Below are 288,358 nucleotides of genomic sequence, written 5' to 3' on the forward strand. Positions count from 1 at the left end.
ATGCTCCCCACCAGACCAAGCGTCTGCTCTGATCACCTTCTTATTAAGCTGGCTTGCTGTTGTGGATTTCAAATCAGTTCCTGTTTTTTTGTTTATTTTAATTTTATTTGGTCGGCACCTTATTGTAGGGTGGCTCCTGTTACAGTGGAGGGTGAACAGGTGAGAAAGCCTTAGGAATTTACAAGGAAGACAAGCTGTAACATACAATGTACTGTATCAAACTATTTTACATGAATAACAAGTATTCTGATTAAAGAAATAATTCAGCATTGTTAAAGCAAGGTGTTAAGTAATAAATTTATTTTTCATAAAAGAAAAGGTTACTTGGTGTGTCTTTGTTCACGATATTTGTATAGTCCATGAGTAAGGGGCATGGGCGGGGCTGCAATAGGGTCTGTAAAAAAAAAAATATCCATGTCAGCCGGAGTCTAATGTAGACATTAGGTAAGCCAAGGGTCTTATCTATTTGTCATAAATACCTCACAATCCTTGCAAGTTCCCTTGTAATCAATGTATCTGGATGACACTTACATTTACAACCCAAAAAAAAAATTAAAAAAATCTCTACCTCCTTGAAAATAATCCTGATTCAAAACTTCCAGTCTGTAAAATATAAGCTCTAGTCTCCAGTAATATTCAGCTGCCAATATTAGGAAAAACTCACTCACTCACACACTCGCTCTCACACACACACTTGCTCTCCCTCCTGCCTCTTTCCCCTCCCCTTGTTTGTAGAGTTGTCAGATACAGGCTGGTTGCTGAAATTATTTGTCTGTGATCTGTCCACACAGGAGCAGCTTGCTAGCAAGTAAGGATAAAAGCATGCCAGCCAACTAGCCAAGTACATCTGTAGGTAACCTTTCTTCAATAATCTGCTTGGAAGAACAAAGAGAAATTGAGAGCCCAATATGGTGTAGTATTGTTAAGTTGGTTGTGGTTTAAAGCAAAATATTTAGATATACTCACAAACATGGGTTACCCATAGGCAAACCACTTCAAGTGCAGGTGGGGAGTATTAGAACCTGACCCCACTCAGGTTTTTAAGATTTCGCTCTCTGTAGATAGGAAACTTGGTAGCACCCCTCCACCGACAGTGCAAGGCTTTGTGTACAGAGGCGCCAGAGTAGAGTAAAAACTTTTAAAAACCGTCTAAAAGAGGGGGATGTTCAGGTGGACTTGCCTCCCTCGAAAATATAAACTCAATTGAGTCACAATATATCAATACATTTTTTTTTATTTAACTCCACTTAGTGCAACGCGTTTCGCGGGTGTGGTCCTTTCACAGAGGCGCTCACTTCTGCATTTAGACCCATTGAGTTATACTCCTGTTTGCCTGATGAAGCAGGACCACACCTGTGAAACGCGTTGCACTAAGTGGAGTTAAATGAGAAAAAAATTGTATTGGTATATTGTGACTCAATTGAGTTTTTTTATATTTTCGAGGGAGGTAAGTCCACCTGAACATCCCCCTCTTTTAGACGGTTTTTTAAAAGTTTTTACTCTACTCTGGCGCCTCTGTACACCAAGCCTTGCTGATTTCTTCAATAATGGCACCATCATTTGGACATTCTGCTCTGCTCAAAAGCTTCTGAGTTCTGTTTGTGATGTTTGCACTTTGTTCTAATCATTACTGAACTTAGTTATTAACATCTAAAGCTCACCATACAAACATTGATTTTTATCACCCAGATAGACCCCATCAGCCAGCCATGGTGCCCCCTTTGTGCTCCCCAAAAATTTGAAGCTGGAGACACCACTGGCTCCTGGAGGGGTGCAAATACAAGCAGACCTCTGTTACCTGTTTGGGCCACCATGCTTCCTTGTTGTTTTAAAGAGACTCTGTTACAAAAATTTCAGCCTCATTTCTTCTATCCTATAAGTTCCTATACCTGTTCTAATGTGGGCTGTCTTACTGCAGCCTCTCCTAGTTGCACAGTGGCTGTATTCTGTTATATAATCTAATCTTCTTTCCTTTGTCAGCTTTGTTGGCTCTGGCAGGAATGTGCTGCTCTGCTGTGATAGGTAGAAGTTACACACCCTCTCCATGCCCCCTCCAGGCTCTGTATGAGTCACAGACTGAGCTTCTATCAGCCTATCACATGCTGGTTAGCAGCCATGTTTTTTGTTTGTAAAAACTGCCTAAAACTTTCAATTACAAGCCAGGATTGCAGCAGGGAGTGGCAGAAACCGCAAAGAGGGGCCCAGGAGAACATAATGAAGAGAATGGTATGCTTTTTATTGTAAGAATTTTAGAGTACAGATTCTCTTTAAGCAATGGATAAACAGAAACTACTGCATTTGTGTAAGCTTGCTTATGGTTTTCACATGGGGTAATTTCAACCGGGGGAGGGGGTATAGCCACTTCGTACATGGGCCTCCATTCACGAGAGGCTGTTGGGTAATGTATTACCGGTTGGTAAAATGCACGCTTTCAGAATTTTTTATTTTTTTTTTATTTTTCATTTTGTTTAAAATTCACTAAAGATGTTACAAATGTGGTCAATGTTTGGTAAAAGAATTCTAACACCATTGGGTACGGTAGTCTAAATTATTCAGTAAATACAGATTCATGCGGTATTTTTCTGAATAAGCTTGTGCAGTCATATTCTGGCTGTTGGTTGAGACTCTTGAAATAAAAAAAAAAAATTTCCTGCAAATGTGGTGGGTTTTTTTTTTTTTTTTTTTGTTAAAAAAAAGTTGAAAAGGTTGCTACTTGTACTGGACCCCATGTAATATAAAATACATTGTATTGCAATAGGGGTCATTTTCTCTGACAGATATAACTTTCTAACAGGATCCAGCTGGTCTACTCTCTGTTGGGAACTACAGATTGAACATGCCCACCTTCACTTTGGTAATGAACTTTTGAATTTACAAAACCTTTAGCACAGATCTAAAACATTTGGGAAAATGTTAGGTACTTCTATGTGAATTCAACTTGTACACTACTAAATGCAGTATTTTACCAAACGTTCGGTAGGTCAGACTAAACTGCTTTTTGAGTTGAAGCTATTATGTCTGCAGTGCAGCGCATACAATACATTGAAAGTATGCTCCACTGCCACTGTTGGCGCACACGTTATCTGGTACTGCACTGCATGCATTGCGTCATTGCCAGCGGATCTTTCACACCGTACTGCTAACCCGCCGATTTGGACCCTACCATTGCAACATCATTTTGTCGCGTTAGCAATGTGAATTATAATGCCTGACGCAATGCACCAATGCGAAAGTAGCCTAAATGACCACCATCAAAAGCTGTAAAATGCATGTAAGCACGTGCATTTAAAAGATGTAAGTTTGTTCCAGAGTAAAGCAAGTTGTACATTTTCTCGTAATTACCGGCGTTTTGCGCTTTCAAGTGTGAATGGCCCTTAGAGATGGTCAAAGAGATGCAATTTTAACCACTTAAGGACTGCATCCTTAAAACCGCTTAAAGAGAATCTGTATTGTTAAAATCGCACAAAAGTAAACATACCAGTGCGTTAGGGGACATCTCCTCCTACCCTCTGACACAATTTCGCCGCTCCTAGCCGCATTAAAAGTGGTTAAAAACAGTTTTAAAACGTTTGTTTATAAACAAAATGGCCACCAAAACAGGAAGTAGGTTGATGTACAGTATGTCCACACATAGAAAATACATCCATACACAAGCAGGCTGTATACAGCCTTCCTTTTGAATCTCAAGTGATTATTTGTGTGTTTCTTTCCCCCTGCAACTTTCATGCACTGAAGTTTCAGGCTGCTTGTTTCTTCCTGAAAACAGCTTTGCCCTTGTCTGTAATTCCTCACTATGTGAAAGCCCAGCCAGCTCAGAGGACGATTTATCCAGCTTGTAAAAGATGAGAGAAGCTGCTCTAATCCTAAATAACACACAGGCAGTGTGCATACAAGGGGCCTGGAAGGGGGAGTTCATAGCAGAACCACAACACTGAAGAACTTGGCAGCCTTCCAGACACAGTCTGACAGGGGAAAGATACATTGATTTATTACAGAGACAGTGATAGTAGAAAGTGCTGCAGTAAGCCAGAACACATTAGAATAGCTTTTTGAACTTGTAGGAAGATAAAAAAACAGGATGCAATTTTTGTTACGGAGTCTCTTTAAGGACCAGACACTACTTTTTTTTTTTTTTTTTTTTCCCCATTCAGACCACTGCAGCTTTCACGGTTTATTGCTCGGTCATACAACCTACCACCTAAATGAATATTACCTCCTTTTCTTGTCACTAATACATCTTTCTTTTGGTGCTATTTGATTGCTGCTGTGATTTAGTTTGTGTTATATAACATACAGAGGGCCTGCAGCACACAACAGGAAAACAGTGACAGGGGCTCTTGGTTACGCTTTAACGCACTTAAGCTCACCAACTGCGCCAAAGTGTCCCCGATCTGGTGAGTCCTACTCTAACCATGCAATGCTAGTTTTTATCAGCAGTCTAGTGGGAACTAATCCAAAAACCCAAGAGTCAACTAAATGGGAGAAAAGGAAATTAAAAACGCCACACCTTCCACTAGCTACCAAATGAACTCTCTGAACAGGTGCAATCCACTCATTTATATGCTTAACTGTGCTAGAGGTGGGCGTGGTTATGCAGGCTCACAAGGGGAAAAATTATAATTATCAAGGGGTGAGCAGCACAAACCAACTCTTTAATGCAATTTTTTTGCAAAGCATGCACGCAGCAGTGGAGACCCCAATCCCCACAAGAAATGTATATAACCTACAGAGGGGCTGCAGCACACAACAGGAAAACAGTGACAGGGGCTCTTGGTTACGCTTGGTATGCATGGTTAGAGTAGGACTCACCAGATCGGGGACACTTTGGCGCAGTTGGTGAGCTTAAGCGCGTTAAAGCATTGTGGGGTGTTTACTATCCTGGCATTTTGGGGGATGCTAAATTGTAAGCACCCCTGTAAAGCCTAAAGGTGCTCATAGGACTTTGGGCCCCTTAGCGCACCCAGGCTGCAAAATGTCATGTGGTATCGCTGTATTCATTTTTTTTTTTTTTACACACAATTGTCCATTTACGGAGATATTTCTCCCACCCAGCATGGGTATGTGTAAAAATACAACCCCAAAACACATTATACTACTCCTGAGTATGGTGATACCACATGTGTGACACTTTTTTTTGCAGCCTAGGTGCGCTAAGGAGCCCAACGTCCTGTTCACAGGTCATTTTGAGGCATTTGTTTTCTAGACTACTCCTCACGGTTTAGGGCCCCTAAAATGCCAGGGCAGTATAGGAACCCCACAAGTGACCCCATTTTAGAAAGACACCCCAAGGTATTCCGTTAGGAGTTTGGTGAGTTTATAGATTTTATTTTTTTTGTCACAAGTTTGTGAAAAAAAGCCAAATCAATTTCCGCTAACTGAGGAGTAGTCTGGAAACCAAATGCCTCAAAATGACTGTTCAGGGGTATAAGCATCTGCAAATTTTGATTACAGGTGGCCTATGAGGGGCCGAATTTTGTGGAACCAGTCATAAGCAGGGTGGCCTCTTAGATGACAGGTTGTATTGGCACTAAAGTGCAGGAAGCACAGGATGTTCTCAAATCGTGACCTGAACATGGCAGCAGAGAACATGGGCATGTGATGTATTGGGTGTGTAGACCAATAAGACCGCAATACATTATTTTTGACTAGACCTATGTTAAGGAGAAGGCCCCCCAAAAAATGTTACGTTTGGAAACTTGGAGTGGTTTCCACCGAAAAGGCTGGGCATGGTAGCTTCTCGGATTGTCTGTTGCGTATTGTGTGGCATAACGGTTGGTCTCAGCCACAATTAAGTTGTAGAGATCCACGGTGCAGAACAGATGAAAAAAGTCTAGGGCCGATCCTAGATTCTGTCTCCACCTGGACTCCAGACTGGGCGATGAAAGGGGGTGGTATGGCAGAACCAGGGGATTGCCAATTGGGATTTGCCAGCACCTCTAGAAGATTATGGGTAGTACGGGCCCGTTTTGCTGGTGGCTGCTACTCTGGTCTTAATGCACGTGCCACCGAACCAATTTCTACTACCATGCTGGTGCTTGCCACTTCACCAGGGTCTATGGTAGTACTGGTGCTAGGTCCAGGAGATGCTATACTGCTGGTACATGCCTCACTAAGAAAACTCGGATGAGCGACAGTACCTGCTGCCCTTGAGTCTGATCCTGCGTCACCTGCGGTCCAGTGACATGGGGTGTGGTAACCCCAACAACCTCGTCATGGCTATCGGTCAGAGAGCCACTGTTCACCGGTTTGTACTCTGACCCGGATGATTCGTCGGATGAAGCTTCCCAATCGCACTTACCACACTGGGCCAGAATCTTGGCGGCCTCTTCAGCGGAATACCCCTTTTTTTTTTTTTTTGCCATGGTGGACTGCTAAATTTAGCGGGTATTCCTCTGAGACTAACCAGGAAAAAGAGCACCTACCTAGTAAAAGGGAGTACTTGTGAGGTAGAAAGCTGTGGTCACCGAGTTTTGATAAAAAAGAAAAATCAAAACTGTACTTTACAGTGCCACAGCTAGTGTACAGTGTTTTTTGCTGTGACCAGAGAAAAAAATTCAGTCACTGCGGTGGGGTGGGCTGAACGCAAGTGCAGGCGAATGATCAGGCCTGATCAGTCAAACACTGCGTTTTTAGTGTATCCTAGTGACCCTAATATAGATCTGACTGCTAATTACAACAGAGAGAAAATGTGTGCATCAACCAAGTGAACCTGACAATTCTGGCTTTGCAAATTTGGCCTATTGGCTAATCACGAGACATTGCTCATGCAAATATGCATTTGCTTTCGCATGCCTAAATATGCAGGGTCAAAAACCGCAAAACAATCGCCCTGCGGGAATTACCCCATGCTACATAGCACTATCCAGGGGCGCCACGAGGAGGCTTGCCATTGCCCCCATACAACCGGGGGGCCGCGGGGGTCCCAGGCTCTCTCACCGCCTGGAACCCACACAGCGGCACCCCGGAGGTGGAGGCTGGGGGGTGCAGGCGATCCCCCAGCGTGGCCAGCGCCGGGAAGAGCCGCCCGCACACACCTCCCAAGATTAAAAACAGGCCTTATGTGTCGCGCCCAGGTCATGCGCATATAGCAGAACGCAATGGACGTTAAGTGCCTGTTTTTAATCTTGGGAGGTGTGTGCGGGTGGCTCTTCCCGGCGCTGGCCACGCTGGGGGATCGCCTGCACCCCCCAGCCTCCACCTCCGGGGTGCCGCTGTGTGGGTTCCAGGCGGTGAGAGAGCCTGGGACCCCCGCGGCCCCCCGGTTGTATGGGGGCAATGGGAAGCCTCCTCGTGGCGCCCCTGAATAGTGCTATGTAGCATGAACTAATTCCCGCAGGGCGATTGTTTTGCGGTTTTTGGCTTTTGACCCTGCATATTTAGGCATGCGAAAGCAAATGCATATTTGCATGAGCAATGTCTCGTGATTAGCCAATAGGCCAAATTTGCAAAGCCAGATTTGTCAGGTTCACTTGGTTGATGCACACATTTTCTCTGTTGTAATTAGCATAGATCTGACTGCGATCAGTAATGATCACTTACTATATAGTAGCAATGCTGATTAGCGACAGTGATGATGCTAATCAGCACCTAATTAGTGACTGCGGTGTGGTGGGCTGGGTGCTGACGCTAACTACCCAACGAAGGGCCCTAGCTAAATAACTGGCCTAACTGTTAACACTAGTGATACTAAAGTGACAGTTTTCACTGATCACTGTTTTTAGATCACTAGGATGGTGATCGGGGGGATCTGAGGGTGTGGACGGGTGATCAGAAGCCCGCAGGGGGCAGATTGGGCCTGATCTGATGGGTAGGAGTGCTAGGGGGTGATAGGTGATTGATGGGGAGGATAGATGCAATCAATGCACTGGGGAGGTGATCAGGGGGGGGGGGGGGTCTGAGGGGTCTCTGAGGGTGTGGGCGGGTGTTTGGGTGCCTGCAAGGGGCAGATTAGGGTCTCATCTGATGGGTAGCAGTGACAGGGGGTGACTGGGTGATTGATAGGTGATCAGTAGGTGATTACAGGGGAGAATATATGCAATCAATGTACTGGGGAGGTCTGAGGGTGTGGGCGGGTGTTTGGGTACCCGCAAGGGGCAGATTAGGGTATGATCTTATGGGTAGCAGTGACTGGGTGATTGATGGGTGATCATGGTGTGATTAGAAGGGAGAATAGATGCAAACAATGCACTGGCGGGTTGATCAGAGGGGGTCTGAGGGCGATCTGAGGGTGTGGGCGGGTGACTGAGGGTGCCCGCAAGGGGTAAATTGGGGTCTGATCTGATGGGTAGCAGTGACGGGGGGATTGATGGGTGATCAGTGGGTGATTAGAGGGGAGAACAGATGTAAACAAAGCACTTGGGAGGTGATCTAAGGGTGGGTCTGAGGGTGTGGGTGATCATGTGACTGCAAGGGGCGGGTTAGGGTCTGATCTGATGGGTGGCAGTGACGGGGTGATTGATGGGTGATTGACAGGTGATCAGTGGGTGATTGCAGGGGAGAATAGATGTATACAGTACACGGGGGGGGGGTGTCTAGGGAGGATCTGATCATCAGGAGCCCCCCAGGGGGCAGTTTAGGACCTAATCTAAAATATAGCGTTGACAGTTAGTGACGGGGTGATTAATGGGTGATTAGGGGGGTGATTGGGTGCAAACAGTGGTATGAGGGGGTGATTGGGGGGTGTCTGAGGGTTTCTGTGGGCAATCAGAGGGCAGGGGGGGGCAGTGTGTGTGTGTGTGTGTGTGTGTGTGTGTGTGTGTGTGTGTGTGTGTGTATAGATGGTGTTCTCTCTAGATGGTGTTCTCTCTAGAAAAACCATAGGACTTCCCACTGGTGGCACATCGTGTCTGTGGATAGTGTTGGTGTTTGACAGTTCAAATATGCCAAATTCAGACTGCAGCACCATCTCACTTGACTCCGATGCTTCATCCTTCCTAACTAAGGGCTGGTGCACACTACAAGAGCTTTTTAAGTGCTAGTGATTTTAAAAACTGTCTACAAAATCACATTGCTGAAGTGTGCACACACATAGGATAGCATTAGCAGGAGCTTTTACAATCACAAAGCGCTCAGAAAAGCTCTTCGGGTGTGCACCAGCCCTAAGGCCTCTTTTCCATGAACTGTGGGCTCAGCAAGCAGTTGTGAGAGTTTGAGAGGCATTTCACTGCCTGTTAGCTGTCGGGCAGCAAGAGGCCTAAGGCCCCTTTTACACTTAATCAGTTGGTATGCGTTAGTATGCTTTAGTGCGTGTTGGTATGCGGTTTTTCCATAGCAGTGCATTGGGAAAAAGATTTCAGTTAAAACGCATTAAGTGTGAAAGGTGCCATAGGAAAAGATGGGCATTACTTTGAAAATCAGATTTCTTTTAGTTTTAACTGAGAGCAACTGATTAAGTGTAAAAGGACCTTGACTAAACTTGCGCTTGTCCACTTGTTTGGTACTGAGATGGTGCTGTTCTGTAGTCTTCTGGCACCATGAATGCCTACATGTACTGTGACATAGGGAAGCAGAGCATGATCCCCTCCCTTCAGAAACTGGGCTGCAGGGCAGTGTTTCAATATAACAACTCCATACTCCTCCAAAATGATCACTGCCTTTCTGAAGAGACTGAGGGTAAAGGTGCTAGTTTGGCCAAGCGCGTCTCCAGACCTAAACCCTATTGAGCATTTCTGGGGCGCTCTCAAATGGAATGGGGGGGGGGGGCAAGGTCTCTAACATCCACCAGCCTCCTTGTGGAGAAGTGAAAAGATGCCAGTGGTGACTTGTGAAGCTCCAATGAACTCCGTGCCCAAGTGCGAGCTGTTCTCACTTTTGTGATATAATACTGTATACAGCAGAATCTCTTTATAGTAAATGTCAAGGGACCTAGTAGCCAAGTAGTTAGGCTGGGAACAGAGTTTACTATATTTATATTTACTATATCCAGGGCCAGATTTGTACTATTTACCACCCAAGGCCACAGTCATCAGCCGCCCCCCTTCAGTATAGGTAGCGAGATGACCCCTTCCCTCCAGTATAGGTAGCAAAATGACCCCTTCCCTTCAGTATAGGTAGCGAGATGACCCCTCCCCCTTTCCCTCCAGTCCAGTATAGGTAGCCAGGTCACCTCTCCCCCTTCTCCTCCAGTATAGGTAGCCAGATGGCTCTTTTAATCCCTCCTTTTCTCACCCTCCTTTCAGTATTGGTAGCCAGCTCACCTTCACACTGCAGCAGCCATCTGAGTCACTAATTTCTCTGCTCGTCTCCAGTGCAGAAGTTTCCTCTTCCTTTCCAACTCCAATGCTGACCAAGTCCATAGCCACCGGACTCAATACAAACGTGCACAGAGAGCAAGGCGGCTGCTGCACAGGCAGCTGGCAGCAGAGTACCTGCATTGCAGCATTTGCAAACTTGCAAATGCTGCACCAGTTTAGCCTGCTGCTTTGGTGCCCTTGCTCCTGTGGTGCCCTAGGCCATGGCCTAGGTGACCTTGGCCTAAATCTGGCCCTGACTATATCATAGTTTACCAGAAAGCGATTCTACTGTGTATGTGTGTATGTGTATATAATTGTTTTGTCCTGTGTTTGAGATGCTTTGCCAAGCATTTACAATATGTTCTCATTAACCTTAACACAGTCGCAAATGAACTTCAAATGTAATCTAATAGGACAATGCAGTGCAAAGTACATTTTTGCAAAAGTAACTATAAGGGCCCATTCAGTGGCGTAGCAATAGGGGTTGCAGAGGCTGCGACCACATCAGGGCCCTCTCAACTGCGGTATTAGCTCTTCTATAGATACTTTGAATAGTGGTAATCGCTAACAAACTGCTCCCCATCCCCTTCTTGCACCTCTGACACTGTAGTTGCTATTGGCAGGTTTTGGTGCGCCGTATCTATGTATAGAGCGCTTTGGGGGGGGGGGGGGGCAATGTAAAACTTGCATCGGAGCCCACAGCTCCTTAGCTACGCCACTGTCTAGACCAGGCATGGGCAAACTCGGCCCTCCAGCTGTTATGGAACTACAAGTCCCACAATGCATTGCAGGAGTCTGACAGCCACAGTCATGACTCATAAAGGCAAATGCATTGTGGGACTTGTAGTTCCGTAACAGCTGGAGGGCCGAGTTTGCCCATGCCTGGTCTAGGGGCCCCGGTGCGGTCGCAACACTGCATGCCCTATTGCTACGCCACTGAAATAAGTATTCCGTCCAGCACTTTGCTTTCGTATACTGTTACACCACTAGGCCCATTCACACTAGAAGCGCTTTTCTGAGCGTTTTGCGATTGATTAGCATTTTTTTTAAATCAATCCCATTCACTTTCATTAAAATCGCGGTAAAAATTGTGGAAAAATTGCTGAGATTTCGCTATCACGTGCAGTTTTACCATTGCTTCTTATCCTCTCATGCAAAATGGAAGGTTTTTGAATGCAGCATTTACAAAGTGAAATGCTGGTCAGAAGGTAAATGCATATGTCTGCGAGCCCTTGATTAGTCAGTAGTAATAGTAGATGATTGTCCGGTTAAATCAACTTCAGCTGAATGCGGTCTCCTTGCTGCTGGATCATATGCCATTGACTGCAGCTCAGCAGGGCTGGATAATGTTCTCCAGCACACAAGCAGATGAAGTTGTTGATTTGTGGGTTTTGCTGATGCCAAGTGCCTTGAAGTTGTCAGAACTACAAAGCCTTGGTTTTCTATACAAGCTTCAAAGTGTTCTGTTCTCTTTGGCTAATGTTATCTTTGTTTGCCACTGAAAAGTTCTACAAAAGCAGCATACAAGATGCAATCCATGTACAGCTGCCAAGGCTTTCAGGGCCATTTAGCTGTGGAGCTGCTGTGTGCAAGTTTGTTAAAACTTCCCATGTGAGGTTTGCCGACGTCTGTGTTCATTTTAAAGTGAACCTCCGGACTAAAAATCTACTCAGCAGAGCTGAAAAGGCTTGGTGTTTAACAGTTTTACAGCATCAGAACTTTGTTTTTCTTACCAAAGCATCATTTTTAGCTGCATTTTTAGCTAAGCTCCACCCATCAAAGAAAACTGCCCGGGCTTTTTTTCCCTGATGCTGTGCAAAGCATGATGGGATTTCCTATGTTGTTGTTCACGTTGCCTAGCAACTGGGAGGGGTGATCAGCACACAGGACAGTTGGAACTGTGTCTCATGTTCCCTGTCACCTCCTTTCAACCAAAAAGATGGCTGCCCCCATGAAATCACAAACATTTGCCTGTTCTTTTAAAACAGGGTGGGTAACAGATTATATTACCTATCTATTTTAATTAACATAAGTAATGTAACTTAATGACAGCATGTTTGTTTGTTTAGGCTGAAGTTACTCTTTAAAGAGAACCAGAGATGAAGCAACCTCATGTATTTTACCTTATAAATCAGTGGGAACATGACAGTAAACACCTAATCTGCTCTTTGTTACATTGTTCTCTGTTTAATTTGCCTGTTATCACCTCTAAGATAAGAATCCCGACTAAGCAGTCGGTCTGGCTTTGCTACAGAATAATTATAGCTGAGACTGTGTTCTTTGCTGTCTTCAAGTCCAAGCCTGCCCCCTGCTGGCTTTGCTCAGGAATCATTATAGCTGAGTCATTATAGCAAAGCCAGACTCAATGCTCAGTCCAGGATTCTTATCTCAGCTAGATAACAGACACTTTGAGCAGTGAGGATGGAACAGAGAGCACGGTAAATGTTTTCTCTAATATTCCCACTGATTTCTATGGTAAAATACACAAGGGTGCTTCGTCTCTGGTTCACTTTAAGAATAAGAATGGAATATCGATACTCAGCATTAATAGTTCTTCCTTGATTTGGGTGGTTTCTGGGCATAGGCAACAAAAGCAAGCCGCTTGGGCACCACCTGGAGGTGAGGTCATATAATGCTCTTTTAGCTATAGCATACTGGGGCTTCCTGGTTGATGTCAGAGGTGCTCCTCTCCTGGGGCAAGGGGTTGAAGCACTCATGCCACTCACCATGCACCTCTTCCCAGTATATAAAGTAAGTAAAGTGTAAGGCCTTGAACCCACTAGCAGTACATTACTAAGCCGTTTTTAAGCCCTTGTGATTTGAAAAGCTCTTGCTAATGTAATGCTATGGGTGTGATCCCACTTGAGCAATGTGATTTTATGAAGGCAGAGGATGAACACAGCAGACAGGCAAATAGCACATTTGAAGTAGTGAGAGGGTTATGCAGGCTGCCATATTTATTTTCTCTCAAACAATACCAGTTCCCTGGCAGTCCTGCTGGTCTCTGGCTGCAGTTGTGTCTGAACAACACCAGAAACGAGCATGCAGCTAATATTGGCAGATCTGACAATAATGTCAGCGCACCTGATCTGCTGCATGCTTGTTCAGGGTTTATGGCTAAAAGTATTCGAGGCAGAGGATCAGCAGGGTAGCCAGGCAACTGGTATTGTCTAATAGAGAATAAATATGGCAGCATCCGTATCCCTCTCAGTTCAGGTGCTCTTTAATATTGATTCCATCAGTAATCGTACCACACGGTCCTCACACACGGCTATATTGGGCCACATTGGGCTGGAGCAGCCAGAGTTCCTGTATTAGACAACAGAACTTGATTTTGTCCTCCCAAGCAAAAATAATCTGCCAAACTTCTATTTCCTTCTTATTTTGTAAAAGGGAAAATTTAAAGGGAAGGTTCGAGCACAATAATAATAAAAAAAAAAAAACACTTACCTGGGGCTTCCTCCAGCCCTTCGCAGCCGTCCTGTGCCCTGCCGCAGCTCCGCCAGGTCGGCATCTACTTGCGCTCCAGCGCACGGCTCACTGAGTCGCACTGTCGTCATCCATACTGCGCATGCATAGTACAGTCCGGATGACGTCAATGGGACTCTGAGAGCCACTCGCGCAGGCGCAGTGGGCATTTTGCGCCGGAGGGGACCCCAGGCCACCAGCGGGGAGCGGAGCTGCAGCGAGGGCACCGGACGGCTGGCAGGGGTTGGAGGAAGCCCCAGGTAAGTGGATTTATTTTTATGGTGCTCAGATTTGTCCTTTAAAGAGACACTGAAGCGGAAAAAATATATGATCTAATGAATTGGTTGTGTAGTACGGATAATTACTAGAAGATTAGTAGCAAAGAAAATATTCTCATAATTTTATTTTCAGTGTCATCTGATGGGATTAATGTTTACATTCCACCCTTGGCCAGCAGGTGGCGAAAGCTCCCACACAACAGCAGTTTTGTTGTACATTACAGGAAGTTCAAAGTTGAATAATCATCTTTTATTCTTCTAAATTAAAGCATTTTTTGACTTCTGTTTTTTTTTTAGGCAGATTTTGTGGGATATATTATGATTTGCACGGCACAGTTTTTCTGCACAAAAACAATGTGTGTGCTACTTACATTCTGTGTTACTTAAAGGACAACTGAAGGGAGAGGAATATGGAGGCTGCCATATTTATTTCCTTTTAAACAATACCAGTTGCCTGGCCGCCCTGCTGATCTATTTGGCTGCAGTAGTGTCTGAATAACACCAGAAACAAGCAAGCAGCTAATCTTGTCAGATCTGACAATAATGTCAGAAACCCCTGATCTGCTGCATGCTTGTTCAGGGTCTATAGCTAAAAGTATTAGAGGCAGAGGATCAGCAGGACTGCCAGGCAACTGGTATTTTGTAAAAGGAAATAAATATGGCAGCTTCCATATACCTTTCATTTCAGCTGTCTTTTAAAATGTAGAGGTTTGCTGCTTTCCTGTCTGATGCAGCGTGATTAGACTGCTTTGTAGTCTGTGTGTAACCATCCAGACTTCTCTGCTTATTGTATATTACCTGCAGGAGGTGGTCAGGGAGGAGCTGGGAGAGGACACCAGCTAGACTTTCACTGGGAACACAGAGGTGACGCTGCTCATCTCCTCATTCTGCTGGAATAGGGAGTTGCTGGATGCTGCACAGACATAGGGCTTGATTCACAAAGCGGTGCTAACCCAGTTAGACTTTAGGCGTGATAACCATTGCACCACGCTGGTGAAAAGTCAGTTTAGGCGTGATAAGTTTAGGCATGATAAGTTTAGATCGCGCACAAAGTCCCGCACGCAAAGCAGCGCCATTAAACTCTATGCGAAGTGCACCAGACTTTGCTAGCGTAAAACTTTTGATCAGCTGTGCACTGCGGTGCTAACCCAGTTGGTGCTTAAACTTTTATTACACCTAAACTTATCACACCTAAACTTATCACACCTAAACGTATCATGCCTAAACTGAGTTTAGGCGTGATAAAGGGCTTTTCACTAGCTTGCTAACTGTTAGCACCGCTTTGTGAATCAGGCCCATATTATGCAATGCATAAAACATTGTGCACTGCTAATAAGACCTTCTGCCTTGCTCCTTTCTTCTTGGTGGTGAGAAGCTCGCACTGCTCCCTCCTCGCAGGCATGGATGTACTATTGTCAGGGCCGGTTTAAGCAACAATGGGGCCCCAAGGCAAAATAAACCTGGGGGGCCCCCCCAACATATACCCCGGAACAAAAATCGGCATTGAGACCTTTTTTGCAGCTGGTATAGTCAGGGTGTGAAGCCCCAATCGGTCGGAGCTCCACATTCTGGCTATTCCAGCCTGCATGGGGGACAAGGGGTTCAAAAGTTTCAGGAGGGGGACCCCAAAATTTTTTTTTTAATTTCCCACACTCTAAACATAAAAAAAAAAAAAATTGGGAAAATAGGAAAAAATGCCAGGGATCTTCATACAGCCATATTGCGGCTGTATAGCGATCCCTGGCCAAAGCGCTGCGGCTGCGTATAGACCCCCTGGAAGCCCCGTCAGGAAATTTATTGCGCTTTCGTTTGATGCATGTAAAATTACACTACCGTTAGGCTTGCTACTAAAAGTGACATTTACCGCATTTAAAAGTATACTTTTTTTCCTTCGAAACTTTAAAATCGATTTTCTCAAAAACTATAAGGTCTTTTTGAAAAATTGTTTTTTCCTCTTATTCCTAATGATCTCCTTAACATACCCTGCAAATTTAGGGTTTCTAGCATTTAAGGTGGATTTGCTATTAACCATTAAAGTCGGCAGGTTTTTAAATGTGTTTTTTTTTCCTTTGAAACTTTAAAATCGATTTTCTCAAAAACTATAAGGCCGATTTTGAATTTTTTTTTCCTCTTGTAGCCAATGGGGGCCCCTACAAGCTCTGGGGCCCTGGGGCAGCTGCCTCCTTTGCCTTAATGGTAGCGCCGGCCCTGACTATTGTGATGTCACATTCCTGTTATGACAGGGAGAGCACCACTGCAGCTGACCACAGTGCGTGCATTTAAACACCAGGAAGAAAGGAGGAAGGTGGGGCAGAAGAAACCATAGCAACCGGCCGGCATGAGATCAGGTAAAGTATATGATGCTTCCCTGCCACTAGTAGCCGCGGTACTCATCGACTTGTGGCACCAGAAAATGTAATTGTTAAAGGGGAGACAGCCGCTTGGGGGGCCCCTATGGAGTAAGTGCCAGCCCTGTGTGGGAACTGCAATGGACCCTGTCTTCGTTATGTGTGGGTTAGGATAACTCTGTTATAATGCAGAGATGTGAACAAGGCCTTAGAATTTTATGGGCAGTAAGCAGACCTGAAGAATTATTCTGCAATGCTATGAATATAGCGTGAATGCATCCTAACGGATCTGCCGAATAGATCATCAGTGGGGTCTGTGTGGCTGATATTGTGGTGAAACCCCTCCCATAGGGTGATATCAGGACCATGGTCCTGACAGTTTCCTGTTTGAATCTTGTTGCATTGTGGGAAATAACAGGTGTTATCAACTGCCAAGCATCCAGTATCTCCCTCTGTGCATATATATAATTAAAAAAAAAAATTTTTTTGCTTATGACATTGTTAATGGGTGTGGTTATAGATAACGGCAGTTGGTGCTGTTTTTTTTTTCATGTCTGCCAGTAGTAAAGATGATTGTGTGCAGGCTCATTGTGGATCAAACAATATGAACAAATTACATGGCAAATATCAATCACTTCTTGATCTTATATTTTTTAATTTCTCACTTTGCAATTACAAGTTCCCAAAGTACAGTTTATCTGTTCTGAAAGCTACCATTGCATTTAACCATAGTTGCTTTTATTATATATTAACCCTCCTGGCGGTATAAAAAATTCTGCCAGGAGGCAGCGCAGCAGTTTTTTTTTTTTTTTTTTATTCTTTCTTATATCATGTAGCGAGCCCAGGGCTCGCTACATGATAGCCTCTGCTCAGCGGCATCCCCCCGCCCGCTTCGATCGCCTTCGGCGATCTCCGATCTGGAAATCCCGTTCAAAGATGGCGACGGGGCTAGCTGCGTGCAGCAAAAAAAAAAATTAAACAAATCGGCCCAGCAGGGCCGGAGAAAACCTCCTGCGCGGCTTTGAGGTTAAAATCTTCTAGTGAGCTCTTCTGGACTGTGTGCATGCTTGAAGCAGAGAGAGCTCCTTCTCGGCAAGAGATCTTTTCTACTATGAAATGCGATCACAATCTCGTTTCAAACTCAATTTTCATTGAGCTACTCGACTCAGTATAGTAGAGCTCCATCGCATCCAAAACGCGGCAGGATGACGATTGCGCTTATGCCAAAATCGTGACGCAATCGGATTCCACTAATGGAAGTGGCTACTGTAGTTTCCATCAGTTTTACAGTACCCTGCAGTTTGCGATCCGTCAGCAATCTGAATAAGATCGCAAAACGCAGGGTAGTGGAAAAGGGCCTTAACCACTTGTCGATCGCAGTGTTAACCCCCTACCGACCAGGCTCTTTTTTGTTGCGCTGGGCTGTGCAGGCTTTTCAGCCTCCTGCACAGCCCAGCTATGGAGCCCAGCGATCGAACTCACCTCCTTTTTTTGTCCCTAAGGGGACATTCCGCCTGAGGTGTCCGATCATGTGGCCGTTTTTTTTTGGGGGGGGGGGGGGGGGTTTCTAGCCTCTGAGGCTCTCTCTCCCTCCCTCCCCTTCCCTCTTCCCCTCCGTGTTCTGAATTGGAACAGGACAGCGTTCCGTCCTGTTCCGCCTCTCATAGGCATCAGCCTATGAGAGGACGGCGATCCCCGGCCAATCAGAGGCCGGGGATTGACGATCTCGTACAGCGCTGCCGGGGACCGCAGCGCTGTATGTATGTAAACAAAGGGGATTTCTTTCCCCTTTCGTTTACAAACAGCCTGCTAGCTGCGATCAGTTCCGTGAAGTGCCGATCGCGCATCGTTTCCCAGGGAACGATCGCGCATGCGCGTGGCTGTTCCCTGGGAAACTGCAGCCCCAGGACTTGATGCCAATTGGCGTTAGGCGGTCCTGGGGCTGCCGCCACGTCTGTCGGAGTTAGGCGGTCCCCAAGTAGTTAAAGGGCTTACACGTACTACGTAGCGTGGAACGGGGGGGTTGGCCCTAGAGCTGCGCAGCCGCAATCGCGGCTATGCGGACTGCGCAGCCGCGGCCAGTGCAAGCGGCCATCTTAGGAGAGGCGAGAGAGCCCGACCCGGGCCGTGGGGTCGGCAGCCGGCCCGGGGGGCTAATGAGTGGGGGGACCCGGCGGATCGGCGCGGACGGCGTCCTCCGTGCCTTAAAAGATGAGGCAAGTGATTAACTTTTTTTGCGCATTTCGCCTCGTAAGTCCTTTAAAGCAGGAGGATTAGCCATACTCTGACATATATAAGTAGATAAATAGTTGATCTACCTACATAACACTGTCCACGTTTTTATTTCAGTAAATTTTATATGGTAAATGAAGAGAATTCTGTTTCTGGTGGGAACCATGTCTTTTGCCTATAGTTTGAGGCTAAATACTGATGTAATTTGTTCCCTTAACTTTTTTCTTTTCTCCTCCAATCGCTGAGTCACCTCAGCCTTGCTTGTAAACACAAGGGAGCAGAGGATCATGTTTCAGCTAGGCAGGGAAATAAAGGGAAGAGGAGGAATATATTATAGATAAAAAGAACTCCCAGCATGCAAGTGTTTGGCAATGGCTATTAAAGAGCCAGTGCTCCTAAGGTATGTGATAACTCCAAACCATAACAGCAGAAAAAGTTTTGCAAGTTTTGAATGCAGGATTAGCATCTTTATCACTTAATACACTCAGACCAGTTTCTGTTGAAATTTGATTTTTATGGTGACAATCTCGCTTTAAGAATGTAACAGTGGAATGTAAACAAAAGATAATGTTATCTCCTCTTTGGATGTGGATCATAAGCTGAAGGAGCTTTCCACTGCAGAACAAAGTGCTATGTTTAACTGTTTGAATGCTGTTTTTGCTACAAGTTTTTGAGGCAGTAGGTTTAAGGCTGTAAATAATATTTTAGAGCAAAAGAAGAAATGCCGACTTTCAGACCACTTTAAGCTGTGGTAAGCTATTTTTCAGATAGCTTTCACCATGTGGAAGCCAGTGCGGTACTTGAATAAGAGTGCCAGAGGGAGCAATACATTTGAACATAATGCTACTTTTTTGAGCCAGAAAGAGATCCAGAGTCACCTTAATTATTCTTCATTTTTTTTTGTAGTTCCCCAGCTTGCAGAAGCGTGTTGCCTAGCAACTACCTGCAGCCACTTTCAATGTATATCTCATGGCACATAAATCACACAAAGGCTTCAGACACACACTGTAATTCCATCCTACAGAATAAAGATGTAACCTGCGAGGGGCCCACAGGGGACGCCATTAATATCCCCTCTGATTAAGGCAAATAATTGCTGACAATTATGCCGCTAAGGAATTAATTGCAGTCACAGTTATCTCTAATACAGCTTGGCATTTCCAGACAGCGGCACTCAATTCATTAACAAGACAGGAAAAAACATCTCCTGACATTTTCTGGATTTTTACACACAACTGCTGGCTGGTGTCTGCTGGGGAAGATTAAAGGACAACTCCGAGTCTAAAACACTTTCTGTTAGCAAACTGCTGGTGGTAGCTGGGAATCATTGCAGCTCTGCCAGAATCTAGATTCTAGAGCAGGGATGTCAAACCGGTCCTGCGAAGGCCGAGCGAGGTCCTCACACATTTTTGACGCAGCTCAAATTAATTGATAGGTCTGAATCCGGAAAGGTGTGGTCCATCAGGTAGAACGCATTCTTCTCTTTCTCAGTCCAGCCTAAACACTGGCATGGATCTGGCTCTCCAGGCCTGGAGTTCGACACCTGTGTTCTAGAGATTTGTATCATCGCTTGTAGCCAAATTCATCAGGCTCAGCCTCTTCACATCCAGCAGTAGCCTGGAAAAACTGTAGTTTGCTAAATGGACACAAGATGTCCTCATAACTACCATGCATATTAGTCTGGCAAATTTCTGCATGGAAGTTTTCTGAAAAGTTTTCTGGATCACCAAAGTCTAGGACTGGACCAAGGCTATTTCAGGAAGGAGAGCTAGTATAAGAGACTGGTCAGGAATACATGGGAATTTAGAGGTCTCCCTGCTTCCCAGGTCCTGGCTGGATAGTGTACTGGTTACTGGTTACTTGCTCTGCCTCTGACACAGGAGACCAGGGTTCAATTCTCAGCTCTGCCTGGTAGTATTGGCCGATCCACACTTTCCAGGTTTCAGATCGGATCCGTGTCAAACTGCTCTGGTTTTCTGAAAAACGGATCCGTATGACACACACACACCTATTCTAGATGGTAGGTAGAGTGACCAGATTTTTGTAGGCTCAACCTGGGACGGGGTGAATTGGGGGGGGGGGGGTGTCTGCAGCGCGCGCGAAAAATGGGCGTGGTCATGCCATTCTATGGGCGGAGCTAACAGAATGATGCAACAGCGAGGCATAAGAAAGCAGTGTTTACGCCGTGATGTGGTCAAACGTGGATTCACATCATAGGTGTGCAGAAACTGTGTGATGCTATTTAATAGTATGCCATAACCGCAAAGCAGCAAACACAGCCAACTATGACCATTAAATAATAAATGCAGCAACAGTTACCCCAGACACCACAAAATAAACGCAATGGGCAACATTTCAGCACAAAATAATCGCATTGCGGGCAAACATGTCAGCATAAAATAAACGCAATGGGGGCAAACATGTCAGTACAAAATAAACGCACTGCGGGCAAACATGTCAGTACAAAATAAACGCACTGCGGGCAAACATGTCAGTACAAAATAAACACACTGCGGGCAAACATGTCAGTACAAGATAAACGCACTGCGGGCAAACATGTCAGTACAAGATAAACGCACTGCGGGCAAACATGTCAGTACAAGATAAACGCACTGCGGGCAAACATGTCAGTACAAGATAAACGCACTGCGGGCAAACATGTCAGTACAAGATAAACGCACTGCGGGCAAACATGTCAGTACAAGATAAACGCACTGCGGGCAAACATGTCAGTACAAGATAAACGCACTGCGGGCAAACATGTCAGTACAAGATAAACGCACTGCGGGCAAACATGTCAGTACAAGATAAACGCACTGCGGGCAAACATGTCAGTACAAAATACACGCAATGCGGCCAAACACTTCACCTGCAAGAAAAGGCATTTACTCACCTGGCAGAAGACGTCCCCTCACGCAGCCGGCCTCTGGTGCCTCAGGTGCAGCTCCCCCTGGCCTGGACGATTTTCAATCTCCCGCTCAGCCTCTCACAGGCAGAGCAGGGCTACGGCAAGATGGCGTCCAGAGGCGGAGCCCTGTACTGGAGACAAATAGTCTCCAATACAGGGCTCCGCCTCCGGACGCCATCTTCCCGTAGCCCTGCTCTGCCTGTGCCTGCCTGCCGGAGGAGAACATTGCAGGCTGGAGCGGGGCTGCGGGGAATGAACTAGCGCAGCGTCTAGTAGACGCTGCGGCTAGTTCATTGTACGGTGGCCAGAGTCCCGAGGCCGGGACGTCCCGCTGCTAAAAGCGGGACGTTTCCCGGGACCTCATGCAGCCTGGGACAGCGCCCCCCGAAGGCGGGACGCGTCCCGGGTAAAGCGGGACGTATGGTCACCGTAGTTTTGAGGGCCTTCTTGAAGAGGGGGCCTGCCCTAATGACATTTCTCCTTGTTGCTAGGCAGAATTGGCCTGTTGCAGCCTATGGTGAGCCACGCTTCTGCTGGCCTCCAGGCAGTGGAAGGGACCGAGCGGCAGCGGAGGAATAGGTAAGCGGCGATGCATACGTACTGACGAGATCGACGTGCGGACGAGGAACGTGCCCTACCATACGGTGACCAGACGTCCCGATTTACCTGGGACGTGTCCCGCCTTCGGGGGGCGCTGTCCCAGGCTGCATGAGGTCCCGGGAAACGTCCCGCTTTTAGCTCATAGACGCTGCGCCAATTTATTCCCCGCAGCCCCGCTCCAGCAGCCTGCATATTCCTCCGGCAGGCAGAGCAGGGCTACGGGAAGATGGCGTCCAGCGAAGCCCTGTACTGGAGAATATTTGTGTCTCCAGTACAGGGCTTCTTCCCATAGCCCTGCGCTGCCTGTCAGCACGGGAGATTGCAGGAGGAGGAAGATGGTCCAGGGAGCAGCGCGCCCGAGGCCGGCTGGGAGCGAGAGAAGACTTCTGTCAGGTGAGTAAATGCTTTTTTTTCCCAGGTGAAATGTGCCCACATTGCGTTTATTTTGTGCTGACATGTTGCCCAATGTGTTTATTTTGTGCTGACGTTGCTCACATTGCATTTATTTTGTGCTGACATGTTGCCCGCAATGCGTTTTTTGTTCTGACATGTTGCCCATTGCGTTTATTTTGTGCTGACATGTTGCCCATTGCATTTATTTTGTGCTGAAATGTTGCCCGCAATGCGTTTTTTGTTCTGACATGTTGCCCATTGCGTTTATTTTGTGCTGACATGTTGCCCATTGCGTTTATTTTGTGCTGACATGTTGCCCATTGCATTTATTTTGTGATGGCCTGTTGCCCATTGCGCTTATTTTGTGTTGACATGTTGCCCACATTGCGTTTATTTTCTGGTGTCTGGGGTAACTGTTAATGCATTTATTATTTAATGGTCATCATGGCGTAAACACTGCTTTCTTATGCCTCGTTGCTACAACATTACGTTAGCTCCGCCCATACAATGTCATGGCCCGCCCATTTTGCGCACGCTCCCCCCCACCCCCCATGTCCCACTTTTGGCCACCGGGTGTCCCAGCCATGGGACTCTGTGGCCGCATGAGGTAAAGTTTGCCTCATTTACCATTAGCGGAGTCAGAGTAATCGTTTTCTGCTGCATTTCATGTGTCAGAGTTAACGGTAGTTGCATTTAATTTGTCGGAGGTAATGGTTACTGCAATTCATTTCTCAAAGGTAACAGTTGCTGCTGTTATTTGATGGTCACAGAGACTGCATTTGCTACTTTTGGGTTATTGTTGCAGCATTTGGCATTTTGGGAGCTCATAGTTTTTTTAAATGGTATGCTAATACTATAGCATCAGCAGCTTCTGCAGATTTCGCGCACAATCTAATCCCACCATAGTCATAGTCTAATGTCCTACGATATTATTATGTATTTATGTAGCACTGGCATCTTAAGAGAGCACTTTACAGAGAATGTAATCATGTCCTCGCCGGAGTTCACAATCTAATCCTAGGCGGCCATAGTCAGTCTAATGTCTCGCCATATAAATATTATGTATTTATATAGCACCAGGGCCGGGCCGAGGCATAGGCTGGAGAGGCTCCAGCCTCAGGGCGCAGTGTAGGAGGGGGCGCACAATTCATTCAGCTGTCATTTCTAATTGTGTTTGAAGCAGAAAGAAATAAGAAAAGGGGATACATAGCAGTGACTGCAAGCCAGATAACTAGATATTAAGGTGTTGGGGAGGTTGTGGGCCCTCTGGCCCTCTTAGTGTAATAGCAATCAGTGTGCGACAGCTGGGGTGGGAGGGATGGAGGGGCGCACTTTGGTGTCTCAGCCTTGGGTGCTGGAGGACCTTGTCCCAGCTCTGTATAGCACTTGCATCTTCTGCAGCACTTTACAGAGTACATAACATTTCATGGACTGACATCCATGATGCAAATCTCCCATTTCACCACATCATTGTGGGAACACTGCTTTCTAAAGTGTTTGGGGAACATTGCCTAATTACCTTTAGGGTCACTTTGTCTGTCGGTGTTTTGTGAGGAAACTCTGGCCCGCTGCCTCAGATTTCCTTTACAGTTCGCTCCACCCATACCATGTCATGGACATGCCCATTTTTCCAATACGGTCATGGACCTGCCCATTTCCTGTCCCAGGTTGAGCCTAGAAAAATCTGTTCACTGTAGATAAAGTCATGTCCAGGTCAGCGTACAAAGTCCAAATGGGGAGAGTGTGTCTAGAAGAGGGACCCAAAGAAAATTGGGGGGGGGGGGGGGGAGAAGAGAAACAAGAAAATAAATAAAAATATATAGTCCATATAGCCAACTTCTTCAGTAGTGCTGTACACGGTACAAAACAAATAGTGAGGAGCCTAGATACATGGTTGATGGTTTGAGACATCACCAATACTGATGCATATTCACATGATAAATGACAGCAGAATAAGAAACACTAGGAGGAGGCCCCTGCCCTTGCAAGCTTATAATGTAGAGCAGTGCTGTCCAACTTGCAGCCTGTGGGCCAGATATAGCACCCGGGCTGTACTCACTTGCTTGGACTATTTTTTTGTGTCAGGCACTCTCCCCTGGCAGGCCCACATTTTGTTTGCACTTGGCTCCGCCCCTCCCTGAAGCCAGAACTTTGATGATCTGCCCCCTCCAGCCGAAAAGTCTGGTGCTAGACACACACCCTGCCCATGAAGATGGACAGCACTGACCTAGATAGTGGGTTGGAGACATCAGGGAAGGAGACACAGGGGTTAGCAGGTGAGGCGGCACTGATCCTGCAATGCTACCCCTAGCAAATATAGATGCAGCCTGATTGTTCTATGTTATTTTCTTCAGAAGTTGTGTTGAAATAAAGACAATTATAGCTAAAGCCCTCTTTTCATGATTGCCTAACTTCCCTTTTCTCCATGAGTTAATTTCCCCTTTTCTTTTTATATCTGCACTTTTGTTTAATTTTTCCTTTCCCCATTTCTCTAGAAATCCCACTTCCCCAGCATTGCCCTTTATACACAGTCCTCCAGTTTCTGGTATGATGCTTCCTGTGGTAGCCAGGCCTCGGTTTTCTCTTTCTGTGTTTTTCTCTTGGTGAAGTGAGCCTGTATGTATATGCATATCTATGTATGAGCCTGTATGTATATAGGGATCAAACTCCTTACTACGGCTCACAAGCAGTCCGCTCCTTCTCCGGGATCATGCATGGAGAGATCAGTCACTCAATTGCAGGACGAGTCTCCACCAGGATGAAAGCAAAATATAAAGCAAACAGCAGTGACTGTTAGTGACAATGCCAGTGTGCGAAACCGGTTGGATAGGAGACGGGCCGCAACTTTACCTCCACATACGCAAGGGTATCGTGCATTGGGCGTGATTTTATTCGAGGGTTCCCGAATGTTTCCCGTATGTGAGTTTGAGTTTTAAGCTTTTTATTTTATTTTTTTTATCAGAAAGTTTATATAAAAGCAGTCTGCACTTAGTCCTGCTTGCTTTATATTTTGGAGACTCGTAGAAAGCCTCCCTTTTACTTAATGTTTTCAGTCACCCTTATGATTTGGGCAGGGACAGATTTACCATAAGGTACTGTAGGCACGTGCCTACTGGTGCCGGATGATGGTAAGGTGGCTCACTCCCCGCCCCTTCCTTCCCGAGTGCCCCCTCCCTCCTTCGCTATGCAGAGTACTGATGAGAGTGCAATTCACTGAGATCTCCCTTCAGTCAGGGGCACTACTAGCCATAGCCGGCCTTTGACCTGAGTGACTGGAGTGGTCGCTCAGGGCGCCAACTTCCAAGGGCGCATGTGCACAGCACAGTGTCGCCGCTTCTCTCTGTCTCTCCCTGCCTCTGCAGCTCTGCTCAGTCTGTAATTAGAGCAGGGCTACAAGAAAATAGCTGCCGATGTCCACAAATGCAGACTTCTGCCATTTTCTTGTAACCCTGCTACAACTACAGATGGAGCGGAGGTGGGGAGAGAAGAGTGACTGCATGGCTGGAAAGTGAGGAGATGGTGAGTGATCTGCCGCCACCAGCACATGCACTGTCTGAAGGGAACCTACAGCTGACTACCTATAGGGGTTGAACCTACACCCGACTTCCTATACTGGGGGAACTGCTTGGCTACCTATACTGGGGGCATCTACACCTGACTTCCTATTCCTGAAAGGAATAATTCAGGATAATGCACTTTTCATGGTTGTTATTAGTATTTTTCTACTATACATATGTGGTGTGTCATGGAGATCTGAACGTTTGGCGTGATGTGTCACAACTTCAAAAAGGATGGGAACCACTGTCCTAGGAGGTGTGTGTGTGTGTGTGTGTGTGTGTGTGTGTGTGTGTGTGTGTGTGTGTGTGTGTGTGTGTGCGCACACACTCGCAAAGAGGATGAATGGAGGGCACCAAAATCAGGTTTCGTTCAGGGCGCTGTGAAACCTAATGGCCCATACTCACGAGGGACTTTTGTCGCCTCAACACACGGCGCGCGCGTGTTGCGGCGACAGGTCGCTCGTGAGTATGGGCCGCCGCACGCGCGCGCACCCCGAACTGTCGCCCGCCGCTCATGTCGCCATGCGATTGAAAGTTTCAATCGCATGGCGACAGTCGCCGCCGCACCTCCCCCGCAACTGTCGCTAGTCTGCGTGAGTACGCGGACTAGCGACAGCAACCTCCATTGTATCATATGGAGCTTCCGGCGGGGGGAGGAGGAACGTCGGCGACAGCTTCCGCCTCGCCGCTGGTCCCTCTTCCGCGTGTGTACGCGGAGGGACCTGGAGAGAAGCTGTCGCCGGCCTGTCGCCCACACGCTCACGTGTGCTGGCGACAGGCAACTTCTGCAGCCCGTGAGTACGGGCCATAAGGCTTGCCCTGCTACTAGCTACTTAAAGAGACTCTGAAGCGAGATTAAAAATCGCTTTTTACCTTCTATTCAACATGGGCATGTTTGCCCCTGCTAAAATGCCGCTATCCCGCGGCAGAGAGGGGTTTTTACCCCCCAAATCCCCCCTGGAAAATCCACGACTTTCTTGGTCGTGGATTTTGCTGCTGTTGGAGGCAGAGCTATGAACCACAGCTCTGCCTCCATGCGCGTCTATCAGCAGCGGATCTCCGCCTCTCTCCCGCCCCTCTCAGTGAAGGAAGACTGAGAGGGGCAGGGAGAGGCGGCGATCAGCGCTGATAGACGCGCTGAGAGGCAGAGCTACAGCCATTAGTTCTGACTCAACAGGAAGCACTCCCCGGGCACCACGGAGGGGATTTGGGGGGTAAAAACCCCTCGTTCTGCTGTGGGATAGCCACGTTTTAGCAGGGACAAACATGCCCCTGTTGAATATAAGGTAAAAAGTGATTTTTAATCTCGCTTTAGAGTCTCTTTAATACCAAGGGTACCTCTGGCTATCTAATGCTAAGAGACACCTGTAGCTACGGTAAGGGTAGTGAGGGAGAAGTGACAGCTGGGACAGCCAGCACGCTTGCACTGCTGTTCAGCAGTGGGGTTGTAGGTTCATGGAGGGTGAAGTCTAAAGTGCCAGGACATCTGTGCCTACAGGCTGGTGTGATGTAACTCTGGGCCTGGAATTGGGGCAAACTTAACTGCTTTAGACTTATTGAACCTGTGCTGAATTTGCTATTTACAACAGACCGAAGACAGCAAAAATGGATATGGAGAAACAGATCAGTTAGGAGATCACTGATGAGCAGTGGAAAGAGGTGGAGAATCCATTGTGCCATAAGAATGATAAGCTCCTTATGAAATGGTAATTAATACAATATTTTTATTCATGTAGTGCCAAAGAAACTGAAGAATAGACTGTGGGGCTCTGCTTTGCCAGGAAAGTGCTCTGTGTGTTTGTTGTTAACATGAATCTATTAGTTGTTTGATCACAGTGGTGAAGTACTGCAGGGTAAGCACAGCGCAGTCTCCGTAGGGAAATGTGTTGTTACAGCTGATCTTTGGGTCTCTCTGGGATTTTCCATTTCCGCGAGGAGTTAGCTGGAGCGGCTGGGCTGTTTATTCAATGCAGATACAGTATCTAGATTTCCATTAATTCCACTGCAGAATGTCCAAGAGATCAAGCATGTTTGCAAACAGATTTGTGTTTTTTTTTACTTAAACCAATTATTTCTGCAGAATAAGACAAATAATTCATTTGTAAGGCCAGTTTAGAAAACGCTTCACTCATCTGTAACCATCATCCCCGCCCTAAAATTTTTATCCTGTAAACAAATGGATAAAGTTTGGAGATTGAAGTTTGTGGGTGTGGTTGCTGCACTTGCATCACCTCCAGGCTCCACTGGTTAGACTCAGGGTCGGGCTGTAGTGATGGGAATTCCGGCTCTTCTCGGAGAATCGGCTCTTCTGAATCGATTCGGCTCCCATTAAAGAGCCGGCTCTTACGGCTCTCAATTGGCTCTTCATTAAATATCACTGGACACCACTCAGAATCGGAGGAAAAGCCCCGCCCCGTCTCCATGACAACTCCAGACTGCTTCGCTGACTGGGGCAATCCCTCCTGCTACTGCTCTGCTCCGCCCCATACACTCCTACAAGCTGCAAGAGAAGGACTACATCTCCCAGCATGCCTCAGCGCCCTTAATTACACAGCAAATCAGAGCTGTGTGGGGCGGCTGAGGCATCGGCTCTTTCAAAACTGAGAGCCGGCTCTTGTCGTTCACAACCGTTCGTGAACGACCCATCACTACCGGGCTGAGGCCCAGGAGAGGCATGAGCCTCTAGAGGCAGTGTGCAGACAAGTGCACGCCATGTGCCCCTCCAAGTGCCCCACTTGCCTGGTTATTGCAGAGTATGGGTGAGCTGAGTGTGCTAGTAGTTGTTATTCATCTGTCAGCACCACTGGGATATCTCCTTAGCCTGTCCCAGCATCTCCTCTCTATAACTACCTCTAGTAACATCACGTAATGAGAGAAGCCACTAGAAGGGTTCATAGAGAGGAGACACTGGGACAGGGCTGAAGGGGGAAGACACAGAACATGTATATTGCGCTTTTCTCCTGGCAAACTCAAAGTGCCAGAGCTGCAGCCACTGCTGTCGGAGGCAGAGCCCTTAACCAGTACACTATCCAGCCACTACATATGAGGGGGGCTACCTAATACTGGGCCATATCTGGCTATCTATATGGGAAAGAGACTGCCTAATACTGGTGGCATATCTTGCTACCCATACTGAGGAAGAGACATATTGCTATCCATGCTGGGGAAGGGGAGCTACCTATTACTGGTGGCATATCTGGCTATCTATACTAGGGAAGGGGACTACCTAATACTGGGGGCATATCTTGCTACCCATACTGAGGAAGGGACATATTGCTATCCATGATGGGGAAGGGGAGCTACCTATTACTGGGTACACAACTAGCTATCTATACTAGGGAAGGGGACTACCTAATACTGAGGGCATATCTTAATATGTACACTGGGGAGGGGGGCTGCCTTTTACTAGGGGATTATCTGGCTACCTATATTGGGGAGCGTGGCTGTCTAATACAGGGCACATCTGGCCTCCTCTGCTGGGTTGGATGGGATACCTAATACTGGGGGCACATCTACATCTGGCTAACCTATACTGGGGTAGGCACATTTTATTTGTATTTATTTTAATTTTTTCTGGGGGGGAGGGGCACTTTGGAATCTGTGTCAATGGTGCTTGAAAACTTGGGCGCCCAAATTTCCCTTCTTTGCCTTAAATCCCAGCTTTGCTGTGGGAAAAGGGGGGGGGGGTGTTAAGGTTGGAGGGGCATCGGTAGCAGGAGGGTTAAGGGTTAGGCATCAGTACAGGGAGGTCTTAAGGTTAGGCATCAGTAGAGGGAGGGTTCTGTGTGAGCGAAGGGTTAGGTTAAAGCGAACCCGAGGCGGAATACTGGAATCCTAATAGGAGCCAGAGGCATGTCCTGTGCACAATGACATTGCCCTAATTGTGACTTTCATATTTGTAAGCAGCGGGTATGGTGCCTTGAACCCTCTATAAGATCTGGGCTAATGGCCCATACTCACGGGCTACTTTTCTTGCCTGTCGCTAGCACACGGGAGCGTGTGCGCGACAGTTCGGCAACAGCTCGTTGCCAAGTCCCTCCGCATACACACGCGGAAGTGGGACTAGTCGCCGACGTTCCTCCCCCCTGCCGGTAACGCAATGCTCTGGCTATTAGGTTGCTGTCGCTAGTCCGCATACATAGTTTAGACAAAAAGGACATGAGCAAACATAATCATGCAAAAAGTATTTGCAAATAAATACAGAAGTGTGTCAAAAAAGGGGGGGGGGGGCAAGGTCATCGACCTGACTGCAAGGCTACAAAATTGAAAAGACAAAGAAGCACCCACTATGAGTAATAAATTATCTGTCAAAAAACAGGTAACTGGTACAAAAACCAAGAGTAAATACAAATTCTGTCTTTATTAAGCTAATTAACAAGAGTTAAAGGAATGCTATCGATACCCAAGTGTTCTAAAATGACAATGTACAAATAATGTCTAAGTAGCTGTGTAAACATTTTCCTACTTTTCATGTTAAATATCAGAGGCAAAAGCTGTAATTTATTGAGGGTAGGATTTAGCTATATTGGGACAAATCAATTGCAGAATGGGTGTCTGCTTCAATGCACAGCCAGTGTTGCATATCAGACTACAGAAAGCAAATATCAAACATATCAAACTCTGAAAGCAAAAACAATATGAAAAATCTGTGACAATTAAGGTGGCCATACACTGGCCCGATTTGCGCCCGTTTCGACAGCAGATTCAATCACTGGGATCGAATCTGCTGCCAATCGTTCACACTACATGCCGAATTTCGATCCATTCCGTCCGATCCCGTCGATCGTGGCGTGCGGAAAATAACCGTCGATCGCCCGCGGGTAAAGAGCACATCGCTAGCGGCGTTCGAGTGCCCGACGGCCGACGCAATAGAGCCGCATACATTGCCTGCTCCGCCAGCGCGACTCCCGGGTCTCCGCTCTTCTCCGTCTCCGCTCTGGTCTGCTCTGGTCTCCGGCATGCTTCCCTTCTTCCTGTCCCGGCAGGAAGTTTAAACAGTAGAGGGCGCTCTACTGTTTAAACTTCCCCCAGACAGGAAGAAGGGAAGCATGCCGGAGACCAGAGCAGACCAGAGCGGAGACGGAGAAGAAGAGCGGTGACCGGGGGCAGTCGCGCCAGCGGAGCAGGTAATGTATGCGGGCGGGGGAAGCGGCGGCAGCACCACCACAACAGATTGTGAACGGTTTCAGGCTGAAATCAGTTCACAATCTGTTTGCAGTAAAGGTAGCCATACGATCCCTCTCTGATCAGATTCGATCAGATAGGGATCTGTCTGTTGGTCGAATCTGATGGCAAATCGACCAGTGTATGGCTACTTTTAGTTACATTTCCACTGCTCTCTTCAGACACTTCAGTCAGAAACAGAGCTCCCAACAGCTGCAGCTCCTGTGTCCTGTCTCTCTCTGTCACACACAGAGCTACACTTGAGTTAACTGATCAAGTGTGAGGGGAATTTCCCCTCTCCTCATGGCTCAGTTAGCCGTCAGTTTTGGCGTCAGTAAACTTTGAATGTATTTTGTTAACAGTAAACAAAGAAGTTGCTACTAAAATGTATACACCAGTACTTAGCAGCACTTCCCAAACAATTCCTGTGTCAATTGAAAAAAATATGTGAATCGATAGTATTCCTTTAAAAACAATTAAAAACAAGGCAACACCATGCCAAGCCCAAATGAGCCCCATATATAATAATTGATAATAGCAATAAGCCCTGAGCACAATCTGTGGTATAGCATAAAAATTCTATATATAATATATGCCAAATGTAAAAATAATGTGTACAATTCCTAAGATGCAGTGGTAACAATATTGCTGCGTCACAATAATAAATCAATCATTAGAGGCCGTCCTTCCATGGCCTCTGAAGCTTCCTAAGGCTAATACGTGGCATTTTATTGTTCCATATAAAGCTGGTTAATAAGGAGTTTATTTGCGCAAAGAAGTGCTTTTGAATCCAGATGGGAGAGTTTCTAAAAATGTAAGTGTATTTAGGTAGGAGCTTCATTTTTACAAGGTTAATCCTGCCTATTAATGATATCGGAAGGCATTTCCAACCTGCCAATTTATGTTTGGTATGTGAAATTAAGGGGATGAGGTTATCGTGATAAAAGTCCCTTGAGTCGCGTGAGATCCATATACCCAAATATTTAACCTTACTGACTGGTTCCAGTGGAGTTTGGATTGTGTTAGGCTGATTTATGGGTAGTAATTTGGATTTGGACCAGTTGACATATAGACCCGTCAGAGGAGAGTAATCATTAAATATACCTAATGCACCCTTAATAGAGTTATTAGGGTCGTCCAGATAAAGTACCATGTCATCGGTATACAGGGATACCCTCTCTTCCAGCCCCCCGCACAGAAACCAATGATTTGTGAGTTCTGGAGTATTGCTGCAGCTATGGGTTCTATTGCAAAGAGGGCTGGGGAGAGGGGGCATCCCTGTCTTGTGCCCCCCTGGAGGCGTATACTCTCAGATACCGACTGCCCAATTCGGATATTAGAGGTAGGATTATTCTAGATTAGTTTGAGCCAGGAGATAAATTTGGGGCCAAAGCCAAATTTAGCCAGGGTAATCCAAAGATAGCTCTACTCTACCGAATCGAAAGCATTTTGTATATCTAGGAAGGCTAATGCTCTAGGACTAGTCATATCGGAGGACATTTGAATGTGTGAATAAATGCGTCTTAGGTTTATATCTGTTGTCTTTTGTGGCATGAAACCAGTCTGATCTGGGTTAATGACATCAGTTATAATCTTATTTACTCTAATGGATAGTATTTTGGTAAGTATCTTCTAATCATTGTTTAGGAGCAGTGGCGGCTCCAGGAAATTTTTTTAGGGGGTGCTATGCAGGTGCTGGACCAATTTCCGGGGGAGCTGACGACCTGCGGCGTGCGAAGCGCGCTGCGCCTAAAATGGGTGTGGCTACAACCTGCGGCGCGCGAAGCGCGCCGCGGCGAAAAAATGGGCGTGGTCATGACCGGATGAGGGCGGGGCTAACTGTAATTTAAAGTGAACCCAGGGTGAGAGTGATATGGTGGCTGCCATATTTATTTCCTTTTAAACAATACTAGTTGCCTGGCAGCCCTGCTGATCTATTTGGCTGTAGTAGTGAACTGAATTACACCAGAAACAAGCCATGCAGCTAATCTTGTCAGTTCTGACAATATTGTCAGAAACCCCTGACCTGCTGCATGCTTGTTCAGGGTCTATGGTTGAAAGAATAAGAGGCAGAGGACCAGCACGGCAGCCAGGCAACTGGTATTGCTTAAAGGGAGATAAATATGGCAGCCTCAATATTATTCTCACCTCGGGTTCCCTTTAAAAGTGCAACGCAAAGACAGAGGGCCCAAGTTTTGGTGACCCTTTTCCCAGAAAATTCACATAATTGTGCAGGTTTTCTCAAGAAAATACACGTAATGTGAGCAGATTTTAACAAAAAACACGTCCAATGACCCCAATATGCACAATCGTTATCAGATATGGCCCCAATATGCACAATCGTTATCAGATATGGCCCCAATATGCACAATCGTTATCAGATATGGCCCCAATATGCACAATCGTTATCAGATATGGCCCCAATATGCACAATCGTTATCAGATATGGCCCCAATATGCACAATCGTTATCAGATATGGCCCCAATATGCACAATCGTTATCAGATATGGCCCCAATATGCACAATCGTTATCAGATATGGCCCCAATATGCACAATCGTTATCAGATATGGCCCCAATATGCACAATCGTTATCAGATATGGCCCCAATATGCACAATCGTTATCAGATATAGCCCCAATATGCACAATCGTTATCAGATATAGCCCCAATATGCACAATCGGTAGCAGATATGACCCCAATATGCACAATCGGTAGCAGATATGACCCCAATATGCACAATCGGTAGCAGAAATGACCCCAATATGCACAATCGGTAGCAGAAATGACCCCAATATGCACAATCGGTAGCAGAAATTACCCCAATATGCACAATCGGTAGCAGATATCGCCCCAATATGCACAATCCGTAGCAGATATGACCCCAATATGCACAATCCGTAGCAGATATGACCCCAATATGCACAATCCGTAGCAGATATGACCCCAATATGCACAATCCGCATCACCTGAAAAAGAAAAGAAAAACCCATTTACTCACCTACAGCCAGAAGACCTTCTTTCCCGACCTCCTGTCCCGAGTCCCGACCTCATTGTGGCGCGCAGCGCCCGCGCGCCCACGATCCTCTTCCTTCCCGACGTCACCACGAGACTTCCTGCCTGCATGCAGAGAGCAGGGCTACGGGAAAATGGCCGCCCGAAGTCTGCAGAACAGGGCTCCAGGCGGCCATCTTACCGTAGCCCTGCCTGCTGCTCCGTGCTGCCGGTGTGTGAACTGACTTGGCGTCTTTTAGACGCCTGAAGTCAGTTCACTCCAGGGGGTGCTTTGGGGGTGCTTGGACAATTCTAGGGGGTGCTCGAGCACCCCCAAGCACCCCCCTGGCGCCGCCCCTGTTTAGGAGGGAGATCGGGCGATATGAGCCACATTCCAGCGGGTCTTTAGGAATGAGGACTACATGTGCTTGGAAAAAAGTTTCAGGTAGGCCATTTCCAGACAGGCTATAGTTGTAGAGTTTCGTTAGGTGAGGGGCCAGCAATCTAATGTAACGTTTGTAGAATTCAATAGGAATCCCATCAGGTCCTGGTGATTTCTGTGATGGAAATGATATGGTTTCATCTATAACCTCAACTTCTGTAAAGAAAAACAGAATTATACCAGAATTGAACCAGAAGGGAACAGAAGTGAACTAGCACAAAACTCTGGGCTGTTGTTCATTTGCTGATTTTCTACACCCTGCATAGAAGTACCTTCAATACCATATTGAACATACACCAGCTAAACTTACAGCCAGCTAAATGTAAGCACTGCACACCGCTTACCAAACTACTGATGGTTTCACCGTGCCTCACCAACCACACCACTGCTGATCTTCGCTGGCTGCTCCACTGCTGAACTCCCCACCAACTGATCCATCGCCGACCTCCAGACAAGTTACGTCATTACCAACCAGACACCCCATCTACCAATCACAACAGCTGGATTTTTTGCCATCATTGATGTTCTGCCAACTTCACTGCTGATCTCCTGTGGACTGCTCCTTACCAGATTGATTATTGATGCAATTTTGCTGAACCCCTTCAGCCACATCATTGGTGACATTTATATCATCTTGGTCTAACTGCTGTCCCCCTGTCTATGCTTCCACTCTCCACACCCCATCCTACCTTATCCCTTCAGTACAAAATGTACCCCTTCCCTCCTATTCACTCCTTGACCCCTCCACCATTTCCCAGCTATCTCCCTCCCCATCTTGCTATCCCCCATCACCACATGCTCTACCTCCACCTCCTTCTAAACCTTGTCCCCCTTCTGTTTCCCCACACCCTCTCCCCTTCTGTCCTTCGACTCCCTTTTGGCCCTCTTCCCCTGCTACCTCCTCCCCCCTCGACCCTGTACCCTCTGACACCCTCCGCCCCCACTTCCCTGACCTGGCCCGTGTCCTCACCTCCTTGTTCAACCTTTCCCTCTCCACCAGCACCTTCCCCTCAGCTTTTAACCTTCCTGGCGGTAAGCCCGAGCTGAGCTCGGGCTATGCCGCGCAGGAAGATATCTCAGCCCCTGGTGGGGCGATTTGCTCAGTTTAAAATGCTGTACGCGCAGCTAGCACTTTGCTAGCCGTGCGTACAGCTCGATCGCCGCCGCTCTGCGGCAATCGCCCGCACGCAGTGGTGCAAGAGGGCCCCCCCTCCGCCAGAGCCCTGGGCTGCCCGGACCAATGAGTTCCGGGCAGCGCTATGGGCTGGATCGGAGGCGTCTGACGTCAGGACGTGGGCTGACGTCCATGACGTCATTCCGATCGTCGCCATGGCGACAGAAGCCAAACGGGAGCGCGTTATATACGCGTTCCCCTATTTGCTATTGATGCCGGCGACGATCGCACTAGAGGGGCACATGCGCCCTCTAGTGGTGTTTCATGTAGCTACCACTCTGGTAGCTTTACATGAAACAAAAAAACCTAAGTGGCAAAAAAAATTAACCGCCAGGGAGGTTAAAGAGGCCACGAATAAAGCCTGAATACAGGCCTCAGGATGGGCAAAAGTGATTTGAATGCTGGTTACGGCAGCCAGGCCCATGGCTTGTACTGTAATGCAGGGATTTTGTATTGTATGTTGTCAGGCATCTATTATTCTTCTTACTTTGTGTGTCACATGGTCACTCCTGACTAACCTGCCCATCAGCTGAATCCGGAGGAAAGCAGGTTTACTTCATTTCCAAGTGCATGTAGCACATTAAATAAGTCAGTGGTGTAACTAAGGAACTTGGGGCCCCAGTGTGAGCTTTACATGGGGCCCCAAGCGCTCTATTGATATGGAGCCCCAAAACCTACTAAGGACACCTATAGTGCCCGAGAGGTGTAATCAGAGTAAGGAAACTGGTTGGTAAGGATTACTACTATGCAATGCACATATAGAGGTGTTCATAACCAGCATAGCACCAATGTAAAGCTCATAATATGGATGAAGGAGGGCCCCTAGAGGGGGCTTTGGTCCAGGGGGAGGGGCGTAGCAATAGGGGTTGCAGAGGTTGCGACCGCATCGGGGCCCTTGGGCCAGAGGGTCCCCGAAGGGCCCTCCCTCAACTTCAGTATTAGCTTCCTATTGGTCTTGTGCTGATAATAATCACTTCTATAGATACTTTGAATAGTGGTAATCATAACAAACTGTTCCCCATGCCCTTCTTGCACCTCTGACACTGTGGTTGCCATTGGCAGGTTTTAGTGCGCAGGCACGGAGCTAGGGGGGTCGGGGTAGGACAAGTGCCCCGGGGCGCCGGGTCCCCAAGGGCACCCTCCGCCTAGCTGAGCTGGGTTTTTTTTTTCTCTTTTGGGGGTGGGGGGGGGGGGGGGAGCAGCGCAGAGAAGAGGGAGAGCTGTGCGGACGGCGGGGAAGGGGGGCAATCACCCCCCTCCTTCCCTCACCTTAGGTGCTCTCCCTCGCTCTCCCCTCCATTACTGTCCGGGTGGCTCGTGGCTGGCAGCGGTGGGCGGAACTCACCTCCGTCTCGCTCCAGCGCCGGCCAGAAGTTCGGGTCCCGCAGCCGCTGCTCTGGTCTGGACCAGACCAGAGCAGCGGCAGATCCATCCGGCGCTGCGACGAGACGGAGGTAAGTTCCGCCCGCCGCTGCCAGCCACCCGGACAGTAATGGAGGGGAGAGCGAGGGAGGGAGAGCACCTAAGGTGAGGGAAGGAGGGGTGAGATTGCCCCCCTTCCCTACCGCTGCTCACATCTCTCCCTCTTCTCTGCGCTGCACATATACCCCTGGCTACCTACTCTGGGCACATATACCCCTGCCTACATATACTGGGCACATATACCCCTAACTACATATCCTGGGCACATATACCCCTGGCTACCTACTCTGGGCACATATACCCCTGGCTACATATATTGGGCACATATACTCCTGGCTACCTACTCTGGGCACATATACCCCTAACTACATATACTGGTCACATATACCCCTAACTACATATACTGGGCACATATACCCCTAACTACATATACTGGGCACATATACCCCTAACTACATATACTGGGCACATATACCCCTAACTACATATACTGGGTGCATATACCCCTGGCTACATATACTGGGCACATATACCCCTGACTATATATACTGGGCACATATACCCCTGACTATATATACTGGGCACATATACCCCTGGCTACATATAGTGGGCACATATACCCCTGGCTACATATACTGGGCACATATACCCCTGACTATATATACTGGGCACATATTCTACCCCTGGCTACATATACTGGGCACATATACCCCTGACTATATATACTGGGCACATATACCCCTGACTATATATACTGGGCACATATTATACCCCTGGCTACATATTCTGGGCATATATACCCCTGGCTACATATTCTGGGCATATATACCCCTGGCTACATATACTGGGCACATATACCCCTGGCTGCATATACTGGGCATATATACCCCTGGCTACATATACTGGGCACATATACCCCTGACTACATATACTGGGCATATATACCCCTGGCTACATATACTGGGCACATATACCCCTGACTATATATACTGGGCATATATACCCCTGGCTACATATACTGGGCACATATACCCCTGACTATATATACTGGGCACATATTATACCCCTGGCTACATATACTGGGCCGTTATACCCTACCTGTTCTGGGGACATCTATACTGCTGGCCACCTATTCTGGGGGCACCTATAGACCTGGGGCTACCTATTTTTGGGGAACCACTGCTGTCAGATTGAGTGTATTTTGGGGAACTGCTGCCAGATGAGAGGTGTCTACCATATTAAAGAGACTCTGTAACATCAAAAAGATTCCCTGGGGGGTACTCACCTCGGGTGGGGGAAGCCTCCGGATCCTAATGAGGCTTCCCACGCCGTCCTCTGTCCCACGGGGGTCTCGCTGCAGCCCTCCGAACAGCCGGCAACAGACCCGACTGTCAGTTCAATATTTACCTTTGCAGGCTCCAGCGGGGGCGCTGTGGCTGCTCTCGGCTCCGAACTACATGGAAATACCCGATCTCAGTCGGGTCCGCTCTACTGCGCAGGCGCCGGAAACTTGCGCCTGTGCAGTAGAGCAGACCCGACGGCGATCGGGTATTTCCACCTACTTTGGAGCCGACAGCCGTCAGAGCACCTGCACAGGAGCCAGGAAGGTAAATATTGACGTCATCTTTCTCAGAGGGCTGCAGCGAGACCCCTGAGGGACGGAGGACGGCGTGGGAAGTCTCATTAGGATCCGGAGGCTTCCCCCACCCGAGGTGAGTACCCCCCAGGGGATCTTTTGACGTTACAGATCCTCTTTAAGGGGGCATTCTGCCTATTTATGTGAAATGCTGTCTATTTATGTGCCTCATGACTGCTAAATTTGTCTTGTTGGGGGCCTCATGGTTACTGAATTTGTTTTGTTGGGGGCCTCATGATTTGTTGGGGGCCTCAAGATTGCTGAATTTGTCTTGTTAGGGGCCTTATGATTGCTGAATTTGTCTTGTTGGGGGCCTCATGATTGCTAAATTTGTCTTGTTGGGGGCCTCATGATTGCTGAGTTGGTCATGTTGGGGGCCTCATGTTTGCTCATGATTGCGGAATTTGTCTTGATGGGGGGGCTCATGATTGCTGAATTTCTCTTGGAACATGCTGGAAGGTACATACTGAGGGAGGGAGGGTGGGTGAGCGTGAGCCTGCTAACCTCCATGTACATTTGGCCCCACCCACAACCACGCCCACATTTGGCCACGCCCCTTCACCTTAGGGGGCACATTAGTAGTCTTTGTCCCCGGGTGCTGAAAACCCTTGCTACACCTCGGTTGGTGCGCCGTATCAAATGTCATGTATAGAGTGCTTGGGGGGCCCCATTGTAAAACTTGCATCGGGGCCCACAGCTCCTTAGCTACGCCCCTGTCCAGGGGCCCCTGTGTGGTCGCAACACTGCAACCCCTATTGCTACGCCACTGAAATAAGTATTCCGTCCAACACTTTTCTTTCGTATACTGTTCATGCATTGCTGCTTTCAGAAGTTATCTTGTTCAGCTTTTGGTCTAGTTGCGCTTCAATTGCATTAAGATATACAACATGAGGATACTTCAATTTAAGGCCATGATGTTCTTTAACTAATGCTAGATGCTGCTTATTTGTTCGATTTTAGCATTTTTTCCTTCCTAGGTGCTGACAAGGGACAATGTAATACAAGGACAAAAAGAGATAAAAGCCACAGCAAAAGCTTAATGCATCAGGGTCACCACATGCTTACATAGAGGCAGAACCCTGATGTACTATTATATATTCCAGCTACACATTCCTCTATCAATTTATTTATCAAAATTTCAAAAAATGTTTTACTGCGACCTTGAAAACAAAATGTGTATGATTGTCTCCCAGAACCTCACTCTATTACTGCAAAAGAAAGATCTTAATATCATGTGTGGCGCTAAGTGTACACTTTCAATTACTGTCACCTAGAAAGGCCCTTCTGGGAACAATGAAGCATAGTCACAAAAGTACATTAACTGATTACAGACTGCTGCGCTCTGGCCCCTTAAGGATCGGAGTCTTGTTTTCACGTGGTTGTTCTGTGATCAATGTGATTGGCTCACGGTAATCATCTCGTAAGAAACCACTAAAACTTGCTCCTTGCTGATAGGAGGAAACACGGCTGTCACATGACCGCTGAGTTTACTTCCACAGGGATTGGCTCGGCACTGTGGAAAGCCGCGGCATAGAATCTACGCCGCAAAGGAGTTAAAGGATACCTGAGGTGGCATGTGACATGATGAGATAGACATGAGATAGTATGCACAGTGCCTACCACACTAATAACTATGCTGTGTTCCTTTTTTTCTTTCTCTGCCTGAAAGAATTAAACATCAGGTATGTAAGTGGCAGTTCCTGTCTGAGTCAGGACTGGGCATGACTACAGTGTGACACTCACTGATAAGAAATTACAACTATTAAACACTTTCCTAGCAGAAAATGGCTTCTGAGAGCAGGAATGAGATAAAAGGTCAGTAGTTCATAGATTTTAGCTTTGGCATACTATAATGAATGTGTCATTGAGCAAAAACAATAAAACAGTAAAAACTTAAAAAGTATAAAACAAAACTCTGGAATATCTTAAAAAGTCATTTTTAGGAGAAGGAGGATAGAAACACTTGTTTGCTTCATCCGTTTATTTTCACCTCGGGTGTCCTCCTGGCGGTATAAAAAATTCCGCCAGGAGGCAGCGCAGCAGTTTTTTTTGTTTTTTAAATCATGTAGCGAGCCCAGGGCATCCCCCCACCCACTTCGATCGCCTTCGGCGATCTCCGATTAGGAAATCCCGTTCAAAGTGGCGACGGGGCGGGATGACCTCACCGACGTCGTGACATCATTGGGAGTCCCGATCCACCCCTCGGCGCTGCCTGGCACTGATTGGCCAGGCAGCGCACGGGGTCTGGGGGGGGGGCGCGCGCCGCGATGGATAGCGGCGATCGAGCGCGGGGTGGCAGCGATCGGTGTGCTGACGCAGCTAGCAAAGTGCAGCATCCAGCAAAAGAAAAATTAAGTAAATCGGCCCAGTAGGGCCTGAGAAAACCTCCTGCGCGGCTTACCCCGAACTACATTCGGGGTTACCACCAGGAAGGTTAAAGAGCCAGATGTGAGGCGTAGATTTTAACTACCACAGTACCAAGCAATTTTAGCGGTACTTATGCCAGTAACATAGCACATATTGCGTAATTAGCCCAGCCCGTTTCACCTAGGTAATGCAAGCCAGTGTTCCCCCGGGCTCTTTTAGCCGGGTTCTCCACCCGGCTAATTTTGGTGAACACCCGGCTGTCATCGGCCCGCCTCCTCATCCTTCTCCTATACTGTAAGCAGAGTTGTACCAGCCTTGCATTCTCCCCTTGCTCCCCACCCGGCTACTTTTTCACTGCAGATCACTGCAAGCGATGCAAAGTTAGGTAATGTGCCTTGTGTTAGCAATGGATGCATTACCTACGATAACACAGGTTTTTCTGCAATGTAAATGGTGTACAGTACCAGTGAAATTGCAGTGCGCTGCCTGCACATGTCAATTTCAATGTATGTTTGTGAATATGCCCCATTATGTGAAGGATTCTCTTCTGTACTTGGGAGAAGATAGAGAGAAGTATAAGTGAGAAGTTCCCCATTGCGAATACAGGTCGGATATTAGTGATTGAACATGAGATCACTAAGGGTCTCATCCAATTAATTTTTTCCTTTGTTTTCTCCTAGAAGATAATTTTTTCTGCTTAAAATAACTTTTCACTACTTTGAACTTGAAAGTTACCAATAAGTAGGTGGGAAAGTACTATCAAAATTATTCTGAGTATTTTCTTGCTTGCTGGTGGCTTAAAGGAGTTATCAGGCCATTATATGGACAATAAGTGCTTCTTACCCGGGGCTTCGTCCAGCCCCAAGCTCCCAGCATGTCCCTCGCTGCAGCTCCGCGGTGAGCCGTTCGCCTCCGCTGCCTCCCGGGTTTCCGGCGATGACGTCAGGCCGACCTGGAGCTGTCAATCACCGCAACATGGTTCGGAGCGTACTGCGCAGTAGTTCTGCCCCTGTGCAGTACGCTCCGGTCCATGTGGAGGTGATTGACAGCGCCGCTCGCACGGGCGCCGGGGACCGGGAAGCTTCACAGGCGAACGGCTCACCGCGGAGCTGCAGCAAGGAACATGCTGGGAGCTTGACGAAGCCCCGGGTAAGTAGCACGTATTTTCCATATAATGGCCTGATGACTCCTTTAACCACTTGCCGACCGCGCACTCATAACGCGCGTCGGCAAAGTGGCAGCTACAGGACCAGCGACGCAGATCTGGCTGTAGGCTAATTAATCAGGAAACAGCCGCTCGCGCGAGCGGCTGCTTCCTGTCAATTCACGGCGGGGGGCTCCGTGAATAGCCTGCGGGCCGCCGATCGCGGCTCGCAGGCTAAATGTAAACACAAGCGGAAATAATCCGCTTTGTTTACATTTGTACAACGCTGCTAACAGTAGCAGCGTTGTACCAAATCAGCGATCCCCGGCCATTCAGCAGCCGGGGATCGCTGTCACATGACAGGCAGGAGCCTGTTAGAGGCTGCACAGGACAGATCCGTTCCTGTGCAGCCTCTGATCTCCGGGGAAGGGAGGGAGGAGAGGAAGGGGGGGGGGGGAATCTCGCCGCAGGGGGGGCTTTGAGGTGCCCTCCCCGCAACACCCAGGCAGGCAGGAGCGATCAGACCCCCCCAGCACATCATCCCCCTAGTGGGGAAAAAAGGGGGGCGATCTGGTCGCTCTGCCTGCACCCTGATCTGTGCTGGGGGCTGCACAGCCCACCCAGCACAGATCAGCTAAAACAGTGCTGGTCCTTAAGGGGGGGTAAAGGGTGGGTCCTCAAGTGGTTAAAAGGAACCTGAACCAAGTAAAATTATTTAAAATAAACACATGATGTACTGAAAATTAATATTTCATTCTTACCTTGCCGTCAGTTCCTTTCAGAAGCTCCCCCTTTTCTTCTTACGATTCCTTCCAGTTCTGACAAGATTTTGTCAGAACTGAAATATATCAGTTGCTGTCAGTTATATATCAGTTGCTGTCAGTTATAACTGAAAGGGCAGCTGATGTGCAAGGTAATATCCATGTTTCCCTATGGCTCACATGGGCAATATTACAGTTTAACAGTGTGCTGACCAGGAAGCTGTTATGGGGTAATGGCTATATTTACATTGGAGGCCGGAGAATTACATTGATCACAGTTGACAAGCAGGACTCAGGAGAGGAGAAAGAGATTGATGAGTAGACTACACTGGAGGTAAATATGACCTGTGTATGGTTATTTTTATTTTAATTAAATTGGATCGGGCCCCAAATATGTTGATAATGGTGTTGGGGGATTTCTTTAATCAAATTAGGTTTCTGAATGATCTTTCTAGACAATAAAAATCTAGTCTGTGCATAGCTTAACGGGTCTCAAGCCTCATACACAATATGGAGGAAAATAATCTGAGAAAGCTATTTGGGGCCTTCTCAGCTTAGAATCTAGCATGGGTGCAGCTGTCTCTTAAGGCCATTTAAAGATCCAACACTGTGTAAGCTCATGCCTGGAACTGGATTGGGTATTGTGCATCAATGTGAACCATGGCCATGGCCTAGAGCACCACAGCAGCAAGGGCACCAAAGCAGCATGTTAAACTGGTGCAGCATTTGCAAGCTTGCAAATGCTGCAATACAGGAAGATCAGGCGAGTGCTTGACCGCGGTACTCTGCTGCCAGCAGCCTGTGCAGTGGCCCCCTTGCTCTCTGTGCACGTTTGCATTGTGGCCGGCAGCTATGGACTTGGGCAGCATTGGAGACAAAAAGGAAGAGGAAGCTTCTGCACTGGAGACAAGTGGAGAAATCAGTGACACTGATGGCTGCTGCGGTGTGAAGGTGAGCTGGCTATCTATACTGAAGGGGGTGGGAAAAGGAGGGATTAAAGGGGAACTGAAGTAAGAGGTATACGGAGGCTGCCATATTTATTTCCTTTTAATCAATACCAGTTGCCTGGCAGCCCTGCTGGTCTATTTCTCTGCAGTAGTATCTGAATAACACCAGAAACAAGCATGCAGCTAGTCTTGTCAGATCTGACTTTAAAGTCTGAAACACCTGATCTGCTGCATGCTTGTTCAGGGGCTATGGCTAATAGTATTAGAGGCAGAGGATCAGCAGGGCTGCCAGGCAACTGGTATTGCTTAACCCATTCAGGTTCCGTGGTTTTCACGAGAGAAATGTTCACCTCCCATTCATTAGCCTATAACTTTATCACTACTTATCACAATGAACTGATCTATATCTTGTTTTTTCCACCACCAATTAGGCTTTCTTTGGGGGGTACATTTTGCTAAGAGCCACTTTACTGTAAACGCATTTTAACAGGAAAAATAAGAAAAAAATGGAAAAATTCATTATTTCTCAGTTTTCAGCCATTATAGTTTTAAAATAATACATGCCTCCATAATTAAAACTCACGTATTGTATATGCCCATATGTCCCGGTTATTACACCATTAAAATTATGTCCCTATCACAATGTATGGCGACAATATTTTATTTGGAAATAAAGGTGCATTTTTTCCATTTTGCATCCATCACTATTAACAAGTTTAAAATAAAAAATATATAGAAATATTTCATCTTTACATTGATATTTAAAAAGTTTAGACCCTTAGGTAAATATTTACATGTTTTTTTTTTTTTTTAATTGTAATGTTTTTTTTTATTTATAGTAAACATTTTATTTGGGTAGTTTTGGGAGGGTGGGGGGTAAACAATAGCTTTATAATGTAAATGTGTGTTGATTTTAATTCATTTTTATTTTCAGGTGTAGTATTACTTTTTGGCCACAAGATGGCGGCCATGAGTTTGTTTACATGACGTCACTCTAAGCGTAACACACGCTTAGAGTGGCGCATCAGGAAGTGAATGGCCAGAAAAGGCGCAGCTTTCGAGAGAAGCTGTCGCTTTTTCAGCGGGGGAGAGGAATCAGTGATCGGACTTCATAGTCCGATACATTGATTCCCTGACTACCGAATCCGCGGCCGGGAGTGCGCGTGCACGCGCGCGATCGGCCGCGGGGGCGCGCGGTAGCGCACATGGTTTCTGGACGTAGTTTCTACGTCCAGAAACCAAAACACGTTAAAAAGAAATAAACATGGCAGCCTTCATATACCTCTCTCTTCAGTTCCCCTTTAAGGGAGTCATCTGGCTACCTATACTGGAGGAAAAAGGGGGAGGGGTCATCTGGCTACCTATACTGGGGGGTTATCATGCTACCTGTACTATAGGGAAGGGGGGAGGAGTCATCTGGCTACCTATACTGGGTTGAGGGGTCATCTGGCTGCCTATACTGGAGGGAAGAAGGGAGGGGTAATCTCACTAGCTATACCGAAAGGGGGCGGCTGTTGACAGTGGCCTTGGCGGTAAAGAGTACAAATCTAGCCCTGGGTGTGGACCTTAAGAGGACAAAGGGTGGAAACAAGACGTAAGGGTAATTGTTGAGGATAAAACCGCGGCTTCAATGAACAGGTTGTGAGCAAATAATAGTGGACCATTAAAATGGCTACAATGAGATTATGCATTTGCCTGAACAGCAAAGATTTTAGGTTGTGCCTAAAGGTTTGGAAGGTTGGCAAGTGTCTCACAGATTTAGGGAGGGAATTCCAGAGGAGCGGAGAAGCATGTGAGAATTCCTGTATTTAGGAGTGGGAGGAGGTGATTAGGGTGGATGAGAGGAGGAGGCCAGGTAGTGTTTAGGATGGTATCCCAAGTACTGAAATCATACGAAATACTGAAGTCACAAAATAAAGTCTGCTGAGCTAAAAAATATAGCTGCATTCCATCACACCAAACTGATGTTCTACATTTAGAAATAGGTCTGTCTTTGGAGCTAACAACATAACTTGTTCCACAAGAAATTATAACGATGGGTGACAAGAGAAAAAGAATGGCATGTATGATGTTTGGCGTCTTTCAGAAAGGAAATTGAAGGAAACCATCCCACTAAATGTGCCCTCCACATGGGTTCATCAATTCTTAATCACTCTTCTGTGTATGTACAAACAGTTGGCAATTGAGTCTAATTACCGGCAATACTAGCTACTTCAATTACATGTCTAAATTTAACTGCGCCACCTAAATGATGCCCAAGCTAAATGTCAACAAGTGTTGAATGATTGGATCCCTTCCTCTCCAATCAAGATGTCATTGTCTGAAACCTCCCAAAATCATTTCTAAGGCCAGGAGACAGCTCAAAAATAGAGCCGGATGAAGATACATGTTTCTATTTCACAATTGCAATCACATGGTATTTTTTATGCCGCCTTTCTCCTGACAGATTAATCAGATTCTTGTTCCTGATTTGTTGTCATAGTGGATGCTCTCTGTGCGGCTGGGTTCACATGTGACAGAGCGTGAAAGTCTGTGTTTTATGTCATGTTTTACGTTAATGTTGTGGGCTTTTATTTAGCGGTTTTTACAGCGTTTTTGGTGCGTTTACGATGCATTTTTCATGCCTTTTGCGTGCGTTTTAATGCGTTTGCGGCTCGCATATGCGTTCTGTATGCGTTTTAAATGCGGTTTTATATTTTTATTTCTGCAAATCACTTTGAAGACTAGAGGAAGCGAAAATACAGCAAAAAAATAAAATAAATATATATTATTATTTATTAGTATTTTTTATAGCGCCGACATATTCCGCAGCGCTGTACAGAGTATATATTGTCTTGTCACTAACTGTCCCTCAACAAAAAGTATTTGTCTGCAAACACTGGCAAACTATATGAGTGTGCTTGGGCCTAAAAGAAGAACTATGCATGTAGAAGAAAGAAAGCCCATATGTACAGCACCACTCTGGAGATATATTAAATTGTTATAAATTTATTAACAAGAATTAACATCTGATAATTGACACATTGGAAAGTTCAATATATAAAAACACTTAAAAAGACCACATTGTCCTAGAATTCCAGCTGCAATAGTTGATATCCATCATACTGATAAATGATTACTTGCAAATATAAAGAAATAAGCATCAATAAAATGTAAATAAATACCAACTTGGTGGGCTACAATGTAGAGCCCACCAGTGGTAGAACCCGGGTTCAGTATTACCTAAAGTGCATATAACATGTGAGTACAATTATATATATTGAAAGTGCTAAGTGCAAAAACTATACATTAATGTGCAAATATTGAACTGCAAAAACTGTTGATCACTGATAATAGGAGCAGCCCAAGGATAGAGTGCATAGAGCGTGAGAAATAACAGTGAGAAACAAGATACTTAGCCCAGGTAATAGAATGTAGGCAGCTGGAACAAGACTGGGGACCCCTCATACATTCCACCAGGTTCGCGAGCGTCACCTCGCTTTGAGAGGAGGAGAGGACACCTCTCCTCCTCTCAAAGCGAGGTGACGCTCGCGAACCTGGTGGAATGTATGAGGGGTCCCCAGTCTTGTTCCAGCTGCCTACATTCTATTACCTGGGCTAAGTATCTTGTTTCTCACTGTTATTTCTCACGCTCTATGCACTCTATCCTTGGGCTGCTCCTATTATCAGTGATCAACAGTTTTTGCAGTTCAATATTTGCACATTAATGTATAGTTTTTGCACTTAGCACTTTCAATATATATAATTGTACTCACATGTTATATGCACTTTAGGTAATACTGAACCCGGGTTCTACCACTGGTGGGCTCTACATTGTAGCCCACCAAGTTGGTATTTATTTACATTTTATTGATGCTTATTTCTTTATATTTGCAAGTAATCATTTATCAGTATGATGGATATCAACTATTGCAGCTGGAATTCTAGGACAATGTGGTCTTTTTAAGTGTTTTTATATATTGAACTTTCCAATGTGTCAATTATCAGATGTTAATTCTTGTTAATAAATTTATAACAATTTAATATATCTCCAGAGTGGTGCTGTACATATGGGCTTTCTTTCTTCTACATGCATACTAACTGTCCCTCAGTGGGGTTCACAATCTAATCCCTACCACAGTCATATGTCTATGTATGTATCTTGTAGTGTATGTATCGTAGTCTAGGGCCAATTTTTAGGGGGAAGCCAATTAACTTATCTGTATGTTTTTGGGATGTGGGAGGAAAACGGAGTGCCCGGAGGAAACTCACGCAGACACAGGGAGAACATACAAAACTCCTTGCAGATGTTGACCTGGCTGGGATTCGAACCGGGGACCCAGAACTGCAAGGCGAGAGCGCTAACCACTACGCCACCGTGCTGCCCTATATATATTTTTTAGAAAAAAAACACATATAAAAACGCATGAAAAACCCATGCCATTGCATTACCATTGACTTTCATTATGTGCAGTGTTCCTGCATAATATGCAACAAAACCAGCGTTTTTATATGGGTTTTTTTCTTGCGGCCCATAGACTTTCATTAAATGCAAAAAAGCAGCGTTTTCCGCACACCTAGAGTTTCTGCTATGTGTGCACCCAGCCTTACGCTTATTTAACTCACTTACTAACTCACTTTGCTCTCCATTGTCAAGGCTAGGTTCACACATAAATCTGCACATTTCGAGTCCGGTCCTGTCAGTTTTGCATCAGTTTTCTATCAGTTTTACCTGACTGGACCGGAAATGTACACCTTTTATGTGTGAACACACCCACAGAAACACACAAAACTGAAAGGGCAGGACTGGACCGGAAATGTACACCTTTTATGTGTGAACACACCCACAGAAACACATAAAACTGACAGGGCAGGACTGGAAATGTGCAGATTTATGTGTGAACACACCCACAGAAACACACACAAAACTGACAGGGCAGGACTGGAAATGTGCAGATTTATGTGTGAACACAGCCATAATAACACATACAAAACTGATGTCAACTGTCAAAAACTGACAGGACAGGACTAGACACCTTTTTATGTGTGAACTAATCAGTGTATGAACAAGGGCAATATTTCTTGAAAATGAAAATCCTAGCAATGGAATATAACTAACCTCTGGTTAGAAGAGCTGATACTCACCTCCCTGGGATAACTCTTTTTGGTACCCAGTTTTCCTCTTTTTATCCTCCAGTGGCAAGGCTCCCCTGTCCAGGCTCCACTATGCATAGCAGCATCTTGGCATCTGGCGCCATCTACTGTAACAGATACCAAGATGCAGCTGTGTACCTCTTCCTAGCCAGGTGAGGTCTGTCACTGCTGAGGAGGGGAGAGCGGGAGTGGTGGGCAGCATGCTGGAAGGGAAAACAAGGAACAACAAGGACACCATGGAGCAGACTACACTAGACCCAACAAAGGCCTTAAAGGACCACTATCCTGAAAAATGTATACAGATTTAATGTACGTTTGACCCAGAGTAAAATGCACTATAAATGTATTTTTTTCTGTGTCACAGTCACTTACAAATCGATCTGACAGATCTGACAGGTTTTGAACTAGTCCATGTCCTCAGGGGATTCTCAGGATTATCTCTATTTTCAAAAAAAACACCGAATGGCAGCTGATTAGTCCAACTGCCAAAGCAGTGTGCAGGCTGGATAATATCTGTATATAGATCCTGTACAGAGAGAGAATAAGCATTAAGATGCTATTAAGTTTCTCAGGTTTTATGATCATAAGGATAAGTCATCTTAAAGAAAATCTGTAATGAAAAAAAAAACAAACCCCTCTGGGGGATACTTACCTCGGGAAGCTAAAGCCTCTGGCTTCCCCCGTCCTCCTCTGTCCCTCCGTTCGAGTGAAACCGCCCCCCCCCCCCCCCCCCCGAACTGCGGAGAAGGTAAATATTTACCTACCGCGATCCTGTGCATGCGCAATAGCGGCTCTTCCTTCGGGCTAAGCTTCAGTAGTCCCCCAGGATTAAGCTATTAGAATTAAAAGCTGCACAAGGTTTAGCTAGCACTAGGCTAGCTAGTATAGTATACTTCTAATATGCTTGAGACTGCTTGTCCTAGTGGAGTGTTTTGGATCGTGCTGATTTGGACCAGGCGGGCTCCTCCTCACGGAGAGGCATAAGATATATTTTGGCTCTCTGGTGTCCCAAAAAATTCCAATGCTAGCTAGTATAGGTGGCCAGCACCCCCCGATCGCCCCTGATCCAGCCGCTTATACATTACCTAGCCTGATTCCAGGGATCGCCGGCCGCAGCCTCCCTGCACAGCTCCGGTATTCTCTATGGGGAGGATCGTACATGACGTCACTGTCATGGCGTCATGCGCAGTCACGATCCTCTCCATAGGGAAGACCGGAGCTGTGCAGGGAGGCTGCGGCGATTGCTGGAATCAGGCTGGGTAATGTATAAGTGGCTGGATCAGGGGCGATCGGGATTTGCTGGCCACCTATACTAGCGAGCCTAGTGCTAAACCCTTGTGCAGCTATTAACCCTCTGGGCGATACAATTGCATCGCCCAGGAGGGGGCGCAGCACTTTTTTTTTACATTTTTTCTTTTTTAAATCATGTAGCGAGCCCTGGGCTCGCTACATGATAGCCGCTGCGCAGCGGCATCCCCCCACCCTTCGGCGATCAGAGTAAGCAGGAAATCCCGTTCAGAATGGGATTTCCTGCTGGGCTTCCCCGGTCGCCATAGCGACGGGGCGGGATGATGTCACCGACGTCATGGACGTCGTGACGTCAGAGGGAGTCACGACCCACCCCTCAGCGCTGCCTGGCACTGATTGGCCAGGCTGCGCAAGGGGTCTGGGGGGGGGGGGCTGCGCGGCATGGCAGTCGAGCGGCGGATTGGCGGCAATCGGAAGTTATACGCAGCTAGCAAAGTGCTAGCTGCGTGTAACAAAAAAAATATGCAAATCGGCCCACTAGGGCCTGAGAAATCCTCCTGCGCGACATACCCCGAGCTCAGCTCGGGATTATCGCTCAGGAGGTTAAATCTAATAGCTTAATCCTGGGGGACTTCTGAGGCTAGGGAGCGGCATGCCCGACACAGTATCAGGGATACTGCTCAAGAGATTAAAGCACAACTAAAGTGAGAGGGATATGGAGGCTGACATATTTTGTTCCTTTTAAACAACACAAATTACCTGCCTGTCCTGCTGATAACCTGCCTTTTATCCATAGACTTTCACTAGTAACCTTTGGTTATGTACTTTATTATCATGTGCTCTTTCTCTACAGCTAAAGTTTAATTAAAATGTACCCGAAGGGAAATAAAGTGTCCGTAGGGGTACTTGCCCCGGGAGTAGGAAGCCTCTGGTTCCTAAAGAGGCTTTCCCCATCCTCCTCAGCAGAGGGCATCCAGCCCTGGATCCCCTGAAAATGTGCTTGTTGGCGCTTGTAGCTGCTCCTGCACAGGCGCACTAACGGCTTTTCCAAGCCCGATTGGGTCCACTCTACTGCACAGATGCAAACCATCTGTGCCTGTGCAGTAGAGCGTAACCACCAGAGTCTGCGCAGAAAGCCGCTAGTTCGCCTGCGCTGGCAGGCATATGTAAAAATGATTGTGCCTGCTCGTTTGGGGGTGCCAGCGCTGGCAGAGGGAGATGGAGTAAGCCTCATTAGGGTCCAGAGGCTTCCTCCTTCCAAGGTAAGTATTTTTTCTTTTTAAAGGGAACCTTAACTGAGAGTAACATGGATGTTTCCTTTTAAACAATACCAGTTGCCTGGCAGTCCTGCTGATCTCTTTCACATCAGTAGTGGCTGAATCACACACCTGAAACAAGCATGCAGCTAATCCAGTCTGACTTCAGTCAGAGCACCTGATCTGCATGCTTGTTGAGGGGCTGTGGCTAAAAATATTAGAGACACAGGATCAGCAGGGGAGCCAGGCAACTGGTATTATTTTAAGGAAAAATCCATACACTTCTCAGTTTAGGTTCCCTTTAAAAAAGTACAGGTTTACTTTAAAGAGTAGCTTTACCAAAACATAGTAATAGGGGGTAAAAAAATAACTCAAGACATTGCAAAGTGAGAAGTTAAAAATAGAAAATAGATCAAGAAATTATAAATATTCACCATATAATTTTGCCGTGTTGTTTAATCCAATGGGCTTGATTCACAAAGACATATAGCAAGCCTTATCAAAGTTAACACACCTTATCAAAGTTAACGCGCCTTATCAGAGTAGCATAGCAAACTTATGCCTGCTAATTGTCAATGACGAGAGCTCCACTTGTCCTGCCCTGAGCCCCTGCAGGTTCCTAGCGCTCGCTATGCTACTCTGATAAGGCATGTTAATTTTGATAAGGCGTGCTAACTTTGATAAGGCATGTTATTTGTCTTAGTGAATCAAGCCCATTGTGCCAGCAGTAGACTGCAATTACTATTGTGCCAGCAGCAGTTACCATTGTGCCAGCAACAGCAGTTACCCTTCTGCCAGCAGTAGTTAACATTGTGCCAACAACAGCAGTTACCATTATGAGAGCAGCAGCAGTTACGCTTGTGCCAGCAGCAGGCAGTAGGTACCATTATGCCAGCAGCAGCAGTTACGCTTGTGCCAGCAACAGCAGTTACCATTGTGCCAGCAGCAGACAGTAGTTACCATTATGCCAGCAGCAGCAGTTACCATTGTGCCAGCAGCAGCAGTTACCATTGTGCCAGCAACAGCAGTTACCATTGTGCCAGCAGCAGACAGTAGTTACCATTATGCCAGCAGCAACCATTATGCCAGCAGCAGCAGTTACCATTGTGCCAGCAACAGCAGTTACCATTGTGCCAGCAGCAGACAGTAGTTACCATTGTGCCAGCAGCAGACAGTAGTTACCATTATGCCAGCAGCAGCAGTTACCATTGTGCCAGCAACAGCAGTTACCAATGTGCCAGCAGCAGACAGTAGTTACCATTATGCCAGCAGCAGCAGTTACGCTTGTGCCAGCAACAGCAGTTACCATTGTGCCAGCAACAGAAGTTACCATTGTGCCAGCAGCAGACAGTAGTTACCATTATGCCAGCAGCAGCAGTTACGTTTGTGCCAGCAACAGCTGTTACCATTGTGCCAGCAGCAGGCAGTAGTTACCATTATGCCAGCAACAGCAGTTACCATTGTGCCAGCAGCAGACAGTAGTTACCATTATGCCAGCAGCAGCAGTTACGCTTGTGCCAGCAACAGCAGTTACAATTGTGCCAGCAACAGCAGTTACCATTGTGCCAGCAGCAGACAGTAGTTACAATTATGCCAGCAGCAGCAGCAGTTACGTTTGTGCCAGCAACAGCAGTTACCATTGTGCCAGCAACAGCAGTTACCATTGTGCCAGCAGCAGACAGTAGTTACCATTATGCCAGCAGCAGCAGTTACGTTTGTGCCAGCAACAGCTGTTACCATTGTGCCAGCAGCAGGCAGTAGTTACCATTATGCCAGCAACAGCAGTTACCATTGTGCCAGCAGCAGACAGTAGTTACCATTATGCCAGCAGCAGCAGTTATGCTTGTGCCAGCAACAGCAGTTACAATTGTGCCAGCAACAGCAGTTACCATTGTGCCAGCAGCAGACAGTAGTTACCATTATGCCAGCAGCAGCAGTTATGCTTGTGCCAGCAGTAGTTACCATTGTGCCAAAAGAAGTAGTTACCATTTTGCCAGCAGCAGATTGCAGTTACCATTGTGCCAAAAGAAGTAGTTACCATTGTGCCAGCAGCAGATTGCAGTTACCATTGTGCCAGCAGCAATAGTTACCATTGTGCCAGCAGAAGCAGTTACCAATGTGCCAGCAGCAGATTGCAGTTACCATTGTGCCAGCAGCAGATTGCAGTTACCATTGTGCCAGCAGCAGATTGCAGTTACCATTGTGCCAGCAGCAGATTGCAGTTACCATTGTGCCAGCAGCAGATTGCAGTTGCCATTGTGCCAGCAGCAGATTGCAGTTGCCATTGTGCCAGCAGCAGATTGCAGTTGCCATTGTGCCAGCAGCAGATTGCAGTTACCATTGTGCCAGCAGCAGATTGCAGTTACCATTGTGCCAGCAGCAGATTGCAGTTGCCATTGTGCCAGCAGCAGATAGTAGTTACCATTGTGCCAGCAGCAGACAGTAGTTACCATTGTGCCAGCAGCAGATTGCAGTTGCCATTGTGCCAGCAGCAGACAGTAGTTACTATAGTGCCAGCAGCAGAAATTCACTAGCATGTCAGGTAACCTCCCTGTAATAACCTTAAATAAATATTTTCTGTATTTTATTGGTTTTCTAGCATTTAGAAAAATGCTAGTAGAATGATTTTTACAGGAGTTGGGAAGGTCAGCTTGTTGCACATACTAAACGATTTTCACGCGAATCGCACATACAGCTGCTGAACAATACAAGTTGTTAGCTCTACTTTCCAGTAACAATTTAATAATTCCAGTTTTTTGTGCTGTTACCTGATTATTCTGATCTATGCTAGAACCCTATGTCCTCAAGAAGAGACACACGCATTGTCTTATGTTTATAAATTGTTGATTTGGCTAGTAAGTTGCAATTAACTGTTTTTCTACCTTTTAGGAATAGCTAGCTTCAAGGTCTCTCTACCTCATCAATCTAGAGTGTGGTGGCAGCAAAATTACATTGATTTCCGATAAGAAATGAATAACTTTATTTTACAGATTGTACATACAATCAAGATTGTATAATGTATGGGCACACCAACCAATCTTAAATGTTTACTGTGCTCACAGTGGATTCATCTAGTGAATGAGACCTTTATGACAACTGTGGCAAACTATGACAGGATTGGCGGGTGTTTGTCACACCATTGTTCAAGCAGCAGACAGTAGTTACCATTGTGCCAGCAGCAGCAGTTAACATTGTGCCAGCAGCAGTTATTGTGCCAGCGGCAGTTACCATTGTACCAGCAGCAGCTATTTTGCCAGCGACAGTTACCATTGTGCCAGCAGCAGCAGTTATTATGCCAGCAACAATTACTATTGTGCCAGCAGCAGTTATTGTGCCAGTGGCGGTTACCGTTGTGGCAGTTAGTTGTTCCAGCAGCAGCAGTTATAATTGTACCAGCAGCAGTTATTGTGCCAGCAGCAGTTATTGTGACAATGGCAGTTACCATTGTGGCAGTAGCAACCATTGTGCCAGCAGCAGTTACCAGCAGTTATTATTGTAGCAGCAGCAGCTATTGTGCCAGCAGCAGTTACTATAGTGCCAGCAGCAGTTATTGTGCCAGTGGCAGTTACCATTGTGCCAGCAGCAGCAATCATTGTAGCAGCAGCAGTTATAGTGCCAGCATCAGTTATTATTGTAGCAGCAGCAGTTACTATAGTGCCAGCAGCAGTTATCATTGTAGCAGCAGCAGTTACTATAGTGCCAGCAGCAGTTATTGTGCCAGCGGCAGTTACTATTGTGCCAGCAGCAGCAGTTACCATTGTACCAGCAGCAGCAGTTATCATTGTAGCAGCAGCAGTTACTATAGTGCCAGCAGCAGTTATTGTGCCAGCAGCAGTTACTATAGTACCAGCAGCAGTTATTGTGCCAGCAGCAGTTACCATTGTGCCAGCAGCAGCAGTTATCATTGTAGCAGCAGCAGTTATCATTGTAGCAGCAGCAGTTACTATAGTGCCAGCAGCAGTTATTGTGCCAGCAGCAGTTACTATAGTACCAGCAGCAGTTATTGTGCCAGCTGCAGTTACCATTGTGCCAGCAGCAGCAGTTGCTATTGTCACAAAGGAGGAGGTGAATGTAGCAGCCTCCTGTCAAAACAAAAAAGTTATCAGTCCTCTCCTAGCCAACGTATAACTTATATAATAAAGATCTCCTTAACATAGTGAACAGTAATTATGATTATGTAGAAAAGTTTCCTCATGACTATTATTATTGATACGAGCTGTGGGATGATCTGTATGTAGCACTTCCAGCACAGCCGTCTTGCACAGCGCACTGAGCGCAGCAGCATCCCCACCACGCGTAGCAAGGACCAAAACCGCTAATATCCCAGTCAAGCATGATATCGTCGTGACGTCGGTCACTTCTCTCCTCTCTCGCCATTGGCTCAGACGCCTCCCGCCCCTTCCCTCCATTTGGCTTTCATTACCGTCAATCTATCTCAATCAGTGGGGAGGGCTTGTGGTGTTCCGCCTCGCCATCTGATTGGCAGGATGGGAGGGGACGTCATGGAGCCTCGCCCAGGCTGCCCTGTGTGTCTGTGTTGCCTGCGCCCGATGCTGGGGACGGGGATGGAGAAGGGGGCTGTTGGGGGAGAAGGCATTGGCTGCAGCCGGCTGGACCGCTGACCTTCCCGGGCTGAGAGAGAGGGAGAGCCCCGCACCGTGTGTTCCCGAGAACTCCTGTAAGTGCTGCTTCTGCCCGGTCCTGATGGGGGCAGCGGGTCCTCTTCTGATGGGAAGGTCGCCTCTTTATTAATCCCCCGGGGGCTCTGCTGGGGGGAGGGGGGTTACTAATGCTGGTCCTCCTCCTGCCAGTCTGCACAGTCCTGTATTGCCAGCAGCATCCATCCCCTGCAAACCCCAATTGTTGTATTGTTTACCCTTTGCATTGTTTTTATTTTTTATGCTTGTTATGATCAAGTTTATGATTTGATTATTTGTTTTATATGTTGTACTTCCTGTAATGGGGTGACTTATTTTAATTTTTTTTTTTTTAATTTTATATTTTCTTTCATTCATCGACATTGTTACACTATGTAATAAAGGGTATAGATGACAAACTTCCATACAAATGCAAACTATAACAGAGAAGAAAAGGACTTTTCAAATGCAGTTTTCAGTTGAAGAGGTGAGAGATGGAGTACAATAGGTGGAGGCATTATTATTGATATATACCATGCCATCATCTTCTGTAGTGATGTATAAATGGGCTAATGTATGTTAGTGCATGGGCAGTAAAGCTACAGTAGAGGCTCAGTTTTCTGGCACAGATGGGGATCGGCTGATGTTGCATAGGTGTGCTTTTTAGTTGCTTGAGATGCCATGTTAAAAAAATAGGACTAGTTAATACAGTACTATACCCCACTCTATATACATACCGTGAACTTTGTGTTAAATGTTTAACCTTTGGGAGCTGTGGAAACCACACAGCAGGGCAGAGACCAAAAACGGCATAAAAAGTTGGCCTTCACCACTCGGTACTGCCATCAATTTGTGCAGATTGGTTGAGACTGCTGGTTAGTTGAGTTCTGGATGTCTGGGACTTTACTGTATACAGAATTGTACAGCATGCCCTGTACAGAGTACATATAGATGAGACAGCTACCAGTAAGTAGAGACTATCCAAGGATACAATAGGAGAGTGAGAACTGCCCATATGAGTAGTGCTGTTTTGGATTTGGGTTGTGCATCATTTTAACTTGAATTTCCTTTATCGAAGAGAACTATTTCTGAAAACTGTGACAACAAGCTCTACCATTGTCAGTGCTGATTTTGACAACCGTGGTTTTCTGATTAAAAAGTTTTAGACATCCGAGTTGTTTTGGTTTTCTAGAATATCTCTATAATGGAAGTTGAGAAATTCTCATTAAAGGTATTGCAGAACCCAAGTATGAAAAGAAACACTGTATGTGACCGTACATACTTAGTGGAGATTGGACTTTGGGTATTTCGCAAACGAAGGGTTAACGCATTGCAATTTTGAAGTGGTAGATTTACAAAAAATCGATTGAACACAAATGTAAGGGACTCTTGCCCATAGCAAACTGAGTACCGTAATTGTTTAATTTTCTCAATGTTTTCTCATGCAGTTAGCTGTGCTGTGAAATGTATAATTCATTACCAGTCTGTTTCCTTCCTTTGTGAAAGGCTGTGATTTAAAATGCATGAATTGCATAAATGTCTGCTAGAAAATGTTGCTGGGGCTAATCTTATTATTTATTATTGTTTAGGATTTGCACTGGTTGTTTGCGATGTAGCAGCCCATCCAATCAGAAATTGGCTTATGAGAGTGTATGGCAGTAAAAGCTTGTTCCTGATTGGCTACTATAGATTTCTACAGAACAGCTCTCTTTGCACTGTGCCATTAAATCAGCCCTTTTGAATGTCTTGCTCTTTAGAACTCTGTGAATAGCAGCATCTTAATAGAGGAATGTGGGGAGAATGGGAGCCGAGGAGCACATTGTTGCACTCTTTCAGTCTAATGAGGTGTGAACCACAATCTGACCTCATGGCTGTTGTGCAAGAGATTCTGCCGAATCCATCTGGACCATGTTCACGGATTTCCCACTGAGTCCTTAGGAATGTCTGTATCTCCCTCGCCATGCCTGGCACTGGCCATGTTTAGAGCTTGTAGCTCTTGCTAGTTGACCAGCTGTCCTAGAGGTCTGTCTCTGCCTAATGACATGCTGAGCTCTGGCTGCATGTTGTCTGCCTCAGTCAGTCCACGTGATCCATTTGTAAATGAGACAGAGGCCAATGCCAGGCTGAGTTCCTTTGTCAGAGGGCTTACAGCATTGTTCAGCACGGAAATGGTTACGGTGTGGAGAAAGGCTACATGGACCAATGGGGCTTGCATGGGATTCTGGGAAGTCTGGCATAGAAAGGGTCTAGCATGACTTCATGTGTTCGGGGTGATTTGCAGAGCAAGCTGAAATCCTTTTAGCATATGGATGTGGTGGAGCAGGTGCTCTCTATGGTTTAGGCATTGATCCCTCCCACAGAGTATCAGTGCCGCTACAACCTCGGAAGTCCAGGGGAATTGAGGATTGAGAACAGTAAATAAATCTGCCAGTTTGCCACTTGTCACAATAAAAAAAAAAAAAAAAACAAGTAATAGTAATAATCACACTGGCATGGCATAAATATTTTATGTTGAAACCCATTACTTCTAGGCTTCTAAGTGCTTCTCGTATCTCCTGTGCAGAAGTAAAACGGGGCCTGTTTATTCCTCAGATGTTAATGAGAACGTTGGAGGAGTTGGAAAGTGGTGGACTATGTAGTATTGTGAAAAGAAGAAAAAACTCGAGTTTCTCTGCCATGTAGGAGTTTTATGGCTTGTAAATCGGTGAGTTACAGTCCCATTCAGTCCCACTCAAGTCCAACTGCAGTGAAAGTGTAATTTACAACCCTGGATAATGAACTTTTAAAGAGTAACTGTCAGGCATAAAATCCATAATCAATTCTCTATTACAAACTGTTAAGTAAGTAAAAAAAAGATGCTAACAAGGCAATTCAAAAATTTAAAATCAATTTCACTTTTTTTTTTCCAATACCCCCACACTCTTTTCTCGTACGCTTGCCGCAGAAAAGAAGTCGTAATGCATGCTAATTAAGCCTGATTGGCTGAAGCCTCTGTCCCTCAGCTCTGTTCCTCTCTGATTGGCTGAATGTTTTTGGTCACTTGCAACTGCTAAGACGCAGGGAGGGGGGACAGAAGCTGTCTTCTGTCACTGTCCTCGGGCCCCCCTCCTGTTGTGTGCCCCTCTCCGCACTCCTGCCACATCCCCCCCCCTCACCCTGCATCCCCCCCTTGCATCTCGTTTCTCCTCCCCGCACTATTACTCTGCGAAGCGGGGAGGAATAAAAGCAGTGCGCACAGGCTCACCTCCATATGGTTCCATGCGCTGGAGTTCCTGTCTATACACTCTGCCCTACTGCCGGCAGTAGTGCAGAGTGTATAGACAGGAACTCCAGTGCCACGATGAGCAGATGAGTCTGCGCCCACTGCCTTTATTCCTTCCCGCTAAGCTCTATAATAGTGGGGGGAGGAGGATGCCGAAGCCTGTGGGATGCAAGATGGCTCCTGCCATGGACAGAATTCTGTCCATTTCACTTTATAAAATACACTGAAATCAAAACGTGGACAGTGCTGTACATCTGTTATGCAAGTAGAGCAAGTAAGTATCTACTTAATTAAATATGTCTGTTTTTTTCCCCCTGGCATAGTATGGCTAATAGTTGTACTTTAAAGTGAGGAAAATGAAGAAACGCAGGCTAGTTCTGAGTAGGATTAGGACTGTACCTACACCTGTTTACCTCATCATGTCACTTCAGGTACCCTTTAGCCACTTTTTCTACCACTACAGTATATCTACGTCCTCTGTGACTTCACCTAAGCCACAAGGACCTAGATATACATACGTCTTGTAACTGAAGCAGTGCTGAACACGATTGGGTTTGCTGCTCCTGTGGAAAACCTCTGGCACTATCTGCTGCAGCACTAATTTGTGATGCGAATATATGTTCCTTGAGCCAATAAGATTAATTTTTTTTTCTTTTAAAAATACTTTTATTTTCTTAGTTCATAGTGAAAAATACACACTGTAGCGTTATTGCAGAATCAAATATCTTCACCATAAATTGTGACAGGAACATCATTTAAAGGGATCCTAAAGGCTGCCAAAAAACATCAGTTTTACTCACTTGAGGCTTCTGCCAGCCCCCTGCAGCCGTCCCGTGCCCTCGCAGTCACTCGCGGATCCTCCTGTCCCCCGCTGCCAGCTACTTTCATTCTCGATCGACAGGCTTATTGCGCCTGTGCAGGCCTGGTCATGCGTCTTTCTTCGCTTTCCTATCCGCGATATCGTCCTGCGCAGGACGCTACTGCGGATGTGAACGCAAAGAAGACTACACGTGGCCAAGCCTGTCGGGCCTCTCAGCAAAATGAAAGTAGCTGGCGGGGGGGGGTACAGGAGGATCCGTGAGTGACTGCAAGGGCACGGGGCGGCTGCAGGGGGTTGGTAGAAGCCCCAGGTGAGTAAAACAGATATTTTTTTTCTTTTTTTTTGGCAGGCTTAAAGAGTCTCCCTAAAATGAGTTTTTTTTTTTTTTTTTTTTTTTTTTTTTTTATTTTAAAAACCTCATTAACATTATAGTCCGACCTAAAACGCCGCAGAACCGCGGCTGAAAACCCCTTCGATCACCCCAAACTCACGGGGGTACACTGCAGGCAAAATCCCCCGACTTTCTTGGTCGTGGATTTTGCTGCCGCCTCTATGCGTGTCGATCAGCGCGCATCTCCGCCTCTCCCCCGCCCCTCTCAGTGAAGGAAGACTGAGAGGGGCGGGGGAGAGGCGACAATCCGCGCTGATTGACGCGCATAGAGGCGGAGCTGCGCTGCCTCTATGCGGAAGTTGCCTGCCGTGTACCCCCGTGAGTTTGGGGTGATCGAGGGGGTTTTCAGCCGCGGTTCTGCAGCGTTTTAGGTCGGACAATAATGTTAATGAGGTTTTTAAACTAAAAACCTCATTATAGGGAGACTTCAGAGTCTCTTTAAGAGCCTCTTTAAGTTTTTTTTTGTGATAAACAGTAGAAATAGCCATTGGTAAAACTGAGAAATAATGTTTTTTTTTTTTTTTTTTTTTTTTTTTGTTCTTTGTTTTTTTTTTTTTAATTCCCACTTTTTTTTCCTATTACAATGGAAAGAAAACAAAATTGTTCGAAGGGGAAAAATGCCACACAATGAAAGCCTAGTTAGTCTTGAAAAAAATGATGTATATATTTCATTTAGGTGTCATAAGTAGGGATAACGTTCTTGCTGATTAAATGGGGACATAGCTAAAATGTCAAAACTACTCTGGTCCATAAGTGAGAAACAAGGTCTGGATGCCAAGTGGTTAAAGAGGGATTGACAGCCACAAAATCAAATTCCATTTACCCACTGCTCTGTGTTTTATAATGCAGCCTGCAACCTAACCCACCTTTGCAAGCACTCCAGTCTAATCAGAAATGTTTCTGTTGTAATAAATCTTATCTCAGTCATCCTGTCTTTATTTGGTACATTGTCGACTAGAAGGAAGCTTGTTATGTCCCCTCCCTCATTCCTGCTTCTCACTGATTGGCTGAGGGCAGTTCAGTGAGCTGCTGAAATAAGATCTATGCTGTGCTCACCTGTGTTCACAAAGCAAGCTAGATATTATTGGCGACTTGGCGCTGGATCGGGCACTTGCGGTGCAACCTGACGCAGTAAGTGTGCAAGTCCCATTGCCTTGCATTGTTGCTGTGTTACCCTGCGGGAAAACGGGGTAACGCAATGCACACTTGCAAGCATTACTATTGGAATATGGCTGGCTTCTGCAACCACCATTGGAATATGGCTGGCCCCTGCAACCACCATTGGAATATGGCTGGCCCCTGCAACCACCATTGGAATATGGCTGGCCCCTGCAACCACCATTGGAATATGGCTGGCCCCTGCAACCACCATTGGAATATGGCTGGCCCCTGCAACCACCATTGGAATATGGCTGGCCCCTGCAACCACCATTGGAATATGGCTGGCCCCTGCAACCACCATTGGAACGTGGCTGGCCCCTGCAACCACCATTGGGACGTGGCTGGCCCCTGCAACCACCATTGGGACGTGGCTGGCCCCTGCAACCACCATTGGGACGTGGCTGGCCCCTGCAACCACCATTGGGACGTGGCTGGCCCCTGCAACCACCATTGGGACGTGGCTGGCCCCTGCAACCACCATTGGGACGTGGCTGGCCCCTGCGTCCTCTATTGAAGCAAGTCTCCCCTTTCCCTTTTAACATTGGTGTTCGCTGGTTGCCTGTATTCTAAAAACAAAAAAAACACCATACTTACCAGCAGATGTTCTTTCCTCAAGTATGTTGCGGTGATCCTTTTCATAACGTGCACCAGAAGTAACTTTGGGAGGCATGGCAGAAGCAGGGATCTTTCGACCGCTCTTGTCTGAGATCCTCCCACTGCTTGTAGCTATACCGAGGGAGGTGAGTGTGGGACTACGAGGGGGTGCTAATAAATTCCTGGCTTTGCCCAGAAAGAAGAGAGCCAGAGTTACGAAATAAAACATTTATTCAACATATTCCCCCTGAGACTGATGCACTTGGTACAGCATGGTTGCAGCTTTTCTAAACCGTTCAAATAACTGTTCTGTGGTTTGCCCTCAAACCAGCTCTCAACAGCATTTTTGACTTCAGACATGTCCTGAAAACATTGCCTCTTCAAGTGCTTCTTCAAGTCCAGGAACCGATAATATTGATTGATGGACTTGTATTTTGTCTCAACGCAAGTGGGACTATTCAGTCCTTTTTTTAAGTATCAAATATGACAGAACACTGAAGACTCTTTGCGGAACCTGATTGAGAATCATCGGAGTAGACTGTGAATTGCATAGTAAATTTAAATAACATAAGTTTCATGTGATAATATAGAGTAGAAAAGCATTCTTACAAGTTTCAGTGGACTGATGGCTAGAGGCAGTTGTGGGCAACTGATGAGCCCCAATTTCTTGCATTTAGGGCCCTGCCACACCAAACAGCGTTTTGTGGGTCTTTTTCTAAAAAATGCCTCCATTGACTTACAGTAAAATCGTGGCAAACTTGCTGCAATCCTGATTTTTCAAAAAAAATTGCAATTGCGATGGTTTTTTCATGATTTTAATGTAAATCTAAAACGACACGCAAAATGCTATTTGGTGTGTCCCGGCTCTTATTGGTGGACCTCTGTGCATTCATAGGATTCATTATCTGTTTCCTCACTGGAGTGTCTGGAGACTGAATTGTTTTCCTGCAGTGATTACACAGAGGATACTTATTATCGAAGGCTTCCTCTGTACGCTGTTCAGTGTTCCGTAGCCAATAGCAAGGTGCTGATTGGGGTCCCTCAGGATCTATTCTGATATTTTAACAATTGAAAATCAGTCTTCGTGATTCCTACTAGGCTTCTCGCCACATGCAGATCGCTCACCTGTCCCATGGATTTTTGGGTCCACTGCGGGGGAATGGGGATCCGAGCCCAGCAGAAGCATGGGGCATCCTATTAGTTTGCAAAAGGACCAATGAATCCTCATGCAAAAGTGAAAATTCTTATTGGTTCATAGTAGACCTATGAGAATCCTCCCTGTTGCTAGGTAGGATTCTCATTGTTGTGTTTTTTGTTTGTTTATTTTTACAAAACGGAAGGAAGCCCCATAGAAACAGCAGCAATGTGAATGACACAGACACCAATGCATCCTGAACCAATTTGCCTACCTGCTGTTTCAGCATCCATTGCGTTTTCAGCAAAGTGTGATCTGAGCCTGAAACTGCATTTGTTCAGAATGCAACAGTCATGATGAAATTGTGTAATGAGCGTTATGTAAGTAACAAGAGTTGTGCTATTTGAGCACAGTGGGCTACGTAGCTGCCAAAATATATATCCGTTCGCTGCCTGTGCATGGTAATTTTACCGCAGATTGCTGAATACTGTATAACCAGAAAAAGCTGTGTTGTTAGGAAAACTGTTTGAGGGGGAGGAATTTACAAAGCACAGTGTCCCCTGACCCCCCCCCCCCCCCCTTCTCCCACCTGGTTGTTTTTTAATACCTCTTCTGTATCTGGTTGTCAGCACCAAATAAAGAAGGTGCGTCCTCTTTGATGTATGTTTCTTTTAAATGTGTTATCAGGATGTGTTTTTATCTGTGGAAATAATTCATTTTCTTCATGTTGTTTTGTCCACTTAACCAAACAACCTGTGTTGGCCACACAATGAACTGTTTATTATTTCGGCATGTAGACCAGCGGGGTGTCATGCCAGAACAATTGTTAGCTTATTAGTGCTGAAAGACATTGTATGGATTCCGGATGTGGACGGCACATGCGAGTCTCAGCTGGGCGGCAGGCCTGGGAGATGCTCTGTCCTCCCAAAAACCAGTGATTGATTTTTGAATTGTGAGGTTTCCGGCTGCCTCATGAATTATTTTTCACAGTGCTTATAAATTATTCAGCAGCAGCAGCTATTTCATTTTATCGGCCTCGGTGCCACTGGCTCTGTGTACGAAGCCGTGAAGAGAACCTTCCTAGTTTGGGATTTTCACATAGTTTGACAAATGGACACTAAAATTCATCTCACCAGGATTTTTATTTAACTATAATACGTATTACTGATGGGGAAACTGGGGTCAAGTACCAAAATGGGCATTTTGCTATTGAGGCCCTTCTTCTTTTCAGTCCTACATTTAGGCCTCTTTCACACTAAGACGTTGCGTTTTAGGGGACGTTAAGATCGCATAACGTGCCCCTAACGCAACGCATGGTGGTGTTGAAGTTGGACGTCAGATTATGCGGCTCTTGGTGCGCTGTTTTCCTTCTATCTATACTGATAGAACAGCGCTCCAGGATAGCGATGGGAAGTCTGGATCTTTTCAAGGATTCAGATGAATCGAATAATTGAAAACATCTGGATCTTTGAACCAAATCATTTGAATCATTTTACTAGGGAAGCAGACTGGGGGTGAAATGACTAGCAGGACAGGACTTTCCCTGCACTGTACAATCTGTATGTTCCTGTTTCTTCCAGACAGACATTCACTGTAAACCGAATCGTTCATTGTGATGATCCGGATGATTCGACTCACAAAAAAAGATCCGGATCAAATGAATGATTCATTCATGATCCGGACAACCCTATGAGTCCAGGTTACGTCACCACAGTGCAGTGAATATTTATTAGCCATGTGGCTAGTCACTGAGCATGTGCAAGCAGTGTAACGCAGCTGAAGCCCAGTATAACGCACAGCATGCTGCACTTTCCCAGAACGTGCAGTGCTATGCTGTAATGCAACGTGGACACTGTGAACAGCCCATTGATTTTTCATTACTGTACAGTGGGCTGCTTTACAGGCTGCTCTCTGTAACCTCCCACTGTGAAAGCAGCCTTAGCCAAATGCTGTTTCATAAAGAGGAATGGTCAGCCACAAAATCAAGTTCCATTTACCCACTGTTCTGTGTTTTATTATGCAGCCTTACACTGCATTGCAAGCACTCAAGTCTCTTCAAAAATGTTTCTGCTGTAATAAATCTTATCTCAGTCAGCCTGGCTCTATTTTTGCCATTGCCAACTAGAAGGAAGCTTGTCATCGCCCATCCCGCATTCCTGCTCCTCACAGATTGGTTGAGAGCAGTTCAGTGAGCTGTTGAAATCTGATCTTTGCTGTGCTCATGTGTTCACAAGGCAAGCTAGCTAGGACAGTGCAGCGTCTAGGAGAGAAAACAGTAATGGAGGAAATGACATCAGGATTGACTTCAATCACAGGGAACCAAGATGGAAAACGCCAGAAACAGAATTCTCTTTATTTACTGCATAAAATTCACTGAAATCAAAATGTGGACTGTACAATACATATGTTATGTAAGTAAAACAAGTAGTTATCTACTTGTATATTTGTTTGTTTTTCCCCAGGATAGTATGGCTGTCCCTACTGCTATAATACTATGTACTGTTGGCACTTGGGGGCATATTCACTAAATCCTGGTAAAATTGCTATGCTATGTCATAAGTTAAAGGTATTCCGAGCAGTGCATAAAAACAAAATCTGAACTTACCTGGGCCTTTGTGCAGCCCACCGTAGGTCGGCACATCTGCCAGTCCCTGCTCTGAATGTCGGGCTTCCCCTTCCGGAAAGATGACGTACTTGTGCAGTACTGTCACGCCAGTCGCCGTGAAGATGCGAGGCGGTCGGTGTGGTTACGACTGACGTCATCTTTCCAGAAGAGGGAGCCCGACACTCGGTCCCGGTGTCGCCGGGAGCCATTTCGGAGCAGGGACTGGGAGATGGGCCAGAAGGATGCTGAGACCTCCCGACCTACGGTGGGCTGCAGAAAGCCCCAGGTAAGTTCAGATTTTGTTTTTATGCACTGCTCGGTGTCCCTTTTAATGTTGTCATGCACTGGAGAATAAACCATCCGGCACCACGCTTAAAGGGAAGGTTCAGGGAGGGTGGGTAAAAAATCAAAATCAATTTCCACTTACCTGGGGCTTCCTCCAGCCCGTGGCAGGCAGAAGGTGCCCTCGCCGCCGCTCCGCAGGCTCCTGGTGGTCTCCGGTGGCGCGCCCGACCTGGCCAGGCCGGCTGCCAGGTCAGGCTCTTCTGCGCTCCAAGGCCCGGAACTTCTGCGTCCCACGCCAGCGCTCTGACGTCATCAGACGTCCTCCGGGCTCTACTGCGCAGTAGAGCCCGGAGGACGTCCGATGACGTCAGAGCGCCGGCGTGGGACGCAGAAGTTCCGGGCCTTGGAGCGCAGAAGAGCCCGACCTGGCAGCCGGCCTGGCCAGGTCGGGCGCGCCACCGGAGACCACCAGGAGCCTGCGGAGCGGCGGCGAGGGCACCTCCTGCCTGCCACGGGCTGGAGGAAGCCCCAGGTAAGTGGAAATTGATTTTGATTTTTTACCTCCCTGAACCTTTCCTTTAAGGGCCCATTATTCTGTCGTTTATTGCATCAATTCATCTATGTCATACACCAATCCATGATTCATATATATTGCATATCCTACCCTGTCCAATAGTTGCTGTGGGGCAATGTGGGATTAGCGGTTCACCTGACGGCCGTTTCGCTCGAAAACGAGCTTCTTCCTCCATTTATGCCTCCTGACCGCAGTGCCAGTCCTTTTTTTTTTTTTTTTTTTCTTTTTCCCTTTTTTCTTTCTTTGATTTACCGTTATCCCTTTAATGTTACTTGCACAATTAGCACAACCTGCTTTTATCTAAGTGCGTGTTGCTAGCGTAGCACATGCTGCGCAAGTATTGTAACGGGTGTTATTCTAGCAAAGTGCACATTAACTAGGTAGCTTAGGTTGCGCTAATTGTGAAAGGCACGTTACATAACTGGCGTAAGTACTGGTAAAACTGTGCATTACCCCAGTACCGTGCATTGTGCTTATAGGAAAATGCTTATGCTCCCCTGGCGTTAGTACTGGTGAAGTTGCAGTGGGCTGCTTGCGCGCAGTAATTTTACTGCCGCTTTGTGCATCAGGCCTTGTGTGTGTTGCTGTGTGAGGTCCAGTGCACACCAAAAACCTCTAGCAGATCTGCAAAACGCTAGAGGTTTTTGAAGCAGATTTCAGAGCGATTCTAGGAATGTTTTCTAAACATGCCTAGCGGTTTTTGGAGCGTTTGTGTAGCAGATGTCATATATTGTTACAGTAAAGCTTCTGTTTAACCTGCTGGGCGGTCTGGACGAGCTCAGCTCGTCCAGTACCGCCGGAGCCTGCCGCTCAGGCCCTGCTGGGCCGATTTGGCTCAAATAAAAAGCAGCACACGCAGCCGGCACTTTGCCAGCCGCGTGTGCTGCCTGATCGCCGCCGCTCTGCGGCGATCCGCCGCGAGCAGCGGCGAAAGAGGGTCCCCCCAGCCGCCTGAGCCCAGCGTAGCCGGAACAAAAAGTTCCGGCCAGCGCTAAGGGCTGGATCGGAGGCGGCTGACGTCAGGACGTCGGCTGACGTCGATGACGTCACTCCGCTCGTCGCTATGGCGACGATGTAAGCAAAACAAGGAAGGCCGCTCATTGCGGCCTTCCTTGTTTATTCTGGGCGCCGGAGGCGATCGGAAGAACGCCTCCGGAGCGCCCTCTAGTGGGCTTTCATGCAGCCAACTTTCAGTTGGCTGCATGAAATAGTTTTTTTTTTTATTAAAAAAAAACCCTCCCGCAGCCTGCCTGGCGATCTTAATAGAACGCCAGGCAGGTTAACAGCTTCTGTTAAAAAAAACGCCTGGAAAACCGCTCTGAAAAACGCTAGATCAGAGCGGTTTTCCACTTTCCTATACTTTAACATTGAGGCAGAAACGCCTCCGAAATATAAACAATGTTGCAGCCCCTGAGTTTGCGTTTGTGGAAAAAACGAACCTCTCTGGTGTGCACCATCCCATTCACTTTCATTAGTCATGCGGTTTTCCCCCTGCAAGCGTTTTAAAAAAACTCTTCAGAACCGCTGTGGTGTGCACCAGCCCTTACTGCATGTGGAATTTTGTGTGAGTCTGTGATTAAATTTGATACTTTTTTTGTTGTTGTTGTTGTTGTTGTTGTAATTTTACATGCTGCACATTATGACAGGTTATGTTTTGTAGATCATTGGCGGTTGCCATTCACGGTTCTTGCATGTACGCTACCCTCCCAATTTTTAGGTATGTTCACATCTCTGGAATGTAGTTGACCACATTTTCCATTGCATTTCTCGATATTTTGAGTTAACAAATTCCTTTTCATAGCAATTCTTTATGCTATGAAAATAGCGTGTGCATTTTAATGTGCAGAGTGTACATTGCATCATGCCCGCATGTTACTGTAACAACGCTTGCAGTAGTCTAGCAGCGTAACTTGCAGTACACCGTTTGCGGTAGTACTGTTAATATTGCCGTACGCTGTCTCCACAAGGCAATATTACTACTGGTTAGTGCATCAGCCCCATGGTGTCCGGTTACCTACGGAATCATAATCACTTTTGCACGGATCTGATCCAGTTCTGTATAATGCCTGAAGAAATAACTTAAAGAGAACCCGAGGTGTGTTCAAAGAATGTTATCTGCATACAGAGGCTGGATCTGCCTATACAGCCCAGCCTCTGTTGCTATCCCAAACCCCACTAAGGTCCCCCTGCACTCTGCAATCCCTCATAAATCACAGCCATGCTGTGAGGCTGTGTTTACATCTGTAGTGTCAGTCTCAGCTGCTCCCACGCCTCCTGCATAGCTCCAGTCCCTGCCCCCGTCCCTTCCCTCCAATCAGCAGGGAGGGAAGGGATGCAGGCGGGGACTGGAGGTCTGCAGGAGGCGGGGAGAGCAGCAGACTGACACTATAGAGATAAACACAGCCAGCTCTGACAAGCTGTTTGTCAGCAGTGTGGCTGTGATTTATGAGGGATTGCAGAGTGCAGGGGGACCATAGGGGGGTTTGGGATAGCAACAGAGGCTGGGCTGTATAGGCAGATCCAGCCTCTGTATGCAGATAATATTCTTCAAACCCACCTCGGGTTCTCTTTAATGTTTTTGAAAGCTTGCAATAAACCATAGTAGTAGCAACAAACCATGTACAGTTAGTCATTAAGGTATTACCGGAATCAACGTTTGTTGGTTTGTCTGCATTTCTGCTCCACAACTTAAGCTCCATATACACGATATGATTCTTTGTGCGATTCGATTACGATTCTATTTACGATCTGATTAAATCTGACATGTCCAAACAGGATTTGATTCAATATGATTTGCCAAATTGGCAAATTGAATCGAATCCCGATCAGACATGTCTGATTTAATCGGATTGTAAATAGAATCGTAATCGAATTGCACAAAGAATCGTATTGTCTAGATTGGGCTTAACACCGGACCACACTTTGTTTTACTAAGTATATCTGTGTAGTATGGCTTGTTAAAATACTGCAATGTGTGTAGCTGATTAGGTGATCAGCATATGGATTGATTCTCACGGAGTATAACAGCTGAGATTACAGCACTGTACTAATGAGAGGAGGGAGATAACACTAATTTCAGTCACCCCTGTACCTAGGGTGATCTTTAGTTCTGTTGTTACTTTTTAAATAGTACCTGTGGTAAAGCTGATAGAGCCTATCGTAACAGGCTTTGGCCTCAATTCACTAAACGTATCTCCTGTCTTTAATAACTCTTCTAGAGTTGTTACCATGGTGATAAGGCATGTAGTATTTAGGAAACATTTTACCTCAGGCAAGCCTAAAGTTAACTCTGCTGTCTTTAAATTAACTCTCCAATCCTTAAAATAACTCCAGAGTTAAAGACAGGCTGTTAATTAGCTGCATGTGAAAATAACTACAGAGGAGGTAAATTAACTACAGGAGAGGTAACTTAAGGAATGAAGAGGTAAGATAACTCTCTCATGTGTGGAGGTAAGTTTTCTCTTGCCTTATCTCTAGCATGATCTTAGTGAATTGAGGCCTTTGTCTTAATGATGGGGGGAGGGGGAGGGTTAAAGACTTACCTGTCCTGGTTCATCCTTTCAGGCAGATAATCGCTCCCCTCCCCCTCAGGAGCCTAAGCAATTCAAAGCACGCGCTGAGGCACTGGCCACGCCCATCTGCATTGCTGCAGCCCGCCCCCAGCTTGGCAGCTGCGGCCTAATCAAGGTCTGTCGAGCTGGAAGTGGGCCAGGGCAACACGGGCAGAGGTTTCCGAAGAGCTTCGGCAGTCTAAGGAAACTAGGCTGCGACTGCACTGCTGAAGAGAAGGGAAGAGCGTCCCCTGTGGCCCGAAGACGTCAGGACGGGTGAGTATTTAACCTCGACACCCCCCATCCGTCTTTTTTTCAGACAGGCTCTGTCATTCTTTCATTTTTTAACGCAGGTACTCTTTCAGTGACTTCATGTTTACTTTAAAGTGTCTACTTTAAAGTGTCTTCTTTTATGTAAGTGTCCTTAAAGGATATCAAAATAAGACTCTGATCAGTAATACACTATACTGTACATGTATTAGTTTGCTTTAGTTCTAGAATACAAACCTGTTTCTACCAATGTTAAAAAAATGAGCTGGGAGCAGCCTATACACCCATATTCTGTGCTTGCAGATGTTATTAGCACTTCACAGAGATAGACCAATGAGATTACCTTCACACTGGAAGTGCTAGCATGGACTGGTGCTTTTAGCGAGCTTTGACAACACAGTTGTACTTAAAGGAAACAAGCTTGAAGCTAATCTTTCAGATCTGACAATGTCAGAAGCACCTGATCTGCTGCATGCTTGTTCAGGGTTTATGGCTTAGTATTAGAGGCAGAGGATCAGCAGGGCTGTCGGGCAACTGGTATTGCTTAGAGACTCTGTAACAAAATTTTGAGCCTTATTTCTTCTATCCTATAAATTCCTATGCCTGTTCTAATGTGCTCTGTCTAACTGCAGCCTTTCCTAGTTGCACAGTGGCTGTATTATCTCTGTTATATGATCTAATCTTCTCTCCTCTGTCGGGCTCAGGCAGTCAGGCAGGAATGTGCTGTGCTGCTTGTGATTGGATAGAAGCTATACACACCCTCTCCAGGCCCCCTGCACACTCTGTATGACTTGCACACTGAGCTACTCTCAGCCTATCACTTGTTATGTCTTTTGTTTGTAAACACTGCATAAAAATGGCAATTACAAACCAGGATTGCAGCAGGGAGTGGCAGAAACAGCCCAGGAGAGCATAATGAATAGAATGGTATGCTTTTTATTGTAAGAATTTTAGAGTACAGATTCTCTTTAAGAGGAAATAAATATGGCAGCCTCCATATCCATCTCACTTCAGTTGCTTTTTAACTTATAGGTGACCTCCCTGATGCTTACAGACATTTTCCATTGATTTTGAAAGGACACCTGAAGTTAGAGGATATGGAGGCTGACCTATTATTTTCCTTTTAAACAGTGCAAACTGCCTTGCAGCCCTGCTGATCCTCTGCCTTTAATACTTCTAGCCATAGACCCTGAGCAAGCATGCAGATCAGATTTTCTGACACGATTAGCTGCATGCTTGTTTTCAGGTGTGATTTGAAACACTACTGCAGCCAAAGAGATCAGCAGGACTACCAGGCAACTGGTATAAAAGGAGTTGAATATGGCAGCCACCACGTCTTCTCGCTTCTGGTCCCCTTTAAACTGTCCTCTTGCAAGATGCGTAACGCACCACAAAATGTCAGACATCGCTTCCAGTATGAGCTAGTCCTCAAATGGAAAAATAATTTCAGAAATTATAAAATTGCTTGTGTAACAATTATATGTATCATGTGTAAAACATACTTTACTTTTCCTGTAACTGAAGAACAGACCTGCCTTTAAAAATGATGTGGTTAAAAACTGAACAGAAAAAGAAGTATAATTTACAAGCTTAGTGTTGAGTTGACATATTTACAAGTAAAGATATTCATCTGCAGTGCTTGTGTATGCAGGTTTGTGGGAAGCTGCTAGCAGATCGGGCTTAGCTGACGGTAGAAGTTCTGTGTGCAAAATTATGATAATTGGTGTGCTGGGACCCTGTAAATTATTCCACTGGCTGTATGATTTGCCCATAGCATTTCCTGTTGAGTTTTTATAACTTGCTAGCATCACAATGTAACATCAGAATGAATAGATTTAGAAGAAACTCACCAAGGTTGGGGTAAACTCCACCCACTCCTTTGAAAACACCACTCAGCTCTGCTGACTGCTCCGAAGTGGGTGGGGATTCTAGGGGTGGGCATGGCTTGTGTTGCCACTGGGTCCGAAAAATTGAGCCACACACAATTATTCAAGAGTCCGTGTTTATCAGTGTTTGCTGATCCGGAACCCGGGATCCAGCACTGCAAGGCAATCCACTACACCACCATACTGCAGTATACATCATATATTCATATAGCATATTATTATATTCATATATCTCATTACATAAAAGTGTCCAGGCCAGATACTCGCCTTTTTACTGATCATCTTCCACAGCCTGATCTGGAATGCTCTTGTATATTTGTGGTGTTCCTGCTCCCCATTCCATTATGAGCGTATGGAGCCCAATTCCCTTCCTACTTCCTGTTACCTGGCAAGTGAGGCTAATTTGCTTAAATACATAAAGAGACATTAAAGCAAAAAAAATAAATAAATGATGTAATGAATTGTATGTGTAGTACGGATAATTACTAGAACATTAGCAGCAAAGAAAATATTCTCATATTTTTTATTTTCAGTTATATAGTGTTTTTTTTTTGTTTTTTTTTTATAACTTTGCATAATTCTCTAATATTTGCAGTTTATACACTATTTAGCATTCTAAATGATTTTACAGAGCAGGCCAGAGAACTTTTGAACTGTTCTCTGCAGAAGAAAAAACAATGCAGTGGCAGACACTTGAGATAACAAGCTTCAGAAGACAGAGCTCTCTGCAACTTTGAAAGTCGTGGAGCTCAATGGCTCTTTTGCATAGCTATCAACTGGAGTTTCTTTTTTTTTTTTTTTTTTTTTTTTGCATATAAAAAGTAGGAAAACCTGTTTTTATTGAATATTATGTCAGGGCTTTTTTTTTTTCACAAAAAGTTTTTGAGTGCTTTAAGTGTGTACAATCATAAAAATGATGAAGGGTATAAATATCTACATACATGAGCTAGTACACAACTGGAGTTTCTTAACTCTTCCTGTACTTGAAACAATCTTATACTTATGTCTCTGCTCCTAATGTTTTATTAGCTGTACTACACATACAAATCATGGGCCCATATGCAATTCACTTTTTCTCCTGAATTATCTCCTAGGAGATAATTTTTCCACTTCGATTTAAAATAACTTTTTAGCACTTTGTGATGGAAAAAGTACCAAAAATAAGGTCAAAAAGTACTGCCAAAATTATTTTGAGCATCTGTTTGCTTGCTGGCGGTGTTAAAGACATTTTATTTACAAGTTGTGAAAATATGACACAGGTGAAAACACAGGAGAAAAAGTTAATTGCATATGGGCCATTATATCATATATATTTTTTTTTTCCGCTTCAGTGTCGCTTTAAGTGTACATATTTATTTTTAATAGTGCTTTTCAGGAGAACGTAAGCATATCTTTTGTTTAGCAATGACATCCAGAGTTCAGATAGGGTCTGAACTCGGTGCTCAAGTAAAAGTTTTTTTTTTTTTGTTTTTGTTTCTGCCAAGCCTCCAGTATCGTTACTGACACCAGTGTGTTTCCTCTCCTCTCTGACTCAACGTGCAGCGTTTTTTTTTTTTTTTTGTTTGTTTTTTTAATTTTATTTTTGTTTTGTGTTTTTTTTATGCCCCTTGCTTGCTACTGGGTAATCCAACCACGAGGCAAATGCTGACAGACATGCGTGGGGTTAAAAACTGCAGCCATTTAATGATGCATGAAATTGTAGCTGAAAGGCTCTTGTGAACAGGGCTGTGGAGTCGGTACAAAAATCTTCCGACTCCAACTCTGACTCCGACTCCTCAGTTTATGAAACCCCGACTCCAACTCCGACTCTGGGTACCCAAAATGACTCCGACTCCTTAGTCTAATACTTAACAGGGCTGTGGATTTTGTACAAAAATCATCCGACTCCTCAGTTTATGAAATCAACAACTCCAACTCCGGGTGCCCAAAATTGCCCCGACTCCCACTCCTCGACTCAAACTCCGACTCCACAGTCCTGCTTGTGGACCTGTGCTCTTGCTTGGTTTGAGAGTTGTCACCCCACTGATCTGTCCTCGTGGCACTCCTGCCACCAAACAGGAAGTTGGCCACTGACTTATTTGGATTTCTTACCAAGCACCCCCATTGTTAAGAGCAGAGCCGGGACAAGGTCCTCCGCCACCCAAGGCTGAGACACCAAAGTGCGCCCCTCCATCCCTCCCACTCCAGCCATCACACACTGATTGCTATTAGACTAAGAGGCACCCCAGGGCCCCCAACACCTTAATCTCTAGTTATCTGGCTTGGAGTCACTGTCATGTATCCCCTTTTCTTATTTTTCTTTGCTTCAAACACAATAGGGGAATGATAGCTGAGTGAGTTGTGCGCCCCCTCCTACAATGCGCCCTGAGGCTGGAGCCTCTATCGCCTCTGCTTTAGCCCGGCCCTGGTTCAGAGTCACTGGTAATCCTCACTGCCAGATTCAAATAAAATAATCCCAGTGCACATGCCATTCATTATCGAATGGACGGTGGGACAACTGGACAGAGATAGCAGCACGGCTGCCATAACAGAATAGAGAGAGTTGCCAGGCTTCGTTGAACTTTTCAAACGACACTGCCACTTTAAAAAGTCCATATTTACTAAATGGCAGCCATATCTGGATCTCTGGGAATCCATTCTTGACCACTAGTATTGTAATTAACCTAAACTGTCTGTCTGCAGATCCATTGGCTTGAAAGAATGAATAAATAACCAAATGCTACAGTAACTGCTTCTCCAGCACAAGCCGTTTTCTTGTATTGCTTGCAGGTACCGCTACTTCTATGTTTGAGAAATACACCATTGTCTTCCACTACTTCTTTTTCTTCTGCTGAAATTGGCAATTGGGATGATGAGTGTCGATCTTTTCAACTGATTGCCACTCTTATAAATATGGAAATATGAAAAGGGCCATTACTTCTGTGGCGATTTATGGTATTTTTTTTTTTTTTAGTGATCAGCTGATTGTCACATTTTTAAATAGGCCTCTAAGAGTATAATAGGGCTTTAGATACAAAGGAATATGCACATTGCCATGCTGGATGTGATTACATGTACAGTAAAACCTTGGATTGCAAGTAACTTGGTTTAAAGCGGACCTGAACTCAGAGCTTCCTCTTTGCTCTAAAAGATAAGCAACATCATAATAACCTGTAAAGAAAAACCTTTCTTTATTACAGCGGATACAAATCCTACACTAAATCTGCAGTGTTTCTACTTCCTGATTCATGGAAGCAGGCATAGGGTTAACATTCTGTGCTCTCAAATGAGCTCATCTGCCTTCTCTGCCTTGGCAGTCATGTAACACAGGAGAGGTCAAATTACAACTTGTGATTAGACACAAATGAGGGGGAATTAAACAGGCTAAACTCTCTAAATACAGTGATGTGAAAAACTATTTGCCCCCTTCCTGATTTCTTATTCTTTTGCATGTTTGTCACACTTAAATGTTTCTGCTCATCAAAAACCGTTAACTATTAGTCAAAGATAACATAATTGAACACAAAATGCAGTTTTAAATGATTGTTTTTATTTAGTGAGAAAAAAACCTCAAAACCTACATGGCACTGTGTGAAAAAGAAATTTCCCCCTGAACCTAATAACTGGTTGGGCCACCCTTAGCAGCAATAACTGCAATCAAGTGTTTGCGATAACTTGCAACAAGTCTTTTACAGCGCTCTGGAGGAATTTTGACCTACTCATCTTTGCAGAATTGTTGTAATTCAGTTTTATTTGAGGGTTTTCTAGCATGAATCGCCTTTTTTAAGGTCATGCCACAACAGCTCAATAGGATTCAGGTCAGGACTTTGACTAGGCCACTCCAAAGTCTTCATTTTGTTTTTCTTCAGCCATTCAGAGGTGAATTTTCTGGTGTGTTTTGGGTCATTGTCCTGCAGCAGCACCCAAGATCGCTTCAGCTTGAGTTGACGAACAGATGGCCGGACATTCTCCTTCAGGATTTTTTGGTAGACAGTAGAATTCATGGTTCCATCTATCACAGCAAGCCTTCCAGGTCCTGAAGCAGCAAAACAACCCCAGACCATCACACTACCACCACCATATTTTACTGTTGGTATGATGTTCTTTTGCTGAAATGCTGTGTTACTTCTACGCCAGATGTAACGGGACACGCACCTTCCAAAAAGTTCAACTTTTGTCTCGTCGGTCCACAAGGTATTTTCCCAAAAGTCTTGGCAATCATTAAGATGTTTTCTAGCAAAATTATGACGAGCCTTAGGGCCCGTTTCCACTATCGCGAATCCGCATGCGGGCAACGCATGCGGATCCGCACAGTCAGTAGAAGTGGATGGGACTGTTTCCACTTGTGCGTTTCCCCGCACGTTTTTCTGTGCAGAAAAAATCTGCAGGGTAGGGGCCTCAGAATTCGCCTGCGTGTGGAATGCAGGCGAATCGCACACAATGTATTTAATAGGGAAATCGCATGCGTTTTCCCCATGCGTTTTTCGCCGCGATTTCGCATGCGATTTCGCATAGGTACCCATGTTAATTCACACAGGCAGTGACATGGTTAAAATCGCATACAGCCTTACCTATGCGAAATCGCATGCGAAATCGCGGCAAAAAACGCATGCGGAATCGCACCCGCATGCGATTTGCCTGCGGTGATTCGCCGGCGATTTCGTAACGCTACAGTGGAAACGGGCCCTTAATGTTCTTTTTGCTTAAAAGTGGTTTGCGCCTTGAATATCTGCCATGCAGGCCATTTTTGCCCAGTCTCTTTCTTATGGTGGAGTCGTGAACACTGACCTTAATTGAGGCAAGTGAGGCCTGCAGTTCTTTAGATGTTGTCCTGGGGTCTTTTGTGGCCTCTCGGATGAGTTTTCTCTGCGCTCTTGGGGTAATTTTGGTCGGCCGGCCACTCCTGGGAAGGTTCATCACTGTTCCATGTGTTTGCCATTTGTGGATAATGGCTCTCACTGTGGTTCGCTGGAGTCCCAAAGCTTTAGAAATGCAAATCGGGAATGTAGACAGTTCCCTGTTGGTGCGATCTGGCAATCCCCCTTAGGCAGCTCTCAGTATCCACTAGAGAAAGTAAAAACATGCAAAAGAGAGAGCGCTCTGAGTGACAAATAAATAAGAGCATCCACCCTGCCAAGGACAGATCTCACCTGTTCAGAAATGGCTGCTCGTAGGACACAGCCTCTGATAGCGTTTGTCCCTTTAGGGGCCAGGGACCAGGCTTACGATCCAGCTCCAGGCGGGGAATCCGGAGGGCCACCAGGGAGTCATGGTCTCAGTTTGGGCACTTCCAGGGAGGCTGTAGGCAGGCCAAATGTTAGATCCTGGCGCACGCTCACCTTGCGAGACCAAACGGGAGTGAGCGGCGTCTATGCGATGTCAGTAGCGTACTGAGTAGTATTGTGCGGCTAGCAGATATAACCGCTGACTTGCCGCAAATAACATAGAGAGTGGTGAGGTAGTAAGGTATAAAAGGGGGGCTTGTTTTTACTAATAAATAAGCTCCCCTTTTATACCTTACTACCTTACCACTCTCTATCTCTCTATCCTGCCTACAGCCTCCCTGGAAGTGTCCAAACTGAGACCGTGACTCCCTGGTGGCCCTCCGGATTCCCCGCCTGGAGCTGGATCGTAAGCCTGGTCCCTGGCCCCTAAAGGGACAAACGCTATCAGAGGCTGTGTCCTACGAGCAGTTATTTCTGAACAGGTGAAATCTGTCCTTGACAGGGTGGATGCTCTTATTTATTTGTCCCAAAGCTTTAGAAATGGCTTTATAACCTTTACCAGACTGATAGATCTCAATTACTTTTGTTCTCATTTGTTCCTGAATTTCTTTGGATCTTGGCACGATGTCTAGCTTTTGAGGTGCCTTTGGTCTACTTCTCTGTGTCAGATAAGCCCCTATTTAAGTGATTTCTTGATTGAAACAGGTGTGGCAGTAATCAGGCCTAGGGGTGACTACAGAAAGTGAACTCAGGTGTGATAAACCACAGTTAAGTTATTTTTTTAAAGGGAACCAGAGACGCCGGAATCCTAAAAAGAAAAAAAGATTTTATACATACCTGGGGCTTCTTCCAGCCCCGTAAGCCTGCATCACTCCCACACTGCCATCCTCCGCTTCCTGGATCGCCGGTACCGGGTCCCGTCACTTCCGGCGGACGCTGCCAAATGTCCGCATGAGCAGGGGCTCCCTCCATACCCTTACGCATGCGGCTGTGCAGTATGCAGCTGCACGCGTACGGGTATGCCGGGAGCCCCTGTGATGCGGACAATTGTCCACGTGCTGCTGCCGACTGGCCAAAAGTACGGGACCCGGTACCGCCGGATACAGGAAGCGGAGGAGGGCGGCGTGGGAGCGATCCGTGCGTATGGGGCTGGAGGAGACCCCAGATATGTATAAAATCTTCTTTCTGGGGCCTCTGGTTCCCTTTAACAAGGGGGGCAATCACTTTTTCACACAGGGTCATGTAAATTTGGAGTTTTTTTTTCTTTTTCACTAAATAAGAAAAACCATCATTTAAAACTGCATTTTGTGTTCAATTATGTTATCTTTGACTAATAGTTAAAGTGTACCCGAGGTGACATGTGACATGATGAGATAAACATGTGTATGTACAGTACTAAACATATTAATAACCAGGGAGTTTTACTTTTTTTTTATTTTGCTGCCTGAAATAGTTAATTTTTAAGGCTGGAAATGACAGCTTCTGGCTTGTCAGGAGCTTGTCAGGAATATAGTAAACATAACTGATAAGCAAATTACAGCCATAAACGTTTTTTTGTAACAAAATACATTTTCTACATATTTCTGAGAGCAAATGGAGAGAGAAAGGGTAAATATAGTTCATGTATTTTCATTTAGGGACACTTAATAGACTGCAACTGAGCAGAGACAACAAAACATTCAATCGACTTTCTAAATGTTTAAATATAAAAAAAAATAAAATCCTGGGATGTCTTGAAAAGTCATTTTTAGGAGTAGGAGGATAAATATAATTGTTTATCTCATCAGTTTATTTTCACCTCGGGTTCACTTTAACGGTTTTTGGTGAGCAGAAACATTTAAGTGTGACAAACATGCAAAAGAATAAGAAATCAGGAAGGGGGCAAATAGTTTTTCACACCACTGTACATACAGAGCGCATTTCTCGGTTTTCCTTCTGTCTTGTGCAAGAGTTCAGGTCCAGGTCCTCCCGAGGTGAATGGCTAAATCTATCTTTCCTTACTTGGGGCTTCTTCCAGGCCCTAGAAGTCCCTCGCCGCAGCTCCGGTCCTCCCCTCCCACTGGCTGCCTGAAAGGATCGCGCCTACAAATACTACAGTACTACTGCGCAGGCGGAGTACAGTATGCACATGATGTGGGCAGGCGCTTGCATGCGCAAAAGCGCCAACCCGTCAATGGGTCGGCAATTCTTACAGGCGGTTAGTGGGACACCTAGGAGGACCAGAGCTGCGGTGAAGAACCCAAATGACTTCTAGGGGCTGGCAGAAGCCCCAGGTAAGTAAATATAGATTTTGCTGTTCGCCTCGGAAATGTTTGAATTGATAAGCAACATCTTGATATAAAAGCACAGAATGTTTGTGTGCATGACATCATCACAACTGAGCCGATGGTTCTCCTCCCTTGCAGGATTGTACTTAATTTGAATACAGGGGCTGTACAATGTCACAATTCTGTGAAATGCTCAAAAATAGGCAAAAGCAAGTGGTAAAAACACACACACAAACACATAAACACACACACACACCTGTTAGTTATAGAGTCTGTTAGTTTATAGAGTTTAGTACTTTGTATTCAATATTTTTCTATAGATACTATACAATAATTTCCCTGTGTCTCTGCGTCTCCTGATTCTGTGATCCTGTATCTGTGCGTTTTTCCCCACAATCCTTCAGGGCAAAGGTGAGACGTTGCTCCTCCCAGGAACAGGAACAGACAGCACTTCCCCTATAAAAAAGTCACATGGTTAGTCCACCCTCAGTGCTGTTTGTTCCTGCGTCCAGGCAGGTCGGCATCTCCCCTCTGGGTGAAGCCTGTGTGCTGGGCTGCAGGTGGATCCTTCTGGGTGGCTGAGACTGTGGTACTGAGGCAGTCTGGCCATGCGCCCCAGGCTGGATCTTTACTGGGGTTTGCTTACCTTTCTCTCCCGCTGCCAGGGAGAGCAAGTGTGGAAGGCGTGGGTTCCCCTTGGCGGCCTTGCGGCAGAGGACAATGTTACGGCAGTAGCGTTTTGTCAACAAACAGGAAGGCACGAGATCCCTGTTGTTGCAAGAAGAAGTGGAGGAGATCTTGTCCTGGGCAGGTAAGAATGTGTTATCCTTGAGAGCTGTTCGTCTCGAGGGAAAACTCAATATAGAGGCAGACAAACTGAGCAGAAGCAGGATTCTGTCATCAGAGTGGTCTCTAAACAGAGAGAGGTGTTCCCAGACATCACAAAACGATGGGGAACACAGTCAATCGATCTGTTCACAACAGAAGATCATGCCCAGATTCAGAGTTTCTTCTCCCTCAATCCAAAAAAGCATATATCTGGGGGTGACTGCATTCATTCAGGAGTGGAACTTTCCACTTCGGTATGCATTTCCTCCTCTCAATTTGATCCCTGCAGTTATCAATAAGAGGTTGTCAAAATCTGATGATTTTGATTGCACCTTAGGGGACCCTTGGAGACTTCCTTGCAGGCCAGATCTGCTGCTGCAAGGGAACCTGTGGCATCCACATCCAGGCAGATTGAATCTGTCAGTCTGGATCCTTACTCAAAAATTGGGAGTATCTGACAAGGCAGACTCTACATTGATTGGTATCCGTAAAGAAGTTACTAGGAAGATTTACTTGAAATGCTGGAAAACTTTCCATCTTCGGCTGTCCGGCTTTAAGTTTGATAGCCTGTCAGTTCCAGCAGTCCTGGATTTTCTTCAGGAGGGTTGGGATAAAAATGTTTCTGTAAGTACGCTTAAAGTGCAGATTGCTGCTTTATCTGCTTTTTCAGTTATCCCCTTGTCTTCCTCTCCTTTTGATAGTGAGGTTTCTGAAGGCTTTTTCTAGGAAACTGCCAGTTTATAAACCATATGTTTCTCCTTGAGATTATCAGGGGTTTTAAAGGGACTGTCCAAAGGTTCCTTAGAGCCTCTTAAGGACAGTTCTTTTAGATATCTTACATTAAAAACAGTATTTTTTAGTAGTCATCACTACAGCCAGAAGGGTCAGTGAGCTACAAGCTTTGTCTATGAAAAGTCCTTACTTTCAGGATACATTAGGGTTACAGGCATATCCAGAGTTTTGTCCGAAGGTTATGTCTAGGTTTCACAGGTCGCATGATATTATGTTGCCTACTTTCTGTGTGAATCCAAAGTGTGGAAAAGAGAGGATTTTTCACTCATTAGATGTTAGAAGATGTGTTCTGGAATATTTGAACAGAACTGCAGATGTCAGGAATACAGATTCTTTGTTTTATTTTCAGGGAAAACTGTAGGTCAGAGAGCTTCTAAATCTACTATAGCTAATTGGATTAGGTTAGCTATTATAGAAGCTTACAGAGTTATGGGAAGTGAGGCTCCTGCCTCATTTAAAGCGCATTCTACTAGAGCTAGGGCAGCTTCTTGGGCTAATAATGCAGGGGCTTCGCCTGAGCAAATATGTAAGGCAGCAACGTGGTCAAGCTTTTCTACGTTCATCCGTCCTTACCGAATTGATGCAATGTCTGCACACGACCAAGCGTTTGGTAGAAAGGTTCTCCAAGCAGTGGTCCCACCCTGAGGTTGTATTACTTGTTAATCGTCTCACCTTTGCCCTGAAGGATTGTGGGGAAAAAGCAGAGTTAGTACCTGCTAACGATGTTTTCAACAATCCTTCAGGGCAACGATCCCACCCGGGTGTTAATTGTCTGTGTCTGATAGTTGCACGGTTATGGGTTAGTGGAATGTTCACCTGTCGGGTACTTGGCTAAACGCACTGAGGGTGGACTAACCATGTGACTTTTTTATAGGGGAAGTGCTGTCTGTTCCTGTTCCTGGGAGGAGCAACGTCTCACCTTTGCCCTGAAGGATTGTTGAAAACATCGTTAGCAGGTACTAACTCTGCTTTTCGCTACTGCGCATGTGTAGCGCGCGTCCTTAGGAAGGAGGTAACGTCCCTAGCACCCGGCTTGCGGGCTAAATATTTAGTACATGTATAAATGTTTTAGGATTGTGTAACGAATCATCTGAGTTTCAATGAATCCATATGGTGAAATTCCCTTTGCTATCAGTGCTTTGGATCACAAGCATGTTTCTGGAAGGAATTCTGCTCGCAAACCAAGGTTCCACTGTGTGTGGGTTTAGCAGATACTTTACTGTCACACTCCAATTAAGCTGCAAGTTGGGCTGTCAGCTCTGACTTCTTATTTATACGTCCCATGTGTTTGCCTCCTGTTCCTGGATATCTTGCTATAATTAGACTGTCGCTGTTGCAGCTGGTTAAACAATAGCAGTGTTTTGGTTAAGTTTTTCCCTCTTAGTAAATTCAGTTGCATACAGCTAATTGGTAGTTCCGTATTTGAACCTCTGTTCTCATCTGCTGGACGTAGATCCTGCTAGTCTTCCAAGACTATCACCTTGTAGCTCTGGTGCTGTAAGCTGAATCAGGTGAACATTGTTGAGATTTATCTCATCATGGTGACCACTATAAAAAATCTGGGTGCATTGTATGGGGAAGGGGGGGGGGGGATATTTGATCCTTCTCTGATTCGATTCAAACCAGAGAGGGATTGATGTGTTTGCCACATAGGGTGGTTATCTAATGATTCTCATACAGAAGTCGATTTTTCCATCGAGAGATTAAGTAATCGACTTTATTGGGCATTTGACAACAGTGGGGTTGATCGAAAGCAAATAGACTAGTGGCCCACCCAGTAAAAGGCAAGATTCTTGCAATTCTCCCATTACCAATGGATCTGAAGGATGATGCGCCTCCATGCTCTGAAACCAGAAGTAGATTCTGTGTTGATCTAACTCATGTGATCGACCAATATTTTCCTTCCTACTCAATTGATTAAAATTGTTGATTTAGGCAGATCTCGGAAATTTCCATTAAACGAGCAGAATGGAACATAATCGTTTCTTCGCTGATCTGATAATCGAACAGGAAAATCAAGCAACTTATGGGAAGCTTAAAGTTCCTATACCTGTTCTAATGTGCTCTGTCTTACTGCAGCCTTTCCTAGTTGCACAGTGGCTGTATCATCTCTGTTATATGATCTAATCTTCTCTCCTCTGTCGGGTTCAGGCAGTCAGGCTGGAATGTGCTGTGCTGCTTGTGATTGGATAGAAGCTATACACACCCTCTCCAGGCCCCCTGCACACTCTGTATGACTCACACACTGAGCTCCTCTCTGAGCCTATCACTTGCTATGTCTTTTGTTTGTAAACACTGCATAAAAATGACAATTACAAGCCAGGATTGCAGCAGGGAGTGGCAGAAACAGCACAGAGGGGCCCAGGAGAAAATAAGGAATAGAATGGTATGCTTTTTATCGTAAGAATTTTAGCGTACAGATTCTCTTTAGAGTAATACTGAAGCGAAAAAAACCCCAAACCTTACAACATAATGAATTGTCTGTGTAGTACAGATACGGAATAGAACATCAGTAGCAAAGAAATTAGTCTTATATTTTTATTTTTAGTTATATATCTTTTTTTTTTTTTTTAGCATTGCATCATATTGTCATATTTGCAGTTTTCTCTGTCTTATAGTTTTAAAATACAGAGTGTGGTTTGCAGAGCTGATGACCCTTTGAACTTCTTTTCTGACTGAACCTTATCTGAAGCTGTCTGTCACTGTTTCTTTAGTGTATAGTGCTCCAGAAATCAGCGAACAATTTGGTCGTGAAGCTCAGAGAAGCTCTTTTGCATAAATAACTGAAGTTTTTAAAGGAAACATAAAGCATATTTTGCTGCCCCATGATATACTTACCCGGGGCTTCCTCCAGCCCCTTGCAGCCATGTCCCACGCAGCATCTCCGCTCGCAGCCGCCAGCCCGCAGTCCCCACAGGTGCAGAGGCCGACCTCGAGGTTGTCCTTACTGCGCCTGCGCGAAGAGCCATTGTCAATCAAGTGCATGTCCGCATCGTACTGCGCAGGCACAGTAGAGTAGATCGGCGGCTGCACTGGTGGGAACCCCGGACCGGCGGCTGCGAGCGGAGATGCTGCATGCAACATGTCTGCTGCAGGGGACTAGAGGAAGCCCCAGGGAAGTATATCATGGGGCAGCACAATTTACATTATGCTTCCTTTAAAGGGGTTCTGTGTATGGCATTAAACAAAAAACAGACACTTACCTGGGGCTTCTATCGCCCAATCCATATCCCCCAAACCCCCCCCCCCCCCGCATCGGTTATGTCCTGCGCCGTCCTCCTACGATTCTCCGTTAGCCGCCGGTCCCGGTCTAATTCTTCCTACAATAGAACTGCGGCAGCGCGTGGACTCGCTCCCGCACGCGTCATCTGGAACTTACTGCGCAGTACAAGAAAACTTTGTACTGCTCCTGCGCAGTAAGCTCCGGATGACGCGCGGGGGAGCGAGCATCATTTGTCTATTTAGATGAATAATTAGACCAGACCAGGCCAGCAGCAGGGAACGGAGAATCATAGGAGGACGGGGCGGGACATTACAGCTGCAGGGTGCCGATAGAAGCCCCAGGTAAGTGTCTGTCTTTTGTTTTAATACCCTGCACAGAACCCCTTTAACACTTCCTGTACTGGGAACAATAAACGACTTGTTTCTTTGCTATTAATGTTCTATTTCTTAGCTGTACTACACATACAATTCATTATTTCATACGTTTATTTTCACTTCAGATTCCCGTTAAGAATGTATGGCCACCTTAAATCAAATCTGGGAGGTTTGCATTGCAATGTTTTTGATACTTCCCTTGAGAGGGTGAAGCCTCTGGATCCTAAAGAGGCTTCACCAGTCCTCATACCTCAGCCTGTTGCAGCGCTGGACCCCCGAAGTGTGGCCTCTTTGCCCACCTGCACTAGCACCGCCCCGCCCCTGCAGTAGTGCTGACCCATTTCGGCCTGTTTTTTTTTCCCAGAGAAAGCTTAGGGCCTGTACACACTGAAAAACGCAAGCAAAATTGCAAGCGCATGCGTTTTTAAAGTGCCTGTAGTTTTAAAAACGCATGTGCTTTTGCCTGCGTTTTTTGTGCGTTTGCGTTTTTCTTGTAATTGCTGATTGACTAAAGAATCCTTTGTTTTTTTTCTAGTTTACATTTCAACAGGAATCAGGAGATTGCAGAGTCTTCTGGGATACTGACTTCTGAAAAACGCAGGCAAAAACGCAAGCGCATGCGGTTTTAATGCGTTTTTCATGCGCTAGGCACTGCGATTGCGTTTTTCTAAAAACGCATTGCACCAGTGTGTACAAGTCATCACGATTTTCATTCTTTTTCAAAAGACCTTGCGATTTTAAAAACGCATGCGTTTTTAAAAACACAACGCAAGCGCAGCAGTGTGTACAGGCCCTAAGCGTCCTAAGCTAGTGCGGCTGCGTGAGCTGCTGACGAGCTCTTTTTCAGGGGTCCCAGTGCTGGAACCAGGCCTCTGAAGGAGGATGGGGAAGCCTCTAGGATCCAGAGGCTTTCCCCTCCCGGGGTAGCTACCCCCTAAGGGCCTTTTTTCTTTTCATTTTTTTTTTCCTTCAGGTTCTCCTTTTAAAGCGGTCCTGAATTTAGAACTTCCTCTCTGCTCTAAAAGATAAGCAACAACAACATAACCTTTTACAGAAAAACATTACTTTGTTACAGATTACAGAACTCTTACAATAAATCTGCAGTGTGTGTCTACTTTCTGCTTTCATGGAAGCAGACATAGGCTTAACATCCCAAATTAGCTGCTCTGCCAAGATTCCTGAGCGGACACCGCTGAGAGATCAAATTACAACTTGTGATTAGTCACAGAAGTGGGGGAATTAGTACGAGTATGAGTGGAATCGCCGCTGGGAGACTTGGGCGCAGGATACAGCCGATATGTGGCTTGCCCTGCTCCTGCACAAGTCCTGGCGGCATTAATTACTATTCTCCCTCCGGGTCCACGTGGATGGAGCGGAATAATGTCATTCGGCAGCACCCGAATTACAGTTTTTTTAAAAGCAACTTCTGCTCCACCTCCTGACATACTCACTGCGCCGCTATAGCCGTAATTCTTATTAGTGTATGGTGGCGCCGGCTGCAACCCAAATCTTCTGCACTGGATACGTGTTCAGAATTAGACAGGCTAAACTCTCTAAATACATACAGAGTGTACTTCTCTTTCCTTCTGTCCTGTGAGAGCGTTCAGGTCCTCTTTAATGCTTGATTAAATGGGGCCATACACTGAGCCGATTAGCGGCCGATTTCGATCGATTTTAAAATTTAGGAAGATCTGTTGAGATTGCTTATCATTTTGCATTGGACCTAATGGAAATCTGATGGCAAAAAAATACAATTAGATCGATTTTTCAATAGATTTCATACGGAAATCTGTTGGAAATTTGTTCCTAGTAAAAAAATGTTCCTATCAGATCAGAAATCTAACGTGTATAGCCTGCTTAAAGTGAACCTCCGGACTAAAAATCGACTCAGCAGCACTGAAAAGGCTTGGTGTTTCTTTAACAGTTTCACAGCATCAGAACTTTGTTTTCTTAACAAAACATAATTTTTAGCTGTATTTTTAGCTAAGCTCCACCCATCATAGAAAACTGCCCGGGCTTTTTTCCCTGTGCTGTGCAAAGCATGATGGGATTTCCTATGTTGTTGTTCACGTTGCCTAGCAACTGGGAGGGGTGATCAGCACACAGGACAGTTGGAACTGTGACTCATGCTACCTGTCATCTCCTTTCAACCAAAAAGATGGTTGCCCTCATGAAATCAAACGTTTGTCTGTTCTTTTAAAACAGGGTGGGTGAGAGATTATGTTACCTATCTGTTTTAATTAACATAACTAATGTAACTTAAAGAGAACCTGTACTGAGTAAAATTATTTAAAATAAGCACATGAGGTAACGTCAAATGAACATTACATAGTTACCTTGCCATCAGTTCCTCACAGAAGCTCACCATTTTCTTCTTACAGTGATCCCTTCCAGTTCTGACAACATTTTGTCAGAACTGAAATATATCAGTTGCTGTCAGTTATATATCGGTTGCTGTCAGTTACAGCTGAGAGGAGAACTGATGTGTCCATGTTTCCCTATGGCTCAAGTGGGCGATGTTACAGTTTAACAGTGTGCTGACCAGGAAGCTGTTATGGGGTAATGGCCATTTTCAAAATGGAGGACGGAGAATTCCCATGATCACAGTGGACAAACAGGACACAGGAGAGGAGAAAGAGATTGAGTAGTAGACTACACAGGAGGTAAGTATAACTTGTGTATGTTTATTTTGACTTTTAATGTTCAGTTCAGGTTTTCTTTAATGACAGTATGTTTGTTTAAGCTGAAGTTCCTCTTTAAGTGTCTTCATTGGTTTGTGGTGCTGTTTCTGCCCTCAGCATTATGATAGTCTGGCAGTTGGCACTGTGACTGTGGCCAGTAAATGCTGTCAGATAAGAGATGTGATGTTTCATTCCAGTTTAGCGCTTGGTTGCTTTCTTAATGCGTGAAGTGTCTTTACATTATTCATGCGCTGAGCTTTGCATTAGCCTGTATGCACAATGCCCCATCAGCCTGGCTGCCTTCCTGCACAGGAACTTTCCTCTGATGGATTCCCATCCCAGCCATGCCTGCCAGATGTGTGTCTATTACTGGACTGGCTCGTTATATTTAGACTAGAGTGATTGTAGAGTGTTATCATGTTGTCTGGCTCGTAAACAGATGTGTGCCACTGAATCAAAGTAATGATTTCTAGAGCTCACTTTTGCTGGCATCGCCATGGTAACTGCTTATCATGATGATCTCTTGTATGCACCTGTGGGATACTTTCCCCAGCAATTCAACTTTGCAAAAGTATTCAGCGTGCTATAGCAGAGGTTGTTACTCAGCTCAAGCAGTCTTATCATGTGACTATCCTTCAGTCCAGCTAGGTCACAGATGCAGACTGTAAGGTTTATCATTAGACTGTAGGCAGAACCTTATAGTCTCTGACTCTTTACATTTGTAACTGACACTTTTTTTTTTATTTTATTTTTTTTTTTGTTCTTTGTGAAGGAAGAAAAAATACAAATTATTGATACTGAAAAGGAATTAGAAATGAGTGCTCTAAAATTAAATAAGTATAAGAAAAAGGAGGGCTAAAGTGAGTTTAATGAGAAACTGGAGCGGGAAGTGGAAAAAGAGCAAGAAGAGATTAGGCTATCCAAAGACAAAAAATTCTTGAGAGATGTAGAGGATTATAAAAGAGGTGATATATTCAATCTTGGGGGCCGGAAATACGTCTCGAGACGCGGAGGGGGAAGAAAAGTTGGTTGGGGTAGCAACTCAGAAGAGTCAGGTGCCGATTCCTCTGGGGGTGAAAATAACCCCAAAAAAACAAAGTATCCTAAAAAAGAATAGAAATAGAAAGGGTAGAGGTGGTGGTAGGAGAAATTATACCAAATCCGATGATAATGATACTTTGTTAGACTAAGAAGAGGAAAACGAGGAAGGGGGAGGAGGCATGTCAACGAGAGCGAGAGACCGGACGACGAAATAGAGTTGGAGTGGCCCAGAAACCCTTGATGTGATAAATTTAACTGATGAAAGTTTTTCTGACGCACAGTTGACATTGTTGAAATATGGATTGAGCTTCTGCCCAACAAGTGGCGGCAATGAATTTGAAATTTTTAAGGACATTCAATTTGTTTTTGAGACGGATGTACTCCCCCGATGCCCCTGTTTCATTCGTGGTGTCCATGACTCCCCAGTCCCCCATAGATGTGGATGATCTTGAACAGCTGTTTAATGAAGTAGAAAAGGACACTTTGGATTGTTGTCCTAGACTTACTAAACTACGCCCTAAGTCCTCCTATATGCCCCCTGTGGGCTCAAATAGGTATGTATCAATGTTTATGGATCTGGTTGCAGAGGATCTAAAGAGCATTGACTGGAAGAAAAAAGTCAGGGACAATTTATCTAAAGATGAGAGACAGGCCCTGATAGAACTACAGAATAATTCTAATATCATAGTGAAAAAGTGACAAGGGAGGCAATGTAGTCATAATGACTAGGGAAAAATGAGGATGAGGTCAGAAGACTTCCCAGTGATCAATCCATTCCAGGCGGTCTTATCAGCTGAACGACGGACTGTACACATGCCCAATTTGACGTCTGAACGACCGGACGTCCAACTGACGGGTCGTTTAAAAAAATCCGACGTGTGTACGAGCCTTAACTCTTACCTTAATTAGGTAAGAGGCCAAAGACGGTGGGAAAAAAAACGCTTTGAGTAACCCCCACAGTGCCCCACTAAATGCACAGTGGTGCATCATCTGAGGGACACCACACACTAGACATTTCCATGGGAGGTCCAAGCTAAGCTCATCTCCAGTTGTAGCCTTGGAAGGTACACAGGGACAGTGTCTACTGAATGGTGAGAATCCTTACATTCTTATATCTTATATAAGTTTTATGCTAGGAATACACAATGAGATTTTTCAGTTGATATACTGTCCGATCTTATTTTCGATCGATTTTCTTATCAATTTCCATTCACTTTTATGAGAAAGCAATCAAAAATCAGATTGGACATGTTGGAAATTATCCATCAAACCATCTATCTGCTGAAAAACTTATGGTGTATTCCCTGCATTAGATATAGGACTATGTGGCTCTGTATTCCTTGCTTTATCTTTATGCCAGCTTAAAGTTTGCGACAGGAGTTATTTGTATTTACAGCTCCACTGTAGGCCTATTCTCTGGCTTATTATTGCAATCTGCTGAATTTATGCTGCTTTTCTAATATATGGTGGTTGTGTTTTTTTTTTTTTTTTTTTTTTTTTTTTTTACAATATTCATTTATATATTTTTTATTTATTTATTGTCTGTAGTCAGTTTGCCTATTGTAGAACCTTTGCCCACCCTGATTTACATTCTGAAATGTATCACAGTTGGCAACATCTGCTGGTCTCTGTGGAATGTTGGTTTACTGAGAGTTCCGAAGCCAGTACAAAATATACCTCGTCTCTCTGAGTGGGGAAGGGGGGGGGGGGATAGAATTCAGCATAGCTAATCAGCTTAGGCTACACATTACTGGGAGGGTGAGTTTACATACCAATATAAAGCTATATTTAGATATAAGAAGTGTTTTCTCCTGCTGAAACTAGCACGATTAACATAAAAGTGGGGTTTCCTGAATAATTTACTGTATTCTAATATATGTCACTCAGAATTTGGCAATATGCCATTAACTGGCCCTTATTGGGTCCAAAAACTCAAATTCTTTCTAGGAAAGTAAACATTCTGCAGTGCTTCACCTACCACCAGTAAAGATGTCACCACCCAAACTCAGCAAATCCAGCGCAGGAGATTAAGGCACTGCCGGCGCCACCATAGACCGTAATAGGAATTACAGCTATAGCGGTGCACAGTGAGTAACTTCGGTGCCGTCAGACGGGGATTTTATCAGGGCTGATAACAAGCAGGCTGGACAGGGAAGAATGAAACAGAGAGCAGGTTAGGTGTTTTCTCTAATGTTCCCACTGATATATATGGTAAAACACATGAGGGTGCTTCGTCTCTGGTTCACTTAAAGAGAACCCGAGGTGTGTTTAAAGAATGTTATCTGCATACAGAGGCTGGATCTGCCTATACAGCCCAGCCTCTGTTGCTATCCCAAACCCCACTAAGGTTTCCCTGCACTCTGCAATCCCTCATAAATCACAGCCGTGCAGTGAGGCTGTATTTACATCTGTAGTGTCAGTCTCAGCTGCTCCCCCGCCTCCTGCATAGCTCCGGTCCCTGCCCCTGTCCCTTCCCTCCAATCAGCAGGGAGGGAAAGGATGCAGGCGGGGACCGGAGTTCTGCAGGAGGCGGGGAGAGCAGCAGACTGACACTATAGAGATAAACACAGCCAGCTCTGACAAGCTGTTTGTCAGCAGCGTGGCTGTGATTTATGAGGGATTGCAGAGTGCAGGGGGACCTTAGGGGGGGTTTGGGATAGCAATAGAGGCTGGGCTGTATAGGCAGATCCAGCATCTGTATGAAGATAATATTCTTCAAACCCACCTCGGGTTCTCTTTAAGCTATATTCAGTAAATGTTACCTTTACAAGGTGGTTATGTGCTGTAAGTGCTCTTGTTTGTCAAGCATTTTGTAATGCACCTCATTTTTCCTTTATAGATTTTGCACATCCTGATCCATTCTGTGCACAAGAATCCATGCTTTCCTCATTCTCAAGTATTTTCATGCAAGAGTTTGCAGTTAGAAATACAAAGGTGAGTTTTAACACTAAATGTCAAGTCTAAACTGCATACGGTACTGTATTTTTTAGCATATAAGATGCTCTGGACTATAAGATGCACCTAGGTTTAGAGGGAAAAAGAACAGGGGAAATGATATATCCTAAACCTGGTGCATCCATGTTGCAGGAGCATCTTGTACATGTTCTCCCCCCAATTGTGTCCCTCTTGTACCTCATGTGTCCTTTTCTGTCCCCCGTGTTTCTCCATCTGTCCTTTTCTGTCCCCCGTGCTTCTGTGTCCCTTTCTGTCCCACAGGTGTCCTCCTGTCCCCCGTGTCTCCCCTTCTGTCCCCCTTGTGTCCTCCTCCACTCCTGAATAATGTAAAGTAGTGACAGCACGGCTCAGTGGCTCACCTAATCCATCCCTGATCAGAGACCTCTTTTCTCCCTCACGGCTCCCCTAGTGCTGGCTTCTACTGATCGCGTCATTAGCGATGGGTCAGCGGTATGTATCAGTGGCCGTTAGTAAGTCAGGGGCTCTCTGTATTTGGCATTTAAAGAGACACTGAAGCGGAACAAAAAATTGATATGATGATTTGCATGTGTAGTACAGCTCAGAAATAAAACCTTAGGAGCAGAGACATAAGTCTAATGTTTCCAGTACAGGAAGAGTTAAGAGACTCCAGTTGTTATCTATGCAAAAAAGAAAGTGAGCTTTATGACTTTCAAAGTGGCAGAGAGCTCTGAGTTCTGAAGGTTGTTGTTAGAGCTGTCAGTCAAGGATTTTCTTTTTCTCTGCCAGAGGACAGGTCAATAGTTCACAGCCTGCTCTGTAAAAACATTTAGAATGCTGAGTGTTGTGTAAACTGCACATATTGGAGAATGATGCAATGTTAGTAAAACACTATATGAAAATACAAATATGAGAATATTTTCTTTGCTACTGATCTAGTAATTATCCGTACTACACAACAAATTCATTATATCATTTTTTTTCCCGCTTGAGTGTCTCTTTAAGACACAAGGAAGGTATTTTCTCCCCATGTTTGTGCCGAAAAATACGGTAGACACGGCTGGTGATGTTTCTAATAGTGCCCATACATGGTACAATTTTTTTTTTCATTTTTTTTCGATTAGTTAATTTTGTTCGATCGAATATATAGATTTTTCCAACATGTCCAATCAGATTTTTATTGAAAAAAATGGATAATCGATTTTTTTCTTGAATGAAAAAAGATTCTTTTAAAATGTTATCAGATTCCATCATTTTGGTCAAATAAGCGGGAAGATGGAACATTTTTATTGTACCTTAATTGTGAACGCCTGTAGTTCTATTGCTGCACATTACTGCAAACTTCTGTCTATTTATGGAGAATTGAAGTTTCCTCTTCTGTGATGTGCAGCCATGTGAGAATTTCAGTGCTGTATAGTGTTGCCTAGCAACATCTTCAGGCCACATTACAGTAACCTGGTGATAGTGCTTAGCAACGCACTGAAGATTCTCAGTGTGTTTTGCTCAGGAGTAGATGGTCAGTGAGGTTCTAATACTTCCAGTTTGCCTGCAGATTTTATGCAGCTTGAAATTAGTCCACTTAATATGGTCAGGAGGTACTTTCGAGTGACCCAGTTCCAAGCTTCATACATTATGCACTACATTTGCATGCTAGCCATAATGATTAGTATCTCATTAGCCATCTTTCTGCTCTGTCAGCCTCATCACAGGCTAACTGGAAAGTAGAACTCTGGATAGATTCAAACTAGAACACATTGTATACTCGCCCCTTCCTGTGCAGTTTCAGTGATCACAGGTTGCCTTTACCACTTACCGTATATACTCGAGTATAAGCCGACCCGAGTATAAGCCAACCCCCCCAACCTTTCCCTTAAAAAATCTGGATAAAATGTTTGATCTGAGCATAAGCCGGGAGTAGGAAATGCTACAACAACGGAGCAATCACCCACCAGCCGCCAAGTACCATTGTAAGCATGTACACAGTTTCAGTCTTCAGACACACTAAAATAACCTCAGGAGGACAAGGATTCCACTCTCCAGTTCCCAGTTTCCACTCTCCAGCTCTCCAGTTGGCATATTTTTTATAAATAAATCAGATTCTGTATTGCAAAGTATGCAGGCTGGATCATCTCCCATTATAAGTATGCTGCCAAACATCTCTCACTGTAATGTTCAGTAAGCACTAAAACTAAAGTGATTTAATCATACAGCCATTTAATGTGACCCTAGAAAAAGAAAAATCTCACACTGCACACTGGCACGCAAATTCATATTAGTGTATAGTAAGTACTTTAGGCTTACCATATATGTCTATGTATACTGGAATGTCCCATATATGCACCCCAGCATATGCAGTACAGCACAGCTCCTCTCTGAATTAATGTTACCTGCGGTGCAGCTCACCCCCGAGTGCTCCCTCTGCCACATGCGGGTGTAGAATTGTGCAGAATGCTAGGCATAGTGCGGTCACCTCTGAGTCTCTTTCTCCCTGCCACCTGACCTCTCACCAGAGGGGAGCGATGTATGCAGTTTTCAGCTTCCCACGGGCCTTTCTACCTGCCACTGTTCATCAGAGGATGCGATGTTGCTTTTAGCTTCTCCCCCCTGTTCCCCCCGGCAGTGAAGCACATAGCGGCATAGCGTTCCTCTCCCATCCGCGCTGCCTGCCGGAGTCTCGTATCTATGACGTGCGCCCCTGCCTGACGTCATAGATATGAGACTCCGGCAGTCAGCGTGGATGGGAGAGCGAGCACTCCACTATGAGCCGCCAGCGGGAAGAAGCTAAAAGCAAGATCGCATCCTCTGGTGAGCAGTGGCAGGGAGAAAGGCCCGTGGGAAGCTGAAAAACTGCATACATCGCTCCCCTCTGGTGAGAGGTCAGCTTGCAGGGAGAAAGACTCGGAGATGACTCGCACCAATATGCCTAGCATTCGGCACAATTCTGCACCCGCATATGGTGGAGGGAGCACTCCGGGGGTGGAGGCGGGGAGGCACTGGGGGTTATTCAAAGTAGAGACTCTAGTAGAAGCCGAGACCCCCACTTTTGGGCTACTTTTTGGGGTCCAAAAACTCGGCTTATCCTCGGGTAAATACGGTGAGCCTATCTGGACAAATATTCTCGTCCAGATAGGCGCCGCTTAAGGCTAACTGGATGAGTATTCTTGTCTAGTGTTTAAGCGACAGGTGCGGGTGTGACTGCCGCTCTGAGCAGCGGTATTTTCCCTAAAACTTTCTAAACTCTGTTCCACAACTTATCAGGGTTAAAATGTTACCACATATGTCTCTTGTAGTTTTGTTAAGCCTTTCCCAAGTTTGATCATAGTTTTGAAAACTACTTTTTTATGTGTATTCAGTTTGTCCCTACCCATTTTTTATGTGACGTGTGTCCAAGATTTAAGACACCCCAAAATGTATTCAACAACTCGTCATGGTTAAAATGATACCACATATGCCTCATTTAATAACAAACTGGTGGTGCAGTCTCCACAACTACACTGGACAAATATATACGTCCAGGTAGGCTTAAGTGGTTAATGTTTGGCTAAAGTCAAATATCAGACAGGAAGAGGCAAGCTTGCTGTGATGTTCCCTCCGATCTCCTCCTCTTCCCCCTCTCTTAAAGTGTACCTGAAGGCAAAAAAAATTGCCCATGGGGTGTACTTGCCTCAGGAAAGGGAAGCCTCTGGATCCTAAAGATGCTTCCCGTCCTCCTCACCAGAGGGGATCCAGCGCGTGGAACCTTACGCAGGCGCAGTATTAGCTTTCCAATGGACTCCAGCGGAAATAGGGAGCCTGATCGGGTCCACTCTACTGCACAGACTCCTTGCGCCTACGCAGTAGAGCAGACCTGATCGGGCTTAGTAAGTAAAACGTCAACACAGCAACTCCATAAATTTGTTATTGTAGAAAAACCTAGCATATAGAAAACAGCATGTCACCTGTGAAGTGCATAACATGGAGATTCTCTCCTACAGACCCAGAAGTAGATTTTTCTTGCTTTAACGTCTCGTGTTCAGTAAGTGGAATCGCAAGGTTATTGTTCTGTTAATAAGTACTGTTTCACCTTGCACACCGCTGTTTTATTTCACTTGACAGATCTGTCCTACAGGATAATTGCCTGAGGCTTTGTATAGCGACATTTTCTAATGCTTGGGAGAGGAATTTAGGTTATACTTCAGCTAAAATACAGTTCTGTGCTATAAATCAGGTCACTGGTCTCACGCTGTAGAGCTGTACTTATTACCATCTTTTCTGCAGTTTTCCTCTTGTACCATATCTAGACTGGCTTCTGTGTATGAGAAGCTAATGGCTGCAGAAAAGTTGTCCTTGACTCTAGAGAAGAGGAATGAATCAGAATCAGAATATTTTATTTCGCCAAGCACGACTGGGCCGTGCCCGGAATTGGGTTTGGCAAGTACAGGGCAAGTGTGAGAAAGAACAGGACATACAATACAACTACATGTACGCATCAACAATATAAAGATACAGTTATAGAAATTGGTCACATTTGGATACATTCACATAGCAATATGCTACCATGCGGTCAGATTTAGAGTCTAAGAGTTCAGGTAGTTTACGGCTGAGGGGAAGAAGCTGTTCTTGTGCCTTGTGGTCCTGGTGTAGATGGATCGGAATCTCCGGCCTAAGGGGAGTCTACTGAAGAAGCGAAAGCCTGGGTGGGACGGGTCGTTAGCTATTTTTTGAGCTCTGGAGCACAGTCTTGAGTTGAAGATTTGTTCAAGAGAGGGGAGTGGTTTCCCGATGATTCTCTCCGCTGATCTGATGACCCTCTGCAGTTTGTGTCTGTCGCTGGCGGAGGAGCCAGCGTACCAGACCAGGATGGAGGAGCAGAGAACAGATTCAATTGTGGCTGTGTAGAAGCTCGTCAGAAGCTCATGGGCCATACCGAACTTCTTCAGTTGACGTAGGAAAAATAGTCTCTGCTGGGCCTTTTTCTGGGTGGAGGTTGTGTTGGCTTTCCAAGTCAGGTCCTTAGAGATTGTCGTGCCGAGGAGGCGGGTGCAGGGGACATTCTCAACTACCATGCCATCAATGCTGATCGGGGGTGGGGTGGTGGCTTGTTTCCTAAAGTCTACAATCATCTCAACCGTTTTTCCAGTGTTCAGGACCAGGCCGTTCTCCTTACACCAGTGGCAAATTCTGTCAACCTGAAGGCGATACTCCTGTTCATCATTCCCAGAGATGAGGCCAACAATGGAGGTATCATCCGCAAACTTGATGACTTTGACGGAGTTTGCAGTGGACCTGCAATTGTTTGTGTATAGGGAGAATAGGAACGGCGACAGCACGCAACCTTGAGGGGCCCCTGTGTTGGTGGTCCTTGGTTGAGAGATGATAGTGCCCAGCTTGACGACCTGGGATCTGTCGCTTAGGAAGTCTGTGATCCAGAGGCGAAGGGTAGGGTGGACTCCGAGGGCAGCAAGATTCTCTCGAAGTATTTGGGGGCTGATGGTGTTAAACGCCGAGCTGAAGTCAAGTAGAAGGATCCTGGCGTATGAGTCAGGTCTATCCAGGTGTTCATTTACGAGCTCCAGGCAGATGTTTATGGCGTCGTCAGTAGACCTGTTTGCTCTATACGCAAACTGGAACGGGTCCAGCAGGGACTCAGTGGACAGCTTGAGGAGAGGCAAAACCAAGCTTTCAAAGGATTTCATGATGACAGATGTGAGAGCCACCGGCCTGAAATTGTTGAGGTCTGAGACACCATGTTTTTTGGGGACAGGGATGATTGTGGACCTCTTGAAGCAAGCAGGGACCCTGCCTTCCTGGATGGACTTGGTAAAGATGGATGAGAGAATAGGAGCAAGCTGCTGCGCGCAAGTTTTCAGACAGGCTGGTGAAACTCCGTCTGGACCTGAGGCTTTCCTTGCCTTTAACTTTGACAAGTGTTTCCTGACATCGTCCTTGTTCACCGCTAGAGGGGGTGGGCTTGGGGGAGGGGCAGCTAAGTCAGGGGAGAGGGCAGGAGGCTCAGGGGGCCTTGCTGGAACTGGCAGGTTCTCAAATCTGCAATAGAACTCGCTGAGGTTTTCGGCAAGCTCGGAGCTGGGGGTTGCGTGCTGGGGTGGGGGCTTGTAGTTCGTGGCAGCCTTAAGCCCCTTCCAGACAGTCCTTGTGTCCCTTGAGGAGAGGTTTTGTTCCAGTTTTACCGCATAGTTCTTTTTGGCGGCCCTCAGTTCCCTGTTTAGGGTGTTTTTTGCCCTCCTATACTCCTCACGGTTACCCGACTTGAACGCCAGTTCCTTGCATCTGCGCAATTGCCTAAGTTTATTGGAGAACCATGGTTTGTCGTTGGGGTAGTGTTTGCGGATTTTTGTAGGTACACACTGGTCCTCACAGAAGCTGATGTACGAGGATACAATGTCTGCCCACTCATCTAGGTTCGGTGTTTCCAGAGCCATCCAGTCCGTACAGTCGAAGCAGGCTTGAAGTTGAAGTTTAGCCTCGTCCGACCATACTTTGCTGGATCTTAGGACTGTTTTTGCAGTTTCCAGGCGTCTCCTGTAGGTGGGTATCAGGTGAATGATGCAGTGGTCCGATGAGCCTAGTGCTGCCCACGGGGTTGCCTTGTATGCATCCTTCAGGACCGTATAGCAGTGGTCCAGAGTGTTGGCGTTCCTGGTGGGGCAGGTGACATGCTGGTGGTAGCGTGGCAGCTCTTGGCGTAGGTTGGCCTTGTTAAAGTCCCCCAAGATGATGAATAACGAGTCCGGGAGGGACGTCTCCCACTGTGTGATGGTGTCGGTGAGTTCGCGCAGGGCCGTTTTGACATCAGCGTCAGGGGGAATGTACACCCCAACAAGAACGAAGGAGGAAAATTCCCTGGGTGAGTAAACGGGTCGGCAGTTTACCAGAAGGAGCTCCAGGACTGGGGAGCATCTCTTGGCGAGAACAGAGGTGTTGGAGCACCAGGCAGAGCTGATGTAGAAACAGATGCCTCCCCCTCTCCTTTTCCCAGAGAGCTTGCTGTCGCGGTCTGCCCGGATGATGTTGAAGCCAGGGAGATGGAGGGCGCTGTCAGGGATGCCGTCGTGTAGCCATGATTCTGTGAAGCAGAAGACTGGGGTGTTGCTGCCAAGTTCCCTCCTGTTGCTGAGGAGCCGCAGTTCGTCTAACTTATATGTGAGAGAGCAGACGTTTGCCAGGAGGACCGCGGGGATGGCTGATCGCAGTCCTTTCCTTCTTAGTCTCACGCGGACGCCGGCTCGGCAGCCTCTCCGTCGCTGGCCGCCATGGGGCCCTGACCCTGGGGCAGTGATTATTTGGATATGGCTCCAGACTGAGTCAAACAGGAGCCTGTCCTCTGGGTGTAGGGCTGCGCAGGGTTCCCATTTAAGGAGCTGTGATCTGGTGTAGGTGAGGCGTGTGGGTTGAGAGGGCATGGGTGTGGGGCCGCCAAGTGGGCGCCGAGGCCACTTGCAGTGATTGCTCAGCGGTGCAGTACGATACAGTCCATACTGCGACCCAGCTACAGTAACCGTGCAATCCAGCTTAATATTGTGTCAAACGCAGTGTGCTACGATAACAGTCCCTATGTGACATTGTAAACAGTGCAACACAGTCCATATTTCCTCAAGCCACGGTAGCAGTTTGCCCCAGTTCATCACCCTCCTGCGGAACAGCGCAACGACCCTTTAGTGAACCCCCGCTAGTACAGTTCAAATTGTAACCCCTCCGCAGATCAAAACAAACAGATACGCATGGTCATATAGCCTGCCTGCAGAGGTGAAAATGCAGTGGTGTGTGGCCGTAGCCCAGGAAGCAGTGTTAGGTAGGTAAGTGGTAAAGTGGTTAAGTAGGTGGCCCTTCAGCGGTGCTAGGTAGGTTGGTGGAAGGCAGGGAAATATTCTGGCAGCTACCTCAGCAGCCAGCATTACACAGAAACAATCACAGTGATGCACCAGACCCAGCAGACTGGACTCTCACCTGGTGTATCCTGTGTGAAGTTGATGGAGCAGTGGACTACCAGCCGTCTCTGTTCGGAGGCTGAGGGACTTCAGTATACTGCAGTGTGTGGAGGAGGATTGGCACGTGGGGGGGCCTGTTGAGGAGATCTCAGCTGGCGTTGCAGAGGAGGGTCGGCACGTGGGGAGGCCTGGAGTGGAGGCCTCAGCTGGTGGTGTGGAGGAGGATCGGCACGTGGGGAGGCCTCAGCTGGCGGTGCAGAGGAAGGATCCACATGTGGGGGGGCCTGGAGTGGAGGCCGCAGCTGGCGATGCGGGGCAGAGGAAGATCGGGCCTGGAGTGGAGGCCGCAGCTGGCGATGCGGGGCAGAGGAAGATCGGGCCTGGAGTGGAGGCCGCAGCTGGCGATGCGGGGCAGAGGAAGATCGGGCCTGGAGTGGAGGCAGCAGCTGGCGATGCGGGGCAGAGGAAGATCGGCCTGGAGTGGAGGCCTTCAGCTGGCGGTGCAGTACGGGAGTGGTGGCCTCAGCCCGCGATTCAGTGGGGAGGAGCGGGCCAGCCTCACCTGTGTCGAGGCGGAGGAGCCTGCATGCGGACGCCGCGCCGGAGATGCGGCGATGGGCAGTGTGTCTCGCTGGGTTCTGTGAGGGCGGCTTGTTCCACTGCGAGGCAGGGGTCCGTCCTGCGCCGGGGATGCGCCGGAGATGCGGCGATGAGCGGTGTCATGTGAGCTAAATGCTTGTTCTGCCTAACTTAGGGCACTGCAGATGGTGGCTGCCAGGGACTTTTTATAGTGCAGTGATGTCCAAAGCCCAACCTGAGGGCCAAATGTGGCCCATCAAGCCTTTCCCAGTGGCCCTCAAAGCCTTTCTTAAGGGGCCACATACACTTACACTATTTCCCACCGATATACAGCAGATTTGATCACTGTGATCGAATCTGCTGTGAAATCGTTGCGCAAACGCCGACCGAACGATCGATTTCCGTCCAAAATCAGTCGTTCCCGTCGATCTGTCCGGCAAGTCGGGAGTGGGTCGATAGCGGCGTTCGAATGTCCGACGACCGACGCTAGCGGCAATACATTACCTGATCCGGCCGGCGCGTATCCCCTCTGTCCCCGCTTTACTACTTCCTGTTGCAACAGGAAGTTTCAACCGTAGAGCGCCCTCTACTGTTTAAAATTCCCTGGACAGGAAGTGAAGTGAAGCTGGAGCCTAGAGTGAAGAAGACAGCGGAGACTGGGGACTCGCCCCCGGTCACAATCTGTTTGCAGTAAACAGATTCACAATCTGTTTGCAGTAAAGGCAGCCATACGATCCCTCTCTGATCAGATTCGATCAGAGAGGGATCTATCTGTTGGTCGATCTGATGGCAAATCGACCAGTGTATGGCCACCTATAGCATTTAATTGCCTGCCACCTGTAGGCCATTTCTGTGGTGCCATATGCATAATTTTTTAGGGCAAACCTGTGTCACCACTCTGCCTCCCCTTCCCCTCTGCTTAGTCCCTTAGGAATTTCTATAGGACTACAAAGAAATGGCTGCTGGAACTGTATTCCTATAGTGATTACTGATAGCCACTTATGCAAACAATAGCCACTATGCCAGCAGCAGCCACTATTTAGCAGCTGCCATTATGTCAGCAGCAGGGACCACTCCTTAGAAGCTGCCACTGCACACTGAAGAGGGTCATGCTGACAGCACACATAGTATATGGTTTATTTTCTGTAAAAATGTTTTATTTAACAAAATATAATAGACATACTGTACCCTTGGGACAATAAGAGAAAAATGTGTTTCATTTTGCTAGTTCTGCCCCCCAGCTATCTCAAGAATGATGATATGGCCCTTGGTCCAACATATTTGGACACCCCTGTTATATTGGATCAAAGGTGCTGGAATCCTCTCTGCTGTATAGCAGGCTTCATGGGCAGAAAAAGATAATTTGCATATTCAGTAGTGATGCATTGTGGGAGACCATAGTCGCTCTCCTAAAGCTGAATTATCGCAAATACCTTCTGTTTTAAGAAGGCAAATTACACTAAAATGTCTGTGGTACCTTTCTTTAAATGTAGATGGGGTAACATCCTAATCAGTCCTAGTTTATAGCAAAAACAAACCTGAAAAAGGCAAATCCTCAAAGCAATGGTATTGATTAGTGTAAATTATAGCTATCACCTTCGGAGCAGTACTTTTTTTAAACTGAAGACAGAGAGTTGATTGCAAGTAGGGATGAAATGCAAATCATTTCGAGTTGATGCAGCATTATCCAAATTTGTATGCAAATGTATGCAGCTTGAAAATTAACTAATCAGATCCTGCTGAGGTAAAATTTGATTGGTCCATTTTCAAGCTGTATAAATTTGCATACACAAGTTGCATAATTCAGCATTAACCTGAAATTATTTGCATCTCATTAACCATCCCTAATTGCAAGATCTCACCACCTCATCTAAACAAAGGGGCCCTTATTCAATATACTTTTTTTTTTTTTTTTTTTTTCTTTTCTTAAAGCCATTGGGAAACACACTCCGCACACACTCCACACACTCCACACACCCACTACACACACCCACTCCACACACCCACTCCACACACCCACTCCACACACACACACACACACACACACACACACACACACACACACACACACACACACACTCCACACACACTCCACACACACACTCCACACACACTCCACACACACTCCACACACACACACTCCACACACACACACTCCACACACACACACTCCACACACACACACTCCACACACACACACTCCACACACACACACTCCACACACACACACTCCACACACACACACTCCACACACACACACTCCACACACACACACTCCACACACACACACTCCACACACACACACTCCACACACACTCCACACACACACACTCCACACACACACACTCCACACACACACACTCCACACACACACACACACACACTCCACACACACACACACACACTCCACACACACACACACACACACACTCCACACACACACACACACACACACACTCCACACACACACACACACACACACACTCCACACACACACACACACACACTCCACACACACACTCCACACACACACACACACACTACATCCACACACTCCACACACTACCTGTGAAGGTATGATCGCACCTTCACTTTGTAGATAATTGATATAAATGACATTCCCCCACTGCCCCGATATGTGCAAAAACATGAGAGCAAGGGAGCCGCTCATCAGCGGTAACGCGACTGACAGGGCGGAGCAAAGGGGCGGAGATGACGGAGGAGTGACTAAGCAGGGAAAAGAAGCTCTGCCTCCTCTCTCTGGCCGTAATGTTCGACCAAACTGGTCAAATAAAAACTCCGATTTTGGGGGCCAGCCTGCAGCAAAACAAACAAAATGGGGAAGGAACAATAGAGGGCAATGAGGTAAGTGGTCCCCTATACAAAAATACAATATATAAAACGAACATTAAAGAAACCCAAGGTGTGAGACCCATGGAAGCTGCCATATTTATTTCCTGTTAAACAATACTAGTTGCCTGGCAGTCCTGCTAATCTTTCTGGTCAGTAGTGTCTAACCTGAAACCTTTCACTCACCTGAAACAAGCATGCAGCTAATCTTGTCAGATTTGTCATATACCTCTGATCTGAATGTTTGTTCAGGGTCTCTGAATTAAAATATTACAGTCAGAGGATCAGCAGGACAGCCAGGTAATGCACATTATTTAAAAGGAAAGAAACCTGTCAGCATCCATATCCCTCTCGCCCCCGGTTCCCTTTAGAGACTCAGAGCTGAATCATACTGCCGTTTTTTACTTACCCTTGGCTTCCTCCAGCCCCATAAGCATTGATGTGTCCCTCGCGGTCAGTGACGTCAGCTGGGGCCTTGCGCTTGCATAGGAGGTCCGCTCGTGCGCAGAAGGCCCCCTGCTGACGTCACTGAGCCGCTTCCCGGAGAAGATTTCGGCTTACGGAGGCACTAAGGAGGACGGCGAGGGACACATCAATGCTTATGGGGCTGGTGGAACCCCCGGGTAAGTAAAAAAACGGCAGTATGACTGAGTCTCTCTAAGTTTTTTTTTTTATTTTTTCTCCTACGTGATACACACCTTGCCAATAAAATGCCTTTTAAGCCACCAGTTACCAAGAAAATACTCTTGATGGCACTTTATCACCTACTTTTTGGTACCTTTTACAATAGCGGAGTGGTAAAAAGTTATTTTAAACTGAAAATGAAAAATTGTTTACTAGGAGAAAATTTAGTACAACAACAAATAACATTTGTAAAGCGCTTTTCTCCCGTGGGACTCAAAGCGCATAAGCATGGCTCCGACTATCGTGGTACAGAGGAAGAATTTTATAAATCTGGAAATGTCAGGCTAAACAGGTGGCTTTTCAGTCTGGATTTGAATAGCTCCAGGGATGGTGCTGTCTTTACTGGGTGTGGCAGGGAGTTCCAAAGAGTAGGGGCAGCATGACAGAAGGCTCTGTCTCCAGATTTTTTTAGGAGTTTATAGAGAGTTTATAGATCTAGCTGATCTGAGGTTGTGAGAGGTGTGGTGCAGCTTCAGCAAGTCCTTCATGTATCCAGGGCCCAGATTGTGCAGGGATTTGAATGTCAGCAGTCCAATCTCGAAGAGTATTCTCCATTCTACTGGTAGCCAGTGCAGTGAGCGAAGGATCGTTGTAATGTGACAGTGGCGAGGCTGGTTTGTTAGCAATCTGGCAGCAGCATTCTGCACTAATTGCAGGCGACGCAGGTCCTTTTTGGGGAGGCCAGCATAAAGGGCATTGCAGTAGTCCAGCCTTGATGTGATGAAGGCGTGGACTAGGGTTGGAAGATCCTCTGGGGGAATCAGATGTTTAATCTTTGCAATGTTCTTCAGATGAAAGTAGGAAGATTTAACTACAGATGAAATTTGGTTTCTGAAACTCAATTCCCCATTGATTAGTACGCCAAGGCTGCGCACAAGGTTGGAGCGGTTTATGTCTGAATTCCCAATCCTGAAAGTAGCAAAATTTAATTGAATAAGGGCCAGAATTTTTACCATAAGCTAGTCATTTTGGGAAATGCAGTCTGGCATCTGTTCTTGTGTTGTCACATGACCACACCTGCCTGGTTTGCCCAGTAGCTACAGCCAGAGGAGAGTGTAAGCTGTACTGCAATTCCAAGCATATTTGGCTCATGATGGCGTTCTTCCCAGTACTTTGCTTCTATACATTGTCACTTATCCCGATTGCTAATAAAATATGCCTTTGTTTAATATTGCCTTTTGCCTGGCTTTATATGCTTTATATGCCTGGCTTTATATGCCAATGTGTAAAGTGTCCTTAGAGACCTCCTCATCTACATCTTGGGGAGTTTAGTGTGAGCAGTCCTCTCCATAAGAAGAGGATTAACATGTCAGCATCTTCTCTGGCTAATACTTTAATCTAGTTGGTGTTTGGAGGCAGAGAGTCAGCTAGCAGCCCTTACAAATGTTATCCTCACCATGTTTGAATTGAATTGAACCTTATCAGAGCATTAGGTAGGACTGAAATATCATGTCACACAGTGTCCCACTCCTTTCACATTATGTCAGCAGAGCTAAATTCTTGTTCCATAGTGTAGCATGTATGTGCTCTGTCTTGTAACTGCATCTGGTGCAATGAACACAACGGGGACAGTTCCTTATGTGAATGTTGTTGACAGCCTTGTGTCAGGAACGTAAAAACAAAGTTTATAATGTACAAATTGTGCATTAAAGTGGCTCCGAGATAAACTTTAACTCATTGCATAATTGTGTTCCTTACGTATAGTTTATAGGGCATTCCTCAAGCCAAATAAGTTTTTTTTTTTTTTTTGTTTGTTTTGTTTTAATACCCTAATTCCCTATAAACTAAACAAGCCTCGCCCACAGCTTCTCCTGTGGCACTCTGAGACCCAAGTAGCAAGGGCTTATGGGAGCTCAATCTGGGCAGGAGGAGGAGGAGGTGTTACTAGCCAGAGATTTCAGAGGCGGGGAGGAGGAGAGGGGAGTGAAGTTTTCAGAGGCTGAGGGGTGGAGATGCAGATCAACTTGCCTGTGTGTAATGATCACAAGCAGAACATGGCTGCTCTTATTGTATCACAGGTAGAAATAATCATATTCTGTTGAAGCTGTTCACAGCTAGATTTGCTGTGTAAAGTATCTAAACTTTAGATAAATCATATAATACATATACAGGTTACTTGCTATAGTTAGTTTTTCATCTCGGATCTGCTTAAATTACTTATCCATGCATTCCCGCTGCTGCTACTCTGCTCTTTGGGAGGGGGCCCACTGTGAACCCCAATGGCTACAGGCCCCGTAGCAGCCTAGCTATGGTGCACCCCATGCCACTGCCTGGTGTGTTTCTGCAAGCTTTAGCCATGAGTTTCTGGAGCGTCTGTTTCTGCTATGGCTTTCCTGCAGTGAAGAAGACTTCAAGGGATCTTACAGTCGGATGAGTTTAGTATAGCATGTGCATATGCATCTTTAGTGCAATGTACTAATAAGGCTCCCAGGAGAAGATAAAAGGAAACCTATTAACCCTTTCAGGAGAGTTCTTAAGACTCATAATAGTGAGGCCAATTTATTGCAGCAAAGGGGAAATGGTGACTGCAGTTCAGCTTTAAAGGGTATATGAACTGACGTGCGTTAAATCTGTATTTACAACCCCAAGACTGTGTTCCCTATTATTCTTTTATCTCACTGATTCCTTGGCTGCTATTGGTTTAGTGTTTTTGCTAGCATTTTTGTATTAAGTTTTTACTGTGATAGCCGGTGATTTTATTTTAGTACTTTTGATTGCAATTAGCAATTTCCTTTTTTTTTTTTTTTTTTTTCCTTTTGGTCCAGTTAGTGAAATCACTCCTATCTTTTGTATTGATGCGCAATTGCTCCAAAAAAGCTACAGGACCCATGATGGCGATTTCCCTAATTGCGATCACTCCTGTGGGCTTGCCCCTATTTACTTTTCATTACCCTAGTGCTTTTGAAAACAAAGGCAACGGCAATTGCCATCAATCCCAAGCGTGTCTAAAAGTGATCTAGTGTGCCAGTTTCTCTCTAGTCAGACTTTAGTGGGTCTGTCCCAACTCTCATTGATAACTACCATATTATTCGTCATATAAGACAAATTTTTTTTCCTTCACAAATTAATATTCCAAATACGTGGAGTCACTGCTGACCGGCCGTGATGTCGGGGACTCTGTGCCTTCCTTTGCTCACCCGTGTCGTCTGCCATCCATCAGAGCCAGAGGCAATCGGAGATCTTTCCTCTCCCTCACTGTTCCCTTAGTGCTGGTTTCTGCTGATGATGCGATCAGCAGAGGCCGGCACCAGGGGAGCAGTGAGGAAGAGGTCTCTGATAGCCACTGTGCTGCTTTCATTTATTCAGGGTATGCAGAAGAGAACGCGGAGGCCACATGGTAGACAAAAGGGGACACAATTGGGGGAGAACATCTACTATCCTGGACCATGGACGTACCAGGTTTATTATATCTTTTTTTTTTTCTCCTCCTGCCAGTTTTTACCCTTTAAAACTAGGTGCTTCCTATAGTGCAAAGCATCTTATATGCTGAAAAATATGGTAATAACGGCCATAAAACTCTTACATGGCAGAGGAACACGCTTGATTGCAGGGAATAATTATAAAAAATGTAACAGCTCAAGATGCTGGCTTTTGAACATAAAAATAAATCATAGTTACCTGACGCGATTAATACTTAAATCCTATGGTTTTAGCAGGTAAACACAAAATAAAACAAAACGGTGGGATTCCAGGAAAATGTATATTAATTATTAGGACTGAAGATAACATAGGTTTGCTTTAACAATTGCCTTGTGCTGCTGAGATCCTTTATTAAATCCCCCCCCAGGAAATCTGACTGCAAGGTGTTTACATGTTTCTCCTCTAATTATTTAGAGTGACATTTAAATAATATCAAGAGACATCATCTTTAGCTAAAATTACATTTGTCTTCCACCCCCACAGAATTGGCTCAGTCCAGGTTGTCAGTGTAATTACTTTCTCTCTGAGGGGGGTTACAGACATGACTAATCAATCTGATTTATGACGTGGCGTGTGGCAGAGAATCACTCTGACAGAGCCTGATGTGTGTTTCTGATATTTGTAGGAAGTCCAGACTAGCTATGGAAGTAAAGCGGACCTGAATTCAGAACTTCCAGAATAATACTTTTTAAAGAGAAAACATTTCTTTGTTACAGCTGATAGAAATCCTGCAATACATCTGCAGTGTGCCTACTTCCTGCTTTCATGTAAGCAGACATAGGGTTATCATCCTGCCTTTGCAAATTAGCTGCTCTGCCTAAGCTGCCGCGTTTCCTGAGCTGACTCAAATTACACTTGTTCTTAGTCACACATGAGGAGGAATAAGATAGGCTAAACTCTATTAGGACTCATTCACACTAGAGGTGCTTTTTGACTTATTTAAGCGCTGACGTTTTTTTCAAAAGCGCCCTAAAAGCGGCTACACCATGCTTTCCTATAGTGTAGTTCAGATTGTGGTGTTCCGTGCAGTGTCAGCTGACATAAGCGCTGCATGGACTATTTTCAGGACGATTTGCCCTGAATGGAAGGTATAGGAAAAACGCAAAACGCTTACAAAATCGCTTCATGCAGTGATTGCGTTCACGTTTTTTAGCATGAATACATTGTATTTATTATTTTCCAGATCGAAACGTTCACTTCTTAACTTGCATCAGGGAGTGAATTAAAACACGGATCTGGAAAAGAGCTTAGAAAAGCGCTTTTAACAAAAACGCAGCGCCCACCCAAGCGCTGGGAAAGGGGAAAAAAATGCCTCAAAAAACTGCCATGCGAACGGACACGATATCAGAATGCAATGGGAACAAGACCTCACACCTGATGAGGACGAATTACACAGGCTAAACTGTCTAAATTCATACAGGGTGCATTTCTCTGTTTTCCTTCTGTTCTGTGCAAGAGTTCAGGTTTGACCTTAATCACAATGGGATAGCATTGCTGAGCAGCATTTTTTTGCTTCCAGTATAAAGGACAGAGCCTGTCACGCCGGGATCTGTCTTATTGACGCAGGATTTGGGGGGGGGGGGGGAGGGGTGTCTCAGGGTTACCGGTAACTTCCTGATCTGCTGTAATTCGTTCACAGGTGACGAACCGCCTCCGCTCCTCAGCAATGCAGTTATACCATGTTTCCAAAGTCTGCTTTGGGAACCTCCACCTGCGTAGCCATGTCCCACCCCCAGCTCTGTAGACACCAATTAGACAGTGGCTGCTGAGCTGGGGGCGGGTCATAGCAATGCAGATGGGTGTGGCCAGATCCTTGGCAGAACTTTTGGGAAAAAAAAAAACACCACGGCCAAATTTCCGAGGGGGGCGCAGCGATCACCTGCCTGCATAGATTACGCCCATCAGGCAAGTAATTAACCCTGAGACCCCTCCCCCAATCCTGCATCATTAACCACTTAATGACATGCTGACTTATAAAAACGTCCTGCTAGAGCCTCTTAATGACTCCAGGATGTTTTTATAAGTCAGACAGTGCTGCTGACGCTGTGTGCGCATTCCCGTGCACTTGAAAATAGTGGAAAAAAAACCCACCAAAGAAAAAATACACCTTTATTTCCAAATACTATATTATCGCCATACTTTGTACTAGGGACATAATTAAAATCTTGTGATAACCAGAACAAATAGGCAGATAAAATGTGTGGGTTTCATGTACAGTAACAGTGTTTATATTAAAACCATAGGGGATGAAATTGGAGAAATAGTGTTTTGTTTTTTTTTTTCATTTTTTTTCCCTTGCATTTCCCTTTAAAATGCATAGAAAATAAAGTAATTACTGAAAACAAATACCAACCCCAAAAAGCCCAATTCGGGGTGAATCACAGGGTGGATGCTATCTGGCATCGGTTGCGTCTCTTCTGTTTCTCCCTTTGTGTCTATCTTCTTTCCTCCCTTTGTGAGCGGTGCTGCCCCCCCCCCCCCTCCTAGAAGTGGGGGGTAAGGAAGGAGAATGGCAGGATAGGAGAGTGGGACCCTAGTTCCCCTCCCAGCAAGATTAAAAGGTTGCGAACATGTCTTAAGTAGAGGACTAGGAGGAGGGGACAGTGGAGGAGGGTCAGGCTCGGAGGAGATCCAGGAGGGAGGACTGGAGAGGGAGGAGGGAGGGGGGGGACAGAGGTCTACGTAAGGGGATTGTTGGGGGGATATAGCAATATTGGACTAGGATTTCACGGGGAGGGTTTTTTATTATTCATGTATTTATATGTATTTGATACTTTAATTGACACTTTAATGGAGAATAATCGTGATAAATAAAGAATATATAAAAAAAAAAATCTTGTGATAACCAGAACAAATAGGCAGATAAAATGTGTGGGTTTTATGTACAGTAACAGTGTTTATATTAAAACCATAGGGGATGAAATTGGAGAAATAGTGTTTTTTTTTTCATTTTTTTCCCTTGCATTTCCCTTTAAAATGCATAGAAAATAAAGTAATTACTGAAAACAAATATCAACCCCAAAAAGCCCAATTCGGGGTGAAAAAAACAAGATCTAGATCATTTCATTGTGATTAGCAGTGATTAAGCTATTGGCAAATGAAAGGGATGAGCACGGAAAGGTGAAAATATACTGGAGATACTTTTTCCTAATCATTTTGACTATATCTGCTTCATAGGGGCCATGGTCATTGGCATAGCTACTGACTACATATAGATTATTTAGGTGTGATATGTAGTAATAACGTTAATGGCGAATGAATGAGAGCAGCACTTGCGACAGGTAATCTATTATTGTATACGGTTAGAACTGAACATTACACAAATTGTTTTTTTCCATTTTTTTTAATGTGATTTGTATTGGTTCTGTTTTAGTGTGATTACGGAACACCTTTAAAGCTTTTGCGTTGTGTACTGCATTGGTCTGTGTTTGCTGCGCTCAGACTCCATAGCCTGTTTATGGATGCACTGAGCGTTTGCCGTATTGGTATTGATGGATCCCACTAACCAATCACCCGCTCGGCCTGTAAACTCTGTAGAATTAAAATCGGATTTCAGTAAAAATCCATAAACCACTCGCTGAAGTCTACTGGAAAGTATATGCGGCAGTGGAGGGGGTTTGATTACTTCCTACCCAAACTGACAAATATTAGATTGCTGCAGACCTTTCCCTGATTGCTGGTGTCCCATTAGCATTGATAAATTCTGACACCCCCCCTCTTTTTGTTTCAGGGAGTGAGCCATGCCGCTGGTCAAGAGGAACATAGAGCCCAGGCATCTGTGTCGGGGAACCGTGCCAGACGCAATCACTAGTGAACTGGAATGTGTAACCAATAATACACTGGCAGCCATCATCCGGCAGCTGAGCAGCTTGAGTAAACAGCCTTTATTCTCTTATCTTCCTTTTATCAACCACTGCAGATGATGTTGATATAATTATACAAATATTACATTGTATGCATTGTTTATATTCGCTAATCAAGTACAGACACTAAATCAACATAGTATGAGACTGGTGTGTTGAAGCCACATACTCACTGGCTGGATGGAAGCAGTTACCTTGACAACAGCTGTCCACGTTATTATTTTAGCTTTAAATCTTGTGGAAAAAGGCATTCATGGCAGTCTGTGTCCACTTTGGAGAAATGTCCCCTCACTTTTTCCAGGGACCTCCCTGGTACTTTGTGGCTTTAAAGGATACCCGAGGTGACATGTGACATGATGAGGTAGACATGTGTATGTACAGTGTCTAGCACACAAATAACTAGGCTGTGTTCCTTTTTTGCTTTCTCTGCCTGAAAGAGTTAAATATCAGGTATGTAAGTGGCTGACTCAGACAGGAAGTGACTACAGTGTGACCCTCAGTGATGAGAAATTCCAGCTATAAAACACTTTCCTAGCAGCAAATGGCTTCTGAGAGTAGGAAAGCGATACAGAGGGTCAATAGTTCATAGATTTTAGCTCTGGCATACTTCAAGGAATGTGTCATTGAGCAAAAAACAATAAAACAGTTAAAACTTAAAAAGTAGATTTAAAGGGGTTCTTTCGCGAAAAAAGTAGGCAGTTAAAAAATGTGACAGATGACAGGTTTTGGGCCAGTCCATCTTTTTAAGGGGGGATTCTCAGGGCTTTCTTTGTTTTCAACAGCATTTCCTGAACAACAGTTGCAAAATCTAACTGACATAATAGTGTGCAAGTGATTAGGGAGGCCGGCTGGTATCTTGCTATTTTGGCAGTTAAACTGCTGTTCAGGAAATGAGAATCCCCCTTAAAAAGATGGACTGGCCCAAAACCTGTCATCTGTCACATTTTTTTTAACTGCCTACTTTTTCCGCGAAAGAACCCCTTTAAACATAAAACTGTGCAATATCTTAAAAAGTCATTTTTAGGAGAAGGAAGATAGATACAATCGTTTATTTCATTAGTTTCTTTTCGCCTCGGGTGTCCTTTAATATACAAAGTTGTAGTCCCAGCCACAGGAAATGAAATCTAGGAATGAAAACTAGATGGATTCTTCCTCTTCTCCAACTTACAAAAAACAAAAAATTGTTGCTGTTTTTTACATAGTTTGGGTTGAAAAAAGACATGCGAGTTCAACCAGAAATGATGGTTTATCGCTAGCCTGCACCCTTGCATATCTCAGTTGATCCAGAAAACGGTAAAAAAAAACCTTAGGGCCCAGTCACATTTGAGCGTTTTGCTGGCGATTTCGGCAAAACACTAACACACACATAAAACCCTATGAAGTTCTTACTTGGGCAATTTGCAGTAATCGCCGCAAATTGCCCAAAAACGCAAACGCGTAGCCTGCACCATTTTCAGATTTCCCACGATCGCGTTTCAGTGCTATAGAAGAACTAAACGCGATCGCGGAGAAATCGCTGCACTGTCCAGTGATTCTTCTGCGTGAAATTGCGGCAAAATCACTCCCCCAAAACTCCAGCAAAAATCGCCGGCGTTTTGCGCTTCTAAGTGTGAATGGGCCCTAACATTGCTTGGACTAATTAGCATTAAAAGGGGGAAAAATTCCTTCCCGACACCAGGTGGCAATCTGATAAATTCCCGGGATCACTCTTGGAGCGTTTCCCCACTCGCTAAACAATAAAAGTCTGAAAGAAGGTCTGACCCTTTTTCACACTATCCAGAACTATGGTTAGAGTTGGACTCAAAATTCCCATGATGCCATTTGCTGACTGATTTGTGAGACAATCACATATATGATATTGTGGAACACTCAACATTAGAGGAACTGCCACGAAAATCTTAAAATTTAAAACACATACAGATAAGTACATTTCTTCTAGAGTAAAATGAGCCATAAATGACTTTTCTCCTATGTTGCTGTCACTTACAGTAGGTAGTAGAAATCTGACATTACTGACAGGTTTTGGGCTAGTCCATCTCCTCATGTGGGATTCTCAGTATGGCCTTTATTCTTTATTAAGACATTCCCTGGAAAAGATTTATACAAAGATGCTGGCCAGCTTCCCTGCTCGCTGTACACTATTTTGGCAGTTGGACGGAGCAACTGCCAATCACCAAGGGCTTTTAAAATAAAGAAAACCCTAAGAACCCCCTATGAGAAGATGGGCTAGTCCAAAATCTGTCGATAATGTCAGCTTTCTACTACCTACTGTAAGTAACAACAACATAGTAGAAAAGTAATTTAATTTATGGCTCATTTTACTCTGGAAGAAATGTACTTCTTATTTGTATGTGTTTTTAAATGTGAAGATTTTCGTGACCGTTCCTCTTTGACAGCTTCCATATTTCCACTTACCTTTGGAGTGACCACTTGGATTGGTAATGTGACCACGAATGATGTATGCGTCACACTATTTATATCTGATCTCTGCATAAGGCCCCACCAGCAATGAACTGGTCTTGTCCATAACTAGTCTTTCTCATTCATAAAGACCATTGACCTTCCTGGAATATGGAAAACAACTAGGATATCATACGCCTTCAAACTCTTCTAGTGAGTTTGAAAGGTCAGTTTTTATTGGCTTATCTCTGTGACTTGGCCATGCCATCTTGTGAGGATGCTGGAGCATCCGCTGCATTCTGTGTGTGTGAAGCTTGGCTATACATGCACATTCTGATCATAACATGTCAATCAAACCTTTGGATTGTTCTTTCATCTGAAATACACATTTTTTTTATCTCATAAGTGCCGCTGAAGATAGCCATATACTTATAGATGGTCACCAGATTCGACCATCAGATTCCTGCCAGATAAAATCTGACAGGGATCTATCTGATGTGCGCCATACACTAGAAATAGATTTTCATCACATTTGAAGTGTACCAGAGCTGATAAAAAGAAAAGGTTTTATATATACCTGGGGCTTCCTCCAGCCCCATCCGCCTGGATTACTCCCACGCCGCCGTCCTCTGCTGCCCGCAGCTTCGATACCGGGTCCCGTCACTTCAGCCAGTTGGAGCTAGTCTGACGTAAGAGAAGTGCCCTCTTTGCGTATCTATCTATCGGTAGAGGGTGCACTTCTCCTGTGTAGACTGCTCCCCGACTGGCTGAAGTGATGAGACCCGGTATCGGAGCTGTGGGAAGACTGAGGACGGTGGTGTGGGAGCGATCCAAGCGTATAGGGCTGGAGGAAGTGCCAGGTATGTATAAAAGGTTTTCTTTATATCCGCTCGGGTTTCCTTTAAAGTGTACCAGAGACCACATGGATAAAATATACATACCAGGGGCTTCCTCCAGCCCCCTCCGGCCTGATTACTCCCACGCCGTCCTCTGCTGGCTGCCCGTTTGTCCGCTACTGGCCCTGGAAAATTAGGCAGGCAGGGCCAGTCGGTGCATGAGCAGTCCGGCCGTTCGCGCTCCCCTGTGTCGCTCCCGGGCGCCATGCAGTAATAATGTGCAGGCACAGAGCGCTCCCGGCAATGTGAACACGGTGGGAACATGCGTGTGACCTGGCCGCGCTTGCGCAGTTGGCCCCTGACTTTCCGGGGCCAATTGTGGAAGAACGGCAAGTCAGAAGAGGACAGCTTGGGAGCGACCAGGCCAGAGGGCTTCTTCCAACCCTAGGTATGTATATTTTATCCATGTGGCCCTGTCTCAGGGTCCCCTTATCAATGAAATCTATTCAAAATCAATCAATCTACAGCGTTGTACTGTTCAACCCAGTGCAACACTGAGTCATCAATCTGCTTCTGCTCTCGACCCACCGCCATTTTATTTTCCTTCTGGACTGATCAATTTATTCGGCCAAATTCATCTGAAAATGGGTCTAATGATCAATTGGGCCATCCACTGCAATGACTTCTAGCAGATTCAATCATAGTGATTGAATATATCAATGGGAAACATTGAGAAGTGTATGGCCATCTTGAGGGTGATGGGTAACCTCTGATCACCTTTGCTCTGCTAGCTGGGATTAATGAAGCCTCAAATAAAAACTATGATCGTCCCTCACATTGTGTTATTATGGTCCTCTCCAATCTATGCGCTGGGAATATCTGCATAGATGAGGTCTGCTCTTGTGCTGTAAAGAGCCTTCTCATTGACCTTATGCATAGAGCTCTTGTACCATTACACATACAGCTCATGTTCAACTATGCATAGAGCTCTTGTACCATTACACATACAGCTCATGTTCAACTATGCATAGAGCTCTTGTACCGTTATGCATATAGCTCTTGTATCATTAGGCATAGAGCTCTTGTACTGTTATGCATAGAGCTCTTGTACCGTTATTGCATAGAGCTCTTGAACCATTTATGCATAGAGCTCTTGTACCGCTATCCATAGAGCTCTTGTACCGCTATCCATAGAGCTCTTGTACCGCTATGCATAGAGCTCTTGTACCGTTATTGCATAGAGCTCTTGTACCGTTATTGCATAGAGCTCTTGTACCGCTATGCATAGAGCTCTTGTACCGCTATGCATAGAGCTCTTGTACCGTTATTGCATAGAGCTCTTGTATCGCTATGCATAGAGCTCTTGTACCGTTATTGCATAGAGCTCTTGTACCGTTGTTGCATAGAACTCTTGTACCGTTGTTGCATAGAGCTCTTGTACCGTTGTTGCATAGAGCTCTTGTACTGCTATGCATAGAGCTCTTGTACCATTATGCATAGAGCTCTTGTATCATTATGCATAGAGCTCTTGAACCATTTATGCATAGAGCTCTTGCACCGTTATGCATAGAGCTCTTGTACCGTTATGCATAGAGCTCTTGAACCATTTATGCATAGAGCTCTTGTACCGTTATGCATAGAGCTCTTGTACCGTTATGCATAGAGCTCTTGTACCATTCTGCATAGAGCTCTTGTACCATTCTGCATAGAGCTCTTGTACCATTATGCATAGAGCTCTTGTACCATTATGCATAGAGCTCTTGAACCATTTATGCATAGAGCTCTTGTACCGTTATTGCATAGAGCTCTTGTACTGCTATGCATAGAGCTCTTGTACCGTTCTTGTATAGAGATCTTGTACTGCTATGCATAGAGCTCTTGTATCATTATGCATGCAGCTCTTGTATCATTATGCATAGAGCTCTTGTACCGTTATTGCATAGAGCTCTTGAACCGTTATTGCATAGAGCTCTTGTACTGCTATGCATAGAGCTCTTGTACCGTTCTTGTATAGAGATCTTGTACTGCTATGCATAGAGCTCTTGTATCATTATGCATGCAGCTCTTGTATCATTATGCATAGAACTCTTGTACTGTTATGCATAGAGCTCTTGTACCGTTATTGCATAGAGCTCTTGAACCGTTATTGCATAGAGCTCTTGAACCGTTATTGCATAGAGCTCTTAAACCATTTATGCATAGAGCTCTTGAACCATTTATGCATAGAGCTCTTGTACCGTTATGCATAGAGCTCTTGTACCGTTATGCATAGAGCTCTTGTGCCGTTATGCATAGAGCTCTTGTGCCGTTATTCCATAGAGCTCTTGTACCGCTATGCATAGAGCTCTTGTACCATTATTGCATAGAGCTCTTGTACCGCTATGCATAGAGCTCTTGTACCGCTATGCATAGAGCTCTTGTACCGTTATGCATAGAGCTCTTGTGCCGTTATTCCATAGAGCTCTTGTACCGCTATGCATAGAGCTCTTGTACCATTATTGCATAGAGCTCTTGTACCGCTATGCATAGAGCTCTTGTACCGCTATGCATAGAGCTCTTGTACCGTTATTGCATAGAGCTCTTGTACCATTATTGCATAGAGCTCTTGTACCGCTATGCATAGAGCTCTTGTACCGCTATGCATAGAGCTCTTGTACCGTCCTTGCATAGAGCTCTTGTACTGCTATGCATAGAGCTCTTGTACCATTATGCATAGAGCTCTTGTATCATTATGCATAGAGCTCTTGAACCATTTATGCATAGAGCTCTTGTACCGTTATTGCATAGAGCTCTTGTACCATTATGCATAGAGCTCTTGTATCATTATGCATAGAGCTCTTGAACCATTTATGCATAGAGCTCTTGTACCATTATGCATAGAGCTCTTGTACCGTTATGCATAGAGCTCTTGAACCATTTATGCATAGAGCTCTTGTACCGTTATTGCATAGAGCTCTTGTGCCGTTATTGCATAGAGCTCTTGTACCATTATGCATAGAGCTCTTGTACCGTTATGCATAGAGCTCTTGTACCGTTATGCATAGAGCTCTTGTACCATTCTGCATAGAGCTCTTGTACCATTCTGCATAGAGCTCTTGTACCATTATGCAAAGAGCTCTTGAACCATTTATGCATAGAGCTCTTGTACCGTTATTGCATAGAGCTCTTGTACTGCTATGCATAGAGCTCTTGTACCGTTCTTGTATAGAGATCTTGTACTGCTATGCATAGAGCTCTTGTACCGTTCTTGTATAGAGATCTTGTACTGCTATGCATAGAGCTCTTGTATCATTATGCATGCAGCTCTTGTATCATTATGCATAGAGCTCTTGTACCGTTATTGCGTAGAGCTCTTGAACCGTTATTGCATAGAGCTCTTGAACCGTTATTGCATAGAGCTCTTGAACCGTTATTGCATAGAGCTCTTGAACCGTTATTGCATAGAGCTCTTGAACCGTTATTGCATAGAGCTCTTGAACCGTTATTGCATAGAGCTCTTAAACCATTTATGCATAGAGCTCTTGAACCATTTATGCATAGAGCTCTTGTACCGTTATGCATAGAGCTCTTGTACCGTTATGCATAGAGCTCTTGTGCCGTTATTCCATAGAGCTCTTGTACCGCTATGCATAGAGCTCTTGTACCATTATTGCATAGAGCTCTTGTACCGCTATGCATAGAGCTCTTGTACCGCTATGCATAGAGCTCTTGTACCGTCCTTGCATAGAGCTCTTGTACTGCTATGCATAGAGCTCTTGTACCATTATGCATAGAGCTCTTGAACCATTTATGCATAGAGCTCTTGTACCGTTATTGCATAGAACTCTTGTATCATTATGCATAGAGTTTTTGAACCATTTATGCATAGAGCTCTTGTACCATTATGCATAGAGCTCTTGAACCATTTATGCATAGAGCTCTTGCACCGTTATGCATAGAGCTCTTGTACCGTTATGCATAGAGCTCTTGAACCATTTATGCATAGAGCTCTTGTACCGTTATTGCATAGAGCTCTTGTGCCGTTATTGCATAGAGCTCTTGTACCATTATGCATAGAGCTCTTGTACCGTTATGCATAGAGCTCTTGTACCGTTATGCATAGAGCTCTTGTACCATTCTGCATAGAGCTCTTGTACCATTCTGCATAGAGCTCTTGTACCATTCTGCATAGAGCTCTTGTACCATTATGCATAGAGCTCTTGAACCATTTATGCATAGAGCTCTTGTACCGTTATTGCATAGAGCTCTTGTACTGCTATGCATAGAGCTCTTGTACCGTTCTTGTATAGAGATCTTGTACTGCTATGCATAGAGCTCTTGTATCATTATGCATGCAGCTCTTGTATCATTATGCATAGAACTCTTGTACTGTTATGCATAGAGCTCTTGAACCGTTATTGCATAGAGCTCTTGAACCGTTATTGCATAGAGCTCTTGAACCGTTATTGCATAGAGCTCTTGAACCATTTATGCATAGAGCTCTTGTACCGTTATGCATAGAGCTCTTGTACCGTTATGCATAGAGCTCTTGTGCCGTTATGCATAGAGCTCTTGTGCCGTTATTCCATAGAGCTCTTGTACCGCTATGCATAGAGCTCTTGTACCATTATTGCATAGAGCTCTTGTACCGCTATGCATAGAGCTCTTGTACCGCTATGCATAGAGCTCTTGTACCGTTATGCATAGAGCTCTTGTGCCGTTATTCCATAGAGCTCTTGTACCGCTATGCATAGAGCTCTTGTACCATTATTGCATAGAGCTCTTGTACCGCTATGCATAGAGCTCTTGTACCGCTATGCATAGAGCTCTTGTACCATTATTGCATAGAGCTCTTGTACCGCTATGCATAGAGCTCTTGTACCGCTATGCATAGAGCTCTTGTACCGTTATTGCATAGAGCTCTTGTACCATTATTGCATAGAGCTCTTGTACCGCTATGCATAGAGCTCTTGTACCGCTATGCATAGAGCTCTTGTACCGTCCTTGCATAGAGCTCTTGTACTGCTATGCATAGAGCTCTTGTACCATTATGCATAGAGCTCTTGTATCATTATGCATAGAGCTCTTGAACCATTTATGCATAGAGCTCTTGTACCGTTATTGCATAGAGCTCTTGTACCATTATGCATAGAGCTCTTGTATCATTATGCATAGAGCTCTTGAACCATTTATGCATAGAGCTCTTGTACCGTTATTGCATAGAGCTCTTGTACCATTATGCATAGAGCTCTTGTATCATTATGCATAGAGCTCTTGAACCATTTATGCATAGAGCTCTTGTACCATTATGCATAGAGCTCTTGTATCATTATGCATAGAGCTCTTGTACCGTTATGCATAGAGCTCTTGTACCGTTATGCATAGAGCTCTTGCACCGTTCTGCATAGAGCTCTTGCACCGTTAATGCATAGAGCTCTTGTACCGTTAATGCATAGAGCTCTTGCACCGTTATGCATAGAGCTCTTGTACCATTATGCATACGGCTCTTGTACCATTATGCATACAGCTCTTCTACTTTGGATATCATTGGAATAAATTCTGAATATGTAAAATCTGGAGCTGTAATTGTCATGCTGCCAGAATGTAACAATTTGGTCCGTGTTCTGTTCAATCACAATAATTTAAAGTGCAGCCGTCACAAATGTAGGCATGTGAAATTGAAGCTGTGATAAAAGGGATCATAAATCCTAATCAGAGATTTTTCAGTGGAAATCGCTTGTCAGAATGAATATTGGCTCCAAAGGTGCCGTTTCAATCTTCCCAGTAAAAAAATAAAAACGTTTTACCTGACCTCTACAATAATTCAAAGGACAGCTTCATCTACAGCAGGACCAGCTTGCAAGCCTTGCTACTGCTTCTTTAAAGCGGTAGCTGGCTTTGCTAAACATAGGGTAGTGCTAAAGCACAACTGACTTTAAAGGGAACCTTAACTGAGAGGGATGTGGCAGACCTGCTGATCTCTTTGGCTGCATTAGTGGCTGAATCGCACACCTGAAACAAGCATACAGCTAATCCATTCTGACTTTAGTCAGAGCACCTGATCTGCATGCTTGTTGAGGGGCTGTGGCTAAAAGTATTAGAGACACAGGATCAGCAGTAGAGTCAGCCAACTGGTATTATTTTAAAAGGAAAAAGCCATATCCTTCTCATTTTAGTTTCCCTTTAAAGGGTAACTAAAGTAAGAAGAATATGGAGGCTGACCTGTTTTTTTTTGCCTTTTAAACAATACACATTGCCTGGCAGCCATGCTGATCTATTTGGCTACAGTAGTGTCTGAATCACACCAGAAACAAACATCCAGCTAATCCAGTCAGATCTGACAATAATGTCAGAAACATCTGATATGCTGCATGCTTGTTCAGGGTCTATGGCTGAAAGTATTAGAGGCAGAGGATCAGCAGGACAGCCAAGCAACTGGTATTGCTTAAAAGGAAATAAATATGGCAGCCTCCATATCCCTCTGACTTCAGTTGCCCTTTAACAGCAATGGCAAGGGCTATATACAGTGATGTGAAAAACTATTTGCCCCCCTCCTGCTTTCTTAGTCTTTTTTGCATGTTTGTCACACTTAAATGTTTCTGCTCATCAAAAACCGTTAACTATTAGTCAAAGATAACATAATTGAACACAAAATGCAGTTTTAAATGATGGTTTTTATTATTTAGTGAGAAAAAAAACTCCAAATCTACATGGCCCTGTGTGAAAAAGTGATTGCCCCCCTTGTTAAAAAATAACTTAACTGTGGTTTATCACACCTGAGTTCAATTTCTGTAGTCACCCCCAGGCCTGATTACTGCCACACCTGTTTCAATCAAGAAATCACTTAAAGAGACTCCGTAACAAAAATTGCATCCTGTTTTTTATCATCCTACAAGTTCCAAAAGCGATTCTAATGTGTTCTGGCTTACTGCAGCACGTTCTACTATCACAGTCTCTGTAATAAATCAACTTATCTCTCTCTTGTCAGACTTGTCAGCCTGTGTCTGGAAGGCTGCCAAGTTCTTCAGTGTTGTGGTTCTGTGATGCATCTCCCCCCTCCAGGCCACTCTCTGCAAACTGCCTGTGTATTGTTTAGATTAGGGCAGCTTCTCTCTTCTCTCTTATCTTTTACAAGCTGGATAAATCGTCCTCTGAGCTGGCTGGGCTTTCACATACTGAGGAATTAGACAAGGGCAAAGCTGTTTGCAGGAAGAAACGAGCAGCCTGAAACTTCAGTGCATGAGAGCAGACGGGGGAAAGAAACACACAAATGATCTCTTGAGATTAAAAAGGAAGGCTGTATACAGCCTGCTTGTTGCTTGTGTATGGATGTATTTTCTATGTGTGGACATACTGTACATCAACCTACTTCCTGTTTTGGTGGCCATTTTGTTTGTTTATAAACAAACTTTTTAAAACTGTTTTTAACCACTTTTAATGCGGCGAGGAGCGGCGAAATTGTGACAGAGGGCAATAGGAGATGTCCCCTAACGCACTGGTATGTTTACTTTTGTGCGATTTTAACAATACAGATTCTCTTTAAATAGGAGCTATCTGACACAGAGAAGTAGACCAAAAGCACCTCAAAAGCTAGACATCGTGCCAAGATCCAAAGAAATTCAGGAACAAATGAGAACAAAAGTAAGTAAAGAGATCTATCAGTCTGGTAAAGGTTATAAAGCCATTTCTAAAGTTTTGGGACTCTAGCGAACCACAGTGAGAGCCATTATCCACAAATAGCAAAAACATGGAACAGTGATGAACCTTCCCAGGAGTGGCCGGCTGACCGAAATTACCCCAAGAGCTCAGAGAAAACTCATCCGAGAGGCCACAAAAGACCCCAGGACAACATCTAAAGAACTGCAGGCCTCACTTGCCTCAATTAAGGTCAGTGTTCACGACTCCACCATAAGAAAGAGACTGGGCAAAAATGGCCTGCATGGCAGATATCCAAGGCGCAAACCACTTTTAAGCAAAAAGAACATTAAGGCTTGTCTCAATTTTGCTAAAAAACATCTCAATGATTGCCAAGACTTTTGGGAAAATACCTTGTGGGCTGACGAGACAGAAGTTGAACTTTTTGGAAGGTGCGTGTCCCGTTACATCTGGCGTAGAAGTAACACAGCATTTCAGCAAAAGAACGTCATACCAACAGTAAAATATGGTGGTGGTAGTGTGATGGTCTGGGGTTGTTTTGCTACTTCAGGACCTGGAAGGCTTGCTGTGATAGATGGAACCATGAATTCTACTGTCTACCAAAAAATCCTGAAGGAGAATGTCCGGCCATCTGTTCGTCAACTCCAGCTGAAGCGATCTTGAGTGCTGCAGCAGGACAATGACCCAAAACACACCAGCAAATCCACCTCTGAATGGCTGAAGGAAAACAAAATGAAGACTTTGGAGTGGCCTAGTCAAAGTCCTGACCTGAATCCTATTGAGATGTTGTGGCATGAGCTTAAAAAGGCTGTTCATGCTAGAAAACCCTCAAATAAAGCTGAATTACAACAATTCTGCAAAGATGAGTGGGCCAAAATTCCTCCAGAGCGCTGTAAAAGACTCGTTGCAAGTTATCGCAAACACTTCATTGCAGTTATTGCTCCTGAGGGTGGCCCAACCAGTTATTAGTTTCAGGGGGCAATTTCTTTTTCACTCAGGGCCATGTAGGTTTTGAGTTTTTTTTCTCACTAAATAATAAAAACCATCATTTAAAACTGCATTTTGTGTTCAATTATGTTATCTTTAACTAATGGTTAACAGTTTTTGATGAGCAGAAACATTTAAGTGTGACAAACATGCAAAAGAATAAGAAATCAGGAAGGGGCAAATAGTTTTTCACATCACTGTAGATGACATAGTCAGTCCATCCCTAAAATGGAAGGTCTTGTGTGTGTTGTTACCAGTATGCAGAGGTTAGCACTGGCTTCAGTTGTCCTTTAACCAGCACATCAAACTGGGCCCTGCAGAGCAATAACCTCTGTTCAGCCATTTTGCCACTGGCAAGTTAGTGAAGGCCAGGTGTTGTGGTGTTGTGCTTTGTCAGAGGCACATTTATTGATTATTGGCTGTCCTAGTGAAACCTTAATGAAGCCCCTCCCTTCTTTCACCAAGTGGAAAGATGGGCAAATAGAAGGATCTTAAAGTGAACCTCCGGACTAAAAATCGACTCAGCAGCACTGAAAAGGCCTGGTGTTTCTTTAACAGTTTCACAGCATCAGAACTTTGTTTCTCTTATACAAGCCTCATTTTTAGCTGCACAGAAGAAAACTGCCCGGGCTTTTTTCCCCTGATGCTGTGCAAAGCATGATGGGATTTCTGATTTTGTTGTTCTCGTTCTGCTGTTTTGGTGCAATTTTTTTTTTTTTACATTTTGAATTTGACATTTGAAGCCTAGCGTGTGCAGCTGGGAGGGGTAATCAGGACACAGGACAGTTGGAACTGTGTCTCCTGCTCCTTGTCACCTCCTTTCAACCAAAAAGATGGCTGCCCCCATGACAAAGATGGCAGCCTCCATGAATCACAAACATTTGCCTGTACTTTTAAAACAGGGTGGGTAAGAGATTATATTACCTATCTATTCTAATTAACATAACTAATGTAACTTGATGACAGTATGTTTTTTTAGGCTGAAGTTCCCCTTTAAAGGACAACTGAAGTAAGAGGAATATGTAGGCTGCCCTATTTACTTCCTGTTAAACCATACCGGTTGCCTGGCAGCCCTGCTGGTCTATTTGGCTGCAGTAGTGTCTGAATAACACCAGTAACAAACATGCAGCTAATCATGTCAGATCTGACAACAATATCAGAAACCCCTGATCTACATATGCTTGTTCAGGGTCTATGGCTAAAAGTATTACAGGCAGAGGATCAGCAGGGCAGCCAGGCAATGTGCATTGATTAAGTGGAAAAAATATGGCAGCCACTATATGCCTCTCAGGCTCTCACTTCAGTTGCCTTTTAACAGCAATGACAAGGGCTATATAGATGTCATGGTGCCCAAGGCTCATTGAAGCATGTGGAGAATGAGGGCTAACTCCTCTGGTTGGGTCCCACAAAACAGCTAATTTAGCACAAATTGCCTAAAACCTTAAACCAAATCTGAAATGGAAATAAACTTATGAGATGATTAATTGTATGTGTAGTACTAATGATAAATAGAACAGTCTGATAGTTTTTTATTTTCAGTTTAAAGCAAACTTGAAGCGACAACAAAAAACGTATGATATAAATAATTGTATGTGTATTACGGATAATGAATAGAACATTAGCATCATGACAGGTCTCCTGCGCCCATAGCCCTTTATCGCTCTCTAGGCCTCCAGCCCAAGGCCATGGACCAGGCCGCAGCCACCAGAGCCTCTACACCAAAGGCACATAAGGGGTGCCAGAGGCCATATGCTCCATCATCAAGCTGAGTGCCCGCAGCCCCTCTGTTGGACCTTATACTGCCAGACTGACCGACCGCACTGACTAAGCCACAGTAGTGGCTAATGCCCGGCCACTGGGACATGCAACTAGGCCACCAGCCAGCTACAGCACTGCCGCAACCAGCAGGGACTTTTTCTTTTCTTTTTTTCTCTCTCTCTTTCTTCTCTACTATCTCTCTACACTACCTTTTCTATAGGCATTCTGGGAGGGCATCCGAATAGCTGCAGAGCTGTTAAGAGTGCTGCAGAGAAGGTAGCGACTCCACTCACATAGCACTTGGATGTCCCCTCTGGACCGTCCACTATGTAACTATGTAACTAATTATTATGTCCCATGCGCTGTGTACTCACTACTAAATGTAATGTACATTACTGCTTGCGTTTTGCTGTACCATCACCGACCCTGTATGTGCCAAAAATAATTCCGGGTACAACCCGTTGTACTTGGCGGAATAAATGATTCTGATTAGCAGCAAAAAAAGTCTATTTTTATTTTCAGTTATATAGCTTTTTTTTGCATCAGGCTTTCACAGTTGCATTTTGAAAACCACTTTTAAGCTATAAAACAAAGCAGAAATAATGACCCTTTGCACTTTCCTGCAGTAAAACCTTATCTCAAGCTGTCTCTCACTGTTTCTTGGCTGTTCACGTGCTTCAGAAAACAGGACTGTATTTGGACCAATGGGTCGAATAGCTCAGAGAGGCTCTTTAGCCTAGATAACTGAAGGTTTTTAACTATTTTTGTACTGGGAAACAATATGAGACTTTTCTTTGGTACTAATGTTTTATTTCTTAGCTGCAGTACACATACAATTCATAATCTAATAAGTTCATTTTCAGTTAAGGTTTGCTTTAAGACTGAATTCTAAACAGCAGCCATGACAAATATGCCTTGCTGAGCTGAAAACAAAACAGAAGTTGAACTTTAAACTTTCCTGCTCTAAAACCTTATCAAAAGATTTTTCTCAGTCAGATAAAACTCATAAAAATTAAGAAATTGACAATCACACATCCATTCAATTTCTCGAATTAAAAAGAAAAACTTTTGATTTTTCTGTACAACCAATTGTTTTAAGCAAAGTGCCGTACAATCTAATCTTCTTATTGTATGGTGTGTGTGGCCACTTTTACAGATAGCAGGTCAGCTTGCTGAGGCAGACTTGTCACACTAATGGCATGAAGGGTTTGGCAAATAGATGAGCAGTGTTGTATGTTTGTGTTGACATATTTTCTCTCTGTGTTTGGCAGGCAAACATGCTGAAGACATATTTGGCGAGTTGTTTAATGAGGCGAACACTTTCTACATCAGAGCGAATTCTCTTCAAGACAGGATTGATCGGCTGGCTGTCAAAGTCACCCAGCTGGATTCGACGGTGGAAGAGGGTGGGTGACCGCGACAGAAGTCGCTCCATTGAAGTGCGGCACGTACACAGACACTATTAATTACTTGGCAACGGCTGGCTCCTAGCGGGATGTCGCCACCGTCCCTCTGAGCGTGCCGTTGCTACCCCCAATATTAATTGGCTAGCAACATATTGCAGCTTCTCCGCTCTCCACGAATTGTGTGAAAACTTGTTCTGGCTGATTTAGAAATAGCCAAGTTCTCTCCTACACACTGTGGTATAATGAGGCTTTATGGATTATAATAGCATTTGCAGGCATTATAGCAGGGTGTAATTGTCCCGGCTTGAGAGAATTAAGTTCCTGTCTTGTTCATGAATTAGTTGTTCCCAAGCTGCGAGGATTGCATCGGTTTCATCTGAGGACCAGGCACCTCTGTTACTGCTTCAATAATTGCTTGCATTTATGCCTGCCTTTTTTTTATTCTAGCAGATATAGTTTTGTGGCGTTTGCTGTTTTATTTCTTATATGGTTTGGGGAAACAGAAAATCAGAGCTGTAGATTAGTACAATGTGCAATTTGTTCCCTACTAGGTTACACATAACATACTGAGAATCCTCCTCACAATCTACAAGGGGCATGTCCTTCTCACAGTCTGCAAGGGGCGTGTCCTTCTCACAGTCTGCAAGGGGCGTGTCCTTCTCACAGTCTGCAAGGGGTGTGTCCATGAAGTGGAGGTCCTTGAAGCAATAATTTTGTACCACTATCGCAAAAAAATTTAAATACATGAAACCGTGAATAAGACTTGCATTTCTCCCAGAGTAAAATGTGCTATAAATTACTTTTCTCCTATGTTGCTGTCACTTACAGTAGATGGTATTAATCTGACAGAACTGACAGATTTTGGACTAGTCTATCTCCTCATAGGGGATTCTTAGGGTTTTCTTTATTTTCAAAAGCACTTTGCGAATCGCTGTTTCTCAGTCCAACTGGCAGAATGGAGTGCAAACAGTTGGGGGGAGCCTGAATCTTTATATGGATCCTTTCCAGGGAGTGCGTTTGTAAAGAATAAATCAAATACTGAAAATGCCCCATTAAGAGATGGACTAATCAAGAAACTGTCAGTTCTGTCAGATTTCTACTAACTACTGTAAGTGACAGAAACATAGGAGAAGAGTAATTTATAGATCATTTTACTCTGGATGAAACACACTTTTTAGCTGTGTGTAAGTACCCTACATTTTTTTTCTTCACAATAGTGTTACCCATAGCCAGATGTGCCCCAAGGATGATACAGCTGTGTCTTGAGATGCCACTACTGTAGATGGTGTCATAGATATGAGACAAAACTATTGCCACACAGGAAGAATCCCCAATCATTGCACCACTGACACATTTCTTGCACGCTCCACTCCACAAGCCAGGGGACACAGGTAGTCTTGAGCAGCGCACTCTGAATGCCATGTTGCAGGGGATGGGGGGCACGGACACAACTGGGAGCCAGCTGGCAAGAGCAGGCTCACTAGTGCATGATCCTTACGCTTCTCTGCCAGGAACAAAACCTGCTTGACCATCTGTTCTGCTCCACTGACTCGCATATAAGCCGAGGGGGTAACTTTTTCAACACATTTTTGTGCTGAAAAATTAGGCTTATACAGGAGTATATAAGGTATGTAGTAGGATCTGTACTGCAGACCTAATGGAGCTACAGCAGTAATTAGATCCAGAAAATGGGACACTTGTGCCAAATAATGGTGCGCTTGGATCCATGACACTATTCTTTGTGTAATTTGCCTTCTTAAAAGGAGGTATTTGCGATAATTCAGCTGTAGTCACCCACAATGCATCACTACTGAGCTGCTTGGGTATTCTGTTGTACTAATCCAAGCCCTATCCCATAGAGCCATATATCCCTGCCAGGCACTGAGGAGGACCAACAGTCCAAAAGCAGGCTGTCTGCTTGTTGGGTTGATGTGGCTCTGTAAAATGTATAAGCTACAGGCTTGCTAGACACCAGCGGTTCTGGATATAAGCCTGGCTTCAGGGGCATAAAGAGAGAATTTGCATATTCATTAGTGGGCAACCACAGTTGCTTACTTAAAGCTGAAATATTGCAGATACCTTCCATTTTAAGAATGCAAATTACACTGAGCCTTGCTTTTTAGTAGTAGGACTTTTCGGTCCCCTATACCTTCCCAGTGGTTTTGGGTTACACTGAGCTGCTGGATATTCTATTCTTTCTGTGATACACAAGACCACGTGTGTCACTGGTGTGTGCTGTTTTTGCTGTTATTCAGAGGCCTCTTAGAATGGTGGCCTGTATATAATAGATGTGCATTGTGCACATGTGTCAGGCCTGGGTTGAGACGCATTGTAACACTCTGCAGGTGATCATGCAAGGCTTCAGCTCTGAAAGGTTCCTGTGTTCATACATGCAGTGAGCAGATTAGCAGCGGGGAGCACTCACATCGGTGGGGAGGAAGGTACCGGAGCCTTCTGGAGCACCTTCATGCTGGGAAGTGAAATTATGAGGTGAAAGACACCCCACTGGCACACCAGCCTTATTCACCAAGTACAAAAGCCAGAAGGGAAGTGGAAGGAAGCTGGGGGAAGATGAATAGAGGAAAATTACACTATAAAGAGAGAAAAGCTTACAGTGACAGTGAAGGCAGAGAGTAATCATTGCAGGCAGCTTAGGTGGATCTGCAAATGAAATTCATTATAGGCTGCTTAAAGATCTCTGCCAAGTGGAGCTGCAGGAAAGTCTTCTCTCCCTAATAAGATTTCTTACAATTGTTACTCCTCTGCAGTAAGTGACGCTTCCGCAGCTCTGTGCAGAGAGGGGAAGACTTTATTAGAAGACTTTATCAGTAGAGAGTCTCTCCAGAGAAGAGGAGCAGCAGCCCTGTCCCCATCTGAGGGGAGAAAGGGGCATCTCTGAATAGTGAATTTCTGTCTGTTGTGAATTTTTATTCTTTAGCCTGCTGCTATACAAGGAATGACATTAGTAGTGGAATGTTTACATGTTTGCTATAGTGCAGAAATGTCAAACTCAAATATAAAATGGGTTGAAATTGAACACTGGGACCAAGTCGCGGGCCGGCCTCAATGTCTAGTGGCGTCCTCCCTTATAAAGTTCCCTGGTGTCTAGTGGCTCTCTTCTCTCCACTATACAGTTCCCTGGTGTCTAGTGGCCCTCTTCTCTCCCCTATACAGTTCCCTGGTGTCTAGTGGCACCCTCCCTCCCCTATACAATTACCTGGTGTCTAGTGGTTTTCATTTCCTCTTCTATACAATTACCTGGTGTCTAGTGTTTTTCATTTTATCCCATATACAGTTCCCTGGTGTCTAGAGGTCCACCCTCCCTTTTTCCTCTACACAGTTCCCTGGTGTCCAATGACCCTCCCCCTTTCCCCTATACAGTTCCCTGGTATCCAGTGCTTTTCCACTCCCGCCCCCATATGGCTTCCCTGGTGATCTAGGGGTTCATCCCAAGTATAGCTAGCAACATAATCTGTTGCTATGGAGGAGGGGTGTAGAGGCAGCTTCCAGTGGAAGGAGTAAGGTGGAGAACAGTGTGCTTGGCTGAGATGATCTGGATCTCCACATCTCAGTGACATATTGGGCCCCTGTACACACGCTAGCTAGATCCTCAGCAGTGATGGCCCCGCCTGGCTGCCTTGGCCTAGAACCCTTTAGCGTGTTTACAAGGCTTTACCGTGTCCTGATGCATAGAGCTGACCTTTACAGCCAAACTTTGTAGCAAACTTTTGTGAAACCATTTCCTGTCTACCTAAACAACCTAGGCGGGAGAAGGGAGGTGGGGCTTTTGTTAGGGAGAGGCTTTCAACATCAGTTGTAGACTGCAGTACCCAGCCCCCAATAATGCAGTGATAGATTTACATATCCCTGCCCCCTCATTACCTACCTTCTAACTCCTTTGGTTAGATAGGCGATGGCACTGGTATAGTTTACAACTGCCAGTATACATCGGAGGGGCATTTGGGGGCAGAAACCACATTTTTAGATCAAGACATTTGTGTTTTTGTTTTTTATGTACTTCGTGTGGCAAACGGGTAACTCTTCTTGTGTGCATAAATACAGTTATGTTTTAAAGGAACTGAGAAGGATATGGAGGTGGTCATATTGATTTCCTTTTAAACAATATCAGTTGCCTGGCGGTCCTGCTGATCTTTTTGGCTGCAGTAGTGTTTAAATCACACACCTGAAACAAGCATGTGGCTTATCCGGTCAGACTTCAGTCAGAAACAACTAATCTGCTGCATGCTTGTTCAGGGTCTATTGCTAAAAGTATTATGCTAGGTACACATGATACATATTTACTGTCATATCGACTATTTTCAACAGGTCCAATCTGATTTCCGATCGATTTCCATAGAGGTGAATTTTGAAAATCGATCGGGATCAGATCAGAACCTGTTGGAAATAGTCTATCTGACAGTAAATCTGTCAGAAAATTGTATCGTGTGTACCTAACATTAGAGACAAAGGGACTGCAGAACAACCAGACAAGTGGTATTGTTTAAAGCAGTAGTATTAGCCATACTATGCCAGGGAAAAAAACACATATATAAGTAGATAAATACTTGATCTACTTACATAACACCTGTATTGTACTGTCCATGTTTTGATTTAAGTTAATTTTATATAGTAAATGAAGAGAATTCTGTTCCTGATGGGAACCATGTCTTTTGCCCACAGTTTGAGGCTAAATCCTGATGTCTTTTCTGCCCTTTACTTTTTTCTCTTTTCTCCTCCAATTGCTGAGTCACCTCAGCCTTGCTTGTAAACACAAGTGAGCAGGGAATGTGTTTCAGATAAGCAGCTAGGCAGGGAAATAAATGGAAGAGGAGGAATATATTCTAGATAAAAAGAACCCCCAGCATGCAACTGTTTGGCATTGACTACTAAAGGGCCAGTGCTCTTTAAGTATGTGATAACTCCAAATCATAACAGCAGAAAACGGTTTTTGAATGCAGGATCAGCATCTTTATCACTTAATACACTCAGACGAGTTGCTGTTGAAATTTGATTTTTATGGTGACAATCCCGCTTTAAAAGGAAATAAATATGGCAGCCTATATATCCCTTTCAGTTCAGGTGTCCTTTGGGTGATTTTTCTTGTTCGGTTTCTTGATAATATCAGGCAAACAATAGCTAGAGTAAGTAATTGATGCTAGGCAACTATTTAGTATGTGAGCGCAGTTATCTGGCCCATATGGTTAGTAACAGGGAAATTGCTCTTATCACAGCCTCTATCACTGCTAAGCTAAGGAAGTGTTACAGCTAATTGAAGACTCTTGGTTGTGATCATGTTTTAGGTTTTTGCATTGCTGAGTTGTTTGGTGTTCTTACCAAATTCTTTTTCTTACAGTCTCACTACAAGACATTAACATGAGGAAAGCCTTCAAGAGTTCCACCATTCAGGACCAGCAAGTGGTGTCAAAGAGCAGCATCCCCAACCCGGTGACGGAGATATATAACACCAGTGATAAGCCCCCTCCTCTCAATATACTCACTCCATACAGGTTAGTGGGGTGTTAGCCATGTGGTGTAATCATTGAGTTGTGTTTGCAGGCTCAAGGGCCTACAGGTAGTCCCTGAATTACAAACACCCAACTTACGAACTATCCACCGATAGGAACTGCCTGAAAATAGGAAATTTGATTATGTGGCAACAAGTTTAAAAAAAAAAAAAACATTCAAAAAGAGCTTGTAGTTTTTGAGAAAATCGGTTTTTAAAAAATTCATTGGAAAAATTGTTATTCATACCGGTAAAACTACATCTTGCTGCACAGGGGTCAGAGGTGACACAGGGAGACACAGTGAAGGCAGAGGTGACACAGAGGGGGACATTGAGGGAACAGGAGGACAGAGGGGAGAGGGACACAGATGGGGAGGGGGGGTGTAGAGGCGGTACAGGGGACAGAGATTTCTCGGGGGGAGGGGGGGTGTAGAGGCGGTACAGGGGACAGAGATTGCTCGGGGGGAGGGGGGTGTAGAGGCGGTACAGGGGACAGAGATTGCTCAGGGGGAGGGGGGGGTGTAGAGGCGGTACAGGGGACAGAGATTGCTCGGGGGGAGGGGGGGTGTAGAGGCGGTACAGGGGACAGAGATGGCTCGGGGGGAGGTACAGGGGACTGAGATGGCTCGGAGGGGGGGGGGGGGTGTAGAGGCGGTACAGGGGACAGAGATGGCTTGGGGGGAGGAGGGGGGGGGGTGTAGAGGTACGGGGACAGAGAGGGCTCGGGGGGAGGGGGTGTAGAGGCGGTACAGGGGACAGAGATGGCTCGGGGGGAGGGGGGGGTGTAGAGGCGGTACAGGGGACGGAGATGGCTCGGGGGTAGGGGGGGTGTAGAGGCGGTACAGGGGACAGAGATGGCTTGGGGGGAGGGTGGGTGTAGAGGTGGTACAGGGGACAGAGATGGCTCGGGGGAGGGGGGGGGTGTAGAGGCGGTACAGGGGACAGAGATGGCACGGTGTTTCGACTTATGAACAGATTCATGATCAGAACGGACCTACAGTCCCTATCTCGTTTGTTAAGCGTGCACTACCTGTATATGGATATAATTCCATTCTTTGTAACACACTATAGATTGCTGCATTCTTTCCCTTTGATAAAGGATACAGAGGTTGCATTTGCCCATATAAAGGTTGAGTATATAATGGTACAAAGACAGTATTGTATTGATCACTGCACCACTTCTAATTCTGACCAAGAATACGAGGCCTTCCAGGATGAAAGCAAATGTAATTGGGCACCCAGATAAGTCTCCATCACCTTTGTAATCTACCTAAGACAGTGATTACAAAGTGGACAGTGATATCCACAGTGATATCCAAAGTGGACACTTTGGATATGAACCCTCAGATACACTTTTTAGATGTTTATAATTGCTATGGGTATAAAGCCCTGTCCATTTAAATCAACCCTGAAGCTAGAAAAAAAAGGTCTTAGATACTCGTCTTAGAAGAGGGAAGGCTCTGGATGCCATAGTGCCTTTCCAGGTCCTCTCTCTGCCTGTTAGGACTCCTCGGACGACTTCGGAAGCACTCGCATACCCAAGTGCCATCATAGACTGTGCATCCGTGATGCGCGAGTGCAGTACAGATCCACTCAGAAGTACCTGGGGACAGGACCACTTCTGAAGGCTGCCGGAGGAGAGCCAAAGACATAATTGACCTGTATGTGGAATTATTTCTCTGGGGGGACAGGGCTGGATCGAGGACATGGAGAGAGGCCCTATGCTTAGAACCATTTATTGCATTGTGGCTTCGCTTCTAGTCCTCTCCTGTGTAAAATTCTAAACAAAGTGTGGCCACAGGGGCTCAAAGCTCGGCCACATTATTGTAGTGGCACGAATATTTGGCCTGAGGAAGGGGGTGGAGCGAGTGAACCTTGTCGTCATTGTCACGTAACTACCTTGATTTTTATACTTACGTTAGTGTCATCTTTTTAGGTAAGCCAACTCTGAATGGGCAGAAAACCTAGCCTTCCAACTCCGGCAGAATGATGCCACACAATCTATATGCCATATATGTCTATAAGTTCAGTAGCCCCTTCCGTTCTGCACTGGAGTGCCGCTTAAAGGACAACTGTAATGAGAGGAATATGGAGGCTGCCATATTTATTTCATTTTAAACAATACCTGTTGCCTGGCAGCCCTGCCGATCTATTTGGCTGCAGTAGTGTCTGAATAACACCAGAAACAATCTTGTCAGATCTGATAATAATGTCAGAAACGTCTGGGCTGCATGCTTGTTCAGGGTCTATGGCTAAAAATATTAGAGGCAGAGGGTTGCCAGGCAACAGATATTGCTTAAAGTGAACCTTAAGTCAGAGAAAAAATGAGTTTTACTCACCTGGGGCTTCTACCAGCCTCCTGCAGCAGTCCTGTGCCCTCGCTGCCTCTCACTAATCCTCTGGTCCCCCGCTGCCAGCTAGTTTCATTTTTGCCGACAGGCCCGACCACGCGTAGCTTTTTCCGCATTCCCGACTGCAATTAGCACTATTGCGGGCCGCAACGCGTACAAAAATATGCGTTGCCGCAGATCTATGCGTTCGTAATGCGGCAACGCGTATTTTTGGACGCGTTGCGGCCCGCAATAGTGCTAATTGCAGTCGGGAATGCGGAAAAAGCTACGCGTGGCCAATCCTGTCGGGCCTGTCGGCAAAAATGAAACTAGCTGGCAGCGGGGGACCAGAGGATTAGTGAGTGGCTGCGAGGGCACAGGACTGCTGCAGGAGGCTGGTAGAAGCCCCAGGTGAGTAAAACTCATTTTTTTTTTTCTGACTTAAGGTTCACTTTAAAAGGAAATAAATATGGTTGCCTCCAGATCTCTCTCGTTACAGTTGTCCTTTAAATATGTAATGTCTGTGTAGTGTGGGGCCACGTCTGACAACCATGCCGACTTTCCCACTGCATGTAGCTGTATGTTGTACACAGGTCCCGGGATGCGCCTGGTTCCGCCTCCTCCTTCCCTGTCTACATGTTTCACTCAGCTCCGAGCTTTTTCAAGACCAATGAGAATGACTTTGTAGCGGGGGGGGGGGGGGGGGGCCCTCTTATGCATCACATCCCAACTATCCACCAGTCAGAAACACGCATATGATCTCATGTTCAGTGCAAAGTGTTCTGGGAAATGTAGTCAGGAGGGAGCCATCTCCTATACAGGTTTCATCCTGTATTGACATGCTCTGCCTATGCAGATGTACAATGCTCATAAACAGGAAGGGGGATGGATGGATTTCAGAGTGAGTTAACTTAAAGGGACATGCCTAAGCAATATGCAGATAGAAAAGATTGTTTTTTTTCCTCATATCAACGAACACATCCCCTCTTCATACATGGAAATCTACATTCCTTCGTTACACATGAGGTAATGATCCTTGACTTTTAACTCTTGCAGTCAGTCCAGCAAAAGTCCTCAGAAATTGCACTTGCAGAGTAATAACTAGCTCACACACAAAGACTTCAACAAGTAGTAACGATGACTAATTCAGCTTGGCATGATTTGCCTTCTTAAATCACACCAAGCATTGCTTTTTAGTAGGAGGGCTTTTCGGTCTCTTTTAGCCCCCTATACTTTCCTAGTCGTTTGGGTCACCCCGAGCTGCTTGGTTACTCTGGTGTACTGGTCCAATCGCTATCCCATACAGCCTTATCAATCCCTGCCATGTACTGATGAGGGCCAAAAATCTGAAACAGGCTGTATGCATGTGGGGTTGGTGTGGCTCTGAAAATGTATAAGCTGTAGGCTTGCAATACACCAGCAGTTCTGGATGTAAGCCTGGCTACAGGGACATGAAGAGATAATTTGCATATTCAGTAGCAGTGAATTGTGGGTAACCACAGATGCTCACTTAACCATTTCTGCTGCCCGGACGTGAAGCTCACGTCCGGGCGGCTGCTCTGCTGCAGTGCCGCGCTCCAGCGCGCTCCCGCGCACGATCGCAGGCTCGCCGCCGTGGTGTCCCCCGGTAGCCCTGGGATCAGTGAACGGGAACATGATTCCCGATCACCGATCCGTGTCCCCCACAGAAAAACCGAATCGCTCTTACAAGAGGCTCCACATGCCCCTTGTGCTTCTGCTTAGCGAGAAGCACAAGGAGGGGAAAAAAAATGAAGGTGGCCAAATAGTAAAACTACATCTACATATTTTTTACATTACAATTTACACATATAACATTAAAAATTAACTGTTTATATCCCACACCAAAATATTAATAAATATATATATATGTCTGAACTTTTTAAATATGCATTTGAAGGGAGTATACTACAAACATTTTTTAAATTATAAGCTTGTAAATAGTGATAGACGCAAAGCGGAAACCATGCACCTTTATTTCCAAATAAAATATTGGCGCCATACATTGTGATAGGGACAAAATTTAAATGGTATAATAACCGAGACGAACGGGCAAATAAAATACATAGGTTTTAATTATGGTAGCGTGGATTATTTTAAAGCTATAATGGCCGAAAACTGAGAAATAATGAATTTTTTCCTTGTTTTTTCTTATTAATCCTGTTAAAATGCATTTATAAAAAAATAATTCTTAGCAAAATGTACCACCCAAAGAAAGCCTAATTAGTGGCGGGGAAAACAAGATATAGTTAAATAAATTGTGATAAGTAGTGATAAAGTTATTAGCGAATGAATGGGAGGTGAAAATTGCTCCCAGGCATAAGGTGAAAAATCCCCGTGGGCTGAAATGGTTAAAGCTGAAATATCTTCTGTTTTAAGACCGCAAATCACACCAAGCATTGCTTTTTAGTAGGAGGGCTTTTCGGTCTCTTTTAGTCCGCTATACTTTCCTAGTGGTTTGGGTCACCCCGAGCTGCTTGGTTACTCTACCTGACTATTTCAGCAACAGACAGCAGCAGTAACATCAGACGGGGCAAAGTTATTCATTAATTTCAGAACATTCAGCTTCTATGAGGGGAAAACCGTCAAAACCAATCAAGGCTCCCGGAACATTGCAAAATTCACATCAAGGTTTATACATTAATAAGGTTTTAAAGTCCTCAGTGTCACAATGCGCCTCATTTCTTTCTGGAGGCGGATACCTTTAAACGTCAAACCTGTGGCTTCACTCCCATGACTATCTTTAACATGCTGTGCTACCAGGCTGCTCTCTTCTTCATTTTCAGTATTTCTAAAGGGACCCTGTAGCAGTAGAAGAAAAAAATCTGGATATACCCGGGGGGTTTCCTCCAGCTCCCCTGTAGCCCACGAGGTACCCCGGCATCCTCTTCGACTCTTCTTTGGTTCCAATGGCGGCTCCGGTAATCTGGTGACTTTGGCTGAAGTCGCACATGCACACCCCTGGCGCGCACTCGTCACGTCGTCACGCAGTTTGCCGTAATTGTCCTGCACATGCGCGGTTCAGGCTTTAGAGAACCGCATGTGCGCAGGACACTTACAGCGACCGTCCTAATGACACGACTGGTTCTCACCAGGGCCCACACACTCGACTTACTGGAGTCACCAGCGGGACCAAGGAAAAGTCAGAGAGGATGCCAAGGAACCTCATGGGAAATATGGGGGCTGGAGGAAGCCCCAGGTAAGTCCAGATTTCAGGGGGGGGGGGGGGGGGAGGGTTACTGCTCAGGGTCCCTTTTGAATATGTTACCCTGTAGCTCCATTAGTTCTTGTTTAGTTTTCCCCACATACAGTTTGCCACGTGGGCATCTCAGTTTGTATACAACATGATCCATCATAAAGTTTTTAAATGGTTCAGTTTTGTATTGCTTTGTTCCAGCACTGTGAATACATTTATTCTTTCAACATGTCTACATATTGAGCAATCACTGCATTTGTACATACTGATGACACTGCTCCTTTGTCTCAACTAGTCACAACCACTTGCTTCAACAGTGGCGATGTTCACCAAATCAGACTTGACTAATCGATCCCTTAAATTAACAAGGGTCGAGTGACAATTACCTCTGCTACCTTAAGGTTCGACCTCAATAATTTCCAATGATTGTTTAAAGTATGTCTTAATTGTGACTAATGGGTACCATATTGTGATATAATTCTTATAGTGCGGTTAATATTAATATTACTCATATTACGCATTACTTATATAATATTAAGGTTACTCACTCTGAAACCGTCCATCCCTGTTCCTGTTTTTGAGCTCTGTACATCTGTGTATGCAAAGCATGCAATCCTTGCATAAGACCTGTGTAAGAGATGGCTATCTCCTGACATACACTCTGAAATCTGTTCATCCTCCTCCCGGTCTAGGAGCTCAGTACATCTTATATGCAAAGCATGCAATTACGAGATGAAACCTGTATAGGAGATGGCTTTCTCTTGACTACATTTCGCAGAACATTTTGCACTGACCATGAGCTCATGTGCGTGTTTCTGATTGGTGGAAAGCCGGGATGTGATGCATAAGATGGCCCCTCCCCCCCGCTACAAACTCTTATTGGTCTTGAAATAGCCCAGAAAAAGCTCAGAGTGAAACATGTTGACAGGGAGGAGGAAGTGGAATCAGACGTATCCCGGGACCTGTGTACACAATATAGCCACGTGCGGTGAAGTCGGTGTGGTTGTCAGTTGTGGCGCCACACTACATGGACATTACATCTTTAAGCGGCAGAATGGAGGGGGCTACTGGACATCGTAATATGGATTTTTTTACATCATTCTCCCGGCGTCGGCAGGGCCAGTTCTCTCATGAAGCAAGGTGAAACATTTGCATCAGGCTGCAGAGATTACAGGGGCAGCATGTTTGTATTGTGTGTTTACACAAACAGCATGCAGTCTGAGTAGGAGGAGAAGTGAGAGGAGAGCGAGGTGAAGAGGTCATCATTGGGGAAAAGCAGCTTGTTGTGCTGTGTGAGGAGTCTGGCGGGGAGTGAGGAGGGGGGGGGTAGGGGCGGCTGGAGAGCAGCAGTGTGTCAGGTGGCACTGCTGTTCTGACTAAGGAGGAATGGAGTGGCTGAGGGTGAGCAGTTTGTTTGTCACACACCCACAGCTAGCAAGTGTACTATTGTGTTGAGCTGCAGCATGTCACGTGAGAACATTGAAATGAATCAGAGTATATTGTTGGCTGCTGTGCAATCGGGGGGGGGGGGGGGAGGAGCATCCTCACAGGTTTGCCTCAGCCAGCAAAAAGAGACTCTTCCATATTACTGCTACAGATACACAGACAGCAGCACTTGATTAGGAATGCTGTGTCCAGCGGCAATTGTTGTGAGTGCTGTCCAGCTTCTGTGCAGGTGTTCAGCTTGCATGAGCTGAAGTGTGTACTGCATTTACTAGGTCTATCTGTATATAGATTCTCGGGTACCCCTGATTTTATGGAGTTTGTTGCAGCATCCTTTGTGATTGAAATTTTGCTTTTCTTTTTACCAGCACGGGATTAGCACTTTATATCTTTATTTCCCTTTTGACTTGTGTATTTACATGTAGCTGACATGGTGTTTGGGGGTTGTGCCACGTGTTTGTATTTTTCTAAGCTATTTGAAGAGTCCTGTTGATCTGCCAGGGGGCTGTCTACACCTCAGCTAGACTTCCTATGGAAGCAATTACCATTGACATCAGTATAACTCTATTCACCTGTAACAGGCAGTGCTAAAGGCAGGGGATATGTCTACTCTGTGGGCCCAGCAGAGCCGGATCATCCACAAGGCAAATGGAGGCAGTTGCCTAGGGCCTGGGGAGAGTCTAGGCCGGGGCCTGGCGGATCCTAACACCCACAAAATCTTACTAAAAAAAAAACCTGGTGCCCATCAGCGGTGGGCAGAAACTATCTTGCCCAGGGCCCCATTTCCTCTTAATCATTTTCTGGGGCCCAGTAGCTTTATTGTAACATCAGCTTGATTTCCATAACTTAAAGAGGAACTCCAGTGAAAATAACATAATGAACAAAAGTGCTTAATTTTTACAATAATTATGTATAAATGATTTAATCAGTGTTTGCCCATTGTAAAAGCTTTCCTCTTCCTGATTTACATTCTGACATTTATCATATGGTGACATTTTTACTGCTGGCAGGTGATGTCAGTAGAAGGAGATGCTGCTTGCTTTTTTTGGCAGTTGGAAACTGCTGTAAACAGGTGTTATTTCCCACAGTGCAACAAGGCTCCCACAGTGAGATGTCAGAACCATGGTCCTGACATCACACTGTGGGAGGGGTTTCACCACAATATCAGCCATACAGAGCCCGCTGATGACCCTTTTGTGAAAAGGGAAAGATTTCTCATGGGAAAGGGGGTATCAGCTACTGATTGGGATGAAGTTCAATCCTTGGTCACGGTTTCTGTTTAATTTCTCTGTATCGGTTTTTGTTTTTAGAGATGACAAGAAAGACGGCCTAAAGTTTTACACAGATCCTTCTTATTTCTTCGATCTCTGGAAGGAAAAAATGTTGCAAGATACAGAAGATAAACGGAAAGAGAAGAGAAGACAGAAGGTAATAGTGTAATGGTGTCCATACATTACTCAACTTGGGTGATCGACCATCCGATTCACTAATTATTATTGAAGTAGATGAAAATTGCGGTAAGAGCATGCTGGATCAACGAAGCAACCAATTTCAGGCCAAAATTGGTCGGATGTATCGATCAGACACGCTGGTAAATCTAGTGCCGACGTGCATGATCGAGTGCGCAACAGTAACGGCGTGAGCTATCGGGACAAGCGTTGCGTGTGATGGAACCCCTGATACTGTCCCCTAGTGCAAATGTTTGCCCCACACCCCCCGTGGTTGCATTTATACTTTACCCGTCCGCTGTTGCCCACGGCAATGCCCATTCATCTTCCGCTTCCTCCATTTGTGCCTCACCTGCTGCTGGTGTTTAGCACATGTGACATCACACATGTGCCACATGCTATACACTAGCAGCGTGCGAGGCACAATTGGAGGGAGTGGAAGATGCATGGGCACCTCGGCGGGCGACAGCGGACTGGTAAAGTATAAATGCAAGCACAGGGGGGCACATGTACACTAAGGGGGCAGGGTCAAGGTCACAGATGCGGTGTCACAAGGCCGATTCCCTGACGTGGCAGCGGTGGGACGCAAGGAAGTAAGTTCCCTGCTCACCGCCGCTTGTTTTGATTACATTATTTTTATATTATTTAAATTATTGAAACTAGCTGGAGGGTAAGCGGGAATAGGGGACCCAGGTGAGGGAGGGGGGACTACAACCCCCCCTGCCCGCTGCCACCGCCGTCCTGCCTGCTACCCCCTCCATCTGTTTTTTTTTTTTTTTTTTTTTTTCTTGGCCCCAAAAAACGCAAACGGATCAAAAACGTATTCTGCAAAAGGGCAGCAAGGATCCGTTTGCGTTCATCTTTGACAGGATCATGGACCGCCAGGATCACGGACCGCAGGGTCTGTCCTGCAACTGCGCCTAGTGTGGACCCAGCCTAAGCCCTTACTACATGGCTCTCAGAGTGCCAAGGCTCTCTAGAGACGCTGTGGGCGAGGCTTGTTTAGTTTATAGAGAATTAGAGTATTAAAACAAAAAAAAAAGTATTTGGCTCAAGGAGTGCCATAGAAACTATATGAGAGCAACACAATTATGCAATGAGTAAAATTTTATCTCGGACCCACTTTAAGTGGCAGTTGCTGTAAAAGAATAAGAGCTTTATTAGAGGTAATCCTTACTGCCTCGTTGCAGCTGCTTGTGACTGCACCGGGGCCCCTGGACCAGAAGAGCTCATTAGGGCCCCTCCTTCATCCATCTTATTAGCTTATCATTGGTGCTATGCTGGTAATGAACACCTCTATATATGCATTAAATAGTGGTAATCTTTAACAACCTGTTTCCTTAGGCCTCTTGCACATTACATGTGATTCCGTTTTTTTTTTTTTTTTTTATACGATCCAATTATCAAATCGGATGCAAATCGGTGTTGCCACAAACATGCCGATCGACGATTTGACCAGTTTGGGCCCAGAATTGGTAGAATGCATCGATCGGACATGCTGCAAGATGTCAGGCCAATCAGCTGGGCGGCGATAATGGCGTGCGATATCGGGACAAGCATCGATGACACGACAAAACCCCCGGCGCTGTTTCCCCTAATATGAATGTGCCCCCGCCAGTGCATTTAATACTTTACCTGTCCTCTGTCTCCGGCCGTAGTCCCCATTCATCGTCTGCATTGCCGCTGGGCTCCCGTAAAGCACACAGCCGTGTGTATGATGTCACACACGCGACATGTGCTTCACATCTGAAGCCCACCATGAGGAAGATGAATGGGGACCATGGCGGGAGACAGAGGGCAGGTAAAGTATTAAATGCATGGGAGGAGGGAGGTGGCAAATGTGGCATCACAAGGCCAGTTCCCAAGATATTTCATGCTGACATTTCTAGGGAGTCTGTTTGCTGGTGTATGGGCAGGCAACAGATCTTTCGAGAGAGAGCGAGATCTGTCTCTTGGTCGATCTGTCCATACATCGTCTAATGTATGGGCACCTTTATTCAGCTCATGGTGCAGGACTGATGTGGCCTTAAAATGTTTCTTTATCCGCGCTGCCGCATATTCCAACTCAGCGTAGGTACTTCTTACGTGATTATAGAAAATAACATTACGGTACTTCTTACGTGATTATAGAAAATAACATTACCATGAGATCCTATTTTGCCCCACAATCCATTTGTTACTTAAAACACCCCTACAGTCAGAACCGCCTTCAGTTGTGTATAGAGTGGGACAGGGTTACAACCTCCTACAGTTTTCGTTATTATCTGTGAACTGCTTTCTTCGTGTCCCGGTGACAACAAGGGCTTGAATGTGAGCCGGTGGTGTCACAAGAAAAGGAAGTGAAGGACAGCTGTAAAAAATCTTTTCTCCGCTCCACCAAAAGTGTTTTTTCTTTTTTTTTTCCAATGCATTTTCATTGGCTGGCTAAACGTTTTTTTTCTTCCCCCAGACTTGTACCGGTGTGGACAATCACAGTAGTAGAAAAACCAAAAGACGTTTAAAGTCTTTACCACTCTTTAAAACTTAAAGAGACACTGAAGCGAAAAAAAAATATGATATAATGAATTGGTTGTGTACTATGAATAATTACTAGAAGATTAGCAGCAAAGAAAATATTCTCATACTTTTTATTTTCAGGTATATAGTGTTTTTTCTAACATTGCATTATCCTATAATATGTGCAGATTACACAACACTCAGCATTCAAAATGAGTCTTTCAGAGCAGTCTGTGAAGTCATGAACTCTCCTCTAGCAGAGGAAAAGTAAACAGTACAATAACACTTGAGATAATAAAAGTCAGATAACAGCCCTCTCCAGGACCAAGTTAGTTGGAGAGCTTAATAGCTTTTTTGCATAGAGATAACAACTGGAGTTTCTCAACTCTTCCTGTACTGGGAACAATTAGACTGATGTATCTGATCTTAATGTTTTTTTTCTTAGCTGTACTACACATACAAATCATAATATCATCATTTTTTTTTCGCTTCAGTGTCTCTTTAAGAATAAAAGGTTTGGATGGAAATGGGCTTCTAGCATGGTCACCAGTAAAGAATGTTTTTCAGAGCTGTTATCTAACTGCTCTTGCCTCATATTTTCCTTTTTGTACAATTTATAATGACCTGTTTTGTTTGTATGTTCTCTCCGTGTCTGTGTGGGTTTCCTCTGGGCACCCTGGTTTCCAAAAACATACAAAATAAGTGAATTGGCTCTAGACTACAATGGACATATGACTATGGTAGGGACTAGATTGTGAGCCCCTCTGAGGGACAGTTAGTGACATGACTATACACTCTGTACAGCGCTGCAGAAGATGTCAGCACTTAATAAATAATAATCTATATTCTCAACTTAGGAACAGAAGCGTGTGGATGGCACAACTCGGGAAGTGAAGAAAGTCAGAAAAGCCAGGAACAGACGTCAGGAGTGGAACATCATGGCCTTTGACAAGGAGCTGAGACCTGACAACAGGTTATCTCCAAACATTTACCAAGCAGCCTCCTCCGAGGGATCGATGTCCCCCGACACCAGGTCTGTCTGTCCTTCTATTAGCCTTCCCAGCAGAATCTTTGTAAGAAACCATGGTGTTTGGCCGGAACGTAGACAATTTGTCTGTCACTTACTTTGTTCTGCCTCACTTTATGCCTTACTGAACTTTTTTTTTTCTTGTTGTGTTGCAATACAGTATATACTTTTGTTACTAGAACACATTTTATACAACAGCTATCACAGCAAAGTAGATACATCTGGCACTGCTTGTTAAGAGTCAGTTATAATGGTGCAGGTCCTGTTATTGATACTGCACTGGATGCCTTCAGTGAGGCTTAATTTATAAAGATGAGGATTGCTGAACGTCACAACATAAAACTGTAGAATTCTCCCCCCTTGACCTCCTATTGGTTGGATGGTGTCTTCTCTGCACATGATTCCCAGCTTCACCCACTGACCTAGGGGTGTAACTAGACTTAATAGGGCCCCTCTGCAAAAATGATAGCATAGGGCCCTCTTGGTAGCTGAACCCTGTGAGCATTACGTGATCAGGAGCCGGCGAATGGCAGCAGAGAGTGTTCTGCTGTGAAGCAGTGTCTAGAAGCAGGAAAATAATGACACGCTCCTGCTACTCTGCATGGCATGGCAGGTGGAGATGGCAGGGGAGGATTTTGTGAGTGAACAGGGAGACTTTTGCTAATTGGCTGCACTTGTGCTTGGGGAGGGGGGAAGAGGAGGGGCCCCCAAAGTCTCCGGGCCCCTCTGCGATGGCAGGGGGGGATTGTTACGCCCATGCACTGACCACAGCTATGAGCAAAGCCTATTACCCTCTCTGATCGGTTAGTTATCTACCTTAGAGTATGGAGGGATAGTGAAGGAAGACTTGCTCTCCATAACTTCAGCAAGGGGACGGAGACTTCAAGGTTGGTTACGCCAGTCCTGATCTGTTACTGCTGGAGACTAAACTAAATGTTGCCTTAAAGAACCACTATTGCGGCAAAAATTTAAATTGCATACATATAAAATGTACATTTATTCCAGAGTAAAATGTCCTGTAAATTATCTTTTTTTTCCCTTGGTTAGGTTGCTATCTCTTACAGTAGGTAGTAAAAAGCTGACAGATCTGACAGATTTTGGACTAGTCCATCTCCTCATGGGGGATTCTCGTTATTTTGTTTGTTCTTTACAGAATCTCTCCATGGAAAATGTCTATACTAAGATGTCAGACAGCCATCCTACTCATTTGCACACAATTTTGGCAGTTGGACTGAGCAATTGCCAAATGAGGACCCCCATGAGGAATTTGACTAGTCCTAAACCTGACAGATCTGTCAGATTTTCACTAGCTACTGTAAGTGACAGTGACATAGGAACAAATAATTTATAGTGCATGTTACTCTAGAAAAAAAAAACATTTTATATGTATGTATGTATTGTAAATGTTACAATTTTTCCTGATAGTTGTCCTTAAAGGAGTACTGTAGAGGGAAAAGAGTTGAACTTACCCTAGGCTTCTAATGGTCCCCCACAGACATCATGTGCACGCGTAGCCACTCACCGATGCTCTGGTCCCCGCCTCCGGTTCAATTCCAGAATTTGCGACTTTAAAGTCGGAAAACCACTGCACCTGCTCGGCCACGCCCTTGCTCCTGCTGACATCACCAGGAGTGTATTGTGCAGGCCCAGTACGTGCGCAGTACGCTCCTGGTGATGTCAGCGGGAGCGAGGACACGGCAACGCAGGCGCAGTGGTTTTCTGACTTTAAAGTCGCAAATTCCGTAAGTGAACCGGAGGCGGGGCCGGAACATCAGCGAGCTGTGTTGGCACAGGACATCTGTGGGGGACCGTTAGAAGCCCCAGGTAAGTTCAACTATTTTACACCCCCCCCCCTCCTACAGTATTTGTTTGAAAAGACTCTGAAGGATTTTTTTCCCTCTATTTAGACTGGATGCCTCTTTAGCAGTAACCTGCTAAGTGTTTCACCGCATCCCTGCAGCAGAATGAGCATTTATGTCCCCAGAAATGTGCTTATTAGTTTCCACGACTAACCAGGTGGCAGATTGTGCTACTCGGAAAAGGCAGAGCTGTTTACAGTAGCTCTGCCTCCTCTCTCCTCCTATCCTCGCCCCTCTCGATAGTTATGCCGCCCCTCATATGCCTTGCATGCGTGCTGTGACATGCGGTGGTGCGTCCACAAGAGCAGGGCCGCACAGGATTGGCCGTGACTTAGATGTTGTTCAGGGGTTGCAGCCATCTTAATACAGGAAGTACCATTTTTTAATGGCATAGTGGACAAATGGCGGGCATCAGAGCAGCGGTAAGAGGCACATTAAGAATAGCATAAATTGCAGTTTTGAAAAATGGATTTTTTTAAAACGATCCAAAATGGCCTCAGATTCTCTTAAAGGATTCCAGATGTGAGAGGGATATGGAGGCTTTCATATTTATTTCCTTTTAAACAAAACCAGTCGCCTGGCTATTCTGCTGATCTTTTAACCATAGACCCAGAACAAGCATGCAGATCAGATGCTTCTGACAAACATTTGTCAATTTTTCAAATTGTATTTGCAACCAGGGATGGCTTTTAAACTAAAATTGCAATACTCTTTGAAGTACAGACTGCCCCTTTTTTCCTTTTTTTATTTCCCACGTTGAAGCATGAGTGGTTGGCTACACAGAACAGAAGCTCTAGTTAGTCATTTACTACACCTGCACTAATCTAGTGATTGGCAGAAGGCTTTGACATTGCCAGGAACACCATGGAATGTGTATATTTTCTGTACACAGAAATCAGCACAGACTGGAATAATGTTTGCCATGAATGACTTCTGTGTATAGAGATGAAGGGATTGCTTCAGTAGGGAAATGGAGTTTGGCTTTCTGGCCCCAGCAGTTAGATTACTGGTAGGGGTTTAATATTGATGAGAGCAGTGGATAAGTGCTGCACAGCCATTGTTGGGAGGAAGAGCTAATGGAGCGTGCTTGAGAATCAGACCTGACTGCTGCTATTGTTTCCGAGATGACACGGCACCACCATCTGCTGCCAGCTCAGGGCTCATCCCTCCCCCTCTCTCCATAGATCTTAACAAAATGCTTAGCCAAGCTGAGCTAATGTCCTGGATGGTAAGCAGCCGGATCATGCCCACACATCTACCCGCCCCTTACTGTCTGCGGGGACCTTTAATTAATGCATTCTATATTGGAACACTTTCCACATAAGTCATGCAAGTTGTCAAACGCATGGCAAGTGGCTGGAGGGTGTAATGGTTAAAGGCATCTGACGCAGGAGACCAGGGTTCGGATCTCTGCTCTGCCTGTTCAGTAAGCCAGCACCTATTCAGTAGGAGACCTTGGGCAAGTCTCCCTAACACTGCTACTGCCTGTAGAATGTGCCCTAGTGGCTGCAGCTCTGGCGCTTTGAGTCCGCCAGGAGAAAAAATAATTTATTTATTTTTTTATCACAGAGTGGCACAAGTTTGAGCTTAAAGGGACGCTATCTCGAAAAACAGTAACATTTTAAAATCTATGAAAACACATAAATAAAAAGTACATTTCTCCAAGAGTAAAATGTGCTATAAATTACTTTTCTCCTGTGTTGCTGTGACTTACAGTAGGTAGTAGAATTCTGTTTTTGGCCTAGCCCATCTTCTCATGGGGGATTCTCAGGGTTTTTAGGGGGAGGCGGCCTGCATCTTTGTGTAGATCCCTTCCAGGGAGTGCTGTTGTAAAGAATAAATTAAATACCGAGAATAACCCATGAAGAAATGTACTAGTCAAAAAACGGTCCGTTTTTGTCAGGTATTTACTACCTACTGTAAGTAACAGCAACGTAGGAAAACGTAATTTATACCGGATTATACTCGGAAGAAACATATTTCTTATTTGTATGTGTTTACGCGTATTTTAAATTTTACAATTTAACCATTTACCGCCATCCTAACGTATTAAAACGTCATGCTTACCGCTATTAACAGCAACATGACGTTTTAATACGTCGCGCATTCCCGCCGCTGCTACCGCCGTGTGTCCGCCGCTACCGCCGCCATTACCGTCGGGATCCCGTGCTGGGCGATTGGGGAAGAGGACTGAACAGTCCTCTACCCAATCGCAGTGCCTGGAGTGAATGGACGTGACCGCGAACAGCGGCTACGTCCATTCACATAAACAGGAAATGTAACAGTTTAATAAAGTGTGTAAAAAAAAAAAGTGAACACGTCCTATGAGTGTTCACCAGCGCCATCTTGTGGCCAAAAAGTATATTACACCTACAAAACACACACATTTTCAAGTATATACACATCATTAATAAAATTACACTTCCAACCCTCCCCCCCAAAAAAAACACTTGTAAAAAAAAAAAAATCAGCTTAAAAAAATAAATAAATAGTTGCCTTAGGGACTCAGCTTTTTTTATTCTATATTTTATGGGGGAAAATTAATTTTAATTTATTACATAGGGGCTTGTAATTATGGCCAGAACAAACAGAAAAATAACCACTTATATTTCAAAATAATATACTGTCGCCATACATTGTGGTAGGGACATAATCTAAACGGTTTAATTATCGGGACCACTGGGCAAATAAAACGTGTTTGTTTTATCCACAGGAGAATGTTTAATTTTAAAACTATAAAGGCTGAACACTGAGAAATAATGATTTTTTTTCTTTTTTTTTTCTGTTTTTCTCATTAAAATGCATTTAGAATAAAAAAATTCTTAGCAAAATGTACTATCCACAGAAAGCCTAATTGGTGGCGAAAAAAACGAGGTATAGATCATTTTCTTGTGATAAGTAGTAATAAAGTTATTAGGGAATAAAAGGGAGGAGCGCTGACAACTGAAAATTGCTCTGGTCCGTTAGGATAAAAACCCTTGGGGGTGAACTGGTTAAAGAGCCATTATTGCTTTTGACATGAGATTAATTCAGTTAATTCTGCTAGTGCAATAACCCTTAGCAACAATTTAGAGCTTACTCTACTGAAGTCTGCCCATATTTAAAGTGGAACTAAACTTCCTCTCTGCGCTTAAAGATTAACCACAGCATGATAACCTTTATGGGGAAAAAAAATCTTCATTACAATTTATGGAAATCCTGAAAAACAAACAAACAAATTTTACTTGGTTTCGCTTTTGCAGGAAGCACTAAAAGGGTTGAGCCTCTTGTGTTTACTGTATGGAGAACTGCCTCAGTAGAGCTCCACTGCAGTCTATTCATAGTTGCTGATGAGAACGTCTTAGGCGGCTTGATCCGCCTAAACTAACACAGAACACAGAGCAGTGAATTTCTTCAGCAACTATATGTGGAACAAAGACTTTTAATTGTGTGCTGTGCTAGAATTCAGGTCTGCTTTAAGAAGGATTCTGATTGGTTGCTGTGGCTTATTGCCCTTTGCTCTTAGTGCTATGCTTCATGAAGGAAGACTAAAGAAAATGACTGTAGGACACAAAGTATTTTTTTTTTTTTTTCAAGTTTTCATTTGTTCATTAACCTCTACTTAGTTATACTTATTCTTAAAAATAAGGCCCTGGCCAATAATTCAGTGTTACTGATTTTATATTACAAAAATGAGCAAGGAGCAGCCTGTACATGCTGTTTAGTATTCCCTGCACTTTAACAAAGAAATGTTTGAGTTTAAAGAGGAACTGCAGTGAAAATAACTTAATGAAAAAGTGATTACTTTTTACAATAGTTATGTATAAATGATTTAGTCAGTGTTTGCTCATTGTAAAATCTTTCCTCTCCATGATTTACATTCTGACATTTATCACATGGTGACCTCTTTACTGCTGGCAGGGAATGTCTGTGGAAGGAGATGCTGCTTGCTTTTTTTGGCAGTTGGAAACAGCTGTTATTTCCCACAATGCAACAAGGCTCCCACAGTGTGATGTCAGTACCTCGGTCTTGACATCACACTGTGGGAGGGGTTTCACCATAATATAGCCGTACAGAGCCCCCTGATGATCTATTTGAGAAAAGGTAAAACTTTCTTGTGGGAAAGGGGAATCGGCTGCTGATTGGTATGAAGATCAAATCTTGCTTACAGTTTCACTTTAAAGTAAAATTTATATTCCCAAAATTAAAATTTCAGTAACCACTATAAGTTGGTAACTGTGACTCCAGCATCACTGTACTTGCTGGCAGCACCACAAGCCAGCATCTGCATGAGACCCCTGACCTCACACCACCTAGGCCAGTTGATTGAAGTCTTCTGGTAGTGTTTGTATTTGGGAGAACTTTGTCAGCCAGACAGCAATGGAGAGGGTAAAGGTACATACACACGTCAGATTTTTCTAAACGACCGGTCGTTTGGACGTCGAATCAGGCGTGTGCACGGTCGGTCGTTCAACTGATAAGCCTGGAATTGAACAATCCGCTTATCAGCTGAATGACTGGCCATACACACCCACAATTTGACGTCCAAACAACCGGACGTTCAAACGTCCAAAACGACCGGTCGTTTAGAAAAATCCGACGTGTGTACGAGCCTTAAGTGTCATGGCTACCACCATGGCTGTGCAGATGGGGATGGAGGTGTGATGGATTTACCAATAATCTAATTCAGGTTCCCTTTAACACAGGTATTTTTATAATGCTTCCTGAAATAACATGTTTTATGCACGGGTCTCCAATATTTGCACTAAAAAGATTGTGAATCTGGCAAGTGGTATGTTTTTGTAACTTTTATTTCTGTTGTTGGCGCAGGTCACAAGTGTCAGATCTCACAGAATATTCCTACCCTGCGACCCCGAACCACTCCATGCACCAGCATCCCATGACGCCCACATATGTTGGGTCTGGAGAGTCCTTGCATCACTTAGGAGCCAACCAAGTTCATGAACACGACTACAGGTCCACTGGAACACTTCGACACGGCACTTTAAATAGGCCACAGCAGCCGCCGCCACCCCCTCCACCAACAATGGATGGAGCGCTCCCACCCGCACTGATAGCCACTGAATGCAGGTACCTAATGTGTGCATTGACTTCCAAAAACACAGCAAATACGAAACCTTTACCCATGACAGCCAGCAAACTTTTAAATAAGATACGAATTATAAGATCTGAACAAAAGTCAACATATAAATAAGATGGAGCTATTGGATCTCTATGGAAACAGTCCACAGAAAATGATTTTACACTCAGGCAGTTCCTGTGTAGCAATAAAACCATTTTAATTGGAAAAACATGAGCCACACATTGGTCTGAAAGTTCATACACACCTACCAACTATCTGCCAAACTATCAATACAATACAATACAATACAATAACATTTGTAAAGCGCTTTTCTCCCATAGGACTCAAAGCGCATAGCTGTGTCTCAGATTAACACAGGGTTTCAGGCTGGGTTGTGTTACAGAGGAGATAGTCAGATGTTCATGAATGCCAGACTGAAAAGGTAGGTTTTCAGTTTAGACTTAAATGTTTCCAGGGATGGGGCTGTCCTGATTGGGTGTGGCAGGGAGTTCCAAAGTGTAGGGGCAGCATGACAAAAGGCTCTGTCTCCAAAGGTTTTCAGGTGGACTCTGGGGGTGACCAAGGTGTTACGTCCTTTTGATCTAAGATTGTGGGGGGGGGGGGGGGGGTGATGTAGTTGCAACAAGTCCTTCAGGTATCCAGGGCCCAGATTGTGCAAGGATTTGAATGTCAGTAAGCCAATCTAACTTGTCTGTTAAGGTGCGTACACACGTCGGATTTACGCAAACGACCCGTCAAACTGGGCGTGTGTACAGTCTGACGTTCAGCTGATAAGAGCGGATCTTGGCAGATGTCCGCTCTTATCAGCTGAACGATAGACTGTACACACGCCCGAATGACCAGTCGTTTGGACGTCCAAAAGACGGGTCGTTTGCGCAAATCCGACGTGTGTATGTACTTTAAAGCCCCATTCACACGCTCAACAGTGGTCTTCTATGCAACACACTTTGTTGTGAAACAAGTTGAAACAACTAAAAAAAGTATTTTGCTATTGTTGAAAAAGCTATTAAGGCCCGGTTCACATTAGCGTTCCCTGTCCGGATTAGCCGGGCCGGATCTGGACCGTATACTGTACCAAACGGAACGTACGTTCCGCATAGCAATGCAAAGGCTATGCAGACGTTCACACGTGTCCGGTTCCGTACAGTACGGAGCCGGACCGGATCCGGACACTTTTCCAACATGCGCTATTTTTTGGGTCCGTCTCTCCGGCCCACGCACCCGGACCGGAGCCGGACCTGAGCCTGACAGCACCATCCGGAACACAGAAACCAATGGGAAACGGAAGGCACAGAACACACTGCCTACAAAAACCTGACGTTCTACCCCACTTCCTATGCGTATCCAAGCGGCCATTTCGGATGGGAACACATGGGCCAAGCATGTCTGGAGTGGAGCAGCAGTGACAGACGTGCTGGAGCTGTTTGGCAGAATGTCGGAGGTGGAGGTGATGCCTACAGCGGAGGAACCTGATTCTACAGGTGCACCAGGTGCACCTTCTGCTGACCCCAACATTTTTTTATTTAAATTTCGCTATTTTTTTTACCACGGATCCGGATGGCAGCCTGATGCATGCCTGATACAAACGGATCGGATCCGGATCGGAACCGTATGGTCAGGATTCGATCAGGATCCAGTCCGTTTACATGGCAAAACGCAAGTGTGAACGGGGCCTAAGACTGATAAGTCAATCCAATGGTTGGATTGACTTCTTATCAGTCTTATCAGCTTTTTGAACAATAGCAAAATACTTTTTTTTTTTTTTTTAGTTGTTTCAACTTGTTTCACAACAAAGTGTGTTGCATAAAAGACCGCTGTTGAGCGTGTGAATGGGGCTTAACGGTTTAATTGACTTCTTATCAGTCTTTTCGGCTGCTTGAACAATAGCAAGAGATTTTTTTAGGTGTTTCACCAGAAAATTTGTGACAGTCTAAAGCCCAATCTACACGATACGATTCTTTGTACGTTTCGATTACGATTCTATTTACGATCAGGATTCGATTTGATTGCAAAACAATGGCGAATTGAATCGAATCCCAATCGGACATGTCTGATTTAATCGGATCGTAAATAGAATCGTAATCAAATCGTATCGTGTAGATGGGGCTTAGAGGTGGCCATGCACTCGTTAGATTAGCAGCAGATAGATCAACAGATAGATTTCTGATCTATCTGATGTGTTTAGGAACATTTTTTTACTAGGAACAGATTTCCAATAGATTTCAGTATGCCATCAGATTTCCATTAGGTCCAATGCAAAATGATAAGCAATCTCAATAGATCGACCTAGATTTTCCAGCATGTCAGATCGATTGAAATCGGCCGCAAATCGATCGATTGGTCAATCGATTTGCAATCAGTCGGCCGCTAATCGGCTCAGTGTATGGGACCCTTAAGAGTTCTGTCCGGCTAGAGCAGTTTTCTCCCTGTGTACATATAAATACTGTCTAGACCAGGCAAGGGCTCACCAGTCCAGAAGGGCTAGAATTTGGTATTTAAATGAAGTATAATGACTTCACCTGTGACCACAAGCAATGGGGGGTTAACTTACCCAGAAGTCTTTGGCCCCGTCTGCATTTCATTAAGCGTCATTGGCGTAATGAAAGCTGTATTCCAAGACTCATTACCGCGCTTTCTCTTTCAAGCCGGAAGGAGGTTCTGTAGGGCATTTTAAAAACAAAAACTGACTCTTACCTGCGGCTTCTACCGTCCCCTGCAGCTGTCCTATTCTGCGTCGTTCTCTACGATCCTCTGTTCCCCGCCGCCGGTCACTGTCCAATTATTCGTCTAACAAGTCGTATGCAACTGCACATGTGCGGCCACACGCATCCTCGATCACGTCTCCGGGAGCTTCCTGCGCAGGCTGAAGTTTTCTCGTACTGCGTCTGCACAGGAAGACCGGAGACACAGGCGGGAGCTAGGACATGCGTGGCCGCGCAGATGCAGTTGCATTCGTCTAGGAAGACGAATAATTGGACAGCCGTGGGGGAATGGAGGATCGTAGAGGACGGTGCGGGACATGACCGCTGCAGGGACCGGTAGAAGCCCCAGGTAAGTGCCATTTAAAACAAAAAACAAAAAAAAACTCCAGAACCCCATTAAGGCCAATGTGAACTTGGCCTAAGTGATCCTCAATGAAGGTGTCCTGTGAATGAATTGAAATATTTTAATTGCATTTTTTAATGCTAAATGGAGTAATGACAATTAGTGCTGTAAACCCCCCACAATGGCTGATCTTTAGTTATTTTTATTGTAGGAGAGTACTTCCAGCTCAAATAATGGATTATTACCCGCCGGGGTCACCACCACCCCCTCCACCGCTCATTCCTTCAGCTCAGACTGCTTTTGTTAGTCCTCTCCAGTACCCGGTTCCAGGATCTCCAGGGACACCGCTATCTATGTCTTCATATGCACCTTCTCCACCACCTCCTCCTGGAATCAGTGCACCTTCCCCTTGTCCTCCTCCGCCCCCTCCAGGACCTCCTGCACCTTCCTTCCACTCCCCCTCTCCAATGCACTTTGTCAAAGTATTGGAAGCAAAGCGGCATGATGGCGCCCATATGCTTGGTCTCACCAGTGATGCACGAAGTGACCTGCTCTCCGCCATCCGGATGGGTGAGTGAAATAGGCTTGTGGTAATGCTGGATACTCTTGCAATGTGGATGTGTTTTCACATGTAACTGTATTTAAAGAGCTAGAGCAGCGGTAGGGGACCTTGGCTCTACAGCTGTTAAGGAACTACAAGTCCCACAATGCATTGCAGAAGTCTGACAGCCACAGCCATGAGTGATAAAGGCAAATTCATGGTGGGATTTGTAGTTTTATCACAGCTGGAGAGCCAAGGTTCCCTACCGCTGAGCTAGAGCATGAGAAATTCTTCTGATGGTCCAATGAACTTTCAGATGTCTTTGCGTCAGATGCAAACTAAGCCAAAGGGGTTACAGATTCTCTCACAAAGCAGAATCATTTTTCTGTTGTAGCATTTTTATTGTATTCAGACTTGCAGAGGAACTTTAGCAGAAAGAGGAAAAAAATAAATCAATACATTTCACTGTGAGAAGTAAAAAAAATAGAAGACAGATCATGAAACGATTAATATTCATGTAATTTGTTCGTATTGATTGATCCACAATCAGCCTGCAGGTTATCATCTTTATGACTGGCAGACATGAAAAAAACTAGATAGCACCAACTGTCATCTATAACCACACCCCCTAACAATGCGATAGGCTAAAGGGTTGTTGTTTTTTTAAATAGATTTACATATGAACAGAAGGAGATGCTTGTTGCTTGGCAGTTGGAAACAGCCATTATTTTGCACAATGCAAGAAGGCTTCCACAGTGTGATGTCAGAACCTAGGTCCTGAGATCATGCTGTGGGAGGGGTTTCAACACAATGTCAGCCATACAGACGTCCCTGATGAGCTATTTGAGAAAATTGTGGTGGTATCAGCTGCTGATTGGGATGAAGTTCAATCCTTGGTTACATTTCCTCTTTGAGGGCTCTTGCACACTGCATGTGGGGGGAGGGGAGGAGGACACAGTAATTTGGTGAGAACATCTACAAGACGCTCCTGGAATATGGGCACGCCAGGTTTAGCTTGGAGGGATACAAAAGGTGAAAAACCAAGAGCCCAATATAGTGCAGTATGTCAAGAAAAAGGGGGATGTAACACGAAGTATGAGAATGATATACTCACAAGTCTGGGTTACCACAAAGGCAACCACTGGATGTGCAGGTGGGGAGAATTATGACCTGACCCCACTCAGGTATAAGAAGTCGCTCTCTGTAGATCGGAAGAGTTGGGGATACACCCCTCCACCCAGGGTGGACTAGATCAGTGTATAATGGGTGATAACAGAGGCGCCAAAATAGAATAAAATGGTTAAAAACCGTTTAAAAGGAGGGGGTAGGTGGACACCACCCTCAGGTATATAATGACCAGCCAATGAGTGGTTATAAATAAACAATAGAATTTATTACAAGCTCTCTTGTAATAAATTCTATTGTTTGTTTATAACGACCCATTGGCTGGTCATTATATACCTGAGGGTGGTGTCCACCTACCCCCTCCTTTTAAACGGTTTTTAACCATTTTATTATATTTTGGCGCCTCTGTTATCACCCATTATACGCCAGGTTTAGTATTTTATTCCCCCCTGGTTTTTGCCCTCCAAAGCTAGGTGCATCTTATAGTCCGAAGCAGGGGCATTGCTAGCACCAAACATCAGTGGCACGTGCCCCGGATCTATTCTAGAGTGCCCTGGATGTCCCCCAGGCAGTTATCTGTGGTGCCTCAATGGCGGGTATGCTGGGAACTGTGGTGCCTCTATGTGAGTTTACTGGGTGCTGTGGTGCCATGATGCCTTTATTGGGGAATGCAGGGAGCTGTGGTTTTTCTATGGGAGCATGCTGGGAGTTGTGGTGCCTCAATGGGAGGCCCATGGGAGCAAGGGAGGAGGTCCACTAGAAGGTCAGGGAATGCTTTGGGGTAATTGCCAGACAGCCTGGCAGCAGGCCAGCATGCCCAGCAGAAAGCCAGCACAGAAGCCCAGGTAACTCTGCCTAGTGATGTTTGAGTGACATTGCCTATGTATCTGGTATGCAGCATTTTTGTTGAGTTTATTGTATTAATGCAGAGGGGGATTCATCCAACATTTTGCTGGGCAGGCCTACTTAGATTGCTGTTGAGTTCATGTAAATTTGACTCCACCCATGACCACACCCACATTCTGGTGAGTGGCCACACCCATCTTCCAGCTGGAGTGCCCCGAATCTTTTAGGATTCTAGCAACGCCCCTGGTCCGAAGCGTCTTGTATTCAGAAAATGGTGGTACCCGATGTAGCACATGTTCATAAACTAGGCAATAGAAGTCCTTTTTTTACCCCATTATGCATGCGGAAGACTTATGTCCACAACTATAGAGCGTTCCACACACCACTGAATGACATTTAGCAGAGTTGCCTATTAAAACCCCTCAGCTGTTCCTCTGAAGCCCTCCTTGTGTTATCTTTCAGGAATTCAGCTGAAGAAAGTACAGGAGCAGCGCGAGCAGGAAGCCAAGCATGAGCCGGTGGGAAACGACGTGGCCACCATCCTCTCCAGGCGGATTGCGGTGGAGTACAGCGATTCTGAGGATGATTCAGAGTTGGATGAGAACGACTGGTCTGACTGAAAATGAATGGTGAAGAATCTTCCATGAGGAAGAGACATAAGGAGCCCCTGTCAGGATGTACCAGCTCGAGGGGGTCCTCTATAATGACTGACGTACACCTGCCCCTGTGTCTCTGGAGGGTGGCATGTGTATGCAGGTGGGGGTCCCCCTGGCGAGAAATACCAGGGTGACCTGAGCTGACAGGCATGCCATTCAAAGGGTTAAGTAAAATGCATGAAAGGTATAGTTTAGCTACTATAGGATATGAAGATGAAATATAAACTCTAAATGTAATGGGCATTACAAGATATTGTAAGGAGACTAAAATTCCCACAGTATAGAATACAATGGAAACTCAGGGATATGAAGTTAAGACAATACACAGAATACTTTAGTATATAATATTATTAACAGCCCTCACAAGCCTGTAGACTCTGTTCTGTAGTCTTCTGGATACAGGTAAAATGTACCTGTTTTGACACAGTGCCTGGAGCCATGATGTGGAGCAATGCTGTAATTGAGTCTGCTCATTAGGCCTCAGTAATATCACAAGGACTACCAGTGACTAGGTAAAACCTGCCTGACCTATTACGCACAGCTCTCTGATAGGGCCGCAGAGTTTCACATGCCGCTGTAGGCTGCGATGACATCATTGTTGGCTTACATAGTGCGCCTCACATAAACTCTGCCCAAGCCCAACGGCAAAGCACAAAAACCTTTCAGGCCGAAGGCTGTCATAATATGCAAGGAGAATTCTAAGATGTACTGGATGAAAGGAAGCGCATGTTTAAAAGAGGCGCATGTTAAAGAGTGCTTCCAGTGTAAAAGACATAGCCGGTCATGTCTTAGTGCTGCCAGGATTGGGGGGTTTGAGGGTGAATAACTCACCCGCTAGCGTATAATTTATTGAAGCCCCGCCTCCTCAGTAAGACAGTCACGGCCAAAGTCTTCCAAAGCTCTGTGGACACTCTGCCTGTGTTGCCAGGGCCCACCCCCCAGCATGGTAGCTACCAAGTAGAGCAGGGGGTGGGCCATGGCAACGCAGAAGGGGGTGGCAAGAGCTTTTGAAGACTTGAGCCATGGGCAGGAAGCAGATTGCCACCTGTATGAATTACAGGCGATCAGGTAAGTTATTAACCCTGAGATTTCCCCTACCTTTATCTGATTCTTACAGCATTAAAGGGAACCTAAACTGAGAGGGATATGGATGTTTCCTTTTAAACAATACCAGTTGCCTGGCAGTCCTGATCTCTTTGGCTGCAGTAGTGGATGAATCACACACCTCAAACAAGCATGCAGCTAATCCAGTGTGACTTCAGTCAGAGCACCTGATCTGCATGCTTGTTCAGGGGCTGTGGCTAAAAGTATTAGAGACACAGGCTCAGCAGGAGAGTCAGGCAACTGGTATTTAAAAGGAAAAATCCATATCCTTGTCAGTTTAGGTTCCCTAATACAGAGTTGGACACAACGGTCTCTGCCTTTTACAATGGAAGTACTTATTAATTTGGGCAGTGGGTGGTGATGCAGCTAGCAGCGTGTAAGTAACAGAACATTACCAACATCCTGATCGGCTTTGCAGCATAGTTTGGTCTTAGCTTACCATAAATCTCCTATCCATAAACAAATCCAGTCTACTACCTCTTGCCCAATACAACATCTTACGCTAATGTGATTTTCTTCAAGATGCCCATCTCCCAACTCAAGCCCCTTCCTAAATGCCTTAACCTAGTATGAAAGCTGCGTAAAAGAATGACAAAAACTACTGTACCTGAGGCTGCCAGAACTTGAAAACTACATTATAACCTTTCATCACAAAATAAGACCATGGTATTCCAGGAAAGTCCTATTAAGGATCAGGACTATCCATGTTTTTTTTTTATCTCATCAGTTTATTCTCACTTCAGGTATACTTCAAAGTGTACCTGAGGGCTCTAGGAAAGCCTCTGGAGAGACTTCCCACGCCATCCTCCGGTCCACCATTGTGAAACAAGGATCCTAAAAGCAATCCAACAAAACTTTTTGGATTCCAAGTCCCTCTTCAAGCATGTACTGTGCCTGTATGAGCAGGGCCGCGTCTGCGCAGTAAGCTGGAGTTACTCATGGATGAGCAGCTCTGTGTGACTGCGTGGGTGTGCAGGTGCAGCGCACCCAAGCTTGTGCATGTAGTGGAGCGCAGTCCTGACGTGTAGGAGGGTCCCGGCAGCAGCGGCGGAGGATGGCGCAGGATCCACAGAGGCTTCCCTCTCCTTAGGCAAGTATTTGATTTTTGACCTGAGGTTCACCTCGGGTTCCTTTTTAACTGAGTATCCTGTAAAACATAATTCTATTGGAAACCCTGGGCTGGCAGTCCTGGTCATCTAAGCACAAGAGTAACTCATTCCTGCAGCTCTCTGTAGCATGGCTGCAGGCACTGTGTAGACTGGTGTTGTTTACAACAGAGGTATTATATGAAACATTAGACATAAGCAGACACACCCCTTTGATGCTCTCACGTCACATATTATATTGTACATAAGTGCCACAAGACTTACAGAATTTCAGATTCCACCAAGAGAAATCTGTTTTTGAACAGGTTTGTTTTATAAGTTGTATTTCTCCCTAGCTGAATAGTGTTCTAACGTCTTAGCTTTGCTGCACATTTTCTGGCTTTTATACTGCGGTAGGATCTGATATCTGGGTACCAGCCGGACAGTAATAGATCTGTATTGTTCTTTGATCTTTTGGAATACTGTGAGACACTGTTAGGTTTCTCATGATTATGAACTAATATAACCCGTGGAGTGTCTGAATATCAGTGTATAGCTGTATTCAGCTAAAGGTATATAGACTTTTTTTTTCCATAACTTTTGGTTACCTTTTATTTTTTAATCTAGCCCGAATAGCATTTTAAACTAATTTGCCATGTATTTTATAGGGGATTTTAAAGAAAAAAAAACGAATTCCTAATTTTGTAGCACAAGTCCTCAGTTCTTTTTTTTATAAACCACAGTGAAGAAGCTGTTGCGGGTTTCTAATGTGCTAAAGTCAGATAATGAAATGGGTCCCAACCAAAAGTTTTGTATCACTTCTGTGCCAGATTTCACCATCAGGTGGCACTGTAGCTGTAATCCTGGAAAGGTTACGGTGGCATCTCCTGGATCTATAGCAGTGATGGTTAAAGTGAATCAGAGACTAAGCACCCCTTATGTATTTTACCATATATATCAGTGGGAACATGAGAGAAAACACCTACCCTGCTTTCTGTTTCATTCTGCACTGCACAGCTTGTTTTTAATCAGCCCTGATAAAATCTCCGACTGAGCATTCAGTCTGGCTTTGCTATAATGACTCAGCTATAATGATTCCTGAGCAGAGCCAGCAGGGGGCAGGCTTGGACTTGAAAAGACATGAGAGAACAGACTGAGCTATAAATATTTCTGAGCAGAGAATAAAACAGAAAGCAAGGTAGGTGTTTTCTCTAATGTTCCCACTGATCTATATGGTAAAATACACAAGGGTGCTTCGTCTCTGGTTCCCTTTAACCTTGGCACTCCAGTTGTGACAAAACTACAAATCCCATCATGCCTCTGCCTCCCCGAGTTATGCTTAGAGCTGTCAAGAGTATTGCAATGCCTCATGGGACTTGTAGTTCCACCACAGCTGGAGTGCCAAGCTTAACCATCACTGATCTATAGGGATGATTTATTAAAGGAAGGTAAGAAACAAACTCCCACAGGGTTTACTTCAAACATCCAATCAGGTGCTGGGTGAGTTTACAAAACAGTTCCTTTGCATCTGATGGGATGGGAAGCATGAAAAAAAATAGAACATCTCTGCACTGAAAGTCTGGAAAGGTAAATGACTGGATAAGGCACAAGCTTACACTGGATTCTCAGCTCAGTAGTCAGCATTGTTACGTGTTTGTTAGTACACAAGCCACCATTTGAAGTAGAAATGTATCTGTAAGGGAAAGAGGGCAGCATTCTCCCCAGAAATTTTTCCAGCCGGGTGGCATGAAAAAGTAGCCGGGTGGGCATGACAGGACCGGCGCAATTTTGCTTTCCGCTTAGGAGGGATGAGGTGGAGAGCAGATGACAGCCCGGTGCTCACCAAAATTAGCCGTGTGGAGCACCCGACTAAAAGAGCCTGGGGAGAGCACTGGAGGGTATACTCACCTAATCTCTTACACTGCCGATATGTCTTCTGCTGCACAGATACAGACATCAGTGAGCTAAGTGTAGTGTCCAGGATAGAGCATAGTCTAACGTTGCCTTCTTCTGACCACTGCTCCATCCACGCTACTTCCTGTCATCACTTCACTCATAATGCAGAGTTTCTAACTGTCACCACTAGAGGGTGGTAATTAATATATATATATATATATATATATATATATATATATATATATATATATAGTTAAAGCGGACCTGAACTCAGAACTTCCTCTCTGCTCTAAAAGATAAGCAACAGCATAATAAAGTTTTTAAGAAAAACATTTCTTTGTTACAGCTTACAGAAGTCATGCGATAAATCTGCATTGTGTCTACTTCCTGCTTTCATGGAAGCAGACAAAGGGTTAACATCCTGTGTTTACATAGTAGCTGTGTCTGCTGAATTTCTGTGCTGTCACAGCTGAGAGATCAAATTCAGAATCAGAATTTATTTTCACCAAGTACAACGGGGGGTTGTACACGGAATTGGTTTTGGCACACAGGGTCGGTGATGAAAAACAGCATAGCATACAGTCAAGCATGGTACATAGACATGGGACAAGCATACATAGACAGCATTACAGCCTAAGCATACAATTAAGCATGGTACAAAAGACAAACAAGCAAACTTAGAGAGCATTACAGCATACGGTGTACAATTAAGCATGTTGCATAAGCATATGAAGCATACATAGATGGCCAACAGAAAAAGAAGAGTGGGACTAGAGGAGCAGCCTGCGTGCTGATTTGAGCGGTGCCATTTGCTGCACTCAACGCTACACAGCGAAACGTTCCCAGCAAGACAGGTGCTACAAAGATTGTCCTTGAGAAACAGAAAGGAAGCAAAGGGGCATCCTGTGATTAGTCAATCAGACAGGCTCTTTTCTCTAAAACACACAGTGTGCACTTCTCTGTTTTCCTTGTGTTCTGTGCAAGAGTTCAGGTCCACTTTATACCATTATACTCTTAGATATATGATCAACATTGACAATGTGTCCCTCATCAAAAATAGAAGAATGTTGAGCATTTCACGGTCTTGCATTATCCTATTTCGATCAGGTTTCAGCAGAAAATTGAATGAATATTAACTGGAACACTGCCACTGCTAGATAACCGGACAAAGCTATGCAGCTGTACATTGCTTACCATGCCTGCTACTATCAGTAGCTACAGTAGAATGTCCTTTCCCAATCAAAGTCCTATCGCAAATTGTTTGAGAAGGTCTTGGTTAATATTTATCAAATCTATCTTCTGAGAACATCTTCTAGTGTATAGCAGGCTTTATCCCTGGTACACACCATGCAATTTCCCGTCAGATCAACTGGTTGAGTTGATAATTTCCGACAGGTCCGATCAGATTTCCGATCGATTTTGTACAGAAGTGATCAGAAGATCCATTGCTAATCAGATCGGTCCTGTTGGAAATTATTGATTTGACCCATCAATCTGATAGGAAATTGCATGGTGTGTATCAGGCAACAGACAGCATGTAGTGCCACTATACAATACTCTTTCCCATGATAGGCTTTTAATTTTGACCGGACATATATTGTAAATGTACGGTGACTTTGGTGTCATTCATGCAGATGCAGTAAAAAGCACAGGTAAAATGTCAGTCAGATTCAAGCTCTTCCTGTAGGAGGAAAATGTTGTTTACTGGATGCCTTTCACTACTTTGTATGGAAAGTGAGGTGCAACATGAGATAGTTTCCATAGCACAATGCCATGCAATGGTAGCCATGAACAAAGCCTTAAAGTGAACCCAAATTAAAAATACAAAATTTCAGAAATAAAATCTATTTTCTAACTTATAATAATACATAGCAGCCTTTTTTCAGCTGCATGATGACAAATATAAAATATTTTACATTTATTGGAGGAACCCCTCCCTTTCATATTGCCGGGACAGAATCTGGCAGACTGGTGGAGGAGATGAAAAAACAAAACACAGGCTACTACTGATGATGTCACAGGGGAGGTGATCTCAGCTTGTGTGAGATTTCACATAGACGACGCCCCTGTGAGGAAGGGTAGCTGATGAAAAACACACCCATGATCTAAAACCTACTAAGCTCAGAAGTAATGGCTGCCACCTGTATAACCCTAATTATGAAAAGAGAAGGGTGAAAAGCATGCACTGAAATGCTCATAGGCTTCAAGGAGTGTTTATTTATCTTTGTATGTGTCGGAGAGTGGTGCAACTAAATATTTTGAATTAAAAAAATGTTTGGTTTGGGTACACTTTAAAGGAGATCTGAACTTGCATTAAAAAAAAAAAAAAAAATGTAAACCAACTTTCTGCATCTCCCGCAGTCTTGCTCATAGGTCTGTGCTGCTGTTCCAAAGAACTTTGTGAATTTCTTAGCAGAAGATAAATATATCCGGCACTACAGGGTATTCTTTCTCCTTCCATGCGGAGCCTCTGAAGATGCTTGTTTGAGCTGAACAGTTGTAAAGCCCAATCTACACGATACGATTCTTTGTGCGATTCGATTAAGATCCGATTAAATCCAATATGTCCGATCGGGATTTGATTCAATTCAATTTGCCGTTGCAAAACAATGGCAAATCAAATTCAATCTAACCGAATCCCGATCGGACGTGTCGGATTTAATCGGAACGTAAATAGAATCGTAATTGAATCGCACAAAGAATCGTATCGTGTAGATTGGGCTTAAGGCGGACCGCTGCTCCCGCATTGCCCCACACCTTGTGTACATGTGAGGGTATGTTTTTACCATGTTGGGAATATTGCAATGGTGATAATCTCCTCTGTACATATTAAGGTATGCCTGTCACAATAAAGCTTTTTAACGGAGAAGAATACCCTGTAGTGCTGGATATATTTATCTTCTAAGAAATTCACAATGTGTTTATTATGATATCCAGAACACACTGTGGGGAACACACTCTAACAGACATCCCTGGAAGTCTCCATATTGATTCTAGTACCATAGTGCCTGTCACTTTGTTCTTATAGTACCAAAGAACATTGTGTCTGGTAAACCCGGTGTTTCAGCTTTATACAGAGATCAAGGGAATCCATGACCAGAACCCGCCTCTCCTTGATACAGTCCTGCTATCCCAGTGTTGGTGCAGAGACCAGAGTGTGGGGTCTCAGAGTAAGCAGGGGCATGTGTTACCACTATGCTGCAGTACAGTAGTGAGACCCGGGCAAGAACATTTTTATAGATAGATAAAACAAACTGGTAGATGAAGCTTCATGGGTTGTAATCAGTGGCATAGGGATCGCCATAGCAGTCATAGCATCTGCTATGGGGCCCATAAGGAAGGAAGTGGTCCCAGTGTGTGTTTTTTATTGTTTTGTTTTAAACTGTGAATTTTTTCTTCATTGTTTGCCCCTCTCTTGCTATTGCTCTGGCAATTCCACCAGAAGGGGGGGGGGGGGGTAGTAGACCACCAGAGAAAAGTATGTTGGGGCCAGTCGGGTCGCTTTGATGATTGCCCCGCACCTGCTTTGGGAGAGCTGTCCCTCGGTTTCTCCTTGTACCCAAATGATCACAGCTGGAACCATACATATGCATATGGGAGGACCACTAGACTAACAGAGGAATTAACATTAGAGGAGGAACTGTTAGAACGTATAAAAGGGGTGAATGTTAGAGCTATTTGGAGGGGCAACCACTAGATTACGGGTGGTTGGGGTGGGGGGCCCTGCAAAAAATGTTGCTATTGGGCCCAGTGAGTTCTAATTATACCGCTGGGTGCAGCAATAGTGTGGTTGCATTTTGTGCTCTAAAGCAGGAACCTGTTGGTATGCAATCCACAGTTATCTTGCACTGAGGAGGAGGTGAGTCTTGTAGCACAGGCTGGTTTGGTGACTGCTGTATATGGGGCTGACTGAGCACAGGCATGCCACATGCAGCATATGGTGAAGATCCTCAGGGTGACATGAGCTTCAGTGTAGCCATTGACTGAAAACCGCTTTCCAGCTCCCATAAACATGAAAAAGCTTTTTACATCTCTGCTCCGGGCAAATCTAACAAATGAATATTAGATCCACTGCTTAAAGTGAATGGGGTGCAAGCTCTGTGCTCACTTCTGTCCTGACAGATGGAAGCTAGACTGAGCTTTGCATGTCTGCCTCCTGCCTGTTCTATTAATAAGCCATGTTATACTGGATTCAGAAGCACAGCACTGCAGGACTCTTCTTCTTATATCTGACAGATACATTTACCTGCCAGCCACTAAAGCCGGCTTAAAAGGAAACTCCGACCAAGAATTGAACTTTATCCCAATCAGTAGCTGATACACGCTTTTACATGAGAAATCTATTCCTTTTCACAAACAGCCCATCAGGGGGCGCTGTATGGCTGATACTGTGGTGAAACCCCTCCCACAAGAAACTGAGGACCGTGGTACTCCTGGCAGTTTCCTGTCTGTGAACCTTGTTGCATTGTGGGAAATAGCTGTTTACAGCTGCCAAAAAAGCATGCAGCAGCTACATTACCTGCCAACAGTAAAAATGTCACCATGTAATAAATGTCAGAATGTAAATCGGGGATAGGAAAGATTTTACAATGGGCAAACACTGACAAAATCATTTATGCATAATTATTGTAAAAATGAAGCACTTTTTTTTTATTGCATTATTTTCACTGGAGTTCCTCTTTAAACTATATTTGCTTCAAACTATAGCAACAGTATATGGAAAACGTTTCCTCGGACAACACAACAGACTTGAGGGTGCGTACACACATCCAATTTTGATTGGCCAAATGTTGATTACGCATCCCCGCCGGCGCCTGCATCGATTCCCGCTCATCCCCGCGGGCGCTCCTTATCTTCCGCTCGATTCCCCGCTATTGTCCGCCCGCGGGGATCGAGTGGGGAATTTATCCGGCCGGTCATCGGACCTGTCGGAAATTATCAATCGAGCCATCAGCGGCTCGAATGATGAGGAGCAAACGCTCCGTGTATGCCCAGCATAAAGGCTCATACACACATCTGACCATAGTCTTTTGAAAATGAAAGATCACCGACCAATTTTACCCCCTTCCATGTAGTATGAGAGCCATACCTTCAGTCTTTTCTATTGAGCTAAACTCCCCATCAGATAAAAATCTTTGCAAGATGCTGTAGACCTTCAAAAGATCATTATCTGCAAAAGATCTGTTCCTGCAAAAGATCCATTCCTACAAATTGCATTCATAGTCTGAGATCTGCAGATCATCATGCACACCTTGTTTAACAGACAATCACCTGCAGATCAGATCCACCAGGATGGATTTTCAGATCTGCAGATGATTGTCAGTTAAACAAGGTGTGTATGATGATCTGCAGATCTCATAGACTATCATTGCATTTTGCAGGAACGGATCTTTGGCAGGAACAAATCTTTCGCAGATACTGATCTTTTGTGTCTGTACAGCATCTTTGTGTGCAGCATCTTGCAAAGATTTCTGTCTGATGGGGAGTTCAGCTCCATAGAATAGACTGTGTAGGTATGGCTCTCATACTACATGGAAGGGGGTAAAATTTGTCTGTGATCTTTCATTTTCAAAATACTATAGTCTGATGTGTGTATGTGGCCTAAGGCTAAAAGTATTGGAGGCAGAGGAACAGCTGGACAGGCAGGCAATGTGCATTGTTTAAAAGGAAATAAGGCCTCTTTCCCATGGACAGTTAATAGGCAGTGCAATGCTTCTCAAACTCTCAACTGCTCACGGCTGCCTGGCAACTGCTCACCACTTTCTGGTAACTGCTTGCTGCTGCCTGGCACTGATCACTGCTGCCTGGTAACTGCTTGCTGAGCACACAGTTCAACTGCTCATGGAAAAGAGGCCTAAGAATGACAGCCTCCATATCACTCTCAGGTCAGTTGTCAGTAAGCTATTAATTTATTATTAGTACTAGTACAAAGGCCCGCCCATTAAAAAAACGGGCACTAGGCCAGGCCACTACCCCCTCCCCTGCAACATGTGCACAGACGCGTCCCGTTCGCCCGTCACCCACTGCTCTCTCCGAAGTACATGCACATGGGAGATGTTGCTTGCATGGCAGTTGGAAAAAGCTGTTATTTCCCACAATGCAATGATGTTCACAGACAGCAAACTGTCACGTCTGGAAGACACCGAGACAGCACGCAGAGACACGGGTCTTATTATATAGGACTAGTGACCTTAGCCTGTTTAAAAACTGGCTAGGTCTGTCTCCGCGCACCCGCACGTCTGCCCCTTCCTCCCCTTCAGTGTCTCTGCGTCCCTCCCTGCACATGCGCAGTACAACAACACACACACAGGGACGCAGAGACACTTGGGTTTTATTATAGAGGATTCATACTAGAATTATTGGCATCTTGTTGACCTTCTGTAGTCAGAATTGTGGATGGTTAATGAGATGCAAATAATGCTCAGTTTATGCCAATTTTACGCTGCTTGGAAACAGAAAAATTAAATGTAGTAGTTCTTTTGAAGCTGCATTGCATTTGCACCAACTCAGAATTAGTATAATTTCATTGACTATCCCTAGGGCGTAGCACCAACCTGGGAAAGTCTCGGCACTCTTTAACCTCCTCAGCGGTATGGACGAATATACACGTCCATCACCGCCGGAGGTCGCCGCTCAGGCCCTGCTGGGCCGATTTTAATGAAATAAAAAGCAGCACACGCAGCCGGCACTTTGCCAGCCGCTTGTGCTGCCTGATCGCCCCGCTCTGCGGCGATCCGCCGCGTGTAGCGGCGAAAGAGGGTCCCCCCAGCCGCCCGAGCCCTGCGCAGCCGGAACAAAAGTTCCGGCCAGCGCTAAGGGCTGGATCGGAGGCGGCTGACGTCCATGACGTCACTCCGCTCGTCGCTATGGCGACGATGTAAGCAAAACAAGGAAGGCTGCTCATTGCGGCCTTCCTTGTTTATTCTGGTCGCCGGAGGCGATCAGAATGACGCTTCCGGAGCGCCCTCTAGTGGGCTTTCATGCAGCCAACTTTCAGTTGGCTGCATGAAACTTTCAGTTGGCTGCATGAAACAGTTTTTTTTTTATTTAAAAAAAACCCTCCCGCAGCCGCCCTGGTGATCTTAATAGAACGCCAGGGAGGTTAAGCCCCACTCACACCTGCGCTTTTTCAGAGCGGTTTTGTAATTCACTCCGTGACGCTAGTCAGGAAGTGAACTCTGACCCGGAAAAGAATAAATACAATGTATTTATTTTTAAAAATGCAATCGCTGCACACAGGAAACAAACCGCTCAACTGTGAACTCTCATAGGGAAAATTTAAAAAAAGGTGGAAAACGCCCCTAGATGTGAACGGGCCCTAATGGTGCCCATACACAATACAATAAAAACCTTTGATTTTCCAATTTCTTCAATCTAAATGATCGAATGGAATGAAAGTAGAACATTTTTTTGTTTCGATCAAGAAATTTGAACGATTATCCTGTTTTTTCGAGAAAAAAAAATCTGATCGGCCATGATGGAAAAATCTTTATATTCGATCTAACGGAATAATAGAACTAAATTATCTAATTGAAAAAATGAAAAATTGTACCATGTATGGCCACCATTAGGCTCCTTTTCCACGAGCAATTGATAGGCAGTGAAATGCCTCTCAAACTTTCACAACTGCTTGCTGCTGCCTGGTAACTGCTCACTGCTGCCTGGCAACTGCTTGCTGAGCATACAGTTCAACTGCCCATGGAAACGGACCTTCATTACTATGATTTGTGGACCTATAAGCTAAAAGTTGATAGGCGGATTATACTGGGACCACAAGGCCAATTGATGACCAATTAATTTTACCACCTCTATAGTATGAGGGTTTGCCTACACAATCTGCTCATAATATCTGATAGCTGATGACTCCATGCTACTATGACTGTGACTCTGTTGTCGTACTACATGGGAGTGGTAAATTGGTCAATGACTGGCCAATTATAATTGAAAATGTGTGCCAGGCTTAAAGGGAACCTAAACTGACAAGGATATGGATTTTTTCTTTCAAAATAATACCAGTTGCCTGACTCTCCTGCTGATCCTGTGTCTCTTTGGCCCCGTTCACACTGCACGCGTTTCCAGCCGCGTTTTGGAAATTCGTGCGGGAGGCTGACATCAGACAGTGCATAGAGTGCACTGTCTGATGTTCACACTGCATGCGGTCCGGGAACGCATGCTGCACGCATTTTTTGCAAAAACGCATGGCTGTCCTATTCACTTCTCAGTGATGGGATCAGCCATGCAATGCACACAAACGCGGATGGCGTGCGTCCGCATGCGTTGTGTTCCACACACATGGCCATCCGCGTTTGTGATGTGAACGGGGCCTAATACTTTAAGCAACAGCCCCTGAACAAGCATGCAGATCAGGTGCTCTGACTGAAGTCAGACTGGATTAGCTGCATGCTTGTTTCAAGTGTGCGATTCAGCCACTGCTGCAGCCAAAGAGATCAGGACTGCCAAGCAACTGGTATTGTTTAAAAGGAAACATCCACATCCCTCCCAGTTTAGGTTCCCTGCAAGGCTGAACAGCAGAGAGATGTCTGTGTGACCCAGCTAACCAGGACTAGATTCTTTTAAAACTTTTTATATGATAACATTTTTTTGCATCCCACATTAATGTCATATGTCAGGTTATAGTGAGGGTTGCTGAAATGTAAAGAAAATGATGGTTTTGCAACTGCAAGTACCATGCATTAAGTAAGGAATATCTATGTATATTATAAAACATACTGGTACACAGGTGCAGCACATGCCTACAGTTTCACAACTAATATTTCACCAATCTGATATGACACAGATGAGGTTTTTTTTAATGAATGTGACATCAGATGTTCACTGAAATACAAACTTTTCCTGGAAAATTAATACAAGCGCACTCTCTGTTTCTGCCGTTATTTGAATAGGTTGTATAAGAAGGGCTAACTGTTCCACCTTTAGAATTGTACTAAATTTTTAAATGTTGTATTGAAACGTTTTAAATAAATTTTGACTAGAATAACTAAATGCGTTTCTTTCATTGTTGCCTTTCTGTTTCATATTACTTTAGAGCAGAGGATACAAATTTAGTCAGACCTCTTACACAGTAGGACGTTGCGTTTTGATGCAACGTTAAAGTCACAACGCAAATTACAACTCAATGCCCCAAAAAAGTCGCAACGCAACGTAATGCCCCGTTATGGACACATACAGTAGAGCATACAGGCAATCAAAAGGATGCTTCCAAGTCATTACTGAGCATGTGCAAACAGTCCAACGCAGCTAATAATATGTATAACGCACAGCATGCAGGACTTTCACCTAACGTGCACGTTAGTCACCAACACAACGTGTGCACTGTGAATGGGGCATTGAGATTTCATTGCAGTGAGTTATTGTGCGTTAAATGATGTTTTAACGTCACACTCTGAAAGAGGCCTTAATGCGTAACGCAAAGGATTCTCCACGACCCCTCCGCTGCTGTCTGTAACCCTCTTTATCTGCGCAGCTTCGCTCCCCTCTGTGTATGAGCATGACTGCCAGGGGCATTGCTAGAATCCTAAGAGATCCAGGGCATTCTTGGGCACTCCAGCTGTAAAAATGGGTGTGGCCATGCACCAGAATGTGGGTGTGGTCATGGGTGGAGCCCATAAACTTAACAGCGGCCTAAGTAGGGCTGCCCAGCAAAATGTTGGACAAAGCCCCCTTTCCATTAATACATACCTGCCACCAGGTTGTCTGGCAATTCCCCCATAGAATTCCCTGACCTTGTGGACCTGCTTCCATGGGCCTCCAATTGAGGCACCACAACTCCCAGCATGCCCCCATAGAAGAACCACAGCTCCCTGCATGCCCACATAAAGGCACCACAGCACCCAGCACACCCCTGATTGATGCACCACAGCTCCCAGCATGCCCACCATTTAGACACCACAGCTGCCTGGGAGACATCCAGGGCACCCTAGAATAGATCCGGGGCACGTGCCACTGGACTTTGAGGCTAGCAACTCCCGTGGTGACCGCAGTGCCCAGATGCCAGTGGGTTCGCGCCTGTGCAGTAGCATGAAGCCGATCATGCACAAGCAGCTCCGTACAACAGCGCAGGTGTGGGCTGTACATTGTCTGCACATTGTGTATACAGAGGGGAGTGCGGGCACGAGCAAGCTTCAATGTCACAGATTTTTCAGCGGGTCACAGGACAATGCAGGAGGGGTATAGGGAGACCTTGGGAAGCCTCGGGGTCTTCCCCCTACTGGGGAAGGTATTTTTTTTTATATAAGGCTATAAGTACCCTTCCTACTGTGGCTATAGTAGTACTTCCTACTGTGGCTATATTTCTATGGGCAGATTCCGTCACATCTTTTGGGACTGTCCGGTAGCTTAAGCCTTTTGGTCAAGGGCGTGGGACCGCTACTTTTTTTTTTAGCGTTTAGGGAGCGATTCAAAATGCTAGCAATTTCCCTAAATGCTCAGCTATTGTTAATGGATGGGCCAAATTCCACTGGAGCGATTGTGATTACCCAAATTGCAAATGCAGGACATGCAGCATTTTTAGTGTTAGCGTTTCTGCAATGTACAGCATATAAACACTGGCGTATTCGCTCGTCAAAACTTACACAGCGATTTTGCTAACGTTTTTAAATTACTGCACACTGTAAAAAAAAAATCAAAATTAATTGAAGGGATCAATCCGAATTAAAAACGCTAATCCCTACACAATCGCTGGAAAAATCCTTACACTTTTTAAAATCGCTACCAAAATTGCCAGAAAATGCTCATGAAATTGCTTACCAAACGCTCATAAAAAATGCTAGCGATAGCGCTTTGTAGTGGGTTCCACGCCTTAATCTCTGTGTCCTGCTCTCCAGCTGAGGCTCTCCTGCATTGCAGCTTCTCAGAGGTCCCCAGTGCCTTGAGGGCTCGTTTCCACTATAGCGAATCCGCATGCGGGCACTGCATGCGGATTCGCATAGTCAATGTAAGTGGATGGGGCTGTTTCCACTTGTGCGGCGGCGGGAGCGTTTTTCGGTGCGGCAGAAATCTGCACGGCAGACCCGTCAGATTTCGCGTGCGGGAGGAATGCGGGCGAATCGCTGCTAATGCATTTAATAGGGAAATCGCATGCGGCTTTGTCATGCGGATTTCCCCACGATTTCGTGTGCGTTTTCGCATGATTTGCTATGGAGCTTTACTCAGACAGTGACATGGTTAAATTCGCCTGGCTCCTTGCCATGCGAAATCGCGGCTAAATCCGCAGGCGGAAACGCAGCCGCACACGATTTCTTCTGCAGTGGAATCCAGGCGATTCCGCACCGCAACAGTGGAAACGAGCCCTAAAAGAGACACTGAAGTGGAAAAAAAAATTATGATATAATTAATTGGTTGTGTAGTACGAATAATTAATAGAACATTAGTAGCAAAGAAAAGTCTCATTTTTATTTTTAATGATATAGTTTTTTTTTTTTTTTATAACATTGCATCATTCTCTAATATTTGCAGTTTACACACTACTCAACATTCTAAATGATTTAACAGAGCAGGATAATGACCTTTTGAACTTTCCTCTGCAGAAAAAACAAAATACAGTGACCGACACATGAGAAGACAGAGATTCAGAAGACAGAGCTCTCAGCGACTTTGAAAGTCGGAGGCTAGGTGGACACTTAGCAGAAATGCTAGCGCTGCAGAAAACGCTGCGTTTTTGCCACTAGTGGAAGTTTATAGGCCGCAGGAAAAAACGCATATGTGTTTTCAATTCGTGCGGTTTCAAAAACAATATGCAAAAACGTATAAAAAACGCACAAAATGAAGGTCAATGGAAACGCAATGGTATGCATATTTCAATGAGTTTTTGTAGAAAAATTGTTTTGTGATTTCCGCTTCCTGTTGTCTTCTTAGTTATTTGCATAAAATGCAATTGTAAAACACATGAACAACTCATACAAAATGCATATGCGTTTTGTATTTGCGAACCGCAAACGCATTAAAACGCACGCAAAATGCTTGGAAAAAAACGCATTTGCGGTAAAAAAAAATGCTAACACAAATACACCAAAAACACAGCAAAAACGCACAAAAAAAACCAAACAAATAAAAAACGCACATGACTTAAAACGCTTAAAGCCTTTCACATTATGTTATGTGTGCACCTACCCCGAGAGTTCAGTTAAACTTTTTTGCATAGATAACTGGATTTTCTTAACTCTTCCTGTACTTAAAACAAGATTACACTCATATTATTTCTTTGCAGTACTGAACATACAAATCATTATATCATAAGTTTATTTTCACACTCTGATTCCCTTTAAAGTGTACCTGAGACAGTACAATGTGCAGTATTTATACTTACCTGGGGCCTCCTCCAGCACCATGTGGACCATGGGCTCCCTCACCATCCTCCCCAGCTTCTCCATTCTCCCGTGTAAAGTTCAGTGGTGCTCTTTTGTGCAAGCTTGGCTTAGCTGCTCGCCCCGTGGTCAGGGGCGTTCTGCACCTGGACAGGTTGCAGTAGTTGCACCTACCAATTTTAACGGCAGTTGACGAATCAACCCTTTTAGGCCCTTAGATCTGTGAAGAGAGTTTTGGAAGATTTTATTCGTATCCTTGCCTAACGCTCTCTGCTAGACACCTTTTCTAAAAGCAAGTTTTATGAATCTCAGAATTGCTTTTCCTGGGAGTATATGAGAAGTAGGCTATGTGTGTCTTGTAGAAATCTAGGGACGTTCTCAGGAGGTTGATGTATCTGAGATGGAGCCATGTACCTCTGCGCTGGAATATATTTACATGCAGAAGAGGGTCCCATAAGGATTGTCCTGAATTTCAGAATAAGTTACCGATGTTGTTCTCTGTCCTCTCAATCTAAAGGAAAGCTGTTACTAAACCTGCTGTTCCCTCACTGGAACGCATTAACAATATTTTAAGAAACCTTGGCTTAAAACTCTCAGATAGCCAGCAGCTAAGGCAACATCCCAAAATAATTGAGATTGTAGGCGCCACATATCCAAAAGCATGTGGGTTAAGCCCCTCTGCCCTCGTCAAGGCCAGTCTCCTAGATGGGTCCCTATGGTATTCACTGGAATGCATTTCGGAAATCAGGATTAGGAAACTTATTGTCAATAACATTTATCATGACAAACAGAAAACGCTGAAGCATAATCTCCAAACTGTGGTAAAATTGCTGTGCGCTACCTGTGCAAGTACCCGGTACTTATGGCAGCTACAGAGCAACTAGTGCAACTCGAGGTACTCATTTCTGTGGCTCCTTTCTGGATAGTGTACTCTTTAACCACTTGAGGACCACAGTGTTAAGTCCCCCTAGTGACCAGGCCAGTTTTAGTAAAATAGGCCACTACAGCTTTAAGGCAAAGCTGCAGGGCCGTACAACACAGCACACAAGTGATTCCCCCCTCCTTTTCTCCCCACCAACAGAGCTCTCTGTTAGTGGGGTCTGATCGCCCCCCAGATGTTTGGTTTTTTTTTTATATTTATTTCTTTATTTTTTATAATAAACAGGTTTTTTTTATGATCTCCCCTCCCTCCCTCTCTCCCCGTAGCTGGCCAGTCATGACGACGGCTGTCATAGGCTTCTGCCTATGAGAGCCGATCGCTCTCTAATGTCCCAGGGGGACCCCCAGTACAGCGCTGCTGCTGATCACAGCGCTCTACTACCCTATTAGACAGCGGTTTCGCCGTCTAAGTCCACTCGGAGACTGAAGGCGGGGCGGGCGGAGCTCCGCTCCCGAGCAGGAGATGCGCGCGCACACCTGCTAGCCCCATAGACGACCGTTCACACCAATCGGCGTGGAGCGGTCCTGGGGCTGCCGCACTGCTCACGCCAATTGGCTCACGTTAAGGGCTCTGCCTCTGGCGCAGGGTTTGAATCTCGGGTTCTTTCCATTCAGTAAGCCAGTACCTATTTAGTAGGGAGTCTTTGGGCAAGAGTCCCTAATGCTGCTACTGCCTTCTGAACCCGCTCCTAGTGGCTTCAGCTTTCAAGCTTTGAGTCTGATTGGAGAAAAGCACTATACAAAACTTGGAATTATTATATTATTCAAATATATAAAAGCTGTGATTTTAAGGTTAGTTTTTGGGATGGTAGCCTAAAATAAAATGTAAAACATTTTGAAGACTTATATAGTTACGTAAATTAGTTGAAGACCATCAAGTCCAATCAAAAGGGAAAAAACAAACAAATACATACAATTAGGTACATTTCTGTCCTGCACCTTTACATATCCCAGTTGATCCAAAGGAAATGGAAAGACCCTTAAAGAAAACCTATAACAAAAAAAACCTCCCCTGGGGGGTACTCACCTGGGGTGGGGGAAGCCTCCGGATCCTATGGAGGCTTCCCCCATTCTCCTCAGTCCCACAGCGGCGGAGAAAATCCTCCCAGAACAGCGAGGATGTAAATATTTACCTCCCGGGCTCCAGCGCAGGCACAGTATAGGCTCTCCGCTTGGAGATAGGCTGAAATAGCCGATCGTTGCCGGGCCGCTCTATTGCGCAGGTGCAAGTTTTCCGCGCCTGCGCAGTAGAGCGGATCCGATGGAGATCGGCTATTTTCACCTATTTCCGTGTGGAGAGGCACAACAGCGCCACCGCTGGAGCCAGGAAAGGTAAATAAATTGGCGCTTATCAGGCTTGTCGAGGGAGGATTCTGGGACACTTCGGGGGAGCCAGCGCTGGACCGCCTGCAGCTACAGGGGAGGGGGAAGCCTCATTGGAACCCTGAGGCTTCCCCCTCCCGAGGTGAGTAACGCCCAGGGAAACTTTTTTTGTTACAGGTTCTCTTTAAGGTGCCCATACATCAACTTGGCAGCCGTTCAACCATTCCGATTCCATAATTATAAAATCGGATGAATATCAGTGCGACCAAGTGCATGCCTGATCGATGACGCAGCCAATTTCGTGCAGAGCATGTTGATCCGACATGCTGCAAGATGTCGGGCCAGGCACCTGGAGTTGTTTAAAGGACACCCGATGTGAAAATGAACGGATGTAATAAACAATTGTATTGATCCTCTTTCTTCTAGAAATTACTTTTTTAGATATACCACAAATCCATTTTATACTTAAATCTAATTTTTAAGTTTTTACTGTTTAAATTGTTTCTGCTCAGTGACACTTTCATTGAAGTATGCCCAGTGGCCGCTCCAGGATTTTTTTTTGGGGGGGGGGGATGGGGGGCGCTATGCAGGTGCTGGACCAATTTTTGGGGTAGCTGATGAACCGCGGCGCGCAAAGCAAAAAAAAATGGCAAAAATGGGTGTGGCCATGACTAGATGAGAGCGGAGCTAACTGTAATTTAAAGTGAACCTGGGGTGAGAGTGATATGGAGGCTGCCATATTTATTTCCTTTTAAACAATACTAGTTGCCTGGCAGCCCTGCTGATCTATTTGGCTGCAGTAGTGAACTGAATTACACCAGAAACAAGCATGCAGCCAATCTTGTCAGTTCTGACAATATTGTCAGAAACTTAATTACACCAGAGAGAAAATGTGTGCATCAACCAAGTGAACCTGACAAATCTGGCTTTGCAAATTTGGCCTACTGGCTAATCACGAGACATTGCTCATGCAAATATGCATTTGCTTTCGCATGCCTAAATATGCAGGGTCAAAAACCAAAACCGCAAAGCAATCGCCCTGCGGGAATTAGTTCATGCTACATTAGCACTATCCAGGGGCGCCACGAGGAGGCTTCCCAATGCCCCCATACAACCGGGGAGCCGCTTGGGTCCCAGGCTCTCTCACTGCCTGGAACCCACACAGCGGCATCCCGGAGGGGGAGGCTGGGAGGTGCAGGCGATCTCCCCGGCGTGGCCAGCGCCGGGAAGAGCCGCCCGCACACACCTCCCAAAATTAAAAACAGGCACTTACCTTAACGTCCATTGCGTTCTGCTACATGCGCATGACCTGGGCGCGACACATAAGGGGAGGACAGGTGCAAACAGCCTGCTCCAGGGCTCTCACCTCCTAAAACAAGCCAGTCACCACTCACCTCCAAAGGAAAGAAAATGCAATGCTAATTACATCAGAGAGAAAATGTGTGCATCAACCAAGTGTAGCAGAACGCAATGGACGTTAAGGTAAGTGCCTGTTTTTAATCTTGGGAGGTGTGTGCGGGCGACTTTTCCCGGCGCTGGCCACGCTGGGGAGATCGCCTGCACCCCCCAGCCTCCCCCTCTCCGGGGTGCCGCTGTGTGGGTTCCAGGCGGTGAGAGAGCCTGGGACCCCCGGTTGTATGGGGGCAATGGGAAGCCTCCTCGTGGCGACCCTGGATAGTGCTATGTAGCATGAACTAATTCCCGCAGGGCAATTGTTTTGCGGTTTTGGTTTTTGACCCTGCATATTTAGGCATGCGAAAGCAAATGCATATTTGCATGAGCAATGTCTCGTGATTAGCCAATAGGCCAAATTTGCAAAGCCAGATTTGTCAGGTTCACTTGGTTGATGCACACATTTCCTCTCTGGTGTAATTAATATTGTCAGAAACCCCTGACCTGCTGCATGCTTGTTCAGGGTCTATGGTTGAAAGAATTAGAGGCAGAGGACCAGCACGGCAGCCAGGCAACTGGTATTGCTTAAAAGGAGATAAATATGGCAGCCTCAATGTTATTCTCACCTCGGGTTCCCTTAAAAAGTGCAACGCAAAGACAGTGGACCCAAGTTTTGGTGACCCTTTCCCCAGAAAATTCACATAATTGTGCATGTTTTCTAAAGAAAATACATGTAATGTGAGCAGTTTTGCCCAAAAAATATGTTCAATCATGTCAGCAGATTTGACCAAAAAACACGTTCAATCATGTCGACAGATTTGCCCAGAAAATACATGCAATCATGTGGAAGATTTGACCAGAAAATACATGCAATCATGTGGAAGATTTGACCAGAAAATACATGCAATCATGTGGAAGATTTGGCCAGAAAATACATGCAATCATATGGCAGACCTGGCCAGAAAACACTTCAATCATGCAGCAGACCTGGCCAGAACATTACACGATACACCTGCTAATATAAATAAAAAAAAAAAACATTTACTCACCTGCAGCAGACCTCCTGTCCCATCCTCCGTCCGGCACGCAGCTCCCACAATCCTCTGCAGCCAGCAACTGAAACTCCCGCGCTGAGAGCCGGGCTACGGGAAAATGGCACCGGAAGCCCTGCACTGCAGATTCAAAGTATCCAGAACAGGGCTTCGGACGCCATTTTACTGTAGCCCTGCCACTGCCGGAGCTGCGGGCTGCTGCTGCCGGTGAACTGACACGGCGTCTATTAAGTCAGTTTACGCTGGGGGGTGCCAATAGGGTGCTTGGAGACTTTTAGGGAGTGCTTTAGCACCCCAAAGCACCCCTCTTGCACTGCCACCGATTATGCCAGAAATATTGACCCACCTTATCTCTTTTCTGCTCTCAGAAGCCAGTTTCTGCTAGGAAAATGTTTTATCGCTGTATTTCCTTATCAGTGAGGGTTATGCTGTAGTCTGACCCAGTCCTGATTGCCACTGCCATACCTGATTTGTAACTCTTTCAGGCAGAGTTAGAAAAAAAGGAACACAGCACAGTTATTTGTGTGCTAGGCACAGTACATACACATGTCTAGCTCACCAGGACAGTTTCTAGGCTGAATTGCACCCAGGGCAAGGGTGTAAAAATTGTGCCCCCTCCCCCCCACCCCCGTAGACTCGCACACCACTACTCTTTAGGGACAGTCACACAGCCACAGGTCACAAGTAGATCTGCCTACTTACTAGTGATCAGTCGTTCATCCAGGAGGAAGCAGGAACCAGGAAAACACACAGGCGAAAGGAGCCCAGAAAGCCGACTCCTCCATGGGCGCCGTGCACTGACAGCCTGCAGTACCGCTACATGACACCAGGTGACATCACGCGGTAGTGATGTGATGATGACTTGACGTCTGTCGCAGGCAGCCCAGGAGTGAAAGAAGGTGATCACGCTGGTAATCTTCTTCTTCCATTTGGCTGCGCCTCACGTCACCAGATCACTAGCAGTTATGTCCTTCTGCCTGCGCCCCCCTTCTTCTACTTGCTGGTCGCCCTGCCCGCACTGCCCAAGAAACAGGCATGCCCAACAGGCACTGCCCAAGAAACATCATGTCACATGTCACCTCGGTTATCCTTTAAAATGAAATTGATATGGCAGCCTCCATATACCGCTCACTTCAGTTCCACTTGAGGCCAGTTTTAAACTTGGAGTCTGCAGTGCGCGCACCTCAGATATTAAACTTAATATGACCCTGTGCCATGATGCAGCGTCAGGGTCATATGCATAGGCCCGCCCCCGGCGAGTGATGTACTCACTGCTGGGTAGTAAGTATGTAACTGGGTTTCTCGTCCATCCGTACATGTGCACCGTACCGCGCTCCTGTCATGCACACTTACTGCGTCCTCCATTGACTTGCATTACTGTATGATCCATGCGGTAGGCTTGGCTCGTGCGGAAACGCGCCGCAGCCTTTGGGTCGGGATTGCGGCAATTTTGATAGTTCTGGTGCACTATGTCACATCGTGCAAACTGTGCAAGTCTCCATAGACTTGCATGGATGGCCCTTAGGAAGCGTACCGCGGTGCATGTGCAAGGGGGCTGAAGTGAACAATACACGAATACTCCACTGCTGCTAGGAGAATTTCTCCTGCAGGGGAAGCTGAAGCAGAAGCACATGTATGATATAGCAGCTGACCAGTTTATAGACGACGAATTAAAAACCAATCAGTCCGCTTCTTGACTCGTGTATAAGTCGACTCCAATACTTTTATATAGTGAATTAGACCTAAACTCGAGTATATACAGTACTTCCTATAAGTCAATACTTTGAACCAAATGTGAAAATTAATTTCGATCATTTGGAAGATCTAATTTGACATTTTACAGCTTTTCTAAAATTGCTAAAAAATGTTTAATGTACAAAATATTGGAGGATATGTTCAGTAGTGATATTGGGGTATATTCACAAAGGAACATTAACATTTATGTGCACAGACAGCACATGGCATGTCAGTGTTAAAGAGAACCCAAGGTGGGGATCGTAGAAAGAAATCTATATACAGAGGCTGGGTCTGGCTATAGTGCCCAGCCTCTGTTGAATCCCGGCTAAATCCCCCCTGCGCTCCGCTCTCCCCCATAAATTACAGCCGCGCTGGAGACACGCAGCATGTCGCAGCGGGCTGTATTTACCTCACTAGTGTGACTCACGGCGCTCCCACGCCTCCTGCAGAGCGCCGGTCCCCGCCCACGTCCCTTCCCTCGACGCTGATTGGAGGGAAGGGAAGCGGGCGGGGGACCGGCGCTCTGCAGGAGGCGGGGGGAGCGGCGTGAGTGACATTAGTAAGGTAAGCAATGCCCGAGAGCGCGGCCGTAATTTATGGGGGAGAGCGGAGCGCAGAGGGCACTATATTCAACTAGCAACAGAGGCTGGGCAGTATAGCCAGATCTATACACCTCTGTGTATAGATTTCTTTCTACGATCCCCACCTCGGGTTCTCTTTAATGGAAGTTATGCACACATCCATAGATATCTTATTAGTGTACCCCAACGATCAGACACAGGTGACAACTTTTTTATTTGTGAATCTTGATTGTTGCTTATTGTTCTGAATACGCCAAAACAAATCAGTCTATAGTGATTTAGTGACATCTAGTGGAGAATAACATAACACCAGTTTACACATCTCTATTTCCAACTTACAGACTTTCCACCAGAAATATCACAACTTCATGCATTTTGTTGGTGGATAGCATCAAATTTATCAGCAATGTACAATCTTCTCACTCACACAGGCACCAAACCATCAAAAAGCGGCGTGTGGCAGCGGCCAGCGGAGATCTTCAATTAAGGTAACCACTAACCAGAAGATATTGGCGTGGGAACTTTTTTCAAAGGTAAGTATTCATGGTTAGTCAAAGGAATATTATTGATTAAAACAACTTTTTTTTAATGCTGTATGTTCAGGCACACATTACCACAAGTACTAGGAGAAATTTCCTTCCTCACACAGCTCTGCCTCTGTGCTCTAAAATCCTCAGTCAGTTTTGGGCTCTGCAGGGCTAGACCATGTTCCTGCACATCAACTCCTCAGTGTATAGTTTATTAAACACCTTGCTGAAAGAATCTTAAGGGGCCCATACACTGGTCAATTTCAGCCATCGATTGGAAATCGATTGAATCGAATCAGCCGATTGATCGATTTGCAGCCCATTTCAAGCGATTTTGATCGATTTGACCTATTGGACTGGATAGAAAATCTAGGTCGATCTACTGCTGGCAGCAGATCGATGGCCCATAGAGTTGCATTGGATCTAATGGTCCAATAATGCATTTAATCGATTTCCAATAGATTTCATTATGAAATCTATTGGAAATCTGTTCCTAGTGTGTGGCACACATCAGATAGATTCCTGTCAGATTCGAATTGACAGGCATCTGACAGAAATCTATCTAATGATCGAATCTGCTGCAAATCTATAAGTGTATGGTCACCTTTATTCAGATGATGGTAAGGGGTTAAAGATTTTAGCAATGTGTGTTCCTTGTCTTCTGTTCTCTGACTGATAAAGATCCTGATAAATCCTTTGTAAACAGTGTCTCTCCCTCTCAGCACAGACACCACATAGCAGCCTCAAAAGTAGATGCAGCTTGGAGTGTATCATCAAAAGCAAGTCAGTCAGTCAGGAGTAGTGTATATACATAATCCCTGACCGCTAGTTATATTACAGCAATATTACAGCACATTTACGGTACTTACCGGTTACCTCCTCAGATCAGCCTTCTCCTCGTGTCTCTTGCATACTCTGACACAGCAAAGTATATTTGTGAGCTGTGTGAGGAATGCAGGATGGTTTTTAAGCAGGGAGAGAGAACTAGGTGAACAAATAAGTGCCAAGGGCACAAGTGGTAATGTGTACCCTAATATAGAGTATTAAAGTCTTTTAATTGATAGTGTTCCAGTAAGAACATTAAAGGACTTTTTCATGGTTTAGTTTTTATTTAACTCTAACCCTTTATGGAAATGGGTAAGGGACACTTTGTACCCCTATTCTCATTACACCTGGGGAGGGAGGATGGCATCTGGGGGTCCCGGCCTTCACCACTGAGGGGCTTTTCCCCTTATGGACCAGAGTAATTTGCACCTTTCAGCGCTCCTCCTATTAATTCACCAATAACTTTATCACTACTTATCACAATTAAATGATCTACATATCTTGTTTTTTGCCACCAATTAGGCTTTCTTTGGGTGGTACATTTTGCTAAGAAATATTTTATTCTAAATGCATTTTTATTGGAATAATAACAAAACAAAAATGGAAAAAAAATCATTATTTCTTAGTTTTCAGCAATTATAGTTTGCTGTAGATAAAAGCCACACATTTTATTTGCCCATTTGTCCTGGTTATTACAATGTTTAAATAAATTATGTCCCTAGTACAATGTATGGCGCCAATATTTTATTTGGAAATAGAGGTGTATTTTTTCATTTTTGCATCTAATTACAAGCCCTTGCTTTCAAAAATAATAGTAATATACACCCATGAAATACATATTAAAAAATGTGAGTCCCTAAGGTAACTATCTATGTATTTGATGTTAAATCTAATGGAAACTTATGTATAAGTGTGTATTAAAAGAGAGTCTGAAGCCTTTTAAAAATCCTCTTTTTATTAGACATTTATGTAAAGCAGTATTAGCCTAGCTAAAACGCTGCATTCCTGCGGCAGTACGAGGTAATTAAACCCCCCAAATCCCCAGGACAAAATTCGGGGAGCGCTTCCGTGTAGAGGCAGAGCTTTGTGCTGTAGCTCTGCCTCTACTAACGTCAATCCTCGCTGATTGCTGCCTCTCCCCGCCCCTCTCAGTCTTCTTTCACTGAGAGGGGCAGGGAGAGAGGCGGAGATCCGTGCAGAGATTGACGCGACTAAAGGCAGAGCTACAGCGCTAAGCTCTGCCTCCCCAGGCAGCAAAATCCACGACCTAGAAAGTGGTGGAATTTTGCCCCGGTATTTGGGGGGTTTAACTACCTCGTTCTGCCGTGGGAATGTGATGTTTTAGCTAGGCTGATACTGCTTTACATAAATGTCTAATAAAAAGAGGATTTTTAAAAGGCTTCAGACTGTGTTTAGGGTATATGTTTACTATTTGGCCACTAGATGCCCCCCCCCCCCCCCCCCCCACTTTATCTTTCTGAGCATACTGTTAGTACACTGTGCTCCCATTCACTGATCTGTGTACTTATGGGCGGCGATCCACGTTTAGCTATCCCAGCCTGCATTGGTGACAAGCGGTTAAACAGGCTTGGGAGGGAGGACCCAAAGTCATTTATATATATATTTATATATATATATATACACACACACACACACACACACACACACATTTATATAAATGTTGATACATTATGTGTCATTTTACCACATTTAAAGAGACACTGAAGCGAAAAAAAAATGATGATATTATGATTTGTATGTGTAGTACAGCTAAGAAAAAAAACATTAAGATCAGATACATCAGTGTAATTGTTTCCAGTACAGGAAGAGTTGAGAAACTCCAGTTGTTATCTCTATGCAAAAAAAGCTATTAAGCTCTCCGACCAACTTAGTCTGGAGAGGGCTGTTATCTGACTTTTATTATCTCAACTGTAATTAAACTGTTTACTTTTCCTCTAGCAGAGGAGAGTTTATTACTTCACAGACTGCTCTGAAAGACTCATTTTGAATGCTGAGTGTTGTGTAATCTGGACATATTATAGAGTGATGCAATGTTAGAAAAAACACTATATACCTGAAAAGAAAAATATGAGAATATTTTCTTTGCTGCTAATCTTCTAGTAATTATTCATAGTACACAACCAATTCATTATATCATATATTTTTTTTCGCTTCAGTGTCTCTTTAACCACTTGAGGACCTAGGGCTTTCTACCCCTTAAGGACCGGCCACTTTTTTTCCATTCAGACCACTGCAGCTTTCACGGTTTATTGCTCGCTCATACAACCTACCACCTAAATGAATTTTGGCTCCTTTTCTTGTCACTAATAAAGCTTTCTTTTGATGCTATTTGATTGCTCCTGCGATTTTTACTTTTTATTATATTCATCAAAAAAGACATGAATTTTGGCAAAAAAATGATTTTTTTTAACTTTCTGTGCTGACATTTTTCAAATAAAGTAAAATTTCTGTATACATGCAGCGCGAAAAATGTGGGCAAACATGTTTTTGATAAAAAAAAACCCATTCAGTGTATATTTATTGGTTTGGGTAAAAGTTATAGCGTTTACAAACTATGGTGCCAAAAGTGAATTTTCCCATTTTCAAGCATCTCTGACTTTTCTGACCCCCTGTCATGTTTCATGAGGGGCTAGAATTCCAGGATAGTATAAATACCCCCCAAATGACCCCATTTTGGAAAGAAGACATCCCAAAGTATTCACTGAGAGGCATAGTGAGTTCATAGAAGATATTATTTTTTGTCACAAGTAAGCGGAAAATGACACTTTGTGAGAAAAAAAAAAAAAAAGTTTCCATTTCTTCTAACTTGCGACAAAAAAAAATGAAATCTGCCACGGACTCACCATGCCCCTCTCTGAATACCTTGAAGGGTCTACTTTCCAAAATGGGATCATTTGTGGGGTGTGTTTACTGTACTGACATTTTGGGGGGTGCTAAATTGTAAGCACCCCTGTAAAGCCTAAAGGTGCTCATTGGACTTTGGACCCCTTAGCGCAGTTAGGCTGCAAAAAAGTGCCACACATGTGGTATTGCCGTACTCAGGAGAAGTAGTATAATGTGTTTTGGGGTGTATTTTTACACATACCCATGCTGGGTGGGAGAAATATCTCTGTAAATGACAATTTGTTAATTTTTTTTACACACAATTGTCCATTTACAGAGATATTTCTCCCACTCAGCATGGGTATGTGTAAAAATACACCACAAAACACATTATACTACTTCTCCTGAGTACGGCGATACCACATGTGTGGCACTTTTTTGCACCCTAACTGCGCTAAAGGGCCCAAAGTCCAATGAGTACCTTTAGGATTTCACAGGTCATTTTGAGAAATTTCGTTTCAAGACTACTCCTCACGGTTTAGGGCCCCTAAAATGCCAGGGCAGTATAGGAACCCCACAAATGACCCCATTTTAGAAAGAAGACACCCCAAGGTATTCCGTTAGTAGTATGGCGAGTTCATAGAAGATTTTATTTTTTGTCACAAGTTAGCGGAAAATGACACTTTGTGAAAAAACACAATTAAAATCAATTTCCGCTAACTTTTGACAAAAAATAAAATCTTCTATGAACTCACCATACTCCTAACGGAATACCTTGGGGTGTCTTCTTTCTAAAATGGGGTCATTTGTGGGGTTCCTATACTGCCCTGGCATTTTAGGGGCCCTAAACCGTGAGGAGTAGTCTTGAAACTAAATTTCTCAAAATGACCTGTGAAATCCTAAAGGTACTCATTGGACTTTGGGCCCTTTAGCGCAGTTAGGGTGCAAAAAAGTGCCACACATGTGGTATCGCCATACTCGGGAGAAGTAGTACAATGTGTTTTGGGGTGTATTTTTACACATACCCATGCTGGGTGGGAGAAATACCTCTGTAAATGGACAATTGTGTGTAAAAAAATCAAAAGATTGTCATTTACAGAGGTATTTCTCCCACCCAGCATGGGTATGTGTAAAAATACACCCCAAAACACATTGTAGTACTTCTCCCGAGTACGGCGATACCACATGTGTGGCCCTTTTTTGCACCCTAACTGCACTAAGGGGCCCAAAGTCCAATGAGTACCTTTAGGATTTCACAGGTCATTTTTGTTTCAAGACTACTCCTCACGGTTTAGGGCCCCTAAAATGCCAGGGCAGTATAGGAACCCCACTAATGACCCCATTTTAGAAAGAAGACACCCCAAGGTATTCCGTTAGGAGTATGGTGAGTTCATAGAAGTTTTTATTTTTTTGTCACAAGTTAGCGGAAATTGATTTTTAATAGTTTTTTTTCACAAAGTGTCATTTTCCGCTAACTTGTGACAAAAAATAAAATCTTCTATGAACTCACCATACTCCGTACGGAATACCTTTGGGTGTCTTCTTTCTAGAATGGGGTCATTTGTGGGGTTCCTATACTGCCCTGGCATTTTAGGGGCCCTAAACCGTGAGGAGTAGTCTTGAAACCAAATGTCGCAAAATGACCTGTGAAATCCTAAAGGTACTCATTGGACTTTGGGCCCCTTAGCGTACTTAGGGTGTAAAAAAGTGCCACACATGTGGTACCGCTGTACTCAGGAGAAGTAGTATAATGCGTTTTGGGGTGTATTTTTACACATACCCATGCTAAGTGGGAGAAATATCTCTGTAAATGACAATTGTTTGATTTTTTTACATACAATTGTCCATTTACATAGAAATTTCTCCCACCCAGCATGGGTATGTGTAAAAATACACCCCAAAACACATTATACTACTTTTCCTGAGTACGGCGGTACCAGGTACCACATGTGTGACACTTTTTTGCAGCCTAGGTGCGCTAAGGGGCCCAACGTCCTATTCACAGGTCATTTTGAAGCATTTGTTTTCTAGACTACTCCTCGCGGTTTAGGGCCCCTAAAATGCCAGGGCAGTATAGGAACCCCACAAGTGACCCCATTTTAGAAAGAAGACACCCCAAGGTATTCCGTTAGGTGTATGGCGAGTTCATAGAAGATTTTATTTTTTGTCACAAGTTAGTGAAAAATGACACTTTGTGAAAAAAAACCAATAAAAATTAATTTCCGCTAACTTTTGACAAAAAATTAAATCTTCTATGAACTCGTCATACACCTAACATAATACCTTGGGGTGTCTTTTTTTTCTAAAATGGGGTCACTTGTGGGGTTCCTATACCGCCCTGGCATTTTACAGGCCCAAAACCGTGAGTAGTCTGGAAACCAAATGTCTCAAAATGACTGTTCAGGGGTATAAGCATCTGCAAATTTTGATGACAGGTGGTCTATGAGGGGGCGAATTTTGTGGAACCGGTCATAAGCAGGGTGGCCTTTTAGATGACAGGTTGTATTGGGCCTGATCTGATGGATAGGAGTGCTAGGGGGGTGACAGGAGGTGATTGATGGGTGTCTCAGGGGGTGGTTAGAGGGGAAAATAGATGCAATCCATGCACTGGGGAGGTGATCGGAAGGGGGTCTGAGGGTTTGGCCGAGTGATCAGGAGCCCACACGGGGCAAATTGGGGCCTGATCTGATGGGTAGGTGTGCTAGGGGGTGACAGGAGGTGATTGATGGGTGTCTCAAGGTGTGATTAGAGGGGGGAATGGATGCAAGCAATGCACTGGCGAGGTGATCAGGGCTGGGGTCTGAGGGCATTCTGAGGGTGTGGGCGGGTGATTGAGTGCCCTAGGGGCAGATAGGGGTCTAATCTGATAGGTAGCAGTGACAGGGGGTGATTGATGGGTAATTAGTGGGTGTTTAGGGTAGAGAATAGATGGAAACACTGCGCTTGGGTGGTGATCTGATGTCGGATCTGCGGGCGATCTATTGGTGTGGGTGGGTGATCAGTTTGCCCGCAAGGGGCAGGTTAGGGGCTGATTGATGGGTGGCAGTGACAGCGGGTGATTGATGGGTGGCAGTGACAGGGGGTGATTGATGGGTGGCAGTGACAGGGGGTGATTGATAGGTGATTGACAGGTAATCAGTGGGTTATTACAGGGGAGAACAGATGTAAATATTGCACTGGCGAATTGATAAGGGGGGGTCTGAGGGCAATCTGAGCGTGTAGGCGGTCGATTGGGTGCCCGCAAGGGGCAGATTAGGGTCTGATCTGATAGGTAACAGTGACAGGTGGTGATAGGGAGTGATTGATGGGTGATTGATGGGTAATTAGTGGGTGTTTAGAGGAGAGAATAGATGGAAACACTGCGCTTGGGTGGTGATCTGATGTCGGATCTGCGGGCGATCTATTGGTGTGGGTGGGTGATCAGATTGCCCGCAAGGGGCAGGTTAGGGGCTGATTGTTGGGTGGCAGTGACAGGGGGTGATTGATGGGTGATAGGTGATTGGCAGGTGATTGACAGGTGATCAGTGGGTTATTACAGGGAAGGACAGATGTAATTAATGCACTGGCGAATTGATAAGGGGGGGGGGGGGGGGTGGTCTGAGGGCAATCTGAGCGTGTGGGCGGGTGATTGGGTGCCCGCAAGGGGCAGATTAGGGTCTGATCTGATAGGTAACAGTGACAGGTGGTGATAGGGGGTGATTGATGGGTAATTAGTGGGTGTTTAGAGAAGATAACAGATGTAAACGATACATTTGGGAGGTAATCTGACGGCGGGTTTGCGGGCGATCTAATGGTGTGGGTGGGTGATCAGATTGCCCGCAAGGGGCAGGTTAGGGGCTGATTGATGGGTGGCAGTGACAGGGGGTGACAGGGGGTGATTGATGGGTGATAGGTGATTGGCAGGTGATTGACAGGTGATCAGTGGGTTATTACAGGGAAGAACAGATGTAATTAATGCACTGGTGAATTGATAAGGGGGGGTCAGAGGGCAATCTGAGCGTGTGGGCGGGTGATTGGGTGCCCGCAAGGGGCAGATTAGGGTCTGATCTGATAGGTAAAAGTGACAAGTGGTGATAGGGGGTGATTGATGGGTAATTAGTGGGTGTTTAGAGGAGAGAATAGATGTAAACAATGGATTTGGGAGGTGATCTGATGTCGGATCTGTGGGCGATCTATTGGTGTGGGGGGGTGATCAGATTGCCCGCAAGGGGCAGGTTAGGGGCTGATTGATGGGTGGCAGTGACAGGGGGTGATTGACGGGTGATTGATGGGTGATTGATGGGTGATTGACAGGTGATCAGGGGGATAGATGCATACAGTAAACAGGGGGGGGTGGTCTGGGGGGGGGGGTCTGGGGAGAATCTGAGGGGTGGGGGGTGATCAGGAGGGGGCAGGGAGCAGGGGGGGGGATAAAAAAAAAATAGCGTTGACAGATAGTGACAGGGAGTGATTGATGGGTGATTAGGGGGGTGATTGGGTGCAAACAGGGGTCTGGGGGGTGGGCAGGGGGGGGGGTCTGATGGGTGCTGTGGGCGATCTGGGGCAGGGGGGGGAGAAATCAGTGTGCTTGGGTGCAGACTAGGGTGGCTGCAGCCTGCCCTGGTGGTCCCTCGGACACTGGGACCACCAGGGCAGGAGGCAGCCTGTATAATACACTTTGTAAACATTACAAAGTGTATTATACACTTTGTATGCGGCGATCGCGGGGTTAACATCCCGCCGGCGCTTCCGTATAGCCGGCGGGATGTTGCGGCGAGCGAGCGGTGACAGGCGCCGGCGGAGGATCGCGTCACGGATGACGCGATCGCTCCGCCCATGCCCTTAAATGGACCGCCGCCTCTGTGGGTGAGGCCGTCCTGCAGGGCTCCACTTCCCCGCCGCCCCTGTGTAGTGGGCGGTCGGGAAGTGGTTAAGTATAGACTTTTTTCCTCTAACTTTAAAATTGATTTTTTTTTTCCAAGACTACAAGGTCTTTTTAAGAAATGTAATATTTATCGCATCGGATGGTGGATAGGATGACAAGTTGAGAGATGTATGGGCACCTTAAGGTGGCCATACATTAGAAGATTATGGGCAGATTCGACCAAGAGACAAATTTATCTCTAATCGAATCTGATTAGAGATACATTTGTCTCTTGGTCGAATCTGCCCATACACTACAGGCATATTCCCATCTGATTTCAGCATGAAATCATCAGGGAATCGGCTGAGGCCGCCGCATCCACCCGGCCGCTGCCCCCAAAATGTATACATGTATGTAGTGTAGTGCATTTATACATCAGCCTCCACGCGGTTTCCGTCTATCTTGCCGGTTAACAGCTGCATATATGCTAGCATCGCATAGCGTCTGACATCAGACGCTATGCGCCACCGGCATGTATGCGGAACCCGGCGAGATGGAAGGAAACCGCGTGAAGGCTGACACCGGACAGGTAATGTATAAATGCACACACTACATACATTTATACATTGCGACAGCAGCAGCGGGGGTTTTGTCATCTCATCGCTCGTTCGCAAATCGGCCGCCGTACCGCCGCACACCTGACCAACGAACTTCGGTCTGACATCTTGCAGCATGTGCGATCGACCATGCGGCCAATTTCAGTCCTGAAATTAGTCGCTTTGTCGGTTGGGCATTCACTTGGCAGCACCAATTATAATAATCGAATTGGATGGTCGATTGGTTGGTCGGCTAATGTATGGCCACCTTTAAACTGACTCCATACGCTCATAATTACCGTATCACTCTGTTTAAGTGCTGATAACATCAACAAACACAGTGCAAAGAGCAGACTGTAGTAGCAGGAGATAGGGGTTTATATATATGTATAGCAACAGAATCAGTAACACAAGAACATTGCATTGTTGATTCAGAGGCTCATTATAAGTTATTTTTAGCATTCTTAAAGCCCTAGTCCACCCTCCTGGATTATTTATTATTAGTGCAGGTGGACAGGGGATTATGCCATTACTTGTACTATTTTTATATTTCATGCACCTGCTACAGAGAACAGTCAAGGCCATGACCCACAGATCTGTGCACAAGAGTAACTGTCGGGAATAAAATAAAAAATCAATTCTTTATTTATATCTGGCAAACAAGTAATACGGATGCTAACGAGGCAATCCAAAAGTTAAAATCACTATTACTTTTCTTGTTGATAAATTATCATTCCCCAGTTTACCTGACTCTTATTTGGTACACACAAAATTTGGTGCAGAAAAAGGAAGTTGCAGGTCATGCTGGGTTGTCCTTTTTTGCTTCCATACTTCCCCTACAGCCTGATTGGCTGAAGCCTCTTTCCCTCCTCTTTCCCCTCCCACACCTCTGTTCCTCTCTGATTGGCCAATATTTCTCATGCTGAGACAATGCACTTTCTATAGTGAAGGGCAGGCAAATCAGGCAGAGGATAGTAAGGGAGGAAATTACATCAGGGTTGGCTTCAAAATAGCCACAGTTAAGATGGGAAATGCTAAGAATAATTTTCTTTTCTTTTTTTTTTTAAGGTAGAAAAGTCACTAAAATCAAAAAGTGGACGGCGCAATACATATGTTGTATAAGCAGAGCAAGTATTCAGCTACTTACATAGTTACATAGTTAGTTGGGTTGAAAAAAAGACTTACGTCCATCAAGTTCAACCAAAGAACAAAGTACTTATATATGTTGGGTTTTTTTCTGAGATAGTATGGCTGACAGCTCCTCTATAAAAGGTATCTTTTTTTTTTTAATGAACTTTCATGCACATTTTTGCATTTCTTGAATTCATTTGTATGCAGATGTCCGGATTGTGATTTTGTTTGTGCCTACCAATAAAGATAATTTATATCAAAATGTCTCTAACTTTCAAAGTGCATGCATTTTTTTGCACAAAATGCACTATTTCTGTGTTGCCATTGACTTGTATTGAACATGAATCCATCGCACATGTGCAGCACAGTGGCGTAGTGGTTTGCGCTCTCGGCTTGCAGAGCTGGGTCCTTGGTTTAAATCCCAGCCAGAGAACTATCTGTAAGAAGTTTGTACAGGGGTTGGACAAAATAATGGAAACACCTTGAAAATCAACAAAACATATTTTAAGGCCCAGTGCAAACCAAAAACCTCTAGCAGATCTGCAAAACGCTAGAGGTTTTTGAAGCAGATTTTAGAGCGATTCTAGGCATGTTTAGAGACGTTTCCTAAACATGCCTAGCATTTTTTGGAGCGTTTTTGTGTAGCACATGTCATATTTTAATACAGTAACGCTGTTACTGAACATCTGTAACAAAAACGCCTGGAAAACTACTCTGATCTAGTGTTTTTCAGAGCGGTTTTCCACTTTCCTATACTTTAACACTGAGGTAGAAACGCCTCAGAAATCTAAAAATGCTGCAGCCCCCGAGTTTGCGTTTGTGGAAAAAACGAACCGCTCTTGTGTGCACCATCCCATTCACTTTCATTAGCCAAGTGGTTTTCCCCTGCAAGCATTTTAAAAAATGCTCCAGAACCACTCCGGTGTGCACCAGCCCTTATATGGTGTAGGTCCACCTTTTGCGGCAATTACAGCCTCAATTCTCTGAGGTATTGATTCATACAAATTGTGAATTGTTTCCAAAGGAATTTTAGCCCATTCTGAAAACACTGACTGCTTACTTGAATCTCTAAAAACGACCATAAATGCTCAATAATGTTGAGGTCTGGGGATTGTGGTGACCAGATGAGATGCGCAACTTCATTAGAATATTCCTTGTGCCATTCTTTTTTTTTTTTTTAAAGATTCTTTATTTATGGATTTTCACTAAGAACAGAACAAACAATAAGAAAAAAAAAATGCAGTTGGCATAACATCTTCAATCTCAAATTCACATTCTACAGAGTAAGTGAAGCACGAATAATAATAAAAGACATTTTAGCATGGAGGGCCAGGCTGCGGCTCCCCTAATAACCAGTGCAGCTGTAATGTGGTGCTCCACTTTTAGAATCATCATAGAAGGAAAGATCATATTAGGCTTATAAGAAAAACGAGAAAGATTACTACTAGGTATCCATTTGGTTAAGTTAGATACTATCCATTCCGGACATTACGTAATTGCACATAGCTGCCCCTATGTGCAGAAAGGTCTGGGCCTCTCATATAATGTAGGTATTTTACAGCCAAGGCGTGGGCGGGGGCACCGGGGCCCAGAGGGAACATACACCCGGCGAACCCGTCCCCGCCAGCTATCGAATAAGGCCCAGAGGAATATCTGGAAACATACGTAAGTAATCTTGTGTCGCCACATAGGTTCAGAGATGAAGATGTGGTGGCGCTATATATGGACAAAACAAAACAAAACAAAAAAAAAAAAAGGAGACAAGAATAAGAGAGAGGGAGAGAATGAGAGGAGGTAGAATAAGTAGAAGGTGAGAAGAAGAGGAGAAAGGAAGAAAGAGAGAAGAGAACAGTCCAGGTCGGTCATCACGGGCCTATCTGGGGGGCCCAGGGCGTAGGGCTCTTGTATTCTCAACCAGCCAGCAGATATAGGTGACGCTGCGTCAACGACAGGGGGTCTATGGGGTATTAAGCCATATTCGGAATCATTAGGTTCTTATAGGTGTCAGACTCTTCAAACTCTCACCAGGGAGACCAGGTGCGGTTAAATTGCTCCAGCCGGTCCTGGAGAGAATGTGTCAAGTCCTCCATGTACTTGATGGATTGGATCTCTCTTAGCCATTCTGCAATAGGGGGAGCCTGATTTGACTTCCAGTGTCGGGCGATAACGAGTCTGGCAGCATTGATTAGATGTTTTGAAAGTGATTTTTTATACTTGCCCAGTCTCCTTGGCGTATTGTGCAGCAGGTAGTAGGAGGGGTCACCCGAGGTCTCTACTTCTGTGATTTTGGTAATAATAGATTTAACCGCGTTCCAAAAGGGCACAATTACCGGACAGCTCCAAAAGATATGAAACAGAGTTCCTTTATGTGTCGAACAGCGCCAACAAAGGGGGCTGGAATTAGGGAACATCTTGTGGAGTCTGTCCGGCGTATGGTACCAGGAAGTCAACATCTTATATCCTGATTCCTGTATGCGCGCTGATATAGAAGATTTTTGGGAGAGTATAAGAATTTTTTGCCATTGTGGGTCAGTAAAACTCTTGCCAAGGGAAGTTTCCCATTTGACACGTAGTGAGGATGACAGACCCGAGTCAACCAGAAGCATTGAGTATATTTGGGAGATTCCCCGCGTGACATGTCCATCTCCACTGCACAATCGCTCAAAGGGAGAGAGGTCTCTGGAGAACTTCACAGCACTTCCCAGGCTCGAAAGGAAATGTATAAACTGCGAAAGGGACCAAGAGTCCAAAGAAGGGGGCTTCAACCGGGTCTTCAAAGAGAGCAGATTTGTCCACCTTCCTTTATCAAGGAGATGATAAGCCCTAATAGGGCTGGAATCTCTCCACTGTTTGTATGCACCTTTACCCATTCCTGGGGGAAAATCAGGGTTATCTAGCAGGGAAGTCAGCGGTGAGGGCCAGGAAAAAAGGTTGGCCGATCTATTTAATTTGCTAAAAATCTTCAAGGTGCTCTCAGTCAACGGGGATGCTTTAATTAATGGAGACGCGGAGGAAGACCATGGAATATGTTGCAGCTGAAGTGAAACTAGGTCACTTTCCATGCTGACCCATTGCTTGAGAGCACCATGTCGATGCCAGTCGACAATTCGTACAAGTGCAGAGGCCCCGTGGTATAGAGAAAGGTCCGGAATCGCCATACCCCCCTGGTCTTTGGGCAAGATTGTCAGTGCATATTTAAGTCTAGGAGGTCTATTTTTCCATATGAATTTCCGGAATAATGTCCTGATTTCTTTAAAGTAAGAAGCAGGTGCGGAAATTGGAAGGGCTTGAAAGACATAGAGGAACCGCGGTAGCACGTTCATTTTGATAATATTTGCTCTACCAAACCAGGTAAATTTTGCTACATCCCATCTCTTCAGATCGGCTCTAATCGTAGAGAACAGAGGGGCATAATTAAGGGGAAAGACATCGGCAAGGTTGCTAGGGATTTTAGTGCCTAAATAGGATATTGCTCGCGGGGACCAGGAGAAAGGAAAATTGGACTCCAGCTGCGACTGTAGATTATAGGGTAGGCCAACGTTTAAGGCCTCGCATTTGCTATAGTTTATTTTGAAATTAGAGACTGTGCTGTATTTGGAAAACTCCTGCATCAGATTAGGGAGGGAGATATGCGGGTTTGCAATATAGAACAAGAGGTCGTCCGCGTAGGCGGCAAGTTTATGTTCAGCTGATGGAAATTGGAGTCCTTTAATATCAGGGTTGGCTCTAATGTTACGGAGTAGGGGTTCTAGGGATAGGGCAAAAATGAAAGGGGAAAGAGGGCATCCCTGTCGGGTTCCGTTGGTAATAGGAAATGACTCGGATAGTTCTCCATTTATTTTAATTCTAGCCGCTGAGGACCCATAGAGGGCCATGATATGCTCAATCATATTTCTAGGAAGGCCAATATGTTGTAAGGTGGTTTTGATAAAGTCCCATCGGACACGGTCGAAGGCCTTCTCTGCGTCTGTAGATAGGAGCATCATGGGTGAGGCCTTCGACCGTGCCCAATGTACCGCCACCAAGGTCCTAAGGGTATTATCCCTTGCTTCACGGGTGGGTATGAAGCCAACCTGGTCAAAATGGATTAAGTTGGTCATAAAAGGAGACAGGCGGTTGGCCAAAATCTTAGCATATAGTTTGAGGTCTACATTAAGTAGGGAGATGGGTCTATAGTTAGAGCAGAGGGAAGGATCCTTACCTGACTTGTGAATTACAGTGATGTGAGATAATAGCATATCATTAGGGAAAGAAGACGGTGAGTCAGGGTCCGTCGTGGAGTTAAGGGCTTTAAGAAAGAAGGGATGTAGCAATGACATATATTTTTTATAGTAATCCAGTGAAAAGCCATCAGGCCCTGGAGCTTTGCCTGAAGGGGTTTGCGAGATAGCAAGTTTAAGCTCCATAAGGGAGATCGGTTCACCCAGTTCCTCTAGTGCCTCTTCAGGGATCTTTGGGAGACCTGATTGTCTAATATATTCTACTACGTTTTCTATGGGAGGCGGACCTGATCGGTTTGGTTCCTGCTCTGGTAAGTTGTACAGGGATTTATAAAAATCTCGGAACACTCGAGCTATGGAGGAGGATCTATGATGCTTTATAGAGGAAGGATCATTTATATGAGGGATATAATTCGCGTTCTGTTGGGCCCTAAGGGCTCTAGCCAAAAGACGGCTGCACTTATTTCCGAATTCGTAATATTGGCGCTTACACCTGGAAGCAGCATAACGTGCTTTAAAGTAAAGTAAGGATTTTAGCTTTTCCCGTTCGGCTGTCAAAGCCTCCAAGTCAGTCCTTGACATAGAGCCCTTATGTAGCTTTTCAAGTCTGTGGATTTCCTCCAGAGCCCTAGTAATAGCTTCAGTTTTCTCTTTTTTTACGCGACTTCCCTCCTGCATCAAAACCCCTCGGATCACGCATTTATGAGCGGCCCAAAGTGTCATCGGGGACATACCTTCTACATCATTCGTTTGAAAATAATTATTAATGGCCGCTTCCACCCTATCTGCTACCTCCTTGTTCCCAAGGAGAGAGGAATTAAGTCGCCAGGAAAAGGGGGCATGTCTCCTCTCAAGAACAGTGATCGAGACAGATACATAGGAATGGTCTGAAAATGGGCATGTATTAATCTGAGCTGATGAAACCACTGATAAAAGATTATGAGATACAAAGATATGATCAATACGGGAGTAACTCCCATGAGGAGTGGAAAAGAAGGTATAATCCTTCACAGAGGGGTTCAATATACGCCAGGTATCTACCAGCTGCCTGGAGCGGAGGGAGTTCTTGCATTTAAGGATTAGTCTGTATGGCAGAGCGGTTTTACCTGAAGAAGTATCCAGAGCAGGATCCAAAGCAACATTAAGGTCCCCCCCCACAACTAGGCTTCCCTCAGCAAAAACATCTAATTCACGTAAGAAGTGCTCTAGGAAAGTTTGCTGTCCTGAGTTAGGTGCGTAATATGTACCGAAGGTAAACATTTGGTTATTAATCTGGCCTTTTATCATAACAAATCTACCCTCACTGTCTTTACATGTTTGAATTTGAGATATGGGGACATCTTTAGATAAAAGTATTGCAACTCCTTTTGATTTGGAGTCCGGAGAGTTGCTCAGGAAGGCATGTGGGAAATATTTATTATCTATCCTGGGGTGTTCGGCACCGCGTAGATGCGTCTCCTGTAGAAAGGCCACGTGTGTTTTAGACCTACGGAGTTCCGAAAGCAGTGCTGATCTCTGCTCAGGGATGTTTAATCCCCTGACGTTAAGCGTCTGAATTTTAAGTGATGCCATCTGCTGGTTTTGAGGTTAGGTACTTACGGTCACCCAGAGCCCACGACGCCGACCCACACTGCTTAGGAAGAGAGAAAAGAAGAACAGAAAGGCATATTAAAGAGAAAACAAACACAATAGTAGGGAAAATATCCCAAAAATCGTGCTACAAGGGGACCGCTCCCCGAGCAGCACGTCACTCTCATTAGGCCAGACCCCTCCTTCAGAATTGAAGAGAGGAGTATTAGCGTTCTGGCCAGAGAGCAAAGAGAGGAGAAACGAACCACCATCACGGATGGAGTTCATTACTCCCGACCACACAATACAGTTCAACAAATCTTCAGTTTCAGTCAGTATGCAACAGATAAAACATGATATATACAAACAACCTACATTAAGTAGAAAAAGCAATCCCCTTAATCTTGTAACCAGAACTGAATGGTCCCACTATCTAGGCTAACGGTTGGGGATGTACCAGGAAAAAAAAGGAGAGAATAGTGAATCGGTAAGGCTCCATCATGAGCCCCCCCCCCCCCCACCGGACCCCACCCTGAGCCACGCAGGTCCCTCCTCCCCCACCCAGCTTCTTGTTCCCTTCCCACATAGGGTGCGTGCATATATTCAAACCAGTAATTATGATAAGCAAGTGACATCACCTAAGGATTAAAAGTATGGTTAATTTCCTTGCAGACCTAAAAGTGTTTGCATATATAGGTACTAAACTCCACGCTAGTGTTAGGTGGGAGAGAGAAAAGGGAAAAAAGGTGCCAGGCTACGCCCAGCGTGAGGAAAAGAGTACATGTGCCAGTGCAAATGTCTGTGATGTCTCCAACGCAGCCACCTTCCAGCCACTATAGGAAGAAAGTGGCTATTATATAGTAAGAGAAGTTCCCGTTCAAACACCTTGTGGGGGGAAGTCACACCGTGAAGGATTTTAAGTTAGTGCTCAGTGAAGAGGGATCGTTATCGTGGGGGCTAGAAAGTGCGATATACCGACAGTAGCTCCAGGGAGGGGAGGCACGGAGACGGGAGAGAGCAGGGAAGGCCCCACACTACTAGTGCAAAGTCAGGGGATCCAGGAGTCTTACCGGTGCATAAGAAAGAGGGAAATAAGTCTCCATCGTCCCTTACAGACTTGAATCATTCGTGGAAGAAGCGGAGTTTCTCTGCCGCCTTGCTCGTGGTGGTTTGGGTATACTTGAGGTGTCTGGGTACCATTCAGGAACAGCAACCTGTGCGATGTCTAGGGTCGAGAAAAACTCCGGAAGATCTCTGGGGTGTCTTAGGGTGAAAGAGGTGTCATTCAAACTTGCGTAGAGATAGAAGGGGAAGCCCCAGCGGTATGTGGCTCCAGCTTGTTGCAAGGCTGTTATGATCGGCTTTAAGGCTCGACGTTGCGCCAAAGTAGATGGCGCCAGATCCTGATAGAAAGTAATAGTCGCTCCATCAAAGTCATACGAGCCGGCGGATCGTGCCGCTGTCATAATAGCATCCTTGACGGGGAAGTCATGTATGTGGCAAATAACATCACGGGGGGGGGGGGGGTTCAGCATTGCGAGGTAAAGGGCGCAGCGCCCGGTGGACCCTGTCCATTTTAATAATGGTGTCAACTGGTCTGTTTAACAGGCCATTGAAAATAGCCTGCAGGGAGGATTGGAGATTCTCCTGTCTCGTGGCTTCTGGGAGTCCCCGTACTCGCACATTGTTGCGCCGGCTCCGATTCTGTAAATCCTCGAGCTGAGTGCGCATATGGCCTTGAAGAAGGGACTGCTTATCCCTGGATTCTTTTAGGGAAGCCACGTCTGCCTGCAGATCTCTTACCATGGCCTCCAGGCCTGTGACCCGCTGTGTCGTAGCTGCAATGTCCGTTCTCAACGCGGCAATCTCCTCCCTGGTAGAGCGTACAATCTGCTCGGTTTGCTGAAGCATGTCCTCTTTAGTGGGCATACCCTTCAGATATGCCCACATCTCCTCCAATGCCGATGTTCTATCCGAGGTGCTCGGGGAGCTGGTTGGAGAAGGGCCTGAAGCCGGCGTGTCCGCCATCTTGGAGGTACTGCTCCGGGTGACACGCTGGGAGAAAAAGTTGTCTAAGGGGCCTTTCTCGGTCTTCTGAGTCTTCCGTCGCCTGCCTTGCCGTTTAGGATTGCTAGCCATACCCCGGTGGGCTCACGGTATAAAGAAAGAGGGTAGTGAAACCGGTTATATTCCAGTGTGTGGTCGGGAGCTCAGCGTCCACACGTCCTTACCCGTCCATGGCATGCTCCGCCCCCCTCCTTGTGCCATTCTTTAACAATTCTAGCTGTATGGATTGGGGCATTATCATCTTGAAAGATGGCATTCCTGTGAGAAAACGCGTAAAAGTCGCCACGTGTACTGGCAGCAAGGCGGCTGTTTCCGCGTCCAATGCGGCGGTTTGTCCACAGCAGCGTGCGTTTGGTGTGGCTGGGTCTCTTAGTCCATACAGGCTGAGGAGCTACGCGCGCGCTCGTCAGAAGCCAGACCTTTTATACTAGCAGATGTATCAGCTGATCAGGACGATCAGCTGATTCCTGCTGGACTCCTGATTGGCTGAGTGGCTCGGGCGGGGCGGCAGAGTCCTGCAACTATATATACAGCTTGCTTGTCAGTTGCTGGTTGTCTGCCATTGCGAACACTTATGTGGAAGCACTCAGACCTTAGTCAGATCCAACAGTGTGTTAGAACCGGGAGGACCTGGGAATTCACACTGAGCCAGATTACTTCTGTTATTATTATTATGTTATCATTTGTGTTATACTCCAGACTAGTTCCAGGGTGCTGAGACCACGGACCTCGCATCCAAGACTAGGGAACTGTATTATCATTTGTGTTATACTCCAGACTAGTTCCAGGGTGCTGAGACCACGGACCTCGCATCCAAGACTAGGGAACTGTATTATCATTTGTGTTATACTCCAGACTAGTTCCAGGGTGCTGAGACCACGGACCTCGCATCCAAGACTAGGGAACTGTATGATCATTTGTGTTATACTCCAGACTAGTTCCAGGGTGCTGAGACCACGGACCTCGCACTCAAGACTAGGGAACTGTATTATCATTTGTGTTATTCTCCAGACCTGCTGGTGACGCCCATCTTCCAGGGGTCACTAGTCACCGGGTCTTCTTGCTACTCAGCCTGGGACTCCGCCCCTTGGATGTCTCAGGCTGCTGCAAGATCTCTGCACTTCCAAAGGGAGGTATTTCTCATACTGCCAAGGACCACCTGCTCCTCGGGTGGTCCTCACTCAAAGTTATTACTGTTGCACCAAACACTCACACTATATAGGTGTCCAGAGGTTAGCAATATATCTGTATTATCGGTGATTCTGCAGATCATCAATAATCAGGTATATATCTGTATTCTTGGTGATACTGCAGATCACCAATAATCAGATTCTCTCTGCGTGCTGACACAGATCGTTACAATTCCCCTCCGGAAACAGTTCTTGAACCATAGGATGAACTTGGTTGCCCAAAATTCCTAAATAGTTTTGGCTGTTAATTCTTCCATGAAGGGAAATAATTGGCCCAGCTGATTTCCAAGAAATAGCACTCCAGATCATCACAGAACCCCTTTTACGGTCGGGAGAAGGCAGTCTGGATGAAATGCTTCTTTCGGCTGTCTCCAAACGTACACTCAGCCGGAGGTCGGAAATAAGGTAACCGATAATTCATCAGAGAAAATCACATTTTTTTCACTGCTCGAGGGACCAATTCTGGTGGTTTCAACACCACTCTAAACATTTGAAACATTTGTCTTTGAGAGCAGAGGTTTTCTAATTGCAGTTCTTCCATGGAATCCAGATTTGTGCAGCTCCCGACGAACAGTTTTTGTGGCAACTGGGTTCTGTAGGTGTTCATACAGCTCTGCAGTGATTTTAGGAGCCATGGTCTTGCGAGCTTTTCTACCAATTCCATTTAGAGTCCGACGGTCTCTCTCAGACAACTTCCACTTTCGGCCACAACTGTGCTTTGCTGAGGACGTTTTTAATTCTCTTTCAAAGGCAGTCATTACTTTTGAGACAGTACCTCTTGAAATGCCAAGCATTCGGGCAGTTTCTGTTACAGTAGCGCCTGCCATACGAGCACCAAAAATTTGGCCTCTCATTGAAAGTCTGAGAGATCTGCCATTTTTATAAATTACAACCAACTTTTGTTTAAATATCTGTAAAAAACAATTATTTTAATTAAACATATCAAATAACAAAAATAATAAACAAAAAAATTTAACATATGTCAAGTTTTGATTGCTGAAAACATGTTCAAAGATTATGATGTCAAAATGTTAGGTGGTATCCATTATTTTGTCCAACTCCTGTATGTCCCCCCCCCCCCCCCCCCCGTGTCTGTGTGGGATTTCTCCGGACACGCTGGTCTCCTCCCATATCCCAAAAACATACAGATAAGTTAATTGGCTTCCCCTAAATTGGCCCTGGACTATAATACATGCACTACACAATACATACATAGACATACAGCTATGGTAGGAATTAGATTGTGAGCTCCTCTAAAGGAACAGTTAAAGGACACTCGAGGCGAAAATAAACTAATGAAATAAATGATTGTATCTATCTTCATTCTCCTAAAAATGACCTAAAGGAGTCATCAGGCAATCCTAAAGAAAATAAGTGCTACTCCCCAGGGGCTTCCTCCAGCCCCAAGCTCCCAGCCTGTCCCCCGCCGCAGCTCTCCCTTCAGTCGTTCGCCGCAGCTCCGTCCCGGTCCCCGGCAATGACCTCAGAGCGACCTCCAGGTCGTCCTGTACTGCGCTTGCGCGAGCGGCACTGTCAATCACCGCCACGTGGGCCAAAGAAGACTCTGCTCCGGCCCGTGTGGCGGTGATTGACAGCGCCACTTATGCAGGCGCAGTACAGGCCGACCTGGAGGTCGCTCTAACGTCATTGCCGGGGACCGGGACGGAGCTGCGGTGAATGACTGAAAGGAGAGCTGCGGCGAGGGACATGCTGGGAGCTTGGGGCTGGAGGAAGCCCCTGGGGAGTAGCACTTATTTTCTTTAGGATTGCCTGATGACTCCTTTAAGATATTCCACAGTTTTATTTTATGTTTAAATCTACTTTTTAAGTTTACACTGTTTTATTGGTTCAAATAAAGTAGAGCGCTCAACAGATTCTAGAAGAAAGGGGTAAAAGAAGGCTTCACATCCACATATATATGTGTATCATACTATGACCATTATAAAGTTCTGTCCATAAACAAAAAAAGTCCACATATATTAGCAAAAACACTTCTCCACTCAGTGCCGTCCCAACATGCAATCTTCATAAACTTCCCATGATGCTGAATATAGTAACACTACGCTCACCGGATAAAGTGGCCAACCCTTCCAGATCAGCAAACACGTTTTTTGGCCTTGCCAGTATCTCTCCTGCATGTGTCACACCAGGCTCCTCAGAGTTCCATGTATGTGAAAAAGAAACAAATAAACAGCAATAGTGTAATACCGTTTTATCATATAGCTTGTGTTGCCACCAGTGTTCCCAACTTCCAGCTATATCACCCAGCATGCCTCCACCACATAAGCACACAGGACTCTCACCAGAAGCGGGCGCCGACAGGTGACATGACCAGCAATTCTGCGCTTTCTATGCCAACAATTCCAATCCTCCACAAGTAATGGTCCTAAGACTCAAACAAGGTTGCCCATAGCGTAATTCCGTTTTATTAATAACACATATAATAAGTAGTGCACTTACAAATTTCCATATAAAATGTGCATGTAAAAATTTTATCTCACTGAGAGACGCTGGAGGATCCTGAGATAACATTTTTATATGCACATTTTATGTGGTAATTAGTAAGTGCACTACTTGTAGAGATGGCCCGAACGGTTCGCCGGCGAACGGGAACCAGCGAACTTCTGGGGTTCGCGATCACGGAGAACCGCAAACTTTTTTGAAAGTTTGATTCGCCCCCATAGTGCATCATTAGGGTCAACTTTGACCCTCTACATCACAGTCAGCAGGCGCATTGTAGCCAATCAGGCTACACTCCCTCCTGGAGCCCCCCCCCCCTCCCCTTATAAAAGGCAGGCAGCATCAGGCATTGGACTCACTCGTGTGCTTGCAGTAATTAGAGAAGGGAGAGCTGCTGCTGCAGAGAGCTATAGGGAAAGATTAGTTAGGCTCTTGTAGGCTTGTTAGCTTGCTCCTTGCTGATTCTTATTGCTAAAAAAGCACCCCAACAGCTCTTTTGAGAGCTAATCTTGTTCTTGTGATCTATTTTTGTGTGTGTGTGTGTGTGTGTGTGTGTGTGTGTCCCACAGAAACTTGTGTTGCATAGACAGCCTTGGTAATTCCTACTGTGCCACTGCCAGGCCCAGCACATTCAGTGACTACCTGTGTGTGTGACAGGCAGCTGCACATTTGTAATCCCAATCACTGCACCTGTTCACTGCTCAGTGCACCCACCTACCTACCTATACCTACGTGAGCGCACGCATAGTTAATACCACCAGTCATTGCACCTGTTCACGGTACCTGTGTGTGTGTGTGTGTGTGTGTGTGTGTGTGTGTGTGTGTGTGTGTGTGTGTGTGTGTGTGTGTGTGTGTGTGTGTGTGTGTGTGTGACAGGCAGCTGCACATTTGTAATCCCAATCACTGCACCTGATCACTGTTCAGTGCACCTACAGTGGGTTGCAAAAGTAATCGGCCCCCTTGAAGTTTTCTACATTTTGTCACATTACTGCCACAAACATGCATCAATTTTATTGGAATTTCACATGAAAGACCAATACAAAGTGGTGTACATGTGAGAAGTGGATCAAAAATAATACATCATTCCAAACATTTTTTACAAATAAATAACTGCAAAGTGGGGTGTGCGTAATTATTCGGCCCCCTGAGTCAATACTTTGTAGAACTACCTTTTGCTGCAACTACAGCTGCCAGTCTTTTAGGGTATGTCTCTACAAGCTTTGCACATCTAGAGACTGAAATCCTTGCCCATTATTCATTGCAAAACAGCTCCAGCTCAGTCAGATTAGATGGACAGCGTTTGTGAACAGCAGTTTTCAGATCTTGCCACAGATTCTCGATTGGATTTAGATCTGGACTTTGACTGGGCCATTCTAACACATAGATATGTTTTGTTTTAAACCATTCCATTGTTGCCCTGGCTTTATGTTTAGGTCATTGTCCTGCTGGAAGGTGGACCTCCGCCCCAGTCTCAAGTCTTTTGCGGTCTCCAAGAGGTTTTCTTCCAAGTTTGCCCTGTATTTGGCTCCATCCATCTTCCCATCAACTCTGACCAGCTTCCCTGTCCCTGCTGAAGAGATGTACCCCCCGAGCATGATGCTGCCACCACCATATTTGACAGTGTGGATGGTGTGTTCAGAGTGATGGGCAGTGTTAGTTTTCTGCCACACATAGCGTTTTGCATTTTGGCCAAAAAGTTCAATTTTAGTCTCATCTGACCAGAGCACCTTCTTCCACATGGTTGCTGTTTCCCCCACATGGCTTGTGGCAAACTGCAAACAGAACTTCTTATGCTTTCTGTTAACAATGCCATTCTTCTTGCCACTCTTCCATAAAGGCAAACTTTGTACAGTGCATGACTAATAGTTGTCCTATGGACAGAGTCTCCCACCTGAGCTGTAGATCTCTGCAGCTCGTCCAGAGTCACCATGGGCCTCTTGACTGCATTTCTGATCAGCGCTCTCCTTGTTCGGCCTGTGAGTTTAGGTGGATGGCCTTGTCTTGGTAGGTTTACAGTTGTGCCATACTTCTTCCATTTCTGAATGATCGCTTGAACAGTGCTCCTTGGGATGTCCAAGACTTTGGAAATCTTTTTGTAGCCTAAGCCTGCTTTACATTTCTCAATAACTTGATCCCTGACCTGTCTTGGACCTGTCTTGTGTGTTCTTTGGACTTGTGTTGTTGCTCCCAATATTCTCTTAGACAACCTCTGAGGCCCTCACAGAGCAAATGTATTTGCACTGACATTAGATTACACACAGGTGCACTCTATTTAGTCATTAGCACTCATCAGGCAATGTCTATAGGCAACTGACTGCACTCAGATCAAAGGGGGCCGAATAATTATGCACACACCACTTTGCAATTATTGATTTGTAAAAAATGTTTGGAATTATGTATGATTTTTGTTCCACTTCTCATGTGTACACCACTTTGTGTTGGTCTTTCATGTGGAATTCCAATAAAATTGATTCATTTTTGTGGCAGTAATATGACAAAATGTGGAAAACTTCAAGGAGGTCGAATACTTTTGCAACCCACTGTACCTACCTATACCTACGTGAGCACACGCATTGTTAATACCACCAGTCATTGCACCTGTTCACGGTACCTGTGTGTGTGTGTGTGTGTGTGACAAGCAGCTGCACATTTGTAATCCCAATCACTTCACCTGTTCACTGTATAGTGCACCTACCTACCTATACCTACGTGAGCGCACGGATTGTTAATACCACCAGTCACTGCACCTGTTCACTGTTCAGTGCTCCTACCTACCTACCTACGTGAGCACAAGCAGTGTAATATACCACCAGTCATTGCACCTGTTCACGGTACCTGTGTGTAACATACCTATTCACTGCATCTGTGTGACTGCACGCTGTTTAGTATACCAGTTCGTGCATACCTGTTAACCGCACCTGTGTGACAGCTGCACATTGTATTGTAATACCAGTTACTGCTACCTTTCACTGTACCAGTGTGACTTCACATTGTATTAGTCAAGTCAGTGCATACCTTTCACTTCATCCCCCGATATGGACAAAACAACAGGCAAAGGCAGACCCAGAGGCAGGCCACCCGGCAGGTCTGTTCGAGGTCGTGCTGACGTGATTTTGTGCGGCCCTAGACCAAAGTACAGTGCTCAGAAGAAGGCACGTCACATCAACTCCCAAGATTGTCAGGACGTGGTTGACTATTTAACACAGAACGCCTCATCTTCCGCATTCACCAGCGCTACTCAAAGTACCGCGTCCGCTACATTCGACACTTTGCAGGAGTTATTTGGAGGGGAAATCACTGATTCACAGCCATTATTGTTAAAACAAGATGAAGGCACTAAGCAAATTACACCACCTCATATGTCTGAGTTAGGCGACACTATGGATGTAAGGCGTGAGGAGGAGGATGGTGAAGTACCTGCTGTTGGTGCAGTTTTGGAGGTGTCTGATACAAGCGAAGCTTTGGAGGATGATTATGATACTGCCACGTGGTATCCTTAGAGACACGTTGACCAAGGGGACAGTTCAGAGGGGGAGTCAGAGAGGAGTAGGAGGAGATGAGTTGCTGAAAGAAGTTGGGGGAGCTCGTCATCAGAAACTGCTGGTGGCAGTGTCCGGCGCCATGTATCGCCACCTATGGACAGCCAGCCAACATGCCCTTTAAAGTCAGCTGCCGACACCACCATAGTGCCCATACCCCAGGGTGGCTCAGCGGTGTGGACATTTTTTAGTATGTATGCCAAAGATCAGAGCAATGCCATCTGTACTCTCTGCCACCAGAAATTGAGCTGTGGAAAGGCCAACACCCACGTAGGGACAACTGACTTACGAAGGCACATGCAGAAAAGGCACAAACTGCAATGGGAAGACCACCTGAGCAAAAGCAGCACACAAAAGCAAAGCCACCCTCCTTCTCCTCTTCCTCCTTTAGATGCATCATCTTCTTCAGCTGCTTTCTCCCTTGCACCTTCACAATCACAGCCAACCTCCTCCACTCCGCCTCTCACCTTGAGCGGCTCCTGCTCCTCTGCCCACAGCAGTAGCCAGGTGTCCGTGAGGGAAATCTTTGAGCTGAAGAAGCCAATATCTGCCAGTCACCCCCTTGCCCGGCATCTGACAGCTGGCTTCGTCGAAACTGTTGTCCCTCCAGCTGTTACCAAACCAGCTGGTGGACCCCGAGGCCTTCCAAAAATGTGTGGCTATTGGGATACCGCAGTGGAAGATACCAGGCCGCAATTATTTCTCAAAAAAGGAAATACCCAAACTGTACCGGGAAGTATAAAGGCAAGTGGTGTCATCTCTGGCACACAGCGTTGGGTCAAGGGTCCATCTGACCACGGATGCCTGGTCTGCCAAGCACGGTTAGGGCAGGTACATTACTTACACAGCCCATTGGGTCAACCTGGTGACCGATGGCAAGCAGGGAGTACGTGGCTGTGCAGCGGACCAACTTGTGACACCTCCACAGCTTGCAGGCAGGCCTGCTGCCACCTCCTCTTCGCTATCATCCTCCTCCTTCTCCTTGGCTGAGTGGTAGCACAACTCTTCTGGTGCTGTGATCTCCTATCCAGCTACACACCCCCAGCTCCCCAGGGCCTATGCTGCATGCCAGGTACGACGGTGTCACACCATCTTAGACATGGCTTGCCTCAAAGCGGAGAGTCACACTGGAGCAGCTCTCCTGGCTGCTCTGAACAAACAGGTGGATCAGTGGCTGACCCCGAACCAACTGGAGATTGGCAACGTGGTGTGTGACAATGGCAGCAATCTCATTTCGGCTTTGAATTTGGGAAAGTTGACACATGTACCCTGCATGGCACATGTGCTCAATCTCGTAATTCAGAGATTTGTGTCTAAGTACTCAAGCTTACAGGATGTCCTAAAGCAGTCCAGGAAGGTGTGTGGGCATTTCAGGCGGTCTTACACGGCCATGGTACACTTTGCCGATATTCAGCGGAGAAACAACTTGCCGGTGAGATGCTTGATTTGCGATTGCCAGACTCGCTGGAATTCGACCCTCCTGATGTTTGACCGCCTGCTACAACCGGAGAAAGCCGTCAAACAGTATCTCTACAACTACAGTCAAAAGACACAGTCTGGGGAGATGGGGATGTTCTGGTCGAAGTACTGGACACTGATGCAAAATGCCTGCAGGCTCATGAGGCTTTGAGGAGGTTACAAACCTGGTGAGTTGCAGTGAAGGTGCCATCAGCGACTTGATCCCATATGCTTTCTTTCTGGAGCGTGTCCTGCGTAGAATGGTGGATCAAGCGGTAGAGAAATGTGAACACGAACAGGAGAAAGAATTGTGGGATCAATTCTCAGCAGAATCAGATGATTCCACAACACCTGTGGCAGCACAGAGGGGGAGGAGGAGGAAGAGTCTTGCCCTGCCTCAAGTGTCCTGTCAGAAAGGACCTTCAGCGCAGCTGGAGGCATTGTCAGTGAGAAGAGAAGTCGCCTAAGTCAAAAAAGTGTTCAGTACCTCACCTTTATCAAAATGAATGAGACATGGATCCCGGAGGGCTACTGCCCGCCCGAAGACTAAGTCAGTCCCCGCACACAGCATCTCTGCCTGCACGCTGTGTGACTGCCTGCCCCATGACTAAGTTGCTTCCCACACAGCATCTCTGCCTGCAGGCCGCTTGAATGCCTTCTCCGCCACCACCAACAGGGTCCAGGACTCCAGGCGGATTCTTGATTGTTTTAAGGCTGTTGCTAGCAGTGGCCGCTATAGTAATTTTTCTGGTGCATGTACATGCCTGCCTAATTTTTCTAGCTGTACTGCAGCTGCAACAACAAAACAAAAGGCATGTACATGTGTCCATTACCCTTTGTGATCAGTACCTTGCCGTGGTGAAGGGGCTTGCATATCACAATGAAGCAATGACCGGCGGCTACATGAGTGTCTCGGGGGGGGGGTGGGGGTAGCACACCAAAGATAATAAGGTCGTTGCTTCATTGTGGACAGACCAGATTCGATCAGCTGGACAGTCACTGTTGATCTGTCATTGAGCTACCTCAGCCCGGCGACCATATGGAAGTGGTTTCAATTTTCTCATTGAAATCAATTGGAAAATTGGTTTATTTTATTTTATTTGCGTAACGGTTTATGCAACACAAATGCGAATTTTCGCATGCAAACGCTGCATTTTGCGCACTAAAATGTGCGTTTTCCTGTGAAAATTCACGTTTGTGCGTGTAAACCGTTACGCGCATTATAATGCATGCAAAACGCTAGTACGACCGTGCTATGACTTAGCACGGTTTAGTGAATCAACCCCAAAGTGTAAACATCAGACAGTGCAGTCTGTGGACTGCTAATGTTCTTGCCTGCCGCACAGCGTATGCGTTTCTAAAATGCATGCGGCAATGCTTATAGTGTGAACGAGGCCTGACACCACTTTATAAATATGCCCCTACATTTCATAGGGGCATTCTCTAATTTGTCTGGAATAGTGATGAGCGAAAACGCAGATATTCTTTTTGTATTCATTTTTGTGAAAATAATGTAAAATTCGACTTTCAGGCAAAAATTCCTTTGAAAATCATCGTGTGATCATGTTTTTAATCTTCACATCGGAAAGAACATTTTTTTTCCTTTGACCATGTTGCAAAAAGACCACTTTACTTACGGTAAAGTCTTTTCCAGTAGTCATGAGGACAGCACCCCTGGATGAAACTTGTCTCCCTCCCCACTGTGGACAGGAAACTGTTAAAAGAAGAATTTGCATAAGCAATAGGCAGCCACATATAAGATACTACACCTGCCACAGTACCTCAGTTAATACAAAGATGACACGGACATTTAATGATGCTTACACAAATTTATTTCTCTTTCCTACCCAAATAAGGGCGGGTTGCAGGGGTGCTGTCCTCATGACTACTGGAAAAGACTTTACCGTAAGTAAAGTGGTCTTTCCCAGAACGTCATTTCGGACAGCACCCCTGGATGAGACGATATACAAGAGTTAAAACCTCAGGGTGGGACCACAGCTTGCAAAACTTTCCTTCTGAAGGATAAACCTGCAGAGGCAGATACATTAAGGCGATAGTGCTTTACAAACGTATTGTGACTTGACCAGGTCGCAGCTCTGCAGATCTGATCTATAGAGGCCCCTGCCCTCTCTGCCCAAGAAGTCGAAATTCCTCTTGTGGAATGAGCCATGATAGAATTGAATTGCTTCCCCTGTGTCTGATATGCTGATGAAATAGCCCAAAAAAAAAAAAAAAAAAAAAAAAAAAATTTATAATCTGTGTAGGATTTAACCACTTGAGGACCGCCCCCAGCCGATGGGCGGCGGCAAAGTCCAGGCCCAAACGACCGCAATACGCCCATCGGCGGGGGCGGCTGCGGGAGTGGCTATGCGGCGATCGCGTCATTCGTGACGCGATCAGCCGCCGGGGACTCGCTCCGCCCACCGCTCGTAGTAACCCGCCGGCCGTTCGGAAGCGCCGGCGGGTTACTAGCACCCGGATCGCCGCTGCACATATGTATAATAGGCTTTGTAATGTATACAAAGCCTATTATACTGGCTGCCTCCTGCCCTGGTGGTCCCAGTGTCCGAGGGACCACCAGGGCAGGCTGCAGCCACCCTAGTCTGCACCCAAGCACACTGATTTCCCCCCCCCTGCCCCCTGATCGCCCACAGCACCCCTCAGACCCCCCCCTGCCCACCACCCAGACCACTGTTTGCACCCAGTCACCCCCCTAATCACCCATCAATCACTCCCTGTCACTATCTGTCAATGCTATTTTTTTTTTTATCCCCCCCCCTGCCCACTGCCCCCTCCTGATCACCCCCCCCCACCCCTCAGATTCTCCCCAGACCCCCCCCCCCCCCCCCCGTGTACTGTATGCATCTATCCCCCCTGCTCACCTGTCAATCACCTGTCAATCACCCGTCAATCACCCGTCAATCACCCCCTGTCACTGCTACCCATCAATCAGCCCCTAACCTGCCCCTTGCGGGCAATCTGATCACCCACCCACACCAATAGATCGCCCGCAGATCCGACATCAGATCACCTCCCAAGCGCAGTGTTTACATCTCTTCTCTCCTCTAAACACCCACTAATTACCCATCAATCACCCATCAATCACCCCCTATCACCACCTGTCACTGTTACCCATCAGATTAGACCCTAATCTACCCCTTGCGGGCACCCAATCACCCGCCCACACGCTCAGATTGCCCTCAGACCCCCCCTTATCAATTCGCCAGTGCAATATTTACATCTGTTATTCCCTGTAATAACCCACTGATCACCTGTCAATCACCTATCAATCACCCCCTGTCACTGCCACCCATCAATCACCCCCTGTTACTGCCACCAATCAATCAGCCCCTAACCTGCCCCTTGCGGGCAATCTGATCACCCACCCACACCAATAGATCGAACGCAGATCCGACATCAGATCACCTCCCAAGTGCAGTGTATACATCTCTTCTCTCCTCTAAACACCCACTAATTACCCATCAATCACCCCCTATCACCACCTGTCACTGTTACCCATCAGATTAGACCCTAATCTGCCCCTTGCGGGCACCCAATCACCCGCTCACACGCTCAGATTGCCCTCAGACCCCCCCTTATCAATTCGCCAGTGCAATATTTACATCTGTTATTCCCTGTAATAACCCACTGATCACCTGTCAATCACCTATCAATCACCCCCTGTCACTGCCACCCATCAATCACCCCCTGTCACTGCCACCCATCAATCAGCCCCTAACCTGCCCCTTGCGGGCAATCTGATCACCCACCCACACCAATAGATCGCCCGCAGATCCGACATCAGATCACCTCCCAAGTGCAGTGTTTACATCTCTTCTCTCCTCTAAACACCCACTAATTACCCATCAATCACCCCCTATCACCACCTGTCACTGTTACCCATCAGATTAGACCCTAATCTGCCCCTTGCGGGCACCCAATCACCCGCCCACACCTCAGAACGTCCTCAGACCCCAGCCCTGATCACCTCGCTAGTGCATTGCTTGCATCTATTTCCCCCCTCTAATCACACCTTGAGACACCCATCAATCACCTCCTGTCACCCCCTAGCACACCTACCCATCAGATCAGGCCCTAATTTGCCCTGTGTGGGCTCCTGATCACTCGGCCAAACCCTCAGATCCCCCTCAGACCCCCTTCCGATCACCTCCCCAGTGCATTGATTGCATCTATTTTCCCCTCTAACCGCCCCCTGAGACACCCATCAATCACCTCCTGTCACCCCCCTAGCACTCCTATCCATCAGATTAGGCCCAAAACATCCTGTCATCTAAGAGGCCACCCTGCTTATGACCGGTTCCACAAAATTTGTCCCCTCATAGACCACCTGTCATCAAAATTTGCAGATGCTTATACCCCTGAACAGTCATTTTGAGAAATTTGGTTTCCAGACTACTCACAGTTTTGGGCCCGTAAAATGCCAGGGCAGTATAGGAACCCCACAAGTGACCCCATTTTAGAAAGAAGACACCCCAAGGTATTCTGTTAGGTGTATGATGAGTTCATAGAAGATTTTATTTTTTGTCAAAAGTTAGCGGAAATTGGATTTTTATTGTTTTTTTCACAAAGTGTCATTTTTCACTAACTCGTGACAAAAAATAAAATCTTCTATGAACTCACCATACTCCTAACGGAATACCTTGGGGTGTCTTCTTTCTAAAATGGGGTCACTTGTGGGGTTCCTATACTGCCCTGGCATTTTAGGGGCCCTAAACCGTGAGGAGTAGTCTAGAAAACAAATGCCTCAAAATGACCTGTGAATAGGACGTTAGGCCCCTTAGCGCACCTAGGTTGCAAAAAAGTGTCACACATGTGGTACCGCCGTACTCAGAAGAAGTAGTATATTGTGTTTTGGGGTGTATTTTTACACATACCCATGCTGGGTGGGAGAAATCTCTCTGTAAATGGACAAATGTGTGTAAAAAAAAGCAAACAATTGTCATTTACAGAGATATTTCTCCCACCCAGCAAGGGTATGTGTAAAAATACACCCCAAAACACATTATACTACTTCTCCTGAGTACGGCGGTACCACATGCGTGGCACTTTTTTGCACCCTAAGTGCGCTAAGAGGCCCAAAGTCCAATGAGTACCTTTAGGATTTCACAGGTCATTTTGCGACATTTGGTTTCAAGACTACTCCTCACGGTTTAGGGCCCCTAAAATGCCAGGGCAGTATAGGAACCCCACAAATGACCCCATTTTAGAAAGAAGACACCCCAAGGTATTCCGTTAAGAGTATGGTGAGTTCATAGAAGATTTTATTTTTTGTCACAAGTTAGCGGAAAATGACACTTTGTGAAAAAAAACAATTAAAATCAATTTCCGCTAACTTGTGACAAAAAAAAAATCTTCTATGAACTCACCATCCTCCTAACGGAATACCTTGGGGTGTATTCTTTCTAAAATGGGGTAATTTGTGGGGTTCCTATACTGTCCTGGCATTTTAGGGGCCCTAAACCGTGAGGAGTAGTCTTGAAACGAAATTTCTCAAAATGACCTGTGAAATCCTAAAGGTACTCATTGAACTTTGGGCCCCTTAGCGCAGTTAGGGTGCAAAAAAGTGCCACACATGTGGTATCGCCGTACTCAGGAGAAGTAGTATAATGTGTTTTGGGGTGTATTTTTCCACATACCCATGCTGAGTGGGAGAAATATCTCTATAAATAGACAATTGTGTGTAAAAAAAATAAAACAATTGTCATTTACGGAGATATTTCTCCCACCCAGCATGGGTATGTGTAAAAATACACCCCAAAACACATTATACTACTTCTCCTGAGTACGGCAATACCACGTGTGGCACTTTTTTGCAGCCTAACTGCGCTAAGGGGCCAAAAGTCCAATGAGCATCTTTAGGCTTTACAGGGGTGCTTACAATTAGGCACCCCCCAAAATGCCAGGACAGTGAACACACCCCACAAATGACCCCATTTTGGAAAGTAGACACTTCAAGGTATTCAGAGAGGAGCATAGTGAGTCCGTGGCAGATTTCATTTTTTTTTTTGTCGCAAGTTAGAAGAAATGGAAACTTTTTTTTTTTCTATTTTTTTTGTCAGAAAGTGTCATTTTCCGCTAACTTGTGACAAAAAATAAAATCTTCTATGAACTCTCCATGCCTCTCACTGAATACTTTGGGATGTCTTCTTTCCAAAATGGGGTCATTTGGGGGGGTATTTGTACTATCCTGGAATTTTAGCCCCTCATGAAACCTGACAGGTGCGCAGAAAAGTCAGAGATGCTTGAAAATGGGAAAATTCACTTTTGGCACCATAGTTTGTAAACGCTATAACTTTTACCCAATCCAATAAATATACACTGAATAGTTTTTTTTCTAATTAAAGACATGTAGCAGAATAACTTTCGCGCTCAAATGTATAGGAAATTTTACTTTATTTGAAAAATGTCAGCACAGCAAGTTAAAAAAGTCATTTTTTTGCCAAAATTCATGTCTTTTTTGATGAATATAATAAAAACTAAAACTCGCAGCAGCAATCAAATAGCAGCAAAAGAAAGCTGTATTAGTGACAAGAAAAGGAGGTAAAATTCCTTTAGGTGGTAGGTTGTATGACCGAGCAATAAACTGTGAAAGCTGCAGTGGTCTGAATGGAGAAAAAGGCTCTGGTCCTTAAGGGGCGAAAAGACTGTGGTCCTCAAGTGGTTAATTAAGGAAGATTTCTCCCAATTAATGATCCAACCTAGATTTTGTAGTAAGACTATTGTCGTAACAATCTGATCTATTACCGAATTGGGAGATGTCCACCAAAACAGAAAATCATCAAGGTAACCCAAAATGTTAACTTTTCTCTGTCTAAGTGTAGCCAGAACCCCAGACATTACCTTCATAAACAACCCTGGAGCTGAGGATAATCCGAAGGGCAAAGCATTAAACTGATACATTCTTACCTCTTCCTCCATCTGGATGGCAAACCTTAAGTATTATTGAGAAGACAGATGTATCGGTAATTGAAGATACGCATCTTTTCAGTCTAGAAAGGCTAGGAAATCGTCCTTCTGTAAGAGATGAATAATAGATCAAATCCATCCTGAATTTTCTGTATTTTACCTTCTGGTTTAGACTCTTTAAATTTAGTATGAACCGATAATTTCCCTGTAGCTCCTTTACTAGAAAAACACAGGGCAATAGAATCCCTGACCTCTGACATTTCGGTACTTCTCGAATTACCTTTTTTTTTTTTTTTTTTTTATTATAAACAGGGAAAGGACTTCCGATTGTAGGGCTGAAAACTTTATTTGGTCCTGCAAGCGGGGAGTAATGCAAAAATTCTGAAAAGGAGGCTGGCTGAACTCTATTCTGTATCCCTCCAAAAAACCACCTTAAAGAGACTCCGTAACAAAAATTGCATCCTGTTTTTTATCATCCTACAAGTTCCAAAAGCTATTCTAATGTGTTCTGGCTTACTGCAGCACGTTCTACTATCACCATCTCTGTAATAAATCAACTTATCTCTCTCTTGTCAGACTTGTCAGGCCTGTGTCTGGAAGGCTGCCAAGTTCTTCAGTGTTGTGGTTCTGCTATGAACTCCCCCATCCAGGCCCCTCTCTGCACATTGCCTGTGTGATATTTAGATTAGTGCAGCTTCTCTCTGTTCTATTATCTTTTACAAGCTGGATAAATCCTCCTCTGAGCTGGCCGGGCTTTCACATACTGAGGAATTACATACAGGCAGAGCTGTCTGCACTCTGCAGGAAGAAATAGCCTGACACTTCAGTGGAAGATAGCTGCAGGGGGAAAGAAACACACAAATGATCTCTTGAGATTCAAAAGGATGGCTGTATACAGCCTGCTTGTGTATGGATGTATTTTCTATGTGTGGACATACTGTACATCAATCTACTTCCTGTTTTGGTGGCCATTTTGTTTGTTTATAAACAAACTTTTTAAAACTGTTTTTAACCACTTTTAATGCGGCGAGGAGTGGCGAAATTGTGACAGAGGGTAATAGGAGATGTCCCCTAACGCACTGGTATGTTTACTTTTGTGCGATTTTAACGATACAGATTCTCTTTAAGGGCTCTTTCCCACTAAGACGTTGCGCTAGATGCGATGCTAAGGCCACATAACGTGCCCCCAACGCAACGCATGTGAGCTTTGAAGTTGTCATCATTCCAAGTTTTTACCCATACACCTCTTCTGGCTGAATTAACTAATGCCGTAGTTCTGGCCGTAAGTTTAACCGTATCATCTGAAGCGTCCACTAGATAATTAGAAGCATTCCAAACTTTAGGGAAATCATTCAAAATTTCCCAGAAATCCTCAAAAAAGTAGGTCAGTTTTGTCTGATACCCTCGAAAAATATGGATCTAATTTAGGCGGGGTTCCCCAAAACCCTGATCTTCAGGAGAAAGATAACATTTAGATAATGATCTAGGCCAAAAAGCCCTTTTCCTAGATTATCCCACTCCTTCTTAATGCTAATCTTAAGAGTAGCATGGACTGGAATAAGGCGAGAATGAGGATCCGCCAAACTCTCATACATTTGATCCAAAGGTGTCAAAGATTTCTGCTCCGACTTAATACCCATTGTCTCATGCATAGCCATTAGTAAGTCTTTCATTAATTCAGGAAAAAAACATTTCGGTTAGGGCTTTTTTCCCACTATGAAATGCGATCGCAACCACATTTGCGATCCCAATCGCACTTCAATTTCCACTATGCGATTGCGCTACTATACTTATAGTACAGCTCAATCGCATACAACGCAGGAGGATGACGATTGTGCTTTGTCCAAATCGCATTGCAATCAGATTGCACTGATGGAAATTGCTGCTGCAGTTTCCATTAGTTTAACGTACCTCGCGATCAGAATCAAATCGTAACTCACAGGGTAGTGGAAAAAAAACACCTTTATAATCTTCCTCCTAGTTTGATACATTTTCTCTGTGCAGAGAGAGTTACTATAAAGGAGGCAGCCCCAGCATTCCTTTACATGTGCATTTTTGTTTAAATTGTCTCTCCTTGCCCTGAATCTGTCTAGTTCTTCTAAACCAGGGGTCGGGAACCTATGGCTCGCGAGCCATATATGGCTCTTTTGAACTCCGCATATGGCTCTCTGGCTCGCTAAAACACGTGTGACGGAGCGGCCAAAGAGACTTTGTTTACTTTTAAATTCAGTGTGCGCCGCCGCCTCCTCCTGCCCCCCGGGCTTCATTTACATATCCACCTCCCGCCTTCCCTCACATGCGTGCTGAGCGCCGCCTCCTCCACCCGCCGCGGCCAGCGTACTGTAGCTCCGCCCCCATGGTGACGTGGCATGCAGGGACTGGAGGCCGGAGTGAGTTGTGGACAGTGATTGTCAGCCGAGCCCGCGCTGTGGAACTCCGGTGAAGCTGACTAGAAGCTGGTGAGTGTTAGCATTATTAAGCCTGCCACCCAGCGCCTCACCTGTTTCCCCCCACCCAGCCACCCACCAAGCGCTATTAGCTGCCTGTCCAGCACCTCACATGTTTCCTCACCCACTCACCAAGCAATATCACCTACCTACCCAGCACCTCACCTGTTTCCCCACCACCACCCACCAAGCAATATTACCTACCTACCCAGCACCTCACCTGTTTCCCCACCACCACCCACCAAGCAATATCACCTACCCACCCAGAACCTCACCTGTTTCCCCCCCATCACCCACCAAGCAATATCACCTACCCACCCAGCACCTCACCTGTTTACCCCCCACCACCCACCAAGCAATATCACCTACCCACCCAGCACCTCACCTGTTTCCACCCACCAAGCAATATCAGCTGCCTGTCCAGCACCTCACCTGTTTCCCCCACCACCCACCAAGCAATATCGCCTACCCACCCAGCACCTCACCTGTTTCCCCCACCACCACCCACCAAGCAATATCAGCTGCCTATCCAGCACCTCACCTGTTTCCCCCATCTACCCACCAAGCAATATCACCTACCCACCCAGCACCTCACCTGTTTCCACCCCACCACCCACCAAGCAATATCATCTACCCACCCAGCACCTCACCTGTTTCCCCCCACCCACCAAGCAATATCAGCTGCCTGTCCAGCACCTCACCTGTTTCTCCCACCCACCCTCCAAGTAATATCACCTACCCACCCAGCACTTCACCTGTTTCCCCCCACCCACCCTCCAAGCAATATCACCTACCTACCCAGCACTTCATCTGTTTTCCCCCACCCACCCACCATGCAATATCACCTACCAACACAGCACCTCAGCTGTTTCCCCCACCCACCCTCCAAGCAATATCACCTACCCACCCAGCACTTCAGCGGTTTCCCCCATCCACCCACCAAGCAATATCACCTACCCACCCAGCACCTCACCTGTTTACCCCCCACCACCCACCAAGCAATATCACCTACCCACCCTGCACACTGCCAACCCAGCACCTCACTACCCCCCCCCCCCAGCAAGAAATATTACCTACCCACCCAGCACCTCACCATCCCCCCCCCCCCCCAACAAGCAATATCACCTGCCCACCCAGCACCTTGACCTACCTCTCCACACCCTAACCTGCCGCTCCCATTATTTTCTGGTGAATGCTGCCCACATTGCGATTATTTTCTGGTCACTGCTGCCCACTTTACGATTATTTTATGGTGAAATGCTCCCCACTTTATGATTATTTTATGGCGAAATGCTGCCCACTTTACGATTATTTTATGGTGAAATGCTGCCCACTTTATGATTAATTTCTGGTAAAGTGCTGCCCACTTTACAATTAATTTCTGGTAAAATGCTGCCCACTTTACGATTAATTTCTGGTGAAACATTGCTGCATTAGGTAAACAATAAGTCTCTGAATTCTTTTTAATAATGTTGTTATGCAGTTGCTAACCGTTAGCAACAGCATAACAACGTTATTAAAAAGAATTCAGACACTTATTGCACTTTAAACTGTTGGTTTTGCATAAAATGCACACATTTCCTTGTATTTAGTTATTGTATGGCTCTCACGGAATTACATTTTAAAATATGTCGTGTTTATGGCTCTCTCAGCCAAAAAGGTTCCCTACCCCTGTTCTAAACAATCTATTTAATTGCTGCAGCTTAGAAGAACTTCAAGAATGTTACACATGCAGGCTTTCTGATGTGAAATTTATCTGAAAACAGGTACCCAAGGGGTTAAAAACACAGCCTGGGTATTCTAGGATGCAGTTTGTTCTGCTCTCACTGCAGCTGCCTGGGAGGTCTGTCTCTCCATTAGCTTGCCTGTTATTGCTGGCTTATCGCCTTATCTAAACAGCCAGGGTTTCTCTGCTCACATTCGCCTGCTCTAATTTTTATGAATTACCCTTCAGTGACATGTGTTGTGATAATCTCCGCACAAGGCGGTAATTTCCCGCACCTGCTCAGGAATTATAGATTTTCATGCGGACACAGGTTTTATGAATGCACACTTTGCTAAATGGTGGGTAAAGTCAGCTGTTTTGAGCATTACCGCATGCGGGAATGCTCTATGAATAGAGGCCTATGTCTCTTGGAAGCAGGAGGCATAGATGGAGGTGCAGACAACATAGGAGATGATGGATTAGCTATAACAGGCAGATAAGCCATAGCAGTACTAGTCCCAGGCCTATCTGAAGCAGCTGAGGCGGTAGAAGCAATAGAAGAATCTTTAATTTCCTATTGCTGTGGACCTTCTCTGTACAATACTGGCACCATTTCCATTCAGAGTTGCCAATCCATGCTGACTGGACTGAGTAGAAGATTTTTCAGACTTTTCAACCTTCTCAGTCTTATGTCTTTTGGGGTATAAAACATAATAAACGATAGCCAGCCATTAGACAAATCCCTCTATACATAACATACATCCAGCCAAGCAGAAGAAACATAACCACATCTACTTGCCAGAGAGGGATTCTGGGCAGATTTTGCAGATTGTGCAGGAGCTGACCCAGAGGCGTCCTCCATGATCCCAGCCACAAACCAGAGTGCATCATGGACTCTACAAACTTATACCTGTGCTGCGGATTTGATGCAGCTGATCCAATTATGCATGCGGCCCCTGCCGGCTAAGCATATGCTTAATCAGCTTCTTACCTTAAGGAATCAGCTGTATGCTGATTCCTAATCACCGCTGCGGCCCCTGCCGCCCGACTCAGACTTCAGATCACGCGGGACGCCAGCGCGTGACTACCTCCGGTTCAACCGGAAGTGAACTCTCTCCAATGCACGCACCTGCGCGCATAAAGTTGCTGCCTCCAATGGAGAAGCCTCCTCCACGCTGCAGGGCTCCGACTGTTCACTGAACAGTGCTGCTTGGAGCCCTGGAAACCGCTGCCCCTGCCGCCTGACATGGATGGCACTCCTGGAGACCTCTCCCATGCATCCCGTCCGGGACAGGAAACTAAACTGAGGTACTGTGGCAGGTGTAGTATCTTATATGTGGCTGCCTATTGCTTATGCAAATTCTTCTTTTAACAGTTTCCTGTCCACAGTGGGGAGGGAGACAAGTCTCATCCAGGGGTGCTGTCCGAAATGACGTTCTGGGAAATTACAATGTCTTTTCGCAAATATATTCTCAAAATCGAAAATACCATTTTTGATGTGAAAATGACTGAAAATTTGCAAGCAACACTGGCCTGGAAGCTTTTATTAAACGTTGCAGAGCGCACATCATTCTATGGTAAAAGAGTACTTTCTGCACTACAATTAATACCTGCGACAAAAAGGAACTGTAGTGAAAAGAACATAATGTATAAAATTGATTATTGATTACAATATTCATTTACAGGTTATTTAGTCAGTGTTTGCCTATTGGAAGATCTTTCCTCTCCCTGATTTACATTCTGAAATGTATCACTGGTGGTGACATCTTTAGTTCTGCAGGTAATCTGTACGAAATGTTTATTTCTACGGGTTCTATGCAGAGGGGGAGATAATGCTTGCTTGGCAGTTGGAAAAAGACATTAATTCCCACAATGCAACGAGGTTCACAGACAGCAAATAGAGAACGCCCGAACCTCCGATTTCCAGTTCGCGAACCTCCCACAAAAGTTTTGTTCGTGCGAACTTTCGCGAACCGCAATAGACTTCAACGGGGAGGCGAATTTGGAAAACTAGAAAAATTTATGCTGGCCACAAAAGTGATGGAAAAGATGTTTCAAGGGGTCTAACCCCTGGAGGGGGGCATAGACGCCAAAAGTCCCAGGGAAAAATCTGGATTTGACGCAAAGCAGCGTTTTGAGGGGAGAAATCACATTGAATGCTAAATTGGAGGCCTAAAGTGCTTTAAAACATCTTGCATGTGTATACATCAATCAGGGAGTGTAATTAGAGTACTGCTTCACACTGACACACCAAACTCACTGTGTAACGCACCGCAAACAGCTGTTTGCGTAGTGACGGCCGTGCTGGACTGGTGAGCACCATGGTGAGATTGCTTTTCCTCACTCAGTGAGGTCAGGTAATGTCTGACTGCCTTATCAACTTTCAATGGTTCTTTCTCTACCATTGTTAAAGCTTACATCTATTTTTTTAAATACTTGTTCTGCTTGCTGTTCAGTACCTGCAACGAGAATCTTTTATGGAAGGCAAGTCTGCCATTGCGAGTGACCACGGGTAATGGCCAGGGAATCCTGGTTCTATTCTGGTCCGGAGTGGGAGCCTAAGAAATGGCTACCACCACCACACACTGTCGGCAAAGGAGCAGGAACGGCTACCACCACACATCCAAGGAAGGCAGCAGGCATGGCATGCACGTCCCGAGGTAGTGACCAAAAATAACAATACAGGAGGACTTTCGAGACCCTGCTGTATATGACACTGATCGACTTTATTACCTTTAACGAGAATCTGTTATGGAGGGCAAGTCTGCCATCCATTCAAGTGAAATGTATGCACTGATTTGACTAATACGATGTGCAATCACACAGGTGCAGTTAACAGGTATGCACGGAGTGGTATATCACACTGCGTGCACTCACGTAGGTAGGTGGGTGCATTGAACACAACAGGTAGGTATATGCAGTGATGAGGTGGGTGTACTGAACAAAACAGGTAGGTATATGCAGTAATGGGTATTACAATGTGCACCTGTCACACACAGACAGGTAGCGGACAGGCACAGTGACACTGCGTGTGCTCAGCTCACGTAGGAAGGTGGGTGCACTGTGAACAACAGGTAGGTAGGTATATGCAGTAATGGGTATTACAATGTGCACCTGTCACACACACAGGTAGTCACTGAATGTGCTGGGCCTAACAGTGGCACACACACAGTATGAATTATCAAGGCTGTCTATGCAACACAAGTGTCAGTGGGACACACAGAAAACAAAAAATTAGATCACAAGAACAAGATTAGCTCTCAAAAGAGCTGTTGTGGGGTGCTTTTTTAGCAATAAGAAGCCTACAAGAGCCTAAGCAGCTGTCCCTTCTCTATTTACTGCAGGCACACGAGCGAGTATAATGGCCGGCGGTGCCTGCCTTTTATAAGGGGGGGGGGGGGGGCTCCAGGAGGGAGTGTAGCCTGATTGGCTACAATGTGCCTGCTGACTGTGATGTAGAGGGTCAACGTTGACCCTAATGGTGCATTATGGGGGTGAACTGAACTACCGAAAAAGTTTGCGGTTCTCCAGGACTGCGAACCACCGGAAGTTCGCCGGCGAACCGTTCAGGCCATCTCTAACAGCAAACTGTCAGGACCGTGGTCGTGACATCACACTGTGGGAGGGGCGTTATCACAATATCACCCACACAAAAGAGCCACACGAGAAAAGGTGAAGATTTCTCAGGGGAAAGGGGGTATTAGCTACTGATTGGGATGAAGTTCTTTCCATGGTTAACATTTCCTCTATAAACGTTTCTTTGTATGTTTCTTCTATAAACTCCCTGCTTTTTTTCGCATTACTCAAGTGCATTGCTATGTAAGATAGAACGAAATGATAAAGCATTTCATTAACTTGCGATTCTTTAATGATGGTTAACCTCAGTTAAGTGGCAAGTGCATCTAATGCTGCGCTGTGCATTGATTAAACAGGAAGTGGTTGAGATAAGAATCGCGCATCAGGCCAGAGGAACTCTTTACACCGAATAGCGCTGCAGTTGTAAGTCAGTTTGCCTTCTCTGGGGATTTGCTGTCAAAGCAAAGGAAATGATAGCTATTTCGGATGCATGTTTCCATTTTCCAGCCCCCGGAGTTGCTGTATGGAAGAAGCTGCATTTATTTCAGTGTTTATAGAACATGATGAAAGCAGGACCCGACGGATTTATTATAATGAAATTTTAAAAGGCACCAGCGCCCTTTAGCAACAGCAGCCATTTTGTGTGGTAATAATTATATAGTAATGATTATAGCCAGCCGCTCTCTAGTAAAGCTTTTATTTTCAGATTCTAAAAATTCACCTGGCAGCCAGGGGCGTAACTACCAATCATGTGGGGCCCCCAGCCAAACTTGAATGGGGCCCCTTAACCTGTTGTTCACCATTGAGAAATTTTCACCTTTCAGCGCTCCTTCCATTTCTTTGCCAATATATTTATCACTACTTATCACACCAAAATGATCTATATCTTGTTTATTTCGCCACCAATTAGGCTTTCTTTGGGTTGTACATTTTGCTTTCTTTGGGTTGTACATTTAGTTAAGATTTATTTTATTCTAAATGCATTTTAACAGGAACAAGAAGAAAAAAAATTGCAGTTATTGGCCATTATAGTTTTCAAATAATACATGCTACTGTGGATAAAAGCCGCACATTTTATTTACCCATTTGTCCCAGTTATTACATTTAAATTATGTCCCTACTACAATGTCTGGAGAAAAACACCCCCCCCACACACCCCTCTGGGCCCCCCTGCAGTCACTGCCCCCCCTCCCCCCGTTATGGCCCTGCTGGCAGCAGAGCTAAATACTGAACATATGAGTGAATTATGAAAACTTGGCCAAAGAACAACAGAGCGCGAGTGGAGCCATCTTTGTTTCTGTAGTAATATAGGACAAGACGTGTGATTTGTTGCTAGGAGATATTGCTCCACCTTCCTGTGACACAGTCTGCAAAAAATCAGCACCTCTCTGAGGCTTGTTAACCCTTTCCAATCCTATGCCGGACTATGTCTGACACCGGCAGTCTCCTCCACAGGACCAATGTGAGATATGCAGTAGTCCAACATAGGAAGTCTGTCTGCCGCTAGATAGCACTGTTGCTGGATAAAACCCAGCACAGCATCAGCCCCTTCAGGTCAAAGTGTTGGATGTGATCGCTGTGCCCCATCCCCCAACAGTGTGACACATAATACATATATTACGTGGGCCGCTGTCCTGGCACCCCTAGACGTCGGCCTCCATGAACCTCCAACCCCCCCCAATGTACTGCTGGTTGTCCCAGCTGTCACTTCTACCTTACTTCCCTTGCCCGTCATAGGTAGCTGCAGGTGTTCCTTAGCATTAGGTAGCCAGACTTTGTATAGGGAAGGAGGGAGGCACTAGGGGAAGGGGACTGAGCCGCCTTTCCAACCATAGGCACCTTTAATGGTAAATCCGGCCCTGCGTGGGCGCATTGAGGCTGATCACTAGGGGCGCCGTTGCTGGATCTAGTTGATGAAAGAGTTGGACGTGAGTGCAAATGGGAGGAGCTACAGCAGGCACTGGCACTGTCCCTCCCGTACTAATGCCAGGTCACCTCCCTGATCTATGGCGGGGAGGTACAGCCCCTACCAGATGTTGCCGCAATCCAAATCCCCCCCCCCCCCCCCCACACACCCCCAGCACAACAGAAAAAAATGAAGTGCTGGGAGGGACATGGGTGATTGGTAAAAAGGATTAGAAAGCGCTAATAACGATTGAAATCAACTGATCACCAGTCATAGAAGTGACAATCAGCTTAATAAGTGTTGGTATGATTGCCAGTATTACTGATACTTTTGGCCTATGAGTGGTGATTGCCATGTTTGTAAAGTGCAATCAGTGTAAAGGTAGTCATTAATGGTCTAATTTTTTAGCGAATGATCAGCCTTCTGAGCGTTCAAATTGTATAGTGTTGATGGTACCAATCGACAACGATTAATTTATCGTTTCATCAATTAATGACACCGATCAATGATTTCCGACTGTGTCCTCCCAATGGCAATTATTGGATTAGAAGGTTGATTGTTCACTAAAATTTTACCTTTAATGGGCACCTTCAAAATAACCAGTTTAAAGACTTTTTCTGCCAGTCCATCGGTTAGTCCAGGTGTTGAAATTGAGTAACAATGCCTCTTGTTCTGTGCAGAATATTACTTCTGCAGCAAGTTGAAGGTTTCTGGACAGCATACACAGCAGTGTTGCTAAGACTGCAAATGCACTTTTTGAAAAATGGGAATAGAATTTTTAATTAAATTAAATTGCAAAATGATGTGTGACTTTCCTCACTTGAGGGTAAACATACCATTGTCTCATATTGTAGTCTGAATTGAATCAACAATAGCTACTGCACAACAGGGACCTGTCCTTGGTGCTGAAACGGCTAAATCAATTGTACAATACAATACAATACAATAACATTTCTATAGCGCTTTTCTCCCATAGGACTCAAAGCGCTTAGGCTCTCTCAGATTCAGTAATTAGTAGGATGAAGTATTCACACAACAAAAGTTATATTTCTGCAAATGCCAAACTGAACAGGTGGGTTTTCAGTCTGGATTTAAACACGTCCAGGGATGGAGCTGTCCTGATCTGTTGAGGTAAGGAGTTCCAAAACGTAGGGGCAGCATGACAGAAGGCTCTGGGACCAAAAGTTTCCAAGTGGACTCTGGGTATGACTAGATTATTAGAACCTGTTGATCTGAGAATGCGGGGATTGCTACGCAGCTGCAACATATCTTTCATGTATCCAGGGCCTAAATTATTCAGGGATTTAAATGTCAGTAGGCCGATCTTGAATAGGACCCTCCATTCTATAGGTAGCCAGTGAAGGGAGTGCAGGACTGGCATTATTGGTTGGTTAGCAGTCTGGCAGCAGTATTCTGTATCAGCTGTAGTCGGTACAAGACCTTTTTTGGAAGGCCAGTGTAGAGAGCATTGCAGTAGTCCAGTCGGGATGTGATGAAGGCGTGGACTAAGGTTGGCAGATCTTCTGGGGGTATGAGGTGCTTGATTTTTGCAATGTTCTTCAGGTGAAAATAGGATGATTTCACCACAGCAGAGATTTGAGTTCTGAAGTTTAAATCCCAATCAATTAGAACTCCCAGGCTACGCACATGATCAGAGCTGCGCAGATCCGTGCCTCCTATTCCCAGTGGTGAAGACTGCAAGTTAAGTTGTTTTGTTATCATGCTCTGCCCTCCTATCAGAAGGACTTCAGTTTTGTCTGCATTTAGTTTCAGCCAGTTGTCATTCATCCATTGCTGTAGTGCACGCAAAGCTCACACTTGCAGCAACGCATAACACACAGCAACAAACTGCCAATTTAAATAGAGGATCTCGGTGCCCAAAAAATGCTGCAGCATTTTCAAAATAAAGCCAACCCACCCTGTCACAGTTCCCCGAGGATTGGTCCACTCATACCAGCATACACATAGGCACGCAAACAATTCATGCAAACAACTTGAAATCTAGATGGAGGAAACTGGGATCCTTAACCATTTTTAGTGGGTTGTTTTCACCTTATGGATGAGAGGAATTTTCACATTTCAGTACTCCTCCCTTTCATTCCCCAATAACTTTATCACTACTTATCACAACAAAATGATGTATATCTTGTTTTTTTGCCACCAAATTAGGCTTTCTTTGGGTGGTACTTTATGCTAAGTATTATTTTATTCTAAATGCATTTTATTGTGAATTATAAGAAAAAAAATCATTATTTCTCAGTTTTCGACCATTATAGTTTTAAAATAATGCATGCTACTGTTATTAAAACCCACAAATTTTATATACCCATTTGTCCCGGTTATTAAAACGCTTAAAATATTTCTCTGGTACAATGTACCGGTATGCTGACAATATTTTTTTGGGAAGTAAAGGTGCAGTTTTACATCCATCACTAATTTAAAGCAAATAATTTAATAATAATATACCCTCTTGACATACATATTACTTTAAATTTTACTATTTGGCCACAAGATGTCCTCGCACATTATTTCCTTTTCGCGTACAATAAGTACGCTAAATAGGAAGTCATGCGTGGCTGTTACACTTCGAAAGTGACGCAGGCATCTCATTGATCATGGGGGCTTAGAGGGGAGATGAATGAATGGGACAAAGTTCCCATTCATTGATCTAACAATCAGCGGTGGTAGTAGCCGAGACGAGTGAGCAGGAGGAAGCGCGGCGGCATCATTTGAGAATGATCACTGTTTTTGAACAAAAACAGTGATCATTCTCGCCGGACAAGCACGGATAGGCTCGGGGGACTTCTGTCCCCTGCCACCAATTCCCCCTCTCGCCGGGACCATCAGGATTGCGGGGTACCACCCGCACAATCCCATGCACAGCCATGCAGACTGCAGAAACTTGAGCCTCACGTCCCTGTGGCTACAGCAGCACCGTGGAGGTGAGGCTCACGTCCGTGTAGCTGAAATGGTTAAAGTGAATCTCCATCCATAAAATAAAATCCTTCAGCACTGCTGTAATAAAAAGTTTTATATTTACCTGTGGAGTCTCGTCCCACTAAGCCGTCCCGAAGACCCCACATCGATCCAATTCCGGCACCTGGCCCCGCCTCCCCTCTCTCCTCGGAGAGAAAAACACCAAGTTATTTACTGTGGTAACCACAGTACGGGGTCTTCGGGACGATTTCATGGGACGAGATTCTGCAAGTATAACTTTTTATTACAGCAGAGCTGAAGGATTTTTATTTTAATGATGGAGATTCATTTTAGACAAACAATGAGTTTATTTCTAAAGCAGGCCATACACTGGTCGATTTTAGGCATCGGTCGACGGCTGATTCGACCGTTTTGATCGAATCGGCTAGAAATCGATGCAGCAGAAAGCGTGAACGATCAGCAGCTCGATCGATTTCCGTCCGGTTTCGAAAATCTGGGTCAATCGGCTGCTGGCAGCCGATCGATGGCCCATAGGGTTGCATTGGATCAAATGGCGCAACACTGCAATTAGATCGAATTTCAATCGATTTCATTCTGAAATCTATTGAGATTTGATTCCTACTGTGTGGCACACATCAGATACATTCCTGTCAGATTCAACCTGATAAGTAGTAGTTTCTATGTGTGGAGTAGCACTCACTGGTAAGCCACCCAATAAGGAATGGTAGGTGTGCTGGAGAAAGAACCCGGACACCACAGGATCCAATAGTATCAAATCGTAATAATCCGCACCACCTTCAAGCATGTATCTTCATTTATTGGTAGAAAAAGACAAACATATTAAAAAGAACTGCAAGGCAAGACAGTCCGCTGTTTCGGGCTACCTGCCCATCTTCAAGTTGCCCAGTTCTGATTAAAACATACATCAACTGCACACATATATACAGATAACATCCAATCACAGAAGGTACACAAATTAGAGGACCTGATGGGGAACTGATCATTTACATATCCCAACCACACCTACAAGGTATGCAAATTAGAGGACCTGATGGGGAACTGATCATTTGCATATGCTGTCCACACCTACAAGGCCACAAGATAAGCTGATTGGCTGGAAGAAAATTTCAAATTCCCAGCACTACAAAAGTACAATAATGATTGTTATCAGTATCACCCATCACAATCACAAATGATCAATATGGACTCACATATCCATTAGCGTATGGATACACGATCCCACAAGCACGAGCGGGTGTCAAGAATAAGAATAGATATAGATAATCCCACTACCAGGGGATGATAGGAAAGGTCTGCCACCCAATAGGAAAATCCTGGGGCGTGCATCAAACACAATATGTAAAAGCGCAATATGTAAAGAAGCGCAATATGTAAAAAAGCGCCAGCCTATTAGCGTGCTAACGGCAAGGAGATGTCATAAAAACGTCAAAAAAACGTCAAAAAAACGCCAAACATCTAAAGAGCTTCTGTATGAGACGGAATCGCGTATCCAGGAGGAATTCCGTAATCAGGAGGAATTCCGTAAAAACAGGAGGAATTCCGTAAAAACAATAGGAATTCCGGAAAAACAATGCCGCCAATTCCGTAACCAGGAGGAATTCCGTAACTGCATAGCAATATATTCCGTATAGGGCGAAATTACGTACCCAGGCGGAATCACCTAGCTGCGCCGCCGCTATCTCCCGTATAAGACGGAACCCAATCCCGTACAACATGGCGTTACAAAAGCAGAACCCGCCGGCTAAAAACTAAATGGCCAGGATACAACCTACAGATAATAAAAAGGGCGACACGTCACCTAGAGCATGAAAATCTATGGAAAAAAGCAGTCCATAATGAAAAGATTGTATATGTACACTTTCCTGCAAAAACCACTGGAGGCAGACTCATTTCCTCAACAAATTAGAGGATTTAGATAAAAATTATTCTCTCAAGAATAATTTTTATCTAAATCCTCTAATTTGTTGAGGAAATGAGTCTGCCTCCAGTGGTTTTTGCAGGAAAGTGTACATATACAATCTTTTCATTATGGACTGCTTTTTTCCATAGATTTTCATGCTCTAGGTGACGTGTCGCCCTTTTTATTATCTGTAGGTTGTATCCTGGCCATTTAGTTTTTAGCCGGCGGGTTCTGCTTTTGTAACGCCATGTTGTACGGGATTGGGTTCCGTCTTATACGGGAGATAGCGGCGGCGCAGCTAGGTGATTCCGCCTGGGTACGTAATTTCGCCCTATACGGAATATATTGCTATGCAGTTACGGAATTCCTCCTGGTTACGGAATTGGCGGCATTGTTTTTCCGGAATTCCTATTGTTTTTACGGAATTCCTCCTGTTTTTACGGAATTCCTCCTGATTACGGAATTCCTCCTGGATACGCGATTCCGTCTCATACAGAAGCCCTTTAGATGTTTGGCGTTTTTTTGACTTTTTTTTGACGTTTTTATGACATCTCCTTGCCGTTAGCACGCTAATAGGCTGGCGCTTTTTTACATATTGCGTTTCTTTACATATTGCGCTTTTACATATTGTGTTTGATGCACGCCCCTGGATTTTCCTATTGGGTGGCAGACCTTTCCTATCATCCCCTGGTAGTAGGATTATCTATATCTATTCTTATTCTTGACACCCGCTCGTGCTTGTGGGATCGTGTATCCATACGCTAATGGATATGTGAGTCCATATTAATCATTTGTGATTGTGATGGGTGATACTGATAACAATCATTATTGTACTTTTGTAGTGCTGGGAATTTGAAATTTTCTTCCAGCCAATCAGCTTATCTTGTGGCCTTGTAGGTGTGGACAGCATATGCAAATGATCAGTTCCCCATCAGGTCCTCTAATTTGCATACCTTGTAGGTGTGGTTGGGATATGTAAATGATCAGTTCCCCATCAGGTCCTCTAATTTGTGTACCTTCTGTGATTGGATGTTATCTGTATATATGTGTGCAGTTGATGTATGTTTTAATCAGAACTGGGCAACTTGAAGATGGGCAGGTAGCCCGAAACAGCGGACTGTCTTGCCTTGCAGTTCTTTTTAATATGTTTGTCTTTTTCTACCAATAAATGAAGATACATGCTTGAAGGTGGTGCGGATTATTACGATTAGATTCAACCTGATAGGCATCTGACAAATCTATCTGATGGTCGAATCTGCTGCAAATCTATAAGTGTATGTCCACCTCAAAGTCGCATACACACGCCAGATTTTTTTAAACGCAGGGTGGTCGTTCTGACAACAGTTTGCATGCGAGTACAGGCTGTCATCAGGCGACAGCCTGTACTCACATTCAAACTGTTGTCAGGATCTAAAGACCTGTAGTTTAAAAAAAATCTGGCGTGTGTATGCACCTTAACTCTTCCTGTACAGGAAACAATATTAGACTTATATCTCTGCTCCTAATGTTTTATTTCTTAGCTGTACTACACATACAAATCATTATATCATTTTTTGTCGCTTCAGTGTCTCTTTAGAAAAGTAGCAGTGAAGCTGCAATGTGAACCACATCTAATTTGCAGACACACTTTGGTACCTGGTGCAGGGATCTGGTAGTGAATCCAGGCATAGCCTAAGTTCTGCCCAGCCTCACTGTTAACAGCCCCTCCCTTCTGTGAAGTCATGCTATCTCTTCTGGTGTACAGCCCTTTGCTTTTCTTAGCATTGCTCCAGACAGCAATGAACACAAAGAGCAGCTGTCTTGTCTCTGCACACAACAGTGCAGGTGGCATTACTCATCAGGGAGCAGGGGCAAGGAGGATGCTGGCAATGAGGCTAGGGAGAGCTACTGAGCAGACTAGCAGACCTGTCCTTCATTGGTGTTCTTTTGGATTGACAAAAAATTGCAAAGTTGATGAAGTAATTCATCTTGTCCTATTCAGACACTCAAATCATCATGTCTTTGGCTACTTCAAGCTATAGACCCACCATCAAGTATCTCATCACAGCATGAAGGTGGGAGCAATCCTTCCCTGGGACAAGTAAGGACTATACATCGAACATGCAGTTCAGTCAGTAGGAGAATTGAGTGTCACGATACCCAACATGCAGTATAGAAGCCCGGTTTATTGGAGTCCACCTACCTTGGGAACTCACTAACAGCTACCACCTACCTTGGGAACTAGCTTTTCAGCTACCTCCCTCTTTTTGGAGCATTGTTTTAATCTACCATCTGCCTTGTGAGACATCTTTTCAGCTACCACCTGATTTAGGAATGTCTTCAGATATTGCCCTCTTTTGGGAGCATCTTTTCAGCTACCACCTGCCTTGAGGGAAGACTTTTCAGCTACTACCCTCTTTTGGGTTCACTTCTGCCTTTGGGAACCCCTTTTCAGCTACCACGTATCTTACAAGGCACTGTCTTCCACATCTCTTTCTTTCGCTGCTGGGGCCTGAAATGGTTCCTGGGCCATGTTTGAACTTTCTAGTGCAGGTCTCAGTGCAAAAAAAAAAGTCTGGTTGCTATTGAAACACTGAGATATGACTTTAGGAAGACAGGTGCAAAACAGATGAGCAGTTGCCCACAGGAATCCATTAGAATTTTTGCTTTACAGACGAACTTGAGTGGTTGCTCTGGGCAACTTCTTGCCCTTTGCTCCAGTTGACAAACAGTCAGCACAAAACATCTTTTATTTCTGACTCTGACAAGTGTGCTGTGCAGGAAGCACTTTTCATGTCATTATGCTGAGCTTATGCTCTCTACTGAAAACAAGGAAAGCCCTTGACCAAGTTTTACGAAGCAGGCCTGTCCTGTCCCCGGAATAGTTTTGCTACATCACACATGACTAAGGGATGAAAGACAGCAGCGTCACAGGCAAAGTGCTGCATTATCCTATTTTTAGAGAACATGGAAAGGAAAATTCATGTTCAGAGGTGTTTTTTTTCTAAATGGATTCATCAGGCTGTTTAACAGTTTGCTGCACATTTCCCCCGAGTGTCCCCTTCCCCCAGCTGCATTACACACACACCATCGCTGGAAGAGTGCTGCGTACACTTTTGGCTCCAGTGGAAGATATTGTATACAGGCCCCAGTCAAATCACTATGGACACTAATGGATGGCAGGAGGGAGATAAACCAAGACATTGACGCCTCACAGCTTGCTGCTGCTACTTCTAAGGAGGTCAGGAAGGGACAATTTACTTTCTGCACATTTATAACATATTTGGCAACACATTTTACGGCACTGTATGGATTATTGCTGCTGCACGTCTTAAAAACAAAATAAAAAGGCCTGCATAGGACAATCCTAATCTTAAGGCCAGACATAATTTTAAAAGGATTTAATAAGATCACTATTTTTTAGTATTTGTTGAATAATCCTCTTTTGCAATGCCATAGGCTGCATTAATATTATTATTTCGAATTTATATAGTGGCGACATCTTTCGTAACGTTGCACAGAGTATTTTGTCTTGTCACTAACTGTCCCCAAGAGAAGGTCACAATCTAACCCCTACCATAATCATATGTCTATGGAAGATAATGTAGCGCATATACTGTATTGTAGTCTTGGGCTAAATTAGAGGGAAGGCAATTAACTTATCTGTACGTTTTTGGGATGTGGGAGGAAACATGAGTGCCCAGGATAAGCTTTACATGCCACAATTCTTTTTAGCTTATAATAAATACAGTAGTGTATGTACTCCGTCTAGTCACAGCTGAACTCTGGATTTATGATGTCTCCTCATCACTCAGTCTGTGGTATGTGATGTTTTAGCAAACAAGTTTTTTATCTATTTGTCATAAATTAGCCAGCATCCCTGTAAGACCCTCCTGAAGTTATAATCAAGGCATCTAATGTCATAAATTTATGTTTACAAAATAATGTTATTCCTCCAGTGTCCAGTATATAAGCTGTGTGTTATAACATCTTGCTAACATACAGGAAAAAAGTCTGAAAAAGGCTTATTAGCTGAAAGATTACTTTTTATTTACCTTTAGGTCGCATTCACAGTGGGACGTTATGGTCGCACGTTATAAAGTCTTATAAGGCAGCTTACCGCACTGCAATGCTAATCCTATGGGCCGTTCACAGTGAAACGTTAAAGTCGCATTAAAAATGTTGCGTTGTGGTAACTCACTGCTTGCAGTGCGTTACCTCTTAACGCAGTCACGTTGCGACTTTAACGTTGCATTAAACCGTAACGTCCCACTGTGAATACAGCCTTAAAGCAGTTTTAAACTCTGTCAAAATATTCAATAAAAATGTGTTTTTCCTACTTTTTATAACCCGTAAAATTATCATATTTGCTTTTGTGCACAAGTATTATTATTCATTTAGAAATTATAAGTTCCCAAAGTTCAGTTTACTGACTTTGAAAGCTGCTGGTGCTGTTTATTTCTATTGTAAATGCACCCAGTAATGATTTCTGAGCAGTGTTTCAGTTCAGGGCTCATTAGCAGAAGTTTCAGCACAGTCAGAGAATGCTTACTTAATTGTATCAAGTGAAGAAAGTAAACACAAGATAAGGTTATCACCAGTTCGGATGCAGCTGCCCCCACAGGAGAAAAAGTCAGTCCTGTGATTTGTGTTAGTATATTATATGCTGTGAATAATCTTTTAGAGCAAAGAAGAAATGCTGCTCCACTTTAAGTTAGCCAATAAATGGTATCTGTAATGCTGGGGGGCATACTTTCTGACCACCCAGCGCAACAAGGCTAAGTAGCTGGATAATGGAAGAGGCTCCACAGATGGACACAGGAGTAATTAACAAGGGAGTAAGATTGCCCAGAGCAACTGCAGCTCTGGGCCGCCTATCAGGCTAGATGCTAAGTGATACAATACACAACAGACGTAGTCGGTAACAGGCTTGGGTCATACACGTTCATTCAGATGTCAGTCGTATTGGAAGGATTAGGCAGATTTGTAGTTGAAAGGCAGGCAGAGGTCGGTACACAATACAATATATAATATGGCTTCTTGCACACTGCAAGCAATTCCGATTCAGATTCCGCTTTTTAATCAGTTTTTACATCCGATTCAGATTCCGATTTGCAGTGTGCAGGGAGAAAACTGCAAATCTGAATCTGAATCTGATGTAAAAACTGATTAAAAAGCGGAATCTGAATCTGAATCGCTTGCAGTGTGCAAGAGGCCTTACAAATACAATACTGACTGACTAGAGTACTTATATACTGTGCTGATGCGCAATATATGAAATGTAGCTCTCAAATAACTCAAACAACAGACAGACAGACGGAATGCTCAGCCAATCTAGTCGCTGTTTCAGCAACGGCAACATTCACACTGAGATAGACAAGACTAACAGGTAGGAGGGAAACTAATGGCAACCGCTGCTATAGTTCATCCTCAAGAACAAGGCTAGAAGGAATACTACCAGTCACCAATGTGGTGCTGGCAGAATCCAAACTATCAGGATCAGAAGGACTTCACTGACCCCTGCAGGTCAGCAAACGTCCAGCAGACATGAAAATACAGAGCAGGGCATTATACATTTTTACAATAACAACTTTCACAGCATAGACCCAACGACAACTCAGAGAGCTGAACGCTATGTCGGGCGGGGTCTGAAATGGGAGGCAGACTTTTATGCTGGCATCAGCCAATGGATGCAGGTATGCAAATTCCCACACAGCTGAATGGTAATCATTCAATCCTTAGCTGGCTTGATTACCATTTGCTAGCTGAAAGACTAACATAACAAATGCATGCAGTAATATGCAACAACATGCATGCAGGAAATCCAGGGCTATGTGGCTGCAGCTCAACTGCAGCAAACCATAGGAGGAATCCTGACAGCATCCTGAACTGCAGAGTGATTGCAAATGACAATAAGACTCACTGCGAATGCGCAACCAAATGCAAGCAGATAAGTCAGAACTGCCCAGTTGCAGCTCCACTGCAAGCGAAAGAACATGCTACAGGAGAGATCCTGACAGTATCATCCCGATTCAGAATGAGTGGAAAAACAGCACCATTATTTATGTTATTAAAGTGCTGTTGTGACCTGCAAGCGGCTGGCGATCTGATTTTCGGATCGGATCGCAGTAAGTGGAAAAGGGCCAGATAGATTCCAGATAGAAAATATCATCCACCAGCCTATAATCTGCTGCGTTGCCTGTGTGGCTAGCACAAGAGCTTCAAGTGCTCAGGACGTGCCCTGCTATATGTACTGTCCCTGTACTCTGTCATTAGTGCTAATTAGCTGTGAAAAGTGACAGTGCATCCTCTTTGCCAGCTGTGTCTGAGCGCACAAAGGTGGAAAACACACAGGAAATATTTACCTAATAATAGTTTAATTTTAGACTGTGAAAGAGCAACACCACAATATGCTAAATGACTGACACCTGTTATGTCCAACATCCAGAATCCCCAAACCCCACTACTATTATACAAGGGGAGGGGGTATTGTAAACTTCTGATTATCACCTGGAAGTTATTGTGGTATATTGATTACATTTTGTCAGTGTCATCATTGGTCCCTAGGTGCATGATGTTGAGAAAATCAGCTTCCTCCATCCCTCGCTGTCCATCATCTTCGACCTGCTGTGCAGCCCAGTACAGTGCGTGACTTAGATATGCGCTACAATTCGCATTGCAAAATGCAGCACAAACACGATCAGAGTAAAATAGCCCTTAAATTGGAACTAAACTCAGATCTTCCTCTCTGCTCTAAAAGATTAGCCATGATAACCTTTATGGAGAAAAAAAACTCTTCATTACAATATATGGAAAGCCTAAAATGTGTTTTTCTTGTTTTAACTTGGTTTTACTATCCAGGGAGCACTGAAAGGGTTAAGCCTCAGTGTTTACTGTATGAGAAGAGCTTGCTTGCAGAGCTCCTGCACTCTATTCACAGCTGCTGATAAGAACTAATTAGATCTGGCTAAACAAACACAGAACATAAATCAGTGAATTTCTTCAGCAACTATATGTAGAATAATTACTTTTCATTGGAGGCTATGAGTTTGCCATGGGAGGAGGTGTAAAGGCATGATGAACACTGCCAGAGAGTGGAGCTGACAACAAAGAGTTACCATTGAGAAACTTCTAGCTGGCTAAATAGGATGTGAACCAAGAGAGGGCAGTGTCACCATTACAAATACAGTGCAGAGTCTGGCTTAATAAAAGCAGATTCAGGAGGAGGAAAAAGCTGACTTGGGACTGTTCTGAGGAGATCGGCCGTAGGTGTATGGGTGAGGTTGCATCAACAACTTACCACTTGTGTCTTCTGATACAATAAAGGATACATTGTTATAGGAATACAAAAGAAGGTTCCAAAAGAATAAATATCTAAAAAGTTTAAAAATAGAGGAGGCAGTGGTGGACCTCCTTTAAAGAGAAAATCTGACCAAGAATTGAACTTTATCCCAAACAGCTGATACCCCTTTTTACATGAGAAATCTATTCCTTTTCACAAACAGACCATCAGGGGGTGCTGTATGACTGATATTGTGGTGAAACTCCTCCCACAAGAAACTCTGAGGACCATAGTACTCCTGGCAGTTTCCTGTCTGTGAACCTTTTTGCATTGTGGGAAATAGCTGTTTACAGCTGTTTCCAACTGCCAAAAAAGCATGCAGCAGCTACATCACCAGCCAACAGTAAAAATGTCACCATGTGATAAATGTCAGAATGTAAATTAGGTATTTAAAATATTTTACAATGGGCAAACACTGACTAAATCATTTATACATAATTATTTTAAAAATTAAGCACTTTTTTTATTACATTATTTTCACTGGAGTTCCTCTTTAACCACTTCAGGACCGGCCGCCTAACCCCCCTTAAGGACAAGGGCAATTTGCATGGAACAGGGGTGGGGGGGGCATTTGGGGGGGGGGTTGGGCGGCCGGATCCCGTCTGTGGCTGGCTGGGCAGTGTCCCCCCATGGTGGCAGGTGTCACCCCTGCAGCTGGCAGCCATAACTCACACCGCAGTAGCCACCTCTTCTTCAGCCGGCATCTCTGCTCCAAATGACGCTCAGGTCGGGAGTCGGCGCTGACAGACGGAGCAGAGATGCCGGCCAGAGCAGAGAGGGGCGCCGATCGTCGCTGGAATGGCAGGGAGGTAAGTGGATACTCTTCTTTTCCCACCTACCGCCGCAGCTGTCAAAGTGATCACTACGATCCGCTGGCGATCGTAGTGATCACGTGATCAGCAGCCATACGCGATGTCTGCTGATCACTCGGGGAAGATGCCAGCTATCATATGACAGCGTAAACTCCCCCTCCGGGTGCGCACGATCGCGTCGGGACAGTTAGCACGGAAGTTGAATCAACGTCCGGTCAGAACGGAAGCACCACCTGCTTGATTCAATGTCCGTGGTCCCTAGAAGGTTAAGCAGACACAAGATAATATTGATGTAATATCAATAAAGCAGTTTATTTATACACTCCACAAGATCATAATAAAGGACACGTTTATGGTAAAAAAAATGTCTTTCTTTTCCCTTAGCATCTTTAACGTGAACCTTAACTGAGGAATAAAAAAAAGTTACTTACCTGGGGCTTCCCCCAGCCCCTTGCAGACGTCAGGGTGTGTTTGTCAGCCTTCTATCATTGTGTACTGTATGTAGCAGAAATGTGTTGTTGTTTTTTATGAAAGTGGAAATACATATTATGGTTCTGTGGCTTTTTACTCTACACAGTGGTAATAAAGCATTGTGCTTATTGCCCTGGAAAGTACCAGGCAGCGCATAATGCAGGGCCAGGTGGTCATTCTGCTGCATCTGAAGAACATCCATGCTTTCCTCATGAGCTTGTGGAGTTACGGCGGTTGTGGTTAGGAAGCAGAGTGTGTGATTAATCACCGCAAGATACAATCTGGACGGCAATACGCCACTTCTGGGATTCCACATTGTGCTGATCTCTTCACTTTACAGTCTGCAAAGTAGCTTACGCAGAAACAATAGCAACTTCGTCTTCTATAAAATACCCGCATTCGCCTTACTTACTGATATTTAAAGTACACCTTGCTCCAGGGAAAAAAAAGTTTTGAGATAAGATAGCAGACTGATTCTACAAAAGCCCAGAGTAACTTTAAGCAAAGTTTTGTGCAGAGGGGTTAGCTAATTAGGATTTTGGCCACATTCAAGCAGCATTTCTCTCTTCACTGCTGCATGCGGCTCGCCAATGTGCCACATTTCCACTTTTTCCTATAGCTGGTTTCTATGATTTGGGGGGGTTTGTTTATTTTTCAGTCATGTGACATGGGGGGAGATCAAACTACAACTAGTGATTAGACACAAATGAGGGGGAGTTACACAGGCTAAACTCTTTAAATACATACAGGGTGCATTTCTGTTATGTTTTCCTTGTATCCTGTGCAAGATTTGATACTTACCTGGGGCTTCCTCCAGCCCCATAAGCTTGTCCGAGTCCCACACCATCCTCCTGCGGTCTGCTGTTCAGCCACTATCGGCCCTGGTAACAGCTTAGTTATGTCCAGTCTGGGTCTTCTGCGCACACGCACAGAGCTGGATTAACCTCCCTGGCAGTAAGCAAAACCTGCGCTCGGGGTAGGAAAAATGAGCTGCCAGTAGTAGTCCCGAGCTCAGGTCGGGCTAGGAAATTCCTTGCTGTTTCGGAGTCCTGCACGATCGCTGCTGCACAGCGGGACTCCAGCATCTCCCCCTGGCTCTCCCCGGCCATAGCCCCGCTTTTGCCAACCAATGCAGTGGTGCAGCGTGACGTCACCGGGGCCAGCCTAATTTTTAAAGAGGTGGCCCTGAAGAGTCGCACAGAGCAGAAGAAATTCAAAGTAAAAAAAAAGCGATCTGCAAGTGGGTTTTTGTGTGTGTGTGTGTATATATATATAAATATATATATATATATACACATAGGTATATATATTAGCGTGTCTAATTCCTCCTCATTTCTCTCTAATCACAAAATTTGATCTCTCCCGTGTCACCTGACTGCCAAGGCAGAGATGGCAGATAAGCTCATTTGAAAACACCGAATGACACTATGTCCAATTACAGTTACAGATTTTTGCCTGGACAGTTTCACAATTTTTTAAGTTTATTCATAAATTTAATTAAATCAACAAATTTGTGTTCCAGGCTTTTATTCTGACATATTTTGGTGAGATATGACTGAAAAATTGGAGGCCTAAAACAACTCTTGACAAAAATGTACCGCTTTTGACTCATAATTCCAGACAGAAATGCACCGCCAGGGAGGTTAAGACGTAATGTCCTAGGCAATGTCATGATCGCTGCTGCAGCAGGTATTGCTGGAAGTAGTAGTGCTGCAGCCCAGGCAGTTCTGATCTCTTTCCATGCAAGCTGCATAGCTTTGTCTGCCTTTCCCTGCTGTCAGCTTGTGACTGATTATCATTCACCTGTGTGGGAATCTGCATGTCTGCTCCCATTGGATGACCTCAGTATAAAGATCTGCTTCCTGCAGGACTCCTCGGGTTTTCATAGCTTCAGTTTAAGCCTGTCTTGCTGTCGCTTTAGCCCCCGATCGTGTTTCTTGTTCTAAAGATACTTTGCTGGTCTTTGCATCATATATTGGTTCATTGCCAATATATATGCATACCAGCACGTTTATTATTTTCCTTGTATTCGTGTTACGTGGATACATCAGTGTCGCTGATGTATACGTACACAAACTGTTTATATCCTGTGTGCAGTTAGTCAGCTTTCCAGCACGTTTTGGTAGGTTGCGCGTACCGTGATCACCCGTGCTGAGGTAGTTACCCTGCTCCTGGTTCTGTTTGTGGATTGCGTTCATCTCTGCGAAGAGATAACGAATCCTTCTGAATCCTGTTCTGTTACCGTTTGTGGATTGCGTTCATCTCTGCAAAGAGATAACGAATCCTTCTGAATCCTGTTCTGTTACCATTTGTGGATTGCGTTCATCTCTGCGAAGAGATAGCGAATCCTTCTGAGTCCTGTTCCCTGTATTGCTCCAGTCTAAGTCAGTGTTCCTGCTTATGTCATATATCGGTTCATTGCCGATATATACATATGTTAGTCAGACGTTACAAATAGTTTCATTGATAGCTGTAATTGTAATACGCTAGGAAAACATGCTTATTGTATTTTTGTCTGTGTTACGTTCATCTATCTTGATCCTGCTATTTCCTGACTATCCTGTCCTGTCTTTGTGAGGCACGCCATCGCTGCAAACGCATTGGCTGCCTCATTCCAGTCTGTCTTGTTGTGGACGCTTGCTGTCACTAAGTAGCGGCTAGCTAGCAAGCGTTCATTCTGTCTACCTGTCCTGATCTCCTCAGTTCTGGTTTATGCGCTCAGCGCTACCTTGCGCTGAGACGTTATCGCAAAAGTATTGTTTGTGGCTGTCGGATCTGCACCGGCTCTGTGCGCCACAATCTCCTTTTGGAGTCAGTCCTCCCCTCCACTATACTAGGGATAGCCTGTTTCCTTGTGCTAGTGTGTGTACCTCCTCCACGTCAGCTCATGCGTTGCATGCTGACTGTGGAGAATACACCACCAAGCCTTACAGGCAAGGTATTAGATCTGGGGCCAGCTTGTGGTCCTTTTAGAAAGCTAAAGTGAAGAGGGCAAAGAAGGTGGCAGGTGGGTCCCTTGACATCCACTAGGCCCCAAGCACCTGCCTAGGTTGCCTGGTGGATGATCCTGCTCTGCATGCACGCATGCACAGAAGAACCAGACTGGACGCGACTGAGCTGTTACCGGGGCTCAGTCTGAACAGCAGACCACGGGAGGACGGTGTGGGATTCCCTTCCTCCCCGCCTCTGTAAGCTTCCTCCAATCAGCTTACGGAGGCGGGGAGAGAAGGGACGCAGGCGGGGAGCGGCGGTGACCGGCAGCATCTAGGTACACAGCCAGCTAGTGACAAGCTGCATGTCGCTAGCATTGCGGGTTTTTTTATGGGGGACAGCAGAGTGCAGGGGGAGCCTGGGGGGACACAGTACAGACACAGAGGCTGGTGATAGTATGCAGAACCAGCCTCTGTGTCCTAATAGCATTCTTCAAACCCACCTCGGGTTCTCTTTAATGTTATACTGATGTGAATGCTTCATTTTTCTGTTTTCTGTATTATACGTGTTGAAAACTTTGAAAATAAAAGTGGTTATCCTGAATAATAATTTATTGCCTTCAACTTATATGTCACTACAGTGAACTACTACTACTACTACTCTTTAAAGTTTTTTAGATATCGCAATACTTATTTTTATGTGTAAACATTTTACAAATCAGATTTAATGTTTTATTATATCTGCTTAACTGCAGTGTTTTAAGAGTCCCAGAGTGAAAATACATTAACTATTGACTTTGTTATCTTTCCCTTGCAGTCAGAAGCCCAGTTATCTGTGTGGTCTGTATGGTTGATGTTGTGGTGAAACCCCTCCCACAATGTGATGTCATGACCATGGTCCTGACAGTTTGCTGTCTGTAAACTTTATTGAATTGTGGGAAATAACATGTGTGTGGACATCTCCTTTTGTGGAATGTTCATTTACTGAGCGTCCTATGCACAGACATCACTTGGCAGCACTAAAGATGTGGCCACCTGTGATAAATTTCTGAATGTAAATCAGGGAGAGGAAAGATGTTACAATGGGCAAACACTGACTAATAATCTATAAATGAATATTGTAAAAAAAAAAAAAAAAAAGCTATTTTATTAATTATGTTATTTCCACTATGGTTCCTCTTTAAAGGAAACCAGAGCTGGTATAAAGACGGGACCCAGTATTGGGACCCAGTGTCGGAGCTGCGGGAAGGCTGAGGACGGCGGCGTGGGAGCGATCAGTACGTAAGGGGTTGGAGTAAGCCCCAGGTATGTACAGTATAACACTTTTTCTTTATACCAGCTCTGGTACACTTTAAGTAAGGACAGGGGTAATGATAGTCTGGGGAATAGGTTAGGCGCAGTTTAAAGGTAGGAAGTTAAAGCGGATCCGAGATGAAAAACTAACTATTACAAGTAAATTGTCTATATAGCTTATCTAAAGTTTAGATAGTTTACACAGCAAATCTAGCTGCAAACAGCTTTAATAGAATATGATTTTTTCTTCCTGTGATACAATGACAGCAGCCATGTTGTTTGTAAACATTACAGAGGCAGGCTTATCTGTATCTTGAGCAAAAAAACCTAATCCCCCTCCTCCTCCCCTCTGAAATCTCTGGCTAGTAATACCTCCCCCTCCTCCTGCCCAGACTGAGCTCCCATGATCCCTTGCTACTGCCTGAAAGTGCCTTGGCTCTCTGAAAACCTGTGGGCTTGGCTTGTTTAGTTTATAGGGAATTAGAGTATTAAAACAAAAACAAAAAAGTATTTGGCTTGAGGAATGCCCTATAAATAGGAAAGGAACCCAATTATGCAATGTGTAAAAGTTCATCTCGGATCCACTTTAAGGTTAGGGACATGGTGATAGAGCAGACCATGAATGGGTTAATTTTGGGCACCAGTTTAAGGCTAGGGTTAATATGGTGTGCAGTGCCAACATTTTAGTTAAGGTGAGGGTTGGTAAATAGGCACAGCCTAGATAAAAAGTTCAGATTTGTGCTATTTAGGATGTTTTTAAAAAAAATGGGTATCAGCGAACTGCTCACTGCAGATACCTCACCATTTTTGTCCTTGAGGTGCAGGTAGAAGAGTCTAGACCTGCAGAGGTAGTCCTCCTATGTTGAGTAATGTGCTTACTCAGGGTTGCTTGATCTGCCTAGCGTATGGATCTTTGCTCTACTCAGTACTCAGGAGAACTGCTTATACCAAGTTCCTGCATGAGTGATTTATACCACCGGACCATGATGTAAGATTACATCTCCAGGCATTAGCCTTTAGTGTACGGAGGTCAGGTTTGGATTTCATACTTACTGTATATACAGAGGTAAGAGTAGGTTACCTCCACATGCCATAGACTTCCCCCTCACAGGTGTGTGTCAGTGTGTAGTACTCCCTGCATTGCAGAGTGTTGCTTGTGGCAGACAGGGTACTTCAACTCCAAATCAGCAGCAGGACTAGCTCACTGCTAATTGAGTGTTACAAAACTCTCTGTGACCCGGCTTGTTGACTTTTGCTTGTTACTGTAAGGATCCCTTAATGTAGCGTATTCTGTCGGTTGCAGTGGAGCTGCAAACGGACAGTTCTGGCTCATCTGCTTGCATTCGGTTGTGCATTTGCAATGGGTCTCCTTGTCATTTGCAATCGCTCTGCAGTTCTGGATAAAGGCCTGCCTCCCATTTCATACCCCGCCCGTCATAGTGGTCAGTACGCTGATCTACTGGGCACCTTGTTACTCTGTATAGTTCTGTTATTGTAGTTCTATGCGACTTTATTACTTGTGCTTTAGCTAGTTCTTGATAAATATATATGCAGACTTGCTAATATATATTTATCCGTTAGTTGAGCTGTTTGTTATTTTTCTTATCATTGTGTATTGCCTAGTTCCATGCTTGGTGGGCGTTTGCTGTATCCGCTGTGGATCAGTGAAGTCCATTGTCCAGATAGCTTGGATTCTGCCATCACCACTGTGGAGACTGGTAGTATTCCTTCTACTCTAGTTTCTGGGAACGTAACTATAGGCTGCAGTTGCTATTAGTTACGTTCTATCCTGTAGTGGATGAGTGGATGCTTGCTGGTGACTGTTAGCCTGCTTGCTCTGCTTCTGTGGACATGACTGTGAGCTGCGGTTGCTACTAGTTACGCTCCAATCTATAGTCCTGTCTTGTACCTGTCTGAATGCTTGCTATCGCTAGGGCAGCACAGTGCGAACTAAGGCAGCGCAACATCGCACTGCGCTGCCATTGTGTTTATTTGTAGCGATATCGGAAGCCCAGAGCTGCAGTTTCTCTGGGCAGCCTGTGTAACCTCTTCCATTATCCTGCTATTAGCCTTGTTGTGCTGGGTGGTCAGAAAGTTTGACCCCCCAGCATTACAGTTACCTGTTATGTGCCTGACCTCTACATAAATACTGACCCAATTTGCTTGCCGCCTTTCTACCCTCTCTCTCAATCTGTGAAGTACGGTTTTTTTTGGAGTGGCACACCTTCCCATAGTGACACACCTTACCTGGATGTGAGGCAACACCCACTCACATAAGCAAAAATCCAAAGGTTGGTTAGCATGCCATTTTTTTACATGGGGACACAAGTACAAGGCTTCCACAGGGGACGGCACAGAAATGACTGGACAGAGAGAGGACCAGGATGGCCCTACAGTATCCAGACCCTTCCCTCTACACAGGTATGTAGAGAAACATAATTGTATTTTTTTGCTTCAGATTTGCTTTAATTACAAGACGGGATACATTTTCCTGCAACTGGCAATGTTATCAGTTAGCCTGAGGCTAGGTTCACAGTTGGACGTTTAACAGGAACACAATGCAATGGAACAAGAAAGTTGTACCACACGTTATGGCTGCACTATGTTGCATACAGTGAGGTACAGTGAAGCATACAATGAAAAGTATGCTTCCCTGTACCTGTTAATGTGTGCCACTTCCCCTCTCCCGGGACGAGAAACTACGCCTCTGCAAAATGCCACAACTCTGTGCAGGGGAGTAGCTACTACGTCTCTCCATGCCGCTCCCCCCGCTCCGCTCAGTACCGCCGCTCATTACCACCAATCTTTAGCCGCTAGATCAATGAATGGGAAAACAGTTTCCATTCATTGATCTAATTCCCCGTGTGAATGGCCGGCTCTGCCATTCACAAATCCCAGCCACGCAGTCCTTCCGTTTCCGTAGCAGTAGTACGAAGACTGAATACACCACTGAGGACATCTTGTGGCCACTGGCCAAATTGTAAAATTACATCCCCCATTTTTTTTCAGTAAATAATCCCTAGTTACCTTGTTGTTCCTATTTAAATTAACCCCTGACCTCAAACACTCCACCATAGCTGGCAAACATTTAAAAAAAAATACATAAATAGTTACCTTAGGGACTGAACTTTGTTAATATGTATGTCAATAGGATATATTACTATAACTTTATAAATTATGGGCTTGTAATCAGGGATTGATGCAAAACTAAAAAAATGCACCTCTATTTCCAAATGAAATATTGGCGCCATATATTGTACTAGCTAAAAATTGTAAACGTTGCAATAACCGGGACAAATGGGCAAATAAAATAGGTCATATTTTTTTAAAGCTATAATGGCCGCAAACTGAGAAATAATGGATTTTTTTCATTTTTTCCTGATGAAACATTTTTAGAATAAAATAATTCTTAGCAAAAAGTACCCCCCAAAGAAAGCCTAATTGGTGGCGAAAAAAACAAGATATAGATTGTTTCATTATGTTAAGTAGTAATAAAGTTATTGGCGAATGAATGGAAGGAGTGCTGACAGGTGAAAATGTCTCTTTTTTTTTAAGGGGAAAAACCCTTTGAGGTGAAGTGGTTAACAGTAACTCACTGCAGCAACACGTTACACCACAGTGCTAACATTGCATTGTGAACTTATCATTGATTGATCAATGACTTAGGCCTGGTTCACACTGGAGGTAAAAACGGTCCGTTTGCGGATCGGATGCAAATGGATCCAATGTTAACCTATGGATCCATTCACATCCGTCCATTCAAACGGATCCGTTCTGCACGATTCGCTTAACAGATCACTTTTCCTGCTGCAGCAATTTTTCTGGTCCGCTGAGCCCAGCGGAATGGATACGGAAGCTGAAACGCTGCATTGGGGGCAATGGGAAAATGGAACATTTCTTCACACTAGTGAAGAAATGGAACATTCTATTCAGAAAATTCTATCTTTGTACTACTTGTTGTCCTGTAACTTTCATTGTAGCAAAATCGCCCTAAAAATGGTACAGGCAGCACTTTGCTGAGCAGAAAGCGGACAAAACGCGCTGATATAAACTATACCATAAGGATTCATTGCACAAGCGTTTTTAGGACGATTTTGAAAATCGCCAGTGATAAAAAAAAAAATTGGCGAAAACGCCCCTAGGTGCGAACGAGTCCTGACAGCCTCTGCATCAGCCGCAATCCAAACCTCCTGCTAAACTTCCCCGTGAGCGTCTTCATGTGTGCAGCTTGCAGTTTCTAGAGGCCCTCAGCTACTGACACTTCATCATAATTGCCAATACTTTCCAGTAATACCCAGGACCAGAGACATAACTGCAAAACTGCCAGACTCATTTTCCCACATCCTATATGGGGAAACAGAATGGAAGCAGAGGAAAGATAACGGAGTGAAAAAGGATCCGATCGACCGGTAATCAGATCAGTTTTCAAGGATACGTTTGCCACTAACCCAACTGTAAACCGGGCCTTACCATTGCAGTGCGTCGTTCTGCATTGCAATGCCTCAGGCTGGGTGCACACATGGCTGTGCATGAAAGGTCGTGTTTTCTGTCATGTGCGGTTTTCTGTTTGTGTGCGTTTTTTGCATTTTTTCCACATATGCAAATGCACAAAACACTTATGCGTTTTGTATGCGTATTCCATGCGTTTTTCTATTGCGTTTTATGCAAATCACTAGGAAGACACCAGGAAGCGGAAATACATCAGAAAACAATAGAAAAAAAAAAGCATATAAAAATGCATGAAAAACGCATTTCATTATGTGCCCTTTTTAATGTGTTTTTGAAAATTATTCAACAAAAGCAGCATTTTTAAAAGCGCATGCTTTAAAATGCATACAAAACGCATATGCGTTGTTGATGCGGCCCATTGACTACCACTGGCGGCAAAAAAGCTGCGTTTTCCGCAACACTAGCGTTTCTGCTGTGTTCCTAGCCTAATGTTGCTCCATAACGTCCCACTGTGAATGTAGCCTCAGTGAAGCGTAAATTTGCCTTCCAGTGACTCTCAATGAGATGCAAATAATTTGGAATTGATGCAGGATTATGCAAATTTTATATGCAATTTATACAGCTTGAAAATGGACCAATGGAATGTTAACACTTTAAGCTTTGTACAAACCTTAGATTAAATGTCGGCCAAGACGGCCGATAGCAAATTATTTGTATCTCTTTGACCATCTCTGTTGACTACATCTGGCCAATGAATGGACATCGTATTCCTCCACAATGGGTGGCCTCCTACTTACTTCTCCATTGCTCTACATAGTACAGTACATATTCTGCAGAGCCCAATAGCATGTTTGTACAGATATCGCTGTGCAGATTCGAGATACACACCTTCAATTTTGATTGGCCAATCACTGGCCAATTTGACCACCTCCATGAGTTCTCCTACACAATCTGTTCGTAGTATTCAACTTCTATTGACCCTCTTACTACATAGAGGTGGTAAAATTGGTCAGTTATTGGCCAATCAAAATTGAAGGTGTGTACAAGGCTTTAGATCCTGCCCGACTTATCTCAGGTCTGTACTTGTCTTTACAGTACAACATACTGTATAACACACAGTTAAGAATGCCCCAATACCAAACACTTTAATTTATTAAATAAAAGATGACCGCAATCCATTGTACAATCTCGTCATATGGTCTGTATTTCATGCATGCCACAAATGTCAACAGAATTAGAAAATACCATCTACTTTGTTATTTGCTTGTTCAAGTACAAATTGGACAAGAAAAAAAAATATATTTTTTACACCAAGATATCATGACAAGAAGAAACTTATTACGAAGACCACAGAGAAATCGACACACTGGTGCTGATTTATCAAGACAAGCGCAAGTAAAACTGGAGCAATAGCACAGCAGCTGCCTAGAGTAATGCCCCGTTTCCAATGTGTTTTTGCGCATGTAAATTTGCATTAGAACATATGGTACATGAAGGGCTGTGGATTTCGGAGTAATTTTTGGGTACCTGGAGTCAGAGTCTTCATTAAACTGAGGAGTTGGATGATTTTCTAACATCACAGGCCTGGCAAGTATTAGTCTCCAGCCAGGCTCACACTGCAGATTGGCGGTGCGGCGACCACACTGCACAAAACAGGCCTTCGGGAATTACCACGTTAGGATGTGGTAATCCCCATCTGGCATCCGGCCCAGTAGGAAGTGATGCTCACTTCCTGTTGGGCAATTGATGACGTGCGTGGAAGCGTATTGTTAAAATACGCTTCTGCGCATGTGCAACGCTGAAAACTGTTCGTTTTTTTAATTCCACATATTACCATAGACTTACATGACTTCTGGTCCAACGCAGGTGCCACACGGTAACGTAGGAATGGACACACGTTAGATAGGGCACTTCCGACGCGTACCGCACTGCCTCAGTGTGATAGGACCCTCAGGAGTCGCAGTCGGATGATTTTTTGTACTGACTCCACAGCCAGTATATGATATATATATATTCTTTCTATGCAAATTTTGCATGTGTAAAAAAATAAAATAAAATAAAAAAAACAGAATGCAGTAATTTCCTGGTTTCATTTGCAGTTTGGGTATAATGTATTTTAATGGAAAACGTATGTGTAGTTAGGTGTATGCATTTTTGCGTGCATTTTGTTTTTCAAACAAATTACCCAGAGATCGATATTGCCCTATGTAGAATAGGATAGTAGGGAAAAAACCACAATGTGTACATAAATGCACAAAAAACACGTGCGTTTATGCATCCGTTTGACAATTTGACATGCAATTTGACATTTTGTAGTGGAAATGGGGCCTAACTAATCATGCTTCAGTAGCAAACGAAATCAGTGCTGTATTCTAATTGGTTGCCTTGGGCAACTGCACCACGCCTACTCCAGTCGTCTTTGCACCTGTCTTGATAAATCACCGCCAGTGTGTACATAAAAGCTTCTTACAAGTTATTACATTAATTTTTCTATAAAAAAAGTGCATTCGTTCCCCCCCCCCCCCCCCCACCGCTAAATACTGTTTTGGAGCATCAGCTAATTTGTATGTTGACATCCGCTATACATGAGGAAACGTATCCTCTGCAGCATGAAAAGCTGCACAATCAGGATAAAAACATAGTCTTTGTGCCATGACAGCAACTGTCTGAATACATTCATTACTTCTGAGCGTTACAAATGGTGATGTGTCAGTCATGTACCAGGCACAGAGCAATTTCAGTGCATATTACATACATCAGGCTTACCGACGTGCGTCTGGCTTGTCACAGGCAGCTGCCGACTAAACAAGATCTACTGATATACATTCATTTACAGCCTTTATACTGGAGGCCTGTCTCTGTCTCGGTGTAGATGAGCTACATATCCCAGCATGCCCTATAGGATTTAGGCCCCGTTCACTCTGCACGCGTTTCCAGCCGCGTTTTGGAAACGCGTGCAGGTGGCCGACACGCACGACATCAGACATTGCATGCAGTGCAATGTCTGATGTTCACACTGCATGCGTTCCGGACCTGTGCGGTCAGGGAAAGCATGCTGCACGCATTTTTTGCAAAAACGCGTGGCTGTCCCATTCACTTCTCAGTGGTGGGATCAGCCACGCAACGCACATAAACACGGATGGCGTGCGTTCGCATGCGTTGCGTTCCGCATGCATGGCCGTCCGCGTTTGTAATGTGAACGGGGCCTTAGGGACAATTCATAGTTTACAGTGCTCAGTTGCATTGCAGGATAATTCTGCATGTCAACTTACTGCCCATACAATCCTATGGGTCTGTTCACAGTACAGTGCTGTAACTAACCATGTTATTCATGGGTTCACACATGCTATGGTCGCGCGTTTTAAGGTTTTATATTGCTGCTTACCACACTGCAATGATAAGTCTACGCGACGTTCACAATGCGGTGTTAACATTAGCACTGCATGCAGTGAGTTACCTCTAAACGCACACATTAACAGGTACAGGGATGGATACATTTCATTGTCTGTATGCTTCACTGTACCTACTGCATGCGGCGGTTATTTGCGGTAAGACTTTTTTGTTGCGTTGTGTTCCTTGAGCAGGTCCATCGAGTTCTGGTTGAACTCGATGGACGTACAATATGTCTTTTTTCAACCTAAATAACTATGTATGTAACTATGTAACGCAATGTCCCACTGTGAACTTAGCCTCAAAAATAAAATTATACATACATGAGGCTTTCTACAGCCCCCTTTAGGCTGATCGCTCTCTCACCAGATCCTCTGCTAGGCGGCCCTGTAATTCCTCCAGTCGGAGTAGGCGCACTCCGGCCGTGTGCGCTCAGTGGCCGGGTGCATTCTGTGCCTGCTCCCGGTGACGGGACTGTGATGGGGTGCGCGTGGCCAGTCCGCTCTGACTGGAGGAAGTACCGGGGCAGCTAGCGGAGGATCCAGGCAGCTCTGGAGGATGGCGTGGGGGAGATCAGCCTGAAGGGGGCTGTAGGAAAGCCCAGCCGTATTTCGCGCCGTATAAGACGCTCTGGAATATAAGACGCACCCAGGTTTAGAAGGCAAAAACCAGGGAAAAAAAAAATACTAAACCTGGTGCGTACATATTCCAGGAGCGTCTTGTACATAACCTTGTGTGTCCTCATGTGTGCTCCTGTGCCCCCCATATCCTCATGTGTCCTTCTGTGTGTCCTCCTGTGCCCCCATGTGTCCTTCTGTGCCCCCCATGTGTCCTCCTGTGTGTCCTAATGTGCCCCCCATGTGCCCCCATGTGTCCTCATGTGCCCCCATGTGTCCTTCTGTGCCTCCCATGTGTCCTCCTGTGTATCCTGATGTGCCCCCCATGTGTCCTCATGTGCCCCCATGTGTCCTTCTGTGCCTCCCATGTGTCCTCCTGTGTATCCTCATGTGCCCCCCATGTGTCCTCATGTGCCCCCCATATGTCCTCCAGTGCCCCCATATGTCCTCCAGTGTCCCCCATATGTCCTCCAGTGCCCCCCAGCCTTCCTCCCTCCCACCTGCGTCTCCTGGCCCCCCCGGATGAAAATGTCAATAGCAGCGGCAACTTACCTTTGGCAGGCTCCTGCGCTGATCCTTTATCATCGCGCTGCCCCCCGCTAGCCTCCTCTGCCTCCCCCCTCTGTATCTGGCCCCCCCGGTGAAGGAATAAGTATCGGCAGCTTACCTCCGCAGTGCGCCCGCGATGACTGCAGACGTCCGTCTTCAGAGCACTTCTCGCTCTAGTGACCGGCTTGAACTGATGACGCGCAGTTCAAAGCCGGCCACTACAGCGAGAAGTGCCCTGAAGACGGACGTCTGCAGTCATTGCGGGCGCACTGCGGAGGTAAGCTGCCGATACTTATTCCTTCACCCGGGGGGGCCAGATACAGAGGGGGGAGGCAGAGGAGGCTAGCGGGGGGCAGCGCGATGATATAGGATCAGCGCAGGAGCCTGCCAAAGGTAAGTTGCCGCTGCTATTGACATTTTCATCCGGGGGGGCCAGGAGACTCGGGCAGGCATAGGGAAAGCAGGCAGGGAATCCCCAACATGGCGGCGGGTTGGCGGGCGTTATTAAGTTAGGGATTCCCTGCCTTTGCCGTATAAGACGCAGGGACTTTTTCTCCCCATTTTGGGGGGAGAAAAAGTGCGTCTTATACGGCGAAAAATACGGTATATATTTTTTTATCATCTCCGGTTTCCTTGAGGCCCTGTTCACAGTGGTCAGTTGCATTGCAGAATAATTCAGCATGTTAACTCACTGCCCATACAAGGCGTTATGCGACCTTAACGTCGCATCAAACGCACCATCCTATTGTAAAAGTAGCCTGAGGTCAAAAACTTTGAGATGCCCAAAGCTAGCAGGCTACGCTGGATTCATAGCTATTCTACGGCTGATATGTTGTAGTCCCTTCAAAGTGCTTTCCATGAATTCAAGATCAAAACAATCACCATCAGGCTTAGTTACACATGACATATTGTGAAAGGCTGCGTTTTATGTCATGGTTTATGTTAATTTTGTGTGCTTTTATTTAGAGTTTTTACTGCGTTTTTGTTGCATTTGCGATGCGTTTGTCATGCGTTTTAATGCTTTTGCAGTTCGCATATACAAAACTAATATGCGTTTTGCATGCGTTTTTATATTTCCATTTATGCAAATCACTTGGAAGATAACCGGAAGCAAATATACAACAAAAAATATTTTTTGGGGGGTAAAAAACGCATATAAAAACGCATGGAAAACGCATACCGTTGCGTTCCCGTTTACTTTCATTATGTGTGTTTGGGCAGAGTTCCTGCATATTATGCAACAAAACCAGCGTTTTTGCAACGCATACTGTGAATCGCAGGTCTCTGCTTTTTTCTGCGTCGCATTGACTAACAGTGCTGCATATTTTCGCAACGCTAGCGTTCCTGCTATGTGAGCACCCAGCCTGAAAGCTCTACTACAGCAAAATCTGAGAAGTGGTATTTTCACTAACATTTTCCATGAAGCTCGCTTCAACCATTTGTCTTTGTTAACCCAATAAGACTCGAGAGATGCAGAAAAAGACATTCAGATACAAATATCAGGAAATAGCAAGAAGATGCAATTTCACAAACAAGCTATTTCCTCCAGGCCATCTCCAATCTCCATACATTGCTAAGATTTTAGCAACTATAATTTTCCTTGTTTTATGTACGGATACAAACTATAGTCAGTCTTCCTAACTGAAAATGCAAAATCATGGTTCAGCCTGATGTAATCACGAAATCTGTGAGGGAAGAGTAACAAGGATTCCTGCTCTTTATAGAATTACTCCTGAGGGAAGAAGAGAATTTTGGGGACTTTTCTGCACATAGAAGGGTACACGGAACTATTACCGTAACTCTTGCCATGGGTGCAAATAAAATACATGTGAACTTTATGATAATTTAATACAGCAGAATCTCATTAAAGTGAACTCTGATATAATAATCCTCTGGATATAGTAAACTCAGTCCCCAGACCCCAGCAACTGCCTCTGGATAAATTTACAATATATGACCAAGTCTGATAAAGTAAACGTCTGATATAGTAAACTACTTTTCCTGGTCCCTTGGAGTTTACTGTAAAGGGATTGTACTGTAAAGCATAGCTGGCTGCAAACTGAAAAAGACACATTATTTTTAATAATAAGAAATGGCAGAAAATCTTATGCATCTCTGATATACCTTCTATTTTTTTTATTACAGTGGAGGACACTTTAATACGTCAGATCGTCTGGTGTTTAGCTCTTGTGCCCTTTTAAAGGATACCCGAAGTGACATGTGACATGATGAGATAGACATGTGTATGTACAGTGCCTAGCACAAAAAAAACTATGCTGTGTTTTTTTTCTTTCTCGGCCTGAAAGAGTTAAATATCAGGTATGTAAGTGGCTGACTCAGTCCTGACTCAGACAGGAAGTGACTACAGTGTGACCCTCACTGATAAGAAATTCCAACTATAAAACACTTTCCTAGCAGAAAATGGCTTCTGAGAGCAAGAAAGAGATAAAAAGGGGAATTTCTTATCAGTGAGGGTCACACTGTAGTCACTTCCTGTCAGGACTGAGTCAGCCACTTACATACCTGATATTTAACTCTTTCAGGCAGAGAAAGAAAAAAAGGAACACAGCATAGTTATTTGTGTGCTAGGCACTGTACATACCCATGTCTCTCTCATCATGTCACATGTCACCTCGGGTATCCTTGAATGAAGAAGGCCAATCTTTCTATTCCACATGATAAAATTTCAGCCAAGCAGCTAACTACATACTGTAGCTGATTTTTAGGTAACCAAAGTCTGTGCATCATTAAATATACATTAAACCCATCCCGACTGAATGCAGACAGATATTTAAAGCAAAGGGATTGTTCGATCTATCAATAAAATATGCTGTAATACATTACTACTCCAATTACCTGCCGGGTGCAGGCCAAATGAAAAATCATCTATAATTAAAACATAGGCGTCAAACTATAGCAATACCTATTTTAGTTACGGACTGGAGTATGTCTCATCTATTGTACTTACAGTGCATAGATGGACCGGAGGCTGTCTGATAATTGTACTTACAGTGTATAGAGTGACTGGGGGATATCTCATTGTAGTTATAGTATATAGAAGGACTGGGGGATGCCTCATTTATTGTACCATATTTTTCAGACTATAAGACACTCCGGAATACAAGATGCACCTAGGTTTAGAGGGAAAAAACTGAGGAAATATATATATATATATATCCATAAATACATATACACTGAACCTGGTGCGTCCATGTTCCAGGAGTGTCTTTGCAGATGTTCTCCCCCAATCATTGTCATGCTGTTTCCCCATGTGTCCCCTTCTGTCCCCAGTGTCCTCCATTGCTTTCCCTGCGTGTCCCCATGTCCTCCTTTGCCCCCTGTGTGTCTCCTTCTAGCCCCCCACTGTGTCCTTCTGTGTGTCCCCCTTTGCCCCCTGTGTGTCCTCTTCTGTCACCCTGTGTATCCGCCTGTTCCCGTTTTGTCCTTTGGTCCCCCTATGTGTTCCTTCCTGTGCCCCTGTACGGTCCTCCAGGTCCCTTCCCCCGGTCAGCCTCTGCTTCCCCTCTGTGATCCCTTCTGTCCCCCTGTGTGGTCCCCCAGTTCCCTTCCCCCCCCACGGTCAGCCTCCGCTCCCTATGAGTGGTCATTCCGGTCCCCCCATCCCGGTCAGCCTCCGCTCCTCTTGTGTAAAATCAGTTATCAGCAGAGCAGCGCACCTCACTAGCCTTTCCAGCAGCGAGCACAGATCTCTCACCTCCCGCATGGCTCCCCCTAGTGAAGGCTTCTGCTGATTGTGTCATCAGCAGAAGCCTTCACTAGGGGGAGCCGCACGGGAGATGAGAGGTCTGCACTGGCCGCGGAATGGCTTGTGAGGTGAGCCGCGCTGCCGCTAATTGTTTTCACACAGGGGGAGCGGAGGAAACCGGGGGGGGGGGGGGGGGTGCGGAGGACTACACATGGGGGCACGGCAGGGAGGCAGGGAGTCCCTGACGTGGAGGCAGGGTGGCAGTTCGTATCTGTGGGCGATCTTAACTTGGGGGCTCCCTGTCTTTGGAATATTAGACGCAGGGACTTTTTCTCTCCATTTTTTGATGAGAAAAGATGCGTCTTATATTGAAAAAAATACTGCAGTCATAGTGAATAGAAGGACTGAAGCCTGAGCACTCTGTTTGGAGTACCGTTGCCATGAGTTTGTCCAGAGTTCACAATTTGTTGCTTCAGGAGTAATTAGCTGCAGTGGGTAGGAGACTTTGGTTGGTTCACGAATCCCTGGTAACGCTGCTGTGCTGACAGTATTCCTTTTTAGACCAACAATTTTAATGGTATTTACGCAAGTAACATAGCACACATTGCGCACGTAAGGCAACTCGCATTATGTACACAACATGCACATTGCTAGTATGATGTACATTATGCAAATGGCGTAACACCCATGAAGGAAGCAATGCGCTATGTGCACAACATGTTCTGCATTAGCTGTGTAAATGCAGGTAAAACTGCCATGCGCTGTCTGACCACGACAATATAACTACAATTTAATGAATCAACGACTTTGTTGGTTATTTTTGAAATGTTATCAGCAGGGGTCTCCGTGTGTGATTTGCAGGGACATCATGGACAGCACTGTCTGATGAGCGCAGTTAGGCCATGTGTAGCAGGGAGTTCTCAAAAAACACTGCTGCATGCATTTTTATGCGCAACACAGAGCTGCCCCATTTAGTATAGCTGAATGGGGTTTAGCCCTGCAACGGAGAGCAAAACAGCTGCCATGCACTTGTGTAAAATGCACAGCTACCTGCACTGCTAACACCAGTGTAAAGCCTGGTACACACTTTTATGATTGGCCAATCACTGAACAATTTTACCGTCTCCATGCAGTATGAGAGTTTACCTAGACAATCTGCTCATTGTATTCAATATCTGTGGGCAGCACAGTGGCGTAGTTGTTGGCACTCTCGCCTTGCAGCATTGGCTTCTGGGTACCGGGTTTGAATCCCAGCTATGGCACTATCTGCACAGAGTTTGTATGTTCTCCCAGTCTGTGTGGGTTTCCTCCGGGCACTCCGGTTTCTTCCTACATCCCAAAAAACATACAGATAAGTTCGTTGGCTTCCCCTAAATTGGTCCTGATACATACAGTACATAGACAAATGACTATAGTAGGGATTAGATTGTGAGCCCCTCTAAAGGACAGTTAAGTGACAAGACAATATACTCTTATAATAATAATAATAACAATATATATAAAAATAACCTCATACATGAAGGTGGTAAAATTGGTCAGTGATGGGCCAATCATAATTGAAAGTGTGTAACAGGCTTTAGGCCCCATTCACACTAGAGCGTTTTGCCGCTATTTTGGCAAAACGCTCAAACGCTAGCGCTTTTTAAAAGCGCTAGCATAATGAAACCCTATGAGCCCGATCTCACTTGGGCGACTTGCACCATTTTCAGGCGATTTCCCAGCGATCGCGTTTCAGTGCTATTAAAGCGCTAAACGCGATCGCGGCAAAAATCGCCGCACTGTTCAGTGATTTTTTTTACCCTTTTTATCTCTTTCCTGCTCTCAGAAGCCATTTTCTGCTAGGAAAGTGTTTTATAGTTGTATTTCCATGAGGGTTACACTGTAGTCTGACCAAACCCTGACTCAGACAGGAACTGCCACTAACATACCTGATGTTTAACTCTTTCAGGCAGAGAAAGAAAAAAAGGAACACAGCATAGTTATTTGTGTGCTAGGCACTGTACACACCCATGTCTATCTCATTATGTCACATGTCACTTCGGGTATTCTTGAACCCTTGCAAAATCTAGTACAGAGGTTTTCAGAAGAAGTGTGGAATATTTTATTGTAGTGCTTACAGGGACATGGAAAAACTACACAAGGTGACATGTGACATGATGAGATAGACATGCATGTACAGTGCAAAGCACACAAATAATTATGCAGTGTTCTTTTTTTTCCTTTCTCCACCTGAAGGAGCTAAGAATTAGGTATGCAAGTGACAGTTTCTATCCGGGTCGGACTATAGCGCAACCCTCACTGATAAGGAATTGCAGCCGCAACACACTTTCCTGGCAGAAAATGGCTTCTGAGAGCAGGAAAGATATAAAACGGGTCAAAAGTTCATAGATTTAGTTCTGGCATACTTTAATGCAAGTTATTGAGCAGAGACAATGAAACTGTAAAAACTAAAAAAAGTAGATTTAAAAAATAAATTAAGACTGTGGGATGTCTAAAAAAAGGTCATTTTTAGGAAAAGGAGGATAGATGAAATTGTTTATCTCATCGACTTATTTTCACCTCAAGTTTCCTTTAGGTAAACCATGCAGGTAGTGTCCTAGATGGGATTTCAGCACAGAGATGCGATGCGAGACAAGAGCACTAGAAGTATACCTGACCCAATTGTTACTATGGCAACATTAGTGTAAAGAATGCCCTAAACTTTACAACATCCTGTACACATTAGAGGCTTTAGGCCAGGGGTGCTCAATAGGTCGATCGCGATCTACCTAATGAGCCTTCCCTCTCCGCTTCCGGTGCCCTCATTGCAGCGGCAGCTCCTCCGTTCAAATCCCCCACCGCGGGGGACTTTGGAAGTCTTCAGGAGTCGAGTCCTCCCGAAGACAGGCGTCTCCATACTGCGCATGCGGGAGTGCAAGAGAGATGTCGAGTGCGCGTGCGCAGTATGGACCGCCCCGTCTTAAGGAGCACTCGGGCTTCCGAAGCCACCCTTCGGCGGCAGACTTGGTCGATAGATTTGGTCGAATGCTGCTACGGGGGGTCCTGCACTGGAACGGGCACCGGGAGAGGAGAGGTAAGGCTCATTACCTCTCCCTTACCTCTCCTCTCCCGGTGCCCTTCCCTCTCGTTAGGTAAGTATTTGGCTTTTTTTTTTACAGCTGATTCCAAATGACTAAGTATTACAAGACAAATAGACAAGGACAAATAACATTTATATTGCGCTTTTCTCCTTGCGGACTCAAAGCGCCAGAGCAGAGCAGCAGCCACTAGGGCGCGCTCTATTGGCAGTAGCAGTGTAAGGGAGACTTGCCAAAGGTCTCCTACTGAATTAGTGCTGGCTTACTGAACAGGCAGAGCCGAGATTACACTGTTTTTTATCTATCCCCTGCACACAAAAGTGTTTCTCTGCCAGGAAAAGTTTTTATGGCTGTAATTCCTTATTAGTGAGATAAATTCCACAAGGATCTGACACTTGCATGCCTGATGAATAACTCTTTTAGGTGGGAAAAGAAAAAAAAACACAGCCTAGTTATTAATAAGCTTAGCACTTTACAAACACATCTATCTCATTATGTCACATGTCACCTCAGGTGACACTTTCAATTGTCACCTAGCTGCGTGAGTAATTAGCTGTGGAGGGCAGAAATCACTGTTCCTCATTTTTAACATTGGGTCAATACAGTGACTGGCAGCACAATCTGACACCCGTATCTACCAGTTCCTATTAGAAACACTATGGAATGGCTGTGTTTTGTTTCCACATACAAGCAAAGTAAGCAAGCTGAAACAAGGTTTCACCGCTAATCCTTGTAATATATAAAGCTGAACTGTTTGTGTTTCAGCAAAGCTAGAATTCTCATTTATGTAAAACGGGTGCTTATGCATACAGCAACCAGCCTATTCTTAGAACTTCTAGATACAGGTAAGAGTTGTATTCTGCAATTAAGTACATTCGTTCCTGCGAGAGCACACTGAATAGAACCCCCACCCAGGAGCACAGCATACAAAGATGTAAGAACCCAGGCCAGATAAAGGGACAATTTGTCCCTGAGAATTTTTTTTTCTCCCACAATAATGCCTTTTGTACATCATTTTATTATCTTTTGGGAGACACCTATGTCATTTCCCGTCAAAAAACACAAGCAGTGGACATTGGCATCCACATCTGGTCCGATCATGCGCCCGTATATTGCTCCCTTAATATGTCCACGGACAGTTACAGGGGGTTTCAGTGGAGACTAAACAATAATTTACTAAAAGATGATACCTGTCTTGAGGACATCAAGAAAGCCATATCAAACTTTGTATCTGATCATGCCAATGATACCACTGCGTACCCCATTAAATGGGAAGCATTAAAGTGTGTGCTGCGAGGGGTATTCATATCCCATGGCGCCAGGATTAAAAAGGAAAAAAGCAGAAAAATTTCCTCCCTTCTAGCTCTAATAACAGATTTAGAAAACAAACAAAAATCAGGCATAGATACATCAGAGGCTTCTGCTCTCCGGCTGTCCAGTAGGAGACAGGAACTTCTGGCTCTGCTAGATGAAAGCTCCCTAAGGGCTAGAGAGAAACTAAAGGGGGTATGGTATGAGAAAGCAGACAAATGTGGTACACTCCTGGCATCCAGTTTACATCCCAGAAGTAACCAGTCTCTCATCCCCCAAATCAGAACCCCCAAAACCGACGGCTTAAAACACAAATCCTCTGAAATAGCCGCCGCATTCAAAGACTATTACTTAGACTTGTACAATTTAAAAGGCAAATTTCACAATCTGAATGCAGACATGCTCTCCAATAAAATCAAACAGTACATCTCTCAAACGAAACTCAAGCAGATAGGGGAAGAGGTAGCTAAAGAATTAGATAAAGAATTCTCAGAGGCTGAAATAGCTACTGGCATTCAGTCCCTTAAGAATGGGAAGAGTCCGGGTCCCGATGGCCTGTCTGGTGCATTCTTCAAAATCCTCTCAACCGAACTCACCCCTATACTTCACAAAACCTTTAATGCCATCTCAGGGACCTCCTCTTTCCCGAAACAGGCACTACAAGCACACATTGTGGTGATCCCCAAGCCAGGCAAAGACTCCAACCTATGCAGCAGCTACCGCCCCATCTCCCTAATAAACCTAGACATCAAGCTGTTCTCAAAAATAATAGCAGAGAGACTCAAGTCCATTCTCCCTTCAATAATACACACCGATCAGGCAGGGTTCACACAAGGGAGAGAGGCAAGGGACAACACCCTAAAAACCACCTCTCTGATACATAAAGCAACGAAAGATGGCAGTCAGATGTGTTTGCTTACTATCGATGCGGAGAAGGCATTCGACAGGATCCACTGGGGTTTTCTCAGAGAAACTTTAGCTCAAGTGGGGTTGGGACAGAACCTGATTCATAAGATCTTAGGGTTATACGCTGGCCCGTCCGCAAGGGTCCGTGTTAATGGGATCCTGTCGGATGCCTTCCCCATCTCCAATGGGACGAGGCAGGGTTGCCCCCTGTCCCCAATGCTATACATATTGTGCATGGAACATTTCGCTGAAGCTCTGCGCATGAACCCTGATATCAAAGGCCTTCAGTCTGGCGATCAGCAATCCAAAATAGCCCTGTATGCTGATGATCTGCTTCTCTTTATTACCGAACCACAGATCACCCTACCAAATTTTTTAAGAGAGGCGGAACGCTTTGGAAACCTCAGCAACTTTAAAATTAATCTAGCCAAATCCGAAATACTCAACATCTCTATTCCAAAGCATAAAGCAGATCTCCTTAGGACTTCCTTCCCTTTCAGATGGGCATCTCGCTCTATTACATACCTGGGTGTCCATATCCCAGCAAATCTGTCAGAACTATACCAATTAAACTACATCCCCTTGCTAGACAAGATAACCCAAGACCTCAAAAACTGGTCCAAATTGAAAATCTCCTGGCTAGGCAAGGCAAACGTCCTTAAGATGGATATACTGCCACGCCTTCTTTACGTCTTCCAAGCCATCCCGATAAACGTCCCTAAACCTTTTTTTCTCTAAACTTAGAAGTACAGTCATTTCGTTCCTGTGGGGCGGTAGGAAATCACGTTGCCACTTCAATCTGTTGGTCAGGCCCAAACCAGAAGGAGGTCTGGGCATTCCCTGCTTTAAAAAATACCATGAAGCTGCCCAGCTGATCCTAATTTTAGACATATTCCATAATGGCTCGCAAAAACACTGGGTTCCCATAATAACTGCAGAATCTCCGGTAGACCCTAGAGCTCTTTTATGGACTACCAAAAATCTCAGACCTTCCAGAAACGCATTACCATTCTGGATCAGGGAACTATTGGACGGGTGGGACAGGGCCAGAGCAGCATACAACATATCCTCCATTCCCAGTCCCCTGAGCAGTATCTTGGATAACCCACAATTTAGCTTATTTATGCACGCCCCTAGGTTCCTGGGCAGAGACAGGTCTGCTTGGCCGCAGATCAGACACTATAACACAGGGCGTTCATTGTCCGCTTCTGAAACATGGGATGTGAGAGACACTCCTCAACCCCCCCATGCAATGGTTAGTAAAATCTTTATTCCAGGGGTTCTACAGAAAACTATCCAAAGCAGGGAATATACACAGAGACCTCACCTTCTTCGAGCAACTGTGCTCCCTACAGGGAAAACCAGATCATATGATCTCACAGGTATATTCTATGCTGGTCTGCTCAGTTGGGGAGATCAACCTAGAAAACATCCAAACAAACAAATGGCACAAAGATCTGGGTAGGGTTCTTGAACCAGATGAATGGGAGAAATCCTTTACCCTCTCCCACAAAACATCTCCCTCAATTTTAGCCCAGGAGAGAAACTACAAAATATTCTGTAGATGGTACAGAGATCCACAAACCATACACAGATTTGACCCACAGACACCTGATATTTGCTGGAGATGCTCAACCCAAATAGGCACCTATTTTCACACCTGGTGGGCATGCGAATCTATCCAGCCCTTTTGGAAACAGGTGTTTAAACTACATGAATTACTGTACCTAACCCCCCTCCCCTACCTCCCAGAGATAGCTCTATTATCCATCCTACCAGGATCTATCAAAAACATTAAAAAATCCATATTTCGCTACATTTTGATATGCGCCAGATTGCTGATCGCCAGACTTTGGAAGAACCCCAGGCGCCCCTCGGGAAGGGAGTTGTTTCAGGAAATAAACCAGCTAATGAGACTAGACGATCTAATGTTATCCGCCCAAGCGAAACAGGATCTATGGTCCCAAAGATGGGCAATTTGGATTGATTTCAGGGATACAGATAAAGCTCTTGTGTTCTGTAGTTCTGCCTAATCGTTGGGCCTTTACCCAATTGATGGAAGTATCGGGACTAGGTGCCTCACTTACAAGATGGGTATAAGTGTAGGTCCTGTGGTTCCTCAATGCTAAGTAACACCATAGGGGCTGGTGACACCCTCTCTTTCCTCCCCCCCCCCCCCTCCTTCCCACCCCAACCCCAATTCCTTCCACCTATTCCCCCTCCCCTCCTCCCCCCCCCCCCCTCCCCTCTCCTTGTTTTTGTATATAAAACCGGGATACAGTTCTGTCATTTGATAAGTATGTTAGCGTGTTGTCACAGTGTCCATCTTACCTTACTGTCTATCTATAAGTATTTTTACTGTTGCAATTGAATGTGAATATCATTACCTTGGTGACAACCGTCTGTTATTATCTTGCTGTTTCCTTGAATAAAAATAAATTTTTCAAAAAAAAAAAATGACTTGCTGGTTGAATGAAAGTAACTTTAAGTCAAAATTTGCCAGTGGTATGAATAATTATGGGCAGCACTGTATGAACTATTGACCTTTTTTATCTATCCTCTCCTGGCAGAGAACTGGGCTTCCATCAGTTCCATAGTAGAATATTAACTCTTTCTGGCTGAGGAAAAAAAAACGAATCACAGCTTATTTATTTGTGTGCTATGCACTGTACATACACATGTCTATCTCATCATGTCGCATGTCCCTTTAAAGAGACTCTGAAGTCTCCTAAAAATGAGGTTTTTACTTTAAAAACCTGTGTAACATAATTGCCACTCCTAAAACGCCGCATCCCCGCGGCTGAAAATGCCATAAATCACCCCAAACTCCCTGTGGCATATCGCGGGGCTCCTTCTGCGTAGAGGCAGAGCTTTTGGCTGCAGCTCTGCGTCTATCAGCGCTGATCGCCTCCTCTCCCCGCCCCTCTCAGTCTTCCTTCACTGAGAGGGGCGGGGAGAGCCGGCGATCAGCGCTGATTGACACGCATGGAGGCAGAGCTACAGCCAAAAGCTCTGCCTCCTTAGGGCAGCAAAATCCACGACCAAGAAAGTTGTGGAGTTTGCCGTGGGAGTTAGGGATGATTTATTGCGTTTTCAGCTGCAGCGTTTTAGGAGGGGCAATTATGTAAAGAGGTTTTTAAAGTAAAAACCTAATTTTTAGGACACTTCCGAGTCGCTTTAAGGGTTATGTGCGAGGCCCAGCTAGGACTTTATCAATGCTGGCTACAACCAGCCAGGTCCTAGCTCCCATTGACTAATAATAAGCAGTGTTTATGCACCAAGGCCTAATTTTAGTCTATGGGAACTACATTTGCTGCAGGAGTTTGATCTAGCAAGAAGCAATATTATTATAGCACTCGGTAGAATGTAAAATGACTGGGACAGGAGCAGGCTGCATCCACTGCACTACAGGACAAGACAGTGCACTGTAATTTGCATCTGACATGGGTTGTATCTGTATCTGTCAGATGGTGAGAGGTGGTAGAAAAGATTATCTACAAAAAAACAATGGAGGCCTGTAAAATAAAAATTACACTTGCCAGGATCCATTTCCTTATGCATAGTCTTAAAGGGCAACTGAAGTGAGAGGTATATGGAGGCCGGAGCAGTGCTTTTTGGCGCTGTTAGATTTGGGCGCACCCGGCGCCACCATAGACTATACAAGGAATCACAACTGAGCAGCGCTCAGTCAGTAACGTTGAGGTTGCTTAAAAAACACAATAATTCGGCCTCCAGCAATCGATTGAAGACGAATTGTATCATTCCCCCACTATCCATGGCGGCCTGGAGGGGGAATAGTAATTAACACGACCGGACTTGTGCAGAAGCAGGATCAGCCATCTACCGGCTGTTAGAGGCCTGCACGGGTCCACTTTTTCATACCCGCACCCGAACCGCACCCGCTACCCGCAACAGACCCGCGACCCGCTTTCTGTTGAATTTGATACCTGCAACCCTACCCGCACCCGACCCGCAGGCCCGCTATCTGACCCGCTACCCGCTTTTTTTACATTTTCTTCTAAAGTGCACATTTAAAGTAACATTGGGAAGCTGTAAAGTTCATAAAACCTATTTTTATACACAAACCAAAGCTAAAGAAGGTTTTTAGCTTGCTTTCACTACCCGCACCCGCAGACCGCTACCCGCAACCCTACCCGCACCCGCAACTCGCTACCCGCACCTTAAATCAATTCGGGTACCCGAACCAGACCCGCATTTCGGGTTACCCGCGGGTACCCGACCCGCTGCAGGTCTCTACCAGCTGTATCCTGCGCCCAAGTCTACCGGCGCCGATTTCAAATGTATGCTATGGAGGCTGCCGTGTTTACTTCCTTTTAAACAATACCTGTTGCCTGGCAGCCCTTCTGGTCTGTTTGGCTGCAGCAGTGTCTGCATAACACCAGAAACAAGCATGCAGCTAATCTGTCAGATCTGACAATAATATCAGAAACACCTGATCTGCTGCATGCTTGTTCATGGGCTATGGCTTAAAATATTAGAGGCAGAGTCAGCAGGGCTGCCAGGGAACTGTTATTGCTTAAAATGAAATAAACATGGCAGCCCCCAAATATCTCTTTATTCAGTTGTCCTTTAAGCTAGCAAATAAAACAAAAAGATTTCTGCAGGCCAAACACTGTACTGTTGTCAGGAAGATTTCAAAACATCAAACAGTGTACTGTTGTTGTCATGGTTGCCTACTTAAAATCATCAAAACCAAGCTGGCTGCGGATTGAAATGGAAATATGCTTAAAAAAATAGCTGCAACTATAGAAGTTTTTTAATATACGATCTGAAAACTGATAGTTATAGAAAGGCCCAAATTTGACCTTTTATTTGTGTGAATTAAGTTTGACCGCACTAACAAATAGGACAATAGGAAATAACATAGACAGGAAAAGGAAAGGCTAACTGTGACAAATGGAATAAGGTGCAAGCTTAAAACTTTGTATTCTGAGTTACCCGGGGAATTGTGGCAATGTTCTGCCAGCTATGTATTCACGCATTCAAGTACATCTAGTGCCTGCATGTCATACATGGCAGCAGGATCCCCAGTTGTAATTATAAGCAGGTTGACTTTAACAATAAAATAAGTATATTGAGAGTTCTAACGGTACTTATCTGTTAGCCGGGCGCATCCAGCAGGTGGCGACAAAACTCCACCAGAGTTACATCTTTCCCTACTATTCATGTCGGCCTGGAGGGGGAATAGTAATTAGCGCCACCTGCCAGATGCGCCCGGCTAACGGATAAGTACCGTTCTAACAATGTATGTGCCCTAGTGGACAGTCCCATTTTTTAATCCTGGTTAGGACACTATCTGCATGGAGTTTGTATCATCTCCCAGATATCCTCTTGCATCATACAGACAGGTTAATTGGCTTCCCCTCTATATTCACCTCTAAATTCACCTTACATCATTGCCCCCTCTACTCGAGATTAGATTATGAGTCCCTCTGAGAAAAATTAAAGGGAATCTAAACAGAGTAATATGGAGGTTTCCTTTTAAACAATACCAGTTGCCTGGCAGCCCTGCTGATCTCTTTGGCTGTGGTATTGTCTGAGGGCTCAAAACCCACTACAGCAATTTTCTGAGCATTTAGGAAGCGATTCAAACCGCTAGCGGTTTCCCTAAACGCTCAGCTGATGTTAATGGATGGGCTAAATTGCACTGGAGCGATTGCGATTACCAAATCGCAAAACGCAGGACATGCAGCATTTTTCGTGTTTAGCGTTAGCGATTAGCGTTTCTGCAATGTAAAGTATATAAACGCCGGCATAATCGCTCATCAAAACCTGCACAGAGCGATTTTGCTAGCGTTTTGAAGTCACTGCACACTAACAAAATTAACATTAATTGAAAGGACCAATCAGAATTAAAAATGCTAATCGCTAATCGCTACACAACCGCTGGCAAATTGAATACACTTTTTAAAATCGCTACTGAAAACGCCCATGAAATCACTTACAAACCGCACATACAAAATACTAGCGATTGCGATTAGCGATAGCGTTTTGTAGTGGGTTCCAGGCCTCAATAACACCAGAAACAAACATGAAGCTAATCCAGTCTGACTTCAGTCAGACCACCTGATCTGCATGCTTGTTCAGGGGCTGTGGCTAAAAGTATTAGAGACACAGGATCAGCAGGAGAGTCAGGCAACTGGTATTATCTCACAAGGAAAAGTCCACATCCTTCTCAGTTTAGGTTCCCTTTAAGGGCCATTTCCACTACTAGCGTTTTGTGATCCGATCCTGATTGCTAGCAGATCACAAAATGTTAGGTACCGCCAAACTAATCGAAACCGCAGTGACCGGTTCCTTCAGTAAGATCCGTTTGCGACACAATTTTTTCCAGAGTGTAGGCACCGTAGCTTTTCAGCTACTTTACTCTGCATAGGCGCACAAGAACACCACATAGCGATCGCAGCACTATGCAATGTCCCCCCCCCCCCCCCATTTGTCAATTCCCCGCTCATTTTTTCCCAATGCAAATCACAAATGCAAAACACACCGCAATTTTGCCATACACACAATGGAACGCAGGGGAATCGCGGCAGTGTAAATTGGAGCTAAACGCGATCGCAGCACAATTGTGATGGTGTTTCCAAATGGAAAAAGGCCCTTTGTGATTTTACTTTTTCCGTTTCTAGGTCAGTAACTCACAAATTATTAAAGGCAAAGGATCAGCATCAGTGGCGTAGCTAAGGAGCTGTGGGCCCCGATGCAAGTTTTACAATGGGCACTCTATACATAACAATTGATACGGTGCACCAAAACCTGCCAATGGCAACTACAGTGTCTGAGGTGCAAGAAGGGTATGGGGAGCAGTTTGTTAATGATTACCACTATTCAAAGTATCTATAGAAGTGATTATTATGAGCACAGGACCAATAGAGAGCTAATACTACAGTTGAGGGAGGGCCCCTCTGGCCCTAGGGCCCCCGATGCGGGTGTTACCTCTGCACCCCCTATTGCTACACCCCTGATCAGCATTACTGCCAGGTACACAGCATATTTTCGAAGAAAGGACTAAAAATGGTGGCCTCCATATCTCCCTATTACAAGATTCCTCCTGCCCCTCCCCAATAAAACAAACTGATTGACCCTTCCCAGGTCCTTCATCCTGAGGAGGCTAGAAAACTGACTACTGTAGGCTTGAACTGTCACTGCACATATAATGCATCTCTATAGTGTGATTACAGCTGAATGGATAGACTGAATCCACCTACATAACATGAAGTACAGCAGGCAGCCAGAAGGCCCTGAGGGAGAGCTTGTTCTGCATTTAAAGCAAAAGTAGAAAATCCCTTTAAAATAATCCTAAATTCCTCTCTGCTGGCTTCTACTGCATTCAAACGCTTAATCTTGCTTCTAAAACTGAAGCTAACACAAACATGGTTGTCAAATCAAAATAAATTCCCACCACACACCAAGTGGTTTTCTGATCTTTTTTGGGGGGACCTGAACTCTTGCACAAGACAAGGAAAACAGAGAGAAACGCCCCCTGCATGTATTTAGAGAGTTTAGCCTGTCTTATCCCCCCCTGATCTGTGACTAAGCACAAGTTGTAATTTGATCTCTCAGCTGTGTCAGCTCAGGAATCTCTGTTGCCTCTGCAGAGCAGCTAATTTGTAAACACAGGATGTTAACCCTATGTCTGCTTCCATGAAAGCACTCTGCAGATTTATTGCAGGATTTGTATCAGTTGTAACAAAGAAATGTTTTTCTTTCAAGATTATTATGCTGCTGCTTATCTTTAAAAGCAAAGAGGAAGTTCTGAGTTCAGGCGGTTTTGGCTTTTTTTCCGGCCGCGTGCGGTTTTTAAAAACGCCCCCCCCATCACGTGGCCAATGAATGTCTATGAGAAGGTACATATCAGCGGGGGTCGTACGCGGTGTGGCTAGCAAAGCGTGCGTGTTCCATCTTTCAGAGCGATTCCGCCTCAATGGAAGGTATAGGAAAATCTGAAAATGTGTACAAAAATACGCAATAAGGCGATTGTGCTCGCTTTTTTAAGAATAAGAACATTGTATTTATTCTTTTCCGGGTCAAAGAGTTCATTTCCTGCCTTGCGTCAGGGAGTGAATTACAAAACCACTTGGAAAAAAACGCTTAGAAAACCGCTAAACACAAAAATAAATCGCACACCCAAGCGCCGGGAATAAAAAAAATATATATGCGTAAAAAACCCACCCATCGCGGACGGACACGTAAACAGAACGCAATATGAACAAGGCCTTAAACCAGATTCTTTAACGTTGAGCTGTACAAGTACCCCAGTTATATGCAATACGAGATCCCCAGTTATGCCGCACAATTCAGCTATAATCATGGATTTAACTGTAGCCATAGCCGCCAGGCGCAGGAAGGATACGTTTCTTCACCTCTAATGATTATGCAAAATATAGGTGCTCGTTTTTTGCACCGTTTCTGAATGTCAAATTTGCAATGGTATTGAACTGGACAGAGATCCCACTTCCCAGCCCAGGATACCAAGGGGCGTGTCAGTTATGATAGGCAATATAATTTAAAAGATACCCAAAGTGACATGTGACATGATGAAATAGAGGAGTGTATGTACAGTGCCGGGCACACAAATAACTATGCTGTGTTCCTTTTTTTCTTTCTCTGCCTGAAAGAGTTAAATATCAGGTATGTAAGTGGCTGACTCAGTCCTGACTACAGTGCGACCCTCACTGATAAGAAATTCCCCTTTTTAACTCTTTCCTGTTCTCAGAAGTCATTTTCTGCTAGGAAAGTGTTTTACAGAATTTCTTATGTGTGTGCTAGGCACTGTACATACACATGTCTATCTCATTATATCACATGTCACTTCGGGTATCCTTTAGGGCTCGTTCCCACTGTTGCGACGCGATTTCGGCCGCATTCCGACGCTTGTAAAAACGCATGCGGATGAGTTTCCGCATGCGTTTTTACCCGCGATTTCGCATGCGATTTCGCATGGCAGGGTGCCATGCGAAATTAACCATGACACTGCCAGGACTAAATAAAATTGAAAAAGGTGCGAAATCGCACGCGAAATCGCGGGTGAAAACGCATGTAACAAACGCATGCGTTTTTACTATTAAATACATTAGCGGCGATTCGCACGGATTCCCGACGCAGGCGAAATCGTTGGCTCTTTTGTGCGTTTTTTTCACGCTGAAAAAAACGCACCTCAACAACGCTACAGTGGAAACAGGCCCATCCACTTGCATTACATGTGCGGATCTGCATGCGTTGGACGCATGCAGATTCGCGATAGTGGGAACGAGCCCTTAATCAGCATGGACTATGGCTACACGCTGCATATTACTCTAATGCTTTAAAGAGAACCCGAGGTGTGTTTAAAGAATGTTATCTGCATACAGAGGCTGGATCTGCCTATACAGCCCAGCCTCTGTTGCTATCCCAAACCCCCCTAAGGTCCCCCTGCACTCTGCAATCTCCCATAAATCACAGCCATGCTGTGAAGCTGTGTTTACATCTGTAGTGTCAGTCTCAGCTGCTCCCCCGCCTCCTGCATAGCTCCGGTCCCTGCCCCCGTCCCTTCCCTCCAATCAGCAGGGAGGGAAGGATGCAGGCAGGGACTGGAGTTCTGCAGGAGGCTGGGAGAGCAGCAGACTGACACTATAGAGATAAACGCAGCCAGCTCTTACAAGCTGTTTGTCAGCAGCGTGGCTGTGATTTATGAGGGATTGCAGAGTGCAGGGGGACCTTAGGGGGGTTTGGGATAGCAACAGAGGCTGGGCTGTATAGGCAGATCCAGCCTCTGTATGCAGATAATATTCTTCAAACCCACCTCGGGTTCTCTTTAAAGTGTAGCCAAGGTGAACTTCGGGTCAAAAAAGATACTTAGCTAAGATGCCTCTGGATCCTGCAGAGGCTAGCCATGCCATCCTCCAGACCACCATTGCCACTCGCGGACCCCCAAAGAAATCCAAAAATTGAAGATCCAGGCCACGTTCCTCCGCACCTACTCAGTAAGCCACACATGGCCATGCTAACGCAAGTGCAGCACAGCCACACTGGTGCATGAAGAGAAGCGTGGCCCGGGTCTTCTGGAGGTCCTGGTGAGCAGCAGTAGGGGCAATGAGGGCACAGAAAGCCTCTGGAGGATCCGCCCCTCTCTTCTTAGGCAAGTATCTTTTTTTGATCCAAGGTTCACCTCGGGTTAACTTTAAAGTGGAATTCCACCTTTGATGACAACTAAGCAGTCAGTCCTTTCACTTCAGCTTTACATGTTGTTAGGATTAATGGCCCATATCATTTCAGGGTGCTTGCCTCATGTATTTAAATTAAAACACTCATCAACTCCACACTGCTTGTAAAAGACTCAGCTAGGACAGTGTTGGAGTTTTCTGCCAGACATTCAGTTTGTGCAGGTGTAGAAAACAAGCAGCAACCGTTCCTGTTCTTTGCAGCTAATTACTCATGGGGAAGGTACCTGGATTGAAAACACACAGAACAGATCCCAGACTAGAAAAGTAATACAACATGGGTTAAAGTCAGGTTTAGGAATGTATAGCTGACTCCAAATTGAAATTGGAAGGTCATTTTTAATAACATCAAATTGCAAAAACAATTCTGCAGCCCTGATACACAATCATAGCAAATTTCTAGCAAGAATGAAATTTTACTTTAAAGACTACTTCCTGTGTAAAATAGAGCGCTTGCAACGTAAGGCTCTCTATTATTGCTGCACAGATCAGCAGGAGGTGGGGTTAACTACGCACCCGCTCGCCCGTAATTCATTAATCACAGAAACTCCGCCCCCTCCATCTGTAAGACCATGTTCTTGAAATCTCCCGAAGCTCAGTGACCACCACTCCGCGGACCGCCCCCCAGCTCGGCAGCCTCGGTTAGCAGGTGAAGGTGGCCACAGAGCTTTGGAAGGCTTTAGATTAACAAAAAAAGTCACTGCGGCTTTGCTGAGGAGGGAGTTTCTGTTATTCATGAATTACGGGGACAGTGGCTGAGTAATTAATCCTACCATTTGCCAACCCTGGCAGCAATAATAGAGAGCCTTATATTGCATGTTCGATATTTTACACTGGAAGTACTCTTTGAAGCAAACCTGAAGTGAAAATAAACGTATGAGATAACGAATTGTATGTGTAGTACAGCATATTATCTCATATTGTTTTCCAGTACAGGAAGAATTTAAAAAAACTTCATTTGTTATCTATGCAAAAGAGCTTCTCTGAGCTATTCGATCCAGTGGGTCCAATACAGTCCTGTTTCTGAAGCACCTAAACAGCCAAGAAACAGTGAGAGACAGCTTTAGATAGGTTTTCCTACAGGAAAGTTCAAAGGGTAATTATTTCTGCTTTGTTTTATAGTTTAAAAGACACTAGTGTGGTTTTAAAACGGCAAATGTGACAGAATGATGCAATGTTATAAAAAAAAAAAAGTTATATAGCTTAAAATCAAAATTTGACACTCGTTTCTTTGCTACAAATGCTCTATTCATTATGTGTACCACACATACAATTAATGATATCATACTTTTTTTGTCACTTCACGTTTGCTTTAAGTGCACAATGACAATGTTGAATTCATTGAATTTACCCAGCCTTGATATAACATAGCATTGCATACATTTACAGATTTTTTTTTGCCTTAACTGGATCTCTGTCAGTCTTACATCATTATTAGTGCATCAGCAATGAAATGCGACATACCACAGAACTAAAAAAAACACAGCATCTTGTATACAACCGTAGCTCTGCAGAATGGTAATACATGCTAGCGTGACACAATGCGGGTCTAACAATCCTGTCAGAATACAGTACAACTGACATACAGCGCATAGAGTCTGTCATGAGGAAGATCGTCGTCGGGGTAAAAGTCCCAGTTTGCTTATTTGGTCCCATTGTGACAGCTAAGTATGGAAGTAAAAGGCTTGCCGTTTAAAAGAATCCTTTGTTTTTGTTTTGTTTTTTTTGGAAGGCTCAGATAAAAAAAGGACACTTTAACCAGAAAGTATTAAACCAACATGCATTCACCAATATAGCATCACTTAACCCCCCACAAGATGATCGCTCGATGGGTTCAAATCAAAGCACAGCTGACTTGTACATGTTATATTTCCAGCATGGAAACGGTTATTAGAGCACACACCTTATTGCGTCACCACTTCTATTTTCACACCACAATTCCAATTACCACCTCGGAAATGAGCCACGCTGTGCAGGTGTATTTTTAATCCCTGGCGCCCTCACACAGATGTACATTTATCTCCAGGAAGTCATAGCCCCCCCCCCATTAGTGACTTTATTGCAACAGATTCCCTGGGTCTTTATACCTTCATCGGCATTTTTCAATGCCCCTATGTCTTCTATATCACACTGCCCTGTTTTTCAATTGAAAGATTTGACACCTGTCAGTATGACCTGATATTCAAAGGTTAATGCCCAAGGTATCGCTGTTCAGTTGACAAACAGTACTGGAATATAACGAGGGTGGAACCAAAGAGGCGTAGCTACACGTGTCACAATCAGTCGCACGTTGAAGAAGGACCTGCAGTTGATGGTTGTCTGTGAGATGGAAGTGGATTGTTTGGGCACCTCATGGTCCCCGCACAGCACCAAGAGAACTCAAGTATTGTTAGTTTTGTAGATTAGGATGGTTGGTGTTTTGGGATTTAGGTTTTTGGAGAATGTAAAGGTGAGGTTTTCAGTTAGGATTAGGGAGAAGCATCAGGTAAGGTTAAAATTAGCAATAGTTAGCCAGCTGAGTCTGTCCAAAGGTACTGCCTCAGCCTGTAAAGCATGAGGTCACAGGTTCGACTCCTGGGTCAGAAAAAAAAATTAGCAGTAGTTCAGATGATAGCTGATTAGAGAACTTAGATTAGGGTTAGATGAAAGGCTTGGGTGAAGGTTAGGGTTTCATTAGTGTAAGGGTTAAAGGGAACCGGTAGCAAGACAGATATTCAGGCTGTCATCTTTATAGCCTTTTAAAAATGCTGTTTTCCTGAACAATATGCTGATTCGCTGCCTCTGAATCATTCAAATTGTGTAAGTATATCAGGTAAATCAAGGCAAATCAGACTTCATCATCTGCCTTCATATTTTTCTCACTACAGGTTCCTTTCATAGCACCTATCTACCTTTGTTTGTTTAAAGGAACACTATTGCAAAAATGTGCAAAATGTAAAAGGCACGTGTATTAGTAGTACATTTCTCCCAGAGTAAAATGCACTATAAATTACTTTTTTTCTTATGTTCCAGTCATTTCCAATAGGCAGTAGAAATATGACAGATCTGACAGATTTTGAACTAATCCATCTCCTACCGGGGAATTCTCAGGTATTCAGTTTTTTTCAAAAGCACCTCCTGGATGGCAGTAGCCCACTCCAACTGCCAGAATAGTGTGCACAGGAGGAGACTGGCTTTCCAGCACTATTATAAAAGTCCTTTTCAGGGATTGCTTAAAGGACAACTGAAGAGAGAGGTATATGGAGGCTGCCATGTTTATTTCCTTTTAAGCAATACCAGTTGCCTGGCAGCTCTGCAGATCCACTGCCTCTAATACTATTAGCCATAGCCCCTGAACAAGCATGCAGCAGATCAGGTGTTTCTGACTTTAAAGTCAGATCTGACAAGACTAGCTGCATGCTTGTTTCTGGTGTTATTCAGATATTACAGCAGAGAAATAGACCAGCAGGGCTGCCAGGCAACTGGTATTGATTAAAAGGAAATAAATATGGCAGCCTCCGTATACCTCTTACTTCAGTTCCCCTTTAAGAAAAGAATAAAGAAAATATTGAAAATCCCCTATGAGGAGATATGCTAGTCCAGATCCAGTTCTCTCGTGTGACCTCTATGTATAGAATGTGTATAGAATCACTACACAGGGAAAAACAAAATATAAAGAGCATTTTACTCTGGGACAAATGCACTCCTAAAACATACATGTGTTACATTTTACACATTTTCACGAAAGCTGTCCCTCCCCCCACTCCAAAATATACTTGCCCCTCCCCAACCCAAAACCAGCCGTACTTAATTAAAATAAATAGTTTTAATAAAATCTGCTAAATACCTTAATTCAAATGGAAACACTCTCTTGTTTAGAGCCAGACTCCAAGAATTGTGCTTCCCACACTTCTTCCACTCACTGGCCACGCCTCTTCCCACCCACTGATTCCTAGAGAAGATGTGTAGCCATGCCCCCTCTGTCATCCTGATTGGGAGATGTGGTGAGCAGCAGCTTGGCCACACACCCCAATTAAACTGAAGAAACCAGGAAGCAGCAGCAGTCACATGATCACCACTGCTGTCCTAACATTTCAGGTACTTAGCAAATGTTTTAACCCTTATCTCTCTAAAGCATGACTAAAGGCAGTGGGGGGATGACTAAAGGCAGCGGTGGTGGTGGTGGGGGGGGGGGGGGGGGTGACTAAAGGCAGTATGTGTGTGTGTGGGGGGGGGTGTTATTCATAAAAAAGATGTGAGCATGTATAGGGGTTTTAAGATTATGCACCAGGTGCAGGCAATGCCTATAGTAAGGAGTTAAAGAGGAGCTCTGGAATCCTATAATATTATATAGGCGACACCTGGGTGGCCTGTGACACAAGCAATGTAAGTGTGGCATACATAACACGTCTGTTATGTTACCCACTGCCTGCTCCCATCAAGTTTACCAGGGTTTAGTGAATATACACCACAGTTGTTCGATACCAGTGTTCTCCCCAGGCTCTTTTAGCCGGGTGCTCCACCCGGCTAGATTTGGTGACCACCCGGCTGTCATCGGCTCGCCTCCTCACATCCTCCTATGCTGTAAGCAGAGTTACCCTGCATTTTCATCTCAACCCACCTGGCTACTTTTTCATGCCACCCAGCTGGAAAAAAATTCTGGGGAGAACATTGGATACCTTAAAATTGTTTTTAAAGCATACCTGTAGTGTTAAAAAAAATACCTCGGTAGAGGGAAACCTCCGGATGGTCCACTCCAGAGGCCTCCCCTGGTCCTCCTACCCCACTCCTGTGCTGCGACCCTCCAAACAAGATTCAACATGAAAGCAGAAGATTGTTTTTGGCCTCACACCCCTTCATGTATGCGGGTGGCCGCACTATGGAGGCATAACATTTAGCCGGCGCAGTAGCATGGGGCCACTGCTGCCTGTTTTTTTTCTCTATGCTACTGTGCAGGCGAAACCCCACTTGTGCCTGTGCAGTGCTATTGCATTTGTACACAGTGGGGAGCGCAGCCACAAAAATAATGCAGGCAGCAGAGGGGTCGTGGAGGCTTCCGCTACTGAGGTAAGTATCAGACTTTTTTTTTTTTTAAGTTACTGGTGTACTTTAAATACTTTGTTTGCATTATCATTCTAGGCCCACTCTTGGCAGAGGAGCTAATGGAAAGGGTATATGCTGCCTCGTGTACCAACTGGCTGTTGAATTCAGAACTACACTTCCCATCATCCCTCATGATGACTGAGAGCTGCTAATACCACTGCGAGCTCTGAATTTTGATGGCTGACCTCAGTTTGTTATTCTGCTGACCATCAGGTGACAAGGGGAGGAGTAGCTAACTCCTGTTGTCATTTCAACACAGGAAGTGATGCCATACAGATTCCTAGGCAACAACTGCAGGAAAATGCAAGAAAACAAAACAAGCAATGATATCGTCATTCAATGTACACATGGGTACCACCTGCATTTGTTTTACATTCTATCCAGAGTTCCTCTTTAAGATTACTGGTAGGCAGAAGAGAGGAAATATTAATTATATCGAGAGGGCAAGGGTCAAGATTAATGTGAGGGTAAGTGGAGGATAATGGTGGGTAAGGTATTTAATATTTTACCTTGACATATTGCGCCAGGAGACCAGCTCCAGAAATGATGAAGGCGCCTACAGATGACCACATATGGAAAGACCGTGTACATGACCAATTTTATATCAGCTCCCTTGTGTTTATAGTCTGTGAACAACCACCTGCATTTTTTTTACATTCTATCCAGAGTTCCTCTTTAAGATTGCTGTTACGCATAAGAGAGGAAATGTTAATGATATGGAGCGGTCAATGGGCAAGGTTAATGTTAGGGTAAGTGGAGGTGGTGGGTAGGGTATTCATATTTTACCCTGATATCTTGCGCCAGGAGACCAGTTCCAGAAATGACGGAGGTGCCTACAGATGACCACATATGGAAAGACATCGTTCCAAAACATGACCAATTTTATATCAGCTCCCCTGTGTTTATAGTCTGTGAACAACGATAGCAAAAGAGTGACTTTAGCTCTGCAAGTAATCAGCCGAGGTGGATAATCTTGTCTAATTTCCTATTCAGAGATGAACAGCATCTCGGGATGGTAAGGGGAGACCAGCCAACATGCACTGAATAATAGATGTGCATGTAAGGTGAACAGAGGACTGTTCAGCTGTGAAGGATCACATCCAGCATGTACAGTCGGTACATCGGCTGACCTACATGGTAGAAGATAGCCATGTCATTCTGAAATCATGCAAAGCTAACCTTGGAGACCTGTGTGGTCAGGTCAGGTGAGTCCCAGATCTTCCTCAGAAAATTTGTGGTCACTATCACATGTAGCCAAGGATTTATAGGACGAGGTAAACGATGGTGCGTTTGCATGCTGTGATTTTAATGATGGTCCTCGTTTCTCTGCACTCAGCTGAAAAAAGAAACATGGTGCAGGGAGTAGAAATTACATTCTCTCAGCCACATCGGATAGAAGGAACCAGTCAAGAAAAAGCTAAACGGCGTTTTCTGAAAAGGCTCCCTCCACCCGACGTGTGACAGAGGATTGTAATTTCAACCACTCCTGTCGGAGCTGATGTCGTTTTCACAGCTCAATGAGAGGAAGCCATGGTGCAGTTCAGAATAACGAAAGTTGCTACATGCTAGAGAGACCATCTAGTCTCGCCCTCAAACTGCTTTTACTTAATTGTTCAAAACACACGACCCCGTAAGTCCATCCCATGTAAAAGTCCTTCTCCTTGGTTAGTATTGCTATTTTTCCTTCAATGCTCTCCAGCAATTTCACAACTGCTTTTATACACAGACATAGAAAACAAAATGACCTTTTTTTCTCCTTTTTTGGATGGTCAATGTAAAAAAAAAAAAAAATATGGGAAGATATTTTTATATAATGTATTTGTGCTATTCTTATTTTGGCATTCATTATTTAAAAAAAATAAATAATCTATAGAACAAAATTTACACTTGACACAAACATTGAAAAGTGCCTGCTTGTATATACACTAGAGACTGGTATTACATCATACTAGTCCTGGACCTTTCATGTCTGACCTAAATGATATATTGACAGCAGTAGTATAGCACTGGTGTTTAGTGAAAGCCCTCCAGTGTCCATAATGTACTTTATTACTTCAGCTGAATGTCATGAGGACCAGAGGGCCAACACTAGGAAGCCACTATTTTGTCATAGTTACAAAACAGTAAAGCAAATAGGTTATTTAACAAAATCGGGCCTTACGTAGTAAAAGTGTTTGACATTGCCCATAGCAACCAGACTCCAGTTTCAATTTTTCTAGTGCAGAGAAGACATTAAATGGAAGCATTGGACTGGTTGACATGGACAACACCTAGTACAGCCACTAGGTTGATTCACTATAGTCAAGGCTCAATTTCCCTTTGCAGAACCTTCAGCAAGGCCATAATTAAGGTCTTTGAAGCTAGACTCTCGGAATACTTCATCATTTTACATTATGGACAAACCATAGTCTAGAAGGCAACATCATCACGTACGTAAGAGGACTGCTGCAGTTTTGTAGACCTCAGGGTTCAGGTGGATAATATCTCACGAGTGGAGATCTTGAGAAATGTACAAAGGCAGCGTTTGGTTTCTCCTCACAGAAAGTGCGGAAAGTCTAAACATCAGTTTTAGATGAGGTTGACCTTCGAGGCCCATTTACATCTAGTGTAAAGATCAGTTATGCATTATAAACCAGATCAAACTCATTTCAGCTTCTATCAGGGAGATCTGTATAGACTATTTAAAGCTGATTTCTGTTTGGTTGCCCAGGGTTACAGCATGCCACAACAGCCCAGATGTTGTTAAAGAACCTATACTGAATCATTTTCACATAACCTGAGTAAAATAACATTTTATATTAGCTCTTTTTTATGATATTCTAAATAGATATTGCACAACAGCGCTCTTGACTTTATAAATACATTGAACTCCATTTATGAAATGGATTGATCATGTTAATGCCATGTCCCAATATTATCGAGCATGTCGATTCCTCAGTAGATTGCAATTGTAAAGATTTTTTTTTTTTGCATGTTTACAGCAAACACTCCACCTGTTGGAAGGAAACACCAGCTTTCGCGTGAATATATTTATGCAATCAAACATCACTTGGAGATCTGGCTCTCTGAGAGACGCTAGGTGGGATACATCCACAGCAAATCAGCCACAACGCTTTCTGGATTTCCTGGTTCCGGAAGGCGTAAATAACGGGATTGATGACAGAGTTGTAAGTGGCCGGAAGCAGCGTGGCGTAGGTGTAGATGGAAGGATAGGTGTAGTCTGCTATTAAAGAATACAGGGTGAAAGGCATCCAGCAGGCGGCAAACGTCCCAAGGATGATGGCCAAGGTGGAGACCCCTTTACGAGTGGTGACGTAGTGAGACGTAGCCAGGAAATGGTGCTGCAAGGCGATCTGATGAGCATGCCTCATTACGATTTTGCAGATCTGAATGTACAACTGCAGCATGAGTGCAAACATGAGCAAAAAAGAAACGGAAAGGGCTGCGGTATTGTTTTTCGTCAGCGGTCGGATAATGCTACACGTTGACTCATCCTTAAGGCAATTCCAGCCCATGATGGGCAAAAGTCCCACGCACGTTGACACTCCCCACAGGAAAATAAGCATGACGTAGGTAAATGTAGTTGTCCTCTCCGAGTTGTACGTCAAGGCATAGTAAAGCGACAAGTAACGGTCAACGGTGATCGCCAGCAAGCTGCATACTGAGGCACAAAACGAGGCAGCAATCAGTCCCACCGTGACAAGCTTGGCAACCTCTGATTGAAGGAGATAGGCGAAAATAAAATTGACGATGAGTCCGATCCCTGCCAAGAGATCTGCCAGTGCCAAGCTGCCAATGAGGAGGAACATAGGAGCTCTCAGGCTTGGGTTATGGAAGATGATGAGGACCACTATAGCATTCTCACATGAAATAAGGGTTCCTGATGTACAGAGGACAATATCCCATGGGTTTACTATGAGCTCAGGAATCAGGGAGGAGTCTGCAGTGGATATATTCTCTGGAGAACTGGCATCTATACGATCCTGAGGCAGCCAGCTTATATTAACCTTCGTATCTTCATTCATTTTAACCTTCCTCAATAAAAAGACAGGGGCTTTAATACACCACTGTAGCAGCTTGAGAATTGTAACATGCAAGCAATTCACAAGGATGCCAACAAACTGGACACACATGAATGCAATAGAGCAAAATAAAAAGCACACTGCAAAATCAAAAATGATAATGAAATACACAAATAAATGAAGGTAATCATGATGCATCAGTGAGGACAACATAAAAAAGCATGGTAGGCAAAATGTCTCATGCTCAAGAGGCTAAAATAATCCCAATAATCAGAGAAGGACCTCAAACATCTGCTGTGAGGTTAATAATGAATCACTGGGGAGAACGCAAAATAATACCCCGAAATGAGTACAGCGAATATGAGAATGATCATTGTTAATTTAAAAAGGGCAGCAAATGGTATAAAACTGTGCAAATGAGAGACACAGGAATGGAGCATGCATAAGACCCCTGAATAATGGAGGGGGTGGAGAAGGAGAAGAGTACAATGAGAAATTCAGAATGTAGTCACCTTGAGATCTTGTCGCCTGAACACTGGCCGATGCTGTCTTATGGTCCTGAGACAGAGGAGGTCTCCTCGTGCCCCTGCATCCTCTCGTCCTGTAGGGCGATGGATGAGCACGCTGGGGCTTCCTGCAGGCAGGGGACTGCAGGTGGGAGTGCGGTGGGGGTCGCACTGTCAGATGAAGCTGCGCGCCGGGCGCTCATAGCGGGGACAGCGGCTGCTGCTGGCTGCCTGCAAGAGGCAGAAAGGAAGAAGCGCGGGCGCGGGGCTACAAGCGCGCCCTCGGATTGCGCGATCCCGCTCGCAGCGCGTGCCCGCGGGTCCACTGCAGTGTGTGCTGGAGAGGCAAATTGCAGATGGTACATATTTGTATTTATTTTAGGAAATTATTTAGTAGAGAATAATATGGCAACTTTCATGTCATGATTACTAAAATACATGGCTTTATGTTTTTAAAAATTATCATTTTTATCATCATACAGTGATATATCGCTGAAAGCCTAGTACACACTGTCAATTCTGATTGGCCAATCACTGACCAATTTTACCACCCCGTGCAGTATGAGGGTACACAGATATTGAATACAATGAGCATTGTTTAGGTAAATTCTCACACAACATGGAGGTGATAAAATTGGTCATTGATTGGCCAATCAGCATTGAAAGTGTGTACCAGGCTGAATTGTTGGGTGATCGATACAAGAAATATGCAGAGTTTATGTATACAAAAGAAAAGCACAGAACTGATTCAAGCCTGGTACACACATTCAATTATGATTGGTCAATCACTGACCAATTTTACCACCTGCATGATGCTCCTCGAGTGTCCTCCGGTCCCCCACCACGGCTTAGTTTCGTTTTCACAATGCGTCCTCTCTTCGCCTTCCCCGCCGTCAAGCGCGTCATGCGCAGGAGCAACCGTAATGTGCCTGCGCATGACGCGCTTGACGGCAGGGAAGACAAAGAAGAGGACGCCTTGCTGGGGGCTGACTGTCAGCTGGCCGAAAACGAAACGAAGGCGCGGCGGGGGACTGGAGGACACTCAAGGAGCGGCGAGAGCACAGGACAGCTGCAGGGGGCTTGGGGAAGCCCCAGGTAAGTGAAACTTTGTTTTCTCCCACAGTTAAGGTTCACTTTAACAGATATTGAATATTAAAGGTGGGTACACACATCAGATAAAAGTCTTTGGAAAATGAAAGATCACAGAACAATTTTACCCCATTCCATGTAGTATGAGAGCCATACTCTACACAGTCTATGCCTATGTGTCTCCCCATCAGACAGAAATCTTTGCAAGATGCTGCATACACAGATGCTGTACACATGCAACAGATCAGTATCTGCAAAACATCAGCTCCTGCAAAAGATCCGTTCCTGCAAAAGATCCTTTCTTGCAAAATGCATTCACAACCTATGATATCTGCAGATCTCATACAGGACAGTTTCTAGGCTGAATTGCACCCAGGGCAAGGGTGTAAAAATTGTGCCCCCTTCCCCTCGACCCCTGTGGACTCGCAAACCACTACTCTTTAGGGACAGTCACACAGCCACAGGTCACAAGTAGATCTGCCTACTTACTAGTGATCAGCTGCTCATCCAGGAGGAAGCAGGAACCAGGAGAACACACAGGCGAAGAGAGCCTAGAAAGCCGACTCCTCCATGGGCGCCGCGCACTGACAGCCTGCAGTACTGCTACAGGACATCAGGTGACGTGATGATGACTTGACGTCTGTCGCAGGCAGCCCAGGAGGAGTGAAAGAAGGTGATCATGCTGGTAATCTTCTTCCATTTGGCTGCACCCCGCGTCACCAGATCACTAGCAGTTATGTCCTTCTGCTTGCGCCCCCCTTCTTCTACTTGCTGGTCTGCGCCCAGGGCGGCCACCCTGCCCGCACTGCCCAAGAAACAGCCTTGATCTCATACACACCTTGTTTAACGTACAGTCATCTGCAGATCAGACAATCATCCTGGTGAAACTGATCCGCAGATGAATGTCAACCACCCTGGCGTTCTGATAAGATCGCCAGGGCGGCTGCGGGAGGGTTTTTTTTAAATAAAAAAAAAACTATTCCATGCAGCCAACTGAAAGTTGGCTGCATGAAAGCCCACTAGAGGGCGCTCCGGATGCGTTCTTCTGATCGCCTCCGGCGGCCAGAAGTAACACGGAAGGCCGCAATGAGCGGCCTTCCGTGTTTCGCTTACCTCGTCGCCATGGCGACGAGCGGAGTGACGTCATGGACGTCAGCCGACGTCCTGACGTCAGCCGCCTCCGATCCAGCCCTTAGCGCTGGCCGGAACTGTTTGTTCCGGCTACGCTGGGCTCGGGCGGCTGGGGGGACCCTCTTTCGCCGCTGCACGCGGCGGATCGCCGCGCTGCGGCGTGATCAGGTAGCACACGCGGCTGGCAAAGTGCCGGCTGCGTGTGCTGCTTTTTATTTCATTAAAATCGGCCCAGCAGGGCCTGAGCGGCAGCCTCCGGTGGTGTTGGACGAGCTGAGCTCGTCCAGACCGCTCAGGTGGTTAAAGAAGGTGTGTATGAGATCTGCAGATATCATAGACTATGCATGCATTTTGCAGGAACGGATCTTTTGCAGGAACGAATCTTTTGCAGGAACGGATGTTTTGCAGATACTGATCTGTTGAATGTGTACAGCATCTTGCAAAGATTTTTATTTGATGTGGAGTTCAGCTCCATATAATAGACTGTGTGGGTATGGCTCTCATACTACATGGAAGGGGTTAAAATTGGTCTGTGATCTTGCCTTTTCCAAAGACTTTTATCTGACGTGTGTACCCACCTTTAGGGTGCTTACACACTTCCAATTTGGATTGGCCAATTTTGCCACTTCCATGTTGTATGAGAGGAACAACCCAATCTGCTCATAGTTTTCAAAATATGTTGGCCCTCGTACTACATAGAAGTGGTAAGATTGCTAATCAAAATTGGATGAGTGTAAGAGCAGATTGTGTAGTAGGTAAACCCTCATACTACATGGAGGGAGTAAAATTGGTCAGTGATTGGCCAATCATAATTGAAAATGTGTACCAGGCTTAAAGCTTGCTACACACATTCAACTTTGGTTTGCCAATCATTGGCCAATTTTACCACTTCCATGTAGTATGAGAGCTCACCTGCCCTGTCTATTCATAGAATTCAAAATCTGTTGGCCCCATACTACATGGAGGTGGTAAAATTGGCTGGTCATTGGTCAATCAAAATTGGATGTGCGTACCAGGCTTAAAGCCTAGTACAAACCTCCAATTTTTATTGGCCAATCACTTGCCAATTTTACCACCACCAAGTAATATAAGAGTTTACCTACACAATCAGCTCATAGTATTCGGAATCGGTTTTCCCTCCTACTACTTGGAGGAGGTAAAATTGGTCAGTGATGGTCCAATCATAATTGAAGGCGTGTACCAGGCTTAACACATCTGTATGCCACTTACAGATAATCCGTCACCCAAAGTGATCACAAATAACCATTTGGGTTGTTCCAGAGACAGCGTAACAACATAAAGTAGAATGTAATACATTTATTTAGGATACTCAATATTACAGTCATCATCCTGATTTCTGCATGAGAAACGCTCCTATATGTATATATTGCTGTATATTGGTATGTAACCCCACCGTTGCAGTAATGTTTAGTCTAGGCTATGATGTTATGAAGCCTTCTGCCCCAGAGCATTCTGAGAGACCAAGTATTGTTCCTGCTCACTTTGGAACACACAGCAAATAAACATTCAGCAGCAGTAATGCTAGGGCCGGATTTACCATAAGGCACTGTAGGCACATGCCTACAGGCGCCTGATAATGGAAAGGAGGCTCGCTCACTCCCCTCCCTGAGCGCCTCCCTCCTTCCCTATGCAGAGTCCCAAATGGAGCATAAATGAGAGGTTACAGCCCCAGCTTTCAGCATTCCCCCAACGAGACATGCCGATGCTGCAATGCTGGAACCTGATCACCATGTTGTCACGCTGACAGCAGGGATCTGTATCTCTCTCAGGCAGTGGCGTACCTAGAGTATTTGACACCCGGTGCTGGGTATTATAAGACACCCCCCCCCCCCCCCCCAAAAAAGGAGCAAGTGCGGCAAACTACGCGTGCCACGACAGGTAATGTCAGGTATAGGTGCTCCCAGTAATAATAAAGTTTTCCCCCAGTATAGGTAGCTATTATAGTTGCCCCCACCCCAGTATAGGTAGTATAGTTGCCCCCAGTATAGGTAATATAGTTGCCCCCAGTATAGGTAATATAGTTGCCCCCAGTGTAGCTAGTATAGTTGCCCCCAGTGTAGCTAGTATTGTTTCCCCTCAGTGTAGCCAGCATAGTTGCCCCCAGTGTAGTTACCCCCAGTGTAGACAGCACAGTTACCTCCAGTGTAGCCAGCATAGTTGCCCCCAGCGTAGTTACCCCCCGTCACTGTAGCCAGCATAGTTGCCCCCAATGTGGCCAGCGTAGTTGCCCCCAGTGTAGCCAGAGTAGCTGCCCCCAGTGTGGCCAGAGTAGCTGCCCCCAGTATGGCCAGAGTAGTTGCCCCCAGTTTAGCCAGCATAGTTGCCCCCAGTGTGGCCAGCGTAGTTGCCCCCAGTGTGGCCAGAGTAGTTGCCCCCAGTGTGGCCAGAGTAGTTGCCCCCAGTTTAGCCAGCGTAGTTGCCCCCAGTGTGGCCAGAGTAGCTGCCCCCAATGTGGCCATAGTTGCCCCCAGTTTAGCCAGCGTAGTTGCCCCCAGTTTAGCCAGCGTAGTTGCCAACAGTTTAGCCAGCGTAGTTGCCCCCAGTTTAGCCAGGGTAGTTGCCCCCAGTGTGGCCAGCGTAGTTGCCCCCAGTGTGGCCAGAGTAGCTGCCCCCAGTGTAGCTGCCCCCCAGTGTGGCCAGAGTAGCTGCCCCCAGTGTAGCTGCCCCCCAGTGTGGCCAGAGTAGTTGCCCCCAGTGTAGTTGCTCCAGGAGGAAAAGAAACACTAGAAGGAGGGGCGTGGAGGCAGCGGCGGGGAGGGGGGCCAGAACCCCCCCACTCCCTCACCTGGGACCCCTCCTTCTGCTAGCTTCCCCTCCAAAATAGCGGCGGCAAAGAGGCGAGGCGGACTGAGGATTACTCACCTAATTTCCGAGCTCCAATCGCTGGAGCGCAGCGTCCCCATCATCACAGGTCTCCGCCTTCAATGCCGCCCACTGTGCTTCCGCTAATCAGGAAGCACAGTGGGCGGCATTGAAGGCAGAGACCTGTGACGATGGGGACGCTGCGCTCCAGCGCTTGGAACGCGGAAGTTAGGTGAGTATTCCTCCGCCTGCCCGCCTCGCCTATTTGCCGCCGCTATTCGGGAGGGGAAGCTAGCAGAAGGAGGGGTCCCAGGTGAGGGAGTGGGGGGGGGGGTTTCTGGCCCCCCTCCCCACCGCTGCCTCCACTCCCCTCCTTCTAGCGCTTGTTTTCCTCCTTGTTCTGCTGCTGCAGGGGCCAGGGGGGCTTGGTGACACCCCCTTGCCTATCAGTCACCTGGTGCGCCACGCCCCCTGCGCCCAACGATAGGAACGCCACTGCTCGCAGGAGCCAATTTTATTGGCTTCTGATCTCGTGATTACTGAGAGCCAATCACAGTGATCAGTGCTCGTATTCTGGAAAAAGAAGTCTCTGGTAGCCAAAGATGCAGAGTACGGAAGAGTAGAGATCTCACAAACATAAAATTTTCCGTTCATGAATGGCGAACGCGAACTTCCGCAAATGTTTGTGAACAGGCGAACCGCCATAGACTTCAATGGGCAGGCCAATTTTAAAACCTACAAAGACTGTTTCTGGCCACAAAAGTGGTGAAAAAGTTCTTTCAAGGAGTCTAACATCTTGACAGGGGCATGCCAGGGGGGCATCCATGCCAAAAGTCTCACCAAAAATTACGGAGTTGACGCAAAGTCGGGTTTTAATCCCTAAAGGGCAGGAATCAGATTATGCACAGCTCTGGGTGTCAGTGGGCTGTGGAGTGTCACACACAGAGAAATGCAATAGCACTATCAGAATACAGTGAAATAATAATGCACTGGAGTGGTTCTATGCCTGCAACTAAATGAGGCAACAGCACAGCAGTAGTGCAGGGGCAAACGCAGGATTTTTAAGGGGGGGGATTCCTGAAAGGTCCAGAAGGACTTATGTCCCCGAGTGCTTCCGAGTACAGGTGGCTCCATACTGCCCAATGCCCATGCACAAAAGCGCTGGCGTATTATGGAGCTGCCTATCTTTGGAAGTACTCAAGGACACAAGTGTTTCTGAGGGCTTCTGGAAGCAGCAAATGTGAACGGGGGACAGCGCTGGAACAACTCCCCGAGAGAGGAACGGGAGATAGACTTAGTTTGGACAATTCAGTGGAATATGTCACATGTCACATAGCGCAAGCGATACCCATATGATGCAGGGATATATGCATCTGCGGAAAATGGCGGCGCTATATAAATACTAAATAATAATAATTTGCCTCACCAGGATTGCACTTTTATTTAGCTTTCCTGTATGACAAGAAGACACAGCCAGCCAGCACTAGGGGAAGAGGGAAACAAAGGTGAATGAGGGAGCGCTGGTGCACACCAAGAGGGCTTCTGAGCGTTTTTCAAATCAACATTGATTTGAAAAGCGCTTGGCTAATGTTACCCTATGTGGGTGTTCCCACAGCATCATTGTGATTTTTTCAAAATCGCAGGTATACCGCATGTAGCATTTTTTTGAGTGATTCATTCAGAAATCGCTCTGAAAATCGCACTCACTAATTGCTAGCGATTGCTATTGTGATTTTGGCGTGCATTAGCCCAGAGAGAAGAGGAGTGGAGAGAAATTGAGAATAGCCTAAGATGGAGCATTATCTGTATTGCAGTCCCACATCACACAGAGGCTACTTGCCTGTAATAGGACTCCTGTCCCTGCCAGTCTCTCACACAAGTCAGAAAGCAGCCCTCCTGGAGTCTAGGGACTGTCAAAAAATGTTCACCTTGTTTAACAAGATGCAGTCATTATGACATAGGGGAGAGACACATTTTTGCCCACGGATCCTCCAGGCAAGCTCTGCATCATGATGTGTATATATACCAGCTTGCCTGCCCTTTAATTGCAGTTTTATCAGCTAGCCTAGTATTTTGCATTGTCTTACAACAACAAATCTGAATACACCAGACACCAGCCCTAAATCACTGAATGAAAGGGGACCTGGGGGGAGATTGCCCCCCAGGTGGAGTGGAGAGACTGAGATAGAGCAGATAGCATATCTGTATTGCAGTCCCACATCACTCAGAGGCTACTTGCATGTACTGTGCCTCCTGTCCCTACCAGCCAAATCCAAAAAAGCTTTATTGGCAGGACCAAATACATTTAGCATTGCCAAAGCAAAAACAAAACATTAACAACATGGTGGGGGGGGGGGGGGTTGTGGGAATAGGGGAAGGGTATAGGTATACTGTCCATAGGGGTGTGGAGAATGTAAAGGATGGTCAGCCTCTCACACAAGCTACAGGCAGCCCTCCTGGAGATTAGGGACTGTCAAAAACTTTTCAACCTGTGACATACCTTATGTAGCTGTCTACATGCAGTCTTTACAATAGGGAAAGAGCTAAGTTTTTCCCACAGACCCTGCAGGCAAGCCTCTGTATATTTACCAGCTTGTCTGCTTCAGAGATTTCAGGGAATTTTTTTAAAGGAACAGGAGTCTAAGGGGGGTGTTCCATACATCCAGAACCCCCGTCTGGATACTCCAGTGTAGTGTGCACACAACTATGGGTGTCAGTGGGCTGTGGAGTGTCACACACACAAAAAAAAAACCTCTATATGTAACACTTGATGCGGTGCCACAAAACCTGCTAAGGTCATCCACAGTATTAGAGGTGCAAGAAGGGGATGGGGAACAGTTTGTTGATGATTACTACTATTTAACCAGTTTGGCCTATCTGGACGAGCTTCCTCATCCAGATAGGCACTGCTGCTCCCGCCGCATGGTGCGCGCGATCGGCGAGCTCCCGCCGCCCTCCGCTAGCCCCCATTCACCGATCTAACTTCCCCGCAGAAATACCGACGCTTGCTATCCAGAGAGCGCGGTATTTCTGCCCCCAGGAAACTTCTCCTCTGCTTTTTAGTTCCTGGATGCAAGATCGTTCGCATCCAGGAGTTTTTTCACTGTAAACTGCACCCACATACATTTTTAATTAAACAATAATATTATTTTACATTTAAAATAAGCAGTTTCCCTCCCACACCAAAAATTACCCACATACATTTTTTATTAAAAAATAAATAAAAAAATACAATTTAAAAAAAAAAAAAAAACACATAAATAGTTACCCAAGGGTCTGAACTTTTTAAATATGCATGTCAAGAGAGTATGTTATTATATTATTTAAAATTATAAGCTTATAAATAGCGATGGACGCAAATTGAAAAAATGCA

General features: G+C 45.1%; 4 protein-coding genes and 1 long non-coding RNA gene across 9 annotated transcripts in view; 4 read left to right on the top strand and 1 right to left on the bottom strand.

The window, feature by feature from the left end:
• Window positions 1–318, top strand: part of CDK8 (cyclin dependent kinase 8) — a 110,883-nt gene extending 110,565 nt beyond the window's left edge. Inside the window, exon 13 of the mRNA XM_068266984.1 lies at window positions 1–318. This exon is cut by the window's left edge and continues 4,101 nt beyond it. The gene's annotated coding sequence lies outside the window, so the exon portion shown is untranslated.
• Window positions 319–56,257: 55,939 nt separating this feature from the next.
• Window positions 56,258–160,319, top strand: WASF3 (WASP family member 3). Of its 4 annotated transcripts, XM_068266986.1 has the most exons (11): window positions 81,474–82,612; window positions 82,841–82,922; window positions 92,125–92,219; window positions 111,390–111,532; window positions 126,410–126,544; window positions 131,898–132,051; window positions 140,345–140,462; window positions 143,836–144,011; window positions 150,674–150,934; window positions 154,204–154,562; window positions 156,967–160,319. In XM_068266986.1, the coding sequence occupies exons 4-11, from the start codon at window positions 111,400–111,402 to the stop codon at window positions 157,122–157,124; spliced, it is 1,494 nt and encodes a 497-aa protein (XP_068123087.1). In that variant the 5' UTR covers window positions 81,474–82,612; window positions 82,841–82,922; window positions 92,125–92,219; window positions 111,390–111,399; the 3' UTR covers window positions 157,125–160,319. The 4 variants fall into 4 exon arrangements, with proteins under 4 accessions (XP_068123088.1, XP_068123087.1, XP_068123086.1 ...); XM_068266987.1 differs by lacking the exons at window positions 81,474–82,612; window positions 82,841–82,922 and adding an exon at window positions 56,258–56,382; XM_068266985.1 differs by having other exon boundaries at window positions 81,474–82,922.
• Window positions 160,320–199,167: 38,848 nt separating this feature from the next.
• The window catches only part of RPL21 (ribosomal protein L21), a 500,216-nt gene continuing 411,025 nt past the window's right edge, over window positions 199,168–288,358 (top strand). Inside the window, exon 1 of the mRNA XM_068266995.1 lies at window positions 199,168–199,182. The gene's annotated coding sequence lies outside the window, so the exon portion shown is untranslated. The remainder of the gene's footprint in view (window positions 199,183–288,358) is intronic.
• Window positions 274,354–279,444, top strand: LOC137545595 (uncharacterized). Its single transcript, XR_011026063.1, has 3 exons — window positions 274,354–274,409; window positions 275,451–275,881; window positions 278,396–279,444. It is a non-coding gene; the product is annotated as an uncharacterized lncRNA (long non-coding RNA).
• GPR12 (G protein-coupled receptor 12) lies at window positions 277,008–280,172 on the bottom strand. 2 transcript variants are annotated; one of them, XM_068266989.1, is made up of 2 exons: window positions 279,949–280,172; window positions 277,008–279,445 (listed from the first exon to the last, which is right to left on the bottom strand). In XM_068266989.1, the coding sequence occupies exon 2, from the start codon at window positions 279,437–279,439 to the stop codon at window positions 278,453–278,455; it is 987 nt and encodes a 328-aa protein (XP_068123090.1). In that variant the 5' UTR covers window positions 279,440–279,445; window positions 279,949–280,172; the 3' UTR covers window positions 277,008–278,452. The 2 variants fall into 2 exon arrangements, with proteins under 2 accessions (XP_068123090.1, XP_068123091.1); XM_068266990.1 differs by having other exon boundaries at window positions 277,008–279,449.

The sequence above is a fragment of the Hyperolius riggenbachi genome, chromosome 2, assembly GCF_040937935.1.
Source record: "Hyperolius riggenbachi isolate aHypRig1 chromosome 2, aHypRig1.pri, whole genome shotgun sequence".
Taxonomy (NCBI): domain Eukaryota; kingdom Metazoa; phylum Chordata; class Amphibia; order Anura; family Hyperoliidae; genus Hyperolius; species Hyperolius riggenbachi.

Excerpts from the sequence above, each read along its gene's own strand:
- WASF3 (XM_068266987.1), top strand. The coding sequence starts at position 111,400 with ATGCCGCTGGTCAAGAGGAACATAGAGCCCAGGCATCTGTGTCGGGGA. Across the intron at positions 132,052-140,344 it reads AATATACTCACTCCATACAG|AGATGACAAGAAAGACGGCC; the intron begins GTTAGTGGGGTG and ends TTTTGTTTTTAG. Across the intron at positions 154,563-156,966 it reads GCTCTCCGCCATCCGGATGG|GAATTCAGCTGAAGAAAGTA; the intron begins GTGAGTGAAATA and ends GTTATCTTTCAG.
- GPR12 (XM_068266989.1), bottom strand. The coding sequence starts at position 279,439 with ATGAATGAAGATACGAAGGTTAATATAAGCTGGCTGCCTCAGGATCGT.